The sequence below is a fragment of the Ciconia boyciana genome, chromosome 2 (genome assembly GCF_034638445.1).
Source record: "Ciconia boyciana chromosome 2, ASM3463844v1, whole genome shotgun sequence".
In the NCBI taxonomy this organism is placed as follows: Eukaryota; Metazoa; Chordata; class Aves; order Ciconiiformes; family Ciconiidae; genus Ciconia; species Ciconia boyciana.
Genome location: NC_132935.1, coordinates 29119394 through 29407751, shown reverse-complemented (window position 1 = coordinate 29407751; position 288358 = coordinate 29119394). Strand labels below are relative to the sequence as shown.

The 288358-nt window shown below is 36.9% G+C and overlaps 1 protein-coding gene across 2 annotated transcripts; it reads right to left on the bottom strand.

Moving 5' to 3' along the window:
- Positions 1-58875: 58875 nt before the first annotated feature.
- Positions 58876-253717, bottom strand: MMP16 (matrix metallopeptidase 16). Of its 2 annotated transcripts, XM_072852252.1 has the most exons (11): positions 253293-253717; positions 252426-252618; positions 162560-162708; positions 154586-154708; positions 142666-142970; positions 121057-121218; positions 117908-118125; positions 90027-90165; positions 79437-79587; positions 74788-74903; positions 58876-70309 (listed from the first exon to the last, which is right to left on the bottom strand). In XM_072852252.1, exons 2-11 carry the CDS (start codon positions 252555-252557, stop codon positions 69975-69977), a joined length of 1830 nt encoding a protein of 609 aa, XP_072708353.1. In that variant the 5' UTR covers positions 252558-252618; positions 253293-253717; the 3' UTR covers positions 58876-69974. The 2 variants fall into 2 exon arrangements, with proteins under 2 accessions (XP_072708353.1, XP_072708352.1); XM_072852251.1 differs by lacking the exon at positions 253293-253717 and having other exon boundaries at positions 252426-252841.
- Between the last annotated feature and the right edge of the window lie 34641 nt (positions 253718-288358).

Genomic DNA, 288358 nt, shown 5'->3' with positions numbered 1-288358 from the left:
TGTCCTGTGAGAAATTAAGAGAGATGTGACGCAGAGCTTGGAGTCATGCCATTGAAAACTTGATAGCATTTGAGAGAGTTCAGTTACAGGACATAAGAAGATAGAGTCCATCTCAAGCAGAAAGATCAGGAATTAATTTACAGGAGCAAAGATGTGGTGCATTCCTAGGTGAGACGCATTGACATTTTACTTAAGATTTGAAAAGGTCATAAATAACCCATGCGTTCAAGTGAAAAAACTTAAAAATAAACAAAAGAGCTACATATCTCTGAAATTAAACTACTTCATTTCAATTCATAAGAGCTTATTTGGAAATGAGGTCTGAACTGTCTATGAGCTTGTGAATTCAGCGATGGGTGAAACTTGGAAACAGATCTTTGTAGTGTTATTGACCAAACACTTAGGGACGTGTTCTGGTATATGTATAACATAAATGACAGATTGGAGATCTAAACATGGCATATAAAATATTCCTAGACACTTTTACTAGTTTCTGAAACCACTCTAGTCACTACAAGTAAAACTAAATTAAATAATATGAAACTACAGTGTAATAGTAGTATCTTTCTTTGCAGTTGCAGTAATAACAGTGGCAATCATACTCTTAGGACGTGATGGTCCAAACAGTGCTGGAAAACTTCTGTGCATAGTGGTATGTAGTGTATATCTTTTGAACACAGTACATATGTGCAGTTAAGGAAAAGCACATAGCTATAGAGTAAAGACAATAAAGCATATTAGGGGAGAAAATATAATTCTGTTGATGATAAAAGCTCATAACTAGCCACAGATGGTAAGATGTTAACAATAATGAAGAAAAAGCATGAATGTTCAAGAAATGTTAATGTTATGTAATTAGGAAGAAGCAGAATGGTATATACGTATCAGATGAGGACAATGAAATGCTTTTTCAGGCCCTTACTAGCCCCAGAGAATAGTAAAAATCTTTTATTATAGATATACATATTTAACTTGATTGTCTGAATAACATGAACAAAAAAGTCCTGGAAGAGCTGGCTGAATCTGGCCTCCTGATGCTTTGAATTTTCACAAACCAGGGGATACCAAGGGAATTTACAAAACTAGAAGAACTTGTGATGTGCCAGTAATATAAAGGGCAGAGAAGGCGACTGTGGCAGCTATAGTCCAGTTGGATTATCAGTATAAACATTGGCGGGGAGGAGCAAAATTGATATAACAGAGAAGTGATTTAATTAGGCATCAAAAATATCATAAGTTCTAACCAGCTGGTTTAGGAAAAAGAGAACTTGTCAAAAAAAAAAAGCTGTTTTCATTCTTTTCTGAGAATGCTTGTTTGATTCCTAAACATAATTGTCTAGATATAATACAGCTGAATTTTTTATGGGCCTTTGATTTACTGTTGTTTCTCTTTCTGTAAAGTACAAGATAAGTAGATGGAGGACTATCTTTAGTCCTCAGTTTTCAGTAGAAAGTTATTGAATAATGAGATTCTGAGTGAACTCTCAAAAATTCTTCAGGCCTTGATACTTGGCCCAGCCTTATTTAATGTTCCTCATATAAGTCAGAAGTATATCTGCTTCAAGATAGTACAGCATATACATCTATGGATAAAAGGTAATATTATGGTCACACGTGGCAAAATCCATGATCAGCCCCTGCTGGAGAATGTACCCAACATGCAGAGAAAATTGAGAAAGAATAAGTTATTCTTGGTTGATCCATACTGTGGAATACATATTGTAGTTCAGAAATTTTTTATATGCTGTTACATGTTGTTGGTAAGTACATTCTGGAATCAGGACTTAAGAACTTTTTCTCAAGCCACGTGGCAAATCTGTAGAAAAACTTTTGAAATTTTCTAAAAATTTCTTTTTCTTCTTTTTAAAAAACATTTATTTTTAAATTTTAACAAGGGAATTAAAATCGCAAGAATCCTTTCCCCTAACACTTTTGATATATTGTTAATTTAGCTTGTTTAATCTTCTCTTAATTTTTAGAAGGCTCTGCAAGCTGCTGTATATGTATTTATTCAACATCTGTTTCCAACTAGTATAGTAGACTAAATATAAAATTACAATGCCAGCATTTTATTTGTTTTTTATTCTAGAAGGGTGGCTATTTTGTAACCACACTATTGCTCCTTCCTACTGTCTCACTAATATCAAAAGAGTCCCTCTCACTCTCTCCTTTTCCTTCTCAGTCGTCTTACCCTCAATCTGCATTCCCCTAGCCTCAGTTCCATCTGAGTGATGCACATCTTTTCCTTGTGCAACATCTGTCCACCGTCTGACCTGCCTGGATCAATTCACCTCAGTAACTCACCAAAACCCAAAACAAAACCAAATACGTTTCTGACAAATGAGTCAAATGATTTGGCTCATTATGCAGCCAGACGAAGACCAGAGCAAGAACATGTAACCAAAGTCACAAAAGAGAGAGCAAGAATGGCAGCAGAGGGAGTAGGATTTCCCACCTTGGCAACAATGAGCCATTAGGTCAGTTCATCCATAGCATCTGATTGCACCATTAGGAAATGTACCCATTTGCTGTTCTCTGAATCTTCTTCTAAGCCAACCTCCATCAACTTTTTATTTTCTTTTGCTTTCATTTTTCCCATTTATTCATCTACTGAAAGTAGAATGTGTTTGCAAGGGTGCACTGTCAGATAAACAAAAGAGAAGGTAAAGAAGTCCAAGCCCACTGGTAAGACTAGGGCTTTAAATTATCAGGCCAAGGTTTTCAAAAGTGACTAGCTGGTTACACATGCATTTTTCCTTGGAACCTAATATCACACTTTTTCTAGTATCATAAGGTATAGAGCAACCAAACTTTCAAAATTGTTAATCTGTTCATGTTTCCCCCAAAACGTCTCCAGCCTCCTAGCCACTTTTGAAAATCTCAGCCATGATGCACTCCACTAAATAGACATTTGATGCCAGTTTCTATGTACAAGTTTATTCATTGTCTTCAGCCTCTTCTAGAAAGACTGCCTGCGGGAAAATACACAACTGAGTCTGTATGACTATTCACGAACACTCATTGCCTTTAAGATAGATTCACATGCTCCAGAGTTTGCCCCTGTTTTAGAAATAGCACTTAGATATTAAAAGAATAGCTTAAACATATGAATAACTTTCCATGTACTATTTTTCCATGGATGTAACAGTTGTGGAAGCTACAGAATTTTATGTTATTGTGTACTGTGATACATTATACTAAATAAAAAGACTAATATTCCAACATTACTTGAAGAAAGATTTTTTTTTGCAATTAGGAGGTCTTTAAAAGATGATCACTGAAAATTAAAATTCTGTTTTGACTTTCATCCTGGGTCATCTCTAGGAATGGATTTTAAAAGAATGTCTAAAATGAAAATGTCATCACTGAGCTTCTTTTCACTCTATCTGAATTCTGATGAAGAGATTGCTACATGCTGAGATATGAATTGCATTTTGTACCTTTGAAAAGTTTTACAACATAAGAAGAGATAAATGAGTAATCCGCACTCTAATAGTGATCAACTCTACTTGCTTCAAACAAGCATTTAGGTTCACATAATTGACATTTAGTCTACGCTAAATTAATTTACTGGGAATGGGAATTTTCCGAAATCTTACTGATTGCAAGCTGGCCAAGGACTTGAAACCTAAACAAAAACATTCCATTGAATGGAATGTTATTGTTTTGTATAGGAAAGACTTGAGAAATAAGTGTATAACTTTACAGCTCTGAAGGTTAAATAATTTTATCTGATAGCAAACATAGGAGATTCCAACATTATCTTCCTCATTTGACATCTCTCATAAGAAATTAAATTTTTGATAGGGTAGAAAAGGACTCGTGAAGTGACATGAGAAGTATCTAGGTGCACCTATGTGCTGGTTTTGGCTGGGATATAGTTAATTTTCTTTACAGTAGCTAGTATGGGGCTATGTTTTGGATTTGTGCTGAAAACAGTGTTGATAATACAGAGATGTTTTAGTTGTTGCTAAGTAGTGCTTATACTAAATCAAGGACTTTTAAGCTTCCCATGCTCTGCCAGGTGCACAAGAAGTTGGGGGGGGGACACAGCTGGGACAGCTGACCCCAACTGACCAAAGGGCTATTCCAGACCATATGACATCATGCTCAGCATATAAAGCTGGGGGAAGAAGAAGGAAAGGGGGGACATTCGGAGTGATGGTATTTGTCTTCCCAAGTAACCGTTACATGTGATGGAGCCCTGCTTTCCTGGAGATGGCTGAACACCTGCCTGCCCATGGGAAGTAGTGAATGAATTCCTTGCTTTGCTTTGCTTGTGTGTGTGGCTTTTGCTTTACCTATGAAACTGTCTTTATCTCAACCCATGAGTTTTCTCACTTTTACTCTTCCGATTCTTTCTCTCACAGCGAGCGGCTGTGTGGTGCTTAGTTGCTGGCTGGGGTTAAACCACAACAACCTACCACTAGTAGTTAGAATAATATACAACCTTATGTCATTTAAGGCAGTCTTAACCATGTGACCACAGCTTTCAATTTTTGCAAGGAACTGTTTTCTCTCTGTAATATCCTTTAGATGTGTTTTGTTTCTACATTGTAAGATTATTCTTAGACCTAGAGAGACAATATACTGTTTTCTTCTCTTTTCAATTATTTAGGATTCATCATAAAATGAATTACATTTTAGGAGTGAAATTAGGGCAATAGGAGTTTGGACAAGGTTCTTGTTATGACATATAAATATGGGATAAAAAGCTGGGATCATGTAACCCAGAATTTACAAGCAAAAGACAGCAGATAAACAAATACAAGCAAGGGAGAACCCAGAGAAAAAAATCTCATCAACAAGTTTCCTAACATTGTCCCCAAGGCCAGAATTATTTGTGTTCCACTCTAATAAACTGAAAACTTAACCAATGTGCTAATGTGACAGAAGGCGTGCTTGTATTATCTGCCTGCAAGTGAAGGAGTTTGCAAGCACAGAAGAGATTTGTAGCATGGGATTTCTGTAAGACATGTTCCACATTGCAAGAGTAGGAAAGAGAAAAAATGATCTTGAGGGTGAGCCAGCACTATATGAATGTGTATCTTGCACTTTATCATGCCAGCTATTAAAATAAAAAATGATAATAAAAGTTAATTTTAGGAATATTTGTCAGTTATAAATTTCATCATTCATTAATATTAATTTTTATTACACAAACATATCAGAATCTCTGACACAGATTAGGTCTCCACTGTGTATTCACTGTGAGATACAATCTCAGACCCACAGAATTTTTTCTCTAAAAACACACAGGGTAGAGAATGAAACAGAGGTAATTTGGCTTGCCTGCAAGTAAGTCAGCAACAGAGAAGTGGGCAGGACTGGTATTTAAGATGATATCCAGTGAAATATGATGCTTATTGTGCTCTTTTCAAAGTGCAACCCTTCTTTAATCCCCATTCTGTTTCTGTTCTTTATCGACTGAGGTTCTCTCAGGTGGCGACTATTTCTTTCATGGGGGTAGAGCATGATAATGTGCCAGTCCAGTTTTGTGGCTCTGCTATACATGGTTGTCATGAGTAGCTATCAGGATTGATTATGTGCTAAATATAAATAATTGACTCTTGCACAGGACATGGTCATTCTTATTTGTGGAATAGTGTTGGGCAATGATGCAAACATCAATGTGTGAGAAAGGAAATGGCAATCATTGACAAGGAGAGGAACAAACCTCTTTCAAGGATGCCATATCAATGGTCTTCAGTCCAATTCAGGAAACAGAAGTCATTCTTTTCCACGTTTTTGTCAAAATGCATTCTGAGCTGAGAAAGTCAAAACTAACAAAATCTTCCAATGTCTTTTAAAATATTTGTAGCCCCAGTGCTGAGTCAGCCCTGTCTTAAGCAGCACCATCTGTTAGGTATTGACTGGAATCATTTCTTCCAGACCTGCTGACTCTGCATGAGATGAGTGGTCCAGCAACTGCCAGAGAGTTAGTTAGAAGTTTCAGTTTCATAAAACCTATGCATTCATTTGAAGGCTCTTCTCCTCAATCTCAACCTGTGTAGCCTGGAGGCAGAGTCTTTATCATTTAAATTTGATTTATACTAGCACCCACAAGCCTGACCGGAGATCTAGGGCTTGTTAAGTACTATATGTTTGGCTTTTTCTCATACACAATAACCAAGAGACAAAAGCAAGCCTCAGCTTAACTGGGTTAATACCTCAAAATAACTGTGGATCGGTACAGAAATTATTTTTATATATACTAAAAAAAAAAAAAAAAGGCTCACCTGATTAAAAGCTCTGTTGTTCAAGCATTTTTGTATAGAATAGAATAAATTACTGCAGACATTTAAAGGGATTAAAGCTCCCTATGCAGGAGCATGGAGTGTGCAGTGCTGACTGTCAGTGTAGTAAGTTTTATGTGAGTGAAAGCACTGCTATGTACTGGAACAGCACAAGGAACATCAGACTACAGTAAAAAGCTCTGACCATTTATTCCCTAGCACTCAGGTCACAAGCTGTGATTTGGAAAGATTTTTTTTAATTAACTGTTTCTTTAACAAAGAGAATACAGAGCAGAATATTATTTCAAGACATACTTTTGAAAATAATGCAGAGACCCGGGCGTACAAGATATGTGCTGTATACTCAATCTAGCTATGCAGTGGACAAGTACATCTTTCTAAGAGACAGTCTGTACAGTGTAAAACAGGTTTAGCCTTTAAATGTGGGGTAATCCCCTCTGCATACCAGAAACCATTCCTGAGTCAAGAAAGAACGAGCATGTGGGACTTGACCAGTTAAAACTAGAAATCTTATCGACTTTTGGTAGAACTTTTTTACTTCTTTAATTGCGGAAGTTTGAAAATAAAAGTGGGTTGAAACCTTCAAATTCCACACACTTATATTACACAAACTCCAAAGTTCTAAAGCCTAAAATACTTTGGACTTGGTTTTGTTTTCTCTTCTTACATTGATACACATTGCAAGAAAATTCAGTGAAGGCCATTACTTCATTCTGATGTTAACGGTCCGTCTGGCTTTGTGTTTCTGCTCTCTCAGCATATTTAACTAATATTTAAGCCTAATATACTTTTGTATTCATGGAACATGATTATGATATTCCACAGCAATATCACAATACATTGATATATAGTGTTATGGGACACTTAAATTATTTCATTAAGTCACTTTGGACAACTTTTTTTCCCTTATAAATCATCCAAGAACCTCTCTTAAAAAGCAAGCTGTCTAAACAAAAGTTTCTAGGGGACCACTAAATAAATATATTTTTCTTTAAGAAAAGTAGCTTAGAACATAGAAAAAAATGTTGAAGGAAAAAGCCATCATTCATGTTGTTTAAAACAGAATTGTTTAGTTGGAAGATTCTTCGTCTGCACTATGTTATAGTGCAGTCCGAAAATGGCTAAGATTTAGTGTTTAAAAATATAATTAGCAACTTTAAAGATATAGTTGTTCTCCTGTCTGATACCTCAAAGGGTCTAGATAATAGTAACACTTGTTTTAGATTTTTTCTATAATCTAAGTACTGTTACTGATGCACTCTCCAGTTTATGTGGCTGGAAGAGCTTTTGCTCAGTATGATAGCTAGTATGCTTTTGAAGCTGCTCAAAGTTTTCTTTTTTTTTTAATTCCTTTTTTCCCCTCTTCTTACAAAGCTTGGAGGATATCCAGACAAAATGAATTGGACAATTCTTTGTATCCAGTTCCCATGGCAGCTATTCTCCAAAAGATCTGTTGTTCCAAAGCCTCTAACTCTGCTGTAGACTAATATAAATTATGTCAATTCTTCAGTATACTCTATGTTTGGAAGTAAATGAAGGGACACCTTATTGCTATCCAACGTAGCTCTGATTTCCAAGTAATTCATTTAAGATGGGAGTGGTTTTTCATATACTGACCCCTGTATCTTATAATATTATATATCTTATAAGCAACTTTAATATTTCAGTTCACTTAATATAGAGCCTCCATGAGAACGAAGAAGTGTCAGGAACTTTGAAATATTGAGGCTACAACCATTTATGCCTGAGAATCACCAGAAAATAATTTTTAACAGTGAAGCAGGCCTGAAACATTTGACCATTCATAAATAAGTTACAAATCCTGTTGGACTGGCATTTTCTCCAGATAAGGTAAAAAAAAAAAAAAAAAGAGGCTTAAATCTGGAATTAGTCTGAACTATGATTAAAAGGTACCCTTTAAATTCTTTTTTTATTTTCCCTCAGAAAAGTACATAGTGCATGCTCCCACATGGACCAAACAGATAAATAAGTTTTCAAAGAAGGAACCACAAGCAACAGTCTCTGAAAGGACTGCACAGTGAATTATGTGACAGGATTTACTTTGGTTAATTTGTTGATGTTTTCATTTTTTTTCCTATTGGCTATATCTCCTGTGGTTTCTAGTTCCTCTGTTTCTCAGACCTGGTGTGTAATCATTTGCCAGCTACACAGACTATTATTCAAATGTATGACTAGTTCAAGATAAATAGTACAATTAAGATGCTCACATTGGAAATCTTTGTTGGAAAATTACTTGACACTGGAGGTGTATCTTGCTGCAAAAGGAATAAAGATGTTTGTTAAGTGATCAGAATGCCTATTGTTCTAAAAGTGTCAAAATGTCAGATACAGTAAAATCTTCTTTAAAAGAGCTCAGTCTTAAAGGACATCGATTTAAAAACTTTATTCTTCCCAGCACTTCAGAGAATAAAGGTTTAATGCTTTTTTTTCTCTTTGATAGATTTTCTGTTCATGGAGTTTCTATTTCTGTGCAAAATTTTCCGATGCAGCATTTTGAGCATTGTGGGAAATTTACTGGAGCAAACAGAACTATTGGGTTATGCAGATTGCTCTAATGAATGGTTAGGTTTCTAAATGTTATGTAAATTGTAACTTGTGAACCTAAATCCTGCTGTAGGTATGGCCTCAGTATCACATAATATATTTGTGGTACAGCAGAGCTGAAATCAGATCTTGCAAACTGCACACTATAATCCTTAGACTATCTTATCTCCTCTTGAGAAACTTTGTTCTGACGGCATCAGTGGCAATCACTGGCTACTGTATGAGGAGAGATCTCAAAAGAGTTCTGGCTATATTCTGGGTTTAGTCTCTCATCTGCAAAACAACAATGGAAAATGCTTATAAAACATTTGAACCAGGTTTCTAGACAGCTGGTGGAGAGAGAGAGAAAACACATTCAAAAGTGAAAAATTTATGTAAAAACTAGAAAACACTGGGAAGCTTAAAGGAAAAATAATCCTACCTTTGCATAAAAGGATGGAAAGAGATGATGTAGTCAAATAGGAGCCTGCATTCCAGTTATGTAAAATTACAAAAGACTGGTCACTCCTGGATCTTATGAACCACATGGTTTTAACTGCTTTTCCTTTGTAGATTAAAACCAACAATCCTGCCCCTTGTTCAATGTCTCTCCTCAGGTTTTTTTTAATAACATATAGTGCTCTTTTAAAATTTTTTTTTCCTTTTTTAATTTGACTTGTTTGGAGAAATTGTAATTTTGACAATGAGACAAGAATGGGAAAAAAGAATGTCGGAACTTTAGAGTATGGTGGAAGATGCTATGCATGAGCCTCTCTCAGCTTTTCATGAACAAAGCCAAGGGTATGAAGTGGTTTGTGGACTCCTTGACTGAAGTGAATATCATCATTACTAATAAACACAAAAGTCAATGGTTCTCATTCTCCAAGTGATTACTGCACAGTAAAATACCATAAATGTGATACACTGGGAGCAGCAGAAGCAACCAAGCTCAGTGTCCTACTGATTTATATATTGTGTGACCTCCTGGGTCAGATTCTCTCTATGAAATGTAAGGGTTTCACACTATAACCTTTCCTTAATACAGTTCATCTGTTTTATCCAAGAATCTGGTTTTATGATTCATAGAAACAAGGTCCTCAATTCTTCTATTTAATATGATTACGATTGGACAGAGGCTCTAAAAGCTAATAAGGGAGTTCATGCTTATACACACATGTACACAGAGGTTTATTAAATAAGTCTCATTTCCTTAGGAAATGAAGTTACAGATGAATTCTTTACAATTTTTTTGTGCTAGAAATTGAAGAATGCCTTAAATTAAAAAAAAAAAAAATCCCTCAAAAATCTTCCTGTTATCCCCATTTTCTTCATAAATTAATAACAGGACTATTTTAATGGAACTTTACCAAACTTTGTCTTAAACATTATCCTTTTAGAACCTGTTAAAGAGGAGATTGAACCTGGACTTCTGGCTAAATTACAGCAGTAGGGGAAGGAATTTTAGACTTCAATCCCAGGTCCAACTTTTCACACAAATTACATCAGAAGTAGCTCTGCATTTTTACTTGTAGAACGGGTCTTCCTTCAATAAGGACAAGTAAGGAGGCTGAAATCCAGCTTGTAAATACATTTCTGAATTTTGTTTCAGAAGAGGAGGAAAATACTTTCCTCTTTCAGGTGGTAGATGTAATGCTTGTCCTTGTTAGATAATCAAAACCAATACATGTGCATGAGGGTTGCTGTTAAATCATAATTGTTAAACATAAAAATCTAATCTCACATAAAAACCTGTAATTCCAGCAAGCATTTTAAATTGTCATGGGTGGAGAATGTCAGAAAAGAATATGGTTTGGAGAAGACTGGAGTGCAACTGATATTAAGTAGAAATCTTGAACAAAAAATGCAGGTTTTGGGGTGCATTGTGATTGACTCACATTCATCAATATTGAAAGGTGAGGCTGACAAGAAAAGAATATATAGCAGAAAAAGAAGTTTTTCAGTTCTTAGAGGTAATAGAACAGGAAATTGTTCATTTGTAAGAGAAAAACTAAATATGAGGCAAATACTGTGTAGAATTTCCATGGGTAGTTGCAGATCTCCAATTATGCCTCCTAAGAAACAGCAGCAAATCAGTTATACAGCTTGGTGTTCACACTTTTAGAGCTGTGGGTGATTATTCATTTCTGTCCTGAAATCATGCTATTACAAAATTTCATGTATTGCTGTTATTTTTGCTCAGCACAGTAGGATCTCTCCAGCTTAATTCATTAATCAATAACATTGATCATGCACAGAGGGTCTAACAAAAATCCTCTGCACCATTGTTTGCCAGTAGCAGTGAGTCCAGTCTTGCAGAACACTTTGAGAAAACATTTTTATCTGCAGAAGAATTTTGCACACTGATCTTTTTGAGCAGCAGTCAGTCCAGTGAGAAGGAACAAGACCAGAGTAGGAACTAGACCAGGACAGGTCACCCATGTGAAATGGAGCTGTATACCACTGAGGAAATCACCTCCTCTTAACCTCTTTTTCTTTTCCCCAGTTTGTCTGCCTTCCTTCCTTTTGATGTAACTTCTTTAGGGAACACTGGCCCTTTTGTTACAGTTCTTGAGTATCAACTGTGATCCTACTTTCAGTGATGGTTCTGGATGTTGGTGTTAAAGAAAGAATGAAGGCGCTACAGAAGTGCAAAGTATATTATACGCATTTAGTTTAAAAGTATTAATACAAATGGAGCTTTCTCAGAGTCCAACCAATTTCCCAAACAGTTGGAATCAGTTTAATTCAAATGAAAGTCTTACCTCACTCTTGGATCTCTTTCTGTCTCTTTCTGTATATTTCTACTACATTTTTGTGGAGAGAAATACCTCAATTTTCAAATTAAGCATGCTGTATTATAGTGACTTGAAGGTGGCCTAATTTTTTCTCATTTCAAATATTCTATTATTAATGAGAAATCCAGCCTAATTATATTTCCGTATGCTTTAAAATTAAAAATGACAGACCTCTGCAGAACATGGAGATATTTTCCAGGTCAGATATTAACACTAGCATGCACATTGTTTATTTTTTCTGGCAACTGGCCTTTTCTTTTTAAACTGCAAAGTGATGTTAATTTAATAACAGAGGATAAGGTTCAATGCTGCAAAAACCTTCCTGTCCCATCAGGGCTTATACACATTTGTGAACCTGCTCATTCCTCTATCTTAAAACCCAGAAATCCCTTTGGTTACAAAAGGAAATAATTTCTGGATCCTCTGATAGTGGAACATAGGGATTAACCTCTTGCATCATTTATATTTGAAAGTGTTATAATTGGCATTCAGCAAAATCTGAGTTTAGAGTGCTTTTTTTCTGTAGGGTGACCTATAACAAGTTTGTGAATTTCCAACCTTTTTTTTAAAAAAAAATGTAAACCGAAAATGAAAATATTATTTATTTCTAATTTTCTACTACTTTCTTAGATTATTAATGCAGATGTCCATGTCTTACTTTCTAGAATAAGAAAATTTGAAAAGCAGTAAACAACTTTACATCTAAACTAATTTGAAGAGCAGTAAACAAGTCAAACCTTCAACCCAAACTTAATTAATTTAATTCATTAGGACTATTTAAAATGCTTTACTTTCCTGGTGAATACTTTTTAACATTTTGTTAATTCAAATGCTCCAGAAGAGTTTCAGTGAAAAAGTACCTTTGTTTCAGATCTCACTCCTTCCTCTAGTGAAGTACAAAGAAAATACTTTTATCACATACTATGTCTTTCAGTAGAATGAGATAAAAACAGATGTGATATTTCTAATGCTAACTTTTAAAATTGCTCATCTGAAAATACTTCCACTTTACCAATCACCTCAGTATAAGAAAGAAAGTAAAAAAAAAAAGCTATCAGGCACATTCCCAAATACTGTGGCAATCACTTCCAAAACATTTAGAGCTTTCTTTTCAATCAGAAACACAAAAATACCAATCTGCATCACCCAGGAAAATGCTTACTGTACTGTTACTTCCCTCTAGCTCAGACATCTTAAGCTGCATGTTCTGATTCATGAATATGATGATTTGAGCGATGTTTGCTATTAAAGGACTTTGCTGTCAACACCATTCTTCCAAAGAAGTGAATCATATTAATTGCTGGCATACGGCACTGGAAAAATGATCAGAAACAAAGATTTCTAAACTATTTTGCTAACAATATAGTCAACTAAATGTTTTCCAATTCTTCCTACATTATCATGACACTTTGCATATTTCTCCGTGATGCAGACTCCATTCACCCAGCTCCTAAACTTAATATTATTTTTCAGTTGGGAAGTGTTCTCACTTCAAAATTCAGATGAAATAAAACATTATTATGTTTGGGGTTTTTTTAACCTAAGAAGGTTTACGGTCCTGGTAGTTGATATAACAGCTGGGCAGTTTTTCTCCAAACCTTGCCTCTTACATCTAGCACGGTTCAGTTGTCATAGAATCTTCTGATTTGGAGACAAAGATTAGTCAAAGCATTTCCAAAGTAATATCAAACCAGGAAATCTGAATCCTCTATCAACTGAACCAATGAAATAATTCCTCCTGGAATCTTGCTGGTATTCAGTGTATCATAGCTTTGACCAGCTTGAGGTGCATCTGCTTTTTCAATATGCAATATAACCTCATTATTACAATGTTTGGGGCTGCAGACATTCTCCCTGGAGTCACGGGCACCTCAGAGAGCTGAAAGCAAATTTTAAATAATAAGAGAGTAAATCAACAGTTATTGTGCCAAAAGCGTGTGTGGTAGGTAATATTCTATTTTGTACTTATTTAGTGCACAGTTTTTTATCCTACTTATGTTCTATTGAGTCATATAATCTTTAAAATTTCTTCTAACACAAGGTAGAAGTGAAGTAATATAATTTTTAAATATTAAACTTTCAGCTTCCTTAAGTTTGGATATTTTTTAAGAAAAAGGAAGTAAGGTATCATCAAAAATTCTAAGATTCTTTTATTTCTCCAGTATTTCTGGAAGCAACAATATACAGCTTCACTAAATAATCCATTATTTTTAAATTATATGATACAGTGTGCTGGTTTTGGCTGGGATAGAGTTAATTTTCTTCATAGTAGCTAGTATGGGGCTATGTTTTGGATTTGTGCTGAAAACAGTGTTCATAGTACAGGGATGTTTTAGTTACTGCTGAGCAGTGCTTACACAGAGTCAAGGCCTTTTCTGCTTCTCACATCACCCCACCAGCAAGTGGGCTGGGGGTGCACAAGAAGTTGGGAGGGGACACAGCTGGGACAGCTGACCCCAACTGACCAAAGGGATATTACATACCGTATGACATCATGCTCAGCATATAAAGCTGGGGAAGAAGAAGGAAGGGGAGATGTTCAGAGTGATGTCATTTGTCTTCCCAAGTAACCATTATGCATGATGGAGCCCTGCTTTCCTGGAGATTGCTGAACACCTGTCTGCCGATGGGAAGTAGTGAATGAATTCCTTGTTTTGCTTTGCTTGCGTGCACGGCTTTTGCTTTACCTGTTAAACCATCTTTATCTCAACCCACGAGTTTTCTCACTTTTACTCTTCTGATTCTCTCCCCCACCACAGCGGGGGGGAGTGAGCGAGCAGCTGTGTGGTGCTTAGTTGCCAGCCGGGGTTAAACCACAACACACAGTCAAAAAATTTATCTGCATTTATTTAGAGTTCTTCAGCAGGAAGACTGTTTGAAATGTTTTATACATTCAGATCAACCATATCAAGAATTACGTGTTCACTGAAAAGAAATATGAGCTAAATTTGCAAATTATTAACAACCTGGGATGGATTTGTTTGGTTTCTATCCCAAGTATTTTCCTTATGTGATTTAAGGAAGTTAAATATATTGTTTACATATGTAGCATCTCACATAGAAATAACCAGATGCTAAGCCCTTTCATGTTCTTTCAAAACATATTATATACACTTTCTATGTACTTTGTGATTGGAATCTCAAAGCCATTTAAAGAAAGCAACTGATCCTGGTAGCCTCCCTGCCAGCTTGGTAAACATTATCCACATTTAATAGCTGGAACAACTGTAGTCACAGTATCATAAAATGCTCACAACCCAGAAAACTTAAGTCCATTTCAGAACCCGCTGTAAGAATCATGTGAAAGATTTTGTATTTCAGTATGGATTCAAAAGTGAATTCAGATAACCAAAATGTTTGTAACCCTTTAAAGAAAGTTTGGGAAATTGATTTCTAGTTTTGAAACTGGGGAAAGTGATATTCAGAGGTTAGAATATATATAGTGTGCATGGAGTTTTTGGTTTAATTTGAATTCTGGACAAAACCTGACTCATGGGATATAAATGCTATATGAAGAATGGATTTCATATTTTCTTGAAAATTAACCTCTTTCCTCAAGTCTGAACAGCCCTGATGCTACCCCTCTCCCCCACTGGACCCCTCTCCACAGTATTTTCCTCACATTTTGCCTTTATGAGAACTAAGAAAAAGATTTAAAAATAAGTACAATCAGTTCTCCACTTCTCTTGTAGTTATTACTTGTTCCCTGGAATATAAGAATTCATCGACAAAAGCATTTTGAAAGTAGACTTTTTTATATTAAATACAAAGTCAAATTACAAACCATATCTAAGAAAGGATAGTTAGAGCTTTATAATGACACTAAAACACCTTTTACATGTCTGAGAGGTAAGACTGGAAAGCTACAGAAAGCTTTCAGTGGGAAAGCTACAGTGGGAGTGATAAGTGTAAAATAATGTGGGAAAGCCTTTTGTATGAAGTGCAACAGAAGATAGAGACAATTGTGAGAAATGGATTGGGTACCTTTTCTCTGCTCTGGAGGTACGATTGACAGTGATGCTGTGATTACTGTAAGAGCACAGGGCTGTACTCGTCAGCTCACCGCTGAGGGCTCAGTCAGCTGAGTCAAACAACATGTCCTCAAAGATCTGTGTTTCCAGAAGATCTTGTCTTGAAAGACAAAACTTTTTCCTTTGCACTTCTTTGTGCACGCAAGCCTTGGGTTTCTACCTATGAGGTCAGTAAAATGGACACCAAGCTGTAGTCTGGATTACTTTGACTCACCAAATGTATGGAGATATTTAGTGGAAAACATGACAGGAAGATCTCCATACCAAAGCGTTCAGCTGCTTGTTCAAGTAAAACCTGTCCATCCATGCCTTTAAACATAATTTTCCTAAGAGACTTCTCATTTCAGTTTTCTAGGAAAACGGTATAGATTCACAGAGTAGTAAAGGTTAACCCACAGAGAAGTTATATCAACGCAGAAATTACAGGATACACTGTCTTTTGCGAACAGATTTCTGTATCTAAATCTTTAGTTCTAAATCTTAGGCAAACATTTAACAAGTCAGAACACCAGCTATTTTATAAATGGCTTCTGTTTATGCACATTTCTGTTATTTTAGTGGAAAGGTTTATATCTGGCATAATGTAATCACTTCCAATTTATACAGAAGCTCCTAACATTTAAATCTTCCCCTTAGCAAGGCAACTCTACTATGGTACCTTATGTCTGGTTTTAAAAGTTCTTGTTTCTAAGCCTTTTCTAGTTCTGTCTCCTGTTGGGCTTTAAGCTGCTCAGGGAAATGTTTAGGGTTTTCTTGACTGTATACTTGAATTTCCAGGAATTACCTGATAACCATTACACAATAAATGATCATAACGCTGAATGGTCATCTAGGAACGGAAAGAAAAGTAAGATGAATATTACATTTGGAAAAAACAAGAGATCAAGTGGAAGGTCCAGAAAGCCTCAGTAGCATCATTCAAAATCCCATGTATGATCTAAATATCAGTTCAAATCCGAAGCCTAATGCTGAGTATGCTCTAGCCACATCTGAGCAAATTCAAGCCATGTTGATTGTATGACTTATGTCATGATCTCCAGTGGAGCTGGGAAAATTAAAATACCCCTGGCAGAAGGAAGTGCCTTTCTACCAGGAAATAAGTACTGTTTAAGGGAATTTACCCTTCAGGGCAGGAAGTATCTTAGAGGACAGGTGGACTTTATGTGCCCTGGAGTTAAGCCAGTTAACCACACAAGAAGCAACACAGATCAGTCAATTTAACATGCCCACATCTGTGTTCAGAGCAGTTTGAAGCATTTTAAGCATATCACAAGCCTGCTTGTGCAGTAAAAGGGATATAACAGTGCTGGCCTCAGGTAGGTCAACTGCTTTAGGCTGTGGCAAAGAGGAGGATGTGTTTCACTGGGGGGACTGACACCATGGCGTAGTCTCTATAACACACTGCTGCGTTTGAGCCTGCATGTGGCTCGATTCTCCTTCAATTCGGATACTTCCACATTGAATTCAGGATATTTTTGACAAACACAATCAGTGCCATGGTATTCTGAAATGCAAACCAAAGGAGCCAGAATTTTATCTGTTGTTTCAGCTACTGTGAGTCATTGATTTTAGGCAGTAATTCTAAAAAAATCAACTTATTATCCGGATTCGTATACATTACAGAAACAGTGGACAAAATTGTAATTCAGTCATCAATATGAACAATAGAAGTACCCATAGGTAAATGTTGAAATGCTGTTGTAACTCTTAGAAAAACCAGTGTAGCAAACTATTTACCTGCTCTTTTACCAATAACTGTGCAGAGCAAGAGGCAACCATATATGGACCAGAGTATCTACCTGATGGCAACATGAGTATATAGATGTAGCAAAAGGAAATTTACCCTGCAGAATCTGTATGAGAATAAGCAAAATAAAGAGAGAATGTAGCATGGCTTTTCAGTCATGATCTGAGTTTGCCTTGTGGGCAGTTAGGAAATATTGCATAACTGTTATTATTACAGTTGTTATGCTTTTAAACTCAGCAAATCTTCAACAGAAGTTAGCAGGGGCAATTCACATTCGTTATGCCCTACTAGCCAGCTTTCAGCATAGGAGCCACTTAAATTTTCTGATGTACTGCGATTCTAATAGCTCTTTATTTTATGATATAACTATTGTTCACCTGCAAAAGCCTTTAAATCAATTGGTTTTAATTTAATATACCCCTCCATATTTTCCTAAAATAAAAGCCAGTGCGAATTCTCTTTTGATATGTAGCATTTCAATGGGGCTTGCGGAAGAAGTTACAGTCATCTTGCTGGTGAACACAGACACTGAGAGTAAGATTTCTGTCAGTAGTTCAAAACTAGCCAGCTGGACAGTCTGGGTTGTCAGTGGATACTTCCCTCTCCAGAAGTGATAGACTTGCCAAGGTATAGGTGAGTGTCTAGTGGTGGCTTTTTCAGCACTGTTCCCTTTTCAGAGTAAAGGAAGAATTATTTAGGGGTACTCTTCTGTACTGGAAAAGAAAAAAAGTCCCCAGGTTTACAAATCAGGCTGCCCTAGATGTATTTGGAGGAAGATCTCCCCGCTCTGGTGGAGGGTGGTAGACAGAGCAACAGATGGCACGGGAAGCGGCTGGATGGCTGCACAGATGCTGGCAGTGGGTGTCTAAAGAGGCTCTCTGTAGAGGTTCAGGGGGAGCAGAGCGGGGAGCAGGGGTAGGCTGTGCTGACCACTGGACTGCAAGGCACAGGGAAAGGGAAGGAAGGAGATGCTGTCCTTAGCCACTTGCTGGAGCCTCACTGCACAGCCGACGTTGTGTTTACACAAAGCTCAGTCCCTGGAAATGAGAAACTGCTGTAAACAGAAATGTGCCCCAAAGCCAAGGAGCACCTGGGGACTTTCGTTCTCAGCGTTACAAGAGCTTCACTTCATTCACTGCCACTATGAGAGGGTCCTCTTGTATTCCAAAAAATGGAATCAGAACAAATCTGGACTGTCGTTCCTTGAAACGCTGTTTCTCTGGGTGTTACTTTTGGGAAGGGCTAGAAAAATACTTCAGCATCCACTGTAGGTGTTGGCTGTGTCAACAGGGTCAGTAGCAAAATATTTATTCTTCCTCTATGGGCCTTCAAACACAGTTTCTAAACTCTTTCAATTGGTTTCTGTTTATTTCCAACTTTGCTATAGGTTTGAGACTTAATTGAGCATAGAAAAAACAGCAGATAGAGAAACCTACATGTTCTCTTTCAAAAGCTCCTGTTAAGTAACACACACAGCTCTCTTGGTAGAGTCTTAAATCTAGATCTGAGCTAATCTCAAAATCTTATATTCCAAGAAATAATATATTTTTTTATCTGCATATCGTTCTTATGCAATATTGTTCCTATTCTTATTAGAAAAATGAGAGGCAGCAATCAGGGCACCTGCCAGAAGAAAAAATACAAGCTGCAGCTTTCTTCAGCAGTATTTTCACTTAGCACATATAAAAATCTCTTAGTTGAAATAAAATGTTCCTCATGAATTTGATAACTTCTGAATATAGAGTCATGTTCTGTTATTATAGCAAGCTCTGCTAATTTTCATACAGATTTTTTTTCTTCAAACTCCTGGAAATGATGAAGTAGTTACTGGTAGTTTAAATGGATTTTCCAACATTGTTTAATTTGAAATTTTATGGTATTTTTACACAACTCTGCCCATAGCCAGTATTAAGTAGCAATTTTCCATCTGGCTAGGGTGACATGTCATCCAGATGGTACTGGTGTTTACTCTAAGGCTCTCTAAACATCTGTCTTGCAGAGAAATTAAAGTATTCTTTCCGCTCTGAACAGAAATTACTTCAGAATTTTCTGTACTATAAAACATTATTTTCAGATTAGCAGCAGGCAAGCCATCCATTACTTCTTTAGGAGAGGTTATGACATAGATCTTGTGGGACAATAAAGCCTAATTGTAAGGATAAAAAGCTTAAACTTTAAGCCTGTCTGTGTTGGATTGGTCTGCAAAGAGATAACGTGCATGAAAAGTCTTGTTTTAGATAATGTGTTTGTTCCTGTGTCATTCCTATTAACCCACAGGCAAATATCTAATTGTCCAATGGTTCATTTTTGGTTCTGATCTTCTGGGACACCCGAGGCATTGTGCCGTGGAGGTAAGCGGTGCCTGCAGCAGTGGGCGGTGGGGGCTACTGCCCCTCTTTGCACAGTGAGTCCACTGTGCAGTGTTGGCTTTGCGTCTGTCTCGACAGTGCTCCAGACTTGACCTCTCTTCCGCAGCTGATGGCTCCCGACCAGCACAGGGGCTGGAAGAGAGGTTTGTTGGCTGCACTGGAAGTCAAGTTTCATCGTGGCGATGAGCCAGCATGGAGTCCAGATGGAGCTGGCTTCAACAGGAGAATCTGTGATAAGCACAAGCTTAGTTTTATGTGAATCAGAACAAGCAGAAGATGGTGTTCAAAAAAGCTTACATGTCATTATATGTAAGTGTATGAGAAGGAGAGAAAACAAAGTTCAGTCTCATTGTGGGAAGGGCTGAGGTGCTGCAAATAAAAACATAATTTTCACATCTAAAATACTTTGCCATGAAAACCTATGACAACACAAAACTGGATCTCCATTTGCTGTAGTTTGCTACTCACTTGTGGAGCTCATTAGTGTGGATAATGAGCATGTTCATTGTCTAATGCTGTCTGTATCCTGTTAGTTGGATGGTTAGTTTTACCTTTTGTATAGGAGTGTTACAGGATTCTTGACAGTTACAAACGGACTGATCTCAACACACTGAAAACCAGACCATATTTCTGAAATAATGCTCTTGTTATGCCCATCAGATCAGAAACAGAGGTATGTTTCAGAGAAATTACCAGTGAAACTACTAAATTCAGCAGGCTTGAATAGGGATCTGGGCTTCCAGTGCTAGCTCAGTTACTCCCATGCTGCATGATCCTGGTGCAAGGTATTTCCTCCTCCTCCTCATTCCCACTGCGAGCTCTTTAAGCACTGTCTCCTACTGGGCGTTCGTGTGGTAGCTAACATAACAGAGCCCAGTAGGCACAACTGCAACACAATTAATAAATAATAATACATCTAGTCCCACTCTGCCATTACAGGATTGTTTGCTAAGCAGCATTTTCTAGTGTTAGTGTCATTCCCTTAATCATTATTTAGCCAAGCTATGTGTACATAAATCTTCTATTCTTCTCTAATAAATCAGTCTCTCTAGCCCCTTCATCCTTTTTATTGCATTTCTCTGAAGGAAGATGTTAGAGAAGTAAAGTAGCCCTACATTTTCCACAATTCTTATCAGCAGTAGAAGTTTTATGTTATTCATAACCAATATATATAATACCCATTTCTCAAAAATAAGCTAAACTGATCAAATGGGGTTTGCTTTGCGCATTTCTAACTGTGCCTCAGTTTTCATTATACCTCCCACTTACACATTGTTACCACTTTTCAAGAGCTGGAATAAAAGTTTCCAGTCTTAGCCAAGTTTTTCAGGTGACTCCTGGCCCTCCACTGGTGTGCAAACTTCAGCCAGCACTACCTTTGGATGCACTGACCCTTGAGTGAATAGTTTACAGATTTGCGTGCCTGAATATGCAAACAGATTGAGAGAAATAAGCTTTGTATGAACCCCATGTTCATATAAACACATGGGGGATGGTTGTCAACTTTTAGGCCATGTAGAAAGGACTGTACATGAAACTACATAAAACACCGTGAGTTTGAATTAGCAAGAGGTAGACCTTGCTTGTTAAAAACATATGCATTCTATCTTTTCTCTTAAGGAAGAACTGGAGAATGCTAGACACAATTTTATACACTATTTTAGAAGATAAACTGGATACATTTGGGACTTGACATGTGCCAAGGTCATTCATCTCACACAGTACTCATCCTGCATCCTTAATAGTATAAACTTGATAGTGATCCAAACTTTGAAAGGTAATGCTGGTAAAGAGGTGAACTGCAAAAGCTTGCACAGCAACCAAAGCTGTGTCAACATATCCTCAATCATACATATCTTTTTGCATAGAATTTGCCATATCACTGCTAGTCTCTTGGGATTCAAGGCTAATAAATATAATACAGCTCACTGGTACTTGAGAATTTTTCAGTAAATTGTTTATTTTGCAGTGGCAACAGTTGCACTGCTTTAGCTACAGGAAAATTTTGGAGTATGCATTGATGTCCTTACACTGGAAGTTAGTTCCCCACATGAGTAAATCCACTGGAACTGGTGTTCCTATCTGAGTTAATGCCTGCTGATGGAAAACTCTGTAAACAGTCTGTGAAGAATAAAATAAATTATTTTCAAGTTAACTATTGGAAAGAGGAAAAAAGAGATGATTTTGTTGTGGAAAAGATCATACTAAAGCTGTCAAGGGAGCAAGCACACTGGTATTGCATAATGTATAGCAAGCATAGGCAGAGATATCTAGATCACTGAGCAGCACATAACAGATAAAATTACTGCAAACAGTTGGTATTAAGTGTTAATTGCCTGAGCCTCTCTGAGACCATAGGAGTACACTCTGCTGCATGACCCAGTTCTTACGTAAAGTAATTGAAGACAAGTTTAGGCCAAACTCTTTGACATATATACCACAGATCTTGAGGAATTTTATCTTAGTATTTAAGCTTTCTGGTTGGATTTTATCATTGTTGTAGATCAAGCTTTAAAGCATGGATGCAGTCCTCAAGGGGTTGATTTTTATAAAAGTAGAATAATATTTTGAAATACAAAATAATATTTTGTTCTGGGTCTGGGCAGTTTGGCTTAAACCCATCTCCAGTATTGATAATATTCCTGCATATTTTAATTCTATGAATTTCATAGACCAGCCACCTAAACATGTCCTTATCTCTGTATGTTTGAGACATCCCTTTGATTTCAGTGTGATGTCTCATGCATGTAAGTGCTCTGCAGGATCAGAGCCAAAGGATTTTGTATTTTGCAGGACATAGCCCTTATAAAATAGAGATAGTGTGTATTATAAAGTAGGTAGCTGGCTTTCAGATGCAGACATAATGCCCTCTCCATGAGCCTGTAAATATAAAAGAGGAAACTATAATTTTGCAAAAATAATCAGTAAGTCAAAATGTAATTATAATAATTTTTTATGATTTCCTTGAACACAGAAACCATGTCTCCACACAATATGAATTACTGAGCTCTTACAGAAAATTATTGTAAAAGACTCTGAGACAAGAATCAATAGATGAACTCTTCTATAGAAGACAAACATGCAGAAATAGCACCTTACAAATGGGCTACAGAACTGAAGTGTCAGGTATAATTTTCCTTATGTAATAACTAAGTAGGATCATCATGAAGTATTAATGTATTAGTCAATAAAATAAGTCTAGATAAGGTCAAACATCATGGGTGTTATCTCTTCAGCTAAAACTGCTGTTACAACATGAGTTTATGAACAGCATGGAACATCCTGCATTTTAGCAGAGAAAAGACTTTGGCAAGTAGCAGGCTGTTTGAAGATAATAGTAAAATAAAGCAAAATAGTAAGCAGGACCTAACTCTGAAAGATGTGGTCATAGGGCTGCATCTGGAACTAGAGCCTCTTCCTGGGGCAGATTCTCCCATTCTGCTACTTTTGCACAAGTTAAATGTTGCAAAGAGACTGGAAACAATTTACCCCTTGGCAGCTTAGGATCCTCCATCCTTTATGGGCTCCTTAGTAGGTGATTATACTACTTTCCTGAGGCCATGACTTAGCAATGGTTATACAAAGAGGAGAACCTGGCTAGGTCACGTTGGCTAGCATCAGCAACTAAATTGCCTTGCTGTGTTGTTATTTCTCATGTTCGTCCAGCAAGTCACGTCATGTCCACTAGTTTCTCACCCTTCTTTTGGTTAGCCTAACCTTAGGCCAGGGCCTAACCTTAACACAATTTACAATGCTCTTAAGTGTAATGTGAGTGCAAATGAAAGCACAACACTACTTGCAACTCTCTTGCAGTCAGTTGCAAATACTACAGATGCCAGTGCAAAAAGTTAGACTTCTTATGAAATGCATAATATTGATTAAATTGTCTGCAAAAACTGATAGATACTAGTGCTCAAAGAATACATTTACTTTTACATCAACAGCAATTTTTTCTAATATTGAAGGGGTTCAGACTTTTATCAATTAGGACATTTTTAAGGAAAAAGAGAAGTCATATAAGGACCAGAAACAGGCAATGAATAATGAGAGTTACTGATTCAAAATGTTATACATTATTTTTCTGCTTATTGACATACCTTAACGAAACTAGAATATGCCAAAAGACTTCCACTGATTTCTCATTCTTATATCAATTTAAACATATTAGGATTTTGATGAAATTTAATCAGTCAGCAAGCCACTGAAAGGTAATTTTCAGGACAAGGTTATTTGCAACTGTACATTCAAAGTTATACAAAATATTATCTACCAATCATTCAAGGGGATTCACCTTAGAAAATCCATATATTTATTTGAAGCTTCATTGACTTCAAGAATAGGCTTGATACAGGCTTGATCTTGCAAGGAGCAACATTGGGATCCACCCAGGCACAGCAGTCTGTGAATACAGAATTCACTGAACTTCCTAAGAAAGTGGAGGTAAGATTGTCTGTCCTTTCTATTTATATACCATCTACTAGATTTCAAAGTTAGCAGTGCTGTAGTATAAAGAAACATCATTATCAGCTGCAGTGTCCTGGCAACCCTGAATATAACAACTTAGTCATTTTAACTGGCTGTTAGAAAAAAACAGTTTTGTAGCATGGCAAACTTCCTGAAACTAGTTCATTAATATTGTTCCTTTATAAGATGTAATTTTGTAATGGGCTGCAGTCTGAAGACATAAAAGTAAGGTTTCAGTTTTTAATCTATATGACCTAATTAGTCAGGAAGTTTACACTAAGCTCATCAGCTGGAAGGCCTCATCGCCTATTTCAGAACAATGAATCAGCCTTGATTGCATTGTGTTTGCTAAATATTTCATTAATGCTGAGTTGAGAACATTTGTGTTCAGCAGAAATCAGGACCTAAATTCTTGTCTTCTACATGAGATGAGCAAATGAAGAAGAATAGCTAACCTAAGCAATCAGGATTATTATTGTACTTAATGATCTCCTTTGGACAAGAGAGAAAGATCAGCCTGACTCTTTCACAAGGATGGATCAACCTCCTTCAGTACCACTGGTAACAAAACCTCTCTGACATCTCTGCAGATCCTGATGAGAATAGATGTAACCATGTTTGAATGGCTGAACAATTTTCTCCTGTGTCATTCTATGTATCCTAATGGGCAATTATTTTTTCCTTAATACTCAGTTCTATTCTATCATCTCTTCAGTATGCACACGTGACTTCTAATAGAGTGAGCAAAGCTTTTCCTAAAATAAAGAAATTTCTTACTATAATTTGAGACTCCCTCCTCAAGACTACAAGTTTTTTACTAGTAGCAACTGATGTGCTAAAAAAATAATTTAATTCTAGTCTAACCCAACCCTGCAGAACTTAAAACACCAGCAGAAACACACAGGTTTCACCTTTCATAGTTAATTAGATATTGCCAGACAAGACTTTTGGGCACTGAAGGTTCATCAGCTGTTTAACTGTTAGTATAGTTTTTAAATTTCTAGTATGGTCCTTAGCATGCATTTGGCCTGAGCCAAAACACTCTCCCAAACAATACTTAGATTTGAATCATGGATTTTCATAATCAGAATCCATTCCTCATAGGTAATTTCATGCATCCTGTTTTGAATGGTAAGAGAGTTTAATGTTATGTAATAATAAACTATGCACTGTGTGCTGCCAGTTGGCTTTAGTGCCAGAGATCAGTCACAAACCTTTTACTAATCTTGTTCCACACAGAGATCCCATTTGATTGTCTAGAACTACTTGCCCTCTCCCTCTACTCCTATGACTTTTTTTCCCCAAATTTGTTTCAATAAATCTGTTCTTATGTGCATCATTAAGACACTTTAGTAATTCCAAGGAAGTCTTCTTAGAATGAAAAAGAAAGGTCACAGAAAAAATAAGTCCATCAAGTGATATTAAACAAGAAGATATGACCTTGGCTCAAGAATTCCCTGTGCTGCTGATTTCTAAGGGTTTGGAGGATTTACCGAAGAAATATTGTTGTACCATTACCTTCTTGTACTTTTTCTGAGTCATGTGCAATGGCTAGGGGGACTGCTCTGTACCCGTACAGCTGTTCTTTTGTTCTTATAAGAACAACCAGTAAAATACCCGTGGGAGACATATTATTGTACTTTTTCATAGCGTGACCTAGGAATTTTTATTACATGCTGGCATCATGAAGGATAGTAAAGTTTGTAGTCTAGTGTATGAAAATCCATCTTGCTGATTAGCATGATTATTGTGTTTTTTTTCCTGCAGTGTCATTAATGAAAGAGGAACGCAGGAAATGTTCATATCCTGTTGTACAATAGACTAATTTGGAAAATCTGTTAAGAAGGAGGTACTGTAATATAAGATCTCACTCCAAAATATGATGAGATTAAATATTGATGTTTTCCTTGTCACAACAGGTTTTTAGAGAACACCAAAAGATCACACGCACATTTAAAAAATAGTCATACACTGCCCAATTTTTAAAATGTAATAAAAATTACAACAAAATATATTTTCCTAGTGTCTACAATTTGCTAGAGAAAATATTAACAGGCAAAGTAGCAAAACCACATCTATTCCAGATTGTGTGGCTGTGAACTAGTGCCTAACAGCTTATAAGAACAGTATTGGAAAAGTATGTAGGATTGATCTTGTTCTTACTGAGATCTGTGGGATGTTGTATCTGACATTTATTGTAACAGAACTAAAATTTTACTCCTGGTTTAAAAAAAATCCTCTTTTTTTTTTTTTTTGGTATTAGACCAGCTATTAAATTCCAGATATTATACCTATGTCAGTGATTAAAATCAAGAAAATGCTTTTTCATAACTTCAAATCACAGTCTTCACTGTTTAGTTTTTCCATTATAACTGTTTCCAAGCCATTCATTGTTACATAGTAATTTTATGTTTTAAACTGCAAGTTTAACTGAAATAATTTAGCTTTTCAAAATAATCTGAATATACTTTAAATTTTATTTTTAATACTTTCTAATCAACCTGTACTCATACTAGCAGATGTACTCTTGAAGTAGCATTTTTTTCACTGGTCCAGTGAGCTTCACTTGCCTTTTATTTTCTATTTTATTTTTTTCTTCATTTGCCTTTTATTTTACAGGAACACAGTGTCAGTCAGAATATACTTTTCAGAAAGAAATAAATGTTAATCTTCTACATGCTACGTAAAACGCTACACTCTCTCTTTGATCTATGACAGTTTGGACGTTGTCCTATAAATATAGAAGGTATTTCTCACATCATGCTGAATTGTGTATAGAGTTGAAAATTACTTTTTAATCTAAACAAAGCAAATTGTGCACGCCTGACTTTAAATTTTAATTGACAGTGATTTTGTTCATTAACTGTAATTTTGGCTACTGTCCATACAGACAATATATGTCAGACTTCATTTGGAAGATAATGTGTATACTGAGACTTTGCAGACTTTTTTTGAAATGTTAATATCATTCTCATTAAGGTTTTTCACATTTCTGTCTAGACTGTTTAAAAACAAACTTTCTTAGCATATAGCTGGGACACATAAATGTTTATACAAATAAATTTCCCTATTATCATAGATCAGTTCGAACACTGATAAAGAACTACATATATCTCTGAGCTAGCTAAGTTTGTGGCATTTTTCTGACTTACCAAAGTTTCATTACAAAATATATACCATTCTTTCCATAGTAGGTGAATTCTTCTTCACCATAAATCACAGGAAGCTAGAGCAGAGTCACGAATTACTAACAAGAAAGGCTAATTCCTGTTAGGAATCTAACCATTTGTAGAGACTGAATGTTGTCAATATTTAGCTCCAACCTGGGTTTAGCAAGAAGCTTCTCCCATTTTACTGACTAGTTTGCCTTTCTTATGTCAGATCCCTCACTTTTTGCTGTGGACACATATTTCAATTAATGAGAGAGTTTTCCCAGGAAATGGAGCCCACTGAATTAGCATTTCCCATCTTATAGAGCAATTTCTGTGTTCTACTGTCTTTCTCTGGTCTGCTGGTAGTACTGAAGCATACTTCCAGAAGAGAAAATATCTGTTTGAGCAAAGAACTGTAGATTGACCTTAGCTCAGAGATGTATATTACTGCCATATATTTTCATCCTGTTAAGGGTACCCCAGAGCAGTGGTCTCCAAATTGGGATGCCTGCCTCCCAGGGGCTGCACGATCCATTTGGGTTTGGGAAGAAAATGTTATTTGTCTCATTAATAAATAAAATAAAAAATTAAAAAGAGTGTTTATTTCATCTTTATCTCATCCTTTTTAATTTCTAAGGGTTTTGTATATTTTATAACGTGCATAATATAATACTTCGGTAGTAAATGTATATAATTTATAAATAAATAAATATAAATATATTGGGAGTGTGTGCTCAAAAATTTTTTACTGATAGGGGTGTACAATCAAAAATGTTTGGAGACCACTGCCCTAGAGGGCTCCTGTGTAATTACAGAACTGCACAAAATCTACAAGCCAGGCAAACAGCAAGCTCTAGCTTCCTCTATAGGTCTCTGTACTCCAACAACAACAGTAACTGGAATGGGCTGCTGACACCCCTCTCTGGCTTATCCTACCACCTTCTTAAGGGGTTTGTCCCCGAGGCCTCCAAATATATACAATACTGAAGTTTTCAGCATCTTGCTCTTGGATGTATAACAGAAGTTTTGTCATTGCTCATCTAGTCTTACGGATGCTCTGTAGCAGGTCTTCTGTGTTTCACCACCTTACTTTTTTTTTCTCCTTCCTTTCCACCTTGCTTTTCATGACTGTTTCTGTACCCACTCAGCTATTTTATTCTCTTTACCTTCCTCTTGTCCTGTGCTTCTCCCTATCTCTTTCTTTTTCATATCTTCTCACTTCCACACACTTATTCTATGTGACTGCTTCACCACAGAGCAACTTTAAGTTCATGCCAATTAAGTAATTATAAACTGCTCCCAAAGACAGGTACAAGTGTAAACAAGAAAGGGAGAAAATAGCAAATTCAACTTTCCTATTATTGTAACTCTCATGCTCTCTTGTTTGCAATCACTTACCTTGTCAGATCTAAGTTTAGACTATAAACTCTTCAAGGCAGAAACCATTTTTCACTTTCCTAGAAACTGTTATGCCATCCTATTGCACTATATAAATATTGGTGCACATTTTTAAACACAATTAATCATTTTGTATGCCACAATGTTCATCTGTCCAGCTAAAGAGTGCTTAGAGGGTTATGAATTTTATATGGCAGGTACTATGCACTTCCTAAAATGGTGTTTCTTTAGAATGCCATATATTGGGTAACTGAGGTAATTAATCATGCTAGAAAATTTGAGCTAATAGCAACATCAATCTTATGCATTTTGCACATGGAAATCTCACTGGCATCACTGCCAGGAAGACTGGAGGAGAAAAGCAGCAGGAAAGGAATAGCTCTCTGTTAGGACCTGCCCAATCCAACAGCCTGATAGAGGTGCAGTGGCTGCAGCTCTGCCCAGCTCATTACTCCATCCAGTAACGAGGCTGAGAATGTAGTACCAACAGGTACACAGAAAAACACACATATACAATATGCATATTCACATGGCCAGTCACGCCAACCAGCACAAGCAGAAAACACAGCACTCAGGCAAACACAGGCAGCATCAGTGGCCTCCTCCAGTTCCCCTCTCCAGTCCATCAGGATAAAAGCCTCTTAGTGGAAATATGCACATACGTACGATGTGGATCCCTCCAGTAACTGCACTGGAACTGACCCCTGGATCCCATTCTCTCCAGTTGTTAGCAGCTGGACATAGGAACCACAAGGCCTGCAGCCGCGCTCAGCTGCTGGTAGACCTACACACACACACACTGTGGATGTACCCAGTAACTGATCTTAGACACTCAGCCCATCCAGTAACTTGCCTTGAGATCCTCTCATGTCCTGTTGCCTCATGCACTGACACACATGTGTGCAAATGGGTCCCTTGGTGGAACCCTAGACCCCATGGTCAGCCCAGTAACTGGCTTGGTCCTCCTAGTCCCTCTAGTAACCAACTGGAAGACTTGTTGCTTTCTCCAGTGTCCAGCCTCCAGTTCTGGACATTTTAATAGGTGTTTCCCAGGCTACTAACCCTGCTTATCGACTAGTTCGGCTTGATATTCATGAATAATCACACACTGACATATGTGTCCACACACTATGCACACACTCCAGTCTCCCTGAACAGGAACATATGAGTCACTAGGAGGAACAAACACAAGTCAGAAAAATGTCTGCAAGAGTGTCAGATGCTGGTTTCACCCAGATTAAGAGGATCCCAGTATATTTACTTGCAACTGCTTAGAACAACCAGAGTGGAAGACAAAGGACAGTGACTAAATTCTCATTACTCACACAGATGTGAAAGATTGGAAAGACTGTCAGCTCCTAGAGGACAAAAAGGCTATCCAAAACCAGCATAAGACAATGCCAGGAGACACGAGGAGGACAGGGCCCTTCGCCTTCTGTGTCATCTCAAGGAATCCTGCTCAGACCACCTGAATACAAATGCCTTGGATGCTAGATGGAATACTTGGACACATAGATTTTAGTGGGTTTGAGTGTGTGGGCAAGACTGTGTGAGTGTGAATGAATGAAATAGGTTTTGTTTTAAAATTAAATCACCTTTTCCTGTAATGCCTCAGGCTGAGCTTTGCTACATTTCTGTTGCTACAGCATTGCAACATTATTTCCTACAGGCTGGTTGAGATGTCATCTTGCTTAGCATATTGGCTGCTGTGAATCCCCATTACTAGGTACACTAGAAACTATCTCAAGAACTTAAATGCTTAGCTTCAATTAATGAATTTCATTAGGTGCTTGACATGTAAATGTTTTGTGTGGTTACATGTCATGCTGTCACACCTAAATCTGCTTGTGGATCTGGCTGTGTTTCAGTCACAACTCATTCATTGGGAAAGATCTGTTCCAGAAACCTTGCCTGATGTTCAAAATAGAATTTGTTGGCACATTTAGTAGGCAGTCATCACTACTGTATTTGACTGCTAAAGGGCTCACAGACCTCCTAAATAATCTCACAACAAATTCTAAATTTACACAGTAATACTTATACAAGCTTTGAAAATTCCCCACCCAGTTGCTGTCTTTTTCTATATTCACAAAAGTTGTGTTATTTCCATTGTACTATTAAATGATAAATAAAAAAGCACAGATTCTCACAGTCTTAGAAAAGCTGAATTACTATCAAATAAAGAGGAGTTTGATCTGAGGAAGAACATCAGGATTTAGTCAAGTGGTTGAAGCTGAATTTAATGACATACAATTACTGAGCAGCCAGAGTGTGTAGGTGAAGTGACACTCTGAGGGGGGGGAAGGTTTGAGTATGTGTACGTATTGCTATTTGTAACCACCCTTCATACACCAAGTGGTACATTCTTCTTGCCCAACAAAAAACATTCTCTCCACTACAAATAAGTGCAATTTTCCTTTTCTCATTTATTTTGATATGTGGGGTTGGCGTATAATGTACAGCTGTAATAACAACAGCTAAAAACATTGTAAGGAACTAGGCAAGAAGTGCAGTATACAGGTGACTGCTAAACTTACAGCGATGAAGGACTGAAAGGGCCCAAGGGCCGTATCTCCTTTAGTACCAGACACATATTGAGACATGAATGGCAGAGCATGTTAAAGGTAGGAATTTAAATACACAAAATGCCTTTCAATGCAATATAAAAGTTTATATTTCCTTCTCCCTTTCCTGTAGGAATGTTTTCCTCATCATTAGAGTAATACTGTATCTCTTGGACCCCCTCACTGGCTCCACACATGACTTTCTACTGAATAGCATACTTTCTGCAGAGAAGATGTAAAGTGTGTGTGAAGGTCTAGCAATTAGGGCACTCTTCTTGGAAGTGAAAAGCCTGGGTTAGACATAGCCATGCTAATAAAAGCTCAAGCGTTAGGTCAGCTACTTCCACATCCACTGCCCTAACACTAGGAAAGATAGATACTCAAGTCTGGGGAAGGTGAGAGAGAATTACACCTCTTTTTTTTGTTTGTTTCCACATTTCCTACTGCATATATTTGTCATCTCCCTGCTCAACATGCTTGGTGCTGCAAATCCCACCCTGTACAGTGTATACAGCTATGAAAGTGCAATTTCCTCTGATCTTTTCCAAAACAAGCTCGCCTCTCCCTCCTTCTGATAAATGCTCAATACCTCAGTCTCCACTTTCAAGAACACAACTTCTTATGGAAGAAATAGGCAATTCATTCTTACCTGCACATTTTCACAACTACAGACCCTGTAGCAGAACCAGTTCATTCTATACATGCAGACTTAGTTTTTCAGCAGTCAGAAAGATTATGTTTTTTCCATGTTTATATTTTAAAAGACTTGAAGAAATGTTTGTGCATGCTTGCTACCTTTAAGCCAAAGCCAAACAATATCCATATTTCCAACTATGAGTCACAGCAGGTCTCTTCAGTTTCAGGTTAATTGATTTTATTATACATTTTATTTCCCCTGTAAAAGGAAGCTCAGAGTTCTTCTCAGTATATACTAATAATCAGAATATATATACTCCTTCTTTTACAATATGACTTGTCAAGTTCTCACTCCACTCAAATCAATGACAAAAGACTACTGAGATTAAGTCCAGAATTTAATCCACAGTTGCATAAAATAAAGCCTGCAGTTCCAGAAGAGGAACAACCCCTTTTAGCAACAAACATGGTTAAAGTACTGTAATTTATTTGTGAGACAGAATTAAAGACATTTTTGCCATGTGGAGGGAACATTCTGTTACCATGGGTTTGTTTTGAAAATTCAAAAGGTGGCATCCTGGATGCGTAAGCAGAACAAGATTTGTTTTTCAGACACAATGGCCTTACTTGAGCATTTGACAAAGCCAAATGTAACAAGATGCTCTATTCACTGCTTAAATATATTGGTAGGTAGGTTTGTGTACCAAAATTGGGACTAATCCAGGTTGTTTTCTTTTTCAAAGTCCTAATTTTCTCATCACAAAACTGCTGGAGGAGGGATGTGGTCATTTTCTGTTTAGAATCTTTTTCTCTGACTCTCTCCTTAATTACAGATCTCTTTTCCAAATTTTACCAGCTGCTGCTCTAACAGAAGATAAACAAACCAACTTGAAAAGATGTTCAGGAAGACAGAATCAGAAAATATTCATGGGATCTGGAAAAAAGAATATCTTCCTGTTAGGAAATAGTGAGACTGTGTTTTAGAAAAAGGTTAGGGTAGATTGATTTTTCTTATGTATCAGAGCTCTCCTACAACTGTTACAATAAAATCAGTAAGTGTACAAAGGATAACCAGATGAAGTCCTGGGCTGAAATTGAATAAAATAACAGTGACAGATTCATATACAGAAAGTGATGATCCAAACCTAGTAAGTCAGCAAGCAAGTGTAATTTAAAGCTGAAAAGTGAAAGGACTAGTATCAAGTACTCAGTATAGGGTAAGCAAACTGCTGCATGCAGAGCTCCCAGTCTTCTTACACCTGAAGCCTCACCTTGTGCGAGAGTGGAACACATCCTCAGTTTCTGTTCTCCATCTTGTCTCAGATGGATGCTTTTACTTCAAGTCCCCAGGTGCAGTACAATATACCACCACAGGTGGTACTGATTTTCATATTATTATTCTCTGTTTTCCTGTGTTAGAGAAGAGGTTTGATGCAGGATACAGGATGGACTGAAAAGGAATAAAAAGACCAAATCTGGCTGGGAAAATGTTGATCATGTTAAATGGGAATTATCATTGTTATTTATTTATAGTTGGAGCAGCCTCAACTTATTTTTTTCTGTCCATAGGTACACTCTCAGGATAACAGATGAAACTCAAGCTAAGTGGAATAATTTGCTGCAGATACTTTCTCAAGAATTTGCTATATTTTTTCTGACCATGCGTGACTTCACATTTCAGCCAGTGTTCAGATAATTGAATATCTGTGACAAATGTATTTAATAAAAAATCAGTATTTTTTTTTAACCCAATAATTATTTGTAGCTTCCCCCCCTGCCATTTGGTCAGATCCACTGTGTTACAGAGTGCTTTTGGAGAGCTTGTGCTGTAGCTTCAATATACACAAGTGAAATGAGATTCTTGTTCCCTGTGAAGTCGATGGAGATACCTTGGATCTACTCTCTGATCTTATTGGTTTTATTTTGCAAGGGAAAGCTATTCTGGCTCACTTTTTTTAAAACACTAGGAACTGAAACATTCCCAGAAAAAAATGACTATACTGAGGATCCATAAGTAAAGCACACTAGGCTAATCCAGTGCTCTGAAACATGTCTTCTGATCTTTTAGGGCATAACTATCTTTATTTTTTGTCTACTTTTCATACTAGATCCCAAGTGTTAGTCTTGCAGGTCACTATATCTTTAGGTAAAAGACGGGTAAGTTGGCAAAATGTGCCATATGACTATGGGAGCTGACACAGGACTAAAGATTAGAACTGAGGTCTCACTACTGGGAAAGGGCTTTTCTTACCTGGCCACCAGAAAGGCTTTGCTTGAATAATTAGTAATCTGGGAAAGCAACTAGAGGGCTACCGAAATAAAGGTGGGGGGAAAAGGCTGTGAAGAGTCTAGATGTAAGAGAAAGATTTAAACAAAGCTGTTGTAATTCAAAGGAGATTACTGTAAGAAGAAAGTTGCCTGAGGAAGAGAGTGTAAGAAATGCTAACCTATGACTGGTCTCATCCTTGAACATCCTATGCTTCAATATTCTTTTAACTTTTGTTTTTAATTGTTTTCTTGCTTCTCTGGAACACATCCCATTTACCAATTTTTTTTTTTAATAAAAAGCATGCACCAGAGCTGGGCACACATCCCATCTCAGCAGCAGCAGCCATACTCATTGGTAGTGGCATCAGATGCTTCCTACTACTACTCAGTGTTCAGCTGTTCATGTAATCACTGTAAACCAGAGTGTTACTCTGGAAGCCCACATTCAGCTGACTCTCCACCATGATCTCTCTCAGACTCATTTTTTCCTGGGTTTAATATTGGAAGCCCAGCCTACATTTTTCGCTCCCAGATGTATTACTGTACATTTAGTGAGACAGAAACATATGGATTGTGCCCAATTTACAAGATGATTCTGCTTTCTACATTAGTGACCTGTCTTCTTCATTATATTTACCACTCCCTCAATCTTTGTCAACAACAAATTTTATCACTAATGATTTTATGTCTTCCATGTCACTGGCAAACTTTAAATACTGTACAACTGAGAATAGATCCCCATGGGGATCAGAAGAGTAGATGGTTGTCCATTCAGAATGACATTCTGAGACATGGAGTTTTAAATCAATTTTACATATGCCATGTTGTTTTTGTATCATTCTGGTTTCTGATTTAAAATCCAGTTAAGTCAAAGTGCAAGACCGGAGCTTTCACCTTTATCAATAAAATCTGTGATTTTTTTTTCTTTCATCATATTAATTTGATAAAATCTTTACTCTTAAGCAACAGGTGATGTTATTATTTAAATGACCCTCCTTTAATAGCAGTGCCTTAATGACTAACGGTTGCTACTACATAATGAGAACCTGATTAACTGGGAGCTAAGCACCAGTCATTAAGGCTGCCTTATATCTCAGTCAAATCACAAGGAACTAGCTTCTCACAAGGGCTTAAACATTTAGATGCTACCTCAGATGCTTGCATTTAAAATATAAAGTCCCATAATGCACTTTATGTGCTGACAGCTAACTCTGGAGGGACCTAAATTCTTTAGATGTCTGAGCTTTACCAGTAAAGATATCCCGGGTACTGAACATGTACTGTTGACCCCATGCAAAGCCACCAATGCATAACAGAAGTGAATTATGCTTTGTATATGTCAGGAATATTCACAAAGTATATGCTTCCATGTTTAGCTCATCTCTCATGCTTGCTTTAGTAGCATTTCCAGAACTTGGTTAATGGTTCTGACCTTCCATATAGGCAGGTGTCTCTTTACCCAACAGCCTGATCCTTAGAGCAACAAGACCCGTTTATCCGCTTAAATTTAAGAGGGAGTCCAAAACTCCCCTTCACAGCCCTTGTTCTATTCAGGTTGCACAATCACAAATAAAGCCTTACATTTGCCCCTTAGCTAGATTCAAGGCTCCAGGAGATTTCTCTGACCACATGGGTCCCAGAGGCTGAGACCTCTTTTGCAGGTAGATGCTTGTGTGCCTGCTTTCCACAAAGAGTGTCGGGACCTCTTTCCTGAAATACTTGTAATAGTGGTCATCTTGGACCTTCATTTCTGTTTCTTTTCTCTCATGTCTTCTAAGCAGACACCTGCCACTGTGTTGAATGTATGGACATGCTTCACTCAATCAGTAATTAGATGTTCTACTTTTCATTTTCTTAGCTATAAAGGTAGAATAGAGGTGTGCAAGAATTTAGAAAAAGAGTCCTGTTTAAATGAAAAAGAAAACACAGATTATTCTCTCCCACCTGCAAAATTCTGTTTAGAACAAAGATGCTGACACAGTCTCAGCACTGGAGCGTCCCTCACTGTAACACACTCAGGCAGCTTTGGTGTGTGCAAGTATGCCACATCTTTTTTTAATAGGAGACTAAATGACTTACAAATGAGGCTACTTAGGCAAGGCAAGTATAAATAACTTCCTCGACAATCTATAACACTACAAAGCCCTATACTTTACTTTAGACTTTTAGATTACTTTGCTGTAGAAATAGATGCCAGCTTTCTACCCAGAGTTATGAACTGGTAAAGGTACTTTTTCTTTTTTCATAAGATGGGAAATATATATATTTATATGATTATTGCCCAGATGTTTGAATTTATTTGACATTTCATGGCCTTGGCCTTGTCATGATTTTCCTTTCTTTCTGGATCTGTCCCTCCCTGTTTAGCTGCCAGAGGAATACAGCTGACATCTAAGAAGTTTCCTTGATGTATCATAAACGTTCTGATTTGGCACTTGCTGTTTCACTTGATGGGATCAATCTACCCTTTCCACATGCACAGTGTAACACTTCTCTCAATTAGCCCCTATCCACTGGAAGTTTAACTGTGCTAGCTACAAGGCAGTGCTTGCTGATGGCTTCTCTTGGGTAATACACAGCTGCAGTACATTTGAAATGCTTTCTTTTACGTCTGTCTTTCTGATCACTGAATTACTTTTTCTAATTTAAAAATAAAACTGTCGTTACAAGGAACAGAAAGTGGTGCATCCTGTCTCTCTTTGGCGTTCTGATTCTTTTGTTTGAAACAGACCTTGGCTCCTATTCTCAGAATAGTTTGAAAGACAAGGTCATATAATATGACTTTCTCATTTAAACGACATGAGGCAGTAATTCTTCAATTCAGACTATCCCATAGTGCTCTGCTCTTATTACATTACAGAGATTAAGACTGCACCTTAAAAAAAAAAAGAAAGAATCAAGCCAAAAGAACATTTTATATACATTAACTTCCTGGGGAAAAAAAGTCATTTAAAGTTGATTCTAAGCACCTTCCCTTTTTCAGTCCTTTACGGTACACTACAGAATGTTCAACAAATTTATTTGCTTGTCATGAATGGCCAGCAGTTCCTCTAGTCTTAAGAGGAGTAATCATTGACAATCGAACACTCAATCACTCACATGCCCCAGGCAATATACACAACACATAAACAAGATAGATGAAAACTTTTTTGTTTAATCTTAAATTCAACATTAGAATTTTTTTTTTCAGAAATTGTTCCCTCCTCTCCCCAAAATATCTATTTTCTAAAGTAATACATAAACCTGGATATATAATAACATGTGATAATAAACATTATCTTTCTCAGCATTGGAAAAAGGGAAAAATTTAGGTTATTTTCAAGTCCAAATCACTCTATAATTTGCTTAAGAACTTCAAGTACAATACAGATTCAATACACATATCTTCCCTTTTCTTTCTATTTAGCAAAATGGAATATGGGGACAATATCATGTTAACTCACATTAATATCCATCTAGATTAAGTAGGTCAGGAACGCTCTGTAGAGGATCAGGCTTCCTGTAAGGTCAATGGAAAGACATAGGAACATCCATTCCAACACAAAATAAGCACCTAAAATAAACAGCATTCTTCTTTGCTATAGGAAGTCTGTCCATATAGGGGACACCTTTATCTCCCTTCTGGATATGTCTATGTCAAAACAGTAACTCTGGAAAGAATCTAGATAGCTACTTTAAACTTGACACGCAAAATACATTAAATGAATCCAGCTCCAAGGATAATCCAAGTGATAATGCAAATGAACAAATATAAAATTTGTTGCCAATCACTTCAATAAAAATAAGTCCTAAAACATAAGTATCACCAACTAAGTTAAAGATTCACAATGGAAAGGTCCAACTTTTTTTGGTTTTGCTTTGCCTCCTCTTAGCACTACAAACATCACGTCTAGTTCCAGTCAGAAGCTCTATAAATAGTTCCTAAGCCCATGGAAGAGTCTGAAGCTCTAGATTATAGGATGCAGGAACCCTTTACTTCTCCCTGTCTAGTCATTTGATAGGTACACTCTAATATCACTTGCTAAAGCAGGCTCTGCAGACAAGGCAAGACTTAATTGACAGAAACATTATTATGGGCTGATTAAGGATTTATAATTAGCAGCTGGGTGGAGCTTTAAAATACTTTTCTGGTATCTAAATGTGGGACCTAATGAGGTGGAAGGATTCACCCAATCCGAGGCACCTAACTTGGAAAGATATTCCTAGATCCCTTTACAGTCTGGGAGAGAGAGGCTCTTCTAGAGGGGGATTCAGCTCCTCTGATTGAATCCTCTGGGGATGGTCTCGCTCTACCTATATTGGCTTGGGATTTTACAGTTAGCTGCCCATTAACAGGAGAGAGGGTGGGAGGAATTCAGGCTCTAATATGGATATCAGGCTTTCAGTCCTTTGAACATTTTCCCTTTCATGTGCTATCCCTTGTTTGTTTGCTTGGTTTTGTGCATTTAATATGTTCTTTCTTTTGTACACGTTAGTGGACAGATGTGTAGCCATTAAATAAAGCATCTGTTATGTGGCTTCCATTATCTGAATGATAACTGGTTTAAAGGAAAGGCTGAGAGAATTGGGGTTGTTCAGCCTGGAGGAGAGACGGCTCCAGGGAGACCTTATTGCAGCCTTTCAGTACTTGAAGGGGGCTTATAAGAAAGATGGGAACAAACTTTTTAGCAGGGCCTGTTGTGATAGCACAAGGCGTAATGGTTTTAAACTAAAAGAGGGTAGATTTAGACTAGATATAAGGAAGATTTTTTTTACAATGAGGGTGGTGAAACATTGGAACTGGTTGCCCAGAGAGGTGATAGATGCCCCATCCCTGGGAACATTCAAGGAGAGGTTGGAGGGGGGTCTGAGCAACCTGATCTAGTTGAAGATGTCCTTGATTATTGCAGGGGGTTTGGACTAGATGACCTTTAAAGGTCCCTTCCAACCCAAACTATTCTATGACTCTATGATTCTATGATAGATGTCAACCAAAATATTCTTCTCAGTACTGCCTGGTTATTGCTTGTTCCCTTTCCCCCTAGGGGTAGTGTCTTCTGCAAGGTGTCATTATCCCTAGCTGTCCTCCAAACCTCACACTCTTCAATTATAAGAATTCTTCAATTTTTTATGTATAATGTAATTTATGAATTTGCTTAGTGTGAATACTCAGCATATTGGTCAAAGAATCAATTGGACCCTCAGTACTTGCAGAGTATTTAAATATAATTTCTATTTCCCTCTAATTTAGGTCTTTACACTGTCACCTGTCAATTAACTATGTATGATAATGTACTCATTCTTACAGGAGCTTCTACCATATGTTCAAACACTGCTAAAAGTTAACTTTAAAAAAGTAGGAGTTTTGAAGTGACTGAATTTTCATAAATACAAAATAAACAGGAACTGAAGAGTTATCCCAGGTGAATTGCCTATAATTCTGGTAAATCAGCCTTTTTGTGTTGTGTAGGAGTCTGGTAATGCTCACCACAGTGATTCACCTCCCTTTATTATATACTCTGGTTTGCCTGGCTTTCTCCAGTGAGAAGAAAGCAAACACCACTGACGTATATTACATATCCACTCCTTCCAGAATCAGAGGAGCTTTAGTTTTAACAGACAGCTAAGAACCCATTAAAATGAGTTGTCCTGTTCTTCTCAGACTCAAAGCAAATTGACATGGCTGTTGGATTTCCTGAAGTTTGTTTAACAAACAAACCAAAGAAAAAGTTAATCTACAGGAAGACGACAGCAAGCAGTTTAAAGCGGATGGCAGATGTTCTTAGACCCCCATCATAGCAAGATTTCATTTGAGCTAAGAGAAGAAAAATAACTTTAAATGAGGTGCTGCTATGACAGTTTTATATTTAAGTAAAAATAGAACATGAAGCTTGGAGTTATATTCTAGTTCTACACTTTTCAAAATAAAGTGGGTTTGCACAACATGAATGGAAGTTTGATAAAGGGCTGTTTATTATAGGGCTTACCTAATTTGGGGTCTAGTTTAGCCACTTGCTAAAACAGATCAGCATGGTGAAGGCAGATGAAGAGGATGGCATTTAGATTACATTTGTTAGAATGGCAAAGCAATGTCTACCATTACCAACAGCTACGTAGGGTGAATTTTTCACCTGGTATTATGAGGTGAAGTTATTTAAGCAACCAAGAACTGTTCCAATAACTTGTAGTAATCTATTGTGTTGGATTATGTAAAATGACCATGTCGTGGTTTAGACCCAGCCAGCAACTAAGCACCACCCAGCCGCTCGCTCACTCCCCCCTGGTGGGATGGGGGAGAGAATCGGAAGAGCAAAAGTAAGAAAACTCGAGGGCTGAGATAAAAACAGTTTAATAGGGAAAGCAAAAGCCGTGCACGCAAGCAAAGCAAAGCAAGGAATTCATTCACTACTTCCCATGGGCAGGCAGGTGTTCAGCCATTTCCAGGAAAGCAGGGCTCCATCACGCGTAGTGGTTACTTGGGAAGACAAACGCCATCACTCCAAATGTCCCCCCTTCCTTCTTCTTCCCCAGCTTTATATACTGAGCATGATGTCATATGGTATGGAATAGCCCTTTGGTCAGTTTGGATCAACTGTCCTGGCTGTGTCCCCTCCCAGCTTCTTCTGCACCTGGCAGAGCACGGGAAGCTGAAAAGTCCTTGACTAGTGCAGCAACAACTAAAACATCTCTGTATTATCAACACTGTTTTCAGCACAAATCCAAAACATAGCCCCACACCAGTCACTATAAAGAAAATTAACTCTATCTCAGCTGAAACCAGGACAGACCATAATAAAGTTGTTTACTTAAACCAGAGATGTATATAATAAACTCAAATTTCTACCAGCTATTCTTGTGTTGCCATCTCTCTTTTCAAGGAGCCTTTGTTCCTTCCGCAGAACAAGTTTAAAAATTAAAATGCAGTTACTAGGAGAGACAAAAAAATAGGATATTAAAGATGATGCATGAGTTATCTTAGATCAATGTAAATTGCTAATAACTCTCTGTCCCCCAGACCTCAGACCCTATTATGTCAGGGCACAATACTAATTGCTAGCATTCATACCAATTGGACTTCTTTATACAATTAAGGAAAATAGAGCCTGTTCAGACTTAACCTCAGATGCACTGTCAACACCTTAAGTATTTTTACTTAACTGTTGTACATGTGTGAAGAAAACTCCATAGCTTTAGAGTTCCCGTATATCCTGAAACTCACTTTCATTGGCATTTATCATTGCATTTGAAGTGAAACAATAGTCACTGACAGGCTTTTACAGACATATTTAGTTCATGAGTAGAGGCCACTTAAAAGAAGTGGAAGACTGGTTTTCATTGAGCGACTTCTCAGTTGGCAGTATCTGAAGTATCATCTTTTTAGGAAACAAAACCTTCACTGAATTTTTTTCTTCACTGGAAGTAGAGTTCAGCAGTTGTATGACTGTTTTTCTAAACTGAAAATGTCAGCAACCTAGCTGTAGCATTTTTCATGCCTATTTATTCAATTAAATCTTCCAGCATTGAGCTTACATAGCAGGAAAAAGATTTTATATTGCTATGACTGATTATTTTAAAAGAATGTATACCTTCTCAGAAGTGAAAGAACTGAGACTGTAGAAACCCTGCATTAAAAAAAACAAGCTAGGGCATATGATCCTAAGAGCTTTATTGTAATATCTCCCCAAACCGGTTGCAGGGTGTCTACATCTGCCTGAAACACCTCAAGTTATTTTAACAGATTCAGAATTGCACAAATCTATCTGCAGGATTATAATAAAGTCATACATCCTTGAGCTAAAGTGTCCCTCTAGAAATGGGGAATCCAGAGGATGGGAAAAGGAGTCCAAAGTAGGCACAAAGATGTGTGAAAATTTCAATTTCCAGCCATTTAGACTGGGACTTTAGACTGGGAATTGGACTCCACATTCCACCTCACGGAATCTTTTCTGTATAGGGTTGCCTTAAAATGAGAAATTACATAAAAATGTCATTTTAATGCTTTTAACTTTACTTCTGTCATGGAAGCTTTGGTTTATAAATTAGGATCTGAAATACAGACTGAGAAATATCCCTTTTTTATGACAAAATAATGCTTTTCAGAGCAAGAACAGTAGTACATTCACATGCACAAGTGACATCTCACATAATGATCCGCAACCTGAAAAAAATTGCAAATAAAAACTATGTTTACTGATAATGGTTTCGTTAGGATCTCTATCCTGCTGCCAACAGGCACAGGAAAAAGTTCTTTGGCTACATGTGTTGGCTACTCCTAGTGTTGATGGAAGAACTGAAACGTCTTTCAATAGCATCCAAGTGAAAGGAGATCTTTGTTCTGTGTTCTAGTGGAATTGAAAACATACATTTTGAAACTCAAAGGTGTACGCTCTAGGAAGACTTAGAAGATGTTTGTTAACTGAGGAGGCTCCAATAGGGGTAGTTAGACTAAATGTGTCACTGTTAAATTTATGATGACTTCCAGAGGCCCAGACACTTTTAGGTTCCAAGAAATCTCAAAGTAATGCAGAATATGAAGGAAAATTATTTTTGCATGTACTTCACAAAAGCAGATTCATTGACTGCATAATTTTGCTTGAATAAAATGTTTAAATTTGTTTAACTTCGCTTACTAGGAACACAAAATATTTCCATGGTATAGCTTGCAAGAGATCAGAAAAAAATGTATATATGGGAAGTATCCAGTTATTCTATGAGGCCCCAGGTATACCTATTGCTTGCATATTATTATTCTAAATATCAATATAAATAAGATATTTCTCCTAACTTTCTTTCTTCTTTTATGTTTCATTTAAAAAATCCTAATGGTGCCAGTGATTGAGAAAAAAAGTGGGTTCAAATTTTGTTTCATACCAGTTGCAAGATATTTCAGCTCTTGCAGTGCTCACAGGGGTGCTCACCTTGCCAAAATGTCAGGTGACAAGACAGGAACATGGGTGTAACAGTGTGTGTGAATGGGAGTCCCAAAACTACCTGAGAGATCATTTCATCCCGGTCTGAACATAGTAGCAAGGATGGTAACATACAGCCAGGTTAAACAGTAACCAGGGAATTGTCAGGGACTTTTGAAGCACACGAAGAGTCAGCTCAAAAAGAAGTATAAGAAGTATGAAAATTTTAATGGTGAGAAGAGAGACTTTGGAGAGGAAATATCAGCATCAACGCTGGCATGACCCTGCCAGACATAAGCCTGTGGCACTGGGGGCTCTGCATGGACCTGGCAGCATGGCCACCCCCATGGGCACCCCCAGCAGCGAAAAAAAGTTCAACATTTTGAAAACTGGAGTCCATGGCTACCTTAACCTTGTCTGTCTCTCACAGATAGCCACGTCCTGTAGCTCTTCATAGTTTTCACTCTCAGGTTTAGGCAGGCCATCCTGTACAGATAACAAGATTGAATTTTCTACATCGATCCTTCCAGCCATAGTAATAATCGATGAAATATATGAAAAAGAGTATGAAAAGTATATGAAGGCAGCTGTCCACTCTGCCTCTAGTTAACAATTTATTTGTTCGTCTAACATAGTATGTAGCACACCCCTGAGATGCAGATGAGAGAAAAGTTGACAAATGGAAGAGTCCTTCTGCTGATAATTGTTTTCTACTTTGCATATGTCCCAAGCCAGAGAACTTGCTAAGCTATATGATGCTGTCTTTTACTGATGTTCACAATATATTTAGCTATTTAAAGTTAGTAGTTTGTAGATATAATGAGGAAAAAAGAAAACATTCTGAAAGAATTAGAGTTGCTAACATAATTAAATTGAAGAAAAAATATGATAATAACTTTTGCTTGGTACACAATAATCTCAGAAGATATATTTGCCTTATCTCAATTTTATGAATCATTATTTTAATTCATAAAAAATGTTCTGCTAAAAGTTTCTAGGTGACTGTGAGATGATCATTGCTTTCAGTATGTCACACATCATGGCTTTTTATTGTTGATCCGTCCCTTTCTACTTCAGGCAAGTGGACTCAAACTCAGGAGCCCATCTCCCTCTAGGAAAGTATTTAAACATACACAGACATGTAAGCTTAATTTCCTTGCTGAATAAGATTTCATCCTGTTGCTTAAATGCCTCACACAGTTGGGGCTATAAGGGCTCACTATAAGTGTACATGTTTGAAACGTATCTCTCTTCATAAGTACATGTGAACAGTTCTAATTACCCATTGAAAATCTGCACGTTGAACCATACCCTTCTTCCAGTTAGATATTTTAACTGATTCAGACATTTACAACATTTAGACATAATCAGTGTTCCTGGAACCTTTGCTGGAATCATTACAGGGACTTTGGTTCACCAACAAAGCTTTGAAATACAGGAATAAGTTTTGCAAAGATAGTTGTTGCTACAATTTCTTTGCTAAGTTCTCATGAAGATGTGTATACTTAGGAAATAGTCTCTAATAAAACTGAACAATCAAATAAAATATATGTGCCGTGCATGGATGTAGTTCAATATGTGGAAGTAAAGATGTGTAGTTTGTGAAGATATCTTGTTAGTGGGTACTCAACCCAAAAGACTAGGAAAAGAGACAGGAGAAGTAATAAATGAAACACCCAGATGCACATACCCTAACGACCCATAGATAACAGAGACAATATCAAAGACCAGAGCTCTCAGGTGCCTGACTGAGACAGGCCATGGACTGAACCACTCAAAGCCCTGAGGAGATTCATCCAGATGTTTTGTAACTGATAAGAAGGGGGAAACAAGATTATCCTGGGTCTCATGATAAAGAGGAAACTTATTATGGGATATTTGAAAGGGCTTGTGAGATAGTAAAGTTTATTATGGGACATTTAGGAGAAGGGCCAAAGAAAGTAGTGTGTAAATAAGTTGTTGGTCTGGCACACTTGACTGGCTCAGTCCTGCACATGATCATCACAGTCTGTTGAGTCTTCTTATTAAACCCTTCTTCTAAATGTTTTCCCACGTGAGTGTGCTCTGTGTGTGTGTGCATGTGCGTGTGAGACCTACTAGTGATCATGAAGATGGACTAGCTGGCAAGTAGGAAGAGTGGTCTAAGTGGCTGCTATGGAAGATAGAGACTGTGGATCAAAGGGGGTTATATGAGGGGGGTCTGGCAGCTGGAGAGACTGGGGCCTGGGGCCAGCTACTGGATAGGCTGAGGGTCTAAGGCCAGCTCCTGGAGGGATCCATTTACATGTGCATGATGATAGCAAATTGCAAACTGAACTAGCCAGCGACTCACACCATAGGTCTGGGAGCCAGTTACTGGAGAGGCCATAGGTCTGGGCCTGGATACTGGGGAGACTGGGGTCAGCTACTGGAAGGATCCTAGGACAGGGCCAGCCACCAGAAAGTCCCATTTGTGAGTGCAAGAGTGTGGGGTCTGTCAGTAAGCCTTGAAACTGATTAGCTCGAAGGTGAGAACAGGATCAGACCGTTGGTATGATTCACGTCTGTGAGAGCGCTGTTTGTGGGCACATGGTGCCTGTAAGGGCAGTGCTCTCCTGTCTGTGTTACTTTGCTGTTGATTGGTTGTTTGTGCATGTATGTAAGTGTGTGTGTGTGTATGTGTATGTGTATCGGGGGTAGCTGCTTGGCCTCACTAGGGCCCAAACCTGGGCTGGTTCTTGGGGACTGGGCCAGGAGGACTCCCCTGAGTCTTTGGCTCTGGTGGGCTGAGAACGATAATTCCCTTGGGTCCTGAAGTTCACTGGATTTGGCATCCCTTTAGCTCATAGTCCTAGGGGACCCTTCCGAATCACACCTTGCACACAGAGAGAGGGAGCTGCAGGCACCAGGATCATAAGCAGCCTTACCCTGACTCTTCCTTCCAGGAGGCCCATCCCCACCAGAGCCCCCACATGCCTCCAGAAACCTAAATCCAAACACAAAACTTGTATGGAGAATACCAAAAGCAATCAATATGACACAGAAAGAGAGAAGATAGCCACCAGAATACAGAATCAGGGTGCCAATGTCCCATTTTGTACAATAATGGAAAGTTAATTAGGTGAAAACTCTCCCAAAGGAGCCATATCACGTGCTATGGAGTAGACCCCCAAAAAGCTATTGGTTCCTGTGAATTTGATCTGGAAGCAGACATAATTCTTCCTTGACCTCCAACTTGACAGCTGGTTGGATCTGGGACACATTAAACAGACACCCAACAGACTCATTGATGCTACTAGAAGTACAAATGCATTTTTTTCCCATGTCCTGTACCTAGCACGGCCATGCTCTGAATCTCTTAAAGAAGGTATAATGCAGTTCTGATGCACAATTGTCCAAGTACAAGGGGGAAAAAATCTTTCTTGTCCACAAGAGTGCCCAGAGGAAAATCTAAAGCATGGAATCAATTTAGTACTGTACAAATACAGCGGAATATGTTTCCTGTTACGTATCAAAAATTCATGGCCAAGTGTTATTGATAAAGAACCTATTTCTTTTATCTTCCCAGGGTACCGAAAGGGGAAGAAATGGTGATGGAAGGGAAATAATATTAGTGCTATTTCTTTTGTCAGCTACGTTTTCTCATCCTGTTTTGATTTTTATTTTATTGTTGTTCTATTTTTTATCTATGTAAGTAATATGTTGGCTGCTGACAAAATCGCTTTTCCTTGGCCTCATTCAGAACACTGGCAAATATAAGAAACATCAGAACAAACTCTTCAGTTTTCACTGAAGGGAAGACTTTCAATTTCTTTGACAAAGTTAATTCTGTTAGGATTAAAAATGTAATTCACATCCCAGATCCATCTTGACATTTCCTTGCCCATTTGTTTATGAAAAATTGTGAAAGAACTGAACACCTGTTAACTATGGAGGCAACTACTGCAGAAACCCCAGTGCAAAATTATGAGGCAAAATTTGCCTGTGTTATCTTGCTTGCTCCCAAAGGCCAGCAAGATACTATATGCCGGTCATAGCTTAACTCCATTATTAAATCCATTAAGGGTTATTAAATCCATTAAAAGCAAGGGAATCTTGCTTTTAAACTTACATATAAAGTGATGATCTCTGAGGAAGCCATCTGAGAAAGTCATCCTTAATCAGCCACTTTCTATGTCATGTATCTTGAATTATTTTCTTACACCTTAGGGCAAAATCTTTCCTTCTCTTTAGAAACTATGATAAATCACTCATTCATTGCAGGTACATAGGTTTTACTTAACCTTCCTGTTTGCATATATATATATATACACACACACACCCACCGAACTTTTTACAGAGTAGCTGATAGGCTGAGCACATAGAATTATACTGATTAACTTACTGTGTTAGGGAGGCAAAAGATATGTAAACTATTCCAAAGATTAATATTTGCAACTGATAATTGCCTCAGTCTTTAATAGTAAGACCAATTGGTCTCGGGGCACCCAGCCCCCTGAGCTGGAAGACAGGGACAGGGAGCAGAATAAAGCCCCCATAATCCAAGGGGAAATGGTTAGCAACCTGCTACACCACTTAGACATACACAAGGTCAGGATGCGATGCACCCAAGGGTACTGAGGGAGCTGGCGGAAGTGCTCACCAAGCCACTTTCCATCATTTACCAGCAGTCCTGGCTAACTGGGGAGGTCCCAGTTGACTGGAGGTTAGTGAAAGTGACGCCCGTCTACAAGAAGGGCCAGAAGGAGGACCCGGGGAACTACAGGCCTGTCAGCCTGACCTTGGTGCCAGGGGAGGTTATGGAGCAGATCATCTTGAGTGCCATCACATGGCACGTACAGGACAACCAGGGGATCAGGCCCAGTCAGCATGGGTTTATGAGAGGCAAGTCCTGCTTGACTAACCTGATCTCCTTCTATGACAAGGTGACCCACTCAGTGGATGAGGGAAAGGCTGTGGATGTTGTCTACCTGGACTTTAGTAAAGCCTTTGGCATCATTTCCCACAGCATTCTCCTGGAGAAACTGGCTGTTCATGTCTTGGACGGGCATACTTTTCGCTGGGTAAAAACTGGCTGGAGGGCCGAGCCCAAAGAGTGGTGGTGAATGGAGTTAAATCCGATTGGCGGCTGGTCACAAGTGGTGTTCCCCAGGGCTCAGTATTGGGGCTGGTTTTGTTTAATATCTTTATCAATGATCTGGACAAGGGGATTGAGTGCACCCTCAGTAAGTTTGCAGGTGACACCAAGTTGGGCGGGAGTGCTGATCTGCTTGAAGGTAGGAAGGGTCTACAGAGGGACCTGGACAGGCTGGATCAATGGGCCAAGGCCAATTGTATGAGATTAGGCAAGGCTAAGTGTCGGGTCCTGCACTTGGGCCACAACAACCCCATGCAATGCTACAGGCTTGGGGAAAAGTGGCTGGAAAGCTGCCTGGCAGAAAAGGACCTGGGGGTGGTGGTTGACAGCCAGCTGAATATGAGCCGGCAGTGTGCCCAGGTGGCCAAGAAGGCCAATAGCATCCTGGCTTGTATCAGAAATTGTGTGGCCAGCAGGAGCAGGGAAGTGATCGTGCCCTGTACTCGGCACTGGTGAGGCTGCACCTCGAATACTGTGTTCAGTGTTGGGCCCCTCACTACAAGAGAGACATTGAGGTGCTGGAGCGTGTCCAGAGAAGGGCAACAAAGCTGGTGAAGGGTCTAGAGCACAAGTCTTATGAGGAGCGTCTGAGGGAACTGGGGTTGTTTAGCCTGGAGAAAAGGAGGCTGAGGGGAGACCTTATCGCTCTCTACAACTGCCTGAAAGGAGGTTGTAGAGAGGTGGGGGTCAGTCTCTTCTCCCAAGTAACAAGTTGTGACAGGTATGCTCCCCGCCCCCCACCCCCCCCGCTCTGATAAAGATCTGCTGTGTCCCCAGGCACGCGCACACACACCGTGGCAGGGGGAGCAGGAAAGGCGGGACCCCTTAGTCACCAGATGGGGTCCACAACCAGTGAGGCGCCTTGGCTCGGAGGATCTTCTAGATCATGACCATTTATGACCACAGCTCAGATCCAACCCAGGGTATAAATGGGGTGCTGCCAGAGACCCCCTTTGAACGTGGTCTTCTCAGAGCAGGGGGCCTGTGTTCAGGACCTCTCCCTTCAGGTTGGGACGCCACCTGAGGAAACTTCCTCAGATTGAGTGCCCTCACCTCCTGTGGTGAGTGATTTCTTCTGGATACATACCCTTGAGTCAGCTCTCACCCCCACCCCCCAGGTGAGCGATTATATCTTCTGGGTACCCATAGGAGAGAGAGTTTCCCCCTTTGTGAATGTGTGTGCGGACGTTGGATCATCATTCTTGTGTGTATTACCGTGTAGTAACACTACCCCAACTGACACCTCAAACCTGCTATGTGTTAAATGTTATCGGAGTATTGATTGACTTTGGTTTACCTGTGTTTCTCATTGGTTTCTGTTGTGTGGTTTTGGCTGTTTTGTGAAATAAAGTTGTTTGAGTTTGTCCCTCATTTGAGTTAGTTTCGGTGTACCTCTGTGACACAAGTGATAGGATGAGAGGAAACAGCCTTCAAATTGTGCTGGGGAGGTTTAGATTGGATATTATGAAAAATTTATTCACCAAAAGTGTTGTCAAGCATTGGAACAAGCTGCCCAGGGAAGTGGTTGAGTCACCACCTCTGGAGGTATTTAAAAGATGTGTAGATGTGGCACTTAGGGACGTGGTTTAGTGGTGGACTTGGCAGTGTTAGGTTAACGGTTGGTCTTAAAGGTCTTTTCCAACCTAAATAATTCTATGATACTATGATTCTATATTTAGGTTTTAATATAGAAGTACTCAGCTGGTCTTAGTGTGCCAAGTCAGTTTTTTCATGAGTCACACTGAGTACCAACACACAGAAGGCATATTCAATAGAAATCTTGATGATGTAAAGATGTGTACTGGGGACACTGTCATAATATGATACACGGGAATCCTTGTCTCAGATTAGGCCTTCATCTGTGTAAAGATTCAATTACTAATGGTGAGCATGACTGTTATGATAGCTCTTAAAGACATATTTTCAGGATCATTATCCCAAAACTCATCATCTCCCAAGTGGTTGATTATCATTGTGTCTGGTTTCAGCGAAGAGGCAGAAAAGAATTACATGCACTTATCCCATTTAAATATTGATATTAAGTATATCTACTAATGTATGGGTTAATATGAAATACAGGGTTCAGTAAGTGAAGATCCTTCACATTTACATTTGAAGCCTCAGTCACCCAAAGCAGTGGGAAGCTTGGTAGTTTACTCCTCACTGAGTCAAGTCAATTATAACACATGCTGCTTGTTTAGCAACTCAATATATAAACACATAAATGACAGTATGGGATCTAGTATAGCATCCTGAGCCACTTCCCCAGAGACACTACTTTAAATTTGCATTATTCTTATTCTTTTCCACAGTCCTGCATGTCACTGTGTCAGGTCCTTCCAGAGGACTCCCTGTGCCCATGGTGGTGGTTTGTACTGAGTAGCTCTAAAGAGATTTTGCTTCTTTGCATTTGTCAATTCACTTTTTGAGTATATGTCAACTTTTAGTGTCTATGATAATTTGTAACAAGCAGATGAGCATCTTACCTGTGGGTTGTGTAAAGTATCTACTTTGGCTAGCTTTAAGCCTGCCACATGTTAGTTCTGCTTCATTGACTTACAGGATAAGACAGTGAAAAATAACTTCCTATACATTGATTCATATAACTCAGGTTTTTAGACTGTTTTTGTGTTTCTTTTTTGAAGAGTCCTCCTATATGTAGTCATTTTTTATAAAAACTTTGATAATTTTGCTCATCCTTGTAGCCTTTATCCAAACACGGCTACATTATGCAATATTATTACTTTGCTGCTATACGAATTTTGATGTGCAAGTGGAGAAAAGGAGGAAGAACTTCAAATAGAATTCAAGATGCAGGTAGGTAATGGATTTATACAGCAGCATAATGATTTCTTTATTATTACTATTTTGTTTTGTTCTTTATTCCATTCCTAACAACTTCTAACATCTCATTTGCTTTTCTCCACTGCTACTGTGTATTGAACTGACTTTCATAGATTTCTCTGTCATATTCCTAAGAGCATTTCTCAAACATTAATACTTGGCTCAGAAAACATCATTATATATACGAATTTTATTTTTTTCATATGTGCTTCACTTGTACATAATTTCATTTATATGCCATTTCATTTCCAGGTCCTTTAGTATCGTGCAGCTTTTCTTTTTTACGATTATTAACACTCATTCCTTGTCTTTATTACTGTTAATATCATCAGCAAACTTTGTCATATAACTCTTTCCAGATCATTTATGAATATAGTGAATAACAGCCTCTGGCAGAGACTCCTATGAGTTTTATTTATGATGTCTCTCTATTGTGGAAACTAGGTAATAATGCTTTCTTTTGTTTCCCGTACTTTAATAACTTGCTCATCCATCTGAGGGCCTTACGTCCTTTGCTATCACAGCTAAATTTCTTTAAGAGTGTTTGGAGAAGGATCTTGCTAAATGCCTTTTGGAAATCCAGAAAAGTATATCAACTTGATTAGCATTATTTACATGTTTCAAGGATTCTAATAGATGTTTCTGTTACTAAAGTAATTCTGATTTCACTCTCTTATATCAGATTTATCCATATGTCTACAAGTCCCTCTCCTAAGGTCAGTTTGCTCACTAGAGATGATAGTTTACTTGGCTGCAGTTTTTCAGATTTTGCACAAAGCTCTCTAAAAAATCACTGCCACTTTAACCACCTTCCAGTCATGAGGCAGTTTTAGGAAGACATGATACAGCACAATTCATCAATCAGTTATTTCTTTTTTCAGTTCCTTCAGAACACTTAAGTTAATTCCAAAAGAAATGTGATACTCATCATCCTATCAACTATTCTTTAACATCTTATACTGACATTTAATCTCGAGATGATGCTGTGACAATCACATCCAGGAAGATAATTCTACCTCTCCATGTTCTTCCATTCCTAACACAGATACAGAATTTTGCATCTCCACAAAAGTTTGTGCCAGGAAAACAGTGCCAGCTATACCATCAAATAAAGTAAAAAAACCTTAAAGAATGATTGGGGGGGTTCACCTTGGTTAGCAACCAGACACCCACACAGCTGCTCACTCACTTCCCCTTCTCAACAGGACCAGGGCAGGAAACAGGAAGGAAAACCTTGCGGGCTGATATAAAGACAGGGAGATCAATTACCAATCACCGTCATGGGCCAAACAGACTAAGGTTGTGGGAAATTAATTTATTATTGCCAAGTAAAATAGGTTTGGATAGTGAGAAACAAAGACATATTAAAACATCACCTTCCCCTCACCCCTCCCTTTTTCCCAGGCTCAATTTCACTCTTTCATTCCTGACTCTTCTACATCTTTCCTCCCCAGCTGGTGGAGGGGGGGGTTTTGGAGACTGGGAGTTTTGGTCAGTCGGTAACAGTTTCTCTGCAGCTCCTTACTCCTCACACTTTTCCCCTGCTCCAGTGTTGGGCCTCTCCACAGGCTGCAGTCCTTCAGGATGAACCTCCTCCAGCATAGGGTCCTCCATGGGCTGCAGTGTGTGCATCTGCTCCACCGCGGTCTCTTCCACAGACTGCAGTGGAATCTCTGCTCCAGTGCCTGGAGCACCTCCTCCCCTTCCTCTTTCACTGACCCTGGTGCTCACAGGGATGTTTCTCACTTTTTTCCCTCACTCCTCACTGCTTGTGCAGTGTTTTCACCCTTTCTTAAATATATTTTCCCAGAGGCACCACCCACTTGGTTGACAGGCTCAGCTGTGTCCTGCAACAGGACCATTGGAGCCGGCTGGGGCCAGCTGGAACCGGATGAGTCCAGCATGGAGCAGCCCCGACCTCTCCTCGCAGAGGCCACCCTGCAGCCCCCACTGCCAACACACTGACAGCAGATGCAATGACTAAATCCCTGTAAGCCACCAAGAGGCCCCTGGGAAGAAGACCAGCCAACTTGTTCTACACAGAAGGAACTTGCTGTGACAAATGCAACCTTAGAGCGTGAAGAAACACAAAATCCTCACAGAATTTACCAGTTACCCAGTTTAAGACATCCACTACAAAGAGTCTTTGCTTGCATATCTAAGCTAGTGCCTAAATTCCTTCTGCATTGACTGAAGAGGCAGTTTAGATTCAGATTCACAACAGTTGCCATAATATTTCCTAAATGAATGCTGAGGAAAAAACAATACTGAGAAATACTAAGGAAAGAGAGTATTTATATAATTCTTCTCTCTCTGGGTTAAGTACATGAATGACAAAAGCTCTCTGGAGATTAAATATCTAATTTTTTCCTTTTTAGACACAGAGGAAAGAAGACTGAGCTGATGAAAGCCATCTAATTCCTAAGAAGAGCCAGATCCCCTTGAGCTCAGGGGCCTTTGGAGTCCAGAAGTCTCCATACCCCAGGGGTGATGCTTGAATAAGTCACCCATCTCTAAACATGCAATTTACCCAATTCATCAATTGATGATGACCCAGAGCTCCAGATGTGCCTAGCTCTTCCCCTGGCTGGTGGCTAAGACTAGAGGCAGAGTTGCACTGTCTTCCTCCTTCACTGCTTCTTAACAGTAACCTTAAGTGTCATCTTGCTCAACAGGTTTACTATTATGAATCATATTTTTGGTGCTCAGGGTATGGAGAGCTTAGACACACAATTCTGTATTGGCAATTCTATTTGTTTCAATACAGAATACTACAACAGCTAGGCAATGGTGATTATGTGATTCACCAAGGGTCAAAACAGTAATCTGACTGTTCTGGGAAGTTGAATCTTATTCCTTAGTTAGGCTAGTGTTGCCATCACCTAGGTATCTTTCTCACTCCAGCCACAAGACTACAAAAGTAGCTGCAAAACCACTTTATGGTCTTTGCAGATGGAAAGAATCAGCCTTAGAGGAACTCCTGAGGTTGCTGGGCTGCAAACTGGGACTAACTGCTGTAATAATCCATGTCAAGTGTATGAAGGGAGAGACATGTGCGAATAAGATTACCAATGCTAAAATAATTACTTTTATGTATAAAGAAGAAAGCTCTGCATCAACCATACAGCTTCTGAGATAAACAGGCATGTATGATTGTGCCAGTGTGATTTGGAGAGAGGTGGGAGAGGTGAAGAAAGAGTTTTTGTTCCTCGAGGAACTGTTCCTGCAGCCCACCATCAACAGAGGCATACATACTGCATAACGCCGTGTAGCCTGACCCATCAAAGGAATAATTTAATCTTCAGAACTTTCAATTTCTTGTCTCTCTGAACCACTTAAGTTCAATTCTTTTAATTAACATTTAAATGAGATTACAATTCCCTGTTTGCATTTTCAAAGGTCATTAGGACTTTATGGCATTAAGCAATGTCCCTTTCATATCAAAGGATTTGAGAAATCTTCTCACATCCAGGCATTTTATGCTTTCCCAGTACTGTTGATCTGGATTTATTTTGCTGCTTCCTCTTTAACTACTGATTGTACCTGGACTTAATAAGTAACACATCTAGAAAGATGTGCATGGCCTAGATTTCCCCACAAGTTAGGTAAATAGAAACTCCACTGTCAAAATTAATTTCCATATTGTATAAAGCAAAGCTCAGAACTACTCTTTCTAAACACTCTGGTCTTTACTGCTTTTCTCATTTCTCACAGAATATTTATCTTTCCCCCATTTCCATCTTTTTATTATATTAGTAATATTCTCTGTGTCCTCATTGGTCTGTTCGCTTATCCTCTGAGAGATCTGAGTATACACAGTACAGTAACATTTCTCAGCAAGATATAAGCTTGTGCTATATGGTATAAGCCAGCATGTAAGCAAAGCGCTGTACAAATAGCCGTGCATGCAAAAGCTGTAGGTAGCATTCAGCATTACAGTCGGAGGGCATTCACCACTACTGCTCTTGCAAGGCCTTTTTTTGCTCTCACCTATGTCTTGTCCTGCTAACTGATATCCATATGGGATAGCTCAATGAATGTGTCTTCACTATGGTGTTTGTAATGTGCAAAGGCTCTGCTTCACACATGAATTTCAACAGTGAATCAGTGGAAGCACCTTCCTTACAGATGATAAGAACGACTTAACTATACCTGAATTTTAGTTGACTCAGAAGAAATCAGGAAGTGGTACACCTGGAAACAGTGTATCTCTGCCTGACACTTGTAAATGAGAGACTCTGGTTTGCTTGTTTACTGGGCAGTGTCCAGTGGTAATACACAACTGTATAACAGTTAGGTGTGCAAGCACATGTCAGATATTTAAACACAGAGAAGCACATGTTGAGATTCCTTTAATTTTCCCTTTTTTTCTCTTTGTACTGTGATTCCTGACAGTCCTGAGATACTTCATTTCTTTTAATTGTGTGAAATCTCTGAGTGTTGCTGTTCCCAGCATCTTTTGCTATTCTCTGCATCTTTGTTCTCCCGGCTGAGGGGTGAAAGGAATACAATTCAGTTAACTTACATTTCTCATCAAGAGAAAGAGTCTTACATTAACTCCCAAATTTAGCTGTCTGTTCAATGAAGAGAGGAACCAACTTCTGAAGGCCACCAGATAGGGTACAAATCTATTATCGTCAGGTAGAGCCCTAACGTGGTTACTTTAGGCATGGGTTAGGAACTACAAGTTGGCAATTATGCCCTACTCTAGACTTTTAAGGGGCATTTAAGTTCCTATATCCCAAACTGGTTTTCTGATAGGCTAGACTGACCTTCGAGAAGGTCTAACTTTTCTTTACCTCTGAGTTTGTTATAGTTCTGAGTCTAAACAGTGCCAGAGTGATTCCTGGAATAACTGTCTCCCAAAAGAAAACACAGGTTTTATCTCTAAAAGACCTAGCTAGTGCACCCCCAAAGAAAATCTGCGATGCATACACAGTGTGGGCTGCCAGAGAAACAGGACCTGGAAGAGATTTGTGAACGAAGTTATTTGACACTGTGACAGTATTCAGACACTCCATATCTTCCTTGTAAAACTAATCCTTCACAAATAATAGAGTATGTCCTTACAAAAGAACAACAGGAATAGAAAAATCCTTCAGGATCTTTTCAACCTGAATCTATTGCTTTAATCAGTGTATGAGCAAAGACATGCAGTGGGAAGCTGGCCAGTGTGACAGAGTAACAATTTCCTGGTGTAGAAACAAAGGGAGTGCAGCCACTCTTGTCATTTGTCATGGTGAGAATGTTTGGCAGATGATGAAAATCAAAGCAAAAATTATCTATGAACCACAACACAAAAGCACTGCACAATGAATCTGTTATCTAGCAATTAGACAGCGAGCAAGCAAGTCATGGATAACAAGGATGCCTACATGTCACTTCAGGGGAACCTTTTAAATAGAAGAATCCTAGAAAGGTGAAGAAAGATAATCAATAGGGTGATTAATGACAGTAATTTCACACAAACATTAGGGAAATTAAGCATGCTCTTTAGGAGTTGTTTCTTGCAGTGACTTGTGAAGGGATGAATGAGTTGCAAACCAAACTTCACATTAATATATTGAACAGTGTGGTAGCAACGATACTTATTTCAGCTTGGAAACTTTCCAGAAATTAAATACTAATATAAAAACATCTTTGAAAAATATTGGGTTTTCAAATGCTTTTTTGTTGTTTTTTTCTTGGATGCTGATTTACTTTTACAGCTTACCCACTCTGGCTCTCCTGAATTATAACTTGAATATTTCAGACTAAGAAAAAAATTAATGGGGAAAAGAGGCACTTAAGTGAAAATGCCTATATGTTGCATTTAATGTGACAAACACTGAAGTAAGAGAATACGTTTTTGTTAAGTCTTGGAAAAGCTCTTTTGCATTCTGAATGTTTGTGCAGAGGATATGATACACCTTCTTTTGGGTTGAAAGTGACTCAGATGAACATTGGTTAGGCATTGATCAGGGTCTAGCTTTCTGTACTAGCAAAGCACAGTTCAAATGTGCACCTAAACTTTGCATATCTTATAGCAAAAGTCTCTTTACCAATACAGACTCATTTTCACAACCAGCAGCAGTGCATTGCCAATATACTTGGAGAAAAGACAGTTTGACTCATGTGTAGGCTTTAGGACTGAATAATGTTCATTAAAGTGCAAACCTCACAATTCATAGTAAGCACCCAGACTTTTCTCAGTTGGCTCAGTAGGTGATCTATAAAATACTTGTTTCTTTTATCCTTAGCTTCGAGTGGAAAATGAGAGTGTTCCGTGCCATTATATGCTGTGTAGAACTGAGGAAAGTAATATATAATATAAGTCTTAATTCCAGTGACAACTATTGATGTCCAAATGTTAAATTGATTTTGTTCACTGTTTGCAATAATTTAATTAGCATGAAAGTGGTTGGCAGGCCGTGATTAAGAATATTTGTTATTCATAAAGAGTTTTGTCTAATTGGTTAACCTAGTCCTGATTGTGTTTCTTAATTGGAAAGGGTTTTGGAGGAGAATAATTCCTGGAAAGTAAATCTTTAATTTGGACCCAAACATTAAAACAAAGATTTAAATATCTGCCACATAATTATGTGAAAATAGTTCTGAAAAAGATCAAGTTATGGCACCAAATTTCTCATGTTAACTGTGATTGCTAGATGTTTACTACTAAGTTTTCGGCCTGTAGCAGCATCTTCACCTATAAAGTAAATGGTATTAAGAAGACATGGATCAACCTGGAAGCTGTTTTAATTCATATCTTTCAGAAACAACACACTTCCATGAACTTAAGATGCTAAGATATTTAAGACACTCCCCAAACCCTTCCAGTCACAACTGGTGTTTTTCTTGTCAGTCACCTGCAGACAAGGCCCAAGCCAGGGGCCTTTTCCTCTCTTGTGTGTGAGAAGTGCAGTCAGTGACTTCTGTAGCATCTCATTTATTCAGTTCTCTTCCTTTCTTCCTTTACTCAGCTAAAAAATGGAATTTCCTTTTTTCCTTTAAGCTTGAATCAGCTTACAAGCACTGCCTTCTTTCTTGCTAGGACTCTGAAACAATGATATCTTTCAGTTTGTCTCCAAATAGATTGGGCTTGTTCCTTGTTTCCTACACTCACATATATGTATAGGTGTACGAAACCTTTAATCCTTTATAGCCTAAGAAGAATTACACGTTTGTTGACATGGGAGGAACATAGATCTTTGAAAAGTTGAGCTGGATGTCCACAGTTTTACAAAACTCTCCTTTGCGTCTTAGGCCTGCGGTCTTCTATTGTGATTTGATTTCAAGAGAACTATGTATTTTGGGGGTTTTATTCTTCAGCTATTTTCTAATCTGAATCATTAGACTCACCTTTTCTTTACACTATACTTTTCATGGGTTTTCTTACACAGAAGAAAGGAGGAAATTCAGCCACCTGTTCATCATTTTTGTAGTGGCTGTGACAGCAATCTCTAATGAGTGACCCTTCAGACATTAAAGTAGGTCCACTGTCATACACTCCATTTCTTTTCTATTAAATTAGTTTTTCCTACTCTATTTTGATTGGGAAAAGTAACTAAAGTTTATTTCTCCCTGGTCATACCCAGATATATCCATAATATCCTTATACATTGTCATTATGTGTTAGGCATTCCTCTTCTGAGGCTAAAGTTGGCTGTAATGTTATACAGTATCTAAAGAGCAGCAGCTATAAATCTTACAGTAATATATACCAATTAAACCACAATGCCTTTATGAAACTTTTTTTCTGTTCTCTTATTTATTGACAGATTTTTTTTAATTACAACACAATGAAACAATGGTAAGTACATAAGATGCAATAGTATAAAAAGCCATTTTAACCCTTCCCTTGGTTAAGACACTTACAGCAGACAAGAACTGCCCCACCCCAATTCCCCCCTTCTCAAATGAAAACAAAAAATAAATATAAATTAATAAATATAAAACAAATCACTGCACAGCCCTTAACTCTTTGATTGCCATGGCAAGAACCATAATGATGATTCTAGCATGTGACTTTCTGTGGTTAAAGGTTGCCGCAGCAGTCAAAGGGTTATAGCATTGTAAACATAAGTATTTTGTTGAAAATGTTCAGTCATGTTAATGGTCTACAGCAATGAGATTACTATCATGACCCCTTGACCTTTAATGACACAACATTATAAGGAGTTAAAGAGATAATAGCTTGGTGAGCTGTTACATAGATTAATTAACCCATTTTTTTTAACAATGCACTATGAAGTCTTGATTTACTAATAAAAGACAACTTGTGTATAATAAAACACTGTTCAATGCATTGATCAATAAAATCAATGAAAAAATCAGTCTAAGCACCACAAAATTTTGCCTGATTATATCTGACAGTCATAATACACTTTAGCACCATTTAGTCAGCCTTGCATTTGCACACAAACAAGCTTTGTGTTTGTCAGTAGAAGCTACCTGAAGGAATAACATATGTCAGTTATAAAAAGGTTACTGTATAGAATGCTGTGTGAACCAATAAAATAAAGTAAAATAAAATAAAATAAAATAACAATAATAAAATGAAATTTAGTTGCAGAAAGCAAATAAATGTTCCAGTTGTTTTGTTACTAACACACATCCTAATGAGCCAAACATGGGCATGAAATGAATATGGGGCTATGCAGAGAAAAGAATAAAAATGAAAAATTTACGTCACACAGAGAAATCATCACATCCATATTCTGATTTATTTGTCAGGCTTTGTAAATTAAATGAACAATTGTTGGGTGGTTCAAGAAGTAGAGCTTGAAAAGAGTTAATGTTTAACAATGTGTGAGTTTTATTGTCATGTTATGCATAAAACCACTTTCAGAGATATCCTAACAACTGCACCAAAATCCTTATCTCTGCATGAAAGGTTGATTTCATCTTTCTCAGAGGTGGAGGATGAGCAAGCAAATCACAGTGTGGGAAGAGTCACAATTGTAGTAGCTTCTAGCTAACATATTGGAACTAGAACAATTTCTGCTGGAATTACAGGGAGTTACAGGAAGGAAGGAATGGCAACAAGATGGAAAATGGAACCAGCTGCTAAAATAACACCCAACAAGCAGAACTAAGGAAGAAATCAGGTTCTGGTAGATACAAGAGTACAGCACTTAGAGAGAAAGCAAGGTGCATGTTATTCAGAAAGTAAGAGAAACAAGAATGTGTATGAAGCATGGAAACAATGTACCCTTCTTTTACATATCCATATCAAACTCTGATTGACTACACACTGACAAAACCAGCTGTACATGCTTTAACTACTAACAATACTGACCACAGGACTGGCAAGGAGCAGACATCACCTCCCTCAAACAGCTTCTGATCATATAGGAACACTTATCACATACAATAAACCTACAGAAGTCAAACACCTGCATCTTTCTCTGCAAGCTGTGACTGAACCGTGCAATGAATCCGATTCCCAGACTACAGTAACAGATGTCAGAGAGAGCTCTTTATAAATATGTTATTTATGATGCCTAAAAATTAGGATTAATCAGAAAACAATGCATAATAGCAAAGCATTCTGCCATGCAACAGTGCTAGCATATTATGCTACAGCAGTAATGTAATGGTAGTTGATGTATGTGTATGAACTGACTTGTGGTAGAGGAAGGAGTCCAGCCATATAATTATTGTCTGAATATCCATGACACAGATTATAGGCATCAGAATACAAAGGAGAAAGAGGAAACGTTAAAGATGAGAACTGGAACCACTGGAAATAATACAAACATTTTTGAAATGCAGCTTTCTAGACTGCTCACCTCTCACAGATGGCATAAGCCATGCATGCAAATGGTATGCAACGGCTGGCATCAACAATGATAGGTCTCTGCTGTTACACCAGTGTACACGTGACCAGGCAAGTAGCCACAAGATCCATGTAAGGAGTCCATCATGGTCAGTGCTGGCTGTACCATGTCATTTTCAAAAAAGGCTTAAAGGATGGTAGTGTCAATGGATGGCAGAGACTTCAATAATCTGAAGTGAGTAACTTGGAGCTTAGTGTTGGGGGACTGGACAATGAACAAGATTTAGTGAAAGATATACATCAAGTTCCCCAAATGTTCACCGGAGTTTTTGAGAAGTTTTTGAATTCTTCCTCTTCACTGTAGACACAAAAAGCTACATTTCCTAGTGACAGACTGTAAAATGTTGTGTGTCATTAAATGAGACGGACAAAAAATTGTATTTTCTTCTTTTCTCTGTATAGTGAACAGATAATTTCTCACTTGTCTACCAAGAGCATATAATATTAAATATTGCCTTAATTAATCAGGAAACAGGTCAGGGCACAGTGAAAAAGGGGAATGGATGGGAATCAACAGTTTGATCATATTTATCAATTTACCTAAAGAAATAGCAATAGATGATTCATCCAAATGTCATAAATGTATTTCTATTATATCAAACACTTCAAGACTGAAATATCACGGAGATAAAGATACATGGCTGTAATATAGACTAATAGAGGTAAAGGCTTCTTTGTCCTTCAGTATTTCATTCAGTGAAGTTCTTCAAATTATACATAACTTTTTGGATCTAATTTCTGAAAACAAATGTAAGAACATTTAATTGTGACAAGTTTTCGCACATAGATTCAGACTGATGTTAGTTTGACTAAATCTCGAAAGATTTTTGATTGCAGCAGATAAATAATGTGTTCTTTCTGTATATTTGTAGGCAGGTTTAGAGTAACTATACTGAGGAACCTTTTGACTGACTGCTCTCTGGTGGGTTATGACACCAAATATAGAATTCAGTGGACTTTCTACAGCTTAACAGGTATCCTTGTTGCTGGACACCAGTAATACTTTCAAAACTATCACCAACTTCCTGATAATATATCTTCTCTTTTATTGTTGATTATGTAGCAGTTACATGCAATTTTAGTGGTGTCAGTGGTCCTTGGCTCCTTCCCTTTCTGACAAACTGGTTTTGTACTTGCAATTATAAACCAAAATGTTCTCATCCCTTTTCTTATATTCTTCTGGAAATGAAAAATGGAAATGTGCTTATGCTGCTTTTTCTGTGTCTGTCTGCAGTCTTTGACCAAAAGACCTAGCTGGCTTTCCTATGGATCCTAGAAGTTGTGGAAAGTAAGTTCATGACTAATTTAACTTTCCTCTGAGAAATATTTCAGTAGGGTGTTCCTTTAAATCTGTATTTCTCATCACTGTGATCCAAGGACTACCACCTTCAAAGGAATGCATATTGATAGCAGATGATGACCTGTGTATCTTGGATGACAAGAAGGGAGTATCATAATATGTGATCCATCCTATAAAATGGTTTTCAACCAGACACAGTAAGACAGTACTGTGCATGAATTGACAAGAGAAGTCTGCATGGTTTTGGAAACACAGTCAAGATGGATGTTAGGCATATACTTAGTTGACAATGTTTTACTAAATGCATTATATAGAGTAAGAACTGGGAATAGATTATTTGCATTACAAATTTCCTTCAATTCTGTATTCCTATTCAAGATCAAATTTTCTTGGGTATAACAATCTCAGGTGTTTCTGTGAGCTGTATGAGTATTGACAATGGCTATCCTGAAAGATTCTCCTAATAGTTTTCATCTACCTCGTGATGCATGGACAGAGTTCATGGCACTTTATCATATGAAGTAAAACACAACCATGTAAATACAAGCCGCAGCTATGCCTTGCAGGTATGAATTGTGGTTGTCATGATCATTTACAACAGCGCTGTACGTTGCAGATGATATCTTCTGAATACATACCATCACATGTACAATTTCCTAACTTACAAGACTCTACTTATATCCAAGCAGACAAACCACTTGGAGCTGACTTCAGCATGGTGCTCCTGTAAGATATGGAGATGATCAGTATGTGAACACTGACAATTTTGTGGCAATAGCCAAGCATAGCATACACAGTATGTGTATCTCTGTTTAGATTCGTTGTATGCCTAAATATGGGGCTATGCATTTCAACTGGAATATATCAGTTGTACAATAGCACTTTTTGAGCTATATATAATATCATGTAATTGTGAACACTGACAAAGAGTATTATAAACCATCATTTTACATTATGGAAAAACCTACTTTCTTTTCTTTGAGCTTGTAAAATGATAGTAAGGGAACCAAAATTTGTTCAACCCTTAAAAATGAGTTAGCACTGATTACCTGCTGACCCTAGGCACTCTCAGCTTCCACAAGGTGGATGATTTTATGTACAGCCATGTAAGTTATGAATATGTGTGTAGGCTGGGTGTTAAACTATGCCAACACATCAGGGTGGAAATATGGATTAGAAACATTGTTTTCTGACTTAACACACTACACTTTGCAAGTGATGAACCCATCTGGGCATGCACTGATTGGCAGAGTTACACTGTTCTGTTGCTGGTGGGTAAGTAATATAATACTTCACTAAAAACTCTTCAAACTCCCATGTCATATTGTTAAGGGCTAACCAGGTACTTTAGGAAGGTATTTTATCCCTGCCTTCTGTTGTTAATCCCACTTCCCAGAAAGCCAGTTCCCAGAATGATGGATGGGCAAATGGATGATCCAGGACACATGCATGGCACAGAATGAAAGTGATTATTCCACATGTTAGTGCCAGATGGCAAGATGGAGAGAATGCTCAGTATATATTTTACCGCAGCAACAACATAAAAAATGGGCATGAAAGACTATGAATTAAGATATGCCGATAGCTAGCCAAGGAGATTAAGGTTATAGTTATAAAAAGGATGTGATGCAATTTCATAGAGTCGAAATTACTATTAACTAAACAGAAAACTTTGGTTTATGTGGTGGTTACTATAATTACCATCTGTGGACAATGTCATTCTATAGAAGCAGAAGAAACTAAGCTGTGTGACTGAAAAGCTTCGTGCCATCATAAATGGCTGGCATGTGTAATGATTATTGTTTATGTAGTTTTACTGTGACAGCAAGTAGCACTATGCTGCATGCACATCCAAGTGTAGAAAATTGTCTTTAGCATGCTAGTTTACATCAGCATTTCTTCATTTATGTCTTCTCTGCCACTAAAATTTATTTCATCTGTACTGTGGGCAGACTAGAGCAGTACTTAAGGCTATCTCCACAGGGCAAACATACTTTATGTACACCTCTCACAGAATGTCACATCTCAAAGACATAATGGACAGCTGCAATTCCAAATGTTAACAAACTGTCTATAATTTGTAGCTGATATGCTAAAGCTTATGTGTACTGGGAAACAAGATCTGTTTATGATGCATGTGTTTAATGCTGTCTATGTGCTTTTTTGAAATACATTTTGATTTTAGGAACAGATGCTTGCTGTGGTCACATACTGATGATCCTTCAAAATATGATCTCCTGTTTATTACTGGGCTTTGCTAGTTACATACATACATCAAATAATGCCACATCATACAGAATCTATGCTGCCTAACATTAGAGGCGACCTTAGATCAAGCATCAAATAGAGCCAGACTACAAGTGATGGTATGCTCCTGATGCTTACCAGACATTTTTAGCATCGATGGCAGTGATGACAATGTCTTTCTCTATCACCCTCTGACATCTCAAATGGCAAGTCACAAGAATGAGTTAGACAGATTTGACTCACACATTACATTTTTTCATGAGACCAGTAGCAGACAATTCATTGATTTACATGCATAAATCAGAGATTAATTTTATGAGTATATGGTTCATTTACACCTGATTTTGTAACTGACATATGTTTAAATGGTCTTATCTTATGTGAACCGCCCTGTTCATCTGCAGTCTGTGTACCATGAGCTAAGGAATTACACCTAACGTTACAGTGCTGGTGTATCAGTCACAGCTATACCATTGTATTCAATAACAGGTTATCTGTTCCTCAGCTCCTACACAATATTATTTGATTTACAGCATAGCTGAACACCTAAGTGGCCAGTGACATTTGTTCCCTCCACCGATAATAATGATTTTCCTTATGGCTCATAGGGTTGCAGTCATTTATTTATGCTTCTGGAAATAGAGCTGTCCAAAGACAGGCTTGACGACAACAAAAGGTGACAGGGAGCTACTGTTCTGTAATGGCTGCTTCACATCTTCTACTGCCATGGTGCACGGCTTCCTCCATCTCTGCAATTGGTGATAAAACTTAGGCCACGTTGTGAGAAGATATGGAAGCCAGGACAGAGCAAGCTTCTGCAGTCATATCCTTGCTCCTCAGCCCAGTCATCTTGTGCTATCTCCAATTTAGGCTGCTAATGGTGTGGTAGCTTGCATTTCTACTTTCTTAAAAATGCAGTGCCTGGAACACTCACTGTTCAGTTTGCTACGTGTCTTTTTTAAAGTTTGCCCTAGTGATGGTTCAAATGCAAAAAACTAGAATAGGAATGTAATGTTTCCATTGCTTATAGGCAGACCTACTTTCTATTCTACGCACTTTTTTCTAACCAACAAGCTAGAATTTGATTCTATATAATTTGGTACCAAAAGCTACATTTAACTGACATTAATATTGTGAAGTAAGTCCCCCAAAAAAGTTGAAAATTCAAAAATTAAGCCTTACACTCTGTTCTTAACCCACAGTGCTAATGGCACAGGAGTCTCAACCAAACAACTGGGGAGGTGAAGTACACTTCTAAGAAAAAGTGTAAGTCTGCCCCTTACATTCAAATCTATTAGCTTCTGTTATTTTCATTCACAAAATTAGCCTTAAAAAATCTTTTTCTTTAATTATCCCCTCCCTTTGACCCACTTTGAAAGAAGAAAAAGAACAAAAGTTCATAGGAAGATATAAAATATGTATTACATTTATTCAGGAGACTTGAAAGGGCTCCTTTGGAGCCATTTGAGTCTCTCCATCCCAGCCTATCCAGTAAATATACAGTTACATAGTTTTTTAAATGTATTTTTTGATAAAAATTAATTTGTGTCTACAGTCAATAACCTTTTCATAGGTTTATACATTAAAAGGCCAGAGGAAACACTGCCATCATCTACTCTGGCCTCCTGCACCATACAGACCATAGTACTCTGAAGATACACGACCCTGTAGAGTCAGCTTGATAGACTGTAACCAATTAACACAATGCATATTCAGTTTTGTATTGTTCCACAGTACAGATCATGACAATAGCAATATGGAAATGTTTATTAAAATCTTTATGAAAAAAGTTACGGCACATGAGCAGGAACCCAGATTGCAGAACTGAAAATATTTTCAATTTGTTTTTTCTTAATTCTCATAATTATAGGCCCTGGTAGAAAAACAACTGTTCAAAAAATAACATTGTCTTAGAACTTTTACTCATTTGAGTTCAAAACTAGATCAGGCAACATCACTAATTTACTCTGAACTTCTATAATTTGAAACTACCCAGTATGTATTTGGGAATTACAGTGGCACAATTGCTCCTACATCTTTTACTTAAAGCAAAACTTTATGACTGTGTTATAACCTACTGAAAATAGGAGTATGTAATAGAAATGCTGACACAATCTTGCTCTGCATGACATAAACATGCCAATATAATATTATATTTTCTCCCTCTCTCTGTATATAATATATATGCACTTTTAAGTAAAAGAAAATAGATTAAACAATCAACTTATCATGTATTCATGTATCTATGATGTACCATATACCAAACACTAGACTTATCACACTTACCTTCCTGCATAATTAAAGTTAAATTCTCCAAATACAAACATTTTTGTTACCTTATCAAAGAACAACAGTCAACATGCTCAGCACTTCATTACTGTCAGGGAAACAGTTGCACAAAAAGTTAAAGCTGCCATGAAACATATTTCAAAATTGAAGAGAAATTTTCAAGTGAATAAAAAAACAGATGAGATGCTGTTCTGACTTAAAGCTATTATAAAATAAGTTCTCTTATTGTAGAGGAAAACCAAATGCAGAATAAGTAGTACTGTTAGTATTTTCCACCAACTATCCAAGGGACAAAATTGGAGCAGCAACATGAATCATTTTGTTCTGTCTGTAGCAGAACATAAGTTATAGTAGTTTGTTGACAATAAAAATCTCTCCATGGTTTAAAATATGCATGTATGTGTATGTGTGTGTTTGTGTGCATTTATAAGTATACAAACACACACACATTTTAATATATATAACAAACAGGCATAGAATTCTGAATTCACCAAATGAGCTGATGTGCAGTAAATATCCTATGTTACTTAACTGTCAATTAATCTATATTGTCAGCAACAACTGAAATGGATTTACTAAATAATGCTATGGGCTGATACTGGTGCACTTCTAACCTACAGTATGCAGTACCTCTACAAAACATCTCCAAAAAACCATCTGCATTGCATATTTGTTGTAAAACTATATCTTTTTCTAATCTTCATTTTTTTTAGCCGTACATATGTATATCTGTTTATGCTCTAAGAAATAAGTTTGCAATGCCTTATAGCATGCCACATATGTTCATAAAATAAGTCCTCAAATCAATATAAAATCATGTAATTGAACAAAAAGGCATACTATTTTTCATGCTATGCTCAATATAAATATAAATTCAAGGCAGTCAAGCTATCCATTACCAAAATAATAATAACCATAATATATATGTATATATACCTACACTCTCTAAAAAGTGATCCAGTTATGTGGAATAAGAAACCAGTAAGAAATTGGCTGAATGTAGTATAAAAGTCTCATTTTATGTAAAAGCCAATACTGGCCATTTCAAGTATTTTAATACTTTCCTATAACCTTTTCATTAGTAACTAACTATTTGTAGAAATGATAATTTTATACTGAAAATTGTATCCAAGTTAAATAAAAATTAATTTCTACTGTAGTTCATTTTTAGAGTGTGCATGTATACATAGCAAAATACCCTTCTACAGATCTATCATAAATATTTTAGTTTATGTCAGTTCTTTTCTATGAAAACACTTCAACATTTTTTTCTTGAATTTTGGATAATGTATATCAGGCCTTTTAAGAAATAAAACTCATCTTAGTTCATTCACAATACCAGATTCCCTTCAGTTTGTGCCAGTTTGCAAGTTAAAGGTCAAAGATCAAAGACATAGGACAGTACACTTTAAGGAAATTCAGACAGTGAAGCTGTTCACAGAAGACAATGTTTAACTTGGTAATGACAGTCAACAGGTCAATAATCAAGTTCAAGGCAAGCTGTTCATTGTTGCAAAAGCTACTCCCCTCAAATCCTGGTTTTCATAAAAAACCAGGTGTCTGACTTTTGGGGTGCATCATTCTGACCATCTTTAATAAGTTCACAGCCCAGTGACTGTAAAGCCTATCACTGCAAGAAGCAGCTCCTAAAATCAATAAAGAGGTCTGTCAGTTGCTGACTTTTCTCTAGGAAAAAAATATTGATACAAACCTGCTCTGCAGGTCACATGAAAATGACAATACTGCTGTTAGCACAAATTACACAGAATGACAAAATGCTTTGGTGGTCCCTTGGCTCTGTCAGTGATACCATGTTTGGCTGAAGGCCAGAAATTTGACTAACCCTTTGAGAACTATGGTGAACATGCAAAGGGGTAACACACCAGAGGATACTCATGCAATATCAGAGTCATTGTTTTAGCTTTCCTTTGAAACTGTAACTCTACCTCTGCTGAGGCAAATTGAATTATCATGCAACATAGTTTAAAAGATAAATTCAAGATGCTTAAGATAAAAGGCTAAGCTATAAAACTGTCACCAGTTCAGAAAAATTCTTGGTAAGTGGTAGAAGTTATTAAAATAGGTTTGGTTTCTTTAACCAGAAAGTAGCTGGTAAATATATTTTGTTTTCTGTTTATGTTACAAATGCTTTTCTATCAATAATGCAAATAATTAAAAACACTCACTTGCAGTCACAGGAAATCTGTTTTGAAAAACTGATTTTCTTTTAAAACCTGTATTACCCAAACACAGTCCTATAATTTAATGACAACCGAGATTAACATCCACCAGACTCTGAAAACGGATGCAATAGTTCTCAAAGGGTTACACCACCAATGTAATACCAGCGTCAAGTTTCTCTATAGCATGACTGTTGCTTTAGTTCATTGAAATCCACTTCAGAGACACACTGCTTTTTACCACGCTTTGGAATGAGTGCTCCTGACAGACCTTTGAAAGGCCTGGGGCAGTTGGCTTGGTACAGCTTGGGAAAGATTATGCAGGAAAACCAACCAAAAATCAAACCAATAAAAAGGTTCTGCTTGAATATAGCAATGAATATAAATGAGTTTAAAACATTGAGGACGTAGCCCAGAGCAGCTGTAAAAAACACAAAATGAATGTATTATTAAGGCTGTTACTATATTGCAGATATTTTGGCCCCTTGTTTGTTGGAAAATGGCTGTCCGAACAGTCTGAAGTCCTGCGTGTCATCCGAGTCTCCCACCTGACAAAACTGAAGTAGGAGTATAGGACTTTATCCGTAGCAGACAGAAAGCAATCCTCTTTGGAGACAAAGCTGTTTTGGGTCTTCTCACTTTCCTGAAAGTTCCGTTGTGGGTTGTTGTGTTTTTTTAAAAAAATTTACTTTCAGCAAAAAATTTTTCAAAGGGGGACAGGCCTTAAGAGAAAAATGTAGAAACATTGGAGATATTTTTTCCTCTTCGTTAGTTAATCCTGGTAGTTTATATGGTATTGAGCGTGCAGAGGAAAGGCCTAGAATTTAATGACAAAGAAAGACAAAGGACTGAAGAAACAGCAGATACTGTGTATCATGGAAGCTTCCCAGCTGAGCGAATCGCCACTCATGCGCAGGACAGGCAACCCCCTGGGTTTTAAAGATCAGCTTTGTTTCAGACTGACAGATGCCCGCTCCTAGCTAGGAAACTGCATAACAGCTCTTGTGTTGAATCTCAAGTTACCACAAACTCCTGGGAGGGAAAGAAAAAAACCAAAACCCTACATCACACCCACTCTTGCATAGAGCGTTTGCAGTACAGTATGTGGCGGGGTGTTCCTTTCCTTTTGAACTGGAACACAGTGTAAACCAAGACAAGGAGGCACAAGGCCAGGATGCAGGGAATGACAATGGCTATGGCTTTCACAGTGCTGGCTGTGTTGTCCAGTTTGATGACAATGTCAACGTCATCTTGAGGGCTGTGTCGGTCTTTTTCTCGATCTGTTGGTCCATCACAACCCATAAAATCCTTGAGGATGGATCTGGGATAACCAGGTTCCACCCTGAGCATCTGGTTATTGAATTTCCAGTACTCTTTTCCTTTGTAGAAATATGTGAAGCCTGAGGAAGAAAATTGCAATTATTCACGGTCATATTGGATCAAATCATGTCATCAACACACCATGACTGGAACTACTGGTATCAAATTATTTTGTAATTAAAAAAATTAAAAGGTGTAAGGAATAGACTTCAGTTGTAGGTTTTTCAAATCTTCTTTACAAATTTCATTTCTTTACTCTCTCTAGAAAATCTAATATCAAGGGGGGGCGTTAATTCAATAAACTGGGAATATGATCTTTGACAGACCAGGGTCCAGCTGATTTGTTCATTCCCTGAAAACCCAACCGGAGTTGGAATCCTCAGGGCCAGGACTTTAAAGTACCACAACCTCTTCAAGATGGGAAGTCTACTGAAACAAATTGCAATGCTATGCTAGCCAGAAATGAGAACTGACCCTCTTTAATGTCACATGGCCTACTGCTGTACTTCAGAAAAAGGAAACTGGATGAAATAAAAATAGCTTTGCCAAGAGAAAACAGGTGTAACCAGATCTAAGTTTTCTGCAAAGAGCTGGTATTTGATTATTCAGGCACAATCCAATGTTACTACTAAACATGCCTAAATGGGAAAAAAAAAAAATGACTCCTTGCCAAAAATCTACATTACTTTATTATCTCAGCCGAAAAATGGCATTGATCTGGCAAGAAACAAACCTTCAGGATGGGTGAACTTCCTCCTACTATTTATGAACTGAATGCAAACAGCTGGATTTTTCCTTATCTTCACTTTATAGACCTCAGCTTATTTCCTGCAGTACTAAGGCCACTAAGAATACTAAGACAGATTGGGCACTATTTGTCATTTTAACAATGCTTCCTGAAAAGATCAGTAACTGGCTATCTGGAGATAATATTAGTAATCACCTATTCAAACAGCAGTTAGTTTCTTTCAATTCTAAGAAAAAAAATACTTGATAGTATATTTTGCAGCTCAAACTGTAAACAAATCTTCATCATCTACTGCCACTTTTCAGAATATTTAGAATATTTGAACACTCTTCTACATTAGTTATTTATGTAATTTTAATGGCCTTCCTAGCTACTGAAAAAGTACTATTTTCCTTCCTTAATCCCTTGCAGCTTTATTATCTGAGAATGTGTTAGTGTATCTATAGAAAGATATAATATTGGTTAAAAAGTAAAAAGAAATGCACTGAGCTATATCAAAACAGTAGTTAGGAGGCTTGTTCACAAGATGCCTTCTATTCTGATTGGAACAAAACAAAAGAGGACTGTAATTCTTTAAATAAAATGAAGTTTTAAAATATTAGCATATATAAAGTTCATTAAAGCAATCTGTAGTTTAAACCAAAAAAATTATCAAATTCAAAATTTCAGTATTTTGAGCCACAGGTTACCCTATCTTTGCATTTCATATAACAATGTGTATGTAAGAAAATACTGTACATACTGGCCCTGGATAAATATTTCAAGTGTGGAAATTTGATATATTATGTCTATCAATATTCTAATACATATATAGAGACCATATACAGATATGACATCTTTAAATCTATATTCTTACATATATACAGAACACATACATGTATACACCAGGGGTACATATAAGTCAGAATACTGACATTACTTAGCATTAATTGTTATTATACATTGAAATACCAAATTAAAACTGTTAATATCAAAGCAGCAAAGGAATCACCAGCCCCTATAGATCCAGTAAAAATTCTTCAATCAGGGCATATTTTCCATTGGAAAACTCTGAAGGTAGTTTAAACTTTTCTGTCATTTTGCTGAGGCGGGAACCAGGATAACAGTCAGTAACAGCTGAAGGATGGAAGTTACCAGCAGAGAAAGGTAGTTCTAAGAGACAATAGTTTTACTGCTTCTCATGGCAGAACAAGTGCTTCTCATGGCAGAACACAACTGTTGAAAGTTATTATTTCATCTAATCTGCTTGACTTGTTGAGCCTGCTTTGGGAGATGGTCATTACAATTTTCTAGGTGCTAGTCACTGAGAGTAATGAGCGCAATGCCTGACCCAAACAATGTGGAAGGGCTTAGCAGTCACTAATGTGTCAAATAGAAACTCAAATTAGGAGTAAGCACAAGGCAAAAAATGCTCAATGGGCTAATAGACTACCTTTTCTCTTTCTTCTCTCTAAAAATTGCCCCACCATCCACTTTAGCAGAATTTCTTGTTGGGAGGTAAGACGCTCTGAAGGTAGAAAGAAAAGATTTCTCCAATCTGGAGAACTTTGTGTGATCTCAGATTCCATGAGAACAGAAAGGAAATTTCCTCTTCACCTCTTCCTAAGAGTTTCTACCACAGTGTTAGAAACCAAATCACAATATGGGAAGTAGCAGGGAGAGTTTCAGAGATGTTACCTGTACCTTACCAAGCTTCTAGGACACTTGAGTCAGGATGCTGACTACAGTAGGAAATTGTTTTTTTTAATCTTTCCCAAGCCTCTTAGTACAAGATTACCCATAATTTTTTGTGGACAGTGAAGGAAACCTCTTTATGATCAGACTTACTGCAAGTGTTCATTTGCATGGTTTACACAACAGAAAGACAAGGAAGAGAAAGAAGTATTCTTTAAAACAAAATGGATTAACTGGAAGACATGCTTTCAGATGTTCCCATACAAAGCTATATAGTAAAACTTCCTTGTCAACTCTGTTTCTACTGAAAGAAAGGAAAACAGTTTCAGGCAAAATGTAATCAACTTCTTTCCAACTAAGCTGTGGTAATTCTTATTTGCATCTGCTTTTGTTTCTTTCTCTCCTCATACAACAGTGGAGTTGTGAACTGTTTCTTAAGATGTCTATTTTCTTTATTTCAGGGAAGATGTCTTAGTGGTCTTCTTGGGAACTTTATGGTGTCATTTTCAGTCCCTCTTTCTGCCTGGGGCCCTTTTAGGCTTTCTGAGAAGCCCAAGAACACCCTCTTTCCCTTCTCCTCCTCCACAATGTCATGTCATGTTTTACCACCCTCCTCATTCAAAGAGTCAGACAGACTATCAAAGCCACTGGGGCAAAAAAGAGAAGTGGCTTTGATGTAACCAAGAGTCTTTCCTGCCTTAGGAATGAGTGCTCTGCCTCTCCAGTATTTTCAAACCCACTGGTCTGAGTGTTACAGCAAGATAATTTTCATAGGTAATGAGAGACACATGTACCTGAGCTCAGTACAGAAAACATTATGTGGAATACAATCAAGGTAAGAAAAAAATCCAAACCCATACATACATGCATACATACATGTATATGTTAAATTCCTTTTGGATGTAAATCTTTAAAAATGTGCTTGAAAAGTAATGAAGGGAAGAAAGCAGAGGTTATATCCATTATGTTTGTTTGTGCATACATAATGTTTGTGCCCATTTCCACATATATGTGTATTTACAGTTAGTTATTGAGTGGGATTTATGCAGAATATCATATTGACTGACCTACTTTCCAGTTAAAAACAGAACAAAACAAATAAAAACAACATTAAAAAATCCAGTCTAGCCAAAAGGCCAGAATCCAGAGAGGGTTTCTGCTTCTGGATAAAACAGAGACAAAAGCAAGGAAGCAATTAAACATATTTCTGAAAAAAACCCCAAACATTTCCATGGTAAATTACTTAATCAAATTACTGAAATGGTTTATAAACGGAAAGAAATCTTTTTATCTGCTTATTAAAAGGAAATTAAAATAATATGGCAATATATACATGTGCTGTCTGAAGCAAACAGAATAAACTCAGAATCTACTAATAAATAAATCATAAATGCCATACAACAATTCTCCAACAATGATAAGTGATGACAAATGCATATTTTTATCCCCATCAAAGGGATCTAAACTCTGTGCAACTGAGGGCTCTGTTGGCAGCCTGCCAGCAGCCCCTGGGTAGCACTGAATTCTCATAAGATGGAGGAGATTTTGGCTGCTCTTATACAGTTGGAGGTGTGGCCAGCTGAGATTCTAGGTTCCTGTATGTGATGATGCATCTTGATACGTAATAGCACTTCATACTAACATCCCTGTGATCTGCATTTCTGCATCATGGGCTTGTGACATCTTTGATTTACACAGATTCGTACAGATATTTCTGCTTAGATAAAGATTTTGCTTCCCTTTTCTAGTCATTCAGAATGAAAATAATACCTTCTAAGCTGTTTAAACAGCCAACACCTTCACAATTCAAATAGAGATATATTGTGTTTAGGAAGCTTGTTTTAAGAGGTACTATAATTCAGTAGAGAACAAAAATAATTAAGTAAATTAAGACACAAGAAGAAAAAGAATGGAAACTAAGGTTTATGATACTAAATTTGAAAGATTTTTCTCCATTGTGTTAAATGGTACATGCAAACAAACAGCTACTTTCAGCAAGTGCTATAGCAGGAAATATTCTGTTCATACATCGAAAATTCCTCTGCTACTTAACCTGAATAGTCAATCACCCCTCTACTACTCTATCTTACATAAAGGTTGTTAGTAAATCATTAAAACAGGAATGTGTCTGCATACCATTTTCTTTGTGGACAAAGGCTCCCTGAGGAGATTCTGGGATACCTTTCCAAATTGTGATTGGTTTGGGATAACCAGGGTCCATGGATCTCATTTCTTCACTGTACCTCCAGTACCTGAAATTATTTTTAAAGGAAAAAAAAAAAAAAAGAAAAAAAAAAAAGAAAAAATCATTTATAAGATACCAGATGAGTACTACATATTTTTTTCCTTCTAACATTTACTACATTAATTAGTCACAAATGGGAATATTTGACTTCTTTTCTTGGAACATACTACCAGATTACAAAGAAATCTATTTGCTGACTGGACAACTGTTTCATGTAAGCAGAAAGAAGATAAAAGATTTTTGCACTTTGACAACTAAATCAGTATGCATCTCATAATCGTAGCAATTCTGATGCTTAGGACTTCTTCACAGTGACACAGAGAGATGCAACATATGCAAAAGAGATACATTAATGCTTTAGATAACATTTTAATCATGAAAATGACAGTAGATTCAGATTAAAATACTCCCAGCAATCTTAATTTAACTCCTTATATGTGTGCATTACAGGAGCTTTTCATTTCATTATCATTAAATAGATACAGTGTAATACAAAATTCAACCTGCTTTTGTGCCTTTCTGCCAGCTATTTAAAAAGCTTCAGCATGCAAATTCTAGGCAACCTGAACATGTAAGAAGTATTTAGATTTTATTTACACTTACAGATAATGTTGGTAATTTCTTTGTCCTTATGCAGCTGGCTAAATGGCTATGCATATCTTATAAAAAGCTGGTTCTAAGAATTAACATATTGTATCTCTAGTATCTCTGTGTATCCTGATATAATATTTGGGTGGGTCATTTCATATTTTGACTGGCTCCACTAATTTAGAGCATACCAATTTAGAGCACATTTTTCGTGGAGAATTTTTTTATTCAAAACCAGTTTTATTCATGTGAAAAATTACATAAAAAGGCAGCCACTCGCCATTTCAGGACATCAAGAGCCTGAGAATATGTCACTTTCATTGATAATCTGGTCACTGCTAAAAACTTGACCCTTTTTCTAATTTGAATTCATTTGACTTCAGCTTTTAGAAATCCTTGTTATGATTGTTCCTGATATATTAAAGAGTCCTTAAGTGGATGATATTTTGTCCCTGCAAAGGTACTTAGACAGTCTACTCAATTCATGTCTTAATCTTTTTTAAAAACAAAATGGTCTAAACTCCTCTGTATTTCTTCCTGTGCAGCATTTCTCTGGCTTTAAACTTTCAATAAAATTAAAAGGTGGCAGGTTTCAAGTGGGTTAAGAGTTGTCAAGTTACATTAAAAACCATTTGTATTTATTTTTTCTTTCTTATGCATAAATTATTTTTATAGCCTGATTTCTTAATCTAGTCGCATATGCATCAGTAACCAGCCAACAAAGCAATGCTCTTTATTTTGAAATGTAATATCTTTCAGAGTTTATATGGAGAAAGAAACAACATGTAGTAAACAAAGCTCTGACATCAATACTATCGCAACCAGTTCTTGCTTATCTTTTGACTTTGCGTTTCTTCATCCTTAGTTTGCATTTTCTCTTTTCACATTTGCCTGTTCTTTCTTTCTCTGTTTATTCTCACTCTTTGCTGACTCTAATATTCTATTTTCTATTCTCCATTTTTATCTGCGTTTCTTCTTTATCAACTATCTTACCTTTTCCTCTGTCCCTCTTTCCCATAACCCTATTTCCTTCCTGCATACTTCCACTCATTTTCCCTTTTTCTCTTCCAACCTTTTCACCTTTTTGAGCTCCTTCTTTTACTAACCTCTGCAGTTTTTCATTAGGCTGCATGGAAATAGATGGAAATAGACCGTCTTATAGGACTTTCAAAAATTTACATTGTCATTAAAAACAAGTCTATGAGGACATAACCAGTGCACACTCAAAAGTCCCAAAACTGTTGTTTTTTCAGCACTGATGAGAAATCCTATGAGGGAAGGACTGATCATGATACTATCTCAGCAATCTGTGCTGGAATAATGATCATGTCTACAGGGTAAGGAAAAGCCTAGTCCTGGTTCTCCTTGGCATGCCAAATGTTCACAAGCAGACTCCCCAGTGATGATTTGAGTGATCTGAGTTCTACAAACTATATAAATTGTGTTACTCTATCTCAAAGACTGATAAAGTAACAGAGGGAAAATAAATGAAAGTGCACTTTGTGGCTTTAGAAGAAGGAAATTTGGAAAATATTTGCTAAAACATGTTCTTTCTTGTGTCTAATCCTTTTTACTTAATGATATTCTGAATTATTGGATGACTAAGCTTTATAAAGAAAAAAATATTCATTTAAACTCTAAAGTCTAAAAACCAGTCACACCAGACAGAGGCATAAACAAGACCATGTGTCAAGAAGTGCAGCAAACCTGTTATCATCTTGTCCTACACTACACAATTCCAGTAGGAGAGGAATGAGAAAGGGAAAAATGTTTTCTGTAGTCATCTTTTGTCCCTTCTAGCTTTCATACAATTATTTGGAAGAATTATCTTTAGTGTTTAAATGGATCATTAAATATTAATAATAATGATCCATGCATGAGCTGTTTCAGACATATGAGTATTACAATACCATTTACTATTTGGTATTTTAAATCTTCTTACTGGTTTGGGGTTTTTTTGGTTGGTTTGTTGTTTTTTTTTTTTCATTTTATAGCCAATATTTGATGCTTTGTATTGCTCTAACTTTTTTATGTATACCACTGTTCTGTGACATTTAACTCTGTCTAGATTCTGCCCTGGAGCTCCTTAACTACAGATTACTGTCAAAACAAAATAAGTATACAGGTCCTTGAGTTACATAAGGAGGAACATACTTTGTTATTTTGACACTGGCATAACTTTTTGGTTCCCTTTCATGCCTACCTCCTGCCACCGAGAAGCTACATTTATGTTATACCTTCTTCAGGAAAAGATCCACCCCTATAGTAGACTTATACGTACTACTAAAACCAACAGGAGAATTCAACTCTAAATTTACATTAAGATAAAGTTGTGATATAAACAATACACATTGAGAAGCTTAGTGGTGTATGGGTTTATTCCCACTGGTGGTCAATATCCTGTAATAGCTCAATTATCTCTGCAAGCCTCATGTTGTTCGATCTTCTTCTAACATACTGTATTCCATTTATATCCTGCTGAGTTTCATTGTGCTTGTTAGCTCTAAGTAGCAACTTCTCCATCAACAGATGTTTTCTCTGATAGTTCTTTTTGTCTTCTGTCATTACCACTAGTGTTTTAGGAGTCTTGACTACAAGTAACTGCCTGTGCATGGAAATATAAAAGGACACTTCTGAATAAAGCCTAAAGGAAGTACAGGTCACATAAGATTCCTACTGTACATACTTTCCCAGGAGTGTGCAGGTGGAAAATTATTACCTCAAAATGAACTTACATTTTTTTAAAAATGTACTTAACCATGGGAAGCAAGTTATTTAGGTGGCTTTCTTGTTCACTGTGGAAATTGATTGCTTGAAATGATACCTAGTTTTCAAACACCACAAAAATTTTACTTAGTTATCTACTTTCCTCATCATAAGTGTTGGAGAATTTTTTTGTTTAAAAAAGCTTTAACAATAAAATTGGTTGTGGCAATCTGTAGTGCAATATTACAGTACTGCTAAAAAATGATCAACTGTAGTGTGCTAAACATATTCTATCATGTGCATTAAATTAATTTCTTAAGTGATCCATGAATATTATTAGTGTCTCAGAATCTTAAGTACTGCACAGTAACAAAAGCAGTCATCATATTTCTAATAATACTAATACAAACATTGCAATTATTAATAAAGAATAATTTGTCTCCGAGCACTCAGAATTTACACAGTGATACATCAATCAACAAACATGGTAACATCCTGAAAACCTGTAAAATCCATCATTCAGATAACTTGCAGGGTTTCAAAAATTAATGAGTTCTCTTGGCATTTCTATAAAGCAGACAAATATTCTTTCCCTTATTTTTACAGACAGAGAAATGAAGACACAGAGACACTGACTAGTGCAAGTCTCTTTGGGGACTGGAAAATAACTCAGATTTTACAATTTTTTTCTGTTCTTTATTAATCATAAAAATAAGTGTGCCTTCTGAAGGGAACTGTAAGATTTATTTAAAAATAATTCCTAGGGAACTGCTCAAACTGTTCTCTAGCTTCCTGATTTAGCTGTCGTTTCCTTTTCTTACCTAATTTTTAAATAGTAGAAAAGAAGTCATTTTCACTGACCATAAAAAGCTTTGGATCATGCCTTGCCTGTTTATCTGCTAGGGTTTAGAAATGTGGATAAAAAGGAGCAGGTAAGAGTGTACATAACGATCACTTTGAATATTTAAGTTTAAATTTGCCACAACCGTGACTTGCCTGTTGATTTCTAAAACATAACTTTTCCACTGGATATATATATACTTATTTCAGTATATTCACACAAATATAATTTAGGTTATAAGAAATGTGAAAACAGTATAGCCCCCTATGCAGGAGTGGTTAATTTCATCAACAGAAAATTAACTGTTTAAGTGGCTTGACTTCTTCTTTTGAGAAATAGAGGAAAAGATTAACATTCTTAGCTGATATCCACCAAATTGCTTCCTTGAAGAATTCCTATACCAACCTATCTCCTTTGAAGAAGTATGTTTTCCCAACATCTTCCCACCAAATTGCTGAATCAATGCCGTGGGAAGGAATTCCGCTTCCAAGTGTTATCAAATCATGAGGATAACCTGGCTGGAGAGTAGTGTCCTTGAAAACCCAGAACTTGTTACCTGTACAAAAGCATATATATACACATACATATATGTATGTTAGTCTTCAGTACTCTCAGTATTAATATTAATACACTCCTAAGAAATAAGAAAGACTCCCAAAGGGCTATAGTGGTTCAGCCAAACACAATGAAATGAAAAATGTTCTATCACTGCAGATAATGCAAAATTAAATATGCCTTACAGATACCTTGCATTTATAAAGCACCTTTCATTCATTAAACCCACAAAATATTTTGATACCAAGTATATAGGAATCAAACCCAGAATGAAAATGAAGTCATCTCAAGAGGCTCTGTGGTTGATAATGTAATACATTTACAGCAATACTACACAACAGATTTACGTTTCATGAGGAAAGAATAGTGAATTTTAAGACAAAACGAGGTAAGAAAACATATAAATAAATAAAAAATAGAAATTCCTATCCTCATAGAGACCATATGCTTTTATTACTCTGCACTCCTCCTTGAGAAGTTAAATTACTTATGAAGGGTGTACAAATTATTTATGAAATGACCATAGAATTTATTTTTTTTTAATCATATTTTCTTTAGTGTGGTCTAAAGACAGCAAACTGAGGTTCTGAAGTCCCACAGGTGAAACCCTTGTGTTTCTGAAATTAATGGGGGGTTGCCTTTAGTACCAGTGGCAGAAAGATTTAACCTTTCGTTGTGGGTGACAAACCATTCAAAACCACCCAATTGACTTATTACATGCTGATAATACAAGGTAGTTGTACAACTCTAGCTGGTGTTAGCACAGTGTCCACAAACCATCAGGTTACCCAAACTGTCTTAAATACGAATAATAGCATAGTGCATCCTGGACAGCAATGCTTAGTGGTTGAACCCCTACTGTTGCAGTTACTAGCTAAATATATTGTCTACATAGGGGTATGCATGTCTACAGAAGCAGCAGTTGCACCAGTGTTTTGTAGCATAGCCCCCCTGTACCTGTTTTTGGAGAGGATGCTTACTGTGCTCTTTCTTGTAACTGGATAGCTTGCCTCATATATTGGGTTTGTATGGCCAGGTTTTGGTAGCAGGGGGACTACAGGGGTGGCTTCTGTGAGAACCTGCTAGAAGCTTCCCCTATGACTGATAGAGCCAATGCCAGTTGGCTCCAAGGTGGACCCACTGCTGCCCAAGGCTGAGCCCATCAGCAGCGGTGGTAGCACCTCTGTGATAACATATTTAAGAAGGGGGGGAAAAAAACCCTAGGCAATTGCAGACAGAGAGAGGGAGGAGCGAGACCATGCGAGAGCAACAACTCTGCAGACACCAAGGTCAGTGAAGAAGGAGAGGGACGAGGTGCTCCAGGCACTGGACCAGAGATTCCCCTGCAGCCCATGGTGAAGGTCGTGGTGAAGACCATGTTGAGGCAGGCTGTCCCCTGCAGCCCGTGGAGGTTAATGGTGGAGCAGATATCCACCTGCAGCCCGTGGAGGACCCCATGCCAGAGCAGGTGGATGTGTCCCAAAGGGGGCTGTGACCTCATGGGAAGCCCATGCTGGAGCAGGCTTCTGGCAGGACTTGTGACCCTGTGTGGGACCCATGCTGAGGCAGTCTCTTCCTGAAGGACTGCACCCCATGGAAGGGACCCACGCTGGAGCAGTTCATGAAGAACTGCAGCCTGTGGGAAGGACTCACATTGGAGGACTTCGTGGAGGACTGTCTGCCGTGGGAGGGACCCACACTGGAGCATGGGAAGAGTGTGAGGAGTCCTCCGCCTGCGGAGGAAGGAGCAGCAGAGACAACGTGTGATGAACTGACCGCAACCCCCATTCCCCATCCCCTGCACCACTAAGAGGGAGGAGACAGAGAAAATCAGGAGTAAAGTTGAGCCCAGGAAAAAGGGAGGGGTGGGGGAAAGGTGTTTTTAACATTTAGTTTTATTTCTCATTATCCTACTCTGATTTGATTGGTAATAAATTAAACTAATTTCCCTGAGTTGAGTCTGTTTTGCCCGTTACGGTAATTGCTGAGTGATCTCTCCCTGTCCTTATCTCGACCCACAAGCCTTTCATTATATTTTCTCTCCCCTGTCCAGTTGAGGAGGGTGGGGTGATGGAGCAGCTTTAGTGGGCACCTGGCATCCAGTCAGGGTCAACCCACCACACCTCACCAGCCCACAATTCGTTTCACAGCTTCAGTTTGCTCTAGCTTCCTAGCCAAGTTCTTCTTCCTCACTGAACACTTCCACGATTATCTCACCTGGTTCATCATCTGGTATTAAACCTTTAGTCTATGTCCTGGTTTCGGCTGGGATAGAGTTGATTTCCTTCCTAGTGGCTGGTGTAGTACTGTGTTTTGGGTTTTAGTATGAGAATAATATTGACAGCATGCTGATGTTTTGGCTGTTGCTGAGCGGTGTTTACACTGGTCAAGGATTTTTTTCAGCTCCCCGTGGTCTGCCGGGTGCCCAAGAAGCTGGGAGGGGACACAGCCAGGATAGTTGATCCAAACTGACCAAAGGGCTATTCCAGACCATATGGCGTCATGCTCAGTATATAAAGCTGGGGAAGAAGAAGGAAGGGGGGGACATTCGGAGTGATGGCGTTTGTCTTCCCAAGCAACCATTACGCGTGAGGGAGCCCTGCTTTCCTGGAGGTTGCTGAACACCTGCCTGCCCATGGGAAGTAGTGAATGAATTCCTTGCTTCGCTTTGCTCGCGCGCGCGGCTTTTGCTTTCCCTATTAAACTGTCCTTATCTCAACCCACAAGTGTTCTCACTTTTACTCTTCCGATTCTCTTCCCCATCCCACCACGAGGGTGGGGGCGGGGAGTGAGTGAGCGGCTGCGTCGTGCTTAGTTGCCGTCTGGGGCTAAACCACGACAGTCTAACACTTTCCCCAATAATTGTGTTGTCCTCCAGACTCTTTACTAGGGTCTTCTCAACATACTGTGCCTCCTGTCCTATTCTTGCAACTATCTTTCCTTTTTACATTTTTGCTTTCTTCTAATTCTTCAAAATACACTTCTCACCTGTGTCTTTTCAGTAGAGACTTCTCTTTCAAACACAGACAGCTTTGGCTGAAAAAAGAGAATAAAGATCCTCATATGCCCCCTAGAAATAGGGAAAAGGGAGCATAATTTGCATTTTAGTACTTATCTGAAGAGCTTGCTTTGAGGCCTGTCTTCTCTTTGCATTTTTTCATGTAGGCCGTAGGGACACTCTTTCTGAGCTAGAGTATAGGCTCCATTGTGTAGGAACCATGTGTTTATTTTCTCTTCAAAGCACTACCTTCATCTGTGTTTCCAAAAAGCATTGCTATTTTTAGTAATAATAACACGGAAGGAGAAGATACTCTTTGACATCATGTAGACCCTTCTGAGTTACATCACAGAAAGATCTAGAGAAGATCCATGAACACATATATTGGATTGGCTTACTGGATACTTCACTTCAGTCTATCCATTGTCATTTATGATGAGGATATTGAAAATATAAGGAGAAAAGTTTGAAAACTTTCGCTCAAACACATTTGGAAAGAGATCATAAGAGGTAAAATCATGGCTGTTTATATTAGCCATTGTACTTACCTGTAAGACTAGGCAGGCTGTTACACAGACTTAGGAGGTTAAGGCACTGTGCTGTATAAATATATTATAAGGAAATGTAACATTACCCCAAAGATCTGGGATCAGGCATATGCCAGAATCACCAAGATGGAAAATCCAGAGAGCTGTTTTTCAGTTGGTTTTATATTTTAGCTATCCCTCAGTAGTATTAAATGTTTGTTTAAAGGGAGGGGTTTTTTAAAATGCCTGTTTGTATTACAGTGATTTAAAGCATGTTTTCATTTTATCACAGTTTTAATTAGGAAAGGGGATATAGTTTCAGTCCCTCCCATGCTGGGTTTCCAGAGTAAATTTTTTATCAGTTTCTTTACAGCTGCTTGTCACCCACTTCCAAGCATAGACACTACAGTTTGCCAGTTGAAGGAAGAAAGGGTTCAAAGAATGACTATGTACAGAGCCATTTGAAATACTGAAAATAAAAGAGACACAGATCTATGAAGAACAGTCATGGAAATCTGAGGTCTGTGTTGACCTGGGATTAAGGTCTGTTCTAACCTGACATTTACCTTTACTGAGATTCCTTACAAAATTAACTTATAGAATTTGGTCGTGACAGGGGTGAGCATCTTCAGTGATTCTCTGTCCTTTCTCCCATGTGGTTTATCCTTTTGCCAATTCATATGACTGGATACCAAAGGCTTCAGGTGGTAATGGCAGTTTCAAATGCAACGATAAGAGAAGTCATTCGTTTTGGACCTTACTAGTTGGTACTTATGGTGTGAACAACAGATGGCATCCAGCAAACGATACTGAGCCAGCTCATTTCTGTTTCAGAAGATCATTCAAAATGACAGCTGTTGCACAGCATTGAGAGGCATATGCTGTGATGTATGTAATGCCATTACCTTTCTCTGTCCCTCACAAGGAATAAAAGTAACTGCAAGTGTTAGGAATAGATCATTATCAGCCATACCCAATGAGCCAAATTTAGCTATTAACAAGATCAGGTCATACCAAAATAAACAAGGGTTGAGCCCACACCATTATAAGTGACAGCACCACTGAGCCAGATATTTGTTGCATATTCAGATATACTGAAGTAGAAGAAAAGTGTAAATGTGGGAACAAAAGACTTAAGAAACTAAATTCTTCTCAAATTTCTTACTGAGAAGCAAATTCTTTCTGGGTAAATAGAGAAAAGGTAAATTTAACTGTATTTTATGAAGACAGTAGGGCATTGAGAGCTCTAACATATGTGGGCAAGACTTCTATTGATTCTAACTAGAGGGAAATCTATTTAACATTTGCTTTGGAAGACATATTTAGTCTGCTACAACTGTGTTGATTGTTAATGGGAAGGACTGGTATATAGGAAATCCAAATGTTCCATCTGGCTGACAGTTTTCACTTAAGGTTTTTTTGTTTGTTTGTTTCAGGGGTTTTTAGGTAGTTTGTTGTTCATTTTGTTGTTTTGGAGTTTTTTTCTGTCTAGCTTCTGTCCCTCAGCTGGAGGAAAGTAGGTGGCTGTTGGTCAGAGGATTTCCAAAAAGTCAGAAAAAATGAGAAGCTTTCAAACTCTCCAAATATTAGGAGAAGTTAAAGCTGAAAATCAGTGCAAAAGATGCCTGACTGTGATGAGAATTAGTTCCCTTTATTTCTAACTTATATTTATGTATCTTAAAATGTATTAAAAATGAATGCTGAAGTCAGTATGCCTTCCTTTAGCTCATATTCCACTTCCACTAGTAAATAGTCAATACACTTAATTAATTGTGATTATAATGGAAATAAAGAATATATGACAAAACTAGAGTAATTATAGTTTGATCCTTCTTGTAGATAACTAATGCTTGTTCAGAGTCCTAACCTATGCCCTTGGCAGAAATCACCACTGTATTTATTTTACAAAGTTGTTTTTTAAGGTCTGGTTGGTGGGTTTGTTATTCTCACAGAGAATAAAGCACCACATGTTTCATGAAGTCTGGCCAACCTTCAGAATGTTTCATCTCTGCTTTTATTCCCTAATGTAAGATCTAATATAATAACAAGCAGAATGGTAAGGTCACAAGCTGAGAATGAAGCAAGTAATAAAAAAGCCAAAATGTCTTACTTTTTGCAATAATGCTTTGTTAAATATCATCACTGTAGGGAAACAATTGAGAAGGATGAACTGTGACTGCAATTATTTGAAGTCTCTCAACATCTATCTTTGACATTCTAAAAATATTACTAGAAATAAAGGTTATCTATATTGCTATGCTTCACTTAAAATATTGAATATTTAACTCAGATATTCTTCAGACTATTTAACTACCTACTGACTACTGCAAACAATTATACAGTTTTTAGCAACTGTAGTTCTTCCTTTGTAGAATCAGAATGGTGAATAGTTGTGCTCCTGGGTTGTCAGCAACCAAGTTTTTTGTTCATGTTATATGCAATCATGATATGTGTGTAGTGCAAGACCTGTATGGGATATAGTATATAATCACTGTAAGTGTTACAGTGATGAGACAAATTCTCAAAATTTTTAGGAATTAGACTCAATTGAAACCAGTTAAAATTTTAATATCTAATTCTGAAGGTTTTTTTTCTCCAGCCACCCTTGCTCTTAATTTTGGTCTTTCAAGCCAGGATCAAGTGTCTTCTTACTAGTATCCCCAAATTACTATTCATGCTTCCTTTTTCCTCATTCACTATTTCCCACATTAAGTTTCTGTCATTTCTCTGCTCCAAGATCTGACACTATAGTAAATCTATTTTTCAAAATAAAACTGTCAAGCTGTGGTATAAGTGCAGTTTAAAGTTATGATGGTGGCACTGGTAGTATGAGTTTTACAGCAGCCTTTCTATTCCTACATTTGGTTTTCCATAACATTCAATAGCACAGATGGCTTGACAGTTTCATTTTTAGCACCATATAAATTCCCACAGGTACACGGAATAAATTTTACTATTCACATTTCCTCATTAAAATAAAAAAGAAAAAAGTATCATTCTGGTGCCATCTTATTATCATTCAGCATGGACACCAGCAGTGAATAATAACAAGAATGTAAACATCTGCTTTTTATAAGCAGCCATCCACCAGATTGCTATGTACTTTATGAGCATTACGAGGCACAAGGAGGCAGGCCAAGTATCTTAAGCCACCTGAAATGAGCAAGCATCATTTTGCACTACAAGCACACTACTGAATTTTTACAATTGTTTTCTCTTGTGTAAATAAATATTACTGTGAAAAAAAAAAAGGAAATAAAAGTTAAAATGGTAAAATTAAAAAAAAAAGAAATTTCAAAACCAAAGAAGACACTTGATCCAATAGTCTTGAACTTGATTCAGCTTGATTTTCTATAGACATCTAACACATTACGCATAATCTCACAGTCTCCTCAAGTATTCTCAGGAGAGCAATGTCAAATAGGTATAAATATACTGATAGATTTTATTAGCACAAGTTAACTACATTTCTCATAGCAAAAACATAAGCTATAAAGACATTTCAAAGGTTCATAAATAAATGTTCCATCCTGAGCTGCCATCTTATATCATTTGCATATGGCTCATATTTTACAACACAGCTCCCATTTAAAAAAAATTTTAGTTTTTAAATACTTTTATGCCTTTACTAATCTCTATTTCTACTACTAGAATAAGTAGTAGAAGTCTGTAAAGAAGTCTGTAAAGTCTGTAAAGAAGTCTACTAATATCATTAATTCAACTGTATACACAAAGGGTATCTATGCTAATAGATATCTAATGCTAATAAAATAAAATAATAAATATCTAAACCAGTTTAATAATTTAAATCAACTGTTTCAAATTTGATGTTTACCATCCTGAAAGACAAGGGTTGAAACAAATCAAATAGAGCATAGATTATTGAAAATAAATGAGATCTGAGGATTTCTAAAGAGAAACAAAATGTTTCAATCCAGGATGGTTCACAAGGTCTATCCTGAGTGTATCTTAAAAATGTCACTGGCCTAACAGAATATTGTTTATCCTGAACTTATGACAGTGTAGGCACGTAAGGAGAAGCAAGGTGGCAATTACTCACTAGCAATCACAGATGAGTAAATTGGCTTACTCTTTTCTTCACCTTCCTCAGAGAGTAGAGATATTGCTCCACAAGTATGAAAGCAGGAGTAAAAAAACAGTCAGTCACAGAAGGCCTTGTTTCACACTAGTAAAAAAGCCTACAAAGTGAGTGAAAGAGAGCAATGGAGATTGAAGGTATGCCTGGAACCTTCCTTTGCGCATCTGCAGAAGAAGCAGTGGCTGTTCTGAAGGGAGGATATTTACGCACTGACCTGTTTCTCCAGCACACACCAGAGATTCAAGACTCTGTCTTACAGGACATTGGATGTTACTGACACCTTGAGAAGAAGTTTTGGAGACTTTATTTAAAAATCTGCAAGTAAATGCTGTCTTCATTCAAACACCACACTTTTCTGCTGTGAAGAACTGACCAGTCTTAAAATGAAGTGATCTGGAAAATGTTTTCTGAGAGGAGCGCATAGTGACATTATTCCAGTCCAAGCTCTGTGATGGCACTCACTCCATCTTTTCTATTTTTTCTCTGAATAACGGACATAAATGTTGGCTTACATACGTGCTTTGTGAACACATCTGTATGCCAGACTTGAGATTTAAAGCTCCTTCTAGGACTTACTTACTGGTAAAATACTACCTGGATAGCATGTTCTACTTGCTCATCGTCTTAGCAACAATCAACTTGTCTATTTCTAGCACCTTTGGGAGGAATGCATACACTCTTTTCCCAGGAAGAAATTTTGTGAGGGAATGGAAGAAATGAGACAATGATTGTTACCTACAGTCTATTTACATAGACTTCTGCAATCATGTTCCACAAGGTATGATGTTCCATCTCCAGCTGAGATCCTTGATTGACAGGAATTTTCAAGAACACACATACAAAAGACTCAGCTGAACCTATTGATTCTGTGGCAGTGGAAAAACATGAATTACACTGATAGAAAAACACCATCAGGTAGATATTGGAAATCATGAAGAGGAAGTGGCAGAGAAGCAAAAATTCAGAAAAATTGCACAAGGAAATACAAGGACTTTTGACCTTGGCAAACAAAGGGACAATACAAATGTCACTGGAAAAATAATGGAAGGAAATCTGAAAAGAAAGCAGGTGGAAAAATACCTGCAACAGAAAATCCAAGTATCATATGATATCAGCTAGAAAACACAAAACTAGCTGGTCTGAAAGCAGAAAGCATAAGCTGGGGATGAGGAGGAAGGAAAAGAAAACAATATTCTGACTTCTAAGAGCACAATCCTGCTGCTTCTGCTTGCTTTAATTAATCCTGATTATTTAATTTCCCAAGTAGAAAATAGATAAGTTCCTCTCCTCCTTCTGTTTTTTGTTATCTATAACCTACAGAGTACTGAATCAACCCATTCCTCTAAGAACTAATAGGAGTCAGTCAGCATTGAGTGAAGAGTTAAATAATGATAAAAGATATTTTGAGGTCACCGGGAAGGAAAAGAAAGCAGGTATAAGACTAAGCTTGATCATTTCTGTCTGAAGCTCACGTAATGGATCCCAGCATTATCAAGGTAGAGGTCTGGAATGCACAGGGTAGTTCTTTTGCTCTATGTAGCAGTAATGAGCAAAGGAATATCTACAGAATAATGTTTGTATCCTCCCATGTCCCATGGACCCAAAAATCAAGCAGAGGGATGGAGATCTGGAGGTACCTTGATCATGTTTCCCAATCTTATCAACTTCCCAGAGTTTATGACATGAAGTTTATTTTATGGCAACAGAAGTAAAAGCATATGCTATATTGAAGTCATGTAAATAGAAAAAGTACTAGATGGAATGTAATTTTCCTTATGATTGACACAAAAAAATACAATTTCCCTATTAGTAAAACATGAACTTTATCTTAATTGTACTGTTTTGCAGTGTTTCTGCATGTTATTAAACATTTTCTATTGAGCATTCCCAAAATGATAATGTTTCCATAGTGAATGAAATATTATTTCTATCTCCCTGTTAATGATTCCACTTGTAAAAATGAATTTATTTTTGATATAACAACTTAAAGTAAATTTTTTCTACTTTTTTGTAGTGAGTTAACAAGTGAATCACTCACAACACTAAATAGCTGAATAATTTTTCACTTATCTATTCAGTTTCTTTTCTTCTCCCAAATTATTATCTTATAAAATGTACTTTACATGGTTTTCACTCTTTTGTTGCTAAATGGGTATTTATTTAACATATAGCATAATTTTCTCATTAAATCTAAATTAGATGCATGTTCAAGAACTTTAATTTTGCTGATGCCTGGAGTGAAACTTTGAAAAGAATGATTAGCAACAATTCAATCCATACAACATATTTTCTGGAGTTTATGCTTCTTTAAAAATACTAAATACACATCCATGAAAAAGATATTTATTTTTCCTACCTGAAACTCCTAACATCACAGTTCTCAGATGAAATAAGTACAGTGCAGTACAGTGACATTTATGTAGCACAGATGCCATTTAAATATATGCAGATTCCATTTATAAAAAGGAAGAAGAGCAAAGAGAACTACAAAAAAAATGAAACTGTGTTCATTCTTGCTTCCTAATCCACATTTTTCAAACAGGATTTCATAGTAGATCACTGCATTGCTATGTCTCTTATTTATACTTCCAGTTTTTTACTGAATATGTAAGAGTAAATGATCTGATAGTCTGAAGGGTAATCGTAAATTAAAGCTGTAGTTGCCAAAATGAGAAAACATAACTCATATACTCTTCATTTAGCTAACAATTTGCAACATGATTTACAAATCATTAGTAAAAATAAGCAAGATATATTCCAAGAAATCATCAGAGCCAAAAGTATTGCACAAAATCTTACTTTTCTTCTTTTCTTACCTTTAAAGAAGACAAAATTCCCCTCACTGTTTTCATAAACTGCATCAATGCTGGGAGGCAGTCCTCTCCAGAAGTAGGTAATCTGCATGGGGTATCCATCCATCACCCTGTTGTTTCTGACTCGCCAAAACCACTGATCCTGGAAACCAAACATACATCTCTTACTATGTTTTGAGGCATTTATATGTGTTCAGTTGCTGTCTTGAAAATACTGAACAGCCTATCCTAGCATTTTTAGAGCATGACCTTTTTCTGTTTGCATAACCATATTTGTGTTTGCATTCGTGTCACATCCACATATTACAAATGTGTCAGAACTAGTTGTTCCCTGAGGTGGGAATAAGCTACCCATGTGAACTGTGTGTTTGGTGCAGATAGTCTTCGGCAGAACATACAGCATGCTGTATGAGATGATGTAACTTTCTTAACATCATTCCTATAAGGGGCCCAACTTAAAATTTGTGGACTGACTACAAGTGCTTTTAGACTGAACAGTATGCATATGTGTAAGCCTAATATAATGGAACTACAGATAGGCTTTGAAGATCAACTAATTCTGCAAGCCATTTTTTTGCAGTGGCTGCTAACAGTGAAAGGCTGATAGATATAGCTGTAACATTACTACATCAGTCTGATAAGAACTACTACCGATGACAACTTTACTGTAGTGAAGATTTGCAGTCTTTCCGTGTGATATTAAATAGAACGGTTAATATTACAGCCACTTAAAAGTGCTAAATCCAGTGTCCTGGTAAATCTCTCTTAGCTTGTTGCCATTTAAAATGGCTTCTCCCTGTGGGATATGCTATTGCTTTAAGTGAGAGTCATATGGAAGTTGCATTGTTGAGGAATGAGGAATGTTCAAGTTGAGAAATGAGTATGTGACACATTAGGTGGGTGTTGATGAGGATGTCGTTGTATCTCTTTAGCTCATATAACACCACCACTTCCAGTTCATCCAATATTTAGAGATGAAGGATGGGGTAAGCAAGTATGTAACTTTTTACACGGTTTTACACATTTTTACAGTATTAATATTATATAAAACAAAACCCCTTAAATGATAAAGAAAGTGCCATTCTGTCAGGTATCTGTCCCAGTTTTACAGGGCAGTTCAACCTTCTTTCTGTATAGGTCAACTTGCCAAGCAAAAGAGATCTGTGCTCTTATGGGAACTCGCACAGCTTAGAGAGAAGATTAATACTTTGCAGGAGCAGTACTTATGAGGAACTGTATTCATCATCTTTCCAAACCTGAGATCACAGCTCTCTTTAATTGTTTATCCTTCCAATGACTCAACAATTTATAAATCTCCACAAAAAAGTATTACCCATAAAAATACAAAACAGCTCAATATATATACAAAAATACATCTTAATCTTGTGCATAAATGAGTCTAAAATTGAAAGAGTTGTTTTGAGTTCAAGATTTCTGAGAACTTTAGTGTTAAAAAAAGTTCAGATAGCTTATGCAACCTGAAAAATATTATATTGAAAAGTTGCAATTGTCTGGAAATAATACTAATAAAATCCCTCACATTTTTTCATGTTATTGTAAGGTGTACTATAACATTTAAGGAAGGTCAGCAAAGCAATTTTTTAGGATTAATTGACTAAATTCCAGTAAGACAACTGGCAAAAGTGGGGGAATACAACTTAGAGATACAAGTATTTAGGAAGGCCTAACTGAAGCATGTGTTCTGAATGTTGGAACAGATAATGTCAATCTCTGTTATTTTCTTTACAGCATGTAGATAAGATGAGAGGGCTTTGAAAAATTAAAATTAGGGGGAATATCGTTAGACATTTGGAAGTACTTTTTCACTGAAACAGTAATAAATGCTTGAAACTGATTTTCAGGTCAGATTTTTTAGGCATCATCAATCTAGGAATGACTTAAGGAGGAATGATGTAATGATAAGTCTCAATAGGCCAAACAGTTCTTTATCCTCCCCAAATTTCTATAAAACCCTCAAAAGCCAGGCTGTATCTCAGAGATCAGTTATTAAAGTATTAAAAAAGGACAAACAAGTAGCAAGCTGCGGTGATTTAAAACTGCAGTCTTTGTGATATCTGTTACTATCTTCAGTACAATGGAATATTCCAGTCTTGTCTTTCTTCACTCCAAGATAGAGATAACCCTTTTTATTTGTCTGAATTTGGTTGCAAAAGCGCGTCTTAGAAAACAATGTTTATTTGCAGGAAGGAACATACCAAGCTCTCATAAAATGTCCACCAACTCAGAAGGACATTGGTCAAGTTGTGGGTATAAAATAAGCAAGATATTTAAAGCTGAACAAAGGCTGACTACTTAGCTGAATACAAAAGGACATAAGTACACACATAATTACTTAATTGAACAAAGGTCGTAAATGAAATGTTCAGGCTTTTGGAAGTTTCCCAATACAACACGCATACTCCAGCAAGTCTAGACATCGGTGCTATAGACAAAATTTATAACACTCCAGGTTTTCTAGTGAATCTCAACTTTCAGCTAGTACACCAAAGCAGATCTTGCAAATCACATTAATGTGTTACAAGAGAAGGATTTCTGTAGTTCTAATGACAGGAATAATCTTCTTTTGATCAGACTTAAAATACATTGTTAAATATTCAATCAATTCCATTGACTGTTTTTGTTAAAACAAAACAAAACAAAGCAAAAAACTCCCAAACTTTAAATAGTCATGGCTATATTCAATAGTTCACAGACTTCCAAGTGTTAAGATGGATGTGGCCAGAGTAGCAAGCAGTCATTTTAGTTTGGGCAGTACTGCACTGCTGATTGGCTAATACTATCCCATCATGGTGATTTCTGCTATAGTATCAAAGTGTCAGTGGAATGACCTCAGTAAAGAGACTAAGTGTGCATTCTTGAAAGAAACTGACTTTGTAACAAACACAGATTTCACAGTGCAACAAAACCTGTAAAATCAACAAGTCAACAAAGATACTTTTCTTGAGAATGAGTTATGTTTCAGCCTTAGTGATTTGTGGAATATATTTCCATTAACTCATTTTGATAAGACTAATAAAATTATATTGGTATTGAGTTGTAGGTCAAATAGTGTATTTAATATTTAATATTAGTGATTTGCAGCACAATAGTGAGACTATTCTTATTCATTTTTTGCTCAAATTCCTTAGCAAACCAATAATTTGGCCTGCTATACCACAATTAAAATCTTCACAATAATACAGTTATGGCAGAGCTGGAATGTTTGATTCATGCAGCATAGCCCCAGGAATTTGTTTTTAAATACATATATATATATATATGTATTTAATACATATAAATACATATAAATACATATATATATATATAATGTGGCAATGTCAATACTATGTATCCCTAAGCTTTCAACAAGAAATAATTCAAGGTAACTTATAAGAAATTCAGCAGGGTGTTACTGTGTATACATATCCATCCTGGGCTGGCACAGGCCTTTTCACCTGAGACTGATTATAGAAGATCCCCACCCTATTCTATAGCCATTTTAGAGATACTTCCAATAGAAATGGTATCTGAAATGGTACCTAAAATGGTATCATAAATCTTCAAGATACTTTCTTTTTTTAATACGTACCTTGTTACTTCCCAAATTCTACAAAGAAATTAGACTACTACTTCTGTACTAATACTACTAGATTAGTGTTCAGTGAGTTACATAAGTAGGATTGATTTGACCAGATTTATATGTCTACAATGTAAAAATTTGTTTAGAAATGAATCACTGAACCTGGCACAATAAAGGTCCTTCATAGAAACATTCTAAGGTAATCTTCACTTTGTTGTTTACTTCTCTGTGCTGATTATAAAGGGAATCTAGAAACCTGGCTCCTGTTTAGATGTCTGCAAAGTACAAAGTGGGCATCTAAATGCAAGTGAGATAAATCCCATCCATTCTCTACTTTTTGCATCCTGGATTCAACCCATCATAATGCAAAGAACATAAAATCATGAGGATGACCACACAGGGCCAGATCAGAGTTCATCTAGGCCTGTATCCTATCTCCAGTGGAGTAACTAGCAAATTAACAGATAAGACTTCAGCCCTGAAGTGGTCAGGCGGTTGAACTAGATGACCATTGTAGGTCACTTCCAACTGCGCTATTCTTCTCTCTTCTCTTCTCTTCTCTTCTCTTCTCTTCTCTTCTCTTCTCTTCTCTTCTCTTCTCTTCTCTTCTCTTCTCTTCTCTTCTCTTCTCTCTCTCTCTCTCTCTCTCTCTTTCTCTCTCTCCTCTCCTCTCCTCTCCTCTCCTCTCCTCTCCTCTCCTCTCCTCTCCTCTCCTCTCCTCTCCTCTCCTCTCCTCTCCTCTCCTCTCCTCTTCTCTTCTCTTCTCTTCTCTTCTCTTCTCTTCTCTTCTCTTCTCTTCCCTTCCCTTCCCTTCCCTTCCCTTCCCTTCCCTTCCCTTCCCTTCCCTTCTATATTCTATTCTATTCTGTTCTATTCTATTCTATGACAATAAAAACAAAGGGAACATGCAATGACACCTCTCTGATACACTCTCCCAGTCACCCATCACTTATGGTTCAGGGACCTCCCGAACAAAAGGCGATAATTTTGTGATTAATAGCATTTGATGAACTTTTACTCCATTAGACTCCTTCCTAAACACATTCACACTTAGAGCATCCACAGCTGTCTGCAGAAATGTCTATGACAATTTAACAACCCACAGTGTGAAAAGCCATAAGCAGTCAGCAACAGTCACAGCTGCTCACTGGTGTTCAGCCTTCATTCATTTTATTTCTTTTTCTTTATCACCAAGAATAGTAGCACTTTGACTGCAAGATCTAATCCAAGATCTTTGTCACTTCATATTAAAACCACCTTGTAGACTAAATCCTTCTGCCCATTTTCAGGAAACCTTTCTATACTGTAACACATCTGGCCAATATTAAGGATAAAGAATCTGTGGCTTGAAATAAGATCTTCCTGTGCCATTGCCTTTAGTGTCTAAATATTCCATTCTGAAGCATAACTGTGAACATAACATACCATGCTCTCTCTTCTGCTGACGGAATCCCATAGATTCCTTATTTTCCTGCTCTATTTTCAGATTTAAATGCAATTGCAATAATCATGAACAATGGGGTATTGCTCATCAGTAAGGACCCTACAGGTTTCCACAGAACTAAAATTTTGGAAATGTGTAATTTACCATTTTTATGGTCTTATTTAAAGAGACAGAAGCAGGCACATGATTTGCCAATAGATGTATTTTTAGAGATAGCCAGGCCAACAAGAATCAGCAAATATCTGGAAATGTCTGAGAGCAGAACTGGAAGTTTGGATCATTTATAAGATTGGGCAAGACAGGTGTTGGCAGAGGTTGATAGAATAATTTGTTTATGTAAATTTAATTTTCCTGGCTGACTTTACTATGAACATACTGGACTCAATGGTTTTAGACTGCCAGAGTTCAAACTCTGGAACTCAAGTTAAGAAACTCTAGCATGTGGCTGCAAAGCATGCCAAGGATCTTTCTGAGGTATCAGATTGGATAGGCTCTGCTTATAGAAAGAATGGATCATTTCAGCACATATAACTAAATGTACTTAATTTATCTTAAACAAAGTTATATTTACCAGCAATTTTATCATCTGCATTTTGATAAACAGGTACAATTACTGAAAATGTGCTTTCAACACAGTTCAGCTATTCTTAAAATTCAAAAGAGGCATAGTCCAAGAGAAGTGTATTTACTCTAAGAAAGCTCTTTCACACTTGAAGTAAATAACTTGAAACAGTTTGCCTGACAAAACACATCTCAGTGTATTTGGTTATACTGAATAACACAATTTTGTTTCTTTTGAGAAATACTGTGTATTGAAAAACTGTTTGTCTTTCCCACTATATTGGTTAAATATACTTTTAATTATTTTATTTCCCCAAAACACATTCACTCCTGCAGACAGATTGAACACGTGATCTGTCACATGCACTCCAATTCCAAGCCTGACAAACACATACCTTGAATGTGTAGCTTTTAGTGCCTTTCCTTGATGGCTAGCAAATGCCTTTTTGTAAGCATCTGTAGTTACCCAATAGCTCCCAACAGATTACTCCTGTGCAGCTGAAATCTTGCATAATAATTGATCATTAAATATTATGACTATAGACATACTAAGTAAATTAAACTTGGATAATTATTCCCAGTTCAAAAAGCAGAACAGAAACAACCCCCCCCCCAAAAAAAATCAAAATTTAATTGAAAAGTGAGCAATATATCTAAGAATCAGAAAACAGGCATTGAGTAAGGAGAGATTGTAAGTTGTTTCAGAAATACTATTATGGATAAAGAGTAATAGTAGGATGAAGAAGCAGGAACAGTCACTCAAATTGAGTGTTATGAAATGTGTTTTATTTAGAAGATGGGATATTTCTGAGAAAAAAAGACAATAAAGCTTTCTAGAGAAAACAAACTGAACGGAGGTTATACATAAATCATTCTGGACTATCAGTAAATGCTCAGGTTTTTTTCCTGTGTATATATAACCCAGTGTTTAGATGAAGGGACTAAAATATAGTACATTGTGTATGATCATAGCAAATACCTTCCTCATAAAAGCATTTCTTTATTAACAGCTTGGAGAATCTTGAATGGAAGAGTGCATTAGAGTAAAAAATTATGGTTTATAATGCATAATTTTCCTACTTTATTGTTAGATACAGTCTCCTCTTAACCTTACAATAAACTGATTTTAGCATTTTAGTGAAGATTGTGTTAAATTGTTCTTCATGTTTGATTCTATGAACTCTTTTAACAGTTTCTGAACCAAAAAGTTTGTAACTTTCCTTTTCTTTATTTCTGTATGATGCTGGTAAGCATTGCTGCCATCTCATTTTTTTTTTCAAATGAACATTTAAATCAGTATTCCTATGAATAATTAATTTCAGTTTCAGTATTTATTCTCACCTTAAACATCTTTCATGTTCCTTAAGGGACACAAGTGATGGGTAAGAGCATTAAAAACAATCTCCAGATATTTCAGTTCATCCATAATACACAAACTAGTGGAGTTTTTAGTGCAAAATTAATGGAGATTTCTTCTCTCAGCACCTCATTTTTGCCTGCGTCTCTGGACCAACAACCATTGCCAACAATAAAACACTAAATTGTTACAAAATCTCTAGAGCTCTGTGCTTTATTTTATGCCTAATGAAATCTATCTGCAGTTCTGTTATGACATGCGACACTCTGACTCAGAGGTCCAAATGATACCCACTAAAACCAGAAAAACTGCCCAATGCGATAGACATTCTAAAAAACCTACAAAGAGCTAGAAATAAGAAAAAAATTGAAACCTTTTGAGTAGTAACTTTTGTAACTACTTGGAGATGAAGATTAAGCTGACTTTAGCAGAAATTAGGTTTTGTGCTAGTTTTACAAGGAATCTGAAAACTCACTGTAGGTACACAAGGCAGGAGAAGATTTAAGGCAGACAGTGGGACAGGTGAAAAACAAGGACATATCACAACTGTAAATTACAATATTTTGACTATGATTATAAAAATGTGTGTGAAACCCCCAGTGATTTGTGAAATACCCTCGCATTGTACAGCAAATATCTCTGTGTGAATTTCTCTCAGTCAATACTAAGACTCTGACTTAATGATAAGGTACGTGTATAGTGCTGTTAAGGGTATTCCACCACTTAAAGATGGCATGAGATGCAAAAATGAAAAATTTAATATCTACAGCTGCTAGAGCAAGAAGTTTTCCTATGGCTAGATTCCACAGGATCACTGCTTGGCCTATTTAATTAAAAAAAAAAAGGACAAATAAACATCATACTTCTGCCCTAAATCAGTGTTAATCAAATGCTGAATTCCAGTTAATACTGTAGCTTAATATTATTGACAAAACACATCAAGCTTTCATGTTGGGTCATGTCTTCTCCCCTAAGCTACTTCTGACCATGTGCAAAAGCAAGCCTTTGTTGATGGAAGATTAAACATACTCAGCAGCTATGCAAAGCAGGAGCAGCAGACTGAAATATTCAGACAAATGAATATCTGTCTAATATTCTCCCATCTGACTATTACAAAAAGAAGCCAGTGGTAAATAATATACTAAGCTGTTTAGTAACTTTAAATTGTTCTCTTACAGAGTAAGAAGAGTTCCAGTTATGTACAGAGAAACTTACCAGAGGACAGAACCTGCGGAGACTATATTTCAAGACTGTGATCCAGGAGAGAATGAAGTTCCCCTACTACACAACTTTACGGGATTATTAAGAAACTTCCTGAATTTGGGAAATGCAAGGTATATTTATTGTATCTAAGTCAAAATAAATCAAGAATATCCTTTTAAAAATCTTGATCTTATCTCAAAAGGCACTTTTCCACATCCACTTCATCAGTTCATGTGAATTTCACCAGTGAATCTCAGTGATGGTAATAATGGGCCTGCAGCATGTGGGATTAAAGGCTTTGTTAGTACTCATTTGGGGAATTCCACTATTTCTTTAATAACATCCATTTTCAACATTCCGAATTTGGAATTTATAGCATTTAACTCAAAGGAAATCACTGCACAGAATAGGAAAAAAAGGATAAAATTCTTTTGAGTAACTTTCTGTGAAATAATTTTAATGGAGCAGAAAAACGAAGTTACAGTCCAGAGGAATTAAATGTAGAAAAAATATTAGCACAATTCAGCTATGAGAATGATTGCTGAAATTATTTGTCTTTTCTGTTTTGCGTTTTTTTTCAATTTGGAGTTTGCAAGGAAACCTATAGATTAGCCTTACTTCAGTTCCTACTTGATTCCAGAGCAGAAAACAATTGGATCTAGTCAGACTGGCATCAGACATCAAATGGCTGCTACCAATCTAGCTCATTTTAAGAAACAATTAACTAAATGCTATTCTATACACACAGAGAATAGTTTAGCTCAGCTTATTATTAATCTGATTCACATTAAGAACAAACAAAGCTCCTTTAAAACTAAAAAGGACTGTTGTCTGTTCATTGACAGATGAATGTATAATGCATTGAAGATGACTTATTTGAACTTCTAGAATCAATTCATCTTCGCTAATGTGTTTGAGAAAACAGCATCGTTGTAAGAGGGTAAACATGTGATCTGAGAACCACTGTGAGAAGTCAGAGCATTTAACACCACTCAGGAAAACCTCAGCACCTCCTATGTTGAGATCCTGAACCTCCTGATCATCTCCTCACTGGAGATGAGACCAACTCTCTGGATTCAAAACAAAGGGAAGCAAAAACATCACCAAATGCTATTGCTAGTTCTGTTGCTTCCTTACATTCCCAAACAAGGAATATACTTCCTTGATGCAATTTATTAACCATTGTTAATTACCATTTATTACTGGCATCTAATCAGACACTGAAGCACTCCTCCAGACCAATTAAAGCCATTGTTTGTTATGATCTTATCCTTTTTCTTAACAATATATTAATGCTAACAAACACCATGAGCAAAAGAACTAACCTCTGTGACTCAGGGTAGGAGCAAGTAAAAAACTGGTAAACTTACCCATTTGTTTTTTATGGGAAGTAGTACACTGAGCCCACTTTGAAGTGTCTGTCTTCAGCTAAGCCACTGACATGAAAAGTTCACTGGTGTAAATACATTTTCAAGCAGAAAAATTATCTAGTGATTTTATGTAGGAAATCTTTGCTAAGGAGTAGCATATATTTTTTTCTATTATCTCTTCTTATCTGTTTTTCTATGTAACTGACAAAGTAATGTACTTTCAAGTAATTTATTCAAGGTAAAAAATGGCTCCGTTTATATTAAAATCTACCTTTTTTGGCTTCATATTCTGAGTCCTAACTATTGACCTGAATAGCCTCTTTTGCTCCTTTGAGATATGTGCAAAACTTTTTCATTGCTCATGCTGAAATCAATAGCTATGCTTTTAAAAAAAGCTACAGTAATCCAGAAATTAGGCTTCAAAGATTAGGGAAAATATGAAAAATAACATTTCTTTTTCCAAAGGAGTCAAAGGGCTATGGCACTCTGTATACACTCTGACTCTCTTCACAAGAGAAACCTCTTTTTCCCCCTCATTTATAAACTGCTGTATAGATCTCCTTCATGGATACTATATACAAGAAAATAGTAATGTGCACTCTTACTCATCTGAAGTCTGATTCTCGTTTATGCACCACCAGGAAGACAGGATGTAACAAGAGGAACTATATGACTGAAGCTGGAGCAAAAATACCTCTTTTACGTTCAACATCAAATTCTAAAGTATGGTCAATTAGCCAAAACATTGGTAATCCCTCTGAAACCTCTCCTGACTTTCTGTAGTAATTTCAATAAAGTATGACCAGCTGCATCCCAGTTTTCCCACTTCTAGAGCTGCACAGCAGTAGATCCAAGATACACAGTTTCTCCTCCTTTATTTTGTCTTCGAATGTCTTCTTTTCTCTATAAGCTTCCTTCTTCTACTCTTTCTCTAATGCATAATTTGGCCATTTGTACTGGGTGTTGGTGTCCAGGTGTTGGCAGGGGAGGGCTACAGGGGCAGCCTCTGTGAGGGGAGGCCCCGTGCCAGACACAATCAGATCCAGCTGTTCCAGCTGGTTCCAATGGGCCCACCTCAGGACAAGCTGAGCCCCTCAGCCAAGCTGCTGCTGCCTCTGTGGTAACATATTTAAGAAAGGGCAAAAGCATTGCTTCCCACTCAGTGTTTTTTTATACTCAAAGCACTTTTATGTTCAGTAGCAGATCTGAGGACTTTCTGATTTTATTTCCAATACACAGAGTAATATTGAATGCCTGACAAAAAGCTATACAAGCATTCTGCAGTTCTTCAACAAGCTTTGAAAAAAACCCACTCATATTTATACTAGATTCTCCAAATCACTTTCGTGCTATATTTTTCTCATTTGAAAGACAACATTCATTGTTCAACTGTTTCAAAGAGGTGTTATTTTGTCTAAAATCGTCAACATAAAAGGAATAGAAAACTATTAATATTTTTAGAATATAACTCTGAAGTTTATTTTGGGTATGGTATGTTGAAATTTTGCTAAATATATTGCATATTACAAGGCAACTACGAAAAAAAGTGCACAATACTGTGAACTTATATTACCTCTTCCTAAACAAAATACAACAAAATATTCAGCCAAGTACCTCATGCAGTTTGGTCATTTGCTGTGCAGAAATGGTTTTGTACATCTATTTGGTTGACTATTATTATATCCAAATAGTCTGTGGGCTTCCTTGAATATTGAATATATAAGACTTACACACACACACAAAGAAAAAAGAAAAACAGCTCTTAAAAATAGATCTTGGCATCTTTAAAAATGCCTAAAGATGACTTTTTTTTTTTTTTTTTTTTTTTTTTAAGGAAGCAGGCTTAGTATAATTCAGAGAGAACTGCCGGAGAAATGACCTGTTCGAATGTAGTGAACATAGCCTACTTGCAGAGGCATCCACAACCATGGCTATAGTTCTCTTTTGGAAGACATGTCTTGATGTAAATCCTGGCCCTTTCCTGTCTCTGCTCAGCTGAGTCCAGTGACTAACTGCACTAACTAACTAACTTTCATCTGAACTGCAAAGGGCATATGATTGCTGTTGCCCTTCCCAGTGCAGATGAAAAGAGTTTTTAAAAAAGTATCTTCTCTACATTTCAAACTAACAAATTTAAATTACTGCATATGAACAAATTCATTCTAAAATAAACATCTCTTAAAATTGCTATTAGTATTTGGTGTTCTATGGAAGTAATTAAGAACACTTTGATGTACATTTGGTTAATATTTAATTTTGAAATATTGTATCTTCATTTTATTACAGCTCTGTTCTTATTAGGAAATGATTGTTTCATTATAGCCTTTATTTTAGTTCTTTCAGTTTTATTCAAATATGTATTTTATAATTTCTTCATTATCAAATTGTATGTGAGCTTCTTATAAAATTTTTGATGCATATCCATCTGTCCTCTCTATTTTTCCTGTGTAGACAGTAGCAATGGCATTTATCCATTTCTTTTCTTTGTATACATTAACCTTTCAAAACTACTCTGAAGCAATCAAAACCTTTAAGTATCTATAGAATACTTTCAGTTCAAGGAAAAACTGTTATGCAGAATACTTTTAAAATGTGCTATGGGATCTTTGATTACCACCAGCAGCTGGGTGACACTAGATCTTATATCATACATAAAACTCAGCAATCTTAGAGATCCCTAACAACACCATGGGTTGATCTGGGTCTTATGTGGAAGATTACCATGTCCTATATCACTATCATATACTTCCAAGAGCACTTGGCTTTTCCTGGAAAATCTTCCACATCAGAACTTGTCCAGTGTATCTATTCATATTACAAGTCTGACAGCTACAGACCTTGCACTATGGTGCAGCTGGAGATCACATTGCACAATGCTATTGCTTTTCTGCTGTGTCCCACAACATATTAATGGTAACAACTCAGATATGAGAGTCATGTCATCAATGCTTTATCTTTGCCAACTGATAATTCAATTAAAAAAAAAAAAAGAAAAAATAACTATCTCCCTTTGGGTGGGTTTCTGTATTCCTAACTGAATTCAGCATTTCAATTCATTCTGATTTTGTCCAAATAACTAAAATGACTGAGACTCTATAAAATGTTCCCATTGCCACATGATGATGATCCAATATGAGGAAACAAACAGACAGCCATAAAAGAGGCACAATAAAGACCTCTAAAGACATGAAATCTAGGCTTAGAGCCAAAATCTCTGGAATGCTCACATTCCCTCTGATGCTCTGTAGGTAACAGCACATGCACATGAAGTACTGCACAAAACCCTTCATCCACAGGATTAACATTAGGCCTTTACAGAGCAGTTGGCTGTTTATTTCCCCAGTAGTGATTGCACTTTGAGCCTACAAAACCATCTGTAAATTTTCTTGAACCCAGTTCTGTTGCCTGTACTCATAGGGAGTTCACATAAAAGTCAACGAGTTCCATGAGTTCGGGGAGCAATGGTGCGTTCTGCAGCATGGAAAGATAAGAAAAATGGGCATTTTTTTGAATAAAAAAAATACTAATTTTCTTGATTAAAACTGAAAAACTTTCCGCTGGCATTGAGAAAAAAGTGTTCTGTTGAGGTATATATGTTACATTTAAACTGCAAACATTCTAACAATGGTGACTTAAACGGAAAAAGTATGACGTTTTCATTAATACACACGTCTGTCTATGTAATATAATTCAAACAAGGGATTCCTGATAGATCCATCTTTGAAACCAGGCAGGTATGTAGTAGGGGCTAAACAATGAAAAGGGGTGAAAAGGTTTAATAAGTAGTTGCATAAGAATATGAGGTGAAGATGTCTGCTTTGCAGTAGCTATCCTTGTCTCTTTACAAATAATAGTGCAAAACTGAGTTGGAATGAAGATTGACTTTCTGAGAGGCCTGCATTTATACAGCCTGTGTCAACACATGATCATGGTTCTTGGAAATATCACAGGATATATAATTAATATAATGTTCAAACGAGTTAAATCTCCTTTTCCATTTACCGACACCTACTTCTTGGTACTTGTCTTACACTAACACATTCCCCTCCTGATGCGTTCAGTGGGAAACTAAGTAACCAATACTTTTCTATAAGAGTTTGTTAGCTTAAATCTGACAAACATGTGAGCCTCTATTCTATTTGAAAGCTCAGTAATACTAATTTTACAACTCCATTCCTCAAGTCATCACTGATATTATACGTCATACTCTCCACTTTTCTTCCACCCTTTTACAGTCTCTTACTGTTTCATTAAAATAAAGAATATCAAGAACCTTGAATTACCTTTTTCTCTTTAATAAAATTGTCAAGAGGATTTGAAAACATGTGCAATTCCCTAGACATAGACAGGATATCAGCATAAAAGTATTTTCAGGTTTCTTCTCCCAGCTGCACAGTATTCCCTAGGATTATGCTATATTGCCTTACCAACAGTAGCACAGACCTTAGAATAGAAATCTCCTTCCTGGAGAAGACCAAGTGTACCACCTAGGATCCTACAGAAAAATTAAGGATTTTTTTTCCACAGATGTTTGTAATTTATTTTTGCTATCTATCTTGGGCCATTGGAAGAGAATAAGGAATATTTGGTTTTGTGTGACTACTTTTTTTGTGTAACTTCCCCCCCCCCGCCCTGAACTATATTCTATCTATTTCTCATCACTCTGAAATTGTTGACTCCACATTTGTAAGGAATAAACATACAAATATGTGAAAATGGTCCAGGACAGACTTATCTTTGTCCAAACAAAACAGACCAACCATTCTAATGAAATCAGAATAACTGTGTTTTCTCTACTTGTCTGCCCTTATGTCTTTATCACTTGTAGTATGATGTTTCACCATCTGCCTGAGGGGTGAGCAGACTATTTTAACAACTACTACAAATACATCTGAGTCATCAGGCTCTCTGTAATGACTCGGGCACTCCCTGAAAATCAAAAAGGCCAGAGGGGAGCAAACTCAACTCCCTTTCTTTATTTTTACCCGCAAAACATAGGGAGTAAATCGGCATGGAATGGAGGCTATGGGCCTAGTTAACCAAAAGTTACTGACAATCCAAGAGAAGGTATAACCTGCTTCATCAAAATTTCTAGATGCAGGCAGGGAAAACACTGAAAAACATTTAACTGAAGTTAAATGGAGAAATTATGATTAAGCCAATGCCATAAATACTTGTTTCTAGTTTCTTTAACCCCGCTAGACACCACTGGCAAACCAAGAAGACTGGAAAACTCTAAATAGAACACAGAAGGATTCACTCAGTAAAAAATTATGTTCACTGACATGAATAAGCCTGTGGCTTGTGAACTATAGCATGTCTAGGAGATAATTTAGCATAAATTCCAGCTACAGGAAGCTTCTAAGTCTCTTTTCACTGTGGAAATAAAATATGAGTCATTATCATTCACTCTTGTTGGCCAAAAGCTTGTGAAGACGAGAGAGTAACAAATTATATCCACCAAGATTAGCCAAAAACAACTATCAAAAACCTATTATTGATATTGTAGGAACACAGAAATTAGTACTCCAAATATTTTTCCTAGATGTAATACAGTTTTCATTTCCTTTAAGCCATGATCTTTTTACTCTAGAATGAATTGTGATATATTTATGTTAATATTTATTTGACATCACTATATCACCTGTCTTTTCATATTTCTGTTGTACCCATAAATTCTTACACATCTGTGTTTCTCTCCATATGCATATGTATGTCCTGGCCCATGGCAGGGGGTTTGGACTAAATGATCTTTGAAGGTCTTTTCCACTCCAAACCATTCTATGATCCTACGATTCTATGATTCTATGACTAATAATAGGAAAGCATTCACAAGAAAGTAAAAAATATTTAAAGAATAAATGAAAATTGGACAAAATGTTCCTAATAGAACAGTAACGCTACAAGTTGTAAAGAAAGATAGATGTCAGTGAGTGAGGACGTAGCATGAGCTGATGGAAACCACAATGTAATGTGTCATACACATATACACCAGTACAACGCATGAAAACAACTGTTGTTGGTAACTTTCACACTGACATTTGTTACCTCTCTGAAGACCTAAAATAATCATGTCCCTCTCTTGAAGCTTCATAATTACTGAAGCCAAATTTCATGGTTTTGCAATACAGATGCAATTCAATGTGATCCTAATGCATACAGATGCAGTATGTGCTCATCCTACCACTTACCCTGTCTCCCTGCCTTCCCCACACTGCACATTGCATGGATTCTCTGAGGAGATCAAAAGAAGGTGCAGTGCCCTGATGGGTCATGTCAGAACCACAGGTGGGAGCAAGAAACAGTGACTAATTTAAGTATTTCCTCCTGATTGCAGTAGTTTAGGACAGTCCATGCATAAACAAGAGACTGAAGCTGCTCTAACTAGGCTGGGGTTCTCAAGAGCACATCCCACTCCTTTTACACGCTCTGTGTAGGGAAAATGGAAGAGGACCTACTCTAGTCATTTCAGGCCCATACCACTTTTGTCCACATATGCATACCTATAATGAGTAGATATGAAAAGATGTATATCAATCTTCAAAACTGCATGGGTTGATATACCTAAAGGTAAGATTTCTGAGATCACAAATTAGAAAACATGTAGTTATTCAGGTCAGAGCTGTGGTTTCTTTGCAAAAGGAACCAGACACTCATAAACAATGTAAGAATGCATTTAATTTTATACATGCCAACCTTTCTAAATGCAAATAAGCATATATTTCTGTTAAGCTTCCTTTTTTATCCTGTATTATCCTCAGTGGCAATGGAAGTCAACTAATGCAATACTCTGAAGGCCAAAATGTCCCAATCTTTTGCCCCAAAATCTAGTTATTGTAATTGTGCAATTGAGGAGACAAGTATTCTGAGACAGATTGAAATTAATGAACTAGCTAACTAAACACTTAGGTAATGGTCTAACAAGAGGCTGTAAATCATCAAATGGCTTAAAAAAGTCTGCGCAAGTCACTTGTAAAGAGCAAGATGTGCAGACCAGGGCATAACCAAATTCAGATTTTAAAAATATACAACATAAATTGAATATATGTGGCTGATAATTCAATCTTTCCTGTTGTTTAGGGTGTGAATTAAGAAATAATCTCTGATAAATTGATAACATATGAAAATAGGGGAAGACATGACATAAGAAACTCTACAAGTGAATGTATGGGGGTTAGTTTGGATTCAAGCTGCTGCAAGCTAAGATGCTAATATATGCTGTTTGCAGTTTAATGCTTGTGATCTATGAAATTGTGCTGACAACAAAAATTAAAAGATCTGGGTACAAAATCTAGCTTTGAGTAGCATGGGGCAAGGCTAAGGAAATATTTTCCCCCATGGAAGTGGCAGGATTAGAAAAAGACTCTAGAAGTTCCCACTGTAATCAGTGGGTGAACAGCAATATTCTTGGAGTGATTCAGCTTTGAGGCTGACAGCATTGACCAAAGAGAAAAATAGGCCTTTAAGAGTGGCATATCCAGCAAAGAGCAGCCAACGGTGACATCTGTCATGACAATGCAAATATGAAAATGGTAGATATTCAATTGTCTTCGCTCACTGTCTGTCACTCAGATACAGGGATTAGATCATGAAGAAAGTGAAGGAATTTCTAACAGTGAATATGCAATATTGTAAATTACATCTGAATACAGATAAACTGGGAATGTACAATTTGAAGCAGTAAACGACTGTGGATGTTATAAAGGGCTGGCCAGGCATCACTCCAAAACATCAGCAAAAGGTCCATCGTGATAAGATTGAGGAGAAATGCTGGTGAACGGTTAGGTAGAATGGGAAAGGGATGAACTCCGTCATTATCAAGTATAACCTTTGACCTAATACAGTTTATTCTCTTCAGTGAAGATACTCCCACTGGACAGATATGTCAAATCATTAATTAAAATGATTTTTGTTTCATTTTGATTTATAGACTGGATAAGTAGTATAATCAAACTTGATTTTGTATAGGAAAACAGTTTTTTATTTCATGTGCTTGGCATTACAAGCTAATCTGCTGGGTTTTGTGTTATTTTACCTAATATGTATTACTCAAAATGGATAGTCTCCCTGTCATGTCAAAGGTACTTAATTCCAAGGCAAATCTTGAATCTGTTAAAGTAAATGGAATTTTTTCCTATTACTTTCAACTGGGCCAAGTTTTCACTCAGTAGGCAAGGAAGGCAACACTTAAAAAAATATTCAAGCTATAGCTTATAAAAAAGAAAATATAGGATTTAAATAAATATCTATTATAACTTTTTGATATTTTTCAATAGATTTTCAATAGTGTGAATTGTTTCACTGATTTGTTGAAAACATGGATGTTGTTCTAAGTTATTTAAGACCTCAACTGTTTAGTAGTGCCGTGTTTTGCATAGGAAACGACTAATTCAGAGGAACAAATGAGATGTGTTTCTTTTCATTTAAATGCCTGCTCAACTTCTGTATTGTGGACCCTCAATCCCTTGAAAGAGAAAAAAAAAAGAAACAAAGAAATTAAAAATACACAAATGCTTCTGGAATATAAAGTTTTAGCTGTAAATCAAGATTAAGCAAATATTTCCAAGACTGATCAATACCACTGCTTGAAAAAGCTTACATTACAAGCCATTCCAATTGTTTCCCAAAATGTTTACCTAAATTAGTTGAAAGGCCACAATTTTGTACAACAGGAAATTTTAATTAAGCCTTGTGCTTGAAGTGTTTCTGCAATTACTCCCTTTGGTTCCATTAGGATGTAGCCCCAATTAAAATGTATTGTTAATATTACAAGATAACACTTGCTGGTGATACAAAATTGAAGATATGCCTCCATGTAATTTTAGATTATTCCTTGCTGTGAGTTTTTGCAATTATTTTTTGTCAATAATGCTTTTTACTATTCTCTTGACAATGAAATATTTTTAATCAGTTCACTCAAGCACTGAGTCTCTGAAAACAGGCAAGTTCTACAAAATTAAATACCTTTTGTACCATAGTATTCAGTTAAAGCTTTTTGTTAGTCATTTTTGTTGTAGTAAAATAACAAGTGAAAAATTAATAGGGTCACAGGATTCTCTGACTGTAGCAAGCAAATACAGTAACTTTGAGGGAAAAAAAATTCAGGATTTGATCTTTCAACTTTAATTCACATCCTTAGTCCTTAGTCAAGTGATTATGCTCACTGAGGGCTTATGTGCATATATTTTCCCCATTGAGATTCTCTGTCTAGGCCTGAGATATTCACAATAAGTAAATCTGCCAGATCAAAGTCTTTCACGTGCATTTGTTTATCTGTATTTTTAATGTCATTCACTTATTTAATAGTGCTATGCAGAACTATAATTGTTCTATATTTCTTGCATTTGATTGTAAAACTTGTTCTGATTGAAAGCACGATTAAGTTAATGGTCAACTAGGTTTCAGGACAACCTCTTGACATATGGGGAGAAAAAAGGAACGGTTATATTCAATGACTAAGAAAAATAGCAATTCTAAATACACAAGTAATGTCATCTAAGCGTGCTATCATTTGTTGGAGGATCCTGTGGATTATTTTTTGGGGATCAAGAAAAAGTCATAATTCTATTTTATATTCAGTATTGTTACAAGTACTTTCCTAAGAATATATAAAAATTTGACCCCTCTATCCTTTTGCATAAAGAGAGTAACAGAAATCTTCAGATTCCACCAATTCCACTCTATTAAAAAAAAAAACAAACCAACAAAATCTGTTCTATGAAATTACTAATTCTTGGAATTTTGGCCTATGATTTACAAATACTTAGTCTCACATTTTTGAGTATTTATTAGATTAAAACTAAATCAGAAACAAGAATTTGTTAGGATTCATGTTTAACTGCCCAAACCTTTACGAACATTGTCCCAAATCCTACCACCACGCCTGTATGTAGATTCACACAAGTACTTGAGTATTCCTGTTAAACTCAGTCTGTCCACCCAATTGTGAAAACTCTTGAATGAAGTACCTCTTTTTAATCTGTGAGGACTCTCTGGGGTAGGGAGGGCACCTTGTGGGTATTAACAGCTCATCATGAGATGGTGAGAGTCTCACAGAGACAGGACCAGCTTAGTCTTTGAATAAAGTGTTTTAGCCCAGAGCCTGACCCTAGAAAGGAGGGTGATTTCCCCTAAAAGCTGAGAAGGAGACAGCAGAGGATCTTTCTCGCACAGCTGGAAGGGGTGGACATTCCCTCCCCTGCAGCCCCCTTGTTAGTGCTTTGTGAGCAGCAGCCACACACCCCAGTCTCCTCTGCCTGGTCCTTTCTTCTGAGCTGAATACAAAGTCACAAAACAGAATGGCTGAGGTTGGAAAGGACCTCTGAAGGTTTCGGGGAAGTATGAAGAAATACTCGATCCCTCCTTTGGAGGAAAGTGGGGAAAACAAGTAACAGAAACATTTTGGGAGGCTATGCCTTTTCAGTGCTCATATTTCAATTGCTACACAAAATCACAGAAGGGTTGAGGTTGGAAGGCACCTCTGGAGATCCAACCCCCTCCTTTGCTCAAAGCAGAGTCAGCTACAGCCAATTAATCAGGTCTATGTCCAGTCAGCTTTTGAGTATCTCCAAAGATAGAGACTCCACAACCTCTCTAGACAACCTGTTCCAGTGTTTAATCCGTGAGGGTTTACAATGAAAAAGTTTTTTCTTATGTTTAAATTGAATTTAAACAAGACGTTCTGCCTTGTTTTTCTCTCAGGGAAAATAAAATTCAGAAGGATATTAGTCTGTAAGATCGAGGTGATGTCCTGGCACAGCTGTTAAATCTACCTCCTCTCACTGGACTGTATTGCAATGTACATCATCCAAACTTGCAGTATGGAGGTAGTCAAGCAACAGGTACCATTACATCATGCAAAAAATGGCATGAGGATAAATAATATGTGTTTTGCATGTGAGGGTTTATTTGGGTCAAGATGGTGTGAGCAATTACATGTTAGCAAGATGGTAACTCCACTTGCATTGGATGAAATGCTTATGTGGTACACTCTTGAGGGGTCCACAGTCAAAGACACCAGTGTCTAAGGGATAGCTGCCCTTCAGAAAAACCTAAACCACATGTATAGTGGAATTGTTTGGCCTTAGAGGACTGACTGTATCTAATTAAAAGCAAAGCACATATGATGGACATGAGAGGAGCTCAGTACCATCTGCTCTGCTACTGATCAAATCCTTTTACACCACATTGTTTGCCAATGAAAACATAGCCTTTTAGAAAAAAATAATCCTCTTTCTTCTGAAAAATCTAAAGGCCTGCTGAAGATACTGAGTCACGCATCCTGCTAAGGTTATACTTTTTAATGGGCTAGTACCTAAATAATAGGAATTTTATTAGCCAGATAGTACAGAGTGTTAATCAGTTCAAGTTGTTTACAAATTTCAATAACAGGTATATCCATTATACTGATGCTCTTGTAAACAAAGCCCTAATAATATAGTTATGATTTTTTTAGAACTTTCTATACATAATATTTGTATGTGTACAAATATACCTGTAGGTTAGTAGGTGCTAGATAATAAGTATAGCTATGACTGGGTTGCCATCTTTCGAATGGACATAAAACTATGTAATAAAATCCAAGACAATTTTTTAAAAGGTGAGAGGGTAGAAGGATTTTTAACTAACTGAACTACTCTGGTACAATTATTACCCAGGTGATTACATTCTCGTCTAAATTCCTCTGCAGCTGGATGGAATATACTACCTACTTCCCATACAGTGACGAACAGACTATGCTTCCCATTTTAAACCTGTGAAATGTGTTAGCTAAAACCCTTCCCTAGCTTAGAAGCACACTGAAAGGTTTAGATAACATTTGGAAAATATTTTTACATCTGTCAGTGAAAGTATCCATTTATTAAAAATATACAACTATGATTTTTTCGTATTGCAGCATATCCCTGCTTTTCTCCTTCTTGACATCCTACAATTTGTTTTTGTCCCACAAAACATCCATCCTGTACATTTCCAATAGGCTTGGTCTACTGTGGTACACTGAAGTCTCCACTGAGTTTTTGCTGCTTTTCTCCTTCCTTTTCAACATAGAACCTGAATTACCTGAATTAAAGCAGCCCTCCTCCCTGATAAGTTAAAAAATGGCAAATTCCACCAGATTGTTCTTCCTAACATAACGATATAAAAAGTAGAGGGAAAGGAGTCTGCTCTCTGCAGACTTAGTTACTTCTGATCTCCTGTTCCCAGTCTTTTACAGCTGAGAAGTTAAGTGGTTTTCCCTCTCAAATCCCAGTGTCTACTTCCACAGCATCCTCTGCTGAACTTTCCCAGGCTGCAACTGACAGCCCAGACATCCACACCATCACATGACAAAAAACAGCTACAGAAACAGACCAGGAGAGCTTTGGAAAAAAGCCTGCTTTCAAATACGGTGAAGTCTCATACTGTAGCTGTTTCTTTGTCTCTACTTTTTATTATTAGTATTTTCCCTCTGTCTCACAGATTTTTTATTAGACCTACCAGTTATGATTAAACAGCCAATGCTAAAATGCTTTAAAAATTCCTCACGTGTTTACCACATATCAAGAAGGAGGGCTTCTTTTCCTTTTGTGTTTAACATCATACGCTGTATAAATACACAATTCTGAAAGGGATATTAAATGGCATCTATAAAGTTATGTATGAAACCAACTGCAGTCTAAACTAGTGCCAAGGGGTAATGACAGCCTAATTGGCTTGGCTTGTTTGGCACATCATAAATGTTTTTACAATGGTTCTTAGCAGATGAAGAGTCAGAAAACAAATTTCTGCAAGTTGTGGAGAAATTACTATAAAATAATAAAACACAGCCTGTTAAGGCTTTCCTAAAATTGGTTCCATATTCTACCATCTGTAATGATAACATTTCAGAAGACGTTTATCTGAGCTGTAAATGCTATTTGTCTATGGACAAGCTTCTTTCTCTTATACTTACATTACATTTCAACAAACACCCTAGTATACGACAGTGGTTAAAAATGCTGTTCTTCAAGGAGTGAGTTAACTTTTCCAACAGGAATACTAAAATCATTATAGATTATATAGGATTGTCGTGGTTTAGCCCCAGCTGGGAACTAAGCACCACGCAGCCGCTCGCTCGCTCCCCCCCGGTGGGATGGGGGAGAGAATCGGAAGAGCAAAAGTAAGAAAACTCATGGGTTGAGATAAGAACAGTTTAATAATTGGAACATAATAATAATAATAATAATAATAATAATAATAATAATAAATAATGAATTAGAATGAGAAGGAAAACAATGAGAGAGAGAGAGAGAGAGGAACAAAACCCAAGGGAGGGAAAAAAGAAAAAAAAAAAATTATACAACCGCTCACCACCCGCCGACCGACGCCCAGCCAGTCCCCGAGCTGCGATCGCTACCCCCCGGCCAACTCCCCCAGTTTATATACTGGGCATGACATCATATGGTATGGAATAGCCCTTTGGTCAGTTTGGATCAACTGTCCTGGCTGTGTCCTGCCCTCCCATTTCTTGGGCACCTGGCAGAGCATGGGGAGCTGAAGGGAAAAAAAAAAAGTCCTTGACCAATGTAAATACCGCTTAGCGACAGCCAAAATATCAGCGTGTTATCAATATTATTCTCATACTAAAATCCAAAGCACAGCACTATACCAGCTACTAGGAAGAAAATTAACTCTATCCCAGCTGAAACCAGGACAAGGATCTATTCATCTGTTTCTTAAGCATTTAGCATTAAACGAAGAAAGGACCAGTACAACCTCTGTGAGATGTTCTGTGAAGCAAAAACCTGTGTCACATAAACAAAGAGCTGTGACCTGCCCCTCTAACTTGCTGATTATGCAGGACAAGTTCCACACATTTAGTGCTTACTTTTCTAGATGTAACCTGTTCAAAAAACTAAAGATTTTGTTAAAATCTGTGAAACTGAAAAGGACATAAAGAAAAAGGATATTAACAGCAGTAACACAGACTGTTGAAGCAGAGCTAGAGGTAATTTTGTTGCCAAGGAACAATCAGCATGTAGAGTCAAACACAAGCTATACACGCCTCAAAAATAACAGAATAAGCAACCAGTATTACTTGATCTGCATCCTTTGAGAGGTAATACATCCTGTGCAACCATTGGCTCCCTTGAACATTTTTTATAACTGTGTAAAAGATTCAGAAGGTGTTAACATAAGTACCTTTATTGATAGGACATCCTAGATCATCTTCAGAACTGTTTTGCTACAGAGGACTGGAAAAGCAGTGTGAATTGCACAGAACACAGAAGTGGAAATATATGCTGTAAACTTCTTCACTAATGGATCTTTTCTGGTGACCTTAGTCAATGGGGTTCCTTTTCATGATGCAGTAGCCCTGGAGGTACTCTCAGGAGACTTTAAGAAGACAGTATTGCCGGATACCACATATTGCTATATACAATGGGTGAGAGGTTTGCCATTCAAGGCAGACAGTGTCATACCACTCTGCACAACTTTCCCAGAAAGGGAAGACCAATTTGTTTTTCTCCATTTTCAGCCATTTGCTGTGTCCCAGGGGAGTTCTAACTAAACAGAGGGAGAAAATAGCTGGAGAAAAGATTGGAAATGAGAGTGACAGCTAAATACTAATTGCATTCAGGATAAATACAGAAGATAAATGGAATCTCAAGACAAAAACTTGGCACTTAGAAATTTTGGCATAGAAATTATTCTCTCCTGATGGTTGCTTATACCAGTTCAAGCATGTATTAAATAATAGCAGTAATTTAAAAACTCCATTCAATTAAGAAAAACTTCATACACTTTAAAATATCAGTTGATGACAACTGAAACCAATAGTTACAATACATTAATTTTAACTAATATTTTTATTCTATAGCATACTGCATCCCCAAGCCTTACAGCTAGCAGGGGGATTTTAAGGGCATCTAATTTAAAGAATTCAGGAAGAAGTCCTTTTGGGACAATACATTTATATGTCAGTAATCCATGTATATTTGACGAAAATGAATTTTGTTTTCCTTAAAATCCAACCATTTCTACCAAAACAATTGATCTGCAAAATTCTAATTATATTTGGTGGTCTTTGGAGAATCTTTAACAAGTTGATTGCTTTACTTTTGTGTTTACTGTTCATGTTAGATCAAGAACAGTTCCTCTTTATTTCATTTCTATAACCCTACAATTTTTACCAAGTGTTGCGAGGATTGTTACTTTGTCAAAGTGATGGCAAAAGAATAAAAAGGGATGGATAAGTGTAAATTCTATTTTCCCTTTAAGTTTACTGTTATTCAGTTTTACTCTGGATATATCAATTCAAGAATGCCAGATAGTCCTTAAAACCACAGACAAAGCTCATCAATTTGACTGAACATAGAAATTGTTTCTAATATTCTGATACTCTTAAGTATACCTAATAGCTCAACAGCCAAGAGAAAACAGTCTTCCTGAAATCAATATTGTTTGTCATCTACTATGAAAATCCAGTCTGTCTCAAACTGTTATCTTTTGTGCTTCACTTTTATGTTTAAATTAGAATTTAATTATTCAAAAGAGCTCACATTCTTCAACTCTGTGGCTAAGTTCCCAAGCAATTTCAGGGATTATTTAAACAAATTGAGCTCCTGAGCTTGAGACTTGCCCATGAGATAGAAAAGTGGCTATTTTCAATTTGAAATTGGTACATGGCATACATGCCATTCAGCAGGCAGTAAAATCTGCCACTACACAATCATTACAGACCTGTGGATAAAGACAAAGAAAGAAAAGGATGTAATTTGATTCGCCTCCAACTTTATTAATTTAACTCATCTGGGAACTATCCAGCAGTAATTCTTCCAATGAAGGTCATAATTCTTCTTTAATTGTTTCCACCTGGTACAGTATGGCCATCAATCCCCTCTTCTTCTCTACCTCTCTTGGGCTTTCAGCCCATCACTCATGCCTTCCCAGTCTATCCTTCTACTAGCATTAAGGGGCAAGGGCAAAGAGGTTTGGTTTTTTTGTTGTGTCAGACCACAGAACATCCAGCTTTGCTTCCTCCATTGCTGGATGCTTTCCCTGTATTCAGTCCCTATTCCTGTTTATACCTTCTGAGAATTAATTCTTGCCCTGCTCCTGCTACAGTCTGACATGCTGAGCTTTTCCTTATAACCTGCCCCCCCTGAGATTCTACAAAGTAAGTTGAAAATTACTAACTACCCCTGATTTTTCTAATTCCTTCTCCCTTTTCCTGCTCCTTTCATACTCCTCCCCATACAATAAAAACCACACCCCTCAAAAAAAAACTCAAACAGGTAATGAAACTCCTTTAGCAGACAAAAATCTTAATTAGCAAATTAATGTACAAACCAGAAAGTTAAGGCCTACTAACTCAAGCATTCAAAGACACTCAGACTACAAAGTCAAGATTTGTATACTTAAGTAAACTCCATTGCTTAGCATGCTAACCCAAGTCATGCCTTGCCATGCTCCCAGGTACCCTGAGGAGAAAAGGGGAACTGTAGGACCCTTAAAGAAATTAATCTGAACAAAGGTCATCTCTTTCTTCCCTTCCCAACACGTTGCTTTTATGATTACAGCAACTTCATTTTGGAGAGTCAGACTCTAAACATGAAATCTGTAAACACTCTGTTACTGGTCATTTTTCTCTGACAACGTTTTACCATGTTTCCTCATTAGGGTGTGGATCATAAATGGAATTTTAACTTTGTAACATAAACACAATTTGCACACTAGTAAGCAGACAAACTGTGTAGTAAATATGTAGTGTTAAGGCAGTAGGCAGTAAACATTTTTTGATAAAACTTAATTTGTATTTTCAGTCAAAATAGGTAAGAGTGATTAGTAATGGTGTTGAATCTATTTATCCAGGAACACAGACTTGGCTAGACAGGAAATTTTGTATTAGTGGGATAGCATTTCACTATTTATCGATTTATGTCTAAAATAAATGAGAATATGTTCTATTGCTCTTGAGGTGGATGACATGAGATTGAAGTAAGTATTTTAATATCCTGTTTAATGTCAAGTTAGAAAATTATATTCTTCCTTAACCTTTGAGTTTTAGTCATAAAAAGACTGATGGTTCAGGACCTCCCAGAGTTTGAAGACAGACCATCTATTTAAATGGAAAGGGCTGACAGCCCCAGGGCTGGCAAAATCCTTAGCTGTTTATGGAAAAAATATTTCCTGCCCATTGGGTGGTGAAGGTAGCTCAGTAATTTTGAATGAATTCATGTAAAGCTATTTGTACATATTTTTTCAGGTATGCTAAAGAAAGTGAAAACCTGGGTAGCATTGCTAATAAGATTTATCTGGAGTGATAGATTACATAAAAAGAAAACATATAAGGGAGAAATGGGTCCTATCAGAAAGGACAACAAAAGCCATTGAACTGGGAGCTTCATGTTTTGGGACAACTTCATTGCACTTCCCTTGTACTTACACTATTGCTGAAGGGAAAAGTGTTATCTATTCATGAGAAAGGCCCTTCTTCTCTACGTATAATGTTGAAGTTAAAAAGAATCATATCATATATTTACAAAACAAAGAACCCACACTTCCTATTACTTAAGCAAATTTGACACACCAGTAGTTCACAATAATAGATTATCCTGTTGCTTGTTTCTGGAACATTAGCACAGCACTACCTGTCAGCAAATTGGTTTAAGATTTAAGAGGCTGAATAATAATGATTCTGCAATTATTCTTCAACATTCAATGCCTTCTGGAAACCATACTACAGATCATCCTCCTAAGATAGCTATGATGTCCATGATACTTAGCGAAGTCCTTCTATCAAAAGATTGCCTTTCAGTTCAGTTTGTTTATTTTGATTTGTTGTATATACCACATTTTCAGCTCAGAGCAAGAAGATTAATAGAAATAAACAATGACACATTTGCAATAAGATTTTTTTGTGGCAAGGACCTTTACTTATATATTGTGGTTTCAATGTGACCACAACACAATGACAAAATTCCTTTGCAAATGACAGATCTAATTGTAAAGTTAAAATTATAGCTAAATGGAAAAAAAAAGCATTGAAAACACAATATCTACTGTATGTCTGGATGTGGCTGTATTCCCAACAAAATCATTCCCATTATTCATGAATTGATTTACACTTTTTATCTCTGAATAACATGCAGCATTTATTTACCCTTACATTTTGAGGCATTACAGTTTCTGCTGACATGGGTATTTTCCCAAAATAGAACATTACAGCAGTTCTCTGCTAGATGTTTAAGCCATGTGTATGTTTATTTTTTAATTTCTTTCTTGAACTTTCTAACTGTGAGCAGGCTGGGAAAGTGGAGTCATGATGAATGAGAGTTTGCTTTAAAAAGAAAAAAATGGAGAAATGCAGACATTTGATGTAACATTGAAAAAGTCACAGCCTCCTACCTTGAAAACAAACATTTCCCGGCGAAGAATAGCCAGAGTGTTGAAGTTCCCATCACAGATGTTAGGCTTGGCTCCAGGATAGGAAGGTTTGTCACCAGTGGGTGGCCGAGGAGGTTTAGGTTGCCTGTCATTCTTCCGCGGGTCTGCTGGAGGAATTGAACGATGTGGGGGCACTGTTGGCAGAGGTCTTGTTGGTGGTGGGATCCTGTCAGGTGGACCTTTAAAAATATAGCAGCAGGATGTAATTTACATGCCCACCAATAGCACTCAAAGAAGAAATACACAATAAAAATCTGCTGTAAGCAATGCAAATCCTACAGTGGAAGGGGAATGGAAAAAGTGACCTAACATACCTTTCCCATGTTGTTAAAGGGTATAATGAATGACTACCATAAAACCAAGGCATGAATGAAGAAAATAATTACTTTTCACTATCCAGAATCTTCCTTCCTTATTGGAACAAAGTTCCAATAAAACCTGCAAACGGTGCATTGTCCACCATCATTTCAGACAAGAAGTAATACACATACTTTACCAACTGAGTAAGAACTGTTAAAACAGAATCATTGTCTATTGTACAAAATAAAGGAAAACAAAAAAACTGTTCCTAATGAGATCATCAGCAGTCAATGGATTTTCAACCCATATTTTTAACTTCCACTCATCAATTCACATATGCATATATATAGCATACCTGATATTTCCTACTGACTCAATTTGTAGGCCAAGTAATGTCATGTGCATTAGCAACAGGACATTCCCAGCTTTCCCCAATGCCCCTTGGTATGTACAGGAGCTCTTGAAACTGGACTTCAAATCCTAGGCATCCTTATAAGCAAAAGCCATAATTCACATGTTTTCTTCAATATTCTGAAATCAATTACTTCTTATTTTAATTTTTATTTTCCAGTGAGTCTTACAAAGCTAGATACCTGGTAATTAAATGAATTGTTCTGAGGATAAATGGATTAAAAAGAATTGAAGTGAAAAATTAAAACTCTGTAATGTGGTTTTAAAACATTTTTCTTCTTTCAAATACATGTTCTGTCATAATATACTGAGTTTTATGACAGGTGAAATAACTATCCCACTCATAATTTCTCTACCTGAAAGTCAACAGACATCCTAGACAGATGCTGTTCATAACCCTAATGGCATACTGAATGACTTGCAATGGGTGTACTGAAAATGCCTTTCCCTTTCTACACATATTACTACATTTACTTATATTTTCCATGTACAAAAAGATAAGACGTTTCAGATGGATCAGTAAGATTTCTGGAAACAAGATGAACACTTTAATTTCGCTCTTTCTGTTTAGGCCTCTCTCCAAATAATTTAAATACATAATCAATTTTGACTTTAAAAAATAAATATCATTTGCATGACCAGCTTCAGAAAGAACTGTTCAATATTAAGACAACTCTAAAACTGCATAAATGGCATTTGAATTTCTGATATTTTTTAAAAAACTGTATACTTTTTAAAGAACAAGATGAACTATGTAAGGAAATATTAAACTCATCAAATGGTTGTCAGTTTAATGGTATACAGTTTAATAAGGAATTTATTTCATTCACAATTTTAAGGCTTGTGACATTTATAATTTACAGTTAATAATGGTGTTTCAAGGAATACTGCAGACCAAAGTAATTATTTTAATAGGTGTGACATTTTTATTGAGGCATATGATTCCAGATCATCTCTTGATTTTAAAGGGAGCAAAGGAATCAGTTTGCAGTAGCTCATGTTGGAAAGTTTTCAACCCCAAACCAAAGTTTTCATATGCCATTTGGTGGTGATGTCAGATATTACTTCCCAGGGGTAACACATTTCTCCTAATGTATAGCCCACAGCTGTTAGAGCTTAGCAGTTAGTTTTCAGCAAAGTATTCTTGTCTAGCCCTTAAGTCTAGACTACCAACTTATGAGGTCATGAGAAACAACCTTCTTTCCAGCTAATCACAGAAGAAAAAAAACCAACCAAACAAAACTTGATCAGCCAATAATTTTGAAATTGCTATTTATGCTTTATGAAAATATATATCATTGCTTGTTAATATAAAACACCATGGAGGCTGCAGAGTTCTAGTTAGCAGTACAGTAATTCTACACGATCATAGTTGTCCTTTCTAGTAGTAAAGATAAACAAGTAGTGGCCCTGATAATATTCAGTATAAGCCTGACAATCCTTTAAACTGAAAATAGTTGTGAGTACAAAATTTAATCCAATACAGAAGTAATTGGAGAATATTAAGCAAGGCAATTCCAGATGATATGTACTGGATACATAGCATTAACATACAGATATCACAGATTTTCCACTGTAGGAGAGAAAAATAAATTATATTTTTAAAGAAAAAAACAGACTGTTTAACAGATACCAACAGAATCAAAGTCTTTAAAACCAAGAACAAAACCATGTCTTTGGAAATGTAAGGAACAGTAATAGGGGAGTTAGTGTTACATTCAACCCATAATCAGAATAATCTTATTGTTTTGGCTTTTTTTTTTTTTAATTTTCAATTACCTTGCCTTGTCAAATTTAATTCCACACATACAGAATTTATTTACATGACATGTGTCTTTTATATCAGGCCACAAAAAAACCAAACAAACATATTTTAAAGAAGCAGGCCTTTTTCCCCCTAGGTGGCTCAAAATCCTGGGCTGGTAATAACAATCTTTTGAGATCAGTTTGCTATATTTATCACAAGAAAGTGTTTTTCTGGGACCATAAATTTTGTACACCCAAGGAACTGTTTATTATTATAACTGATAAACTGAGAAGCAATCAATTCATCCAGTTACATGAGCTTGGACTATTGTGGAAATAAGCTCGTTATGGTTAAAGGCATTTCTTAATGTTTTCATAGTTTGGGATCCTTTCACAGATATTTTCTTTATGGCTTTTTAAAACATTTAAGATTACTATTCCAGCTGAGTGAAAATTTGAATGTAAGTTGTGAACAGTGACAAACAAAGTAAAGGAGCTTCATCAAAATCTTTCACCTACTCACAAGAAGGTCTCTGGCATAACAACTGGTAGAGTACACTAACAAACTCTTTTGGAGAGGTGATATGGACAGGAGGACCTCAAATGTATTCTAAAGCAAAAAACGTATGTTGCTTAATTAGAGTATGACATACCGTATATCTTCTGGATGCCCTGTAAATCATCATTAGGTAGTTTGAAGTTGTCAGTTTCCATATACTGGTAAAATGGAGCCATGATTGCAGTGGGATCATTAGAGTGCTCCAAGCCCAGAGCATGTCCCAGTTCATGCACTGCAACTAGAAACAGATCATTTCCTATGAAGAGAAGAAAGGGAAAAAAGATCTTTGAAACCATAAGCATTGTAACAGAAATAACACAAGTGGAGGACTCTGCACTCGAAAGACATTTTCACTAAACTTGAATTTTACAAGGTAATGCTTAATAATTAATCATAAGGATAATGTGATAGCAAAGGCAGATTTTCCTTTTTTTAAACAAGAAAACCATTATTGTTACATCAAATATATGATACTCTTACAGACACCATAAGCGTAATCTTTTTTAATTGAGGCACATGGTTAGTGTAGGGTTCAAGTGTCGTACCTCATGTCTAGGCTTGTGTGCAATTTCTGACTTGAAGTTGATGTTGCAGTGAACCTGACTAAAAATACTTGCATCAAGACACAGCTCCAAAAGGAAAACATCCTTGCTGTGTGTGGTAAACTTTACAAACTGAGGACTACCTATTTAGGACAAACCCCACGGGGATCTTAGTCATCCAAGCACTTGTAATCAGACCCCTGCTGATTATTTGTACATGTTGTCCATTTCTCATTCACCATAACTGAAATCTTAATGAGGAAAATATGGGTATTGTGCTACCTTTCTCAAAATAGGATGCCTTTATTTATTCCATTGTGTAATTCCCTTATAAGTGTAGTTGCTTAATAAAATATTAGAACTTTTTTATTTTTGTAGGTCTAAAAAATAAAATAACACACTCATGTTATAGCCTAATTTAAATTTTTTGTTATTCCCCTTTAAAAGTCATCTTTTCATTATTTATTACAGGGTATTAGGCACAACTAGAAGTTTTGGCAGTAGAATTATGGCACTCTGTGAAGCAAACACAAATCAAAGCCAATGGGATTATTTCTATAAAAATTCCAGAGCTGGACCTCTGTGGTATTAATTTTGTCTATTTTTACTCATCTAAGACTTAGTTCAGTATCTTTCTATGAGTCTTTTGTACAGATTCTGTTACAGAGACTATATGACAGTCAACCTGTTATACAATGAGACTTTGGAAAAATGTTTTACATCAGCAGAAAGATTCCGGTAACTTGGAGAGGGTCACATCCAGGGTATTGCTCATTTTCACCACCTAGGGATGGGAATAATCATCCTCCAGAAGTGTGTTCCTGTCCCACTGACAAAAGAAGTATTCTAGATCAGAAGTTTATGCTGAACATCCAACTTTTAGATGGCTGGACTCAAGTGAAAAAGGTGCCAGCTACAGTAGGTAGTTTCTTGTTAAAAGAGTAGTATAAATAACAAAAGGCCTATACTGTGGCCTAATAGACAGTTGTATATTGGAACAAAAAGATGCTCAACATTAACTCTTATCCTATATTCTGTAAACTGTTTGGGGGTAGACAGTTATTTTCCACTACTGGCACTTGATCTGGAATTCTAAGTACTGTTATAATATTAATACTAATAATATAAAAAAGTTTAATTTAGCAAAAAAATGTACATATATATATAGTTACAGAACTTTGAGAACATAGTTGACAGCATTTCAATTTTTCATGTATTTGGTCTTGTTGACACAAAGAAATAAACTTTCTCCCCAGTATATATGAAGGGGGAAACACTTGGCAGTACATGTCTTCATGATGTATGGATCCATGATGATGTTTGTAAAATAAATGTTTGATTGAAAGCATGGAAACAGTCACAACTGTGTTTAGTTGAAAGTCTTTTCATGTCTTTCTGATTCTTAATCTGGATATAGGAAAACTAAATGCTCTTGCTCTTTTATTCAGTATAACTGTGCAGAAAAATTATGTCTTTCAAAAATTAATATGACACAATGTGCTTTCAGAAATGAGAAGAGATCCTATCATTTATAATTATGTGGTTTCCAGATTAAATATTTTCATGACAATATTTTTTCTTGGATGCAGTTCTTTTTACAGTAAAGCAGATTCTCAATGTGCTGTTGTAATAGGTTTGATAAGCTTGACTGTCCTGGTGACGAATGCTTTTGATACTGAATCTGCCCTTCTATATGCAGTTAAGCTGATCTTGACATTATCTCATATGAATAATCCACAGCTTCTGTAGCTAACCTCAGCATTGGAAGTGATGCACAGGACAAACTCTGTAAAGGTTTTCATTCTGCACACATAATGGAATAATTAATATCATTTTTAAAAATGATAGGCTTAAGATGGAAAGACATGAAGGAAGAAGATGTTACTGCACTATAACTATTGTACTGTGACATGTCTGACATTATTTTTCAATTCTTTTCTGCATTTTATGAAAGTTAGAGTTCTAATCCAAGTTTATTAGAATGAAATATTTCTTTGTCTGGCATTAACTCATATATTTAAGATGCAACTTTCTTTTGCTTTTCAGACATTGCGAAAGGCAAAATTGGCTCCTAGACCTGTGCTTCCTACATCATAATTAAGAATATTAACCAGCCTAGGTCCTATATTAATAATTGTACTAATAAGTTGGCCACAGTATTTATTGAACTATTTTCAAATAGCTTTAAATTAATAATATTTGATTCTACTACTATTATTAGGCTGGTCAGTGTCAGTAGACCAAAGACTGTTTTATATGTGGTATTCAACCTCTACTGTTTGAGGTAAGAGGTCTGGGAAGTGAACATGTTATAATTTCTAAAATTTCAAGAAACCACAGTTAATAAACAGTCTTGGAATAGTCTACTGCTTCTCTCTATTTGTGCCATTTATGCAATGGATGAAGAATCAATACATCCTTTGGTTATCAGTCCTCATTGAGTCCCCATAAAGATCTCCAGGAATTTCCATATTTTGTTCCATGTTGACCTTGAAGGGGTGTGAATTACATAGTAATGGGGAAATAAATAAAACACATTGTCATCTACCGGCATATCTTCCTTCTGGGATCACAGATAATGAGCATATGGTAGAGCACTTCCAAAGTAGTACTTCTAAATGACAGTGGGACTATGTCAGAGAACAGATATTATGTAGGGGGTGGCTGTTTCTTAGTATGTCTTTCTCCCTTTGTCTTTTGGATAAGGGTGATTATGTAAAAAAAAAAAAAAAAAGGATATTCAGCATCTGACTGCCCCTCTGGACTTAGTCAAAGCCTAAGTCCAAAAGGGAAAAAGGCAAAAAGACTATGAAAAGTAATTTCCACCTCCTGCAATGCAACTTGTAGCCATCAGGGGAGCTATTAAATGTGGTAAAGACAGAGCAGCCCTTGGAGCAAATGGATAAGGGGGGGAAGGGAGAAGGTCACAGGAAAGAGCTGGGTGAATAATATTCTTGCCTAGGGTGACAGTGATTTAACAGGGAACATATTTTCTACTTATAGTCAAATAGCCCCATTATTCATAACAATTTCCATCAAGAGTCATGATTGTCTCCAGGGCATCCTGAATTTAAACTGACCCAAATAACTTAGTGCAGTTGAAACTGATGTTTAAACAAGTTCAAGATGTGTTGTCTGAGACCAACGCAGGTAGGACTTACTGCTGTCTTAGTTTCCATCCTTTTCCTTTGCATATAATTAGATTTCTCCAATTAGGCAACAGTTACTCAGTCTCTCTTTGCTTTTGGGAGCAGACTTGCCTTGAGCATCTCAATGTTACTGTAACTAGCTACTGAGAGTGCAGAAGGATAACCCTGAGTGCTCACTCTTTCTCTCCAGGCTGCACAGAAGCGTACTTTGTGACTGCAAGGTTGATAGTAGGCCAACTTCAGTTCCTTGGCCAGTGGTCAGAGTAAGATGGAATGTAAAGGCAAGTGAACATTCACACCAGCTCAGGCTAACTTTGTTATCATACTGACATTGGATATAATTTTTTAAACATTTTCAGTCCCTACCGTTGAAGGAGAGAGTCCCAAATGATTCTATATTTCAGTGTATATTACCCAAGTAGAAACATGTATTTCAGTCTACTTGGCAAAATGAGGCACCACTGCAAAACTTTAACAAGTCATGAGTAACAGAGTTAAACTATGTATTACTATGAGGAATCTTAAACTAAAAGCTGCCGCTGCAGGATATACGACAGTGAATATTCGTTGTGATAGTCTCAGTTACATCTTGTTATATTTATCTATAGAGTACTAGGGAAATATTGGAAAATATATTTCACAAGTCCAAAACTTGTGTATCTCTGTTCTTGTGTTCCCCATTAGCATGAAGATTTGGAATAGAATGGATATAAGCTCAAAAAGATTGTGATTGTTTTTCTTATTTTATCTCAATTTTGATTTCACAAGGAAAAAAAAAGATACTGTGTGTAAAGAACTAAGACAAAATGATTATTTTTATACTGACACTTTTCTCTGAGGCTATAACCTATTTTAGGCACTAAATCTGCCTGACTTTACAATCACTGCCCAAACTCCAGAATATAAATATGTATTAATATATCAAATATTCAACAGCCAGCACTGCAGATCATGGTGTATGGGGAAGCCTTTCCCTGTAGCTAATATATACAGTATTTTTCATGTCTACAGATAAACAAAGCTAATATGTTTGTCCACAGCAAGCTATTAAGAAACCCTAGTTCTGAAGATATTCATTCCTGTTTTAAATGGTATGTGAGCTCAATTTATAAAAGCAATACCCTAATGGCTTAGCAAGCCTTTGATTCATCACTTGGCCATCTTTTTAATGCAGCACTAAATGACACCTCAGGGCATGTCACTTGGTTCTTCTCCTTGGCACGTGACGTTAACTGCTATAACGCATTGTGAGCTCAAGAGTTGTCCATCGTTCAAATGCCATGTGACCTCAATTTTGAAGACTTTCCCACCCAGAGAAAAACAAAAAATCAAGAAACTGAATTTCAAATGACAAACAAACTGGAAAACTACAAAAATGTTTTATAGATGGACATACACTGTTTCTTCCAAAGATTATTCTACTTCATTTCTCATGTGATGCAGATAGATAGATAATTTCAGATTAAATCCATATGAATCTGAAATGTAAATCTGTACAACAAAGACTTCTATTACAGCCCTATTATCAAGAAGACAGTACCACAAAGTCAAGCTTACAGTTCATCGGAAAATATTACACACACGCTACCCACGAACTTGTGTCCAATGTATTTAGAATTTGCATTTTCATTATTCTGTTCATTTGTACCATTGACTTGTCAAACCAATGCTGCTAATCCCAACCAGCTGAAGTGCTGCAAACTTTAGAGTAAGATTCTTACACTACATAGCATACAGAAAGAAAAAAAAAGAAAAAAAGAAAAGAAAAGTTTTATGTTTTATATCTTTGCTATTATTATTCTTTCCAGGCAGGACAGAATTTTGAACATGGTGTTTCAGCAGTCACTAATAAAAGGAGATTCTTTCTCTCTCTGACCTTATCACAATACAGCGGAATTGAGCATATACATTATGTATGCACTTACATAAGCGCCATATATGCCTATATATGCTATACAGAAAGTATACATGGACCTAAATATAAATCATAGGCATACTCTTACCCAAATAAAGGTGCCACATTTTCCAGTCTAAGAAGTCATATACAGTTGCTTGACATTATCTCAAACTTCTACCATTGGCACTGAAATTTGGCAGCTTGGTGGTTATTTTGCAAAGAAAGTTTTGCTAAAAGATGGAGCTTAGATGTGCAGTACCTTTGAAAAATTAAAAGCAAAACTACATTTTTTATGGTTTTAAATAAAAATGTATCTTATATAGTATACCTACTTTCTGTATGAACTTAGTGTATCTATTTTGTACACACTGTATTTTAAACAATAATTTTTCTATAACATAGCTATACATTTAGACTTTTTTCCATTGTGACAAAAGAGAATGACATAAAAATATGTTTCTTTCACTCTGTTATTACATATACTACCATATACACTAAAATCTTTGCAAGTTGACTTACTGATATGTATATATTTGCAGACAGAAGGGGAGGTACAGACAGTTTGTTATATACAAAGTATGTACTAATATACTCTGTGTATAATTTAGTATACCTACATCCACATGTGTATCTATTTGAAAAACGATTCTATTTAAAGAAAATCAACAGATTAGTGTGAAATTTAAACTTGCTTGCTTGAAATTTGACAAGGGGATATTCCTATAGGGCAAGACTATCTTCAGGTGACTCAGTGATTGCTGATGAGGTATGATAAGGACATGTGTGTTTAGAGGTGTGTATGTCCTTCCTGGCAGTATTCTACTGTTTCTGCATATTGTGGGCATAATTTAGAAGAAGTCAGGAGCCTGATAAATAGCATATCTGGAAGGAGCCCACGTTCTTTTATAATAAGATCAGCCTGTACTTTAGAAGGTAAGGACATGCAAAAGGTAGGAATTTCTGCCCTACTACTTAGATTTATTACCAAGTACATTCTACAACTCTCTAGTAAATTGCTTGAAATGGGTGGAATTAATTACTTAATGTATTCTTAATTTTCCTTCTAAAAAAGCATGGATGTAAGGATATTTCCACTATTTCTCATAGTTTCAATCACTAGTACTGAAAAATTTTGTAAACTATTCTGACTAGTGAATCAATATCAACTTCTCCAAAGAGTGAGAAGTGAAGCAGCTGGAGATGATCATAGGGGAGGTAAAGAAGACACAAGAGCTCGCTGCTTCCTGAAAAGGTATAAATATGATCGCATGTGTTCCTTCTGCAAATATAATGCTTATGGCTTCATTTCATGCCTTGAGGAAACCCTGCTGTGACAGAGAACCTAACAAACTAAGAAAAACTACAATTATGCTGAATGTCTAGCTCCTGGGATTAACTTTTTCATCGCTCAGGTCCACTACTGAATTTGTATACTATTCTCAAATGGCATTTTCATTCTATTAGTAATTAAGTCATATCAATTAACAGGCTGAAAAGTTTTATTTTGGGTGTTTTCATGGTCATCTTTAGATAATAACTATTTTAAACAAATTATATTAAAATTATAATGGAATTTTGCATTTTGCTAGAAAAGATCTTCGTAAATTAATTTGCCTCAGCAGGCTCACACCCGTAAAATCGTTTGAAAATACAATGGTCATTCTCATAACATTACAAATGACCAGGTTGCTAAATAACATTTATGCTATTTTTCCAGTAGTCTCAATGCAATTACAAATGCTGCAAATACTATAGTAGCCTTATCTATTTATCTTCTTTCCTATCTTCTCTTTGTTTCTGTTTTCAGCTGTTACTGTGGGAACAATAAGCTGGAGAAGTATTTAAAACTCCTTTCTGAAGGCTGTGAGAGTGAACACGTTGGGATTGAAGATTTGGATATGTGCATGAAAAGAGCATATATGACACAATTCTCAGCTATCCTCCATGCTCCTGTCCCTGAGGATCATTCATGTGAAAGGAATGGACATCTTTCTACCACTCCTAAGTGCCAGTCTGGGTGAGAGTAAATGTAAAAGGACCTTAATTGTTCATGAGTCCATATTAAAATCAAATCCTTGCCTTTGACAAAAACAAATGTAGGTTTTGTCTTTAAGCTACTCAGCTAAAATGCTGGCTTGTTAACACTGTAGCTGCTTTTGTTTTGAAGGGATGATTTTTTTTTTTCTTCATTTCCCCTAATGTCCTGTGTGTCCTACTATAAAGAAATATGTCTAATTACTAGGAGGAAGGTCAAAGTCACACTGCCAATATTCATAATAGATGTAACTTGCCATGGGGCAGAAATCTGAAAGGGTCCTACAGATCACTGAAATCCCCACAACAGAATGTACAGAGCATTTAATTTATGCGTAAATCTTGTGTTGGCTCCCTGCAGAGATAAATTTTTACCCTGTGTCAGTTAAACTACTGAGAGTAATTATGTTATCCTCTAACTTAACTCACATTAAAGCCATCAAAACCAGATCATGATTCTTACCCTATCATTGTATCTACTTAACATGTACATATGACCTTAAGATTTTTTAAAAGAGAAAGTAATATAGTGTTGTATATACCTTTGGGAATTTTATATGAACCGTTCTTTCTTCACTGTTATTTTGCTTGTTTAATTCCTATTAAGAAAAAAATGTCAAGATAGCATTTTCTATGTTTTTTTTCCTTGGACTAGTAATAAAAGAAGAAGTGGGAGTTTTGAATCCTAAGTGACAAAGTGATTAGGAGAAGGAAAAAAATCATTACAGGTTCTCTGATCTGAAAAGCAGATACGTTTTCTAAGAAGTCTGCAGACTTCAAAGGGAGACCTGATCCAAGTGTGTACCATATTCTAAATTGAGACAACTTCAAACTGGGGATCATATATATGGAGAAAATGTCAGAAAGACAAATCTGCTACTTTGGTTTTACTTTGTTAAAATTTACTCATATTAAATGCTCTGATCTATTGGATAATCTGCTACTATTAGTGGTTTTATCCATATCGCTGTTTGTTTCACTCTAGTTAGAGGAACCATTGTAAGCCTCTCTAGCACTCAGAGAATACTGCCAGTTTGGCACTAGTGACTCTTGGCACTTGTCGGCATGGAGATGCTTCAGCACCCGCTGTGGAGGGGCAGCCTCCAGGATGAAAGATTGCAGAGGGCAGGGCAAAGGGTGCTGGAGAGGCCAAGATGGTTAGGCAGCCAAGTCATCCTCCTGGGCCTCCCGGCAGAGGAAAGCTGATGCAAGAGGATGCTTAGACAGGAAGATGGAGGCAGGAGTTAGCTGCCGCTGCCAAAGTGCAGGGAGAGCTTGGAGGTGGGAATGTCAGCCAGGACAGAGGCCAATCCTGGCACACTTTCTCTTCTGTGAGTTAGGAGTTCAACAGGACCCCAGCATGGGGGGACAGCGGCTGGCACAGGCAGGGAGGAGGGACGATGCCAGAGGTCCCATGTCTAATGGCTCTCAGACAAGAGCTTCCCGCTGCAAAGCAGGGAGCTGAGTGCAGAGTTGCTGGGCACGCTGCTCTGCCATATCCACACTCAGGCAGGTCCGGGACCATTATCTCTGCACCTCTGCCAGCCACCATGGCCAGCCCTGCCAGTAACACAAGTAATCATTAAAAACACAAACCAGCTAAGGACTGACTGTTGGTATATATTGTAGTTGCTAAGTCTTCCTGAAACTCAGGCCCTAATATTTTTACTGCTTCTGCTAGCGCTGCTAGCTGGAGTACAGCTAGCAACATTAATGCTATGTCACTACCATATCTTCAGTTTCCTGAATACTCAGTGATAATCCCATTTCCTCATATTTACATAGTATCAGTTCCTAAACTGCATCATAAGAAAGGAGCTATGTATGATTTTTAGAAAAGGGAAACTAAAAGTATGTTTACACATTACCATATTACCAACTATGCATTCAAAATTTAAGTGGTGCAATCCATTTGTGAATTACCATATTTAGACCAATAGGAGAGTGTTTGTCCTGCCATACCGAGAAGAACATGGGATAGCCTACACCAGTAATTACCTCTCCTGAGTGTAATACTGAACTGTTCCCAAAACAGACATGTCTGCTGCTGAGACAAATTTCTTTGGACCCCAGTTGGTGCTGTTATTTGGAAGTACTTATCACTTCAGTTCTCCTCTAATCTGAAATTGCACATGATTCAATATAACTGGTAGAAGTCATCTAGCTACAGAAAACTGTAACACAAATGTCTATACCTGAACTTTTCACAGCCAGTTATGAGAAACAGGTATTTCAGGACATGATTCATCTAGTTTATTTTAGACACCTACTTCAGGATGTGACAAATCTTACCGAGGAAGGCAATATATCTCTCCTCTAACTCTAAAGGGACTCTATGAGATTAACTCAGATATAAACATCAACATATGGTCAGATTAATTCCACCTCCTCAAGTCTTCTGGCTTCTGACTTAGGTCTTTTCATTTAAGTCAGTGGCAAAATATTAATTATAAAAGCACAGTATATGGACTTAAGTGATATATGTACAAAACCAGGAAGCATTCATCATTGACTTGAACTAGAGACTTAAACCTGTCCACTACAACAAAACATTTTGCACAAAACAATATTGTTCTTTTAATTTAGCTGGTTCTTTTTGATTTTTCTGTTTTCATCTTTTCTCCCAACATGATGTTTTAGCTGTAGATGTTTCCAGGTATTGGTGTTAGCTGCTCAGCACTTTTTGAAACCCAAGCCACTTAGGAAGGAGTCTAAATATAGATTAAAAACATTTTGGCCTCAAGAACATATGGTTTGAGCATTTTGAAGTGAAGAATTGTCAGGGTAAAGCACAAATTATTCTCTAGGCTTGAGAACACAGATATTGTAGAAAATCTTTCATTAGTTAGTCATAGACTATTCTTAAATAGTCATATATAGTATTACCTTATATTTTAGGGTTATCCTACATTCTTCTACTTTTGCAACAACAATCCATTAAATTTCTGCCTAATAGATAAATAAATATGCAATTACTGTAAAAATTATTGTCTCATTCTCTCAGAAAACCATGACAACATCCATAGTAATTGGCAAGATGATTTTTCAAATTCTGTTTTCCCCTGAAAAGGCAGGGGAAAGGAGAGGGCCGTGCAGTAATAAAATTCTATAGAACATCTTTGGGAAAAGTCAGAGTTCCTAAAGCTGCTGTCTTGGGGATAAATTCTCCATGAAGTGGTCCTAGCAGCAGCGACTTGAAGATCTCTGGATCACATGAGAGTTGGAATGCTAAGTCTGGTGCCTGCTTTAAATGACAGAAATGCCACTTTCAGTTTAAAGGGACAATTTGAGGATCACAGATAGTTTCTCTTTCCTAAATTATTTTTATTAGCAGATCAGACTGAAAAGAAAAAAGAATTAATTTCAAGCCACTAATTCACTAGCTGATTTTTTAGTTGTGAACTGATTTCAACTTATTTGCAATAATAAAGGTGATTTTCTCTTTTTTTTAACTCAACATGTTTGAGAGTATAGCTTTTCACAAGCTCTCTATAGCAAGTAATCTTTCAACAACCTGAAATTCAGTCTCTGATGTGAAGTCTCATAGGTCATAAGATAGTTTCTTTATTATTAGCATTAGTTTTATTAGTACTATTTTTATATCATACATTTTAAAGAAATATTGCCTTTTTGTAGGCTGATGGAGAACACTTATAAAAAGATGCATGGGGATAAGAAAAAAAAGCACTGGAATATGTTAAATTCTTTCCTTTTTTCCCCCCTTCTCTATAACTTTCTGTCAAGTACAAGAATTATATGAAGCTCTCTCAGATTCAGGACTCAAAATCTGTTAAGCTTCTTTATAAGAGGAAGAAAGGTTAAGGTAGGAGCTAGATTTATTTATTTGTTGTGTGTGAGGTGTTACTTTTTTTTTTCCTTGTCATTTTCACACAGTAACCATGTGTGAGGGGTTGTGGGGTCATAAAAATAATCACGAAGAGGCTGGCCCACATTTTATGTATGCACTCATTCAAAATACATCTGTTTGGCCAAATAAAAAAAACCTTCCCAATGCTCTTTTCTAGCATACTGCAGGGAAAAAAAAAGAAAAAACAACAACAACAAACAAAAAAACCCACAAAACCCCCAACATTGTTAGTTTCAACTTATTAATCAGTACTCTTAATATACTAATACGAGTGTCTGATCAAATGAATCCAGTTTGGGAAGATAAACTTATCTTCATTGTTGTATAAACAGTTGTTTGAGACACAGACATCTTTGGAAAAAAAAAAAAATGGCAGTTTTTTTTCTGTGAATGTAGGTGCAATGGTTGCCAAAATTGTCTGCAAGGATCCATTCTGCCTTTCAGCTAGATATTTCCTTGGCAGTAAAGCTGGTGTAACAATGTGAACTTTCCTCATTTATTCCCATGCAAAGTCAGCCAGCTTCATTTTAACACTTTTCATTAGCAGTTTAGGATAGGCTGGCTGATCGCAAACTGAGGCAGATGGCAAATGCAAGCAGTTTGTTGTACTGGCCCCGTTATGTGGGAAATAACCTTCAGTTGCAGTTTGAATGGATAACTGAGTTTGCAACTTCCCTAACTAATCCACATAGGCTTGCAATGACCCATGTGTACCTACACCATGATGGAAGCAACATGCAGTTTAGTGGCTCAGGTTACACTGCCTTTTTTGGTTTACAGCCTGCATCATGACCATCTCTGTTTGGCAATTAACTCACAGTGTAAATATCACCTTCTTCTGTAGACACAAAAAGCACAACATAAGATGTGCATAACAGTTCTATAGTTTTAATGAAGAATATCACAAAGTCCGTCTTCTTGACATATTCCTCAGTCTCTCTTTCAGTTTGCATAATAGTACACTTGGCAATTTTAGGCCAAGAAGGAAGCTGAGAGCATGATATTGCACACTGATAGGCGCTGGGATGTATTAAAAGCAGCCAGCTAAACACACATCTAGAACATGGGGCTGGATTCATCCACAAGACTGCTTTCACCAACTGCCAGTGTTTAACAGATTTCCCTTTCAACAACATGTAAATGAAGTGCTTTTCTCAAAGCCGAAAGGGTGCTCCATGAAAGCAAAAAAACTCCCCCAAAACAATAAAAATCAGGTCATTACCTTGCCAACAGTTAATATTTTCCATCATATGGCTTCCAGGCAGTAAATGGGGTCTAGCAGGCAGATCCTCTTCTATCTGTATAGCCCTATGTCTAATGACTGAGTCCTCACAAGCCAGCCAGGGCCATTTATGGTTTATTTTTTAATCATTTTCCATCTTTTCGATAAAAGGGATCTTTCTATTCTCAAGTGCAGCTTTGCATCCTGTGATAATACTTTCAAGGACACATTTTATGCAGCAGACACTGAATGTTTCAGAGTTACCATTTTATGTAAGATCTTGGGGTGAATGGATATGCAACAGGTGGGCATATGCACACCAAGCAAGTATAATCCATGGAAGGTCTGGGAAGTTTGAGGACAGATTGCCCTGTTAAATTCTATCAGCACAACATGCACTTACTGATGGTTTGCTTTTTAAATGCTGGAAACCTTGAGGTTTAGCAATAGAAAGTATTACCTGTGTTAGTTGACTCCTGAATTAAACTGGATTTCAGGGGGAATGGTGAAATGAAGAGAATCAATTGTTACTCCATTTGTCTGCAACTTGCAAAGTTCTTTTAAATATTATACCGGCATCTTCCTCATTGTGCAATGTTATAAATATAATAGTTGGGTTTTGCCACTTTTTATAATATTGCTAATTCTCTTATTTTGCACACAAATAGATTCAGTTTAAAATAGAAGTTGTGCTTCCTTAACCTTACAACTACATATAAATAAAGCTGTAACTCAACAGGCTAGGTGTCTTTATCCTGGAAACAAGATATGACAAGGGTCCATAAAATTATGAATGGCATAGATAAAATGATTAGGAAATTACTTCCTCACAATTTGAGCAGCAGTCTACCTAAAGTGAATTTATCAATGGCAAGTTCAAAATTCAGAAGGAGGTAGTTTTTCACATCTGCTTAAATTATAGAACACATTGCCACAGGATGTTGTGGATACCAAATGCTTACATGAGTTCAAAAAGAGATTACACCAATTCATGAAAGGAAATCCCTCAAAGGCTATTAAACACAAAAATATGGCCTGTGGCTCAGAAATTCAATGAGCCACAGATTGCTGGAAGCTAAGAGGGAATATGCTGGGGTTTTGTTGCCATATGTTTGCCCTGCTCTTATTCTCTTCCCTAGGTATCTCTTAATAGGCATAACTGGAGATAGGATATTTTAGGAACCTTTGATCTGAACCCATATTGGCAATTCTGTGGTTAAAAGTATATATACAAGTATGATACAATACAAATTCAAAGAAGATATTAATCTTTTACATATTTATCCTAGTACAGAACTGGAAAACAAATATGTGAGAACTGCAAGGTCACACTGCTTGGTTACAGATCAGATTTGATATTGATAAGAGCATATTAAAAATATAGGTAATCAATTAAGTAAGAACACTATGCTTTATGAAATTAAAGTCATGGTAATATTGTAATACAGAGCTTCCTTTAATCTGAAATGCTCAGTTTTATACCTAACCACAGCATATGACATGACCACTGTTTGAGACACAGAGCTCCCTTAGGAGACTTAGTTTTCACAACTCCACTGGTTCATAATTCCAGCAGCATATATCTCCTGCACTGTGTCAACGACACTGGCAGCCAAAAGAAATTTACTACAAGTTGATCTATGCAGTTCAGAGATCAGGATTTTCATAAATTTTTCTTTGCTGCCAACACAGTGCCCACAGCAGAATCTATGCACTAACTAGAGTCCAAGTATATTACACCAGATACTGTGTTTGCATCAGGTCCAACAAGCTTTTACTTGGCAATCTACAAACAGCATGGTACAAAGTGACAGGTTTGGGTTTTTTTCTTTTTATTGCCTGCAAAACTTGAACAATTTTTTGAATGCTGAAGAGTTAACAAAAAAAATTACTGAATTCTTGAAGTTTTGGGTTTGTTTTCCCAAAAATACAGCTTCATGTATATACAAGTTACAAATATTCCATATGAATGTAAGCACTCTGCGGTAATATTCTCCTTAGATTTTAATGTAACTGTACACTAAAAACATCTATTACTTCTGTAGTGGAGTTTCACTTGCTATTATTTATTGTACATACTTTGATAGAAGAACTGGTTTCTGCAGAATTACAGTATGGTACAGTAGGTGCCTTGGTAAATTTGCTACAGAGGTAAAAAAATAATGCATTTTACTTTGATTCCTATTTCTCTTGCAGATGTGAATACAAAGATAAGAGTATCAAACTACCATTACTGATCTACTGTGTTTATCTAAAGAGAACTTAAACTTAGTTTTTGCCAAATATTTTCTGTCACTGGAAGACACAGTTCTATAGTCAGATTTTAGCCAGTAATTGGTACATTAAGCATCATGTCTAATGTGCTTGAAATCTAAGCTCCCAAGAAATCCTTGTTTTCCCCAAGAGTTACTTCTAAATCTTGCTCTGTTTTAAAAACCTGCACTTGTGTAAGTAGGTCAATCTTAAATTAATCTAGTTAAAAGTAGTGCATTCTCCATTCAAACTGGTTTAACACTACCTTAAATAGGCTTAGATGTATTCAGTAATTTCCCAGAAAAAATAACTGCTTTAAAAAAGGTTTAAACTAACTTACGTGCATGTAGCCAGACAAATGTGAAAACAATTTTGATAAACCAATGTAATTTTTGAAATAGAGGCAAGAGTTTACACCTTAAGTTGGAGATGTTTACCTTGTGACAGATAACAAAAATATTTTCATACACTCTCAGGTGACGAAAGGAAATATATAAATTAAGAAGCCATAAAATATATGATGATATGTATTAGTAACGGATTTTGCTATTAGAATATAGTGTATATATCTTCATCCATGATGGCCCCTTCTCTGAATGCCTTCCTTTCTGTTCTTGCTGCCATAATTTTTAGGATTCCATCTGAGAGCTTTCCTATATTTAACAGTAATTATCTTTATAATAAATCATGCAATAAATCCAGGGAAAAGAGATTGGTGGAAAATAAGTAAGGCAATAGTGAGGAAGAAGAACAGATACATCTCAGTCATTATTCCCAACTGATAGGAATAGCCTGTGTTCCATTCAACATGTAGGTAGCAGTGACTATTAACTGCAAAATTCATTACAGTCCTTTCTTTCTTTCCCTGCCACTATCTGCCAAAATGAAACTTCTGACCATAATCACTAGTTAAGGAACCTGGCTTTGATGGGTTAGCATTGCCAGGGAATATCAGAATGTTACACAAACTTGATCCATGAAATGGCCCTTGGAGTTTGCTAACAGCAGGTTTGCCAACAGAACTGGTCAAGATACACAGATTTCTAAAGATGAGACAGCTTCCTCTGAAGACACTGTTCAGAAGACTGTTTTCATCTGTCCATCTCTTGGGTCTTACTTCAGAAATGGTGAAAGGTCTGAGATTCATTTAGCTTTTGAAACTGTCCACTTTTCACTTACTGAGAAAATTACGAACTAAACTGAGAATAGTTCTTGTCCTCTCCAAAAACTAAGCCAAACAAACAAAAAACCAAACAAACAAATAACACTTCCCCTCCAAAATATGGCAGCTAATGATCCTATAATAAGGCACATATATCTATTTCACCACTTCAGAAGCAGCCCCCACTGTGTAGACTGCATTTAGCAGGTCTTAGATCAAATGTTGCCTCCTCTCTTTCTCAAAGTTCTGTTATGGGATCATAGACAACCTTCAGTCAGAAGAGTGAGGCAATGAAAAAAAATCTAGTGAGTACTGTATATAATATATGTTTTGACTTCTTTCTGATTTGCATTTTCTGAAGTACACAGAGGAAAACTGGCCTACTGAAATTTTTTATGGTTTATTACCATGTGTATTAACAAGGCAGAGTTGCAAGGTAAGTCCTATTCCTAATTGTGTCATTGTAGAAATACACCTTCCTTTTTTTCCAGTTGCAAACATCTATGCTCAGCAGACATTATTAACAGCTTTCAAAAGACTGTTGCTCAAAGTTAGAACAAATTATGGAGAATATAAGTAGAAACAAATAATTGCCAGTCTTATGATAGGGAAAGTATCTTATCTATAAGACCTTGTGAATGTGTGTGGCCCATCTTTCTTCCAGAAATCTAGCACGCTACTTCTTTTACTAGAATCTGACACTTCAACCTGTAATTATATTGCAGTGCATCAAAAAAATTCAGTGCTGCAGATTTAATAATGGACAGATGAAGATAATATGTAGGAAAGCCTTGTTAAGGCTAATAAGAATACCACTTTCAGTTTTGGTACAGGAAGACAGGGCATAGGATAGGATTTTTCTGCAAACTGCTAGAAAATTTACTACAGAGACAGTGCCCTCCGCTCCCTGGCAGTGACTTTAAATTTCATCACCGTGATTTGAAATATTGCAATTTAAAAAAATACTTTAAAAAAGAGTTTTGTTGAGGATTTTGACAATACAATATCTCCAAAATATTGCCTCTCTTAGCAAGAAGTCATTGTCCTTTTCTGGATTTAGATACATTATTCATTGTCCATAAATTTTTCATTCAAAAAATGAGGTGATATATATCACTTAAACGTATTGGAGTCACGGGAACAATGAAATCTCTCCATAGCCCCAAGACTGGTATATTAAGATATCTTCCTTTTCCTTTTTTTCCTCCACTTCTTTTTCTTTCCAGCACTTAAGTTCAGAAGAAAATAAGGATTTAAAGTTTTTCTTAGTAAGTGCTGATTTTTCAGCTAGCTACTTATGGAACTTGATTTTCATCTCCTGTTTTTTCTTTTTTTACATCTTTAAGTGTACATATTGTGAAATGTTTTCCTGTGATATTCCTATCCTTTCTGATTTGCTATTCCTGAACAGTGTTTCACTTTCAATGTTTGTTTCCTCCATCCTCTTCTTCTACCATAGTTGCCAAGTGTTACCAGAAATGAGACTGCCTAGGAGCACAAGGCACTTCATAAGATGCATGAAGAAACCATCCTGTCCCAAATAATTTACAAACCTAAGGCTCTCATCTCACACTGAAGCCTGGATAGGCAGACCATAAAGGAAATGGGGTCTACTATATGTGAAAAGGCCTGCTCCCACAGAACAACTTGAAAAGTAGATGTCCTAAAAGAACAAGTGGAACATGAAAGCTGACTAGAAGAAGGCTACAGCCCAATGCATACAAACACTTGTCCAAAGTATTGGAAGACTACTGTTTCCCTACCTTGCAAAAAAATCCAAACACCTTTTATCCTCCAGTATATCACAGAATCACAGAATCACAGAATCGTATAGGTTGGAAAAGACCTTTAAGATCATCAAGTCCAACTGTAAACCTAACACTACCAAGACCACCACTATACCAAGACCACCACTATATCCCTCCTTCCGTAGCAAAAGAAATTCTGTCCTTGTTTCTATTGTTCCCCTGTGATGTCAAGTTTCTTGTCCTTCTTTCTGTCTAATACTTCTGGCATCACCTGCAGCACTATGGAAGGGAATTCGGAGAAAAGACCTCTACAGCTCAGCTGGAGCTACAGTACCAGCTGTATTCGGCTTACAGGGTATTATGAAAGCAAAGAAAAATGCATCATTTTAGAGATCCTGCAAGTGTTAAATTGTGTGACAGGAAGTTTTTCCTGAGCGACAGGCCCATTAGTCTTCACTCCTACAAGAGCCTTATTCATTCTTCAGAATGAGGGAGGAGTCAAAGCACAGATCTCTTCCCCAGAAAATGATTGATAAGATAGGTCTGTGATCCACAAAAACATACCACTGAAATGAGAACAAAGGAAAACAGCACTGCACTGTGGAGATTATTTATTTCTATTGGAACTGTCCTTTCAGTCTAGGACATTATTAAAACCAAGCAAAACACAAGAAAATCAAGCAAACATGATAAGGGGGGGGAAAAAAAAACCAACCAAAAACCAAAACCAAACCAAAAGCTAAAATATGAAGACACTGCAATTAACTAGTCAGGATAAATTACTTTAGAAATTAACTATACTCAGAATACCGAATTTGTATATGATTCCTTATTTGTAATGAAAAATATTGTAAAAAGGACAACAGTTTATGAAAGCATTTCAAGAAGTTGCCTGTCTTTTCTGAGGTAGACAGTATGCAAATTGTTTTCATTAGAAGAACAGTACAAGGTGGAGAATGAGGCTAGTACTTTTCAAGAGGATCTTATATTTGCATTTTTGCTGCTAAATAACCAAGTTGGTCTGTGTTTTCAAATCACTCTGGAATAATAGAATAGGAATCAGAGAAAATCAGCCCTTTGGGGCAAGAGTTAATTTAAAAACAAAAACAAAACCAAAAACAAAATAAAAATAAAAATAAAAATAAAATAAATAACAATAATAATTAAAAAAAATTACCAAATCTCTTTCCCCTTCTATTGGATTTCTCATAACACTACATGAAGATGACTATTGGACTATTGGAGCAATGAACCTTAAAAAAAATGACACTCACCTGGGAAAAATGACTCATAGCTAAGATCATAAATATATTTTTCAACCTTCCGCTTTTCAGTGCTCTGAGACTGAGCTGAAGATGATAGAGAGCCTAAAAGAGCTGTAAGTCTTTTCTTCCTGTCAATCCCAAATGGCACGCTTCTTTTTCCACCCAGAAATTTTTTCCAGTCACAAAAAAAAAAAATCTGGACGTTCCTTCAGGATTCCTAGACATAAGCTAATGGAGCAAGATCACAATCAGCAGAACTTGGCCTACCTGATAACTGGAAGTCACAAATCAGGCATATAGGCACTCTGCACATACAGATCAACTGCACATACATTGCTGTTTCTAGAGTTACAATTACATAAGGCTTTTCTCAGGACAACAGCTATGACCTTAGATCCATGGTTCATACCATCTCAACAATGAACCTAGGAGTTGCCAAAATTCTTCAGAAAATTTGCTTTGGTAAGATATTATTTATTTTAATTGTCACGTATTTTGCACAAATTTTCCAGTCATAAAATATAATGGGTTTTCTACCTTGACTATTCCATCCTAATAGGAATATGTCTCCCTCAAAAAAGTATATATAAGCACACCAAAGTACATAAGTTATTAAATTTGCAGAATAAATTTCCAGTGATACCTAGAAATCTTCATGATATAGACAGCAAAACTTTTTTACAATAAAAGTTCAATGTCCTAATATACATAAAAGCATATTTTAGTGATAGTATCTTTTTACTTTCACTTGATTTTTTTTTCCTTCAAAATATCATAAAATTCATTAATACAATAAATAGTTTTTGAAAACTTCTCTACAAAACTCAATGACAACAAGGCATATAAAGACATGGGTGCCCTTTTGCACTCTGAAAATTATTTAAGTTAAAGGAGAAGGAGATAGCCATAAGTTTGCACACTTTCATACAGACTAAAAGTATCCATATGTGGAACTGCTCCAAAAGAGTTATTACATTTTAAATTGACACCTTGACTTCAATGTACTCATGCCTGTAGATTTTCCTGAGTTCTTGAAGTAATAGCTCCAAAACCACAGAACATTATGTGCACTGTTGATCTCCCACTGAGGCCCATGAAAACACCTTCAGAATGCTGTGACTGACTATGTACCTGAGCTGCACAAACAGAAGATTCCAACTGTTGTTTCTTTGAGCTAAACTTGTGAAGAGGGCAAATGCAAACAGTGTAATACCACAGATTTTGCTCCACTAAGAATCTAGGGCTTAGATCCACAAGAAATAAGCTTCTTGAACCCGTTCTGCTACTAAGGGGCTTTCACATTGCAGTACACTGCTCTTGCTTCACTGACCCTGGCACAGCAGAAGTATTGCACCACTAGAACAGTCACAATAACATATTTATACTCCTGAAATATTAACTTAATGCTTTGTTGAAAACTCCAGGCTACAAATACTGCTACATAAAAAGCTCTGAATTTTGCTTGGAAGATCTCAGGTGAGAAAGAGAAAGGAAAGGAATTTGATAAAGCCTCTCATTGTTCACAAATTCAGTGTAACATTGAAATACAACAGTTCTGCACTTCTTGTCATCTTTATCATCTTTTCTATGCCAGAAACATCCTCTTTGTGTATCCTCTTTTGTGCATCATTGTTTGCTGAAGACACTCTCTCAAACTCTGTGTAACTGGCTTAGAGAGATCTACTAGGACAACTGAGCCTGCTTGGAACCAAAACCTGTCAAAGCATCAAAGCATCAAACACAGAATAGGTCTACACAAAACCTCTTCTTTGATACTGTTCTGCAGAGATGCAAAGGCTAGCTTTAAATTGGGTTTCCTAGATAATGGTAGCGATTTAGTCACATAAACTTGGAGCTCGGCAAGGGCCAGATTATAGTCTGTGAAGAGCAATTTTAAAGAGCGTCTTTAATCTTGATTTGGTAAATTTTAGGTACGTCAACTGCACTATGCAGTCACTTATTTGACTACGGGGAATGTCCAACTTAAGTAAATTGGAATTATTGTTGGAATTAACAATTCCAAAAGATGTTCAAAAGTTATTGGGAAACACTAACTTTCTTCTTGGAATGGCATCTTTAAGAGTTGACTTCAAATGCTGCCACTGCATCACCATAAAGAAAAACTGGAGAAGACTAGATTTTATGTACATTGGTATTCACTGTATTGGTGGGTAGTTTCAGTTGTTCTTAACCTCTCTTATATCATTGCTAAAGAGCATTCCACATTTTCCCTAAACCTAAATAAGATCTATATGGCAAACAATTTCAAAATGAAAGTAGTTTATGTAAACACCCAACAGTACAATGTTTGAATGAACACAAAGGTTCCTAACAAGAATTCAATGTTTTTCAAGAGAAACACGTTTTCATACTGTAACTTGCATTTTGACAGAAACTTTTCTGCCTCAGATTCTAATAGACCAATCAACTGAAGATATTTCTAAAGTAATGTGAACTTAGGAAAGAAAACTATATGACTTTAGAGACACACTATGGAAATAGTTCTGTTAGCTGAAAATTCATGCCATTTATTTATTTTGTTTAAACCAAAATCTTCTCTTACCATCGTGATTGGGATTTCCCAAAGTCCATGGCTCATCTGAGTCAAAATGAGTGTCTCCCCCAATTCCTGGCCCAGGGAAATATGCATGAGCCAAAAATCCTCCCTCCCCATCAAAGGGAGAACTGTCTCCATGAAAACCTGATGCAAAAATGATTGTAATATCCACATCCCTCTTGCCATTTTCTAATTCAATATAAGGAACTTCTTCAAATGTTAGAGGAGTTACATTCTGCCACACATCGAAGGCACGGCGAATGGCTTTACGAGTTTCAGCATCACCTACTTTTGGAGTGACGTTCTTTATGCTGAAAGAAACAGAGAAACATGAAATAGATTAAATTTGACAGAGTGGTAAGTGACAATGCTTACATCCATTTTCCCCTAATTATTAAAAGCACTGTGCTTTTAACAAAATGTGCTAGTCTGGCATTATAACCTTTAAGAGGAGTATTTTTAAACAAGCTGGTGCAAAATTATTGTGTCAATCTGTGTAGCCCTTTATGCTAGAACTTATTATATGTTAGCTAGGTTACTCTCAGCAATACAAAAATCTTATTTTTAGAAGATTAAAAATATTTTAAAATGAAAAATTCTTAACAGTGGGATAACCAGATTAATCAACCACTGACTGTTTACCTCCTGGACCACAATTAGAATCTGTCACAGCTAAAGAATGGCATGTCATTTCTGATCAAAAGAAAAATGTTTCCAGTTAAATGAAATTTTAACTTCTTATTGAGTTCATTAACAATAGCAGAGCTCCATACTGTGACCACCAACCAGTATTCACAAAGCTTTAAAAACAGTTCTTGTTGCATTTGTAACTGGATAGATAATTCCTTATCAGAAACAAAGCCTTTGTATTTCAGTACAGGCTAAGATGTCCTTTTATGATCTGATTACTTCTATAAATCTTGCATAAAACTGTAGAATTCATCGTAGAAGTAATTTTATAGAATACAATTATGTGCTAATTCAGAAATATGTATTTAAACAGAAATGTTTGTCTCCACTACTTCAAATGACACACATAAGAGAAAGGCAAAAAAACATCAGAATTACAGTTGAGTTCAGAGTCACAGTCACTAGTAAATTATAGTGGAATCATCTTCAAAAAAAGCCTTCTTTATTTATTTTTGTTATTGAATTAAAGAAAAGAATGGCAATAATCAATTTCAGACCTATCCAGTTTCCTCCATCAATTTCAGACCTATCCAATTTCCTCCATCATTTTTACTGGATTCATATGGCCAGCAAAAACACTGTTAGGTTTATGTCTGTTCTGAAACTGCTGCAATCAGATACTGTTTGTTCATTTGACATGTGCTTGACTGAATGTCCAGCACGAATTTCAGAAATTACATAGTTCTAGAGTATATGTAAGATTTATGTAAGTTTACACAGTATGGTGTGTTAATGGCAAACAAAAATATTTTCATTAATAAACCTGAAATGATTGATTTGTTTTGTGCATTAAATGCGCTTGATTATATAGTATTGTAAGTTTATATAAATGGAAATAAATCCTTCAAATCTAATTTTATAGATTTGTCTTCACATATATAATATTTTGTTCATAGTTTCATGTAGAAAACATAGTTACCTATTTTGACTTCCACTCAAAAATATTCTTGTATTGAGTCCAATAATACTAGTCTAACCAAAGCATTATTTCTTTTTAGCTAGTATGTATGTTCCAAAGAGATATCAAGACAGATTAGAAGATAGTATGCCGTAGAGAATCCACTGCTTCCCTTGATCTTTTGTTCCAAGCATGATTTAACCAGTCATTACATACTTCTGCCAATTCTCTTATTTGTCTGGATTGTAACATTTGTTCTTGTTCTACCTTTCTCTTTCACATACATGAGCTTTAAGAACATTTCCCCCCCCTAAAAAAACACATTTAAAGGACATTTCTGCACTGAGAATTCATTACCTTTTTCTTGTCTCTTTGAAATTAAAAGTTTGAACTCTTTAAATCTCCTGTTATAAGACATTTTCTCCAGTCTGTTAAATATTTTCTGTGATTTTTATTGAACTCACTCCAATTTTGCAATGTTTTTTTAAAACAGACTCTGTAAGAACTACAAAGTACTGCTGTACTGATCTTGCTGTCAGAGAGAAAAAGTCCTCTGATCTGTAGGTATAGCTTTACCTTATATGTTGTAAATGTCATGTGATTCAAATTGCTTTGTGTGATGCCATTTCTTCATAGTTATTTACTCATAATTACTTTTATGATGAGTGTTGTGTTGATTTTCAGGTGATTAAAAAAATATTGGATGCACTGGACCAACTCTCAGTCCCTCCAGAACCACCCTCTGAAAGCTCCCTCCTTTGTGAATTACTGTTTCGAGATGTTTTAGTTAACGAGTTCATAAACTACTCATCCTGTGCCCTTTGAGAATGTACAGTATTTTACAACCAGAGTGTCATGTGGCACTAAATGAAAACACCTCACAAAGGTACACTTACACTGCCACTACCAAAAACTTGACAAGTTAACCTGTTGCTATGCTAATATCACTTACAAAGCTGATGAATTTTCTCTTAGTCAGTCCCGCAGCGTGCTCCCTAAAGCATGTAAATTGTATGAAGTGCAGCTCATCGAAGGATTAGAGCCTCTGTTATTTGCTACTTATAATTAATACAGCAAATGAATCAATAGGCTTTCATAGCAAATAGAATATGTCTAGCAAAACTGATATTTTGATGTAGCAAAAGTTCATCTGAAAGATACAGTTTATTTTTTTTTATTGCTTTGTATTTAGGAATCTTAGTAATGGTTCAAAGTCACACTTTGGGGTTATGTAAACAGCAAAAGGATGGTCTTATGTTGTTATATGTGATATGAGGAAATGGATAAAAAGAAATTGGAATTTTGTATTGGTGGTAAATTGATTAATTACTTGGTCTAAAAGGATTTTACTTACGTTTTAAACCTTATCACTTTACATTTTCTTGCTTTTGCAGTGCACAGAATTAAGTTCTAGTCATTGATCACAAATGAAAATTTGAGCCTTTGTGCTAGTTTCACACACATTAACTAGGGGTGATTACCTATGATGGGAGACCTTTTCCACGGGATTCAGCTATTGAATTACTTTTGAAATAGCATCCTACATTTCAAGATTCATTGTCAAGAAGAAATATTTTTCAAAGCATACATTCTCTATTAAAGCAAGACAGATTTCTGGCTTCCAAAACAACCTTCTGGAGAGGGTGAGATTATACTGAAAAATGTAGCTTCTAAAAGAAATTAAATAAACCAGTAGTTATTCCAATATAAGAGTATTTCCAGAAAATGATTGTCCATTTTAATGTGTTTAACACAAGCCATGTTCCATCCTAAAAGGGTAAATTCCAATACCATGTGTAACGCGAATGTTGAAGTTGTCTAGCCGGTAACTTTGCTTAGAATAATTCACCAATGTAGACATATGAAATCCAAGTTATTTTACGTTTCTTTCATGGTGTTGATCATATGCCCTCCAAAGGGAAAGCACAGTAAGATCAGTCCATACAGACAATGTATCAACTACCAGAGATTCTAGGACTCATCTCTTAAAAGTCTTCAGTTTAGACATACCACTGCAATAGCAAATAAAGTCTTATATGAACCCTACTCCTATTACATTTGCCTCTACATCTTAAAGCCAGCAGTCACCTAAAATAGTGGTAACTGTCACTGGTAACAAAAAAAGAGGAACTGGGTATCTTACACTCAACATGTCCAGATAAAGGAGCTCAAATAAAAATAAGTGGAGGACATGCCAACTCAGAACCACTCCCTATTGCAAAGAGGCAGCATAGCAAGACAAAGGCCATCACAATAAGAAAACAATATTTCCTAAGTATGACTTTTCTAACCTCCAAGTCTAGTGATCATTTCACAGAAAAGATGTTCAACAGAGAGAGAGATCCAATGCTGACCTTGACCAGATCAGCAGTGCAACCTTATAAAGACGCTGAAGAACATACTCACAATTCCTTCCAAAGGGAAAGTATTTTAGTAAGCAAAAGATGATCTATAAGATGAAACATTTACTTCTAAGTCATTTTTTACAACCTAGTAAACTGAGTGATGCTTTGTATAAATTTTGAAAGCTGTTATTCTTAGAGGACAACAAGCATGTATCAATAGAATACAGTATTTTGTGATTATTATTGCTGGGTTTTGCAAACACGGTTTTCAACCTGATAGTTGCTTTAGGCATTATAGCTCTTAAAACCATGTCTTGCACAAGAAGAATAAGATTTCACCAGTGATATGCACTTTTCACACTGATTTACTATTTCTACAGATGCCTGAAGAGTCCTGTTTTGGAGACTGTTATTCTGAAATCGAGTCCTATTAATTTTAGAAAAGCTTTGGGTTTTCCTTCCCCTCCCCCCACTTCCCCAAAATATCCTCAAAAAAAATTATCCATATTTCAGTGACACATTTTTGGCTGCAACAGCTTCAGGAGCCTTGCAAGGCTGTCAGGATATACCTCACTTGGCTGTGTAAAATCAGTCATCTGAAATTTAAATACAGTACACGAAGTAGGACATATTTGCCATTAAATTTCACTATTTCCTTTTTTTCTTCCTGAGCTGTCATTAGAACAGCTCATTATATTTTTCACGTAGGTTGCTACAACTCTGTATATAAAATCAACCCTTCTAACCCAAGCTAGACCCAAGAGGCAGTTCAGCAAAGGCTAGACCAAGCTCAAAATGCATAAAGCTTATTATTACTGCTTACCTTAGCAGTAATGGCCTCCACAAGAGTTGCAATAACTCAGTGACAGACTTCTTCATGGCCTGTAGACTTTGATACTTCTATTCTCCACTGCATATAATAAATACTGTTTTTAAATTGGTTCTGTGCTCATTTGTGCATTTAATCCAGAGTACAAGGTTAACAATATCTTACTACCCTGTTGTGCTGATTAGACTGGATACTAATGAGTGCTTTTAGAGTTATTAGGTAATTATAATGATGCAAGATGATATTTTAATTTTTTAGAACATAAATATATCAATTAAATATAAATGGGGAAAATATTTTTACAATGCCATTTCTCTCAAACATTCCAAGATTTTCTTGGAGCAAAGTCACAAATTGGAAATGCCATTCTAAAGAGAGAAAGGACACGGAAGATAAAAGAGCAGGAAATTCAACTGAGTAGGTAAAAAGATAGTGTCAGTAATCTGTTTGAAGTAAACCAATTATAGATCTGTATTTGATATGAAACAGTTAAGATAAAATGAATTGAAACATAGCTTAAATTTCAATAACTTGTTGAAACTACCTTCTTAATGCCATTGCTGTAAATCAAGCCTAAACTGAACCAAAGCTTTTTTTTTTTTTAATCTCACTGTTACTTTTATTGAAATTAATAGATTACTTCTGGTCAAAGGTATATTTCATTTTGCACCATCATTTCTCTAGAGATACTTTCTATCAAGTTGCTTCATTAGTCTCTCACTGATGTGGGTTTTCTTAGCTTCAACTTCTTCCCAGTCTCACTTTGCTAACTCCTTGTAGCTATAACCTAAGGATGTTTCTAATGTAAAATGTGATCTTGGCTCATATAGCTCCTGCTCCAGCTGATTAAACCCAAGTCTGAACTATTGCTTTTGATTTTCTTGTTCTGTGACCACATTAAAAGTCAACCTACTGCTGCCATGTTGGAAAAAATTTATCATTCTCTTGCCTCTTCAGTTTAATGGATAATATTCTCCCCGTAATTCATTAAAAGGAGATGAAAAGTGACAAAGATGAGATTTCCAAGATACAAAACCAAGACTAGCAAAATACTTGACAGATAAATGCTTTTAGAGGAAAGATGTTCTAAGTAAACCTATGTCATAATTTACTACTAATTAATTTAAAATTAATAAAATGCAACATAAACATATTTAATTATTTCAGGGTTGCTGAAGTAGGTAAGTATTAAAGAAATGAGAACTGATATTCTACAATATTCAAGTTTTATGTGAAAAAAACTGACACTAAAAATACATACAGTGAAGAACTTTTTTTTTGTTAATTACACTGTGGAAAAGCATAACTAATTGGCTTCATTGATTTTTATGTAGGAATCCTCTCTCACAATTACAGTTATCTAGACTTTTTTCATTGCATAAATTTTAGAATCACCACAGTGTAATTTAATCTCCTTTTATTTGGTATATTTGACATGTCCTCCCCTCTTCCATTCAGAGGTTAGAAATGCTAAGGTATATAACACTGCTAACATAGTTCTTTAAGAAAAGGGCAAGCATTACCTTTATTAAGTTGAACTTTGGGAAAGCACCAAGCTTTAATAGAGGGATAAATATGCTTCAATCAACACTCAGAAACTGAAGTATTCCATTTTATTCATTTTCCTAAACATTGTGTATGGCACTAGCAGATATGAGGTAGATAGATACTGGAAACTTTCCTGTTTATCATCAGGTTGACTAGAATTGCATTTTTTATGATATTTCTGATTGAAAGCTGGTAGAAGATGCAGTTATAATGACAAAAGAATGTTGACTAGAGCCTTAATTAGCATCTAATTCTGCATCCATGCTTACTACAAAAACCTAATGCTTAGTGTCAGGAATCATAGCATCCCTGTCCCATTAGTCCTTAAGGGTTGAAGCCCTCTGGTAGTCTAACAGTTTATGAGAACTTTATTGTAGAAAACAAGTAGTCTCTCTAGTACAAATTACTATTTTTCTAGATTTGCAGCTGTAAATCATCAGAGTTCCAGCAAAAAATGTAAGTAGGAATGCTAAGAACTCATGGGTGGGTCATTTTGAAAACATCTCATTCCAGAGAACCCTGAAAACTTCTTCACCATGCCACTCAGAATGCTTTCCACATCTGGAAGTATCACTTCTCAATATAAATCTGCATGCAATTTCTATACTACTATGTGTAATACAGAGGAGCTAAGAACTTCAGAATTTGTTACTGGCTTAAAATGGTAGGGTAGGATTCTAGAGCATATAGTTAGGTATTTCCATTGCCTTAAGGTCTTGTAGGCCTCATATGTACGTAGGGGAAAAAATATATCAAAGTGCAGCCTAATCCTGTAAATTCTTCTAGCATGTTTCAAAATATATTAGTCAGGTACAACTGAATTAAAGCACAGAATATTGCTAGCATATTGAAGAAAAGTTTTCAGACATTTCAGTTATTCACAAATTAGTTAAAGTTAGGATGTTCTCGGCATCTCTGGAAAAAACAGATAATCATTATTTCCCCTAATTTCCATTTTTCATTTTTAATGGAAAGACAATATGCTAATGTTTTGATGCTGAAATAGTATAGCCATATATTTCAAAAATACTGCAGTGTGAACGTCATCACAATGCAAAGCTTGTGTTATCATTTCAACATGGACACAGAGCTGACCTTTTTTCATTCATGAGCAAACTGAAATCAAGGAAATTCAGCATATACTGACTTTGTGACAAGTATGATTAATAAGGTCTGCTATTCCTTGATTTACAAAATATTTGCTGAATATCCCTCTGTAGTAGTACATTCAAAATATTATTTTATTAAAAAATCTTGTTGCTACTTTGAATCAACTGTATTTTCTATGTTTTTTCTTAATTCAGTATTTTCTTACTTTTCAGTGTGGCTTTTAAACGTCCAAGAAAAAGTCCCTTACCATATTCCACACAATATGGATCATAGAAATAACATAGACTATTGTTAACAAGCCAGATAGGACTTTTTGTTGCATACTGAAGCTCCCAGCTAACATTAATTAATTTAACTGGACAGCATAAAGTTAGACAAGTCCAAATCTTTTATCTTCTGTTGGTTTTTGGAGAGCTGAAATCCATGATGTATCCAACTTTAGAAAGGAAAAAGACATTAATCTAGGGCTTGACGCAATGTCCACTGAAGTCAAGAAAAAGACTAAACTAATTATACTTGGTTTGGGATGAAGCCATTGACCATCTACAGTTAAGTTTCCTCCACCAATTAAATTATTACATATTGCTGAAAAATCAAATTGTCTTTTTTTTTACTTCCTCAAGACAGCAAAATGAAGCAGAATAGCTTTAAAATTATGATTTTATTTTATTTTAAATTGTTATGAATTCTAAGTAATGGTTGTAATTCAAGGCAAAGCTTGGCTTTTTAGAAAGCATTCTCCAATTTTATATGCAAAAGTGTTCTGTAGACTGAATCATCTGAGCAAGTGACCAATGACTGACTGCTGGAGTTAAAATTATGAACAGTATGCCCAAAATTCTGATGAGGAGGACTTTATATTCAATAATTCTTTGTCTAAAAAGGACATATAAACATTTATGTTCTAATTTACAAAGCTGATTGCTTTATTGATTCACATTGTTGCTCCTTCTTTAATGTACTGGATGATTAACTTCCCTAGCAAAAGAGAAGGTGACTGTTTTTTGAAAGACTCCTAAGTGTCTTTGTAAACAATGCCGTAAAAAAAACTTTTAAAAATAATTTTAAAAATCCCTGAATAGGTTTCATAGATTTCTTCTCTGACTCTATATAATATTCAGAGATTGTTGTGTAACCTGATACGGTCTAAAACACTAAGGAAGAATCAAGGCTGTATCATTAAGATCTTTGTACTTTGTTCTATAATGGGGCTATAATTTTCATATACTCTAGATGTTCTCCTTCACTCCTATACTCTTCCAGCTAGTAAAAAGGTTCAAATAATCACTTTCTGTTTCTCTCTTTGTAAAAGTCATGTTAGTATATAACATAAGTACTAATAATATTTACAAGGTATACCAGCATGAACTATACCAGGCAGAAAAGATACAGTGAGCAATATTGCTGTGTAAATTCATTAGAAAGAGAAAATCTAAAACGAACACACTATTCACCAGGTCAAATAAGGGGAAAGCTGCATTCCCTGATGGAGAGAAAGTATAATTAATGCAGCACAATGCCCATTCCATGTTGATGTTCCCAATACCGGAAATCTGCATTTTGATACTGTCTGCACACACATTGTTTTCTAAGAGTAATTATCATCTAATTCCAAAATGTAATATGTGGCCAAAAAGGACAAAATTAATATAAATTATAATAGTAAGTCACTTCTTTGAAGCTCCATCTTGAAATTTTGGGGAACTGTTTCAGCTTGAAAAATTACAAATTGAAAATATGGAAACGTAGAAAAAGTATTATAAGTCTCATGTGTATCTGTTTTGATCCTCTTACCCATGATTACAAGGACAATCTAAGAGGAAATATATTCTGAACAACATTAATTAATTTAAATTTAACAGGTGCCAGGAGCAATTCTTGGGGAAAAAATAAGTGACAGACAGAAAATGCTAGAGTAAAAATATAAGTAGACACAGTTTAAAATGCATTTATATGTGATCTTAATTCTATATTTCCATTAATAATGTCTTGATGTTTTGCCTGAAGTGATAATTATATCATTTAAATAGAGCATCTGAGGATATACTATAAGACCAAGTAGCCAGACAGATAGTAAGTGGTAAATGTAGCTTTTGGTCTCTTTCAAAGGGGTCCCCTCAGCACTGGAATTGCAGCTGTTTGGCAGTGATGCATGCAAAGAAGAACTCCACATCTGCGGATTTCATGGAGTCCAACAAGAGTTTATACATTTACAGTATTATATTAAATATTTTCTTGAAATAAGCAACAAATAAGCAAATTTTAAAAGCTTGCCTTACTGTACTCCAATCAAAAAAAATCACCAAATATTTTAGGAAAACCCATTAACTGCTGTAAGGGTCCATGTTCTGCTCACCTGTTGGTCTCTTTTTAACATAATGGGTATGTCCACAAAATACCTTTTTTTGCTATTATCCTTCGTGTTCAGAAAAGCTGGTGAGTGCAGTCCTATGATAAGATAACTGTGATGGATGGCATCTTTTTTATTGTTTATTCTGTGTTTCTGCTGGGGGAGGGTTGCTTGGTTTTGGGGGTGTTTTTTGTGGGGTTTGGGTTTTGGTTTTGGTTTCCAGAAAAGTGGAAGAGGTAGCAGACACCGAAATGAGGGAGAAATTGCTCTTTGTTTGGAGGAATTACTAAGCTTGCTTAGCAGGCACACTTCAGACTACAAGGTTTGACTGGCCAGGAAGACACAGAATGCAGCTGGAAACCTGCGGGTTATAAAGAGGCTGAGAAGTGGCACTGAGAAAAATGGAGCAGACAAGTGATGCTAGAGATATGATCAAAAGTTTAGGGAACAAAACAACTTAAAATGTCATTCAGTTAACTGGTATTAAGCCTGTAAGCAGGGAATTGTTGGAAAGAACAAAGCAGGTGAGAAGCATGTAAATGATTTTATTTCTTTTTTTGTTGTCCTTATTTGCTTTGGGTTACTTTTTAATTCAGAAAGATTAATATTGTATTTTTTATTCTAATCAAATTTGGGTTTTCTACTTTAAATGTCGTTTGGTCTGTAAAATTCACTACAAAAATATTATAGGCTTATTCACTTCAAAGCTCTGGTTGACTGGAGGTCTTGTCAAAGTGAGAGAGTGAACATTTTACAAGAGGGAAGGCAGGAGGTAAAGAATTGCTATAAATTCTTCAAAGTGAGAAAGATTACTAGATAGTTGCCAGATTAATACGGGGCACCCTCGTTTGTTATTATGATTAATGCCTTGGGTGACAGTACAGAAGATGTACAAGTAGTAGGATTTAGACTGTTGTAAAAAATCCTGTAATGAAAGAGAGAATCAGACTCTGTACAAATCAGAGTGATAGAAAAACACACATGTAGGTGACCGTGCATGTGTTGTCATATGTGTGCACTCATACTACATTTCGATTTTAAAATGCAGATAAATTTAAAGTGCTGTAGGTGGGCATTCTTATTCTAACCAACTACGCATTATATTTACATTAACAATATAGGACTCCAGCCAATGCAACATACTAATCTCAAGGCAGTCAGTTCTCTATTGCTTGAAGTTATATCAGTGTCTAATGTCTTACAATAGAATTCTTCAATTCAGACATAAGCCATAGTATTGACACTGACTTACTAATAAAATTATCTCTTTGCTGTGGTATGAAGAATAGTCTATATGACCATTAGAGCTTATGAACTTAAAATTTAATACTTATATGGGTTCGTGAATAATGGCACCAGTTAATTAATTTGAAAACTATTTTATCCCCCAGAACTTACCCTTGTTAGATATTACAGGAATCCCAATGAGGCTGTGTAAATTTTCAAACAGGCTGTATTGGAATCCTTGGTTTGCTGACAAATTATGGATTTTATATTATATGCTTGACACTTTCTTTGGTTGACAGAGCTCTAGCAAGTACACAGTTTGCATCTAAGTTTCCCTGCAAAGATCAGTTTTGACAGTAGGCAACATACTGTGAAAACTACATGCCAGACTCAAGGGTTATACAGATGTACACCCCTGCACGTACCCCTATGCCCATTGTCATGTAGGCAGGAAATTGTTGGGTCAGTGACTCACCAAATTATAATCAAATTCATTTGTACTTAGAACAGACCTGTAGGCACCCACATTTTGCAGAGACTGACTCCTTTCAATAATGTATTTTACATACTTAAATTAGAGATCTGAGTTTCATTACAGCACTCCTAGTTTCAGAGCAATTCTCCCTGAGAACTTGCCAAGAGGGTTGAAAGGTAAGGTTAAGGACTTATTGGGTGTTAAATTGATGCTGAAAGCTTCAGAGAATTTACCAGTTACTAAATGCATGCAATTTTAATCCAAGAAAACAATCTGATTCTTGTGTAGCACATACACACTTATCCAAGAGGTATCCAAATCAGCATTTTTATATTACATATTAATAGTAAACTTCCCAAAATATTGAAAAATATTTCAGAAATTTCTATTTACTTTAAATTAAAAGTCAGCACTACTAATGACATTTCTATATCTGTATGAATATCTTTGGTACCTGTAAGTGATATGTTTGTGTTGCCATTTCTGTCCTGTTAACGCATAGCGTTTCCGACGAATGTTAAACTTGGAGCTACCTCTTGTTTGGTCAGGCACACCACATCGAGGCTTCTTCATCCAGCTGCGAGAAACAGCACACATAGTTAAAGCAACATGAAAGAAAAAGCATAACTACTACACCCAACTAATTAAAACATCATACTTTTTTGAAGTTACTGTATTATCAATCATGTGTCTTCATGCAACAATGACTAACAAAAGGAACAGTTATCTTGTTACCAGATATATAGTTTGTGGAACTTCATTGCATGCTATGACATTGAGAAACCAATTTCTTTGCTGTTATTTTTCCTAGTTTTCTTTTGCTACAACCTCTGAACACAGAATTCACAACTGGACAAGTCTTTCACAGTCAATAATTCATTCTGATTCATTCAAGGTAATTATGATCTGTATTACTAGCTTGCTTGCTGCAGGTGAAGTTAAAGTATATACACAAATATTTAGTCAAATCACTAGTTCCTAAATTATTTTTTGTATTCTGTGATCCTTCTCTTTTGTCTCATTGTCATGATATTTAAACAAGTCTCGAGTTCTTTTAATCAAAGAGGCCAGTCAACTGCCAGAATTTTTTAATTCAAGATACTGAAAATGCTAACTTTATGATACTATTAAGTTCTTCTATCTTACTTTCTCTCCACACAATAAAGAGTACCTCATTGCAACTGTAAGTTCCTGGTGGAGATATTTAACTCAAGAATTCTGCTTAAGTATATTTAATGCTCTGCACAAAATCAAGCTGAAAAGGTCTAAATCACAAACAACAAAAATGACCATTGCAGCAGCACCAGGCTTTCCACAGAAGTGCTTGATTTTTACAGTGGCCTTCAATATTTCTGTGTTTTCCAATATTTCAAAAACTTCAAATTTTTCAGCATTCCAAATATGTCAAAATTAGCATGATACCTAATTCAAAAGCATGAGTTCAACAGAAGTATGATTGAACTGTTTCTCACTTGTATGGTAAGGGGTTATTTAGTTTGAGTAAAAGTGAACAAAACTCAGCTGAAGTTATTCTTTTATATGAGCTGAATAGCTGCAGAACAATTTACCATCAGGAAGATAGTAAGATTAAAGACATTCAATGCATAAGTAAAAGACAAAGCTCCTCTGTTGCTTTTCCAGTTCATTTGACTTTATTTCTACTGTGCCAAATAATTACTGATGTAAAAGCTATAGTTTTCCAATGGTATTTACCACAAGAGTAGTCATACCCTATATTCAGGCTTGCATGAATGAATTTCTGACCATTAAACTGGCATTTAAGCATCGTTTCATAAATAAATATACACACAACAGCTGTATATAAGTATGGCATATATATATGGCATATGGATGACAGAAAAATCATTTGAAATGTCATCTCAGAATGTAGACTCCTTTTAAAACACGCTCAGGTAACAAAAACTCAAAAAGCAACCATCCAACCATCTTTCATCTTTCCAGTAGATATTCTTAGTTCAATATACACAAAATGAAGAAAACCATCTTGTTTTGTCCAAAAGAATACATGGAATATTTGCAGTACAAAGGACTAGTGTGTGTGTGTGTGTGAATAAAAAACTACAGAATCTAATGAAATAATTGATGTTTCAGTTCTGTACTCAAGGAATGAGATGTGCATTGTAAGTTTTACACCTACTAATACAAGACAAACCATACTACATACTGAATGAATTTTTAAAGATGGGTTAATCCAGTCAAAATCAGCCACACTCATTTTCATAAATCCATGTCAAGAGGTTTAAAAGTACAGCCAGACTTATAACACTTCATATATGCTGTAGCTATGGATCTATAGCAAACCATTTTTTAAATGCTTAAGCAGGAGTTAAGCTCACCAGCCTGTGCAAAAATACAAAATTTTAGTGATAGTACCAAGATGGCCCTGTACCCCAATTCCACTGATAAAGACTATATAAAGCCTGCAAAAACTTTGATGTATGACATATCAATCAAGTAGTACAAGTGGGGAAGCCAAAACTTATGAATTTGACTGCCTGAACTGAAGACACTGAGTTCATGGATACCTGTTTCAAATAAGAAACACAGAATCATTTGCTCTAATTTCTGGTCAGAATAATTACAAAGTATGCGTGGCATAAGACAGTTGACTGTTATTTTTATTTGCAAGGAAGACAATCTTCTTTCCCTAGTGTCTGCAAAGACAATACTGCAAAATCTATAAAACTTTACCCCACCAGTATTTGCTGAAACACCTTGCAACTTTAATTCAGATTCCTCTGTTTTTTTAAAAGAAATGTAAATTCAACAAAGTAGACGTTAGTGATTTTTGGGATGAAATATTATTGAAAAGTTTAATTTGCTCTAATAATAAAAGAAAATGAAGGAAAGAAGCAGATCTTTGTTACAGACCAAAGGGCAGTTCTATTCTTCTTAGTAAAATATTATATTTACACTTCAGCAAATGAAATTAAAATTAGCTCAGACCTCAGAAAACTTTTAGACATGTTGTCAGTAATACTATTTCGCAGTGCATGTTAGATCAGCACGCACTTATCATGCATTTTAATGACAGGGTATATTTAATTTATGCTGTTGAAACTGCACACACGCATTGCAGAAAAAGACATATATGTAACAAAAGATCAGTGTTCTCACCTTAAGGTGATATCACTACATCAAAAGAAAGAAGCAAGGAATAAAGCAAAAACAAATAACTTATATTTTGTTAGAAACACTGTACAAAAATGTCAGGGTCTTGTATAAAATACATAATATATCACTTATAGTTGTATTGTTTCAAGGGCAATGACTTTAAATCAATTGAACTAGGCCTCCTCCCAAAAAAAAAAAGTTTAAATTATTTAGCTTAACTGATGGAGACCTATTTTAATAACAGGGTTTGATCACTGGCAAGCCAGGGGCAGATAAGTGTAAATATTGCAAGTTGTGAATTTAAAAATTAATCTTCAAAGCTCTTATTGAAATAATCTCTCAAGTTATGTCAAAGGTTCAATACTCTTACAGAAAATAATGTTAACATAAAAAGTTTTACACTTAAGATTTAATAAAAAAAGTAGGTAACGTGAACTCAAAATTCATCATTGTATTATCTTATGAGAACTACTGACAATCCATTTTTAGCAAAACAAAACATAGCCCAAAATAACATGTTAAGAAATTCAAGCAGTCACTATTTGTTCTTGCATTGATTTTGAAGTGGTATGTACCTATCAGGAACATTATGCTTGTATCTTTATTGGTTTGGGTGGGCAGAGGATGTTCCACGTTATCATGCTGTCTGGCCCACTAATGTTCTTACTGTTCTTACATGAGGACTAGGACTGTGGTTCACACACAATATAAATCCCAATGTAAATAAAATGGAAGCCTTTGCCCAAGTGGTTCACTAGCTTTCAGGAAATAAATCTTCATGTAAAATCTAAGGAAAGATGCAATTTGCAGCTGAAGAGTTGGACTATCACCAAATCTATCACCTAGATCTTAGCTGAGCTAAGTTTAGCAGTCAGAATTTTAAACAAATTATTACATGGTTAGTATTGGAGTTCAGTATTTTCTAGCACAGAAATAAGGAAAAATGTTAACAACTACTGGCACATAAATTTTCCTTTTTTTTTTTTAATATGTTAATTATTTTTTTTTTAACAGTAACTGTTCTCATACTGACTGCGAGAAAGACTTCTGTCAGTAGTAATCATTAATGCTCGTGACATGTGGGGATACTTAGTGTGTAATATGCTCTTCCATCTGGGGGGGGATTGACAAATAAAACATTCATTTCTATTTTCTTCCAAATATAGCTGCTTTTAACATAGTATGATCAAGATCTTCCATGTTCTTGATTGCTTGTTGGAGTTTAATTATTTTTTTGAAATAATTGTTTTTCATTTTAAAAAGGTACATACTGGTAATGACTTTGCCTCTCTTTCATCTGTTTGTTTCTGAACTTGTAGAAATCTTTTATGCAGGCCCTCAGAATTAATATTTTATCAGTACTCAATAAAGAGGCTTAATTGTGACTAATGTAGTCTATCTGTAGACTATGTCACATCAAATTCTTCTCTTAGCTCCATTAGTTTGAATCTTGAGGAGCTATACATGTCAAGAGAATTAAAATAGTTTAGACTCACAGAAAATCTTAAAAGATTAAAATAAAAATATGCAGCAAAACTGTAAACTTCAAGTAGAGAGAGAGCTGAAATTTAACTTCTCATAACTCAAGCCAGTTGCCTAACCATATTTTGTTCTTTGGGGGTTAAGAGGAAGAATCTCTTTCTGTCTCCTCACTTTCTTAAGCCTTCAGGAAAAAGTTTTGGTCTAACATGGAATCAAAACATTTAAAAACCCTACCTTTGGTTAACCACCCCACCTTGTTTATCCCTAATCAACACTGCTGCTTAGGCTGTATAATGTTTCTGGTGGTGGTGGGCTTGGGGTTTTTTTGGCAGAGTTACAGCAAAAAAGGAAAATAAAAGGGAGAGCCCAACTTGACTTAGTGCAACTTGACTTAGCTGCTGGAAAAACTATAGACATTTATTTAAGAAAACTACTGAATGGTACCCTTAAACTTCTTGTGAGGAGTGATAGATATGTTTTCTAAACATCTTTACTCTTCCCTACTGTACTCCGCTATTACAGGACTTTACTGACACTCCTCTAAGTAATAGGAAGCAGTCAGAGCGCGATGTAAGATACTGTATTTTAATCCTGTTACTGACAATGATTTGACTGTATAGCTTTTGTACAAAAACATCTACTAATAAAATAGACCACTGAGTTGACTTCAACAGCTCAAAATTTACCATTCACTCTTACCCTGTGACTGATAATTAATATTAAACAGCAGAGATCACACATAAATATGGTTACATCTTAATTATTAACCTTGAAGTAAACTTGGTTAGAAGCTCAACTGAGCAGTAAAATAAGCACATTTGCCATTTATTTATAAAGGATTACACTAAAATAAAATTAATGCTTTGTTACTATTGCATAGATTTAGTCAGCATCCTATACACAACCATTCTATCCGTATACCAAGAAGTTTGTAATGTACCGCTTTAAATTGCAAAACATGTTCTGGAAATAAACATGTATAGCAGTTTTAAGAAAAGACAATGACTAGTCTTTTTCTACTTAGTATGTTTGGTTTAGGGACGTGAAAGACCAGGATGCCAACAGTGGGTCCATTTTCAGAAGTCTTCTTTTTAATGAATCATTGATTGTGTTTGGTCATATATATATGAATCACAGAAAATACTGTGGCACCCCATGCAAATGTCAGACAGTATTTTCATTGGGTTTGCCATTGTAATGATATTTGTATTCAGAATGTCCCTCATATTTTTACGCCATTATAATGATGTCTCTTTCTACCACTCACTCTTCCTTGTCCCCAGCAATAAGCATGCATCATGCTTTTCAAGCCACTTGGGAAACAAATTAAAAAATGTAGCAAAAACAACTGAAGGGTGAGTAGTAGGGGGAAGATGAACACTGTTCATATTTATGCATACTAAAATACTCATTGAGGATTATCTTTTTTTCAGAGCAACAAAATCCTCCCAGGAGACTTTTGATGATGATGCTGCAGGACATTATTTCTCTGTTAATATCCCCAAAGTTGGTTCCTATCAAGTTACTACTGTAACTTCTTTTAATTGTTTGTACTTCTGAAGACGAAGAGGCACATCGTAATCTCTTCTCAAGACATGCTAGAGAAGCAGGTAAATCTGCTCACAAGATGAGAACATATTGTTTTTATGAGGTTCCTGCTGTACTCTTTATTTTGTAATCCCAGCATTGTATGTGATTATAACATATTAATCACAGAGAAACAAATGGTAAACTGTCACATATTTCTGGCCAAAAGAGAATATATATGCTTTCTGTGTAGATGAAAGGGAAAATTATTTCAAACGTTTACAAAATACTGCCATAAATGAACACCTGAAAAAAAAAAGTTGTCCTTTGTTATATAGTCATATCTCCTAAGAATATTCAGCAGTCTTAATTGATGGTAAGTTGAGGCCGCAGTTTAATAGTTTAATGAGTTCAGATTTTTTCTCAACACCAATGTAAATGTGACAAGTCTTTAAAAATCAGTTCTGTTCCCAACTTGACTCAAGTTAATGAAACTCCAAATGTGTAAGTAAATGCAGAATTCATCCAGCATGAGTTATATGTACCTAAGAATTGCCATGCTTTAATATATCTTTCTGTGTAGAAGAAAATCATGCATCAAAAAGTTTAGAAGACTCAATAACCACCAGACTGTAAAATTAATGTTTTGGACTGCTGCATAGATGGATTCCTTTGTCTCTTAGGTAGCAGAAGAAGTGAAGACAACCTTGCTGACATGCTGGCCAACAAGCCCAATTTAGCAAACCTAAACCACTTCCCTTTGCAATTAAAGTTTTGGGTTGGTTTTTTCCAACTCTCTAGCTGATACTCTAAACTAAGAGACGGCATCCACTTTTCCTTAGGTTACCACTTCCTATCTTCTCTGTACTGCTAACTGTGAACAGATTATTTTCTCTTTAGTGAAATATATTGCCTCTTACAAAGCTGCCACTAATGTGTCTTTAACAGGCTACTAGTGACTGGTATAGCAGCACTCTCCCCTCAAGCATCGATCACTGAAGATGTATAAAGAGCCTAGTCTCTCCACCCTGCAGACTGAATCATAAACATACTTTTGAGCATGGCTTTCACAAGGCACTCACTGCTATTGCACTGCATGTTCTAAGGTCCTTTAAATTCCTAAACTGAGGGATGTGTGATCAACTCACTTCCCCTTAGGGAAACCCTAAAATCTGCCTTGCTTTATTGCTTTTCAATGCAATAATGCATGTGCCAGTGGAATAAAATGATTTTTCCAATCCTGCCAGCATTTTGGGTAGTCTCTTCCCTAAACTCTAAATGATACAAAAATCATTCATGTCAGCTACTTTACCAAAAAAGAATAACAAAAGATGACACATTGGGTTCGGGCTGGTAAATTGGAAAGGAAGGAGGATTTTTTTTTTTCCCCTAAAAAGCATTTTAGAGAAGTAGCAGAAACATAATTCAATAAAGTAAATGTTGAATATGTAGTGACAGTACTATTTTGTTATTGTTTGCTTTTCAAGCAAAGTAACGTTTTCTAAAATCACGAGATAATCTTTATTGCATTTTAACTGGAATGAGTCCAACAAGCACTTCAAATCTTAATCCTAGATACATTCTCTTAATTGTGCACTAATACTCTTCTTTTTTTTTTTTTTTTTGCATTTTCCTGACACATTTTTAAAATTTGGCATAGCATAGAGTTGTTTGGAAGTGTCTTTTAATAGCTGTGTTTCACAAAGTTTCTCTGTGTTCAGTCTGTCAGTAAAATCAGACACTGCCAGCCTTACACAACTTCAGAATTGCAAAGGGCATGCAAAACTAATCCAATTGTACTGCATGTTAAAATGACCATACCTGGTCTTTTGTTACTGGAAACCATTAAATGAATGGGCCAGTGGAGTGTGCTAAATTTTTTTTCAATGAGGATAAGGAAATTTACACCTAAAGATTTTCCAGTAAGAAAAGACTCTTTCCACTGTGAAACATTTATTGAATTCTTGCCAATTTTGAATAGGTTTCTCCACTTCCACATTGATAACCTTTTGGCCCTTTCTTTAGTTAACCCTGAAACATTTTCTTTACACATGCCCAAAGGCAGACAGCAGTTAGGCAGGTGACTACCTGCTACCATGAACTACAGAAGATAAAAAAAAAAAAGGGGCAAGAAGAGAGAGAAACATTTTAACTCCCCATCTGAAGCTGCAACACTATTTGGATGTCCTGGTCATCCTGCTTCATGTGTTATAAAGTTTTCCCCATTCTATTTTACCCTGCTTGAAACAGAAAAGTCAAGAGCAGTTCAGTACCGGTTACTTACTCAATTGTGTTCCTGTCCACTTTTCCTGTCATATTAATGCCATAGAACTGCTGCATGGCAGCTATAGCTGATTGCATGGTTTCTGCAGAGCGCAACACCGACATTCGGGGGTCAGTTGGTGGAAGGTAGCCATACTTTTGTAACCATACCTGCAATGACAAGTGCAGTGGCTATTAAGTAGAAATTAGAGGTAAATAAAATGCTCCCTAGTAGTTAGTTTTGTACCATATATAATGAAGCTTCTAATTCACCAAGCATAAATACTGTTAGTTTGGGTTGAGGGTTTTTTTTTTTTTTTCAGAGAAGAAATTCTTTGGGGCTTTTATTTCATCTCCTTTATTAAAGATTCTGCTGTTTTAAGACTTACAGTGTTTTCTACCCAGGAGCTAGCTCTCTTTATTATCTGAAACTTCCTGCTTCAATTATTTATTTAATGTATTTATTTATTTGAAGTTACAACTTAAGCACCTAACCCTGGCTCTAGGCACTTCAAGAAATTTTTAAAGCAGACAAAATATAAAATCTACAATATATGCTACATATAATTGACTGTCCACAGGGTACATAATAATATTCACCAACTACAATAATAAATACAATAGGTCTCACACAGTTACACTATATTGTTATTGTCTCTCAAAGAATGTGAAAGAGAGGGTGGGGAGACATTCAGCTTTCTGAGAAGAATATCAAAATCACATACTTATAGGCAAAGCAGGTGGCCAGGGGATAGTGAAGTAGCACAGTCTGTCCCCACTTACAGGAAACTCCTTGATAAGAGGATCTTTCTTTTTAAATCAAGATGGATTTAATGCCAACTGTTTATGCTCTTAATCGTGGAGAAGTGAGAGGGAGAAGGCATGGTCCAAATAACTGAAAGCTTTATGATTAAAGCCAGTATCTTAAGAATACCTGGAAAAACCCTCTGAAACATGCTGTCCTCTTGAGGTAATGTTTCATAAACAAGTAACTGTGGTTATCTTAATGTTTCTAAGCATTCTCAAAATCTAGCCTATACAAAGCACAGTGTAAGACTTTGAGGCAATGAGAGCACTGGTACATCTTTAAAAATGTCTTAGCTTCTCATCTAAGGACTGGAACTACTCACTAGAATGAAAGGTACATATATTGCCAATCTACAAGACACAGTTAAATTGTATTGCTGCAGCTTCACTCTCCCCAGTAACAAAGTACTTGTGACCTCATAAATCTGATCTTCTGTTCTTTAAAAAAAATGAATGAATAGATAAACAAATAAAAAAATTGGTTCAGCCACCTCTTTGAAACGTATCACATCCCAGTTCATGGATTCTGAATCATTACATTAATGAATGCCATCCACCCACTTTCCCCTCATAGTGTGTTGTGGGCTCTGTCTGCCTCATACAGCACTTCTGGGGTTCTTATCTGTTTATACACACTGTTGATACACAGCCTGACACCAAACTGTGTAGTCTGCAATTTTCGGCCTTAAGTTTAGCTTGCAGAGTCCACCCAATTCAGTTCTGTAGCAGGTTAACCACGTTGGTGGTGCACTCCTCTTTTACGGATCCAGTGAAGAACCTCAAGATGGATGAACTCATTGCTATGATTCACTTTACTAACACTGAACATGTATTACAGGTGAACATTGGCTCAGTGCAAATAAAAGATCAAACTGGCACAAAAGATAAGGGAAATCTTCAGGTTATAAGTTCAGATATTTCTAATTTAAAGAGGTTTACCTTCCCATAGTGCAGTTCAGACACAATCCCAACAATGTTTGTGAGCTCCATACAACAAAGAGACACAGTACAGACAGGATTAAGACCCAGCCTAACCACTTTCACCTTCACACTATCCCTATATACAGAAGCCATTCAGAATAAGAACAAAATTTTGTTTAACAGATAGGAAGATGCTCTTATTTCCAGTATAAATGAATTGCTACAATCAGTACCTACATCCAACTTTACCTACTCCTGACTTCTTGCATTTTTCAGCTTCAAGGGTGAACTTGTGAACACTAAGTTTGTGTTAGATTTCGTCATCACACAAATAGTTTAGCTTATGTGTCTCTTTGCACAGGAAGTCTGTTTTTCCTTCCGTTATTGGAAGATCGCTCTGAAAGGCCAGCTAGAGCTGGAAGGTTGGCAAGAGCAATGCAATATGTGGAAACAAGACCATGGAAGTAAGAAATGTTTGACACAGAGTGGGTTGATTTCAATGTACTGTGTAGAGTCCCTTTGAATTAATATTTACAATGAGTATATTTAAGAATGGGGTTATTTTGACATTCATCTTCTCAAGCCAGTGATATTAAAACAAATGATCAGTCAGGAAAGAAAAATAATTATGAGCAGCATGTTACTGTTGTCTAAAGTGATGCCACCTTCTTGCCACCTTCTCAGCATGAATTTGGTATGCAGGCACAGAGCAGGGCTTTTCATGAAGCTCTCTCTCAGGTGCTAAGGGTACTCAAAATTGCTTGGTAGGCTTGTGAGGCTACCTATCACCACTTGAAACCATCCTCACTGTGGTATAACTGAAGGAGACAGAGGTATGGCGTTACAAGTAACCAAATTTACCAGGAGCTAAACCTTCAGATATCTGAATTAGAAAAGCTATAAAGGGAGAGACAGAAAAAATAGCTTGGGGAGTATAGCTCATGGGAGAAGTGGAGTAGAGAGGACAAACTGGAATCTAGCAGAGTGTCACTGCAGACACAGAAAAGGAAAAGAGAGGTGGCTCAGAAACAGCAGGAGAGGACAGTGTAGCCTTTCCCATCCTAAACCCACTTAAATACAAGTTAAATAGGATGCCTGGTAGTCACTGAATAAAGGAAGTAGACCATCTGGGTCTTCCCTCAGCCTTCAAAATAGCAACTAGAAGGCACAGCCAACATACTGGAAAATCAGACAACACTCTGAAAGCAAGTTTCTTTTTTTGAAAATTCAGAAAATTTGACCTCCAAGACTAATAACCGGTGAATGCTTGAGAGCTAGTGGCATTTGGTAGCACTAAATGCTACTAGTGATCTGTCCTTGTGAGAAAGGATCATGAAACAAGAAAAGAGAAAACAAATCTGGTTCCTGTTGCATTCCTCAGATTCCTCCTTTTTCTATTAACAAATTTTGAAGCACCTTGGCTCAGTCTGCCAGAAACCTGAAATATGCCTCTCAGATTCTATTGTGCATAGTCCAAATGCTGGGAACTATGGAGGAGAAGCTTAACTTTAAAATTAACTCCAAAATATATAGGTGGGTAAAACAACAAAAAGGAAAAGAAACAGAATGAGGCAGACACAGCAAGAGAACAAAGGAAAACAATTTTCTCACAGCCTTGTATTTTTGAGGCAAGCTATTAAAGAAATTATGACCACAAGAATTTCCCCCTCCCCTTCTACTGAAATTAGACGTCTCTCTGCCTTAATGCACTTAAGCAATGACAATGCAGTGTTGGCGAGCCATCTATCATCCTGAGGAACTCATGTGTCACAAGGCAATAGTGAAGTAGACCCATCTAACATGCAATGTCTGGGGTGGCAACAGGGACCTTTTGCACAGACTCCAGAATCAGTGATATGTCCCATTCCTTTATGCAGTTTAGGAAGATAAAATACTGCTACTTTAAGTGAAGTTTTTGGGCACGACTTTCTTGTCCTACAGCAAAATGAAAGCCATGGCAACCTCTCATGGTAACCACAGGAAAACACATCTGGAAGACAACGGGTTCCACCACTTCCCTCTCTATTACAGTCCTTTACTATCCTACTGCTGCAAAGTTTGCCTTGGAGTTGAATCTCCGTTACTATAATTTAAGCCTGTAACTTCTCATTTTACCTGCTATGGGTGAGGGGAATCGATTATTCCTTTCCCCTCTGCAGCAGCCTTTTATGTATTTGAACTCTCTTATATGAGTCACTCTTTCTAGTCTTTTTTAAGTAAACCAAAGAAACCTCTTTTGTTTAATCTTACTTCATTGTCCATATTAACCTCTGGGAAACTGGAAGCTAAAATCCATCTTTACTAAGCATCTGCTTGCACTAGATTTGTATGTTAGTTCCCATTGTTAGCCTATTAAGAAACACTGGAGTTTAGCTGAAGTGTTAGGAGTAACTCAGAAAAACATGAACACTCAAACACTTCATTTTGGAAAAAAAAAACCCACATAAATAACATTAGCCTAAAAATATTTTTTCTCACTAACTGAACTTCAAGGCTTATGTCCCATCTATCTGTACATTTTAGAATTATAAAACCATGCTTTACACACACTTTTTCCACCAGAAAAATTCCTTCACCATAATTCCATCTTCTCTTTTCATAATTGTAAGGAAAAATAAACAAAATCCATTGGTGATGAAAGCTGTAGAGATGCTAGGAGTTTGTTGGGGACCTGCCATTTCTGCAGGAGTCCATGGAACCTGTAAGTGCTCAGCACACAAGCTGTATCACCTTCCAGACTTTGGATGTCATTGACCAGGTGCCTAAGGTTTGGGGGGTTTTCTGCCATGATGAAAAGATCTTTTCATTTTAGTTTGTAACTGCTACTAATGCTATGCTATACAGATCATCTGGCTATGGAACAGAGAGCACTTTGTCACATGGCTGTGTTTGTCTCCTCTAAAGGATAAAGCATGAGCTAACTTAAAGTGTATCAAATACACCAATGGACTTCAATCACTCAGATCTTTGCTAGTTTGGGAAAAAAGAGTGCTCTTAAAAACAGTATGTTGACACCAAACTGTTACTAAGAACAAACAAAACCCATATATCATCATTAAAGATTAAGCAAGACTATTATGAAGATAATCAGAGTTTCAGAGAGCTTACTGATTTCTAAGATAGAAGAGAACTTATCAACAAATTATTAATGTTCCTGACTGACAGTACATAGTATAAGCTACAGTACAATTATGTTCTATGAAACTGAAAGCTTAGTAAATCAAACAATCTAATAAAGCACAGATCAAAACAATTTCATAAACACCTTCAGTAGTGCAGCTGCATATCATTATTATTCATGTATTCCTGTTCCTATTTTAGATTTTATCATGCAAACAAAACTCCTATCTGTACTGCGTAAAACTGTAAGATTTCATAATTTCAAAATATTTTGACTTTTGTTTTTTAACACATTTCCACCAAAGACACCCTAAGTGAAATGATTTAAAATGTCTGAGTAATTCAGGAGATTTATATTTTCAAAAAGCATACATTTAAGAATCTAACACTGATCACCACAGGATTTAGCAGTTCAAGTGCTGATGTCATTTTGAAAAGAGATTGAAGGTTTTTACTATGGTATGGATAAATCAGCTGACTCCGGAATTAGGATCCATATGACCAGACCATTTCTCCATTTCAGCCAATTAAGCATGGCTAATGGTGTGTTTCAATAACAGACCTAACTATTGCAGCTAATACTGACTTTTCAGTGACAACTTGATAGCCAGATAGACAGAGATAGACAGAAGTGTTTATACAGAGCATTATAGGGAATCTTCTGCTGTTTTTCCTACCTCATATCTCTAATGCCAACAGTTCCTCATTGGTGATGTTTTCTCTTTTTAACAGAAGACACTGATGTGAATTTACTGAATGGGTATATTGTGTATGGTATCTATCTAGTGAGAAAAATACTTCCAAAAAAAGCATGTAACAATAACATATAGTCCAGGAGTCTAACCTAGTCTATCAGAAATGTCTACAGAAAGAGAATAAGAATTATGATAGACAACATAATAGCTTAATGGTTATGATTGGTTTGCTACCTATGGTTGTAATTTGAGATAACTAATCCTTAACAGCTAAAAAAGAGCCTACATGTTCAGAATACATTAGTCTGGAATGGCTTGAAGCTCACAAACAAACCCACTTCTTGGAAATTGTATAGCAGGGTGGAAAAGATCTTAAATAGAAGGAATAATCTTCAGAGCGAGAAACTACCTTGTTTGTCATTATGAACATGCCAAAAAGAAAAAGTCAAAATACCAACTTGCAAAATTTAGTTCTCTAATGACCCCAGCTGGCAACTAAGCACCACACAGCCACTCGCTCACTCCCCCTGCGGTGGGATGGGGGAGAGAATCGGAAGAGTAAAAGTGAGAAAACTCGTGGGTTGAGATAAGAACAGTTTAATAATTGAAATAAAATAAAATACAATAAAATAAAATATAATAATAATAATAATAATAATAATAGACTATACAAAGCAAGTGATGCAAAATGCAATTGCTCACCACCCCCCAGCTGATGCCCAGCCAGTCCCCAAGCAGCAGCCCCCCAGCCAGCTTTCCCCTAGTTTCTATACTGAGCATGACATCATATGGTATGGAATAGCCCTTTGGCCAGTTTGGGTCATCTGTCCTGGCTGTGTCCCCTCCCAGCTTCTTGTGCATCTCCAGCCTTCTCAGTTGATAGAGCATGAGAAGCTGAAAAGTCCTTGATTTAGTGTAAGCACTACTTAGCAACAACTAAAACATCAGTGTGTTATCAACATTATTCTCATACTAAATCCAAAACACAGCACTATACCAGCTCCTAGAGAGAAAATTAACTCTCCTAGCTGAAATCAAGACAGTGACCAACTTCTTTTCTTGTGAACTGCTGTGACAATCCCCCAAAAAACAATTTAGATGTGGTAGTGGCATAGTCTTAGACACATTAATGACAGTAATCTTTATTGTGGATTACATAATTTGTAACAAGGACTTAGTTCTGAAAAGTCTGTGGGATGTCTAGGTTGCAGACTGCACTATAGTAACTACTTAGATGCAGTACTAGAAGTAGCAGAGTTGAGCTTACAGTGGGCCAAAGAAGATGATAAATTAGGCCTCATTGAGTTCAGTGTTGCTGCAGCTAGCTAGTTCAAAATTAGTTGAGGCATCATACCACTGTTCTGGTATGTATATGCTTATTAGGTTTTTTGCGTTCTGGCTACAAAATGGATGTGAAACTGAACATTCATATTATATAAACTTCAGATAGTACAAAACCAGATTTACCAACACATGATCTTGTATGTCTCTTCCTACATGAAGTCACGAGAGAGGGAACAGAGTCTGAGATGAGATAAGTTTAAAAGGGAGCTCCTGTTCCCAGTTGAGAGGTAACTCCATTGCAAGAATCAAGACTGGAGCCCAAGGCCAGAAGCTCTGCCTGGTTAGTGACGAACCAAACTCAGAGTCCAAGGAGTGACAAAAGTAAAAAAGTAAAATATATTCAAAACTGTTTGCTGATTTCCTCTCATTTATAATTCCAGTTTAGTTTAAATATTCTAAATCCTTTGCTTTACTGCCACACTTGTGCATGGAAAAAACAATATAGCTTGAGAGCAGCAGGAGTGGAAGGTGTAAAAGGGCAGCTGGGAACACCAGGACAGAGCCATTTGCAGATCCCAGGCAGGTGGGGACCTACCAGTAAGTGGCAAATGGGGAATCTGCATGTAACACTGTGCTTGAGAGACTCTGAAATACACTGGGAACAGGGATCAGATAGATACTACCCAGCTCCAAAGGCAGGAGTTACATTGTTCATTCACTACTTCTACTGAGCGTCTGTACTGAGAGTGGGTTAGTGTTATAACAACTATGACACAAATCTTTGCCCTGGAAAAAAACTCTTTGTACATTGATCATTCCCTGTAACAGTATGCACATTTATAACTGCCTGTAGAATATGGACCTTATTCGTTAGTTGCTCAGGGAAATTTTCTCCAGTCACTAATAGAAGTCTCTGGAGAAGTCTGGCATGGACCCAGACCAGTGGAAATACTTCCACAAATAAAACTAACAGTTCTAGTAGATGTAAACACTCAGTCATAAAGTGCATGTTAGGGGATACTGTCCTTACATCTTACTAGAGTTTCCATAGCTTCTAGGAAAATATGAAGTGCTCTGCAGGGATAAGGATGCTGTGTTGAATAATCTGGCTGGATAAGTCATGACTGCTTCAGAAAAAAAAAAAAAGAAACTTCTAGGGCCATGAAGATGATTAAGGGATTGCAGCATTTCTCCTACGAGGAAAGACTGAGAGAGCTGGGACCGTTCAGCCTAGAGAAGAGAAGGCTCAGGGGGGATCTTATCTATATGTACAAATATCTGAAGGGAGGGACTAGAGAAGATGGAGCCAGGCTCTTTTGAGCAGTGCCAAGTGACAGGACCAGAGGCAATGGGCACAAACGGAAGCACAGGAGGTCCTCTCCCAGCATAAGGAAACACTTTTTCACTGTGAGGGTGGTCAAACACTGGCAAAGGTTGCCCAGAGACGTAGTTGAGTCTCCATTCTTGGAGATATTCAAAAGCCATCTGGACATGGTCCTGGGCAGCCTGCTCTAAGTGACCCTGCTTGAGCAAGGGGTTGGACCAGATGACCTCCAAAGGTCCCTTCCAACCTCAACCATTCTGTGTGATTCTGTGATTCTAGACTGAAGGTCCCAAAACTGTAATATCCTGAAGACTTGTAGAATCCTGCTCATACTGGTTCAAACCATGGAAAAGTCCCTGAGGGACTAGAAATCCAGGTAAAAGTCACTACTGATATTTTATAGTTTTTTCCCCCAAGGTCTGTTGTAATAATTACTCTAAAATTACTCCAGACTAATTCTCATATGGTCAAGCAAAACAATAGATTCTTTTACGGTGTACACTACTCTCAAACTGAAGTGAATGTATATTTTAGCTTGCACAGAGAAAGATGCATAGGTGCATACAGGAATATGTCCTGAGGCTGGCTGATTTAAATTAGCAATTCAGATGACTTCATTGCAAAACTTTGGTTTGAAACAGAAGACTGCTAACTTCGGCTAAGCAGGTACTCCTTGCAAATTGTGTTTATAGTGACTGATTTTCTTAGTCTCCTCTTGGAGAAAGGGAGACTTCATTTGGTATTATAACTCACATACTTGTACCCAGTGTCATTCCAAGATCTCCAAGACAGGAAGAACAGTAGTCGTCTAGGAGGGAAAATATGCCTACATACTTATATTCCTAAACAGCCAGCATGTTTCATAGACCCTCTTATCTTTGACCTATAAGGCATTGACACCTCTCTTAACATGAGGACAAAAAAAGGACTGGAAGAGACAGAGGAAATATGAACATGGGAACAACACTAATTATTAGTATTTATGTAGTAGAAGTCAGATAGTTTGCTATAAGAAGCAACAGAGTCCCACTGTGCTACACTGAACAAACTAAGAATGAGAGTCAATTCCTTCATCAGAAATAGACACTATCTAGTTCAATGTGAATGAAGAAACAGTTTATAGGAAGGAGAGACTGAAAACCCCTATGTACAAGGGGGGGTGAGCAATTTAATCTTTTAAACAAGATAAAATAGAAAATAAAAAAGAGTAATTCTTAGTAGTCATCCACAGTCAATGAAAAAAATTGAGGAGACAGTCTTGGAGATAACAACCTATCTGGCAGAGTGTTGCAAGATTAGTGAAAAAAGTCCTCATGTTCAAAGATGAAAATAAGTCCCAGAAAGTTAATTCTCCACAGAGGTCTCTTTCTACAATCCTATTCAATAACACATTTTGTTTATGAATCTCAAACTAAGGAAGAACTTGGGTGCAATTTTGCAACTTTTTTCTTGATAGCTAAGCAGTCTGGCTTCTCGTATACATTTTGCAAGAATTGTGGTCTACTTCTTTGACAACCATCATATTGTGGAGTATGGAGATTGCCCACAAGATTCCATACCTCCAGTCCCTATAAGACTCATTTTATTTGTTGAACTTTTTACTTTTTTTGCCTCTTTCTCTCCCTCTTTGTGTAACTTCTGAGAGGTTACTCACATGTTCCTACATGGAATATCCTTGATCTTTTCTGGGTTTAGATTTTTCTCCTTCTTTTACTGTTTTCTATGGCTTGTTATACGTAACTGTGGACTTCATTCAGATGCTTGGATCCCAGAAGCACCACTGGCCAGATCAAGGTGATTGGCATATATCAAAAACAATTATGAGGCTGGAGTCAGAACAATCCTGGTTGAGCCACAGGCCCATTAGCTGTTCCTGGGAAAATCAGCTGGCTTTCATGCTAGCCAAAATAAGAATGAGTGATGCTTCCAAACTTTCTTCAGCACAGCATTGCAAGAATCCAGACAGGGCTTGGAACATATGAAACACTATATAAATGCAACTGTCGTTTGGTGACGTATCAAGGAAGGCAAGGATTCAAAGTGACTCTTTCATCACACTCCAGAAGATTACCCCATCTTGTCATTGCATTGGTATTAACATCTTTGATCCCTATAGCTTTGCAGTACCTCACCTGCAAGCTGACTATTTTGGTCTAATCCATGTATATATTGCTGGCATTATTTTGATTGTGCTTACCATCACAGTATTTTAGTGCAGAGTTTTTTCTTCTATTTCCCTATTTCTAAAAGCAAGCAGGAACTGAACACCAACCAGGGAAACAGAATTTGCTGCTTAGATCCTACAGCTTAGCACTAGCTTGGACTTTTTTTTCTTCTGTTTTAGATTCCACAAGAAAAAGGCCTGTCTCCCCTCACACACATAAGTTAAACAACCAAAGCAATGCATTTCATCATTAATTCATGAGGACTGCCTCACTACTTCCATCACCTTCCTACAAGCAGCAAAGTCTCAAAGTGGTTAGCACTAGCTGGAAATGGCCACAGATGTTTTTAGGCTCTGAGAATATCATTGTAGTCAATCATGTACTTCAAAAGAGAGGCATTCATATCAGTAAAATTTAACAGTAATATAGGATTTTTCCTCATAGACTGTAAAATCATTAGCAGCAGCAGCTACATCAGGCAAATAGAAACTGTATACCACTATAAGACTAATGTAAAAAATCTTGGTTATTTGGTATGTCTTCTATGGCACAATTATAAATTACATGATGTCATTCAAAAAAAAAAAAAAAAGATACCAACAGTGTATTAACCAAAAATACATTAATCAGCATTGCCCTTTTTTATATGTCCCAACAGGTTGTTTCAAATTATCCTAATAAAAGTACTAAAACTTTGTTCTAAGATGTTTACATAGGAAATAATACATAAATACATAATGTACCAACAGATGGTGTTGTGCTACTTTAAAAAGGCTTGTGAGAAGGTAGTCCATTGTAATAAAATCAAAAGGTCAAGCTACAAAGTTCCTTTGGGGAAATGATTACTGAAACCATATCTGACACTTGGTATATGAATCCACTAGATAAAATAACTTTACTGTTATAGTTTATGCAGTTTTAGGTTTACATCAGTGAAGTAGATGAACTGCAAGTTAAATGTCTGTAGGAAATGTGACTTGGCCAAACTTTTTTTTTCTCTGTATCACTTATATTTAATTTTCTTCATTGTAATAGTTTTTTTCTCATTTTATAGACATAAGAAACATATTTTGAATCATAAACACATCCATTAAATATCTATGCAAATATTTCCTTTATAGATATCAATATCATTAATATGCTTATATTATTGATTAAACTAAAATTGCATTAAAGCAAAAGAATAGAAATGTAACAATGCATTGCATATCTTTTGTGGATTATACTTCATAGGTTTTTTTACTGCACCTTTACAGATAAGATTGCATGTAAATTCATACTGTACTGCACATAAGCAGTGTTTGAATGTCTGTGTCTGTAAAAAAACAATTGGCTATGCTAAAGTCAACAGCAAAGTTGCCTTCAGTGGAGACGGAAGGTATTTAACTGAATCAGATAGTTCCTTTATTTTGTTGAATGTTATTTTTTTTCTTTCTATGCTTTTTCAGCAAATAATGATGTTACTATTATTTGCAATATAAGCTTTTATGGCACAGTATGTTTGTTTGCCATGATCAAAAGAGTTTTTAAATATAAATTGATACTAAACCCACTTTTAAATTGAAAATGTCTTTTTTTCTGTCTTCTGCTTTTCAAAGTCAGATATAGAAGATGTAAAATCTAAGATGACACGCTTCCTTGCTGGATATCATTCCATATTTTAGCAATCCTTCTTTTTTACACTCGAGTTGGTATAAGATTTGTGATATTTTCAGTACTATAATAGCTCTTTGAAAAATCTGATTCATGTTTTCCTGCAGAAATCTGTAGATAGAAGATGAACATGGATTTTATAAGTATTATTTAAAATCTACAGATAGTATCAGTTTGTCACTTCCCAGGGAGAGACAGGAAGAGAATGCAATGAACATAAAAGGTAATTCTGTGGTTTCCCAAATTATTTCGTTTGGTCCATATGGCAGAATGAAAACAACAACAACAAGTAAATACTACAACACAACATCATTTGAAAGAAAAACCTTGTAACTTCTGCAAGGAGGCCAGGGAGCTAATAGAGAAGAAAGGAAGTAAAATCCCTATGATTTCTTTGGAGCAATGTATCCAGTTCGGAGGAAGAAGGGCAACATTTTCATTCAGTCACTCTTTTCCTGTTTGCAATGAAGACAATCTATTCAGCTACATAGTAACTCTGTGTGATCAGAATCTGTAACGATGAAAAGGAAAAGGCAGTACAGAAACCAGCTCGTCCTCTGTCCCATCCTCTTTTAGTTTCTGACTTATTCTCCAGTTTTGAAAATCATGGTCCAGTAGAGGAGTTTCCATGGGATATTGATCTGTAATTAATGTTTGCCACTTTAATTTCCAACCCTTCTTCAGAAAATGCCTGTGGGAGATGACTCTGCCACAGGGAGGGCAGGGATCAATCAGAATCTAGCACTTCCATTTTTACATGCTTGCTTCTAATGATTCTCTCTGATAATTTATGCAAATTAAACCTGTTATCTTTTCCTCTTGTACATGTGGTTCAAATGGAGCGAGGCAGTGCCCTACAACTGAAGAGATAACAACAATACTGGCTAAATATTTTTACCTTTTTTTTCAATCATCTTCAACAGTGATCACATTCCTTTCATAAATTCTGTTTTAGCATGGATCACAATAGGTGAATACAGTAGTTTTTCTTATAGAGTTCAAACCTTAAGTAGCAAGAAAAGGTGAATTTAGTATGGGTAAGACCCTGTCCTTGCTTCAAATCACCATGGAATCCATCACAATTGACTCCTGCCATAGATGTTAAGGGGAAGGCAAAAGATGGAAAGTGTAGAGAAAGCTATCTCGCTTGCTATAATAAAGACATATCAATTCTGAAGTAAAACAATCCCTTTCCTTGAAACTATCTATGTGTAGATTAGTGGCAGAGTATGATCAACTCAGGCTAGCTGTATCAGCCTCCTACTTTCATAAAGATAAAAAAGTCCTCATACTTCATTTGATAAGTAAGTCTATTTTGCTTGCAGTACACTAACTCACCAGCTGTTTGTAATCCTGCAAGTAGCAGAAAGACTGCATGTATTTCAGTACATCTGCAACTCTCCTTTTTATGTCATCTTCTAAACTCTATTTTTGTTAAAGGGCAGGATTACAAAAATAGAAGGGGGGAAGGGGAAGTGGTGGATTGATGCAAGTGAGGGATGAGACAAGGTGATTCCTGCAGGCAGAAAGGGACATACAGTAATTGCTTCAAAGCAAACCACGGGATTATCTTTTATTAGCTCCCCTATGGGTTATGGTCATGTATATTGCAATTTTAAAATGTAATTGAACAATTTTAGCTTTGCTTAATTAGGACTTGATGCTGTGAATTCCTGAGTACTCTCAATAGCCACAGGTTCAGATGGATGCTTAGAGCACTCACTACCTGGCAGAACTCAGTCAAGTGCCTCTATCAACCAACTGCAAAATTAGGAACTGTCTATACTTTTATATATATTAAAACAATAAGTTGCTAAAAGAAAATAATCTCCTTACACTCATCGCTGGTAGCATTTATAAAGCTCAGACATTGCAGAGGCTTTTTTGTATAAATACATTGTTTTTCTAGCTCAAACATGCAGATAGAATCAAAATAGCAGAAAAGGCCAGGGAAAATTATATGTGCATGCTTTTCTGTTTTTTTTTCTTCCAAGAGACATGGTCTTCCATGCAATTAAGAAGGATAATATGCAAAACAAGTAACCTAGTGCATTTTAGAAATTACATTTGCAATTAATAAACATAATAGGTCCTGTATTCTCATAGCAATGTCATTAGTATGCTAATCCTGTGAACCTAATGTTTAAGTATCCCAAGCAGCACTTTATTTGTTATTTGTTTGTTTTCAGTTTAACATAAGTTTTTTAGACTTGGTCTACCATAAACTAGAGGCAAAATTACAGCTCCAGATTAAGGTACCTCAGAGCTGCAACTAAGGAACCAACACCCAAAAACCCTTCAGCCTGTGACCCACGTATAATGAACAAAAAAATACAGATTATGATTGACATGGCATAAACTGGTTAGGATACATTGTTCTAGTCCATCCTACCCCAAAACAGAACAGACACACAAAACATTTCCAACTGAGATCTTCCAGTAGGTGGTGGCCATCATGGAAGTAGTACTCTCATTTTGCTGTATTGTTTTTTCTGTGTGACAGCTAAACTAGAGCTTATTTTAGACACTTGGCAATGTTTTTTTACTTCCTACAGGTAAGAGCTAACAGTATGCTTTTGCATTGTTTGAGGATGATATCTGAATGATAAATATCTGCACTATAAATTTCATTTTTATCAAGCATCATCTCCTTACTCACCTTAAAATTGTCCAATTGACCTTCATCATATCTATTTTAAGGTTCAATTTTTTTAATACATGCTTACCACATACTTTTTTCTGTAAGCAATTTTTCACAAAAAGTAATCTTTCTTCTTTTTCCCAATCTAAGGAATATTCAGTCTGAGAAAAGTGATAAAGTTACCCATCCTTTTTTAATAATGAGAATTTCTTGTTACTAAAAAGTAGAAATTCCTAGTGTTACCTTTTAATTTTGGAATGCTGTATGAGATCAGCTTTTAAAGTAATAATAGCTTTCTGACTCAACAATCTAATGGGTTATTTTTAAAAGAATTTTAAATATAGCATTAGGACTAAGTCTTTTTGAGTTTAATAGTGGATCTAATAATGCAGCCATTATCTGAAGAGAAACTGGTGCAAAGGTGACTTCCTAAATCTACAGAAGAGTATTTGAAGTGCTCATGCTGCTCTTTGATGATCTTATAAGGAGGAGCAGGGATATGAAAAACACTTTAAAGAGACGTTCCTAGAGAGTGAAAGCTGTGAGGAATCATATTGCTGAGAAAGCTACCTGTAGCAAACACAGGGATGTAAATGGAGGCCCAAAGAGTGGCAGCAACCTTTCTTTTCTTTCTCTTCATAGCAGAAAGTCTGAAGAAGCAGTGATGGAGACCAAGTTTGCAACTTGATGCAAACTTGAAGAAAGTTCTTCTATGTTACAACCATTGAAGGACAGAGCTTCAAAGTTACCAAGGACCTAATAGTCAGAAGTAGATCTGAAGACCCTAAGACATTACCTTAACAGAAACTATAACCCACTTTCCATCAGTTGTTAAGGTACCTATAGTCATTGAAGCATCTCATGTGTCTTTTCCATGAAGTTCAGGATTATAACTCTTAGGAACCTAAAGTTGCCAGGTGGAAAACTGAAGTTTTCTCCTCATTCAGTTTTACGGATAAAAAGTGAGATAAATTCACATAGCCTTACTGCCAAAAAGTGAGGTATGCCTAACGAAATAAGAATCTTTAAACAGTGGCATTTTTAGATTAATCAAATTTAATCCACCTGTAGTTCCCCTTCCCTTCCTTTCCTCCTTTCTAGAGCAGAAATGCAGATGATCTGAAAGCAAAGTAAAGCTGAAGGATCTGGCAACGTCAAAAGCTCTTAACTGATTGTATGTACTCATGCCAGGATCGTTATCCCTATCACATAAACTGATAATCACGATAAGTGATTGGAAACTAAGTATGGGACTAAACATGGGAAATTCCACAATGGATTGTCTCAATGGTGCTTCATCTCCTGCCTTAGTAAAAACTTCCTATTGGACAATAATGGAATAATTTGGCTATTGGGGTAAATTCATTTTCACCCCACCAGTTAAAGGTTGTTTTTTTTTAAAAAACAATTTTCATTTCAAAGTTTATTGTCCACTTCAACTGATCCGCATTAATTTTTGAAAAGATAAATAAGAGAACTCAGTTTAGCTTTTCTTATTCCTAAGGCCAATTCTATTTGGTCTCCTCAAATTAAGCAGACACTTACAGAAAGGCATTCCCTTATTCAAATTTCTCCTACCCTTTTCTAGAATTCTGTCTTTTCTTGATGAATCACTTCCTGAGATGAAGTTGTCAGAATCTAACAAACACTGTGTGAGAAAATAGTAACAGATTAGCTTAATGATATTAAAATATTTCAGAATTTTTAGAATTGTTTTTAAATGTCCTGGCATTTTCCTTTTGTAGCACACTGAACAGCTGTTTTTGCTGAGCTGTTCAAAACATTGCCCAAGTCTCTTCCCTTAGTGACTACAATTAATTTAGAAATCTGCAACGTGTGTGAGAAATTCAAATTATCCCCTCTAGTATGCATTACCTTATCAGCACTGAATTTCACCTGCCACCCTCAATAAATTGACAAACATTCACTCCAATCCACACATTCTGCGAACTGTGCTATAGCACTCAGCAAATAACCTCTCTCTCTCTAAAATAAATTCAAAATCTCATCATAAACTCACTTCTCAACAAAACCTGTGGGAAAAAGTCTTGCAAGGGTAAGTAGCTAACAGAATAAGTTTCAAAGTTTTAAGAAATATTCTTTTCACTGGCAAGTTGAAAATCAGGATGGATTGTCTTTTCCCATAATGGATGTGCTTTATTTCAAAGCAGAATTAGTTCAGGGAAGTCCTATGACCTTTACTATGAAAGCAGGATGATCAACAGTCTTCTATGAGAACAGGTCTCACATTATTTTCCTCCTAGAGTTAACAATCTTCTTAGACATAATAATTCTTCATGAAGAAGAAGATGTGATGGGATACTTGTACAATCACTATGGCAGTAGCTATGAGACTTGCATTTTTGCATATCATGATTTAGAAATCGTTAGTCTTTCTTTTGTGCCTGTTCACTTTATCTCAGCCCCACAAAACACATGTGGTTGTGACAGCAAAGACGTAATGCTTACTGTAAGCGAAAGCTGTATATTTAAGCGATATGCATCATAAGCGTTTGGGAGGTCTGGCAGCTGATGCCTCCAGGGAACAGTGCAGAAGCCTTAATGAAAAAAAGCAGCAAGGACTGACAAATAACAGGACATAGGTCTGCAGAGGGACTAATATAGACCAGCCTGGGGTTGGAAGGAACTGGAAAAGATTCATGTGGTTTTAGTGAGCACGGAACTGCTTTGTAGGAAAAAGAACCTGAGAGAAATCGATCAAAAGTCTGCTACTGAGGTCTGGGATGATGTATTGGCTCAATGGCTGTTTATATAAATGGCTTCATTTGTACACATAAGGTCTAGACAGGTGGAAAACACATCTACAATCCTGCAAACTTAACCAAAGCCAGTTTTCTGTTATATGACTAAAAAAATTTAAAATCTGCTTGCAGGCTCAGAACAAGCTATTTATTTTGTTTATTTCTGTAGGGCACATAGGGTAGCTGACATACCAAGTTCTGTACATGTCACTTTTCATAATGGAACACTTGAACTAAATCTTATAAAATCCTTACAACTAATTAGTGTGAGAAGAATATATAGAAAGTCTCTGTCCCCAATCTTGTGAAGGTTTTGCAACATTTCAGATAGTGCCAAGTAGTGCACAATTCAGCATTATAATAGAAATGCTTGGCAAGACTTCTTTTTTCTTCTCCTGACACTAATTTTTATGTTCTCTTTTCCTTCTTAGCTTTAAAATATGGAAAACTTGTAACACCAGGAAAGTATCTGAATTCTCTTGGAAACGCTGTTTCGATTGTGATATCATGTATTGAAAATTCTGCTTAAAACTCAAGTGCCTCCCCATGTAGTATGGATCTGGTACCCTCAGGCACTATTCTGCCATTCTGAAAGGCTTCTAGAGTAGCTGCTCTTTTCTAGAAAGGCACAGAATCTAATTTTGAAACACTCAGACTTAAAATCTAATTTCCACATACGACCAGAAAAGTTTTATTACTGAGAGGTTAATTCAGTACAGCATGGACATGTACACATAAAAATCTACCATAGAGTTTACTTTACCTTAAAAAATTAGTTTCTCTGAATATCTCACAATTTTAAAGGATTTCTTCTTATAGCAGATCAGACAGGGAAATAATGGTAATCTCCTTTCATAGATGAGGAACTGAAGCAGAGCTAAGCTAAAGAACTGTCCCATTAAGCCTCTGACAGGAGCTTGAGAGGAGAGGAGGAAACACTCTTGGACACAAACTGTGCTTCCTCCTGATTCATCAGAACAAACTCTTATGCTGATACTTTGAAGTTCCTAAAGTTGATGGAACTGGTTTCACCTTGATCTTTGACCAAAAGTTTTGTAAACACATAAAAATACCCACTAAGGAAGGTTTCAGGACAATTTAAGTCTTGCAAAAGAGGAACCACATGAATGAAAGCACATATACTATTATCATGTGTTTCCATATTCAGATATTAGAGCCAACTTGATAAGGTGTATTTAACTGTTAGCTAATTCATAATTTGTCTTCTCTTTAAATATATACTTTTTAAAATAAAAACCCCATACTTTTTTAAATACTAGAGCTTTAAAAATCTGTGCCTGTGACTCTTGTATTACTCATTAGCTTTACAGATGTGTCCCCACATTATACTTTGGATCATATATTAATTTCTTAAAATAACTGCAAGTTTCTCATACTCCTAAGCAAATAAATATATTTCTATTGTATTAGTATTACAAAATATATAGTACCAATTAGCATGCTGTGGGTTATTTCTCTGAATAATTAAAACCAATGGAAATAAATATATAGGTATATATATAAAAATAAATCAATTAAAATATGCATATGAAAATGCTTTACTATTTGTTCATCTTTTAACTCATAAAATTCAATTACTTCAATTCTCTCCCACTAAAATTCTGCTCTCACCTATGAAACACCAGATAAGATCTTTGGAAGTTATTTTTAAAGAGCATCCAAATAGACCTGTTCTAAAAAATGGATCTTTCCCTACTTTAGTGTTATAGATATAGGAATTTGAGTTATTTTTCCACCATTTTTGCATACATTCATTGAAAAAAAAGCCCATCAAAAATTTATGCTAGGGTATACAGAAATTTCCTTCCAAAACTTCAATTTATCCAGAATTTCACTGTATTTAATAAATATCATTAAATATTTTCCAATTTCAGTGAATTTACAGAAATGTGAACAACAGTTTCATGGAATATTTTCCATTTTTTCTTCTATCAGATATTTTTATGGTTGAAAAGCTGTTATTTGAAACTTATGTATCTCAGGGTTCCTTTAAACCACTTATTGTACAATACCTGATTCCCTGACTGATCTTAGTGCAGTACCTATAGTGCAACTGTTTTATTTTTGGAGACAAACACATTTTCCTTGGATAGCATAAGCATTATCCCAGATTCCTTAGGTTGCTTTGAATTCAGATTTTTGCTATTCAGAAAGATCTTTAGATCACACAGGTATGCATGATTTTTTTTTCACAGAAAGAGCAATAAGCAGTCTTTGGTCCCATTCTCATTTCCTATTCTAACCACTGGAATACAAATCCACACTGTTACTTGTGCTTTTCTCTGTGGAGGTACTCTAGGTACTCTACTTCAGGTAGCATTCCTCCTACACAGTACTATTTCTTCAGAGGGCAGAGAGCTTCAAACTTGCCTCTAGTCTAACAGACTGTCGTAAGGGACTGTGACAGAGAAGAGCCAAGAATATGAGGAAATGCTTTATTTAAATGACCATAACAGAAAATTTGATGACTCCTTAGCACCAGCTATCTGGCAGTACTTTTCAAAGACCATGGTGAACCAGCTACTCAAAGAGCTTATTTAGCTTGACAAAACCTGAAGAGAGTAGATGTCACAAACAAACTTATCTTTTCTGTATTTCTGAGTGCAAGCTGAAGGTATTGTACAACCCGTGCTGATAAATACCTTGTTCTCCCTTCCCTGTAAAAAGAATGCAGATTTGGGACATGATTTTTTAAATTCTCTTCCCAGTCTGAGCCCTGCTAACACTCAATTTTGTCACATTACATCTTCTTGTTTTCCTGGGTCTGACTTTTTCATACGCGATTGCACATGACAGCATATGCTACAGTGAATGTCAATATGAACTGCTTAAAGAGCATAGACTCAAAAAAATTAGGAAAAAGAACATGACAATGAAAACAAGATAGGGTCCCATATAGAGCAGACGACCAAGGGAGGCATTCACCCTTGTAATCCAAACCAGCAAATCTTTTAACTGTCTTCTGTGCCCTTGTATGTAAAATTTTGAATATATCTAGGTTTTTGCAAGGCTCACAGATGTCACAAATAGAAGAATAACGTGGATAATTACAAGGAATCCTCAGAAGTCCTCAAGTGGTAGCTTACGCTGTTTAAGTCCAGAGCAACATCTCAGAGGTAGACTGAGAAATCTAATAGTGGACTTGAACACACATGCAGTGTCTGTTGCAAGCAAGAAATTATAATCTGGAAATGCTTCTGTTACAATCAAAAGCCTGGAAAATTAAATCAAGGCCTCTTCAGGAAGATAGCTCAGTAGGTCAGGTGGAACCGTACACAGGCTATATATTGTGAGTATTTCTTCATTATATATTTCTAACCAGCCGGGATGATTATATAATGAAGGGCTTTTTTCCAAAAAATCCCATATTTTCATACTGTATCGTATTCATTACTACTCTGAAGAATTATAAAATATATATAAAAATATAAAATGCATATCTTCACAGATAGTTGCACATGACTGAACTTTACAGTGATTGTAAATATGAACAGTTTAAAAAAAATCTCAAATTAGGAACAAAAACAAGGAATGAAAATAATACAAGAGCCCATATACATAAATAGTACAATACACCTAAGGTATAAAAAATATAGTGAGCTATTAAAACCACATCTAGTTTCTCTTTTTTATGTTAATAAAGCAACAAAACCAAAAAGCATGGATTTTTCCAACTGGAATTGCAGATGGACTCTACATGTACTAGTTTGATTAAACTAAAATACCTTACATGCATTCACTGTGTTTGCAGCCAGATAGAAATGAGTTATGAATGTCACAGTGTGTTTATGTTTTACTTCCATTACTGTTACATTAACTGTCTCATAGTTTCAAAATACCTTAACGATTATCACTTGACTCTGCTTACTATATCCTTCACAGGTACTTTTCCCTCTGTTCTATTGTTTAAAATGCCTTTCATTTGATAAAACATACAGTTTACTCTGGCATTAAGTTTTATTATGGTATATACTTGGTAGTTTTTTACCACATAAAAAATCGACACAAATTGGCAGCTAGGCAGAAGCTTTAAATTTAGGCAGGGAGTCTCCACAAGCATAGTTCTTACCAGGCATTTTTCATGTCCTGTTATCAGTGAGAAGGCCCATAGATCCATATGACACCTTAAATACTATCATTTTGCTGTAACTGATCCCAGTAACAATGGTTTAGCTTTCATTTCAATATCTTCCATCTTTACAACAAATTCTGTACATACTTTGAAAAAGAAGTATGTGTTTCACCGTACTTTAATGTATCACAGTAATGCTTTTAATGTTGCTTGTTGATAACTGTGCTTCAATTAATAAAATGAACTTCAAACACATTGGTTTTCACAAAGTCTGAAGGTTATGTTGTTTTTTCAACACTCGGTTGTGGAATCATGGAATTAAACCCAGATGCAGATGTCCTCACCTGTGTGTTACAAATTCATGCAGATTTGCACATGAGGAAAGGCTTGGCTTAAAGCACATGAAAGTCAGAAGTTTATTATCTAAATGGGATATTATTAAAATTGGGATTAAATTGGCCTCACGAGATGTTTACTCTTGTGAAATGCTTAAGAGAAGCAGCAAGTTAGACTTGGTGTCAACTGCTTACTGTCATTTTGATTAAGAATTAATAAATCCTACTTTTTTTGACATTTTCAGAATTCAGAAGACATTTCTCATTTCACCTGATATTGTTGGCAAAAATTTTATCAACTTTCTGATACGTAATAGTATGATAGATGATTTTGAGAGTTACATTTACAGATAGTGCCCAAATAATGCTCAAGTTTTTTATCAGCCTATATTTTACTGACCCAAAATTCAAACACAATCATCTCAGTGACAAGGGATCTGACAAAGAACCTCTAAGCAATGCCATCTGTGATGAGAATCCAACATGTTTAGCTGTAGAAAGGTCAATGCAGAAGGACAACCTTGCTTGCCGCATCCATCACAATGGAATTCAGCAGCTTGGATGAAGAAAATGCTCTCCTTTAGTCTGATCAATCACACAATATCAGGGCAATGTCTCAAAATACTATGAACAAGTACTAACATGTTTGCAAATATCGATTTTTTTGATGCTCTCACCTTCAAATCTGCATAATATTCCAGTTTGGGAGACTACTTCAAACCGTTCAACATCACAGAAAGAATGAATTAGAAAAGTTGTCAGAAAAAATACTTCAGGAAATAGTGTTCTCTTTAAAACACAGCTTTTATAATGCCTCAAAGTACTTGTAAAAAATGCCTGTTTTTAATTGAAAAATAGGTATAAGTTTAAATTCTAGTTAACCAGTTACAATATTGTTCAGTTCAACAATCTCCAGGCCATGAAACTATTTTAATTGTTTCATTCCTTCATGAGTTACTCGATCCTGTCTATGCAGACAATGCCCTTCATCAACTTTTCAGTGCTTCTGGTCTGCAGGAACAATTTGACCTTCTGTATGCCTCTTCAAAATGTGACAGCAAGGTAGAATTACTTACCTTGTGCTTTGCTCAAAGTTCAACTTTTTCCATGGACATATCAGAAAAATAGCTACAGTAATCAGGCAACATTTGAGTATTGAAGGAAGCTTGGTGCTACTTTTTGGTGATGCCAACTTTGTAGCTACATAGGTAACTATGAAAAATGCAAGTAGAAACAGTACATGGAAGTATGTATGGATGCAATGAACCCTGTTCAGAATTAAGGCAAATAATGTAGAAAAAACAGTAGGAGTAACACTACAGAAAGCTACAGAGTGATAGTCTGGGGCGTGCTGCCATTGAAATCAGTATCAAGCACTGCTTGATCTCTATGGTACAATGCTCCATGGTACACTAGCTCTAATTGATCAGTCAGAAGTCTACAAAAGACTATAAATGTGGCCCCAACTCTTTGGTTACTTTCCACTGTTGAGATAATATACAATAATAATTTACATATGATGATAATTATTTCTTTGACGGGATGGAACACTCAAGTAGCATTTAATTCAAGAATGTATTTATTTCTTTAAATAGTTCATGGTATCTTTTTACTACCAACACAACTTACCATAAACAGGTTGTATCTTCCAGAAGTACTACTGGCTCTAATTCTTTCATCCATGTATAGTTGTTTCTCCTTTTCATTTCATTAGGATTAAAAGAACAATTCAGTAATAGTCACATTTAGCACTCTGACTACATAGTCCCCTGGAACTATCTAGTGTAGCAGCCTACAGGTAGAAGCACAAGCATAAAATGAAACTGGAGTGTGAAGAGGATGCTCAGACCTATGATAGTCATTGCCATTAAAAATACATCTGCAGTGGTTAGGTGAGCCAAATATAATGAGAATGATTTAAAGGTTATCACGTCTCTTAGCTGCTGTAGTGCCACCTAATGTGCATAATCAGCAAAAGTCACCTCAAATTCCACTATTTGTTTTAATTTCAATTTAAAGTATGCTTCAAAATGAGTGCTCTGAACAAAATGTGGAGTCTGATGTGGACACAATGTGCACAGTGTGATGCCAGTCTTTGTGCATGTTGGTTTAGTATCTCCTAAGTCCCAGTGGAATGGTAGAGAGAAGGGAATCACCTAAGGCTGACCTCAGGTTAAACCGTGTGGTTTACTTCATCAGTTGTGCCATAGGCTTCTTTAACCAAAACCAAGCATGTGAAAGCAAGGCAACTATTGGTAAAACACATGGAAATGCCTCATAGCTCTCTGGTTAGCCCCCCTTGGTTGTGACATTTTCTAACATGTCATTTTTTCCACAGGGGTTCCCCTGTATAATGAGCAGCCACTCCTGCAGAGTCAGTGTTGAGCCACACGCACACTTAGGAAGTCTCTTGTCCCACCACTTCCATATGGCGATGGTGGTAGCTGGCACATCTCTGTGCCAAACTCTGCACAGGTGCAGGAGGAGGCTTTTACTGGCCACCCAACAGCTGTCATTCATCTCCTCTGTGAATAAAGGAGCAAGATGTAGTATTATTGTTTTACTACTATTATTTTGCATGCTGCTTTGAAATAGATGGTGTATGAATTGTGAAAAAAGGTATGCCACGTTTGGTAATCCTTGTTTTGGACTAGAACAACAGGTAGCAAACTGTTCTGCTGTATCCAAGATCAGTTCAGACTTGATGGCAGCCCATTGCTGGAAGTGGTGAAGCTCCATACTAATTATGAAGAAGTTCAGCTACGTCATTTGCATTACAGTGCTGCCCCGCCCATCTATTGTGCAATGATAATCACTGCAAATGGTGCACGCTCCTATTCCAGCTCAGTGCTTTCCAGTCAGGATGAACAGTGACTCTCACACATTTTTAGAGCGTGAAATGTATTCATCCTTCCAATCCTGACAGCTCGCACCAAGCTCTCCCCAGCCCCAGCTAAAACACATATATCAATCAGGCAGGAAAGCCAGGCAAGAGAAAGCAAAGCCACTGCTGCCCTAAAAGTCCTTTGGGAACACAGGCAACCCATGCAAGTCAAAGCACACCACTTAGAGTCTTCACCTGTGCTCAGAGACTGGTTTTATGAGAAACCAACCTAGCCTGAAGTAATGTTTGCACCATCCACCACTTAAGATGTGCCAAGCACCACTTGGCCACAGCTGTGACTCTAAATCGAAATATCTCTTATTTGAAAAAAACTAAATACATCTTTCACTTACAAAAGATAAGAGCTTCCAGATGGTAGAACTGTCAAGGCAGATCAGTTTCTGATCCAGTTCCAGCTACCTTGACAGTATCATCTTTAGTACAGATGCTGACAAAAAAAGTCCAGAAACACAACAGGAGAGATGAGATTTGAATTTCAATTGTAAGGTTCTCTCTCTTTTAACCTTGTGATAAAAGTCACTTTAAAATAACGTAACATTCTGCTATTGCTTTTGAAACATAATATGCAGCTATATGTTGTAGATACAATTAAAAAGCCCACCTCTGAAACAGCACAGTGACACCAGACTAGTATTTTACCATACAGCCCAGCCAATACGTACTTCAGTATTGTTTCAAGCAAAAGCAAAGCAGAACTGATACAGCTGAAGTGTCTAGGAAAACTGACAACTGTAAGATATGAGAATATGTAAATCAGAGAAACTGCACATCCCACAGAAGGAAATATTGCTTGTGCAGGAATATTACAAAAAAAGCCGAGTTAACCTCAGTTAAGAATGACATGCAATTCTAACCAATTAGAATGATATCTAATTTCGTAACAAATTTGACTCGAAGTTTCCTCTGTTGTTTCATACAGGTTACACTGTTACTTCATCCTTTCAAGAATATTTCTCAGAATATTTGATCACCTGACATTCATAGTTCACCCAGCTACTGCCATACAAGCTCACAGATCTCTGGGATAAACTGGCCTGTGGCAGGTGACTTCCATGGTCAAAACATAACGTACGAAAGATTTAAGCAAAGGGAGCCATCACACCTCACGTGGGAGATAGATTGTTAATTCCCAGAACCCTCTGCTGTACATCATGAAATGCTGGATGTCTGGGAAAACTTTAAACATGGGTTCACAGGAAGGAAAGGAGAAAGAGAGAGAGAAATGGGATATGAATATGACGGAAGACACAAAAGACAAGAATAGTAAAACTGTATGTATTTAAATTTATATAAGGTCTTCATAAACAAAGATATTTCTAAGCCAAAAATTTAAGTCTGCTTTAAATAGGTTCTAATATATGCCTATAAGAAACATTTTGCAGTATAACTATGATGTATGCAAACTATTTTGACGCTCATTTCCTCGTCTACACTGTGCAGGACACATAAGCCATATATGGTTAAAGGTGCTTACTGCCAGTTGACTTTTTATAAATTACTCGTATTTGTAAATAATTTCCAAATCATTTTCTCAAACATTTTTCTCCATTTGAGGGGGGAAAAAAACCCAAACTCCCAAACAAAACCAAAACCCTTAAGGTTTTTTTTGGACACAAAGAAAAGAAACCATCATAATTTCAGAAAACACAAGCAGCTGGTAGACTGGCATCTGGAGGCTGATGACAGCTCTGTGGAGTTTACAGAACATATATGCACATGAATGTTTCCACTCTAAGAACAAATAGAAAACTGAGCTACCTATTGCTTATCCTAAAGCAGCATGAAAGTCAGAACTATACTTTATAGTCAGATCTGTCTCAGACCAGAAAAGGACACCTGTGCTACTGTTGCTGGTTACCATGTAAACTGGTACATTTACCCAAACATGTCCAAAGATCATCCACAGCACATCACAACCTCAAGTCCCCACCACCTTCCAATCGTATAACAGGCTTTAGACTTCCACTATGAAAGACCAAGAGCCTCACAAATGATAACGCTGCAGTATAACATCTTTTTTCAGGAGCCTTATGACGACTTATTTGGAAACATAGGGTTTGCATCTTGCAGAACAGAAACACTGCTGTCAAGGGGAAAACTTGAGGGTATATTGTGATGAGAGTTTCTTCTACTTGGTTTCTCACACCTGCACCTGGTGGTACCATTTATAGCTGTTTGTCATCATAAGCATAGTGACCTAAAATGAAAATAGGAACCATTACAGAATGACATGTGTAAGCTTTCTCAAACAAAAACATGCAGGCAGCCATCAGCAGAACTAAATTCATATGATCAACCTGAAGTATGCTCTAAAGCAGCTGTGTGGTGATTATACTATAAAGGGAGAAACTGCAGCTGGAAAAATCTTCAACAACTTCATATCTTTGCCCTTTGATTATAAAGAAGTAGGAGTATAGAGAGAGTTGATATCAACTGCACCTCGCTTCACCACAGCTTCTTTGTGAATTAAATAAATTGCAATACATTTTGAGTTTAGAAGAATCAGACATTCCTTCATGAAACAGCTATTTAAACAGTCTTCCTTCTTAAAAAGCACATATTTTATATTCTTTTATGTGATTGTATAGTTTGCTTCCATTTATTTGCCCACTTGTCTCTGAAAACCTGATTGATACTCTTCCTAAGGCTTTCCCTGCTGTCATCCACCTGCCTTCTCTGCCTCCTTAGACTTACATTCAAAGCTCTGCCTCTGCCTTGTTCGACATTTTGCACATTGGATTATTCCTCCTTACATCCCATTTGACCTCTCTACAAACTCCACGAAAATTTTACCTTTCTTCTCTTTCACTACCTACCTTGGGATTTCAAAGCATGAAGTTTGAGTGCAATACTCGCCAACTCACTTCACTCAGGCTTTACCCCAGCCTCCTTCCCTGCCTTTTTCATGCCAACAGTTTCCATAGCAGATTATAGCCTTTCTGGCAATGGCCCACATGAGTGTACACAGTGCATTACAGGAGATGCTGAGTTCGTTCTGCCCATCCTATGATCTAGCCAAGATGTACCTGCTTTACACAGAGCTAAGCCTGAATTAAAAAAAGCCCTCCTGAGATATAAAATACATCAGATCAAACTCAGCATTATGTCAGTATAGGCACAGATCTTTTAGACTCAGCTCAACTCACATTGCACTTTCTCAGAGCCCACGAGAGACCTATAGAATATCTTGGAGACATTTCCTCATTCTTCTAATTCTTCCTCCTCTCACAAACTCCACATGCATTCATACAAATGAGTGCAAACCATTCCTGGGTGAAGGAAAAAAGGCAAGCCCATACTCCAGAGTACTCCTTCTTGTTTACCCTTGCTATTTCCTCTGTCGTTTTGTTTTTTGGGTTTAAAAAAAAAAAAAATCCCCTTCCCACAAAACTTCTGCTGAAGGTGCAAAAACTCCTGAGCCAGCTCTGCTTAGGACCATGTGGCTATAGAGGATCACTAGCCCAGGCTGTTCCTCACTCAGGTACAGTCACCCTGCTTCTGATGCTGCCTCTTTTTTGGGGATTCCTATTTCCACGCCTTGAATATATTTCCTATCATGTCATGGATTACTGTGTCCAATCCTGGACTCCTCAGTACAAAAGAGGCATAGACACATGGGAACAAGTCCAATGAAGGGCCATGAAGATGATTAAGGGACTGGAGCACGTAACATATGAGAAGAGGCTGAGAGAGCTGGAACTGTGTAGCCTGGAGAAAAGAAGGTTTGAGGAGGATCTCATCAATGTGTATAAATAACTGATGAGCAGGAGTAAGAAGAGGAAAGCAGACTCAGTGGTTCTCAGGGACAGGACAAGGGGCAATGGGTACAAATTGACATAAATTGACATAAAGGAAATTCCCTTTATACAGGAGAAAAATCTTCTCCCTGTGAGGGTGGTCAAGCCCTGGAACAGATTGCCCAGAGAGTTCTTGGAGCCTCCATCCTTGGAGACATGAAAAAATCCAGCTGGACATGGCCCTGGGCAACCTGCTTTAGCTGATCCTTCTTTGAGCAAGGGGGTTGGACTAGATAATCTCCAAAGATGCCTTCCAGCCTTCAACCATTCTGTGATATCTATCAACTTTGTGCCTTTGATCCATTTTCTTGCTTTTGACACTGTTCACAACTGCCTCTTCTTTCTCCTTTCCCCATTCCTGGCACTTTGTGTCTCTCTTTCTTGGAAGGCTCATTAACGACACCCAACTGCAGAGTCAGCTCAAATCAGAAAGCAGCACAACCATCTCCACATGGCTTTTGGACTTCTGAGTGATGCCACACGCAAGAAAGCCAGAGCAGAGTTAATTGTGCTGACTGAACCCACAGCATGATCTACATACAGAGCAGATAATTGATAACTGAAAATTGATTTCACTTCTGTTCTTTTAATTCCTGCTCACCCTTGTCACCTTTGTCTAAAATGTCATTTTGGTTTTTTGGACCAGGTAAGAAGTCTAGCTCTGACTAAACCCAAACTACTTCTATGACTCTCTTTTATTTATTATAATAGGCACAATCTGGCCTTTAACCAGAAATATCAAAGTAAAGAAGGCCTTAAAATCCTGTGATTTTAAGGGAAGACTTACAAAATTTTAATTTCATCATTTTTTCAGTTACTTTACTCATTGTAAAATCAGCATATCCAGAATACAGGCTCCCTCTCCCCCCATCCCCACAGACCTTGGGTAAACAGCAGACCTGATCATCCTCTCATTAACCCTGATGGCTTTGGTGGAATTATTCCTTGCTTATGCAGGTGCAATGGAGGGAAGAAGCTTGTTTTCCATGTTGCAAGACTTACATCAAAGTACTGGAGAAAGAATCACCAAGCTTTCTACTGCTCTTTTTTTAATATTGCATTTAATTACTGTTATAATAATGGTCCATAATAAGCTTCAAACATGGTTATATATTAACTGTATTTTTTTTTTTTGCCACACATGCAAGCTGACATAAAGGAAAAACTTCAAAGAGCCCTGTTTGCCCAATTGAGATGGGCTAGATTCAATTAAAGATAAGAAAAAGGCGAAGTAGTAAATTATTTAATCAACTGTATGTCTGCTTTACTAGAGGTTGCAATATAATAAAGCTTTCTCTAATAAGATTTTACTTTATCACAAATCCAAACAAATAAATTGAAACATCATCCTGTTTCATGAAAAAATATAAACTACCAATGCTATAAAAAAATATTTTTTCTGCATTCTGTTATATAAGCTGGTACTGCCAAAAGTTACGCAGTGCTTAAAATATGTAATTACACTGAATAACAGGGACAAAGCCCTGAGGAGTTTTAAAGTCACAGATAAAAGGCAACACAGTAGATGCAGCTCTGTAGCAGGGAGATTGGCATTAGCGCTGCTTGACTTTTACTACTAGAAGTAGACTGATAAGTCAGCACTAGCTATCATAGATGCAGACACAGGTCAAATTGATTGAAGAGCTATCTGGAATAGAAAAGAGGGAGGGCCTGCGGGATAAAGTGCTCCTATTTTAGCACAGTGCTTGCAGGGCCTATGAATGCCGTGACAGTGACCTTCCACACTTCCCCACCAACAGAAATATTTCAGTGATAGTTATGTTAGGACAGGGAAGCAAGCTCACATGGCTTTTCCGCTAGACAGTACTTCTGGTGTTCCTCTCCTAGAAGCCACTTTCCTAGGGTTTTCTGCCCATGCTCTTTTAAGAAAAAGAAAGGAAATGAAGGCAGAATCATTTATTCTTGCTGAGGACTGAAGAAGGGTAAATACTAGATTGTCACTTCCCATGTAAAAGGAGAAAATCTGCAAACAAGACCCATGAAAACACATATAAAGCTAAGAAAGCATCTGTGCAGGTTTTGCTATAAAGTAAAAGAAGTATAAGATCAATTTGGAAATTCCCACCATTTATCTACTGGACATCAGCCATGTAAAAAAAAAAAAAAAAAGGTTGAAATATCTGATCTCAAAGAGCAGCGAAATGCAAAATTAATCAATGAAGATAAATGAATAATGAAAACTATATTTGTCATTCATTGGACCAGAAACAAAAACATTGCAATGGATGAAGAAATATGGTTGCTATTGTTGTTTAAATGGATAGAAGTTTTGCATGAGGTTGCTTTCATTATTCACAAAACAGCAAATACTTAAATGCTTTCAAAGAACTTTATAGCTTTACTAAACTTCCATTGAAAAACAACATGACATGGTGGTCTACTATTTATTTTTCAGAATAAATAAACTGTTACAACCAAAGTATAATGTATTAAAGGGAAAATGTTATTGTTTTGCCAGAAATAATTTAAAAAAACCAACAAACCCAAACCAAACAACTCTTTTACATAATCACTTGAACTGTGAAAAACAGAAGAATGCTGCTTAAAACCCAGAATATCCATAAATATCACCCATCAGTTGTGCAGGAGCAAAATAAACAAAAGGTTACATTACTGCTGCTCCTGAAGCAATGTCTTTCCCTACTCCAGCCAAGGATCTTTTTTTTTTCCCCTTTACTGAAGCAACAAAGATGGGGATATCTATGGAAATCAATTTCATCATTAATGGAAATAAAACCCGTCCATCTATGCTTTCATATAAATCTCTCAGCTTTTAAATGAAAGGAGAAAATATTTTTGAAAATAAACCCTCCCTATTACGAAATGAGGCCCCGATTTCGTACTGAATCACACAGTTTGAAACAATCTGCTTATGGTTCTCTTGCTTACACAGGCACAAATCAGGAATAACTCTATCAAAGCTTATATAATTACTCTGGTACAAAAGTCATGCAAGCAAATGGAATACCCAGCACAATTTGTTCTAAGATAGTGGTGAAATACCTGTTAGCCTGTCTGAACTACATCCTCCATGAGGCACTGCAGTCTCACCTAAATTAAACCAATGTGATAAAGGAGATCTAATCTAGTAAGGGAGATAGAAAACAAATGTCAAAATACTGGAATTCCCTACAGGACAAAATTTGTGATTCAAGCTAACTCTAATGTGATGTGTTCAGATATGGTGGCTGCCATTTCCATCAAACAGCTCCAAAATAAACAAGATCGAAGCCTGCAGAGGTGATATTCTCAGTCCACAGCACAAAGACTGCTGTGCTCCAGATGCACATCTGGAGCATCCACAAGACAGAAAAGTGTTCATGCAAAACTGTAGAGAGAGTATCTGTGGAGTAATAAATAGCAGCAGTCTGGCAAGTGACTCACCCTGAGATGATTCAGAAGTTCTGTTCCCTGCCTCTGTATGTGTAAACCTATTTGGAATAACTGATTAATGAGGAAGGCATCATATTTGAGGTAACCTGTCCAGTTCCCCAAATACAAAGATCAAATGAAAAAGCCACATTAAACTAAATAAAAGTTTAAAAAGAATAGAGATGAGGGCAAAATCAGAATTTTGACTTAACATTTTGCAAAGAATCATAAAAAAAGAAGTCTGGCTGAGTGTACAGGAGTAATGAAGTCAGTTGCCTATCCCAAAAGCAGAGTTAAGTGCATCTAGACTATTCAGGACAGACTTTTTTTTTAAAAATCCCCAGTGAAAGAGAATCCATGCTGTTTCCTCTTAGTCAGGATTCCTGCATTTCATTCACAAAGGTGAAGGTTTTACCCAATACCACATCTAAAGCACTAGGCTTTCATTAGTTGGTTACTTCTGTTTTGTTTTTTTGTTTTTTTGTTTTAAACTAAGCTAATTATTACCTGTTTATCCACATGGATGTCTTGACTATAACAGTCTTTTACATGCTGAAAGTCTGTTATCATGAGTTCCACCATTTAGAGGAAATCAATTATATATGTCTTTTCTGCTCAAAAGGGAATTTTCCATACCTCTTGTAATTTTGCTGCTTAAATTATTAAGTTACATACACTGCATATGGCGTTCTGGTTAATACAACCAGAATAACATCTGATGTTTATTTTTCAAAAACATCATTTTTTTAGCTGACAAAGTTCGTGGTCCACTATGGCATTCAGATACTGTTCTTCAGAATAAATACCTAGTTCTTTAATCTCATTTTGTATTTGTGCATTTCACTCTTCCCCCTAAGCATTTTATACTTATTTATTACTGAATATCAGCACAGTTATACAAAAAATCTCACATTTTCCAATACAATGATCTTTCTTTCCTATTGTTCAAAATGCTTCCAAAGTCTCATATTTCATCCATAAATTATATGAAGCATATTCATTAGTCTGTTACCAAGTCATTTATGAAAATGTTGAACAAAACCAGGCCCAGCACTGTCCACCCTCCTTGGCAGTCAGACATTGATAACTCAGCTTTAAGTGTAATTTCCAACTAGTTATTTCCAACCTTGTCTTAATTTCATCTAGATCATATTTTCCTAATTTATTTACGGACTCCTTTACGGGACAGTGTCAGAAACCTTGCCTGAAGTCAAAATTAATCCTATCTGTTGCCATATCTGATTAACCCAGAAATCCTATCAAAGAAAGTAATTAGAGTATGTTGATGTGATTGTTTTTGACAAAACCATACTAGCTGTTTTTATTACTTTATTATCTTCTCTATACCTACACATTGAATGCCTAATAATTTGTTCCAGTAACTTTCCAGTTGTTGAAATTACACTGATTCATCTATAATTCCACAATAGTCTATTTTTCCTTTTTTAAAGTTAGGTACTATGTTTGCTAATGGTTCATGGATTGAGCTGGCTAGGTTTTCTAGGTACTTAAGGGCAAATTTAATTGGATCCTGTCAACATGAATACATCATGTTACATTAATATTCTTTAAATTGTTCCTTCCCAATTCTGTTTGTACCTATTTGGTAATGTTGTTTTGTTAAATACATGCCTACAGAACAGAAGGGGATTTTTTTTCTCTGTTTCTTGCTAGTCTTTCTTGCTAAGCAATGGACCAGCACTATCCTTTATCATTCTAACTTATCATTCTAACACCTTCAGAACTTTTTCCTCAAAGCTTTCATGTGTCTTATTTGTGTAGCCTGATGTATCCATATTTCTGAGTATAATTCCTGTCTTTCCTCCCCATTGTGATAGTTTGTGACTCTGCTTTTAACGTATTCTCTTTCAGTAACTGCTAGCTCTCGTTCACTCATTTATCCATTAGATTATCTTTCCAGGAGACCATTTCTACTAGGTTCCCAAGTTCGCTAAAGTATGCTTTTTTGAAGTCAGTTCTTCATGTTCTGCTACTATGGTTGCTTCTTCCTAAACCCACAAACGTTGCCATTTTACTGTCACTTTCACCCAAATTGGCTTCCAAGTGCAGATTCTCATCCAGTTTTAAAAATCTCTTAGTCATAGCCAAATCTAAGAAATGCTACTTGTAATAACTTTCCTTATCTTTTAAAATAAAGTTGTTCATATGTCAGACCTTCTTTATCCTTATGAACTATTTTTGGAATTGAGTAATTGATGCTCTCCAATTCAACCACACCAAATCCTTCAGGTATTTCTAGTAACTCTCTTCTTCTGACCAGGCTGCCTACAATAGATTCCAAGAACGACAACGTCCCTTTTCTTTTCCCTTCATAAATTTATCCAGGCTGGTGAAGGTGTGCCTTCAAGAAGTCTACTTCTTACTTTCTTGCTTGAACATCAGAGAGCTATAAATACATTTTTCAGATTAAGTGTGACTACCAGTTTTCCTTGGCTTGTCTTTTCTAAACAAATCATACCCTTCTAACTCAATAGTCCAGCTTTGCTTTACTTCATGGCATCTCTGTCACCCATACCAAGTAATAGTTCTAGATGTGTGTTCAACTTCAAGATCTTCCAGTTTATCCTCCAGGCATTTCTGTAGAGAACTCTCAATGTTTGGAAGTTTTAGCCTTCTGCTCTTTCCTACTGTCCTTCTATTTTCAGATTTCTCCCTCAGTTTTCAGATCTGTGAATACTTCAGCCTATCAGCGATACCTTTACTCACAAACAGGTTCTTGTCATTAACGCATTTCAAACTTAATTTAAAAGGGCTGGGACACCTCCTCTATGAAGAAATGCTGAGAGAGTTGGGGTTGTTCAGCCTGGAGAAGGCTCTGCGGAGACTTTATTGCAGCCTTTCAATACTTAAAGGGGGCATACAGGAAAGAGGGGGAGAGACTTTTTACCAAGGCCTGTAATGACAGGACAAGGAGCAACAGTTTTACACTGGAAGAGGGTAGATTTAGATTGGACATAAGGAAGAAATTTTTTACAATGAGGGTGGTGAGACACTGGAACAGGTTGTCCAGAGTAGTTGTGGATGCCCCATCACTGGAAGTGTTCAAGGTCAGGTTGGATGGGGCTTTGAGCAACCTGATCTAGAGAAAGATGGCCCTGCCTACAGCAGGTTGGACTAGATGATCTTTAAAAGATCCCTTCCAACCCAAACCATTCTATGATTCTATGAAATCTGACCCCCCTCTCCCTGTGGCTAAGCAAGCTGACAATGAAGTGTATTCCCTTCCTAAAATTAATCAAAAGAATTTTATTAATTGTGTGCCTATATATATACATGTATGTTAATAGAAGTTAAATTTTAAAAAAGGGAAAACAGAGGTGCTTACAAAATTTATAAACACCACAATAAATGTTATTAACCAAATTAATCAATATTAATACTTAAAACAACACAAAAACCATTCTGTTACAGACAACTTTTTTAGGATTTGAACATTTTTGTTATTGCTTTAGGCAGAAGTAATGCAATCCTAAGTGCCTTTATGCTTTCTTAAGTACTAGGTATGACATGAACACCTGTCAGTCATGTCCCTGCATCTCATTGTGACTGGAATTTTCACTAAATTATCTTAAGAGCTGTGAGGAAGTTCTAAATTACAAAGATTATAATGAAAAAAGTGTGACTTTACTAAAATAACTTAATTAGTTTACACTAAAATAAGCACTGAAAGTATGTATTCAGAACACTGGACAATACCTGGTGCAACTAGCTGCCGTTATGTTCAGTGAAGTCACTGCATGGAGATAATTGTTCAAAAAGGCTATATCTGCAATGGAAAGTTCCAGCATTGACATTACAATGTTCAGCTACAGTTTTGCTGTAACCTGCATAGCATCTTCATTATGCCACATAATTTATGGGATCATAGGTCTTTTTTTTTATATTAGCAGACTAGTGAAGGAAGATTACTTCCTTAGTGAGGAGGCTTTGGAGAGAACAAGGATGCATACATAAATTCATCTGTCCTCATAGTAAGAAATATCCAAAGGGCCACTTTAGCAGTGACTCCTACTATCACAAGCTTGTCTTTGAAAGGAGATGAGCATTTTGCAGCATATACTTCACACCTCTTTTTCAAGATAAATATATCTATTCAAAAACTGAACCTGTAAAAAATTTCTGTATAAAAAATGCAATAATCATATCTGTAATTTTATAAGCATATATAGTGACAAAAACATACATCCACACATGCAAATATTTCAAGTGATATATACTGGGAAATAAAGACATAATTTCTATTTTTGAAATGGATATAACAAAACTTATAAAGTCTCTACAAATTTTGCATTATATATGTATTAGAAAAATGCAATAAAAATTTAAAAGGATCCATTTAAATTCTAAAACCATTGCTCATATAAAGCTGATTTATTATCTCAGATTAATACTAACTTAAAGACTGGGCATCTGAGTCAGAAATGTAGCACTCCATTGTCTAAAAATCAAATTAAATGAAAAATGAATTCCAATAAATAGTAAATTCCAATAAGACAGAATATTTTCATAATATTTTCCTCATATTTCACATTACTGCAATACAAACTGAAATACTGACTCTGTAACTAGTACAGTGACATTATTTGATTTTTATTTATTGTTTAATTTACATTTAATTAAGCTATTGTTGCATTCACATGAGATTTTGTCAGTATGTAATTGTTTTATACACAATTCTGATAAGTTAAAACTTTTCCAGCCTTCTATAGTATAGCTTAATATTTAAGAGAGGGTTTCTTTTACACTGTTACTAGCAAATGCTTGGCAATTTAACAATCTCTCTACAGTATAAACATTTATGAAAATGTCAATCTTTGTGGCTTCCATGTGTTTAAAAATATTTAAAATTTCCCCAGAGGGTGGTAAGCTCAGTTCCTTGTCCTGTTCTTGATACAGTAATAGGCTGTTATTATTGAAAGTTCTCCCAGGGTTTTCTGTTTCTTTTAGCTGGACCTAAATATGGTGAGAAGGCGGCTTTCTCTAATGCCTTTTTAAAGGCTCCTCTAAAATGACCTTATCTCCAGCTCATTTGAATTTATTCTTGCATTCTCTTCAACAAGATGTAGGAGATGGCTTCTGTGGTCTTTAAGGTTATGCAAACCTAATCATTAAAACCACTGTAGATGTAAAGTCTTTCCCACCACAAGATAGCTAGCATTATTAAAAAAAACTATCAGAGATAGTAAAAATGCATTTAATGTATTCCATGATTTCCAAAGGTGCTTTAATCTGGTTCTGTTTCAGAGATTGTGTAAACTGTCTTCCTCATGCTGTGCTGAATAGACTGTAATGGAGAAATACTTTTTTTTCATAGTTTAGCTCATTTCAATAATTTAATGATGAATTAGATAGTGGCAATTTATAATGAGTAGTGTGTTCTGGTGTGGAGAATAAACAGAAATTAAAGAAGAGGAAGAGAAGCTGCAAAGATCTAAACAGTGACAGATAACATCTCTTCACTAGAAGACAACTTAAATAAGCTATAGCACAATAACCTTTGGAATTGGACAAACAGGCTTGGTAAAGCCAAAAGGTCAAATGCAAACTTCATAACTCTCTAAAAGTAAGGAGAACATTAAAATCAACAAAAGACCCACTAGCTTCAACAAGATCCAGATTTCCTCAGGACATTGTAACACCATCAGTGATGTGTTACATCATCAAAGCTGAAATAAAATTGTAGTGGTGAAAATAATGAAAAGAAGTTTTGAAAAGGGTAATGTAGTCTATGAAAAAGTGACAGGAAAAGTATGTGTGATATAAGTTTCAAGGGAAATTCAGGAATTCAAGAATTTCAAGATGAAAAAAAAAAAGAGGGGTCAGATGTTAGGTTGAATCCATCTTAGACTTTGTTACAAAGAAATTTATTCATCCTTGATGTTAAAATAATAAGTTAGTTCTGATCTGTATCTGCAGTAGCTTACACTGCCTGAGCCAACAAAGTAAGATGTTTTACAGTTTCCACTAGAAAGGAACAAAGCTTTTTCTCTTATTAGCAGAAAATGTTATAGAAATTCAATAACATGTTCCTAAAGTTCACCCTACAAATTGAAGAAAATCTTGTTCACAGAATTACACTAAGATGCTAAAGAAACTTGAAAAGAGACCATTAAAACAATGGTTGAATCTGTTCCAGTTTATATGAACCCTGTCAAAAACTGTAAGAGACATTTTAGCTGAGGAACAGGCCTGTGAGACAGAAAATCACTGAATCAAAAAGAGGTCAACAGGCTAGAGAGAGCTGAAAAGGAATTCTTACTGTGATGAGTTGTAGGCACTCAGACAAGTTATATTCTTTAAAATTTAATCATCTAATTTACTGGAATCAGATCCTTGCTACCAGGTTCTCCATACAATAATAGATTTATCAGTAAACTAAATGTCATTGTGCTATGCATAAATTTTTACTAAAATCACATACTCTGCTATCCAGCAGTGGCTTCCAAGAATCACCGCTACAATAACAGGCAAAAGGTTTGAACTGTACTGAGAACTTCTGACTAAGGCAGAATTCTGAAAATTCCACTGAAATTTAGAGTCCTATAAAATGAGGCAGAATTAATTATCCATTACAGAAATTTAAGAAAAAGGATTGTTTTGCAAATGAATACGGATCGTGTCACAATTCTTTTAACTAGAGTAGGGGATCCAAACTTTCTCGACCAATCACTCTCAACAATATCTTTCATTACTTACACACATGCTTTTATTACTTAAAGATTTTAAGTAAAAAAAAAAAAAAAAATCTGCCTTTCAACATTATAATAATGTCCTGAACTCTTTTGGAGTCAGTTCCAGGATAACTGCAAGAATCTGTACACTGTAGAATGCAAAGTGCACAGGAAGGAAAGCACATAATGTTCCTAGCAACCTGTAATTTATTCCCTGAAATGTTTTTTTGTACTAGGAGACTTGATGTTCATACAGGAAGTAGGTGATCACAAATTCTGAAAGACTTCTTCCCCACTAGGTCCTTTCTGAAAAGTGCAGTTGAAATTGGACATGTTAAATTTTATTTTATCATGTACTAACATGACAAAACAAAAGCAAGGTCATATTTAACACATCATGGGATTAACTAAAGATTAGATTTCCATGTTTTATTAATAGTTACATGTGTTTAAATTTTTATCTCATTAAGTTAAGAATCTGCAATAGTTCACAGGATGAAAACCCAAGAGATTTACATGCATATAGTAGGTGCATGGTAGAAGTTGGCTCACTGAACTTTATTCTTATTTCCTTGGATTGACTGGCTTGAGGCATGAGTTTCATGAAGGAGACATATGCGGCTACCAATCCCAGCTTTCAGTTATTTCTTTTCTTCTCCTAGAATCCTTAAGCTTTGTATTTGTTTCATTCTCAGACTAATTTACACCTTTCTATTTCTGACAAGGCAAAGATGTTATATATAGTAATTCTAAATAGTTTTTCTCATACTGTCAAATAAATGAGCAGAAAGGTGCCTTCAGACCATTAAGGAGAAAACATCTGCCCCTACTCTAGAATTCACCACATTTCAACAGAAAATGTTACAGAAGAATGAAGAGGTATTTTTTTTAATTTTTTTTATCCCCTGCTTTATTTGGTTTTGGAAAAGTTAGCCTAAAATAAGAAGTAATTATGTGTAAGGCTAAACACTAAACCTTTGATGCAAATAAACAGGAGTCATCATCAAGCAATATATCAATATCTCCAGCAAATATCTAGAAGTTAGTTATACTAATTTCACACACTAATGGCTTTGGACTGCACCTAAAAGAGCCTACAGCCATTTTATGAAAGAAAAAAAAGGGTGAATTTGAACAACAACGTACATCTCCTGTATAGCTCTTGCTACTGTGAAGTTATATTTAAACTTTTACTGAGTAAGTTAGCTAGTGACACATTTCTGCCTTAGTTGTAGAGCCAGTTGTACAAATCTTTATTTGTCCTGGTTTTAGATCAAAGAGATGAGCTCCGGGTCAGCTGAAGAGACAATCAATTCTCATTCCCTGAATGGAAAACGCCCATCGTGGACTCCTCCAACAAAGCCAGTTTAATTATAAATCCAGCCACAACTTATCAGAACCATGTTAAAAAATACATATATCTAGATCCTAACCTATATACTCACCTCAAAACTGACTTTTTTTGCTGACATATTAAGATATCAGCTTGTTTCATTTGTTGTTACAACTGTGCTAATTCACTTTCAGACTGCAAAATATGCTATCATCCAAATCCTGCTACTCCGCAGCGGTTCCATGCTACTTTCATTGAAGTTAAAGGCCACTTTGCCTTTGACTTCAAGACTGCTGTGATATTGTAGCCTTTTAAAGCATACTGTACCCTTCCAATCTACTTTTCACTCACAATGTACAGACCTGATAGCCGTCTTCTTTTTATCTGTGGTGAATTCTACACGGTGCAACTAGTTAATTATGAATAAATGTGAGATTCTGTTCTGGGTATGCAAGTCATTAAACAAACACTAAATTCGCCCTATTTTTTTATAGCCAGGGTACAAACAAGGCCACTTCAGTGTTTACTTGACTGCTATGATAATTGCCAGGCCAGTTCTCAGACTTCCAGGTCATTGCTAGCTCCCTCTGGGTCACTTCCACAGCAATTCAGAGGCCACATAGGGAGACTTGACCAATGGACCAACAGAAGTGAATGAAGGGCAGTTGCTCATGCAAATGTTCATACACCTCTGCCTCCGGACATCTGATGAAATATAATCTTACGATTCTTCTGGAACTGCTGAATTGGGAATTCTGATTTCCTGTTCAACCTGTAGATGTCCAGAGTGCTCTTATGAGTGAGGATGATTTCAAAATCATTATATGATACAGGGTTTTCAGTCCCCTTCAGTCTATTTTTTTAAAGACTGAGACCTGAGAATCTACCATAAACCCATAATTTTTTATTTAATAGTCTAAGATAAATAACACTCTTTCTAGACAGCTGTAAATTCTGTAAACTATGTGTACATTCATAATTTTGCAATCAGTATTCTGAAAAGCTTAAAGTTAATTATTACAATGGACTCATAAGTGATAGCATAACAGATGTCTCCAACTGCTTTATAATGAAAAAAACCCAGAAATTGTATTTACAATCATTTTACATATGCAGGATGTCTTTAATTTTTCAATGATAGATTAGGGGCAAAGTCAAGTAAAGAATCCAGATCTTCTGACTCCAGTACTCTGCTGTGCCTATTTGGCATTAAATTTCCTCTCTTTCCTTCAAAAAAATTAGTGAAATACAGTGCCTACCTAACTAACTGTATTAAAAGTGTAACTTAAGCTTGAGAATGTTTTATCTTTTTAATTGAAAAAATATGCTAGCAAGTATCTGTTTTGCAGCTCTCATGAATTAAGTCTACTACAGCGCCATCATGTTTTGAATTCTGACTCTGTTTAATTACAATTGTGGGTAAATCTCCTTTGCCTGCGGTTAGCGTAAAACATTGATACGTATGACCTACAAAAATTCAGTCTTAAAATAAACCTAATAAAATCTATTCTCACCTTATCTGAAAGTACTCCAGTATACTCTGCTCATTACCCTAAGTACTTGCAAGATTAGAAATTGTCATTTCCTGTTATGGAAGAAAAAATAACTTACCCATATTAACCTGCACAACATTGATCTGTGCTTAGGAGATTGAGTTAGGAATAACGTTAGTTTCCAAATACAGTGTTAAAAGCAGTTGCATGTACACTGCAGGCCCACAATTCCCACACTAATTTGTATTTCTACAATCACAGTTTCTTAGTGTTAACACTGTTTTTTCTCCTCTTTTGTAGTGCAGAACACCTACATTAAAAGTGAGAATTGATTTATTAGCACTCTTTTTAAGTAGATCTAATGCACAAAGATGCATCTGGAGCATCTCTCTCTACTCCTGTGAAAGAGCAAAGTAACTCTGCAGCCTATTCATCTTTTTCCAAGCTTAAACAAACTCATTTGCATGAGGAGTGATGTTAGAGATACTGCTCTCATCTGGGACTGAGGCTACACCCAAGAAACAGCTACTGAATACAGACAACATCTTTTCTCCAAAGGAGACAGACCGTTCCAATTTGCTTCAAATATTACTGATGCATGGCAGAATGAGAAGCACTAGTTCACTCATGTAGCACAAACAGTTTTCTTACACATAACTGCGTAGGAACACTTGACAGTAGTAGGCATCTAATTGCAGGCACTGAAAAAGGATCTTCTTATGTGACAGGGGAAAGGTAAAAGTAGGGCACAAAAAGAAATGAGAAAATGACATGCTGGCTGAAGTCCACACCCATGTTTCTCCCATTAGTACAATGTTTCTATTACAGATTTTACTATTACAAATCAGTGAAGGACATAATTCCACCAGAGACAAAACATGACAAACATTTTTTTTTCTCATATGCTTGTTCTGAGAGGTCTAAACTTCACTTCCAAACTCTACTTGACTCATACTTAATTGAACCATGTTATATGCAAACTATATGCAAAATATTGCTGCAGTAGCCAGCACTACATATTCTGCTAAGAAGAAACAGATCCTTTCATCCATGCATCTGGTTTTCCATTGTGAAAATTCTAAATTCTTCTTTAATCTCTACTCAGGCATTAAAGAAATGTGACAATCTATTGCCGCATAATGCATCCCTAAAAATAATATCAGTACCCAAATACTATTAATTTTTCTTTTTTAAGTGCAGTCAAAAAGTTTAGATTTCCTGTGAATTCAATGGACTGGCTAAATACTATCTAATGTATTATCTCTTTCACTTTATATTTAGAACCACTTCTCTCAATCTGTTATCTTCTGTTTCCTCAGCTATGCAAACAGTAAAATGAAAAGCCTATAATCTGTTCCCTCTTTAACTTACTGAAAATCCACAATATAGTTTTTCTCTTCCAGTGTTTATCCAATAAGCACACATCTTAAATGGGTTCATTCTTGACAAAAATGTCAAAACGAAGCCCTGTATCACAGCTTGGTTCAGCTCTGCTGTTCTTAGTGAAAATTAATCTGTTGTGATAGAATTATATACCTTACTTGCTATAAAGCTCCCTCTGTTTAAGCAGTGGGTGATAACCATGGTTAGTGTGACTCTCTCAAGTGCAAATTCTAATCTGACACTATTCCAGGTGAGCAGGATCCTCAGATTCAGCTGCCTCAACTCTGTAACTAGCCCTTCAAGCCTTTTAAGTGACACAGTTAATTGAATAAATTTTCCTAGACAACACATGGCTATAACAGAGATGCCGGCTTATAATTACTTTCTTAAAGGAGAACAAGGAGAACAAAGGAGAATTTCTAAAAGACACAGAAGTGCTGTTCTCCTGAAAAAGAAAATAAGCAAAAAATAATAATTAAAAAAAGGGAGGGGGAATTAAGTTCCTCACGAAAACAACCTCCTGAATGTGATTTTACTTCTCAAACTTCTAATGAACGTTATGCTCATCCAGAAGATACGTTCATTCTCCCCCTTCATATTCCATTTCTGGGCAAAAATAACTGCCTTTGTCTATAGAGCATTCTCCTTTTAAATCTTTCCTACTTCTGCTGTTTCAGTGGAAGTTCTCTTTGCTCTAATGCTCCTGTCATTTGCTACTGGATTTCTGGCCAGAGAGCTGTTCAGAGTAAATGGCCCTGCCTAGAGAACATCCACACTGTTCCCAAAGGGAATCAATGCCAATAGCACTGCTTTTTCTCTCTCACATCTTCCCACACTGGGCAATAGTTTTCTTGTAGAAAAATTAACTCTTATAGCCTTAGCAACAGTCATATTCAAAATAAGACTGAAACGCATTTTGACAGCCACGCAAACACACACAGAAAAAACCCATCCAAAATACCAAGGACTTCAAACCCTGGTGAATCCTTAGCTCTCATCTGGGCATAGTATGTAGCAGAACAAAATATGCTTGAATCAGTGACTGCAAGTCAAGTTTAAAGGGTGATTCAACTCCAGAGAGTGTTCCTGTGAAAACAGCACCTCATAGCTCAATGTTTACTGTTTTTCAATGGCTTTTGTCAGTTTACAAGTAACAAGATTATAAAGAAGCTCCCCACACCCTTTCTGGCTCTCAGCATGAGATCCAGAAAGCTGGTTTCTGTCTCATATTCTCCCCAGTAATCTTGATCCAACCTGTACATAGCAAATGGGCAGCTATGGCAAGGCTCACTTCTCTGTACTACTGCCTTCATCAATAAATGTGGACATTAATAATTACCTTTATAAAAATGATTGTTTACTTGATAATATTTATAAATCCTATATACGAATTAAAATATATCTGGAATCTAACCCAAATTCTCCAAATTCTGGGCAGAATGCAAACTCCAGGTGCACAACTTGTTTGAAAAAAATGTCTTTACACACTTTTTGAAGGTTAGCAACAGCAGACAGACTGCACAAGCAGTTGTGCTCCAAGGCTGCCGCAGGAGGTAACTGGGAGTATCTGAGAATGCTCTTCTCTTTAATCACTGTGAAGAAATAAGTTCTGGAAAGACTGGCCATTTTCAATTCCTAGAAACTCACTGTGGATAAAGGGTAGTTGTTTTTCAGTTGAGGACGATATAGCTCGAGCAACATTAAAAAGCAGATGCATATTTCTGCACATAAAATTCAATAACAATTTGTCACCTGCTCTTGCTACAGATAGAGCATCATCAGTAAGGGATGAGATCACATCGCCGATGACCAGTAGTAGAGCATCCAGAATAGTGCTACCAGGATGGATGCTGACACACTCTGCAAGAGGCTGGCAGACGGGAGACAGGCACAAAGCATGGAGAGGCAGTACAGTCAAACGGCTGCATCACACTTAGAATGTGTGCCCCAGCTAAAGAGGAAGGCTACAACCACCTTCACCTGCTGGGTAAATCCAGGCTATATGAGGGTATAAATGATTCCACCCCAATTGCTTTCTTTAATGTCTGCTTGTATTAGTGGTTTAATTATTTTTCCATATTTTAAAAAACTATACAAGTACAATAGAAAACCTTACCTCTTCAAAATAAATCAATGTCTCATTTGAAATATTTTAAGAGTAAAGTATCTGTGTTGACAAAGAATTTAGTTTTGGCAGCTAATCATTCTGACTGCACAAAAAGAACCTCTACCTTTTGTAGTATTTCAGGTTGTCAGAAGTTAAATTCTTGATTACCTAATCAAACACCTGCATTTTGCAGCACTTGGCTGTGTAATTAAAGGTGCAGCACTGAGCCGTAGTGTCCAAGGTCAACAACTAAAAAATCAATCACTTAAGTAATAAGCCCTGGCTGACTTTCCTAAAACCATTCTTCAGCTGCAAAGTGTTTTTAAACAGATCAAGAAGATGGCTAGGTTATGAAATAGTTGTATTTATCATTGTCAGACCTTTTCAGAAGTTTTAATTAGAATATACGCTTCAGACACCACAGCATAGTATGCCTATTAAGAGTCATATAGGTATAATCAGGAATGGTGCTCAATTATAAGCATGCTATAAAATGATTTTGCCTTGGTATTCCTCCCAAACTAAACACTTACTCTACACCTTCATACTCTAAATATTATCTTCGTTAACTGTATCTTAATAATGCCCAGCATTGTGTACTGTAGATATAGTTTATCATAGAATCATAGAATTGTTTAGGCTGGAAAAGACCTTTAAAATTACCAAGTCCACCCATTAACCTTGCACTGCCAATTCCATCACTAAACCATCTCCCTAAGTGCCACATCTACACGACTTTTAAATACCTCCTGGGATGATGACTCCACCACTTCCCTGGGCAGCCTGTTCCAATGTTTGACAACCCTTTCCGTGAAGAAATTTTTCCTAATATCCCATCTAAACCTCCCCTGGTGCAATTTGAGGCCATTTCCTCTCGTCCTATCGCTTGTTACTTGGGAGAAGAGACTGACCCCCACCTCACTACAACCTCCTTTCAGGTAGCTGTAGAGAGTGAGAAGGTCTCCCCTCAGCCTCCTTTTCTCCAGCCCAAACAATCCCAGTTCCCTCAGCTGCTCCTCATAAGTTTTGTTCTCCAGACCCTTCATCAGCTTCATTGCCTTCTTTGGACACACTCCAGCACCTCAATGTCTCTCTTGTAGTGAGGGGCCCAAAACTGAACACAGCATTCAAGGTGCGGCCCACCAGTGCTGAGTACAGGGGGACGATCACTTCCCTAGTCCTGCTGGCCACGCTATTTCTGATACAAGCCAGGATGCTATTGGTCTTCTTGGCCACCTGGGCACACTGCTGGCTCATATTCAGCCGGCTGTCAACCAACATCCCCAGGTCCTTTCCTGCCAGGCAACCTTCCAGCCACTTTTCCCCAAGCCTGTAGCGTTGCCTGGGGTTGTTGTGACCCAAGTGCAGGACCCAGCACTTAGCCTTGTTGAACCTCATATAATTGGCCTTGGACCATTGATCCAGCCTGTCCAGATCCCTCTGTAGAGCCTTCCTAGCCTCAAGCAGATCAACATTCCTGCCTGACTTGGTGTCATCTGCAAACTTGCTGAGGGTGCACTCGATCCCCTTGTCCAGATCATTGGTAAAGATATTAAACAGGACTGGCCCCAACACAGAGCCCTGGGGGACACCACTTGTGACCGGCTGCCAACTGGATTTAACTCCATTCACTACCACTCTTTGGGGCCGGCCATCCAGCCAGTTTTTGACTGAGCGAAGAGTACACCTGTCCAAGCCATGAGCAGCCAGTTTCTCCAGGAGAATGCTGTGGGAAATGGTGCCAAAGGCTTTACTGAAGTCCAGGTAGACAACATCCACAGCCTTTCCCTCATCCACTGAGTGGGTCACCTTGTCGTAGAAGGAGATCAGGTTAGTCAAGCAGGACCTGTCTTTAATAAACCCATGCTGACTGGGTCTGATCCCCTGGTTGTCCTGTACGTGCTGCGTGATGGCACTCGAGATGATCTGCTCCATAACCTTCCCCGGCACTGAGGACAGGCTGACAGGCCTGTAGTTCCCTGGATCCTCCTTCCGGCCCTTCTTGTAGATGGGTGTCACATTTGCTAACCTCCAGTCAACTGGGACCTCCCCAGTTAGCCAGGACTGCTGGTAAATGATGGAAAGTGGCTTGGTGAGCACTTCCACCAGCTCCCTCAGTACCCTTGGGTGGATCCCATCAGGCCCCATAGACTTGTGTGTTTAAGTGGTGTAGCAGGTTGCTAACCATTTCCCCTTGGATTATGAGGGCTTCATTCTGCTCCCCTTCCCTGTCTTCCAGCTCAGGGGGCTGGGTACCTGGAGAACAACTGGTCTATCATGTTTCATTAGACTGTAATTCCACCAGATATTTAAATACTAAGAATGTAATTGATGTTATCTAAGTCAATGAGTCTATTTAAAAGGCATAAAGCTGATTATTTCTTGTGGAAATTTTGAAGGTTAGTACCAGTACCTAGACTGCAGAAACAGTTGTACTCCAAGGCTGGTGCAGGTCACTGGGAAGATTTAAGATTTGGTTGTGGAAGGACCTTGTGGTATCTAGGGGGAGGAAAGCGGTTTCACAACTGTATCTCACAGAGGGGTGGATATAACTACTCTTTCTTAAGCAAGGCTCCAGTCCCATTCATGTAGTGGACATTTTACCTGAGTAACTGATCTAGAATGAAGCATTTGGTCCAAACTGCCTTTCTGAGTTTTGCAATTCAGCACAATACAGAAAAGGAACCCAAAAGTTCCCTGAATGTCTGCTTACCCCCTTTCTCCATTCAAATATCCAATATGATATCAGAGGAGTTAAACATGTCTCATTTTAACTGTTTAAAAACAGAGAATCCTATCAACCATGTGCACTGATTATAGAATTATTGAAAATGTAAATAACTTCCCTTTTTCTTAACTCTCAAGCACTCAGGTACATAAAAAGTTGGAAGGAGCAGCCATATATTGTGGTTCAGTGTAAAAATGTTCACAATATTTTTACAAGACCTTGCCACAAAGGAATAATTAAACTCATTTATGTTTTCAGAGCATTCTGTGACCTTTTAATTAATTTCAGTCACTTTTAAGGAACTTAAAATTCTCTTCCAGATTCCAGTGTTCCAGGAAGCAAACACTTCTGTCCTTTTTATTCCATTTCTAAAAGGTTCTCTTTTTATTTGCCTATCTAAAATGTTAAAAATGATAGAGCATAATAAAAGCAAGAATGACTGAAAAGCGGTTTCAATGCTTCACGAAGTGCAGAGTGGAAAGCAAATGGTAGAAAGAAGGAAAGAAGAGTGGATAAAGTGTTCCAAACAGGGAGAAGTTAATTCTTTGTAGTACACGTGAATCTGTTCTGCAGTTACAGTTGCTCTGAAGAGGAAAAAAATCATATTTCTTTCTTAAGGGTTAAGAAGAAATCTTATCTATTTAGCATAAATACCAGCCCCTCCAAGAGAAAAAAAAAATATATCTTTCCAATACAGTGGCTATCTCACATGCTATCATATGCATAGCTTACATAGCTTACATATGCATAATATCTTTAAAGGGAAATCCACTGTCTCTGCACTCTCCTCCCACTAAAGCTTTCTGATGGAACTCTGTGGATGTTTCTGTAAAAAACGTGTCACATGTTTTGTAAAGTATCTTTATACCAACTGCAAAACTAAAGGATTAAGCTTAAGAAAGAATCACAACTTGTGATTATGTGAACTAACTCCCTGTCACATCAACATTTGATTATCATTCTGTAGAGGCCATATATATCTGCCTATAGATCTGTTTAATGAATCCTATACAAAAAATACAAAGCCCTTTTATTTCACATTAATGGGGAGAAGGTGGTATTTGCGTTAAACCAAAGGCTAAGAACAGTCTTTATTTCTCATATAGCAGCATGTATGTCAACTATGTTGCAAGTGATATTTACCCTCCTGACTTTGCAAATCATATCAGATCTGAAGGCACTGTATCACTCTTCTAATCTGCAGCTTTTCTTTTACAGTCTCATTCCTCTTCTGCAAATGGTGTTTCAAACAACAACTCATATTATAGTTAAACTTCTCAGAAAATTATACCTATTATATTAGCGCGATTCTAGTATCTGGGCACACATCATACAGAGCCCTTTCAAAGACTAGACTAGAGGTCATTCAGACCAAACCCATTACCCATCAAAAATGGCTTGCTTCCCTTTATTGTCTAATTTCAGTCAAGTGCTGGTTCTTAACCATGCAAATTATTCTCATTTACATGCTTACGTAAAGTTATAGCTGTTCATTGTTATATAAACTGGGCATTTCAATGTTTAAAGTGTATAAACCATATTCGTTTCGAACTCCACATTCTCAGAAACCTATACACTAAGAAATCGAGGAAAGAATTCCAAATATCAGCAAAGAATTTGAGGGAAAAAAATATTTTCTCTTTAGTAGCACTTTTCTATTCTTTTTAGGTAAGAAAATGATCAATACATGGTCGTATTTTCCAGTGCACTGCTTGCAACAACCCGTTAGAAACTATAACATACAGCCAAAGAATATAGAGATACACTTTCACACACTTACACAGATTTATATTTCCACCATTTGGAAAATATTGATTTTTCTTTTTGTGTCCTGAAGAGAAGTGAAATTTGCATGTCTGCATTTGTTTAACAAGAGCAACTTCAACTCGCACGGTGTCTTGACATTCCCATATATCTTTGTCTGTGTACTACCATCATTTGACTGACACTTGCATAGCTCTAGGATTAGTGATTGCTTTTTAACTGTATCAGCATAACAAGGGACGAACCAAAAATAACTTCTGTGTACTCCACAGAAATGGTGATTTTTAAAATCTTTACATCATAATACAATAAAAGAAGAGTAACCCAGCCTAGATAAGGGGGATCTGAAGACTATAACCCAGCAGAAGACAACACTCAACAACTGAGCCTGATTTGATGTCTGACATTTACTATTACATAATAAATACATCATGCCAGACTAATAACTGCAATGCAAGTAGTCTGATCACATTACCTTTAAGGACCTGAATAAAAAGCTGGGGTTTGTTTCATGTACTCGTAATGTACTACCAAACACTGCTCTGCTCATGCCCTGAAGAGTCTGATTTCTAGTAAGACAGAGAGGAAAAAACATAAATAATAACTAGTCAATAAAAATTATTTATGACTCAAAGAAAAAATTAACCAGACAAATAATACTGTATCCATAATATGTTGTAATTGGATGATACGTGGAGCCAATTACAAGTTTCCCTACAAATACATAGTTCTTGGCACTTGCAGATATAGATCTTCAAAGGCATTTGGAAAAGGAAGACTGAATGACCTTGAGGACAGTCCCTGAGTTCTGCTATTATTGCACTAACTGATAAAAAAATGTGTCTTTACAGAGGTGTTATTTCCCAACAAAAATTCTTGTGTGCATGCCCCTGTATGGAAATATTTATTTTTTAAAAAGACTTTGGCTAAAGAGCCTAGCATATTAAAAACTGTAATAAAATATTCCATGTAATTTATTTGTTTCAGTGGAAAACTGGAGCTGGTCCAGGGCATTTCACTTTGTAGCAGGGAAGCAGTTAGTCGCATTTATGGAACTGCAGTCCATCTTTGAATTACATGTATTTGACTCAGCAGTCACTTACAGATAGAAAAGTATAGTTTTTCAAATAGTAAATCTTAGAGTAATAGCTTTAGCTAGCTGGTACTGTGGGATTAAACTTCTTCAGTAGCTCATCAGACACAGTTTAGCCCAGTCAAGTTAAATTAAGGTCAGAGGTTCAGGTACAGCTGCCTTTAGCTGATGAGTTCTGGGATAAGCAGTGCAGGTTGTCTGTTGCTGTAATAGGCCAAGAAAAGGTGCAGAACAGCATGTTTCTCTTCAGTTTATATGGGTGAGCTTAACACAATGGCTTTCTCTCCATCCCTTCCCCATAAACTAATCTCTTAGCAGAAGTTTGCCTATTCTAAATTTTTAAGCATATATCAGTATTCTAATTTATTATTGAAATAGATTTTGCCAGACCTACCTGTGGAGGGCTTACTTTTCTTAACCATTTCTCTGCTATGCTTTGATATCTGCTTCACCTGCTGTGCCTGCAGTCAAGCAGGGCATGTTCTGCAGATGCTTCATCCCATATTCTCATTTGAGATGTTACCAAAACTTCACCAGCTGGGACATGCTTTTGCAAATGGAGAACAAAATAAGGTAGCTAGTGGGACAGTGTCCAGGGAGGAACAGAGACAATGAGAAATGGGAATACAATGGAAATAATAATAAATATTGAGAGGTAAAATTGAGGAAGGAAAGGGAAAGAGAAGGCAGAAGGTTTGGGGACACAGGACAGTTATGAAAGCATTCTGGGAGTAGAATTTTTGGTAAAGTTCTGTGGAAAAGGTAGTAACATAAACAGATAATGGTAGAAAGTGGAGAACAGAAAAAGGGAAGAAGGAAAAGAAAAAAAACAGGAAGCCATAGTGAGCTTTTTTAATATTTCAGAACACGTTCACCTTAGTCAGTAATTTCTAGGTATAACAGTAAAAAAATAGCTATGCCTATTAAAAAAAAATAAAGGTTTTTTAAATCTCTGGATGAGAAAGCAAAATCACCTTTTCTTTGAACTTTTAACTCTGCCTTCACCTCCTTACAGGAAAGTACGTTAGTTGACTTCAATTGATGCAGTCTGTTTCACGAAAGGAAGGTAGGGCCATGGAGATTCTCCCCCCAGAATATCTTCTCTTCTTAGATGCAAAAATTTGCTCCATTCATAAGAAATACCATCCAAGACACTTCTCAAAACTCATCAGCCACATAGAACTATGTGCTACTAACTGGAAATTCAAACAACAGATAAAACCAAAACTAGTCCATGAAAACTGTAATGGAATTTGAGAATTGCTTGCAACACTTTTTTCCTTCTTTGAAATTTCAGCATGTTTCTATTGAAAACAATAAAATCAAGCAAAACATCAAAAACTCATTTATAATGGCATGTTTCATTAGGTAGACATTTATTCTCTTTTCAACCATAGCCATGGGAAGCAGATATTAAGTTATTTAACACTGTGTAAAGTATTAGAACCCGACAACTGAATAGCAGACAACTCCTTGCAATATCTTCCTGGTAAGGTACTCAAGCTGGTAAAAAAAAAAAAAAAAGAAAAGAAAAGGCAAATATAGCAAACCCAAGAATACAGCAAAGCAGCCTATTTTTGGCTCCCTACTTATAAAAAAACTGACTAGTAATCATATTCTGAACAATCTAAAATAAACATGGATAGATAATTCTGGAAGACTCAAACAGTCAGAGAAGTGCTATCCAACAGGATTAAATAAAATTCTGCAGCTGCAGTCACTTATATTGAGCTAGTACAAGCATTTCAAGATACAGACATAGAAAAGAAATGTGCAATAACACTTTGAACATAAAAGCTCAATACACAAACAGAGTGTGGAATGAAAACATACCATTTGTAAAAAGACAATGCTATTTTCTCCTAATAGGATTCATACACATTTTAAATTTCAGTGGACATAGAAGAAAAGAAAAATAACTGAACATCTTAGTGAGAGAGCTTACCAAAATCAACACTCAATCCAGCCATTCAGAAGATAAATTTTAAATAAATGATTACTCAGGTTTTATAAATCAGCATTTACATTCACTTACAGAAAAATGCAAAATATAGTGGGCATCAGCATCAACCAAGAGTTTAGCTTACCACAGGCCATATGGGAGGATGTCCCCATAGACTGTGTATCTTGTACTAGCACAGCATCTGCAGTACATAGCAACACTTTATTTGATGTAATAATGCCTTCTGCTGTTAGCCTTTCTAAGTTATAAAACAAATGATTAAGTGATTTCACCATAAGCAGCCTCATGGAACACTGACAAGGTGGGGTGAATATAGGGATCTATAATTCTACACGCCAGGCACCTTGTATGTCAATATGTTAAGAGTTCCAGCCTAAGTTTATCCTTTTTTTAGAAAATTATATTGTTTTTAAAAAAACCCTAAAAATGTTAACTTGCAAATTGAGTGGAGGCTCCTGGAGCTCTTTGGCTCCTTACACTGCTTATGCCGGTGTATCAATACATTCAATGAAAATATAATAAAATCAATGTAAACCTCAGTTATCAGCAAATGGTTATCATGCTTTGAAATTATTCTGTTATCTAGAATGCAGTAATGTAACCAGCACCATCCATAACACCCAGGCTATAAATTCAGAATGTGTTCACAGCCATGCATCTTCAACAAGTATTAAGAGAGCACAGACAGACTTTAACAACCTATGCTATGAGGTTTGTTCACAGCAGTGCACCTCCAACAAATACTCAGAGAGCACAAATGGACTTTAGCAACCTGTGCTATGAGCTGCAGTCTTTAGAGCAGAGGACCTTTCAGTGGGATAGGTGCTCCCTGTAGGCACCATCCCTCATTGCATCATTGGAATAGCTGCTGATACACACTGGAAGGAAAGGTGGAAAAACATCGAGAGAAAGATGCTTTCCAACAAAGTCTCTGTCTCAATTATGCACCATAGAAGGATGGCATCATTAAAATTTATTGCAGTAAACCAAATACCAGCATTCCTTTTTCCATAGATGTTTTGCCATCAAATATGGTCTTTATTATTCTCTACTATTAGAATACATATCTAAATACAGAAAGAAAGAGAAAAGATGAATGCCATAAAATTAAGGAAGAATGACATGCTTTTATCTCTTTAACCTCCCTCAGAAAAGGGAGAAGGAAACTACCTATCACCAGTCTGGATTTACCCAAAGGAACAGAGACACAAAAAATAAACTCATCCACTATTTAATGGGAGTCTTCATCACACAAGAAAATAAGTGGAGAAAGAAAACATACTCATGAAATGTTTCTGCTGTAGCAAGTTAGCATTTTCCAACACACGCTCTTCCCTAAAAAAATTTCTATTTAGCTTTTACCTTGTCCTGTCCTATGCTAAAAGCACTGAGCAGGAAATGCTCTCACTGAAGTCATAAACCCAACAATATAATAAAAATGTCTTCAGAGTGCTCTGTCTTCTAAGAGCTTTCTTATACTGTCTGCATCTAAAATGATAGTTCTACTGACAGCTACTGACAGAGCTAGCCCAAGACAGGACCACATTAGAGATTAGTTTTAGAGATTTCTGTAGTGATGTCATGTTCTCACACAACAGGAATTAATCAATGACATTAGTCTCTTGTTTTATTACAATCTCAATTTTAGTACGCTATGTCTGCTTTTAACATTCTTCACTGATGTGTGAAGACCACTTGACCAAGCTGTGTTCCATCAAATACTTGAAAGAAAATTATTTTTCAGAATTATAAGAGATGGATTATCCAGAAAACCAGAAAGTAAAATTTCATACTGCTTTTCCTTAAATATTTTTATCCTTAAAGGCCTTGACTCTCTAACCATATCTCTTAACACATAAAATGCATCTCCAGGTACAGTAATCTAATCCTGTTTAAGCAGGGGAAATTCTTTCAGAGTTTTCTCAACATCTGTAAAATGTGTGTCATCTTTTGGCCTCAGATAAAGATAGCCTTAGAACATACTATATTTTTTCAACCCCAGGATTGTCTTTGATTAACGTTCTGTAAATCAGAATTATTTTCTCTGTAATAAATATCTACCTAACAGGCTATTTCTTATTGTTTGTTGTAGAGCAAAACCAGCACAACTGCACTGGTTATAAAAGACATCCTCTAATTTTATACAGTTGAGTTTGCTCAAACCTGCCTATTAAATTTCACTGCTGAGGAGATTACAGAGTTTAAGGATTCCTCGTTTGTGAAGCTCCAATAACCTCAACTGGGTTATAGGTCCTGAGCATTCTGCACAAAAATGATATAATCTCCAAACAATTGTAGGTAAGTGGTCAGTCCTCAGCAGGGCTTTTGAAGAATGCTCTTTCGATTCAAGTGCTAACATTCCACCTGAATTTCCATTCAAATACTAGAAAGCTTTTTGGATATTTTCTTAAAAGGGATTACATAGAAGGAAGATGTTTTCATGTTTGAAAGCACTGTACGTTACATACGTACTGCAGATTGTCTAATATCACTAAAACTTGGTGGGTCAGTAGTTACTTCCTACTTGAAAACTGCCACTCATGTCCCAATCCTCTTCATGCAGTACAGTCATCCCATAACTCATCATCAGTAATGAAAAAGTAACATGTCTTCCTTCAGCAGAAAAACTGTTAACTCAGTTGATATCTAAAGGGATCAAATAAAATCTTTTAGTAGTATGTCTTAGTTTAATTTTCTAACAAGCCATGCCAAATGAAACACACCCAGGCAACAAATGTGATTATCGTGAAATAGGAGGGCCGCTCTTTTCCCATTCCAGCCACTGATATAGATCTCATCCTCATTTTCAGTGTGAACATAGGTCTTTATGCTTTTTGATCTAAACTCAGAAGTAATTACATTAAGAGAAGTCAATTTCCGACTCTTAATTTTTGGCATTGCCTTTGATTTTGAACAGAATTCTCTAGGTCTTTTTTCCTACTTGGAATTTCTTGATAAACCCTACTCCCTATAATTCCTAATTCCATGCATTACTGATTCCTTCCAGTTTTAGTCTCCAAGGAGGATAAAAAGATTCAGAGATGGGGGCTGAGAGGCTGAATACTAAGCTTTGCAGAGATGTATGAATCTTTTTACCATTAACACTGTCACTGTTGTATGTGAATGAGATCACGCAGTAAGAACCAACAACACTGGTCTCTAGCTGGAGGTAGAAGAGAAACTCTTGGCTAAAGAGTAGGAAGAACAGATAAAGAAAGAAAGAATAACAAAGGTGGAGAAGAAAGAACTGAGCCAACCTGTGCCAGAAGAAATTAATTATTCAGATTTTTCCAACAACCATGGATGGATAATCAAGCTTCTACTAATCTTTCCTGATAGGTGGCATTTGTTTGCAAGGTCCAGTGAAGGAAGAGACAGTCAGGAGTCTTTTCTCCTATGTAAACTGGTAGCCCAAGGAGAGGTGAATTTTACAGGTTCTGGGCAAGAAGTTTGTATCAAGGTAATTCATGATGATCCCGGGAGATATGTTTCTCCTCACAAGTACTCATTTAGAACAGCTGTGTTCAAACCTCCCTGACTTGGGGGGGATTTTCTATGCACAGAGACAGGCATTGACTACACAACCTCCAAATAACTCTCCATGATAATTCAAGACTAAAAGAAAATGAGACACAGCAACATGACAGAATCAGTGGAAGAGTTGCCATGCTTGCTTTGATACTGTTGGAGGCTGGAATTAACCAATCCATTCTATTTCACTCAGTAATAATCAAGGGCCCAGCTGTCCTGCTATGAAATGATGGGGAGCTACAGCGTAATGGAAACAGGCAAGCGTGTCAGCAGAAAGCAGGGAGACACATTAATATAGGAAATGGTTTTAATGAAAATAGACCCCTACTCTGCTGCTTGTATTTTTACCTGGTCACCTGAATTTCCATGCAGACTGGCTCTGAGCTGTAATGGGCTTGTTCTGCATAGGCTGTAAGCTGAATTTCAAGGTATGTCAACACGATATAATGCTGCATGTGGAGTTGCACAAGCTAGCTCAAATACTAGAGGCAGTATAGTTGCATTATAGAAGTGTTCTGCCACAGCTGATTAGACTAACCACTGCATCATGTTGTGGGAACATACCCTAGGAGAGTTCCTGAGATCTGACACTGGATTTCTCTTAGATTTTAATTTCCAACGTGGTGTATCTTTTGTTGAACCTAGACTGCTTCATGCCCTTTGAAACACTTTGGATGCTGGGCTTTCCCATCTGAACTGACTCAGAACCACCAGACCAATCCATTCATTTGGTGGAGCCCTGGCTACTATCACAGCCTCTTGGTTTCTTACTGGCCAAGTTTCAGGCTATTTTGTGAAGCCCTTTTCATAGTGATCAGCAAACACGATTGTCAGCTTCTGTTCCAGGCAGATGCCCAAATCACAACATGCTCCAATAGTGAACCCTGAATGATGTGGAACTTTTGGATCTGTCTCAATCTTAAAAAAACCTTGTCTTTGTAACACAAGCTTATTTCACTTGCAGTGATTTCCCACATCTTCGTACTCTATGTTTTACCAAGAAATCTCTTCACTGTTTGAAATCCCCAGCAGTCCAATAGTTTTATAAACAGTTATAGAAGAAGAGTACTTGCTTTTCCTGAACTAGAACAGCCAGTTGTTACTCATATCCTTCACCTGGAGGCTTCCTCTACATCCTGCTCCAAATATTTCACCTTCAAAAGCTATGCTTTCACACTTTGATTTAAAAGTGGCACTCTGGTACTCTGAAGAGCACTTTACATTGCAGGGTGGATTAATTTAGCAGTTCATATTGCACTAATGTCTACCCTGACATTAGGAACTTCTTTGGTAAGTTCTCAGTAGATCTGAAAACAGATGTGAGTCTTAAGTCTACTGAATTATGGAAAGAGATAAGCCTCTCTTAGCATGCATACTTTCCTCCTGTACATTCAATTTTTATTCTTCATCTAGATACTGTCCTAAAATACCAAATGTCTGGTTAGGGCATCAGCATTATCATGTTTATGCCCATGCCTGCTAACTTCATAATCAATCATAACAATTCAGTTTTTTTTTCTGACTGCTTAGCTAACTGCCCCTCAAGATTCCTGAACCATAAAATCTATTGCAGGGATACACAATCTCTCTTGAATAGAAATGATGAAAAATAAGATGAAAATGTTCTAGAATGTAATCACAATGACAAGGTTGTGTAATTATTTCTGTCAGTAATATCTGGACTTCTCCTATCATGACATACCACCTTCTTAAGTCAATGGTATGCTTACGTACTGTTCTTAGACTGTAAGGACTGCCATGTATGTTCAAATTTAAAGCATTTTGGCATGCAAGCAGCCTAAAACTAGAGAAATTACAAGAGCTGTCAATGCCTGAGAAGGAAAAATCACATTGCATTAACTATTGTAAGCCTGCCTTTCTCACTTAACCTGTGCAGTGTCTGTGCAATATTAGTTTGGCAAAATTACTGAGCAAAACAAGAAGAGGCTCCTGCAAAACTTTCCATATCCTAAAAGGAATGGAAAACTATCCATTTCCATATAACCTTAGTTATTTCAGAGGAAATGCTGATCTCACTGACTTAGTGTCTGCTTTTTAAATAATTCTCTTCTTTTTGGATTTAGTTTCTGACTGACAGCCTTCAGTTTATCACAGACTGCTTGCCAGACACTTCTTCAAAGATTTCAGTATGCATAAGGGTATATTAGCAGGATAACAAACAGACCTGGGAAGCCTGTGTCGATCAAGTTATGCTGAAACTTCTACACCTCTCTTCGTTTTTATGTTCTCTTCACTTTTCCATACACAGCCACCATCTTCTCCAATAACGCCGAGTCGATGCCCAGTATGGTGCTCTGCCAAAGCTTTTTCACACACAGCCTTTCAGTTTCTGAGCAGCTTTGCACTGTCTTTGCTTCAGACAGATAGCAATGTTTATCCATTGCATGTAACCATCAGAAATGAAAAACAGATATTAAACTTACTATTTCCTTACTTTGAAGTATGAACATGAACAGTAATTTTAATGAATGAATGTTCAGCTTCAAACTACCATACAGCTGCTGAGGTAATAATTATTTTCAAAAATCAGAGAAACAATGCATATACAAATATTTCCAGAAATTGAAAAATGTTAGATAGCAATAAAGCAGCAAGTAGCTTGCAACTTCAGCACGCAGATTTACATTGCTGTTAAATCTTTTTCGGTAGTATCAAATAGGGCCATGATTCAAAGGTTTTAAGCACATGCTGTACTTACTTATTTCTATGGGAACTGAAAGTTTGCTTTCCTTTGGAGTTGCACACCAAGCAAGCCTTACAAAATCCATATAACCTATTTCAGAAGGAAGAGTGCTCATTTCTGAAACAGTAACTTATCACATCACACCAGAAGTGCTTTCATATGTGCAAACTACACACCTCACCAGCTAAACTCCTCAGTGAGTTAAAGGAAAAGAAATAACTTGCAGCATTTTCTTGGACACTAAATAGCCTGTCCCCAGTGGGATGAATGACTCTGGATTCATAAGACTGACCCTGAAAACTATCATCCTTGTACACAATCACCACCCCCGTGAGCTGTATGCGCACACACATGCACAACCACAGACAAACCAGCAAAATCAAGAACACACCAATGACTGAATGACATGTTCTCAGGTACCACGATCATTACCCTTAAGAATCTCTCTTCTGAGAAAAAAAGTAATTGTTCATCATATTAATAGAAGTTATACGACACTCCCATTTTGCATTATTCAGATAAATACTTCTGCCTGAGTGTGCTTTGAAGGAACATTTAGAAGTGACCTCCCCCAATTAAATGCCTTTCCCTCTTCCTTGAAATGCAGTAGGATCATTTTCAGATGAAATCACAAAACTGTCTGCATGTGCAAGGGAATGAAAACAATTTTAAAAGCATGCACAGGCAGAAATAGAAAAATAAATTACTTCACACACAGGCCTGAGTATTTTTCTGAAATTATCTGGTGCACATTCTTCATTGCAATTGCCAGTTTGTGCGTATACACCTAATGCTATTCTACACACAGGTTATAGCATAATACAAATTTTGGGTTTTGGGTTCTTTTAGCGCAGTAATTATATCCATACAACTGCAGCTTCTGATTTAGATATGCCTATACCTTCTCTACATTTGATTCTTCACACTGTTACATCTTTTTAACTTCCTGTTTCCACATCTAGAAATAGATAAACCAGTATAGAGCACCTTTACGCTCATGTCAATTCTACCAAGCCGTGCTGGAGTAGAGTTTGCTTCTTTACCTGTCTCATTTACTGCTAAGAAATAAATTTGTAAAGTGAACAAGCTGTGATGGGCAGTTCTTGATGGCAGTTATGAACACTTGTTGGGATGGAATCTGTTGAAGAGGGGATATTGCTCCTTCCTTGGGGAAGACACTGACCCTCCTCAAAGAGAAAAAGGTCAATCAAAAGGAACCTGCATGGCAGTACGGAGCTGGGAGCCTGCAACTATTTGAAAAGGTGAAGAAACAATTGCAAGGAGCAGGTAACCAGGCCTCAGAGCTGATGGGGTCTCTTTTTTTCCCCCTGTGGGCCCCACAGGATGGCGCTGAGTCAGGAGTTCAGTGGGTTTTCTGGAAGAAAGGATCAACTCCTGGAAGGCATTTGTTTATAAATCCTTCTTATTTCTGTTGCCTTTCCTAAATTCTTTGAATTTTCTTAGGAAGTTAACTAATCTAGTTTTATGCTAATAAAACCTAAAGGTAATTTACTTATTTACTTGTTTATTTAAAAGACTTTTGGTTTTCTTTGAAGAGTTCCTTGTAAGGGAAAAGTCTACACACATCTGCCTCACAGCTGTGGCTGACTTGGGGTCCCATGACACTAAAAAGTAAGTTCTCAAATCAGGAAAGCTTCAGATGTTTCTGGCAAAAGCAAACAAACAAAACCACCACCAAGAAAAACAATCAATAACAGAATCCAGCTGTACTTAGTATGTTGGTCTTGCAACTTCATGGATTTGGCAATCAATTCAAGAATTCAGCCCCCCTAACTTTTACCTCTGACTGCTGCCAGACAATCACCTACCAGAAGGAATAAGAAGTGCCTCATGATTAACAAAGTCAGATTAAACCCAGCTATTTGAAACAAGGAAAGCCAAAATCACAGCACCAGTCACCTCTCTGCAGCCCCATTAGTCTCCACACTATCAATGTGGTCTCAAATTGTGACATTCCTGTATAGTACTCCTCAATTATTTTTTATTCTTACTATTCCTTAACTTATATCAATCTTTTATAAATGTATTTTTGAAGCGTATGCTTTTCAAGTCAGCCTGAAGTTGTTCCTTTCTAATCATAACAACAGCACACTGAATGATGTAGACTAATTTCAAGGTAATGTTCATGCCTATTGTAATGCTAAAAGTATACCCACACCAGCAGAAATTTCTGGAGCAACACAAAGAAGAAGGTGGGCAGCTGCAGAGGGCCAGGGCATGAGGGGAACTGTCCAGCAGTGCAGGCAATGTGCTAAGTTTTGCTTCCCTTCTTACAATTTGTTTTGTAGCTGTGCCAATCACCAAACCCATGCCAGGCAATGTCTTTTGCCCTGAGAGCTCATCCCCCTCTGCAGTCTCTACAGAAGCTTAGATGTGTCATGAGAATCATCCCATGTTTCTTTTTCTCAGTTTTATTCATGCAAATGTTCAACTTAATCTGATGGAAAATACCAGAAAAGGATTAAGGTAATCACTTGCTAAAGGAGATTCAGTCCACTGCATTAACAAACAAGAGTTAAAGTGACATTTTTTGAGTAATAATTTACAATAGAAACTTCTCCTTCCATACCCCAACTGTGCCGCCTTTTTGAAAGGGAGGCCTAACTAATATGAAATGTATTTCTTAAATAATGTTGGGTTTAATTGCATAAAGTAAAGAAAGTGCATTTCACACTCTTAAATTATGGATTACAGTCTTCTACTTCAGCAGAGCTATGAGATCATACAGTGCATTAAATGTTAATTATGATATTTTCTTTCAGTTCCTCCTTAAATTTAGGGACATGGGAATGAATTCTGCAGAACAACTTGGGGCAAAACTCTCTTCCCTTTTATCTAGGGTGTAAATGACAGGTGTAGTAGCGGTGCACTTGAACAGCATTTTTCTCTGAGTAAAAACTGTATACAATTGAAACTGACTTACCAAAAAAGTTATCTGTTTCAGAAAACATGTCAGGAAAAAATCTGAAATAATACACTAACCTGGATAACAGGCTTTTAACTATTTTTTTGAAATTTGCTTGCCATTATTATTCAAAAAAGAAATTTTTTTTTTTCAAGAAGCACAAAATGTATTTCCTATGGCATAGGGAAAGTCATGTTATCTTAAAGGAACTCTTCATTAAACACAACTGCAAACTGAAGATGTGCAAACCTCATGTTTCTTTAAAATACCATTCATTGCTCCAGACACTTATATTATAAGTAACAAAAGAAAACATAAGAAAAAACATGGTGAACATTGCAATTTAATACCACATTATACAGCTAGACCATTGACAAATCAGTTTTAACTAATGGTATGATAAATTTTTAAGCCTTCTGATTAGAAGTTCTACACCCGACTTCTAAACATAGCTGAGCCATTCAGCAATAAACTCAGCGCAGTGAGGGAATTATTTTGACCATGACTTTCAAGTGTTTAAAAAAGCAGCAAAGATATGAAGACAGAAATCCTTTCTTCGCTAGGTTCAGTGGCAAATCGAACTATTTCAACAGGGTAAAATGGCACATGGAGATGCTATTAAAATAGTCAGTTTTGCTAAAAGTAATGCTGAAACATCACAGCCAAAACCACACACTACATTGCTGGTAGAATTTATTTTTACATGTCCACCAGGTAACACCAAGTTATTTTGAAAGCCAGAGCTGGAAAAATCAGGACATATCTCATAAATCACTGTAACTATTAATTAGTGATCAAAGCTCGTGAAGGGTCCTGAACCACTTTAGGCCATGGCACTAGCAAGACAGCCATCACCTTGGATAATTAATGCAAATGACTAGAACGGATAAATTGATACTATAAAAACATCTAAAAATATGCATATTGGAAAATAAAATACATTACTTACGTGCTATTACTTTAAAAGCAAAAAGAATCCATTCCTATCTTTTAGTACCTTCTTTGGAACTACAAATTCACTAACTAATGTTAATGAGACCAGTCTAATGAGATCTGATAATTAATTTTATCTGCACTGTTGCAATGGTATTTCAAGGAATTTAATACACAGACAATTGTTTTCAGTGGATTCTACAAAGATGCTTTAAATTTTGAAGTCATGGTTTTTGTAACATTGTAAAGGCGAAGCTAAGTATAAGCTTACATCTTTGATTGTTTGGAAGTAAATATAATCCATGGAATAACAATACCCAGATGTTCCACCTGTCAAAATAATATAATCTAAAAGAAAAGAGTACGTAAACTCCAGGTTTCAGCTATAAGTTACCACCTAATAGCCTTATGTAGAGCACCACTCCCAGATTCAGAATCGGTTCCCCCAAGAATAACAAATATTCCTATAAATGAAGAAAAATAAACCTGATAAACTAAGCATTAATGAAAAAAGAGAACAGTACTTGTTGACTATTCACAGAAAATGTGGACTTTAGAATTTCCTATAGTCAGAAATCTGTGTTTCCTTTCTGTTGAAGCCATCAATGCTTCTTCATTGTAGTGTTCTATTACTGTGGTATGTTTGCCTGATCAAAAATGACTTTTTTTTTTTTTTTTATCATTAGCTGTCTGCCTTTAAATTATACTGTATATATTTACAGTGACTTTGTAAGGTCTTCAAATTCTTCTGTTCTCTAGATTATAACTGAGCTCTGTATTTACTAATTCATCTTTATTTGTAGCTGGCAGATGCAAAGATGTGAGCTACACTCAGGAGACTTTGACATGTGACTTCTTGCAAGGTAGAGAAGTTACAATTTTCCCTTTAGCAAACTGTTCCATGTTTTATTTTCAAGAAATGTGAGTCCCAAGGCAAAATGAGATTATTAGACTGACTTACTCTCTTTCAAAATAAGGATTTAATGACTAACATGCAGCTTTTTACTTCTAATAATGTCAGCTAGCAAAGGCTTTGGTTTAGCTAATGTTACTTCTGGTTAAAACAAAGGCAGAGTGCAACGGGACAGAGTAATCTCAGACACTTCATTCTGAGTCCTGCCTTGGACTTATAAGCTGACAGAGCTGTGAAGAGGATCCTTCTGGTTGAGGCTGAAGCTGCAAAGACGAAGGGAGTGAAGGTTAGGCACACCACTGCTTTGCGAGCCACTGATGATGACATGTAGCACTGGTAATGTTTCACCAGCTTAGTTCAAGACTCACATGGACTAATTATACAGTATGCCAAGTGGGGAACGTTCCTTCTGCAGGTTCAGATTTCATGCAGAAGGTCAATGCCATGTTGCCATGTCAAAACTGAAAGGAGGTGAGTCAAGCAACAAAATATACCTGAACTTCAACCCCCTGGCACAGACATGGTCCCCACTGAATCCGTCAAATGGCTCATTTGTAATCCTTACTTAGTGCTGTTGTACAAAGAGGAGTCATAAGATGAGTTATTGTACAGCTCAAAAATACCCCAAAATACACCACAGCCAGGAAAAAAACTATTGGAAACTTTTCACTTTTTCGACATGAACAGTGATTTGGTCAGTGGTAGTATGAAATAATCTTCTCCCCTTAGAAAGAAAATTATGCGTTCTTCTGAAATAGAGGGCTTTTGAGTCTTATACGTGCATGTAATGGTACTCTGCCCTGAATTACATGCACATAAATAATTCTTTATAGACTGAACTTTTAAAAAGGAGGCTCACTGGTAAAATTTGTCTCCAAAGTCTGAGGTGCCAAACCAAACAGTGTACGCTTGATACATTACCTCTTCCCCCAGTATTCCAAATTTTCTTCATACTTGCAGTAGATAATAGTGTTAGAAATAACAATAACTTCTGTCTGTTCTACTTAAATTCCCTACCTGTAAGTATGCCTCAAAACCCAAAACTGCATATATGTATTTTGGATTGGATATGCGTAATCCAAGCACAATAACAGTGCAGAAACAAAATAAAGGTCCATTAACTTTGTCAGAAACAATTGACAACTACGAAATGCTCTTTAACAAACTGATATGATCATCTAAATACACAGAAACACATACCAATTCGGGTCATAGTTATTTCTGGGCTTAACGTGGTGTATGATATTGTCAAACTCTTGTCGTAATTTCTCTCTAGGAAAGTATATTGTTAAAAACAGAAGAACAAAATTGTTTGAACATGAATAAAAGGTCACCAAAGGAAAAAAGACTATCAACTGACAGAATTATTATTCTGTTCTTTTCTGTTCATAACCATTGACAAAATGCAGGTATCCAACATGGACAGTGATTAATCGCAGAGCCTTAAGAAAAGCAAGAGCAAACTGATCCTTCTGCTAGCTGGTGAGAACCCTCAAGCACATCAGTATAAGCCGACTGACGTCACCTCACTGCTCTCCTCAGTTACTCACTAGGAGCCTGTTGCTGTATTTTTTTTCTTCAGCAGAGCTAAATAATTCATCAGGGCCTGAGGTTTTATGAGCAGGCCAGACTGCAGGCATCAGGCCAAGACCAAGGTCGCCATGGAGACCTGCATGCAGCTTCATCCCCGCTCCCTCCCTTGCCGAGAGAGCCTGTGAAAAACGGCATCAGCTGAGCAGCCCTGCTCATTTCAGCAGTGAACAATAGGTATAATAAAAACAAAAAAGAAGCAGCAAAATAAGGATACAAAAGCATCTGCTGTAACTGCATTGAAAGACTGAAATGACAAATGACTCATTAAGCAGTTCCTATTTGCACTGATACAACTATTACTTTACATGAGAGAAGTACTAACCCCCCGTTATTAGGAAGAGCTATTGCTGCCCTTCAAACAGATTATCCTATACATTGCAGGTGGCAAATTATTAAAGACACACGCTCTTTAAAACTCATTTTTGTTACTAAAATACAGTTGTAGGGGTAAAATGAAATACTAAAATACAGTTGTAGGGGTAAAATGAAATACTAACACAGAAACAAGATTTATTGCTTATATTGCCTTTACCCTCTTATATCATATATAGTTGCTGTAGAATACTGATGTTCAGAGTTCTCTCACTATTCTTTAAAAAGACAGGCATATTTATTACCTAAACCAAAAAAATACTAGTCAGAAATGCAAAAAATTACATCAAAGAGGAAAAATGCATTTGAATTGTGTTTATTGAACTGTTGTTTTATTTCTCAATTAATGTTTTTCATTAACATGAAAACAGCATTTTTGTACACTTTACCAATGAAAAAATGAAAATTTATTCTGAATTATTTATAGTAGAACAGCTTAACTTTCTAACCTGCATTCTCTCCTTTTTTTCCTGCTATGTATTGCTGTTCTTTGACTATCTTGCTCTCCAGGCACCTGTTATTAAACATCACCATATTTTATTACCCAAAACCACCTGTAAAGAGAGGGCCTGGTCATGTTTTTGTTACATATATAAAGTACAAACCTTAAAACAAACTACATTCTGCAACTTCCTAGAATTAAGTTCTTGATTTTTTTCTCACTTCTAAGCCTGTTTATTGCAGAAACCGTATAAAACCACTCCCTCTAGCACATTCCTACATTCTGAAGCTTACGTGTTTATTGCAAAAAGTGATTCTGTGGAATGCTGACATCACACTAATACAACATAGTACTATATATATAACCTTTGCAAGCCACAGTATGCTCTCTGTAGGTGATAATGGGAAAATTTACAGTATGAGACCACAAGCGCATAAGTCAGAGGACCACATGACTTCTGTGTGGTAACCCTGAAACCAGAAAAGAAGCATCTCTGACTGCTTGCCCTGGAAGGTCCTATAGAGCCTCCCCTTGCCTCCAGTACACACTCCTGTTAGGGCTGCAGAACCCTGAATCTAGTATGGACCAACCCCTTTAAGTTTTTTCTCTATGATTGCCAATCACCCTCTGCTAAGGCTCAATGCTCTCTAGCAATATTCTTGTCTATCACTTCTCCTTCCAGATTTTTGGTTTACTAAAAACTGTAGTTAAAGTATAGCAGGGCTGAATGGACATAATAGACCTCTTCTTCTGATTTCTGATACTCCCACAGAGATTCTCCATGTTCAAATAGAATTTCATAAAACAGAAGCCTCACAACATTTTGCAGCAGTGTCCCCACTGGCAATTGCATGTATGTAAGCCATACAGAACTTGAGATCAAATTCTCCCGAGATAAAGCTGATAGATAGGAACTGGAGATCCATGCATTTCTTGAAAAAATCTGAGGAGATGAAAGTCAGGCAACCCCTGATCTCAGAACCACCAGGCCTAATTTAAATCCCAGTCCACCCACCAAAACCCATGATATTGATGTATTTCTTTTGTCTTTGCTGTATAATTATGAAGGAGGTAAAAGAGTCAAAAAACATATCTTTTTAGGTTTTAGAGATGATTTTTTTTTTCCCAGAAAAATATTTTGGCATGAAATGATCCAGAAATCCAGGTACTAACATGTGACTGACTCTACCATCACATATTTTCTGGACAGAAGGCATATGGGACATCTTTTCACTATTTCATCACACAGAGAACAAAAGTTCCTTTGTCTAGAAAGAGATTACTAAACCACCAAAAAAATCTCTGCTGATGCTCTGAAGCACTCTAGACAGAAAATTAGAACAAGTAGAGTCCCTGCGCTCAATTATGAAGTGGTAAAAAAACGAAGGTTAAAGCCTTGCAGCTCAGGTAGGGATAGCATGATATGTTGCTTGAGACCCAAACTCCACTACAGGAAGCAGGCAGACCTCTGGGTGGAATTTTCATTCTTGATGATCTAACTGCAGCCTTCTAAGCCAGCTGGCCATTACATTTATTTTCCATTGGATTTGACAGGTCTGGTCTGCCTCCAAGGCTGCACACAGAACAGCCTGAGTATCATGGATCTGAAGACCTCATTACGAATGTGTAAAAAATCCAGATACAGTAACACAAACACCAGCAAGTGTTGGACAGCTGAGGAAATGTGCTGAATGATTCTGATGCCCATGCTGATTTTATATGGACTAGAAGAGAGTTACTTCCAATTCAGCCTTCCTGTAATGCCAGAGCCAGGCCTTTTATCCTCTCCTGAACATACATAGCTTGGGAAAAGTTGCTATTCAACTGCCTTAAATTGATCTATTGTTTCATGAATATTGCACTTACACTCCTGTAAATCCTTGCAGCTATTGATGTTAATAAATCTCTTTGATTTTTACAAACAGTTGCTTGTAAAAAGAAAAAAAAGAAAAAAACTATCACTTAATTTGCTTTATTTCTAAAATGTGCAAAGAAAAGGCATAAATGAGATCTTGTTGATGCATTTTTCCTTTAGAACACAGCATAAGTGGACATGGGGAAAAGTATAAAAAGAACAATTACCATGAAAACGTGCTAGAAACATTGTTACAGGTGGATTCAGTGGCTGCTGAGGGTATACGTTGTAGAAATAGAGGAAATAAAGAAAAATCACATTTTCTGATATACAGTTTCTTCTTTTGTTATCATGATCATATGGGAGATAGAGGATATCAGAAATGGGTTCTTTTGGACTTGGTTTTCAGGTACTGGCCTGCTTTTTCAATCTTCTATGTACAGGAGTCCTACAGTGGACATAAATGTAATTTACAGAACTTTGGAACCTTTTAACACAGAGGAAGGTAGGGAAATAGTTTTTCACATGAGTTGCATTAAATTTCATGTTGTCCCAAAGCAATTTCCTCTTTCTTCTGTATGCTCTTAGGGGGAGGGAAAAATGGGATAGAATGTACAAGCCCTTGCCCTCTGCCACAGGAAGCCACACCTTTAAACAGAGGGAGGCCATTTTCTCTTTTCTTTACGGTTGCTTGGGTCTCTTTCCATCTCCTTTAGCATCCCTTATGCACTCTGCTGTTAGTTATTCAATCCACATTTATTCTTATCCTATGTAACCCTTGCAGAGAGTGTGTCTTACGTGCTGGTGTACAAAGGATTTTTAAGCTCATTATTAGGAGAATGTGTGACATAGTGGTCTGACACCATTTTTCCAAAGACATTAATCATGATGTCTGATTCTGGTTCTTGCAGTGATGTTTGGGCAGATTAACTGACATCGGTTTCCTCATCTGTACTTGTATGACAGGCTAACAAAAGCATCCTAGAAAAATCCTGTTTGACAAAGTAAGAATGCATACTTTTGTCAAAGGTCTGCTGAAGTTTCACAAGGCTAGAATGGTACAAACATACCAGTATCAACAAGCATGAATTATTGTGGCTCGCCTTTAATCACACAGATCAAATTATCAAACTTCCCACTTACACCTGAACTGGTATATAGGAGGAAGCCTTCTGGAGCAAGAACTTTTGGATCCATACCATGATGCTTTAATGACTTTACCACCAAACCACGGATAACTCCAATGGCATGTGACAGATCCATAGGAATCACCAGGGATGGTGGGCTTTTATTGAACGGGATGTTTAAACAAAGCCTGAGCATGTCTAGAACATGAAAGCGGTACAGACTGGAGACTCAAAAAGAATGATAGGACTGTGGAAGAGTGATTGAAAAGTCTGTCTGGAGTCATGACTAATATTTCCCAGCATATATATGCACAGTTTCAATAAATGTCCTATAAAGTGTTACAGAAAGTGCAGAGATAATGTTTTTACACAGCATTATTATCGTTGTGAGAATTTATTTGCCGATGTTTGTCAAGAATTTTGAACAATGGCACATTTATATGCAGTAATAATAAAATACAGTCATATTTAGCTGCTAGGCAACTACGAAAGAATGTAAGGCTCTTCCTCCAGACTACCATCACAACTTCACTTCATCTTGACACCCCGTATTTCTTCCTGTGCACTTGGGAATCATGGACACCTATGTTTTGGTTCCACTGTTTTAATTGCTGTACTGGTTTTGGCTGGGATAGTGTTAATTTTCTGCATAGTAGCTTGTATCATGCTATGTTTTGAATTTGTGATGAAAACAGTGTTGATTAACATAGGGAAGTTCCAGTGAATGCTGAGCAGTGCTTACAGAGCATCAAGGTCTTTTCTGCTTTTCACACTGCCCTGCCAGCAAGCAGGCTGGTGCACAAAAAGTTGAGAAGGGACACAGCTGGGACAGCTGACCCCAACTGACCAAAGGGATATTCCATACCATATGTGATCATGCTCAGCAATAAAAGCTGAGGGAAGAAGGAGAAGGGGTGACATTCGGAGTGACAGCGTTTGTCTTCCCAAGTCACTGTTAGGCATGATGGAGCCCTGCTTTCCTGGAGATGGCTGAACACCTGCCTGCCAATGGGAAGCAGTGAATGAATTCCTTGTTTTGATTTGCTTGCGTGCATGACTTTTGCTTTACCTATCAAACTGTCTTTATCTCAACCCATTACTTTTCTCACTTTTAGCCTTCCAATTCTCTCCCCCATCCCACTGGGGGGAAAGTGAGCCAGCAACTGTGTGGGGCTCAGCTGCCTACTCAGGTTAAGCCATGACAATTACATAACAAAATGCTAGGCTGACTAGCAAGATGAAATATAATAAATGGACTTCTCAGTAAGGGACCTCCCCTAGGTCTCTAACCAAAAGGAGTAAAGTGATGTAGGTCTGCAACTACTCATACGCATATTAATTTTCTGTCTTTGGATATGGAGATTTTTGGGTCAGGTGTAGCACTGTATGACTTCTATTGGGAGCCCAATCAAGTATCTTTACCTAGCAAGCAGAGCAGGTAGAATCAATGGCAGTTTCAGGTTATCTGTGTTTCACTCTGTACTGTAGGACAGATACGCCTTGAATATCACAAACAGTATCACAGATCTATATATGACTATAGTGACATATGAGCATCTCATATATTTTAAAAGAAACACTTCACTTGGTCCTTGGCGAAATAAAGGAGGAGTAACACTGCTAATGCCAATGGAGTGGCAGTGGTGCAATATATCTCACGCTCTCCTCCTCCATATGGAAGGGAAGTGCAAATAATTTGTCCCAGGATGTAGTTCAAGCAAAGAGGCTAGGTCAAAGTAGCAGCATTTACACCTTGTTCTGCTGGTGATCATGAAGACTAATTTTGAGATAAAATATTTTCAACTTGATGCAGAAATTATGTCCTCATTTTACATCATGATGAAACATAAAAAAATATTTCTAGTGATCTGGTATATATCTACCTGGTACAGACAGGTAAGTTAAACATATTGATAATCATCTGCCACTTTTTTCTGTAAGTGGCTTAAACTGAGGTGCTACCTGTCAGACACTTTATTCAAAGGATCTCCAGCTAAGTCTCCCTCAGTTCAAATATCTGCATCGCCTCATTTGGTATTTTGTTGTATTTTAAAATTTTCTAAATAAAATAAAAGAAATAAGTCTTAATGACTCAAAGCTACTTTGCGAAGCACACAATAAACATTTCTGGAAAATTATCAGCCACATTATCATCCTGCAAGCCCCTGAATTAGTTATCCCATAGTCTACAGTGTTCAACCAACAGCACTGATGTTAGCAAGAGCTAATCCCGTGAGTGAAGAGTACAGAGCAAAAGCAACATGAAACATTCTAGCTGGTGACAGGGGATTCCACGGCTTCAGACATAGTCCCCTCACACTTGAACTGAAAGCTTTGTAAGAGAAGTGTTCCAGGTGAAACCACAGCCACACACAAGTCAGAGTAAAACACCCATTAATTTCAGTCAAGACACATATTTCACTGTAGGAATTTCATTGTTGCTAGTCTTGCTGTATTTTCAATATCCTTTCTTCTACTTAGAATAAAGAAGTGAAGTTAAAAAGGGGAGAGGAAGCACCATATGTTATATGTTAATAACTACACTTACATAAAGAACAAGGAAGGATCTAAAGAATTGCAATCCAATAACTCTGACTTCACTTTTAGGACAGAAATTGGAAATGCTTGCTATGGCTTCATTTACAAACCTTTAAAACTGTATGCTGCATAGACCAGCCAGAGTAACTCAAACTCATAAAAAAACTACACATGGCAAATTTACTGTATGTATTGCTGATATGACAGAAGATAAATGTGACACAATGAACATTTTATTTATCTCAATTTCAAATCAGTTAATGCTGCATCACACAGCAGTTTCACCTACAAGGTCAGACATTAGAAAAGTTGCTCATAAAGATTAAGAACTGGTTTACAAAATGAGAATGGAGGGTGTCAGATCAAGAGAAAGCATTTGACTTGCGTAGGAGTAATAAGCACAATAGGTATCAATAGCTTGATTTTTACACAGTTTATATTGAAGACAGTATTTCACAGGGAATCAGAGGAAGATAATAATATCAATGGCAAAAAGCCACTCTGGGCTTTCTCCTTTTCAAGACACTGAATGGTCTAGCTTCCCTAAACACAGTTCTCAATAGCATGCTTTCCCAGATCAAGGCTAAAGTCCTCTGCTAGGTACCAGGCTGAGCTTTATAAAGAGAAATGCAAAGGAAAAAAGCAGAGGAAGGCTCATTTTTCCCCATCTAAGTACTACTCTGAATGTGGTCTTAAAGGCTAATAATGCTAGATCATTGCTACTACAGGAGTTCAGAGGGCTGCTAGTACATAACACAAGTTGATCATCCCAGCTCAGTTCCCAAAAATACAGTTCAAATCAATTCTCAGTGGCATTCTTCCTTGACAGTCCCAGAAAGTACCAAACAGTGAAGGCGCCTTGGAAAGCTCTCTTGACTTACCTCACCTTCAGCACAGGAGACTCCAAGCACTGGTTGCTTCTTTTGCCTGAATCATATCCCAGATAAACACCAGCATACAACTGTCCACATCCTACAAAGGGGCCTCTCATTTTCTCACCAAAGAGGACAGGTTTTCCAGCAAAATTCCATCCACTGTGAGATTTTACTCAGAGATACAGACCTGACTGTGAGGCAACACCATAACATTTGCACCATCCACAATCTGCAACCTTAATGGAAGTTTGTAATGCAGAATTGCAAACGTATAAACTTCAGGAAAGCATTTCACAAGAGCCAACTGTGTAGGTCATGATCAGAGGTAACAATTAAAGTTTCTGCTTCAGCTGACTTTATTCTCTCACCTGGAGACTTGGGTGCTGCTTTTTCCAGCTCAGGTTTGATCAACTTTGGTACAGCGTTGGGTAGCTTGCCCTGCCACTAACCATTCTAGAGACAGTGACAAAAAAAAGCATGTCTGTCTCCTCAATAGTCAGTCAATGTAAGTAAGTCAAACTTACAACCAAGAAAAACACGATCATAAGAAAGCAGAGATCCAAAAGAAATACAATGCAGGGCAGACAAACAAAGTGTTGACTCTCAATCTAATGTATGCAACAAATGGCAATAAAATTATTTCAGGCTTTTGAAGACATATCTTCTAGATCATACATAAAACCTGACTGATCCCTGGCCCAATACACCCTACTGCAGACTGATACTAAATAAAGCCCTGATCTTCAAGTCTTTAAACTTGGTTAAATACTCCTTCTACCATAGAAGTGTCTGTGGCTAACCTTTGTGTGTGGTGCCTGGATGATGCAAGTCCAAAGAAAATATTGATATGCAAAAACAAAGAAACAACAAAACAATCAGTTTTCCAACACAGTGTCTGTCATCAAAAATTTTTGAGAGAAACTGCAACAAATTGTAACAAGGACATAAATGTTCTGGACCTTTCCCCTTCACATCTCACCTGAACAGAGTGAATCACCAAGAGGGACAAATCAGGATCAGTTCATTTAAGAATATTCACAAAAAGACTGCTCATGTCTACATTACATGTGCCTGAGACCATTCTCCAGCATGAAAAAATTACTGGCACAACAGCTCACCTCCATACTATTAAACACACAGAGTGCCTGAATTCAAAGCCTTCAGGAGGTTGTCCCTGGTCAGTAAGAGTGCTAGCTGGTCCATACTGAAACCATGCCTGAAACAATTTAACTGCAAAGACAGATTAGTTCAGTGCCTGAAGACTTCCCTGGCATTGCTTAGCTTACCAATATAGACAGTTATTCTGATACTGAATTTTATACTTTTTGAAACATGTTGTGTTATCTTGAAACTTAACTCCTGCAAGTTAACTTGTCATTAGCTTGGTATCTTGCATCAAGCAAATCAACAGGTGAAAGAGACAGAAGTTCCACATGATATGAAAGTTTATCCAAACCTTTTCAGTTTACCATCTGTGCTGGAAATTTCTCAACATAATTAAAGATACTGAAGACTTATACCAGTTTCAGTTAAGTCTGTAATGCAGCAATTTAAACTGTATTGCCACTTTTACATAGAGCTCTCCAGAAAACCTGCAAAAACAGTTTTATTATTTTAATATATTATACATAAACACAGTCAGATCTCTTTCAAAAATCTTCCAATACTGTGTTCATTCAGCATAAACCCATGTGGCGTAACTTCAAACTCACAGTGAACTCAAGGGATACCTTCTTGTACAGACTCTGCTTCATCTTATATAAGACAAGGGGTTTACGGTCATCTGGGACTGTATTGCAAATGCTTTTTTGTCTCCAACATTAATGTGATTAGGGCTTTATATCCAGGCTGGACACAATGAGTTAAATTCATTCCACTATCTTTAGAGAGACCCTTTGTGGGACTATACCTCAAAAGCTGACTCTAACCCTATTAATACAAGCAAAGAGCAATGCCTGAAGGGATTACCTCCTCTGTTCTTTCAAAACCAAGCCACACCATCCACTGCATTTACCTGACATATAACTGTGTTTCTGTTTAGCTCTTACTTTGAAATTCATGACGCTGTCTCCTTTCTACCCAAGCAATGTTTTCTAAATCATAGGAAAGAAATATGGTGGCTGATTTAAAATACTCCCCATAATAGACATATATGGTTAAAATAATGAACTCCCTATTTGCATTCTTGAACAAGCAGAATCCCTATCGCCAGGTCTTCCAAAGGCCATCCCTGATTTTCAACTCCTGACTCGTGCATGAAGTGAATCACTACAGGAATTCTGAAGTTTAAATTTATATTATTAGGCAGTCAACTGTCTATCGTGTCGTGTCGTGTCTTCCCCTTTCCAATCAATATCCATTGAATATGTATCAATCTGGCATTTTTCTCATGAAAATATTATCTAAGCAGTCAGCTACTAAGCAGTCCTGTCTTCTTAAATTTCATGTATCTCAATCAAAGTAAAAAAATAAAACAACAAAATAAAAGAATATAAAAAGAAAGAGGAAACGTATCTGATTACATAGGAGGAGGGAAGATTTATATTATCTAAATACGAATCTAAAAATTAATTTGTATTATTTAAATACTATTATCTAAATTAACCTCCTTAGTTCACAAATTATTGCTAGTTTATGACTAAAAGTACATGTCACTACTGATATTGGTATTTTAGTATACTGCTTTTGGAGGTCTAATCTTGAACCTCTAGGACACTGGTCCTACCTCACTACAACTCTATTTGTCTCTCACAGATGCTACAAAATACCAAGTTAAGAGTACAAAATCACAAACTTAGTTTAAAAGCAGTAAAATCTGTGCATTTCTTCTCCTATTAGAGAAATCGCAGTACCTGTAAAAATAAAGCTAAATTTCTGGAGAACTTTCTAGCTAAGTCGTAGAATCAAACTTAGGCTTCTCCCATGGTCAAGCACAAGGCCAGCCAGTTAGCCGCTGTCAAACAGTTTAATGGTGTTATGCAAATTGTATAATGTTAGTAGTCATCATATAGTGAAAAACAGTGTTTGTCAGCAGTTAGAAGTACCTTGACCTTTTGAAGTGGCAAGTTTTAACAGCAGCAAAAATAGCAGCAAATACAATTTAGAAGACAATAAAAACTTAAAAAAGGTATGAAGTGAGCACTGTGGCTAGTGCTAGATAGGTTTCATCTTAAATATTTGGTATGTTTCCTGAAGACTCAGATTACTGGATATAATGAAAATATTCAGTTTCTTCTTTAACTGTGAATTTCTCATCCTTGTTTCAGGGGGAAAAAAAAAAAAGAAGATGTGCACTCAAAAGCTCAAAAAGCGGAAGACAACAAAAAATATTCCAAAAGCCTTTTTATGATTTTCAAACCAGTCTGGTTGATTCCACAGGCCTCGTTCACTATTGACAGCATTGAATTAAATGTTATTGGAAAAAGAGATTTTCACACATGGTGTCTGAATAGTGTAAGTGACAAAAAGCAATGAAGCAGAGAAGTCAATTGATGCAATGTAGTCCACATTTTTGGTCTAATGCAATAGCTATAGAGTTCTTAAGGTAGACAGACTAATGCAGAAGAATAAACATTACAGTCAATGGCTGTCAGTAGAGCCATCAGCCTCACTGAATGAGGAAAATTACTGTTAGATTGAGGGTGTAGGACAAGGAAGGAATCCAGTCCGTTACTGCTGGCGAGAGGAGTTATACTATGTAAGTCCTTTCATTAAATAGTTAGATCCCATCTCAAAACAAGTTAATTTTTTCTCCCCTATACCACCCTCCTACTATTCTTCCGGGAAAGTGGTTCAAGAATACCACTCCTCTAGTGATTTTAAACTTTCTTCTAACTACAAGATTCAGTTTACACATAGATAGTTTATCTCCACTTCTTTTTGTACCAACTTTATCCTTTATGTACAAGTTAAGGCTACGGATTTCCACACCAATATTTACCTTAGGTATTTAATATATATATACTCTTAATTTACTCAGTAAAAATGTTTGGCAATTCAGTGCTTTTCAAACAGCTTGGAGTAAAATCTTGGATCCAATGAAATTAGTGGCACAATCTGACCAATTCCATGAAGTTAGAATCCCATCAAAGTTTTCCAGTCCAGACCACTAGACACAGATATCTTATTAGGATAATAGGTAAATAAGTAAACATATAACAGTTATATAAAAGAAAATAGATCAAATATGGGTGGATTCACTTCTTCTTCCTGTCTCTAAACAGTTTCTTCTTATCACTGAAACATGGGTAGTGTATGAGCTCTAAAAAAAGAAACCATGGAACAAAAGCGTATTTATACTCTCTATATAAATCTGAAGGCTGTTGAATTCTTTCAACAACTCTGTGAATTCTTTGTTCCAAAGGAAAAAACCCCTTATTTTCTTATTAGACACTTTACCAAACACCGTTAAATAATTTTCAACTATACAGGTAGCTATTTTATTTCTAAAAACAAGTTAACACCTACAAAGCCCTTGCATTGTAGGACATTTAAAGTTAAAAGTCCCACTCTGTCCTTTTCTAGCTATCATGCTAAAGCTAATGGGCATGCTGAATTTCTCCATTGTACTAGAGGTGGAACATGAGAAAAGCTATAGTTGCTTTAGGCTCTCCTGTCCTTAGTCACTCATAACTTTTACAAACCATCACAGAATGTATTGTTCTAACATTTTTAAAGCTTAGTTTCACCTTAGGAATCATTTCCTCTGCTGCTGAAAATGTAGAGAAGGAAGGGAATATTCATAAAGACATTAAAAAAAAACTTTTAATGAAACGGAATCTTTATCTTGAGCAAAGCTAAAGAAAGAATGAGTTTCTACAGAATCCAAATCTTTTGGTCCAAATTAAATTGACATCATCTCCTTAGAAAGATCTTGCATGTAGAGAAAAATTCTCTAATATCTCAGTGGAAAAGGCATTTAAGCAATTAATCTATGAAGAACAATGACTCTATCTTTATCTGACTGCTGGGACAAAACGTGAATTCTCTCGGCAGCCAGGAAAAATGATGGGATTATTCACAAAGGAACTAAAATACTGTTTTTTCTCTAAATGAGCCTGTCAGTGCAAAACAATAGAGTAGAGCTAAATATTACAAAGGAAGCTCTTCTGGAATAAAAGATTGCAGATATATTACTCTTCCTTCCCAAATGCAGACCTAAAAATCAACAGCAGATCTAGTGTCTATAATTACATGATGGCAAAAAACTCATTCAAATAGTACATCAGGTAGCATACTCAGGTATTTCAAATTTTGAACTTATAAATAAGTAAATAAGCAAACATATAAACATGAGCTGGCCAATAACACTCTTATTCTGACTCAGTTAATTTCACAGTTTGAAGACCTAAAGCAAGTAGTGTAAACAAGTAAGTCAAATTAGATACCTGCCTATGATGAGATCTAAATTCTGGTATTAACACAGAAATGTAAATTTCTGTTGAATTAATCCACATTTTCCTTTACATAACAAAAGTACTTGAAAACATAGCTAATTATTCTTGAGGGCCTAGGGCTCTTACCCAAAGAAATTATTAAAATGTCATTTTCATTTTTATCTTCTTGGGGATTGTCTATCAGACAATAGACATTTAGTGAGCTTATTCTTCTAAAATGTATTTTCTAATTACTTACTTTCAAAAAAATGCTTAACATTCTGTTCTCTCTCCTCAAGGGCAACAAATAGCTGTTTAGAGCTATGTTTATGTTTAGGAAGGAAAGACAGCCTTTAAAATCATTTACAGTAAGGCATCAAACAACAGTCAGAAGCACTAAGTTTATAAAACATGCCAGAAGTATTCTCTGTAAGTTAGGTAATATGTTTTACACAGATTTAAACAAGCCCAGGCCTGGTCTCATTAAGGGTGAAGGCAAAACTGCCTTGTTGCCAATGGAGAAATGTTGTGTTATTTATATCCCTAACTAAACATTTAAAATACATGAGATCTAAAGATGTAAGAAAGTGTTAGCCTCTTGCGCCAAGGGATAAATGTATTCAATACTGTGCAGGGCACCAGAGTGACAGGATAAAAATTGTACTACCATAAAAATGGAGCTCTGCTCTTGGTTTTGTCAGAAGTACAGGTGTCTGGTGTGATCTGAAATGATCTACATTACCCAGGGGATGGCAGATATATCATCGGACCTTTAGGAGCCCCATGCTTTTCTGGAACAGTATCTAGAGGCTAATCAAGATAGACCACAGGGCCTAAACAGCACCAGGTACTTAGACAAGTGTAATGAATCCCACCATTGCAGAGGGAAGGGATTCAACCCCAAATTACGACATCTGAATGCCAGTGTCTGCTTGGGGGGGAGCCCGACAGGTATAGGTATCTTGACACCCTCCACCATCACTTAAAATTGGGAACAGGATTCAGTTACTTAAACAGAAGTGTCTAGTGTCATCTGAGATGACTTAGGACACAGCCTGGCTTTCTGTTGCTAGCCTAAAAAGATGAAGCTTCGTAGGTCCTGTGTTATTTCTGCCAGCCTTGTGCACATCTCGGCCAAGGGCACCTTAAATGCTGGATGCCTACACATAAGTAACTGGATCACACTACAAGTGATTCAGTTACTGAATCCAGTTACCAAGAGTAGAGTCCAGAAAAAAGATTCAAGTCACTCTGATACAGACATTAACTGGTTGGTCAGCTGAATTAGTCTCTCTCCTTCATTGACTTCAGGGAGCAGACTGTTATTAATATATAGGAAACTTGTACAGCATATTTGAACACCTAAATTTAAGTACTGTTCTCTCAAACTGAATCCCTTTCCCAATCTAACCCTGTAGCTTGTACACTTGCTGGAAAATATACCTCGTGCAAATCATCCTCCACAAACCTCATCATCAGGATGTTTATCAGCAAACAAACTCAACCTTCCCACATAAAATATCTTGAGATCCTTGTTTTGCAAGTGTTACATAATTTTCAAAGCATGATAGCTCATAAGTGCCAGTGTCATGAACATCTTTAAGTCCATGTTTGTGACCACACTAATGATGTAATGTGTGAAATTCCAAAATAAGATTTTTTAACAGAGCATAATATCTAGATGTCCATAACACTCCTACTAATATCCTATTTTATTCACTAGGTAGTAATACTTAAATACAACAAGGCACAGTGCTTCGAGAAAATCATCATAAACTAGTCAAACTCTCCTGAGACAGTGTTAGCAATCCATACACATCTACATATCTTGTAAAATCAGGCAGTGTTAGTCCATTTCAACTGCACTAAGTATTTCAAATGGAGTGAAAATTTAAATCAATCCTTCATTTCTCTCTGCCCCTCCTGTATTTTTCATTCTGTAAAGTCAAAGAAATACACCAAATTACCAATCAGTGCATGCCATCTATGCTATCATCTTGGATTACAGAACAGACATCACTTTCTACCAGAAATTGCCTAACCTGAGCCAACTTCAAACTGTTGCCAGAAGCCAAAGGAAAAGTCTATTGAAAAGAATTCTTCCACTGTAGTTTTCCCTACTGTACTTTTACCAGCTTTTTTTCAGTTCCAATTTTGGAAGTCCCACCACTGTGGATTTTAAAACTTGACTTGACTAAACTCCAGCAAATATACAATAGTTAGCAGTCCTGCACTGGCAGAGAAATAGGCTCTTGATAAGTCTTCCCCATCTCTAATATCTCTGATTCTATGGTTCAATAATGACTGATGATTTTCCTTGGCTGCAGGCAATGGTCTGTAGGAAGACAAGCTGAGGAGAAAGAAAAGAAAAAAAGAAGAAAAAAGAAAACGATGAAAACAAGAGATAAGAAAGAAAGAAGCAAGGAAAACAAAAGTAACGAGGAAAGTGGAAGGAAGGAAGGAAGGAAGGAGGGAAGGAAGGAGGGAAGGAAGGAGGGAAGGAAGGAGGGAAGGAAGGAGGGAAGGAAGGAGGGAAGGAAGGAAGGAGGGAAGGAAGGAAGGAGGGAAGGAAGGAGGGAAGGAAGGAAGGAGGGAAGGAAGGAGGGAAGGAAGGAAAGAAGGAAGGAAAGAAGGAAGGAAGGAAGGAAGGAAGGTCGGTCATAAGGCGAACTCAAGGTACAGGAACCCTGAAGAACAAGATTCAGTTTCCACTTCTATCATACTTAACATGTTAGCATACCAAATCTCTTATTTCCCCTGTGCCTCATCCTCCCACCATTAAGTTTTTAACAGCCAGGGGTATGTGAGCAGCATGTCTGCCTATTAGTGGTGTCTAATAAAAAACATTAATACCTGGAGCAGTGAAAGGCCAATCTTTTATTGTATTTCATAAAAATCCACAATTATTCAAACAAAAAAGGAGAAACTTAGGTACTGTGATGACAAGGCAACATGAATGTTTGTGGAACAATTTACTTATTTAATAGTACATTCATTCAAAAATAGAACAGTTTTTAATTTTGCATTGTGCAACATTTACAATCTGATCCAAAATCCATTTTATTTGTTAAGATTTTTACATTTATTTAAATGCATTTTGAAGCAAACTATTTGGTTTTGTATTTAGGTAATAAAAATTAACTTATTCCAACTTTCATTCTGAAAGAGAATGTGCTACTCTGTATCTTCACTCATCTAATGACATCCTTCATGTAATCCTACTGACAATGTTCTCTACCAAGTTTTGGTATTTACATTTAAAAAACAAAACAAAACAAAACAACCCACCAGGGTTTTAAGTGTTATAGACATGCTTTTCACCTTTTCTGCTCTGGTACTTGTCTCCTGAACATATTCACTACTTGAATTATTACACAGATGACCAATTTGAAATGCTGAATTTGTATTTTATGATATCCCTCTACTACTTTTTATGAAAAAAAGTGAAACTGTCCCAAGATAAATGAATGATGAAGATATATTCCTGGCTCTTTTACATCACTTCTCTTCTATTGTTCTTAACAAGTATTGGACAAGGCAGCAAATACTCTTCAATTAGTCCAATTCACATTTGTGGAAGCTAGGTTACAAAGATGGATAAGCTATGTGATCGATATGAAGACTCATGATGGAACTGGACACACAACCCAGATCTCCAGCCCCCCAGCACAATGCCTCAGTCACTTATTCACATCGCCTCCTTTTTCCTACATATTTAATAATACGTGCCACAGAGAAGAGATAACAAAGACCTTTCCAAAGCTGACATGTACAAGTAATGAAGGACAGAAGTATCAGAATCCAGCACTTCATAATCAATAAGGAAAATCGAAAAATGGAACACAGTCCTGGGTTGTTGGGGGTTTTTTTATTTAAATACATAGAAGTAATGAGAGAAAAAAAAAACAACCTTACTTGCCAAGACCAAAATCATGCTGTACAGTTAGCAATATAATACTATTACTTCTAGCAATAATAATAGATTTTATTATGTGGAAGACAGATCATTTATTTTACTTGCAATTAAATCCATTATTACTATTCTGTACAGCATGTAAACCACAACATGTAGACAAACACAATCTGTCAATTTCAAGTGGGTCAAAGCCATTTCCTAGAAGAGCATCACACGACCAACGTCTGAGGTAAGAAAGAAAAATATGACAGGATCATCACCTTCAGATCTGGATGCAGTACAAAAGGAAGCTATTTCCTCTTTGGTACACTTTATAAATATCCACTGATACATTTAAAGGAAGTATGTTCCTTCCCATTGAAAGGGATGTTTGTTTTTCTGTTTTGCTATCTACATTTTAAAGAAATCGATAATTTTCCATCTGCCTTTCAGCTTGTAATTTTCTGAAAAGGTGTCTCCCCCTCACCAACCTGTATTTCACACTTGTAAGTGGAGATGTGATTACATGTCAGCAAAAATGAACAGGGCCAATGAAATAAAACAACTGTTTCTCTACAAGATCATGAGGAAAAAAATATTAAAGACCACATTTTCTGATGTTAGCATTTCTTTTCAAATTATCTATACATCTCTGAAACCAGTTCAATTGTTTCGTAAAAGGTAAAAATGCATAACAGCATCCCCATGTATTACAGACATGTCATGTGAGTGGCAAAAGCTGATGAAAATTGATATAGATTTGTCTTACAGCAGTTGCTTTTCCCCCCATAACCGTGGCCTGGTATGAAGAGTACTGGTGAGCTAACAAAATCAGAAGCTCAAAGCGGAGGGCATCAGTCCTAGAGGGACATTCTTTCCCCGAGCTCTGAGCCATCTGATATAGAGACAAAGCCACTGCTACCAAGAGGTAGCAGCAGAGAGACAAATCTACCTCCACCCTGGCCCTACAGTGACAGATGTTCTTTTAAGATGCAGCCATAAGGAATTTGTTCCATTATTCCTCCCAATGTACAGAGACATCTTCTACAAACACTCCATAGCACAAACATCCCATTCCACACTGCTGTTCCACACAAGGGTCAATCATGATATGGTCCATGAAGAATTAATACAAAAGGCAAAATATTTCTCATCCACAGCCACAAAACAATTGTCAAATAATATGCTTTATGAATATTTTCTCATAGTGTAATAAAAACTGCTATTGTTCTACAGAGAAAAAGCATCAAGTGACTTTAATGTTCTACAGAGCTATTGTGGCTCATTGCTTCAGCTGCACATCCCCTGTCGCAGCAGTTTTAATCCCAGAATTGTAAACCTCTTTCCCAATATTGGGTTCAAGTCTCAGCACTTGAGACTGGATTGCCTAATGCTAAGCACTAAAATCAACAGGGGATAACTTTCCTCATACTCTGAAGCCTTGACATTGAAATTAACAGAAGACAAAAACACCTGAGCAAGCCCCTAAGTCAATTATGTGCTGTAATACCTCAAAAGCTATGCTAGGAACATTATGATCACAGGTGAAGTGCAGATAACTCCTCAGCTGGTATAAACCAGCTGTTAATAAGTAGAGAAACACTGTACCAACAGTTTCAGTTAATAAGTAAAACTACGGAAATATTTTTTTTCTATTTCTGTAATTTATGTCAATTTTAATTTATCACAGAAATAAGTTGTTACCACTTAATTGCTCTTACTGTACAGCAAAGATGCTTATAATGAATGATGATAAGCAGGAACATGAATGAACAGTTGCCAGGCAACCAATAAATAAAGGTTCCAAATAGCATGACCCCTCTTTAAAGGATAAAGCTCCAATCGTAATTATTTTTCAAATCCATTTCAGTGCCAACTAAAATCATGTTTGCAGCACTAATCCTGGTCTTCCTCATACAAAATGAAACCAAATCTGTCATTTGACATATCACAGATAACAAATTAAACAGACTCAACCTGCTCCTTCAGATTATGGTCAATAGTGTAGTTTCAGGATAGCGAACAGGTTAGATAATAAACTGAAATCCAAACCAGAGAGGTGAGAAGAATTAAGCAATTTAAATGGGTTAATTTAAAAAAAAAACCACAACAAACAACAACCCACACCGTACATTGTTACTTTAAGGATCTTCAAAAAGCATCAACAAAGTCCTCCATTGTTTAACTCCACAAAGTGATCATTCAGTAAAGTAGAAGGATGAGACAGACTTTAAAATACTGAAAACAGATGCAGTTTGAAATGTTTTAAAATCTATATAATACCACATTCTATCTTTATAAACTCTTACAACTCAGTCCTGCTGAGTGCATAAGCAGAGCTGAGGTGCCTAGAGCAAGCACTGACCTTTTAAATGGATTCAAATAAAACTGACAAAGAGCAGCATAAATCTTAAACCAGTTAAAGAACACAGTATATCCACTCTGAAGAAACAATGAATGCTTATGCAGGAGTTTTACATTATGCCTTCTGAATAACAGAATGGGCAAGAGCTTGGGCTTGTTCAAGTGGTTTTGGTGGGCTAATAAATTATGTATTTATTTTAGTAAGATCTCATGTCAGAGAATATTAGGAATACATGTTTTGGTAGGTTTATGTTGCACTGCATAAGGTGATTACATAAATCTCTTTTACTTAACCATTTTATTTCTTTCCTTTAGTAGAATTGAGGACCACTAATAGCTGTGATGCTTAAACACTAAACAGTCAAAAAATTGCAATAGGAAAACAACATGAACTACAATTATAAACAAATCCATCTTGCATCAAAGGTCTAACATACTATGTCAGTTGTGAACTGGGACCATCTTTTCAATCGGTCTTTGAAAAAAATACGGCAACAGAATCCATAAATGTCCCTGCAACATTAGTAACACAAAATAGTCTCGTACTTCACAATGGAAAATTTATCTACTGCAATTTTTGTAAACAGGAATTATTGTTTAAATTACAGCAGAAAATGCACTCTGGCAGCTAGTAGTCTCCACATGTATTTCTTCATATCAGATGAGAGCCAGCTCATTATATAGTAGGTATTTGCCTTCTATGACAGAAAAGTGCTCTGTTGCCTGTCGGACACATAACTTTCCAATTATTTTCCTTATCTAGATATATCTGCTCATCAAAAGCCTTTACAGGAGGTTTTCTATGTATCTGTATTTCCTCAATAATCAAATAGGAAATACACACCACATTATATCTATATTTTTATTGACTATTATTTCACCCAGTAACCACCTCTACCACCTGATTCAATAACTCCTCTCCATCCTTCTAATAATTTCAGTTTGAATTTCTTGTTCTAACAAAAATCCAGTTCATTTAGTTGATACCTGATGCAAGAGTGAGATTCAGAATTTAAATAACTGAGAATCATGCACACTGACTGCAACTAAAAACAATGCAGAAGACCCTGTAAAGTCTTTTTAGGACACCTGGCACTATTTATACCAAAACCACCTTAATTGCTTCTCCATAGTTTTGAGCTTGCATTTTAACAAATTATAAAGATATTGTGTTGTGCTTGCAAACCTGACAACCAAGCCCACTAATTGAAAAGCGTGTAAAGGTGATATTGGAGGATTTTTTCCCCTCCCAAACATTTATTAATTTTCAATGACCAACTGAAGAATTAAACTGGTCAGTTTTTACGCTTAAAAGACGCAAAGTCTATGGAAGAAAAGGTCATGCATAACCATTCAGCAGAAGCTGGAGGCTAACTGTAAAGTTTATTAACAATGAAAACAATGGGGTTCTCAGCCGCTTATTACCATGGAGGAAACTGATGGTAATTTTCTGAAGTTTGGATTCCACTGTATTTTGTTCCACAATATGCAATTTAACTGTCCCACCTCTGAAAACAGGAGGATAGAAAAGACTGTATTGTTTTAAAGAGCTGCTCACACTAAAATAAGAATCATTTTAAGATCTCCCCTAGGGATTCAAGTCTATATATTTAGCATTAGAAGAAGGAAAATAGAGCGTAACTGCCAGCTTGAGGAGAGACATGATGAAGCATGCTTTGTCTCTAGTGTTTCCCACATCACAAATACAGTCAATGAAACTAGGTGCGATTCTAAAAACGTTTCTTTGCTCAACAGGCTTTACGCAGATACCCAGCTGAGTAAGAGTAGGAAGTATTAGGATCTGGAGATTAATCTTATTCCAGATTCATGCTGACCCTGTCTTCTGAACAAGGTATTCTTGTTTCAATAACCATTTTGTTAAGGGAAAAATGGTGACATTGTTTTTAGATTTTTTTAATATTGAATATTTAATAGCAAATTAAATATACACATACTTATTATTTAAATATATAAATAAACTAAGGGATAACATTAGAAGATAAACTCACAGGATAATACCAGCTCAAACAGTACAATACTATTGGTTTTAGGAAAACATATTAAAAGAATATATATAGTCTATATGGATGATACTTGTGAAAGACCACCTACAGACACTCCCAATAACATGCAAAGGAGTTATCTTTGAGCAACACAAGATACTGTTACTGGGGGGGGGGGGGGGGAGTTGGTTGCTCCATCATTTTTTAGTAACAAATTATCTTGTGTCTGCTTGTTTCAATTTTACATTTAAAATGTTCTTTTAATAACTATTATTCCATTCACTATCTCACTGATGGACATTTTCCTTTGCTAGTGTACAGAAATAGCTGAAAATAGTAGAAAAACTCTACATTGATGGTATATTCTTCCGTTAGTGCACTTACTCATTGATGTTATAGTTTTGGACCAAGAGTTCAACACTGAGAAGAAGGAGATAACAGTATAGTCTTTACAGACTATGTCAGAAACATATGTCAGAAACAATGTCTCACAAAAATGCCACTGGTAATCAGTGAACTTTGGAAATTAATGCTAAAATCTTCCTGTACATAAGAGTATGTGAATCTTAAACTTCATCATTACTTAAACTATCAGTTTACAATCATCTCTCATGCGGCTTTACCACAAAGCTTTCGCTGATTCAGAGTGCAAGTGTGCCCCTCCAGAGTCCCGTACTCCATGATCTGAATTCTACCCAGCTATGTCTATTACATGAAATACGACATACATGAATACATTTCAGGACTGACAACTCAGCTATCATCGGAAGCTTGAGGATTTCATCCATGTAGATATTTGTTCAAAAGACATTTTACAGCAGAACAACAAAATTATAAAGAAGAATGGTAATGTTCATACAAACTTGTAAACTTCAGCTTTGTGTTTTTCTTTTAAAAGATAACATTTTTATTCAATATCTTTGAGCTACAGTAATATCTCCTAAGAATTGCCCTGGCTCACAGCCTAACAAACCTGCATTGAAGCAAACAAACAAAAAAATAAAACACTGCTATACAGATTTTGCTTATTAATCAGGAATGTGGATTAAAGGAGACAGAATAACAAGAGAAAATAAATGATCTCCTCATTTTATAATGTTCAACAGGTATTATCTGTACTTTATTTGGAGACGAGAAAGAATGAAAAAAAAATTCTGCTTTCCAACCATCCTAAACATCTGTTCAGCGACTCTGAACATTTAGTTCATTCAACTAAATGTACACCACTTCTTTCCTGAACCCTACTTTGCATATTTATTCTTATTGTAATAAGAAACATTTGTCATATTTTTACAATTTACTATCCAGTACAACTGTTTTATGCACTTGTTCTGACACGGATTGTACAGCACAATACATACAGGCTGTTGCCAAGTCCTTTGCCTCAAATTTCCCATGCTTTTAGCCTTTGCTGTTCCCAACAAAAAGAAAGTTGAATTTTCAGTGCTACCCAAACAATGTGAATGTGGCAATGGCTGTTTTGGGGTAAATCTCAGGTCCATTTAGCCCAGGACCATGTCACTGACAGCGGTCAAAGGCAGTGGCCTAGGGAAAAGTCCCGTAGTAGGACAACTCTCGAATACTAGAGTAATTCCCTGGAACACTCTTCTGGCTCCCAGCAATCCGTGGCTCAAGGACTTAAATATAAAAAGAGACTGGGAGCGCTGGCATATGACAACACACTTTGTTTCAGAAGGGCTGGGAGGAAGAACAGGAGATGGCATATTTCAAAAGGGAGAAATATGTGCCCTCATCACACACACACGCTACTTCATTTCACCCAACAGTGATTCTTGCTCCCGATATTGCCTTTGCCCTCAAAATGTGCTGTTTTCCATGTGGAAGAGGTGGCAAAAATGAAAGTGTTTCCCTTCTTTCCTCATAAAACCTCCTTCTGACTGGAGTTGGCCTCCTGTTCATATTCCACTTGACTAAACCAATCTTTTTCTCCTCCCACACTAGCTCCATCTGCCGCCCGTCTCTCCAGCAGAGCCAGATGCCAGCAAAGCAGACTACTGTGGGAGGAGAAAGTTCTGTTGCTGGAATTTCTTCCCCATACCCTGCAGGGGGCCAGCCTGTGAAGCCTGGAGAGGAGACAGAGAGCAACTTCCTCTCTTCCACGCTGCCTTCCCCTGCTCATCAGTAAAGAAGGCAGCTGAGGACATGAGCAAAAGAAGGATAACTTCCATGTGCGCTCTGAAATTTGCGACTTTAATATTTATATAGCAAAAGTATTGCAATTGTACTCCAGACTCGAGCATGGTACACACCGCATAAACACATAAGAAGACATGAGTCCTGCCCCAAAGAGCTTACAATCAAACAGAAGCAGAGATGCACATTTGTGATAAGGAACGAACAAGAGTGACTAGCGTGTAGATTACAGAGAAAAAAAGACTAGGATTTATAATCAGGAGAGATCTTAATGATGGAGTAAAAAGACAATCCTTTCTGGAGAGACACAACTCAGAGAGAGAAGCTATAGATGTGTGTTGTTAAGCTGAGCGGAGGATTGCATGTGGCAAGGGAAACTGCCAGTAGAGAGGGAAAGACTAGAATGAAAGCAGACATGGGGAAAGAAAAAGTGACTTTTTAATATGTTTGAGGCAATCTTGCATGAGGCAGAGGCAGAAGAAGTACAGGTAAGAACTTCAGACGAAAAGGGAGCCAGTCTAGGGACGGCGGAGCAACTGCGGCAGCAGTCTTGCCAGGGATGGTAGCAAGAATGAGTGTCACTGAGTGAGAACAAGAGCTCATATAAAACAAGCAAGTGTGCATATGTGCGAGACAGAGGAAAAGACACAGACTTCATTTCTTTGAGAGAAAGAATTGTGGGAACATAGGAGATGAAAGAGACCAGAAAAAAGAATGAGTGAGGGTGGTGTATGGTTGCAGCAGAAAGTTTGGAGTGGGCAGGACAGAAGAAAGTGAAGAAACACAGGGATCTAACAGAAAACCAGAATTATGTATTAGAATTTGAACAAGCACATATAAATTAAAGAGACACACAACAAGAAAGACGAAGAAGTTGAATAGACAGGGAAAGGAAGAGGGAAATACATCACATTGAAACAGATTACAAAAAAGGGCTCACAGCAGAACGAATGGAGTGACAGGAGAGGGAAAAAGGAGGAAAGAATATATGCAAAGATGATAAAGTCGGTAAAGGAACATTAATTAATAAAAAGCACTATGCAAAAATCCCAAATGGGAAAACTGGGAGTGTATAGAAAAGTGACTGGAAATGGATGCCCACTGAATTCTCACTGTCACTTAAACTCTTAGGGTTTGCCCCATCTAGGTATCCCCACATTTTAATCTTCTTCTTCACTTGGAAAAATTCTGTTTCCTGGTCCTTCACACCCTCTAACTTTTGTGCTGTAGTTGCATCTTTATGCCGTTTGTTTCACTATTTCTAGCGGCAACTCTTTTTGTTACGTTTAAATGGGAAAAATATCTTATTTTGTCAAATACTCTACCACAAAGAAACGTGCCAAAATCTCAAGTTTCCTTCCTCCTGTCCCCATAACGCTCTTTCATTCATTCTTCTTTCAAAAAAAAAAAAAAAAAAGCTGGGGAAACTCAGCAATACGGCGGTATCTAAAGTCCAAGATATCCACAGAGCCTTCCCTGAGCTGCGTGTACACACTACGCCCCAGGCTTCCTCCGTGCCCGGGCTGAGGGTTTCCCGTCTTCCGTGGGCGAGGGCAGCGGGGAGGCACGGGCTGCGCTCCAGCGCTCAGCATCGCGCTTTGTGCTGCCGCGGATAACGGGATCTCCGGCTGAAACGCATCCATCAGGCGGGGGAACTCAGGGAGGGGAGCTAGCTACCGGCTGCTGGAAAGAAAGCCGACACAGGCGTATGCCCTGGCTGCTGGAAGACATGGCTGGCTATTTGATTTTATTTTATTTAGGGAATACAAAAAAAGGGAAGGAGGGAAAGGCAGAGGGGGAAGCACACACGCTCGCACACGCATACGGCTGATCTTACCTCCACATTGAAATACTGCTCCGCTTTGCACACTGTAGCACATAAAATCCAAAGGAAGGTTTGCAAGAAAAACACCCTGGACTGAGACACGAAATCCAACCGGCTTCCAGTGCTGAATGCGAGTACGATCATAGTGAACTGTGCTTCAGTGGATGGAAGATCTCTCTCTTTCTCTCTCTTTCTCTCTCTTTGCCTTAAACAAATACACAAACAAACCAACCACCCCCCCGTGTCGGTGAAGAGCCCGTAGCGCAGGTTCACCCACAGCAGGGGAGGAGGAGGAGCAGACACTTCACAGCACAGGCAGCGGCGGCGGCGGCAGCGGCGGCAGGGTCAGCTCTCGCTCATCCTCACCACCAGTCCCGTAAGGAGGGAATGTGGCGTCCGAGTGCAGCCGCAGCTCCTGCACGACTCCTCTCTGCCCGGCAGCAGCAACCGCCTCCCCGTGTCCTCCTCCTCCTCCTCCTCCTCCTCTTCTCCTCTCCTCCCCTGCCTCCTCCCCCTCCGCCTCCGCCTCCTCCCGGGGAAGGCCGGCTCGGCTCGGCTCGGCTCGGCTCGGCTCGGCTCGGCTCGGCTCGGCTCGGCTCGGCTCGGCTCGGCTCGGCTCGGCTCGGCTCGGCTCGGCTCGGCTCGGCTCGGCGCCTCGCCCCCCGAGCTCCCCTCCACTCCAGAATGTTCAGCCGAAATCTACATAGCCCCGCCCCGTAGGCGTCTTAAAGGCGACGGGGCCAGCGGGGGGCCCTGCCGCACCGCCGCCGTACGGTCGCGCTCGCCAGGCAGCCAGCCCGGTGCCGCCGAGAGCGGCAGTCGGAGGGCGGTCGGCCGGCCGCTCGGAGGAGGGCTCGGCCCTTCCTCACACGCACGTACCGAAGCAGCCGCACAAGTGCCAAGTCCGCCGGGAGAACGGGCCTCTCCTCTTCACGGAGAAGAGCCCGGCGCGACGTGAACGCCCTGAGTCTTTCCCCGCTCCCGCGGGGCGCGAATGCGGTCGGGGCAGTGCGTGTGCCCGGGGGTTACCGCAGGCACGCACCGCCCGGGCCGGGCTTCCCTGCCCGCCTTGCGCGCCGGGGAGGGGGGCGCAAGCCCGGCGGGGTGGGGGCGTGCACGCCGCTCCCGTGAAGCGGCCGTGAAACGGCTGCCCAGCGCCGTCTGCGGCGGCGGCCGCCGTGCCCGGCGGGGCGGGTCGGCGCCCGGCGGGGCGGGTGTCCCTCAGCCTCGGCGTCCCCCTGCCGCCACCGCGGGGCCGGGGACGCGCAGCTCGTCCCAGCCCCGCTGCGGTCCGGTTCAGCGGAGCTAACCCAACCGCCTGGCCGTGCTGCCGGGAAAGCTCTCTTGGCAGCACCGAGACGGACCGTGGCGAGGGAGGAGCGTGTAGTGTAAGCGGCAAATTAAAGTGTTTGGACAGTGACTAAGGCGGAGAGATGGAGTTGCCCGAAATGCCGCCCTTGACGGGGAAGCATCATCGCATAGTCATTAGGCTGTCCCGGAGCGATTTGTTCTTTCCGCGGCTCGAAGAAAATCCGAAGTCACTGCTGACAAAGTTCACAGAAAGTGAGATCACGATAGTGTCGTTAACAGTGATATAAACGAGCCGGACAAAATCTGGGTATTGGGTTGATTCAAAATCTATTTTAATGCGTCCAAATATATGGTCATATATTTAAGGGAAAAGAATGTGTGAAATACCTATAGCCTAGACAAACTTTATGCTGGATATCGTGATGTTCAAAATGCCTTGTGATTATGTCAGGTAAACTACTCTTGCAGTGATTTTATAGTTAATGGGACATTTTATGCAGCCCTTTGATATGTTAACAGGGTTATCCAGTCAAAGGAAGGTAGAATGATCCACAACATTAGTGAGACAAGCCAGTGCAATAATGCATCTGGGGAAAAAAAAGCAAGCTTGCTGAAAAAAAGAAGCAATTTAAAAATTCCAAGATTTGAAAATGTATCTTGTTTTTACTTGCTTGGTTATCCAAAAAGATGCAAAGATACTTGATCATGAACCAGAACAGCCTAGAAGTGAAAGATATACCTAACAGATGAAATCTCCTTACTTAGATAGTTGAGGTCGATGGCCAGAATTAAAACACGTGCAGATTAGATGTATAAAATTTTGACAACACCTAGTAGCAGGATGTAGGAATGTGGTAGGTTCTCCATCATTTGATATCTTAAGAGTAAGACATTTATCTCTGAAGAAGTCTGCCTAACCAAAAATGACAGTATTTAAGCAGAATTCCTTATGTGATATACTTTTTTCACATTAACTGCTTGATCTTAAAGGCATTTTCTGTTCTTCAGATTGTTAGTGAAGTGAATGATGAAATCATGAAATATAGAGCTGGCAGCAGGCTAGAAGGACCTGTTGGCACTTTGGTGGCCAGTATCGGAAGTCAAAATGATCTTAACAAATTAAAGAAACGTCTTGGAACCATCAGGAAGAAACTTAATACTGACAAATGCAAATTATATTTGGGAAGAAAAAAAACCAAAAAGTAAAATCAAAAGGATACTGTTAAAACAGCAGCACTTCAGAAAAGAATCTGGGGGCTGTAATGGACTATAAAGTAAATATGAGTCAGCAGCATGCTACCATTAAAGAAAAAGACAAGACAGCCTCATTGCGGAGTGTATTAATAGGTACGCAGTACATCTGACAGGACAAATTATTTTTCTGCTAGGGATTGATGAAGTCAACTGTGTTTGGTCTCAAACTAAGGACAGTCCAGAAGAAAATAACAAAATATTAAAACATTTAGAAAGTTAGATGTATGTGTAAAAGTTGAAAGAACACTATTTATTTAGTCTGAGAAGACTGAGGGTAAATGGTCTCTTTATATGGAAAGCGTTGCTGTGAAAAGGACAGAGATATTTCATTCTTTCTGGGTTTGGGATGGAGGAAAAAATGAATCAACTAATTTGTTCGGAAAGTTCAGATTCAATGTTAGACAAAACTTTCTAAAATATGATTGTAGTAGCATTTGGAACAAGATACCTAGTGGGAATGTGGAATCTCTTCCATACAGAGGTTCAATAGGCAAGAATATTATACCTATCCTCTCTCCATTCCTAGAGCAGTGGGTTGTATTATGAGATCTAGTAAACTTTTTTGCTTCTAGTATAGCAGTCATTTCTTTCCTTTTATTAGTCTATTAATTAATCACTGTAACTGGTGTAAAAGAAACACTAACTCACTACCTTTTTACTGTCCCTTTTGGTTTTCCTCTTCGCCTAAGGGACCTCCTCCTTGTTTGCACTCTCAGCGAGCACTAGCTCTATTTTTGCTGGTGTATTTTGTAGAGTCTGCCATTAGTGTAATACCTAGAAATGGAAATGGAAATAGGTATGTTCCTGTAACTGGAATTTCATTCATCTGCGCTGTCAGGACTGTTGTGGCTGTTTATTGTGAAAAGCACAGGGCCATGAATACAGCTACCTCCTTCCTTTACACTGTATCCATTAGAAGAAGAAAGAAGAGAAGCAATGGTATGAATAGAATGGTGGAGAACAAAAGCACCTGAGTATTTGTAAGTGTGTTTGTGAAAGAGAAAGGGAGACCGCACAGGTAAAGAAACGGATTGGTAAGGAAAGAGAGTAGCAATGTGTGAATATGAGTGCCAAGGGAAGAAACAAGGCATATGAAGGACAGAGAAGATCTTCGAAGTGAAAAATATAATTCAGGAATGCTTGTGTGAGGGAAGAAATGCCAGCAATGATGGGAAAGAGCTTTGAATATTTATGAATAAGCTGTGGGCAGGAACATACAGGAGTAGGGTCAGAGCCTCATGGCACATGTAAGAAGGTAAAGAGAAATAGAAAAGAATTTCAAACTCCATACATAGGGCTGTTTGTAGATATGTGTGTATGGGATTATGAGAGAGATTAAAGAAAAGACAGAAAAAAGTGGTGAAAGGATATGTAAACAAGTAAAGAAGGAAGGAAGCAACAAAATGCATTTGGAAAGAAATGGGAGCTGTTTGTTGAAGTACTGGAATGATTCAAGTTGTATACTTCATAAATGTCTTGCAGATTTTTATTTTTATCAAATACCAATATGATTTTTCTGTTCTTGCCTATGGCAGTTACCAGCAGTAATTAATAAGCAGTGAGCAGGTTTGTAGGGAAGCAAAATTGGAAAACTGAGATTTCCATTTAGTTCTAAAACTTTTAGCCTTTTAGACAGACCTTTAGAAGAGGTCTGTCTCCTGTGCTCCCAACCAACCCATTTTACCAGCTGAGTTTCTTAGACTCTGTAGAATATATCCTTTATGGATGACTATAGTCACAGGTTTACAATGGATAATTACTAGAAGCAGACATAGACATTGTTAGACATTCCCATGTCCAGCTTTGAACATAGGGCAAAAATCTTCACTTTACTGTATATCAATTCTGAATAGAAATTTGTATGTTAACTAAAAAAATCAAAATATTACACGTTGTCCTTTCTGCATTTTGTGTTGCTTAGCTGCTGATGGTACCAGCTGGAACTTTTAAAGAGAAGAGAGCTTCACTACAAGATATAATAAGCTACAAAGATTGAGGGTAGATTACACATATCTCACACATCTGTATTTATCTCACACTGCTATATTTAGTTCTGCTTTGGAAAAGATGTTCTAAACACCTGGCCTTTTACTCATAGAATGAGACTTGCATAGATGTGTCCATATGAATTCTGTTTAACTGTTTGAAAGGCAACAAACCAGTTTAACAGTGTAGGAGGGAATATTGCGTTGAATATGTATTCCTGCCAGGATCACACTCATATTGCCTGTGTTCAGGTATCTAGGGTTCTTCATTTACACAAGGTTCACTGTAGGCATAAGGCTATCTGGTCGGGAAGTAGAACTGACTTATACTGCCAGTGCACTTTACTGTGTTGTCTTACAGCTCCACCAATGGATTTATAAAGAACCTAAGTAAAAACAAATATAAATGTCAGTGTAAAACCTCACACGTAATTGTTGTAGGATTACATGGAAAATTTCTAAAGTCATAAAAGTTAGTAATATTTCAGAATACTTTGGTTCATGTTTGGTTGCAATTTTTCACAGAGCCAGTGAAATGAGAGAGGAAGAAAGTCTGAAAGTGTAAAAATTTTTTAAAAATATGAAGATATAAATTGAATTTCTAATTCATAGAGTCATAATATCATATAATAATTTAGGTTCAATGAGACCTCTGTAAGTCCTCAGGTCCAACTGTCTGCACAAAGCAGAGGCAACTCAGGTTATGTTACTCTGGTGCTTGTTCAGGGAATTACGAATCAAGTTAATCTAATTCAATCTAACCAATCATTTCCTAGTCTGAAATATGATTTCTCTGTCTCAGGGAGCTATTTTGAGGGTAAAATATCTTCTGTGAGGCATTTGTCAGGCCTTCAGTTATTTTAGTCTTTGTGGTGACAATGCCCATTTCAGCAAGTAGAGCAGGTATCCCTAATCTCTTGAAGGCAGGAGAAGTAGCCAAGAGAAATAGGTATAGAGAATGTAATTCTGTAGCTGAAGACTGACAGAAAAATGTTTTAAAGAGAAAGAAGATACAGTGTGAAAGAGAAACAGCTCCTGGAAGAAAAACATCAAGAAGTACATAATAATAATAATAAAAAAATCTCTTTTTTGATAATAACAGTTTCACAAGAACATTTCTAGGAACATGAGTTAATATTGGGTTAATGAAGAATAGATCCAAAAAATGCACTGAAGCAGCCAAGTCCTTACTTCTTTACTCTGTGTAACTGTTTACATCAAAATTTATTTTCTCTACTTTATGACAATTTTCATGCTGCTGTTTTATCTCCCACTCCTGATGCATTCTCTCCGTGCTTTCTGATTTTTGGCTCAATCTGCAGAGCAAGAAAGGCCCATTCGAGCATCAAGTCCATCAGCAATTTCCCAACATATATATCTCAAACTAAAGGGTTCTTTACAGCCAAAGGCTTACGAGTGATCCAGCTGTCCTTTGAACTGTGCTGGTGATTATTCACTGAGTTTACAGTAGTGTCAGAATGGCAGTCTGGCGATTGTTGTAAGACCTTAACAGTTTGTGTTGAATATTATCTCCTTCATTTTCACAAGGTGCCCTGTGTATAAGATTGATATTATTAACAGCAAAGAGGAGAACACAATACACGAAACAGAAATAAATAATGCAGAGCAGTGACAGGTGAGTTGGACAGATTTGAGGAGGAAGGCACCAGTTGTTCTGAGAGAATGCTCCGGCATAGCTGAATGGCTTGAAAAGTAACAAAGCCCTCTTAGAAATATTGAAGGGTTTGGGCAAGGAAGAAACAAACAGGTGTCTGTCATAAATACTATGTTTCAAAAGTGTGCAAAGGTCTAGTTACTAGGTGGCTTCTGTAACATAAACAGAAAGGCCTCCATAATTCTGTATCAAGTTGGATCTTAAATGGAAGGTAATTATCCCCGGTTCTGTGTTGCTCTAACCTGGCTGGAAATTCAACATCAACATGGTTAAAATAGACGTTTTTAAAATTACTCTATTAATTGACCTCCTCAAATTAACTATCATTTATTTTATGGTCCACAGGATAACCTGTGTCATTTTATTGTCCACAGGAATTAATTTTATATTGTCTATTTTCAGGTTTCAACACACTGTTTAAGTACACTTTTTTCCATGTTTACAGCACAAATGAATTTTGGAAGTGTTACGTGGGGAAAGATGAGTCTTGGCAATTGGAGTCTGGGAGAAACAGTGTTGCATTGGCACTTGAAGAGTAAACCTAAGATTGTGGAATTTCATAGATGGATTGGATGCATCTGGCAAAATGAATGTTATCATCTAAATATCATTGGTGAGTTTCAGAGTTAATTACCAGTGTCATTAATGAAATCACTGCATCTCTTAGAGCTATTGTTCTGCAGACTCAAGAAAAAAATATTATACTTGGTATATACATTCAAGGATATCTTTATCATCACAGCATAATTTCTTTACTTATTTGCTTTTGCATAAATTAAAGTTTAGGTTCTAAAAAGCTGTTCTGCTGCTTTGGTAGCTGAAGAGCTGGAGTTACTCCCCTCAGAAGCATCAGACGCATAGGACTGCTTAAGATCATTTTAGTTTATACCATTTATATATGCGATTTTGGATCAAGAAGAGCTGTTTAGAAAAGAAAACTGCACACTGCTTGTAAAGAGAGCAGTGTTAACAATGGAAAATGTGTTTTAAAAGGGCACACTTGAAAATGTATCTGAAGAGGCCAGCCTGCAAGAAACAGGAGAGTTCACTCAAGGTTAAGCTTATGTATTACTCCATTCTGCAATACAGATACACTTGCAGTGACAGATACCTATCCTATAGAAACAGGTATTCAAATTCACACACAGAGGATTCAGTTTCTCTGCGTCTGTACTCCTCCAACTACAACTTGTTTGTTTTCCTGTTTTATTGGCAACCTCTACTTCCATGTTAGAGTTATCTTAGCATCCTTTTGCTATAATTGGTTAATATTTTGTCATTTGGTAAATAGTGGTCAGGTCAAAGAGGTCTATAAAATAATGCACATTCTCATGAGACTAATATTAAGGTTCCATTTGCAATTTCAACTTTTTAACTTGAATGCTGATGTCTAATAAGCAACATTTAACAATTTTAGAAATGCAGCTTTTCAAGTGCAGGAATATTGAACTGTGGGTGTGTTTTTATAAACCCACTTATCCCAAAGTGAAAAAAGTTGGGAAGGTGAAGGGAAGGAAAGACTCAGAAAATGAATTCTTCAGAATAGTAGGGCAGACATGTTTACCAGGCCTACACTATCTGAAAATCCATTGTACACTTACAGGATCTAGTTGCACCATATAGATGATTTTACCTATCTTTGGGGAATATAAGTTTGGACCTAACTCAGTTTTCCTCTACCCAAGCTCCTCTAACTAAACAATGTTAAGTTCCCTTGTTTTTAATACAGTTTACTTCTCAATTAGAGCAATGTGAAGGCACTCTTCTTACTCTTACTGGGGGAGGGGGGGTTAATTTATATTTGTTCTGGAAGGAGAGAATAGGGAATGATTTTAAAGTAATTAAGCTTAAACTGAATTTTACTTTGTTAACTTTTTTCATCAGTCAAATTTCATGGCCATCCTGGCTGTTCTTTGCTCTTTCAGTGGTAGTCATGACCAGCAATTTAAAAAAATTTGCATAAAATATGTGAAAAAGGGTGAAGATGCTGGTGTAGATGTGATTGTTGGGAAGAGGAGGAAATGTCTTAGGATCTGATGGTCTGCCACAATATTACTGTAGCATTTCTGGAGAGGAGAACCTCATATAAAGAAGTACACTTCAAACCTATCTGTATATATGATTGTACTGTAGGTGTGTGTAGAGCTACCAAAATAGGTTTACATTTATCGTATTTCTAGTGCTAGTGCACACAGGTAAAGGAAAAAGATGGGAAGATAAAGTGGTGAGACACAACCGAAGGTTATTAGCCTTGAAAAGTCTGTCTGTACGTGGCTACTGGTAACAGTGACATTGGCAAGACAGTGAGATAAACAGTCCAGTTTTATATCTGTATTCTGGGAGGAACACATAGAAAGTAGTTAGATTATGGTGTGGACTTTTATAAAGTCTTACTGATTCAGTGTGATGTGACCTGTATAACACAGGCACAGAAAAGTTACACAAAAACTACTGAAGATTTTTGCAGCACACCTCCCCGCCAATTCTACTCTGTACAGTGTGTGAGCACAAACACAGTCCTGGTCCTTGTAATGTTTTGTGTTATCTTTCTTCAAGAAAGCTACTTTTAATATATTTTTAATGTATATATTTTTTAATCTTCCTTACTCTAAGACATACAGGTTTTTATATCTTTTCTTTGTCTTTCTTCTGGGATTTTTCTGGTCTTCTCCATTTTATTTTCTTCTAACTTCTGTATTGCCAGACACTTCATAAAAGCACAAGAACTGGCTATACAGTATTTCCATATCATTAAGGGGGCTCCCAGTAGAGATCCTAAGCATATGTTCTCACTTATGCATAACTGAAGAAGAGGCAGAATTATGCTTAGGCCTTTAGCTTGAGAGAGGCTTCCAAATAGTTCTCATACTTTCAGGTTGAGATTTCAAGGCAACCTAACAGATTTGAGCACCTAGTTCTCATTAATTGTTATGGGAACTGGACAAATCTATCCCACAGGCATATTTGAAAACACTAGGCTTACACTTCATCCATTTCATTGTCCTATGGTGGAAAGGATGAAAAAAATGAAAAAAAGTGAAAAAAAGGAGAATTAGAAAGAAAGTTGCTAATAGAGATAATTATTTTTAAAAGTGCATTTACTGCTGTTTATTTAGTTGTTTAGTCATCACCTGAGATTTACACAGCATTTACATTAATTGATTGACATTGCAGTTGTCCAACTTATTAACTGCTCTGAAAGCCTTTCTTACTGTTCATATTATTCAGTAGTATTACCATTGTAACTGTGTCCAGTCATTCATAATGAAAAATCACCTTCTTCATATAATGAGTGGGCTTTATGAGGTGAGGGACCTTTAGTAGACTTTCAAACCTTCAGCTCTCACTGACCCAAAGGCAGATGAAAACATTTGTACCTTTTAGAAAGTTTCTCACACTTTGTTAGAACATTCCCACGTTTGTTAGGATTAGTAAAATTTCTGGAGGACAGAGGATGACAACAGCATCATTAGAAATATGTGGGTTTTTTCATTGTAACACACATACTAATGTTGCTATTCTGTGAAAGTGTGTATATGTGTGCATGCATACACGCACGTGTGTGTGAGAGAGAGGGAGGGAGAGCACACAAGGCAGAGTTCCAGATTATCTTAATAAAGAGAATATAATGTCTAGTTTTTCATTACAACTATCCAGAAAGCTGCCAGAAAGTAGAGTGAGAGATGGAGTTCTGAGACAAAGGCTTCTTGCTCTTCCCAAGCCCATACAGGTACTTATCTTCAAATACATGATGTTCAGCCATGTTTAGTATTGAACAAAATGAATGTGAAACATATGTATGATATGCTTATGAGAACATACACATACATATGGACTAACAGCAATAACAGAAATTAGATCAAGTAAAAGAAATTTTCTCATTAATTATTTGAGCAAGTTCCATTTTACCAGCTCTAATTTTTCAGTCTGGAACATCAAATCTGTAAATTTACCATTTTTTATTAACCAGATAAGTGAGCTTGTCTATTCTTTAATTATCATTACAACTTTGAGACTGGAGTTCATAAAAGAATTTAGTTGGAAATTTATTTATTTTTATGCCGTTTTCACTTCATTTTTTACTTAAGTGATGTTAAGATATGTATAGATATAGTGTTTAAGTGTCTAACTCTAAGCTTTGTAGTTTTTTTTCTTCCTTAGACAATGTAGTTCTGAGCAAAAGTTATCATAGGAACATTCAAAAACTAAAATTTAAGGGTTAAAAATCTAAATATACACAGAGAGAAAATTTATATTCGAACCATGTAAGTGATCAATAGTCAAAAGAAAATAGCTAATTTTACATTTAAATGAGGAATTCAAATACATCTGTAAGTATATGATCATACAGAAAATATTCAGGGACAATAAATAATAATCAGATGACTTATGAAGCTATGCAGGCTGATACAAAACTTGGAAATTTCCAGTAAGTGCTCTGCAAATAACCTGTGAATTAAAAATAATTTGCTTAAAAATTCATCTCTAAAAAATTGTAAAGCAGATAGATGCATTTCCAGCATTCACGTGAGGATTCAGGTCAATATGCTGTGGACTGATACTTTCATTGTTTTCAGTGGGATGGACTTTTACTACCAAAGGACCTGTCTCAGGAAATCTATATTTGGCCTAAATAATTTCCTGTAGCACAGTACAACCAAATACTTTGCTAACGTGTAAGAGAACAGATTAATGTATATGTGACAAGAGAAGAACTAATAACTTTGAAAACTAAATATTGTTTAATTTTTATAATATGAATTTCAGGTAAATGCAAAGTCTATGGAACTTAGGTCTTCAGTCTAACAAGATTACTTCAGTATTCAAAAGTGGTTCTGGTATGTATTAAGGGTGCTTTTTCATTATGGCATTTTACAAATAGTTCATAAAGTTTAAGCCTTTTTCCTAATCATGCTGTACAGTTCCTTGGATTCTTATTAACTTTTTCCCTTTTAAATCATAACAATATAGGTAACATGGTTTGCCAACACATACCACATATTTTTAACTTTTTTCTTTAAAGCAGTATCACCAGATACATACTTTTCCAACCCTCAGGAATTTCAGGTTACTTGACAGTACTTCACACAATGATATTTGGCGTCATGGTATTGAACTGGCACCTGGGAATCTCCATTTTCCTACCTTCCCATAGGATCAAAACAGTTCAAATTTTGCATTTTCAAGATTTGATGGTTCAGGTCCCAAATTTATGTAACTGTTTGCTCTGTATGTTTTAGCTGAATGCTCTGCTCCCCACCAAAGCACTTTGTTGCCATGACAAAAAATATTTCCATCTTACTTGGTACATCCACCAATCAGTTTAGTATATTTTTTTCATGGAGGGCAGCAGGGATTTAAGTCTGAAAATGTGAGACAATGCATGACTAGGTGATGAAAAAGTTCCTTTCTTAACGTACATCTTTTAGAAATCCAGCTCCTTAACAGTTTACTATCATGTTAATTTTACACAGTGTAGATGAAATTACCAGAAGAGGTTGAAAAAATATTGTCAAAATTCAGTTTTCAATAGTTTTGTGTCAAACTGGAAAGGTGGTGCATTTCTGTCCCAGTTGACCCATTCGGGGAAACAACTTCTCTGAAGGTCTGTTCCATATTTTCATTAATGATTTAAACAATGAAATGAAGGGCATAGCTATGCAATTTGCAAATGGCACAATATTTGTGGTGTTTGCAAGTATTGTGGAGATCAGTGTATGTATGTCAGAGAAAAGGTCCCAAATCTGATTAAATTTAATGATGACAAATACAAGTGCCATGCTTGGGAAAGGGTGCCCATATTATATGGGCAAATACAAAATGAGGAAGAGTAATGCAAGAAAGACTACAGAAAAATATAGATGTGCCATAATCTGAATTAAGGTTTATAAGATGTTGCCAAAAAAGGTGAATGTCATTCTGGGAATGGTTCATGGAAAATTAACAACTCTGAGTGATAATTTTTCTTCCTTCCTTGGTCTTGGTAAGGTTTCAGCGAGAAGTTTAGGTCTGAGCACCATTCTTTAAGAGAAAACAAACAGAAAGGAGCAACAAAGTGATCAGAGATTAAAAGCGTATGAGAAAAGGTTTTGTTTTGGAGTGGAAATTGGATTTGTGTAGCCTAGAAAGGAAGACAGTACAGAGGACATGGTAATGATATCTCTGAAACTGTGCAGGTATCATGAAAAGCATATATTTATCCCCCATCACTGTGGGATAAATTTGACTTAATTTAAAACCAAGACATTTAGTTTAGACATTTTTTTTTCCTTGCTATGGTAACATGAAAACATTGGAAGAGGCTACTGAGGAAGGCCATGAAAGTTTTAAAAATGTTTCAAGTTAGCCCTGCCTCAAAGCAGAGCAGATTGACTAAATGATCGACCCATCGAATTATCTTTTTAATGAATTATAGGTAGACAATGCAATCAACATTGAAAAGATAGCAAATTTATATTTGATCTGGATTTAAGTATGCATAGAACTATTTATTTTCCATAGAAAGAATTTTTTACTTGTTCCACTCCTTGAAAATGAATATAGGACAGAGAAATATTTGCATTTCTCCAGTTCATACATTAAATTTATTTGTTAAAGATAAGTTTCTCCATTGTTCTTGTTTTATTTTTTTGTCAGGAAAGATCCTCACATGATGGGAAGTTTTGTGGGCTTTTGTGGAACACATTAGTGTGCTGACTAACGGGACTACTCTTTGAAACACTAGTATTCTCTCCCTTTATTTTTGCTGAGAGATGATATATTTTTCCTTAGCTTTTGGAACTAAAAGCTTTTCATTTAATGATTAAAAATGTACTTGCTTGGAATGGTATGACCTTGCCATTCTGAGAACATGATGACAATAATATGATTGTGATGTAATTACATCATGTACAGCTTTGGGAAGTGATCTTATTTTCAGAAACCCATAGCTCCTCATAATAGTTACCAGTATGGTCTCTAAATTTGCCTTTACAGATGCGAAAAGGGTAGTTTGTCTGGACCCTATGCAGATGCCAATAATCAGACTGTAGCCATCTTTTAAGGCATCTTGTTGCCCTTCTCAAAATATGAACCTGAGGATCTTGAATTGTTAAAGATACTGACCACAACAGCTTATTTTCTAGATTGTTTTCTCTATATTGGTAGATAAATAAGTAGGTAAGATAAAGTTTTTCTGGTACATGAACATAGATAGCCTCTTCTAGCGTTTTGGGGGTTTTTTGGTTTTGTTTTGTTTTGTTTTTCCAAGAATAGATGTAACTTGCCATTTGGAGAGGGAAAAATGCAAGAACAGGATAACTTTTGAACCTTGGTCCACATTATTGAAGACCAACCTGTTATTAATGCAGCCATAAAGGGATCATTTCAAGATGAGCAGTGATACTGCTCACCATATCATTCTTTTGCTTGCTGTTTGCTGTAATAAGCTGTGTGTCTTGTTCAGCCTAAAGGTCTACAGCCAGGAAGACCACTGACTTGGTTTCAGTAATGAAGACAGGGAAGAAGAAACAGCACCTCTGAGCATGTAGTGCCTTATAAAAAACTCATGACTCATATGGCCAGAAATCTTTCACATGAGTAGAGTAATAGATGGTATGGCATAGAAGAGCAAAATATGACACCAGGACTGTTTAGAACAACATACAAAGTGAGGCATTGTTGTGCTTTAACTCCATCTGGCAACTAAGCACCACACAGTCGCTCACTCACTCGCCCCTGGTGGGGTGGGGGAGAGAATTGGAAAGGTAAAAGTGAGAAAACTTGTGGGTTGAGATAAAGACAGCTTAATAGGTAAAGCAAAAGCTGTGCATGGAAGCAAAGCAAACCAAGGAATTAATTAACTACTTCCCATCGGCAGGCAGGTATTCAGCCATGTCCAGGAAAGCAGGGCTCCATCATGCATGACAGTTACTTGGGAAGACAAACGCCATCACTCCTAGTGTCCCCTCCTTCCTTCTTCTTCCCCCAGCTTTATATGCTGAGCATGACATCATATGGTCTGGAATAGCCCTTTGGTCAGTTGGGGTCAGCTGTCCCAGCTGTGTCTCCTCCCGGCTTCTTGTGCACCCCCAGCCTACTCGCTGGTGGGGTGGAGTGAGAAGCAGAAAAGGCCTTGACTCTGTGTAAGCACTGCTCAGCAGTAACAAAAACATCCCTGCGTTATCAACAATGTTTTCTGCACAAATCCAAACCATAGCTCCATACTACCTACTATAAAGAAAATTAATTCTATCCCAGCCAAAACCAGCACAGGCACGCAAGGGCATGACCTTGTGTTGAGAACCTACTCTTTATGCAAGTAATTTTCATTAAGGTAATCTAGTGAATATAGGGAATGATTTCTGTAAATATTCATTTAATTTCTTTAATGAATTCACTTCAGCATTGTATTTCTTGGTTGTGTTTGTCTATAAATATTCTAGTGAACTAGAATTAGAGTGCAGGATTGTACTTATTTGGTTAGTTAGCTATTTTTAAGAAGTAGTTCATTCAAAGGAAATGCTGGAGAATGTTTAAGGAAGATGAGTCTTGTACCTGTAAACAAAACTAGTTATGGCAATTCCAGTACATTGCTATTGGAAACCTCATCAGCTGCAGGTAAATGGAAAACAAACAAAAAAAGTGTCCTAGGAACCAGATCTCCCCTTCTAAAGTATGTAAGGATACTAATGCCGTTCTTTAGTACCATTCTTTAGTTCCTCCTTTGAGCTATTTTCTGAAATTAAGTTGAAGCAGCTCCAGAGATTTTATTTCTGTGGCCCCCAGTCAAAGTCTTTTACTTACAATATCCTTGGAGGGAGAGGGAAGATAATATTTTTTTTTCCCATGTTTCTGTTCTCTTACCATATTCATTCATTTTACTCAAAGAATTTGCAATTGTTCCCACTTATACTGCTCCAAGTGGGGAACAACCCTCTGACAAGCACACGTGAAGGCAAAGAATCTTTGGGTCTCCTTTCCATTTACACAGTCTCCTCAGAAGTCCCATCCTAAAATCATGTATACCACTTCACCAAGTTGGTGAAAATTAATTTGCTCTGTGATTTTTACAACATAAAGATTAAAGAAATGAAACTAACTCTGGTCATCCTGCATCTCTCATATCTGGGCCACCAACAGTTAAGATGAAGATAAATGAACAATTAGTTCTTTAAAAATGCAGTCATTATACAAAATATTTTGTTTGTTTGTTTATTTTATTATTTTTCAGCTGTGTTGCCATCCTTTTTCACTGCTGCTTCCATATGGACTCCAATGAATTATATAATTAGTAGTGCACTAGACCAGTTTGAAACTTTGGCTTCCTCTACTTTCAGGTACTTCTGATAATTTTACTTTATATCTAATTGCATGTGGGAGTCCTGCATACTATAATGGAATGCTCCAGGAAGAGTTTTGCTAATAGGAGGTTGTAAATTTTAAAGTTTTTCCATCTATACAATGTCTGCATTGCTTTTCTGGAAGTAGGTCATGGGTAAAACTAAGTCTACCCTTCATGCTACTCCTCCTTTTCCTTGTAGAAGATATGATCAGTTACCTACAGAGCTCAAATTATCTATAAGATAGTAGAGAGAAGAGGAAGGAAAGCAAAAGAATAAAATGGGGAAAAAAATCATAAGACAGAGAAGCAGCAGAGAGGTAGAACATGAGTTTACAATTTCTGATACGTCCCTGAAGAGTATCAGCCTTCTCAGGCATCGCTGTCTTTCACCATTTCCTGTTAATGCCTCTGCCTGTTCCCCTGTTCTTTGAGAAACATTTTCACTTTTGTGGTGAATGGAAGAAGCAATCTCTTCCCTGTTCAGAGTGGTAGGTTGTGTTTGTGACATCCATCTGAAGGCCACTTTCATATTGCTCCATAATAAGGAAAGAGCAGAGCAGAAAAATAGAAAAACAACAGGAAAAGAGAAAATGAGTGATAAAAAAATGATGAGTCAAGCTGAATGGGGGAATATCCTTTTCAGATGTAGACAAAAGACTGTTTGTATGTAGTAACGATGAGATATCACTGCGTCTAAGAGAAAGCAGGAAAAATGATACCATCTGAGAACATCATGATTGGAACAATGGAATGAAGAAATAATGAAGTAATAGGATGAGATCAAGAAGTGGAACTATGAGGCTTTACTACTGCTTGACTGAATTGGGACAAAAGATCTTTAGTCTGGAAATTGCCAGGAATATGTTGAAACAGCAAGGAAAAAATTACTAGGAAAATGTTAAACAAAACCAAGATAAAAGAAAAGGTATCTTTGGATCCAGTCACCTCCCTGCCCTACTTAGAAATGAACTGTTGTTGCCCTCCAAGTCTGGTTTTCAGGTAGTGCAGAAAACAGTTTTTGACTTCTTATAAGAAAAATGGTGAAATCCTGGGTCCAATGAGATTCAAAGGGAGGTCTGTCATATAATTACAACCCACGGATATGAGTTCACCCAGTGTACTGCATATTTGCCTTTATACTTTGCTGTATTTCGAAGTTTATCTCCTGTGCCTTTTCTGTTAAGAGAAATTTCTTGGACAATTACTTGAGCAGTACGTATTTTTATTCTTCAAAGTATCCGTTATATACCAGCTATGGCCTTGAGTTAATAAGGATGTTTTAAGAGGCTGGGGAAAGAGCAAGATTGTAAGTATAAAAAGATGTAGGAAGGGTAACACCAGGCAGAGGAGCATGTTGCCTATGTATTAAACTACAAGAACACATACAGTTTAATGCAACACGGCAAACTTCATCTGCATTTTTGGGAAAGGAAAAGAAGGTAGGTCAGCTGATGAAAAAGGTATTTCTCTTTCAATTACACTAATACACCAACTATACAGAGGAACAAACAATGTTAATGTAGCCCACTGAGATCAAGCAAACTCTACATCGGCATTACTTGACATATCCAAATAAAAATGGCTTTGTTTCTCATGCTGGAAATAAGTTAAAATACATGAAGTACAAAAAAGTGGAATCTTACTATGAGATAGATGTACATATTTCTTCCTGCAGAATTTAAATAGCAGGTTAATTAATATAAAACCACAGAACTAATGGGAAGTGCCTACAATAAATTTTCAGTTAAAGGTGTCTATCTCAAGATCTCATAAAACTAGTCCTAAATTCTTATTCACAAATATTGCCATAAATTTGGATTCTGTTGATCTTATTCATAGAGTTAATCTTCTAATTTCATAGAATTTTATGAAATTCTTGACAAGGTAAGCACAATTCAAACTCAGTGAGAACGGCAAATTGATTCCTTAATATGAGGAATCTACCTGAGTGGCATTTTTTTATATAATGTAGTGCTGGGTCACAGTTAATTATGACCACCTAAATGCTTGCTTGCTTTCAATGGCTGCATATAGAGTGTTTTATAGTTGGTCTGACCCCAGGAATAGCACAGGGATGGAACTGTGTGCATGACTGACACACATCTCACCGCTCACCTTGCTCACTCTTAGAAGCCACATATATGATGCTTTATATCAGTACAGTGATACCTGTATTGTGGAGCCCTTGAACTGAACTACTTTGTATATGGCAAAGGCAAAGCACCCTCTTGCCAGATTCCATTTCATTGCTTTCTTCTCCGAGGATGTATAAAATATACAGTATCTGCCCACACTTTCACCATCGGGTCGATGTTGTGCACTTCCCCCACCCCCAGACGCTAACTCCCATGTAGGCACCAAGGAAGATTTGTATTTGCCTAATTTTAGATTTCAGCTGTGGAAGCCTCTTCTTTCACAGTCCTTTTGACTTTACTTGGGGATCCCAATGTATTTTCTGGCTAAAGCAACGGTTGCTGTGAGATTATAGTTGGCAAATTATGCAATCTGAAAACAAATTTTAAACTGTAGATACAACATAGCAGTTAAATGCCATCATTGTTAAAAATTGTTTAAAATCTCTGCAATGTGTTTATAAGTGAAAGGTGATTTTTATGAATGTATTAGGTGTATTTTATGAATGTATTTTATGAATGTATTTATGAATTAATTTATGAATTTATGAATGTATTTAGTGTATGATAGAAGCAGAATAATACCAGATTAGAAAATATTCAGAATAATGGAAGAAATATGTTGTAGAAAAAATTATCTCTAATTCTTTATGAGTGATGTGTAGGAGTTCTGTCTGCCCTTAAAACTTAGAAACATCAAACATGATTCTTAAAATTCAAGCAAATATAAATTTGGGCCTAATTTACTGTTACTGGATGTAAATTTGTTAGGGAAAAATTCTCATTTTATTCACATTTTTGCCAGGGAGCAGCAAGAGCCCAACTGGTCCACTGAAGAGGATGACCCAAGAACTGAGAGCAGGTATGCCACGGGCAGGGCAGTGCCCTCCCTGATGAAGGCACAGCCCTACTACATCAGGGCAGGGTGGTGAGAGGGATAGGGTCCATCAAGAGTCCCAGATAAGGTGAGATAAAGAGTCAAGTCCAGGGTGAGCCCAGGGATACCCTCGGGAATGATAGGAGACAGGACTGGAAACAAGGCTACTACAGCGTAGGTGCAAAGTCTATCCAGGAACCCCACAAACCAGGACAGCAGGAGACAGGTCGGGGCTCAGGGACACCTACAACATAACTCAGGGTGGGTCTGGCTGTCCAGGCATGAGCTTGAATGAAACTCCTGTGCCCTCAGGCAGAGCGGATAGGTGAAGGTCCAGGTGAGGCTGCTTAGGGTAGGTAAAGCCTATTAATGCACTCAGGGCCCTCACAGTGTAAATCCAAAGTAATCCCATTCACTTCAAAGCATAAGCAATGGAATTTGCAGTAATCAGTCTCTCTCAGTCAAGCTTTCAAGCTCACTATGTGCTAAGAAATGGTTTAGAAAAATAATTAATCATTTAATAAATATTTATGTTGCTCCTTATTGTGTGAAATAAGTCTTATTGATGGACTCTGAATATTAAAACAACACCCACTGGATGTTTAAAACAGATTAAATGACCAAATTATGTTAATGTTAGAATTGCTGCAACATGTAAATTTGTGATATTTGCGAAGCCATGTTTTACTCCTATTAATCCATATTTCATAAAAATTCAGACACATCTTATCCCAAAGAGACTTTCATTGATTCCTGTTCCCAATTAAAATATATAAAATATAATCCATTTTAGATATAAAGGCCACATTTACATGCATTTGAAGGGGTCTTACTCTGCAGGTTGATGCTCAGTTCAATTTACAATGGCCAGTGAGGTTCATTAAACAATGCCTTTAGAAGTCAATGAGTTAATTACTTACTCTGGTGGGTTCTTTTTAAAATCTATCTACATTTTACTCACCTTAACTATCTTGATTAGACCTGTAACTTCAACTCTAATCTTTATAATATAATTTGAAAACCTCTTCTATTCTGTGCATGCTACCCTCATAATTCTGTAACATACTTCCGACTTTCTTTTGTTGCCTTTCAGTGCTTACCCTTTACTTTTTATTTGATAGAACTTTATCCAAGCTTGCTCTCTGTCCCCAAGAGAAGCTATGCAAGTTTGACATGCTGACTAATTTCAGAAATTTAACCAAGCATTGAAGCTACAATAAAACATGAATAATGGCTGGAGTGATTGAGACTGATTAACACACATACTGCAGCACTGAAATGACAGTCACCCACTCAGTCTGTTTGTATGGTTTGGGCCTTAGGTGGTCATGCTATACTTGCTTGGTTGGTGCCACTGCTAGGTAGATTTTGAACCTTTGTTGCCACAGACTTTACTCATTGTTTAATGTAATACAAGAAGTTTCCTGTCTTCCAATATAATTCACATTTTATAATCCCCAACACATACCTTGCAAAGAGTAACTCATGGGATATTTTTCAATTAAGGATATTTTCTGTTTCAGACTCACTGTTCTATGTTACAGACCATAGGTTTTTCAAAATGTTTTCAGGATAATTTATACAATTGCAAATAAATAAGTCCACTAGAGGGCAATAACATTGCTAATCTAGCTGAAATAACAACATTCCAGTTGATTAAAATATTTACATGAATACAGAAAGGCACAGGAAATCATGTAAGTGACAGGGGATTTGTACTGACTCCAGACTGGGAACACTACTCGTCCTGCTTCTTCAGTTCTCCTATTCCAGGCATACAAACTAAGACCCAGGGTAGACATCTTCAGGTGCGCTGACCCTCTGTTCCATGAGGAGAAAAGGGAATGTCAAAAGGGCAATATTATAAGTAGAGGACTTCAGGAACCCTATTTTCCCAGTGTAATTTAACATGAGATGTAGCCCTTCAGGCTTTAGCCTGAACAGTAATCACATGTTCTACTACTTAAAATGTCCTTTACTTATATAAAGAAGTTGGGAAAGTAAAATAGTTGTCAAACCATCACCAGTTTCATCCTTATTATAGAAAATCCCTTCATGACCTGCAAAGTACCAACCAGAAAGACTTACCAGTGTCTTTAAAAAGCTATCTTTAGGAGTATATACCAACCCTTACAGTAGGGGAAGGAAAAAGTGAGTAAAGAATGGTAGAAGAGATAGAAGAGTAGTTAGTCACTTTCTAAAATGTTTTGACTGGAAGAAGTGGCAGAAAGAGTATTTCTGAAGGGCAGAGGCTGAGACCATATTACCCTATGTCCACTCATCTTCCCCACCTCATTCCTCAGAGCTTTGCATCTATAACGTATGTTTCACATCCAATGAAATGAGTAGTAATTTCTACAGTAAGTGAAAGCATCATTTTACAAATGAAATATATGAAACCTGTTTTGCTTTACCTTTCTGATGCAAACCTGGGTAATAAAGAAAGTATATGAAAATGATGAATACAGTGCAATTTCAGGTTTGTACTGGATAAATTATAATGAGGGATTCAGACATATTACAGGTATATTTGTAACAGTGTGCTCATTTGTCTTGCTAGATATGTCTAATGCAAAACTGTCCATATTGATATTACGAAAGTTTTGGTGGAATCACATACACACTTAAATCTGCAAAATACAATAAAACACATCGATCTCATCAGCAAACTATCTCATTTATATAATGAATTCATATATCAATTTTGTAAACAAGATAGGGTAAAAAGGTGGAAAAAAGGTCAGTAAATTAACTTTTGACTATGTGTAAATTAAGTGTAGAAATTAATTATTAGTGATGTGTGAATAATTTGAAATAAGTTTATTTATAGGGTCAATATATCTTCTTTTTTTTTTAGAATATTCATAAATATAGAATTTGAATACATTTAAAATAGAGTGTTGGAGCAATGTTAGGCTCCTATATTCTCATTCTGACTGTTGCTCAGCTGAACTCTGTGAAGGTGTGGTTCTGATAAAGCTCAGCATAACTGAGATTAAAACTGAGTGAAAAATAGGTATTCTTGGTTTCCAGTGAACTTTTATTGAGAGAATACATTTTTAACAAAGCAAGTACTGAATGAGTTAAGAAGGCCTAGAAACTGTATGACGCTAGCCTGTAGTCATTGGAGTGCAATGGCTAACAAAAGTTTTTAAACAGTCTATTGGTGTTCTTCACCTAGAGCTTTCTACTTTGCTGCTTATTACCACAAAACACGCTTCTGTGCTTCAGCATGTACATGTAGCATATGTCCCTCTATTTTCATGCCAAAAAATAATTATTTTCTTTAGGTTTTGTCACCATAAGTGATACATTACCTGGTCTCTTCACAACTAGGGAAGAGAAGCAGCAACTGAGGTCTTTGCAAACAATCCCAATGCACTCATCAAGAGTTAGTGAGCTCCAGAGAGCTTTTTTATTCCCTGCATGATTGTTGTCTGTTGTCTACAAAAAGTAAAACCTTAAAAAAGAAATCTTGAAAATAAATAATCTTTATGTCTTCATGAGTACTTTGAAGGCTCTCCAGACTCAGGAACTCTGACAACTCTGTTGTGGATTTAATTCCACTCAGACCCTTCCATAACAAAATATTGCTAGCCTGTTTGAAAAGAGTTGAACCATGTTTAACAGACAAAACCAGAACTAAATCTGGATAGTTTATACAGGTTATACATAATTTTGTTTAAGTGCTATTCTGTTTGGTATTATGACAAAATTATCCTCTCCCTAGTGTGCTTTTCTCCAAGGAAAAATAGCTATTACATGTGAATCCTGGGAACAGCAGCTGAGGAAAGTTGAAGAAACGTTACTCAGTAGTTGTGGTATTAGGCAGGTCTCTCAGAGGTCTAGGCCTTTCAGGAAGAGGAAATGTGTGTAGGAAATAAGTATGAAGAAAATAAGACAACGTTAACAAAAAGGCACATGTTAGAATATTATTCTGAAAAAATAGTAACATACAATTAATAGGAAACAACAAATTCAGCTAATCTATGTTCAGTTATAAAACTAAATTTTCAGATTTATTTGAACAATTAAAGTAGAAATAAAGGTCTCTAAATTTCATCCCAATATTAACAAAGTTTTAATGATATCTCTAGTTACTATACACACATACACTTATATGCAAGGTCTGAAATGGATTAAGGAAATAAAAAACAAACATATGAAATTATAGGCAAATCAGTTTAAATGGAAATAAGTTCCAGATGCCAAAGGAGATGCTGGTAAAATGCCTGGGATGTGACATCAAAGATGATGAGTAAATAGGGTTTAGTAGTAGCATTGAATTAATCCTGAAGATAAAGTAGCATTGATATGTGCTCCAGGAGGAATTCACACAGGAAACTGTAAACTAGAAGGTCGTAATGGTTACACTAGATGGATGGGGGAATATATTCTCCTTGAGCCTTCTCTCTGGCACAGCATAGGTGCCCCATCATGCCAGGGCTGCTGAATTCCTCATGCCTTGTGAAAGGTACCTGGAAGCAGGGGAAATGGAATATGAAACCGTCTTTTCCTTTTGCCTGGGTAAATGTTTAGATACGTCCATAACCTCTCTCTTTTTTCCCCAAATGTACAGTTTTGGGAATATAGTTTTCCCGAAATATACAGTCCTTGTCCTGCAAGATCATGATATCTGCATCAATTCTGATTTATCTTGATCTCCTCTAGGTAGTATGTATGCAAGAAAAAAAAACACATCTAAATATTAGAACTCGGGCTAGAAAGCCTAGAAGGTTTTTATTTCCAGGATGTCCAAGTGAAGTTTTCACAGAATTACAGAACCATATAGGTTGGAAAAGACCTTTAAGATCATCGAGTCCAACCGTAAACTTAACACTACCAAGACCACCACTACACCATGTCCCTAAGCACCTCATCCAAACGTCTTTTAAATACCTCCAGGGATGGCGACTCAACCACTTCCCTGGGCAGCCTGTTCCAATGCTTGATAACCCTTTCAGTGAAGTAAACTTGCAGGAAAGCCATCTGCTCTACCTAGTGCATTGAACATCATTGTCAGGGCCCCGAGGGCACCACCAGCCCCAACTCTCCCTGCCAAACCCCCTGAGACTCCCCCACCTTGCCCACGGACCAGGACCTCATGTCAGCCCCCAAGGGCTGTCAGCTCCCTGCCCCAGCAGCACTGCAGCAGGTCCAGTCTCCAGCTCCCCACAGCCCTGCCCTGCCATGGGGCCTGCCAAGTCGGGCCCACCTGCTGGCCCACACCCCGGCCTGTCCCTATCCCCACCCCCAGGGAGATGCCCAATGCCCCGGACTGTGTTACCCTCGGTTACCCTCACCAGACGTGAACCTGACCTGTCCATCTGTCTTGACGTCAGACCTACCTGATCAACATGACCTTGCCTGGTCATCCGAACTCTTGAGTGAACCTGTCTGCCATCTTCAGGCCTGCCCTGCCACCTTGCTGGGACGGTGGGACGGGCTCCTCTGCCCCCGGCCCCGAGGAGCAGCTGGTCCTTGCTGCTCCCTGGCAATTGGCTTCTGAGCAAGCTTTCAGTAGTAATGATTGTAAAGCATTAAGAAATAATACAGATTTGAATTTATAATCTTGAAATTATAAATTCCACATCCAACTACAAATATATGTTTTTCTCTTAAGCTGGCAGGTATGTGTTAAAACATTATGTCCAGTGCATTATGCTGTAGATTCAGGTACAACACAGTTAAAATAAACACTATACTTTATTACAGTCAAAGCTTTTTCTGTTATCGTGTCTTCACAAATTCAAAAATACCTTCGTTATAAGAATATTATTAAATGTTATGTGAAGTCTTATCTCCCAAGAACTACATGGTCCTGACAGTAAAACTACAAGTTCACTCCTAAAAATTTTTGGTAGAAAGGTGTCATACCACCAACAAAAGCCAATACTCACTCTTATGCAAGTATAAATCTCTTCTATGTATGCCTCAGTAATTGGGTGAAATTTCAATAAATTAATAGCCCCTATTCTTTGCATATGGAAACTTTTCAAATTAATCTTTCAACAACTTAGGACATATGCACTTTGCACCATGTTTTGAAAGGGACCTTAAGTATTCTAACCAAGATCAGAATCCAAGTAGCACAAATAATATATAATCTTAATAATTTTATGTTAGAAGATTGATTTATTTTTAGATTTCTACCAAATTTCCATTATAAATCCATTTTAAGTGGATTAGTGGGCTTTCTTTTTTGGAGTTACTAACACTTGGCAGGAGGTGGAGTAGAAAAAGGATAATCTCCACAGCTTTCTTCTTAGTCAATGAGAGAGGTTTCTCCTGAATGACAAGGACTTTAACTTAACATGCTGAACCACCCCTGGAGGAATCATTCTACACAGATTACACAAGAAGCCAAAGCATAGACATAATTATAAGTATAGATATAATAAGATATACTTAAATTGATTTTTTTTTCTGAAGATGAGTCCAAATTTGTAGGCTTTCTCTACCTAGTATATGATTTTCTGGAAGTCTGAAATTGTGTTATTATGATGCCAGAGGGGGTTAGATCATTAAATAACGTATTTCTAAAAAATCAGAACTAAAATCCAGTGAATCATAGACAGGATGGTAGTGATCCAGATTTGTGCTTAAATCACAATCTCTTGTCTGAAAAGTAATACATAAGTTTTCCCCAAGTAGCTAGCCTAGCCAGCAGAAATAACTTCTGGTGAAAAGGTACCAGGAAATATATTGATTTATAAGCTGAAGTATTTCCTTTAAGAATTTTTGGTTTTATTTCAGTGTCTTCATTTTCTCCATATGATTTACCAAGTAGTTTCTCTCAGCAAACTGAGGCAAGAAATGCCATGGGGATAGTTAGATAATTCTTCCTTAAGTATTAATCTTCAGAAAGCCATCTCTATGATGAGATGACTCAGAAAGACAAACAAATAAAGAAGATTATTTCAAGAATTCTCAGTGCCTGGTAGTTAATGCTGAAAAGTGTTGTGGTTTCTTGCTGCCATAATCATCAAAGGTTCCTTATGAATTTGCCATGACAAGCCTTTTGTGTCTAAGGCACAAGGTACCAGACAAATGAGAGAAGAAACAGAGTGAAATCCTTAACCCAGGGAGATATAGAGGAATGCAGCTCTCACATAGCACTGCTTTTACTTATGCAGCCCTCTAAAGCTTTGTAAAGTCAGTTATAAAGACAGACTAGATTCACCAGTGTGCCCTGCTCTGAAAATGTGCTATAACTATCAATGCAGCTTTACTGGGGTCTGAATTGTTTGGCATGGTAACAAATCTGATCTCAACGGTTAAAATATTTTTATTTTTTAAAGGTTGATATTTCACATCTTCATGTCATTAGAATTTATGAAAGGAATATATTCTCTGACAGCTTCTTCTGTCAGTTTTCTAGTATAAATTGGTAATTCTTAAAATGTAAGAAAATATATAGAAAAATCCTCTGCAAAGGTAAAAAGCAAAGTTTGCCAACAGCAAAATGCTGTTTACTCTTCATTTACCAACACACACTACCAACTCTACTTCTGTGTTAAAATATTTTTTTTGTCTCTGGATTATATATTACATATACAAATGTAGATACAGTGGTGACATTCAGTTGTTAACTGACAGACACCTACACACATATATAGTTTATCATTTCAGCAGTCTAATCAGAGATTGAGGCTGATCCATGGTGATTTAAATTAGATGATTTCTCTACAGTCTGTATCATGGAAGACTTTTTATAGTGTGCAACTTTATGGAGGGATAGAGGAACATGAAATATTTATGCTAAAGACAAAAACACACAAGACCACTTTTATCAGCTTAATAGCAAGATGTTTGAAGTCTGAAATAATTTTAGGTTCTCCTGCTTGCAAATGAGGCCCATTCCATAATTACATTCTTAGGTATATAATTCCTAAAACCTTATAAAGCAAACAGATGAGTAAAAGAATAAAAACAATCACTACTTTTCTTTCTTGATGTGCCTCTACTATTACTTCCTGAAGGAAAGGCACAAATGGTAGCTGTTTTTTATAAACTTAAAGTCTTTTTCAATCAGGTGTTGAATTATGCAATGAATATGCTTGGGCCATTACACAGAGAACTGCCTTGGGTCCACTATAAAATAACATTATTAGCCTAAACTGCTTGCAGAGAAATGTCAGAATGATACCCAAAATAATATTTCTGAGCAAGCTACTCTGAATTAAAGCCACTGGCTGTGTCCCTTTGGATGACAAGTGACTTTGGTGATTCTCCTTGAAAAGGATTTTGTGTGTTCATATTAAAAGAAATGCTCATTTCACTTTAAATACAGATTTATTTAAAAGGTGGAAAGTAGCTGTGTCACACTAGTGAAATGGAACTGATTTTAATATTTCTTTTATATTTTCACTAAGGTATACACATTATGAACAAAGTAACAGGTAAAGCAGCTTTGGGATTTGTTTTTCTCCCTTTTCTGTTCAGAGGACTAAGTTAAAATAAAAATAATAAGAAAAAATCCTCAGAGCAACAATATCTGACTTCATCTCTTAATAAGTCAAATGTTTCTCCACAGACTGAAACTTATCAGCTCAGATTAACAAATGGATGACAGTGAAGTCTAAAATGCTTTTGTATGTTATCCTGTATTGATGACTTTACTTCTCTTCTTGGCTTTCTTTTTCTATTCTTTTTTCAAAGGTTAAATTTAATAAAACCTGGTTTTATTCCCTGTCTTTCACATTCAAGGTACCCTGAATTGTTTTATAAGATAATGAGACACAAGCTGGTCTTTTCAATGGATGTGTAAGAAAGAGTAGAATGTCTCTGGTTAAAGGAGGGGGATGATCTACACATCCTCATTTGGGTGACATTTGTATTGACCTCATGTGGAACTTTCCTAAATAATAATTGTAGGCAGAGCTTTTGCAAGGAGAAGACAGCCTGAACAAGCAGCCCAAATGTTATCCATCCCAAGGGAAGGGATATAGCTGAAGTACCAGTGGAACTTCCCCTGCTCCAACCTCCCAGAGCAGCCTGTGCCGGCCTATCTTCTGAAGTACAAATTAAAGGGAAGAATGGGGAAAAAGCAGACAGAGCACCAGGACATATATCTTCTTCCTCCTCTCCAGTCACTTATTTGCCCCACACAACATCAAGGCAAATAAATATCCAGCTGGATGCAAAGTGATGTACTTTGATTCTGATTTTAGATATTAATGCCTACATCACAAGAGAACTAAATATTGGTTGGGAAAGAACCCCCTGATATTTTAAACTGTCACAGACTCGTATATACCAGTATCAGTGAATTGCTCTTGCCCATAGTTCCTGAAATTTCTGCTGAGTATTTTGGCTTACCAGCTACAAGAAGCCTTTAAAAAGTGCAATTTAACCTAATAACTTTGGGCAGTACCACCAAAACTTTCAAATGTAGTGGATGCATGACTCACATTCCCCATCCCAGCATCCTCTGTCCTAGGAGTGGTTTCTAAATTAGGCTTCTAAATTACTTTTTCAAAATAATCATGTTGTCATCCTTCCTGTTACTGCTGTGTCATGGCCATAAGATGTTACTCAACTTCTCTCTGCAAGCATCATTTAAATGAAAACACTTATCTCTGAGAAGTGATATTTAAAAGCACCTTAAATACAGTAAGAATTGGCAACAGCACACAAGCACACAGGAATAGAAGGTGAGTACCTGATTTTCTTACTGAAAGACAACTCTGCTGTCTGCATCATAATTAAGCATACTGATAACCATGTTAGTTTGCAACCAGAGTAGCATTAGACTTAGAAGAGTAGCAGTTATGGCAGGATGTATTTTGAAGGAAGAAAGCAAGACAGCAGCTCATTTACAGCTAGGATTCTTGCTGTACTTAATGTAAATAAATTAATAAAGAGTTTTCTTAATAAAAAATCAATTTATCTTTAGAAACCTGATGTGGTTTCATCTATGTACTGAGTTAATGTAACTAAAGTAACTAGTGTTACATTAGTCATAGTGGCAGGGAGTTGTCTTTTCAGATCCAGAGTTAAGAAGAGTATTTGATTAGTGCACAAAGAAGTACTTTGGAAGACAGCAAAGTGGTACCATGGAAGGAGTCAACTTCTAGCATATCCTGAATTTCCATAAGTTAAAATTTGTGTAGGCAATAGTTTAAAAGCAACATGCGAACCAGTACAGGAAAATGAAAAGGGAAGATAAAACTAAAGCAGTAAGAATAAAGCCTTTTTTTTTTTTTTTTTCATTTACTGCATTGTTCAGGGAAAAGGACAAAGCTGTTGGCAGGAATAATAGCAGAAGAGTAGAATATGTGATCACATTCAGAGTAAGACAGAGGAAAAATACTCTTTACTCAAAATCAAGATGCAATAGAGGTACTAGATACAAATTTGAGTGTTCTGCCATCTGCTTATGATTGAAAAAAGGTCACATATATAACATATAACAGAGTTTAAGAGAGTCTGTGCAATAATAGCTATAATCTAAGAAAAAAATATCTACAAATAGAGAGGAAATAGTCATCAGTAGAATAAGCTGAAGTGGAAATATATGCCTAGATGCACCTTGTGAGACAGAATTGTAGTAGAGAATAGAAAGCCTACAAAGACATATAATTACATCAAAAACTAGAACAGGATGAATCGTCCTTGCTAAATAACCTGAAGACTAGCACTATCCCAAACGACTTCAAATAGCATTGAAAAGAAATCAGTATCATTATGATCAACATGGGTATGCTGTCCAACTTCTCCAGAGAAATAATGCTCACTTTTTGTGATATAAAACTGAATTGTGTCATATTTAGCCATAGGAACCATTCAACCATTGACAATTTTTGCTATATATTTTGCTATATATATATATTGGCAGATACCACCAAATTTGAATGCCTATTAGCAGAATATCACCAGAAAACAGGGTGATACCCAATTGTATCAAATTTATTGCCAATACATTAATTTATTAGGTGGGAAAAAATGACATCAAAGAGTTAGAAATTCCTGTGCAGATACTAGGAATAGTAGACAGAATGTGGATAAATTGAATATTCAGTGAGATTAGTCCAATCTTGTTTCTTGACAGGTGATGGTCTCCAGCTTTGCCTTAAACCTTGAGAAAAGTAAAGGAATTCCAGAGTAATGAATGGGAAATTACTCCAGCAATTTATAGAGGTGGTTAATCATCTTAACTACCTTAGCTTCAGAATACCACGAACTTTTGAGAAGCTTTGTATATAATGATGTGATATGGAAATAGAGAGCAGGGGGCAGCATTTGAAGAAATAAATCAAATCATAAGAGGGTCACTAATCCTGGAGAACCTTACCTCTTCAGAAGCTAGAACAGCAATACACTATTTTTAAATGATGTTTCAGGCACCACTGATAGAAAGCAGCATCTACTAGTAAGTCTTTAGGAACTGTAAAAGGGGACATACTTAAAGACATGATTCTTAAAAGTGCTTTTTGTTGTGGATCACTTTCCAGAAGTAATTTTTAAGACAAATATAACATATTTAGTCACATTATTGGTTCCATAAAAAGTTGGTTTTATAAAAAGTTCCATAAAGAAGCTGCAATGAAGATAAAATGCAGTGAATGATATTAAATCTCTTCAGTTTGGAAGGCATAACATTGTATTTCTCAAAAATGGCTCTACTGTTGTATTTGGCATAGCTGGCAGGGTTTCAGTACAGGGGCAGTAGTTGTGACTGGTGTTGGAGGAGGCTATGAACTGCCATGAACTAGCTGGTCACAGGCAGTTCTGGCCAGCTCTGACACCAGTGTGAGTGCTTCATTGTGCACCAACACTACAGCCAGCCAGAGAAGCCCCAGTGCCATGGTTCTGCCATGTTTAAGAAAGAGCAGCAGCCACTATGGAGGGAACAAGATGAAGGAGATGTTGTTGGGAATATGGCTGAAGATGCACTCTTGGAAGGAGGTGCTCTGCAATGGGCAATGTACAGTCCTGAAGGACTGCAGCCCCTGGATAAGCCACACCAGGGCATGGACATCCCTGAGGCACTGTGGCCATGGGTGACCCTTGTTGGGGCACGGACACCCCCGCGGGACTGTTGGCAACTCAAAACAAGTAAGAAGCAAGAAGTAGCAGAAAGAAACCATTAGGAACCACCCCCCAACCTCTTGTACTGTCCATCGCATCAACAGAGGAATTGGAATGGACTGGGTATAACCCCACTGTCAAAATAAGGTGAGCCAACACTAGGAAGGTGTTTGACTGAACTTGAGCCTGGCAAAAGGGGAGGAAAGATGTTTCCTAAGTGTTTAATTGTTTATGCTTTTTTTTTTCTCAGTACCTGAATCAGTAATAAAAATTTTGTTTCTGTTGTCAATAAATTAAATTAAACTATCTTCTCCAAGTCAAGACTGTTTTGCCCACAACAGGCATTGGTTTCAGAATCTTGAATACAGAGAGATATCCAGCAATGGATATGAAAGAGATATGGAGACCCTGGAGAGAGTACAGAAAAGGACCTAAATTTATTGAGGGACTGGAGCATCTCTCACATGAGGGGAGCCTGAAAGTGATGAAACTGTTCAACCTGGAAAACAAAAGGCTCAGGGGGGATCTTATCAATGTGTACAAATATCTGAACAGAGGGAGTAAAGAAGACAGAGCCAGGCTCTTCTCAGTGGTGCCCAGTGACAGGAAAAGGGGCAATGAGCCCCAGCTGAAACACAGGAGGTTCTCTCTGAGCATAAGGAAACACTTCTTGACTGTGAGGGTGACTGAGCACTGGGCAATATTCTTTAATATCCTTGGAGATATTCAAAAGCCATCTGGACATGGTTCTGGGCAACTGACTGTAGATGACCCTGCTTGAGCAGAGGAGATTGGACCAGATGACCTCCAGAGGTCCCTGGCAACGTCAGCCTGTCTGTGATTCTATGAGATAGACCCAGCTGTTGTTCCCTTAGCAACTCAAGCAATTTGCCAAAAGCAATATCAAACTGACCAAGGGGACCACTGGGAAAATGCAAAAATTAATTGATTACCTGGAAAAACAAGGAGTTCTCTCAAAGACTCACTCACATTACAGCAGACTTGTTTGACATGTACAGAGCCTGCTGGAGAATGGTGGTTGGCAGTAGGTGTTAGTTTTGAATGAAATTACACCCCTATTATCTGCTGTGTTTTCAGGCATGTTGCACCTCTTGTACAAGCTAGAAGCCAAAGAATATGCCTTGTATGCTACAACTGATGTTGCAAATACTTTTTTTCAGTCCCTCTGGCTGCAGAAGCAAGACCTCAATTTGCCTTCACCTAGAATGGTGTACACCTGCAACCAGCTGACCCAGCGGTGCAAACACAGCCCTACCACCCACCTTGGCATCATCCACCAAACCTTAAATCAACATATTTCCACATAATTTTTCCACTACATTGGTGATGCATTAATTGGAAGAACAACTCCAGAAGTACTAAGTAAAGAATCTGGTAGGTTAACCTTGGACTGCAGTCAGATGCCCACCCAGCTGCTCACTCACTCCGCCTCCTCACCAGGGCAGGGGGAGAAAACAGATTGAAAAAGCCCATGGGTCAAGATGAAGGCAGGGGATCACTTACCAGTTACTGTCATGGGCAAAACACACTTGACTTGGAGATAATTAATTTAATTGATTGCCAGTTAAAATAGATATGGGTAGTGAGAAAGAAAGACAAAAGTTAAAACACCTATCCCTCATCCACCCCCATTTTCCCAGGCACAAATTAATTTCCCAGGCTCCTTCATTCCTGACTCCTCTACCTCTCCCCTACTCTTGAGTAGCACAGAGGGGATGGGGAATAGGGGACTATGGTCAGTTCATAACAGTTCTTCTCTGCTGCTCCTGCCTTCTCACACTTTCCCACTTCTCCAGAGTGGGTCCTCTCCATGGGGTGCAGTCCTTCAGTAAATATCCACCTGCTCCACTGTGGTCTCCTCCACAGGCTGCAGGGAAATCTCTGCTCCAGTGCCTGGAGCACCTCCTCCCCCTCCTTTTTTCTGTTCTTGGTGTTCACAGGATTGTTTCTTGCTCTTTATTTTTCCCTCCTCTTCAGCCAATGCGGTGGGTTTTGCCCTCTCTCAAATATATTTTCACAGAGGCACCACCAACACTCCTCAGCTGTGTCCTGCAGTGGGTCCATTGCAGACCCAGCTGGAAGCACCTGTGTCTAGCATGGGGCAGCCCCTGTTCTCTTCTCACAGATGCCACTACTGCAGCCCTCCCCCAACCTTGTCATGTACACCCAATAAAAGGTCAACAGGTAATCATTACTTTTTCAATGCCAGATTTGCCATTAAGTGTTCCAAATTGAAAGGGCCCACTCAAGAAATAAATTTTTAGACATATCATAGCTGAACAAATTGCTTAAGTAAGTGCCTTGGATGCCCATCTGCAATTAACAAGAATGCGTTCTTGATCATTAACAGATTTTGGTGTATGCATATCCCCAGTTACAGACAATTGACCAAACTTTTATATCAAGTGACCTCCAAGAAAGAGTCGTTTTGAGAGGGAAGAGAAACAGCAGCAAACTTTTGACCAGGTCAAGCAGGAGGCAATGACATTAGTACCAATCCAGAAAGAGAGTGATGTAAAAATTTTGTTATATACCAGCACAGGAAAGAACAGCAGTTTGTGGCAACAAGAGCAGGAGCTTATGGCAATGAGCCCCTCAAGAGATGAGAGGCAAGCTGTTGGGATTCTGGAGTCAGAGCTACAAAAGAGCCAAAAATAACTAAATTTCTGTGGAACAAGAGGTTCAAGCTGCAGATGAGGACATTCTGCATGACACTGAAGTGTTAGGTACAGATGGTTATACTCTAGACTACCTGTTCTGAATTTTTTATTCAAAGATTCAAAACCCACTGGTGGAAGAGCAACCAGTGCTACGTGGCAAAAATGTGTGCTGGCCTTTACCCAGTAGGCATGTACTAGTTCAAGCTCCCGACTGGGATTAGCTGAGTTTATTAGTCTGTAGCCAGTAAATCAATACTGTGAGGAAACCAAATTCCTCAGGCTGTTGAAGGCCCAGCATATGATGAATTAAGTGCTGAAAACAAATAATGGAGTTTGTTTACAGATGGATCTTGTAAAATTACAGCAGGGATCAGGAGGTGGTGAGCTGCTACTTGGAATCCCTCCACAGGAGAAGCTGCCACCTGCAAAGGGACTGGAGGCTCTAGTCAGTTTGCAGAAGTAATGGCCTTGAAAATAGCCTTGGAACATGTTCAGGAGCATCATATGTACATACAGACTCCTGGATGGTGGCTAATGCAGTGTAGAAATGTCTTGAAGACTGGAATCATGTTAACTGGCAGCAGTGAGCAGTTGAGCCTGGGGAGAGGGGAGGAAAGTGTTAGTGTTTAATAGTGTATGTTTTCCTTTTTTCTCAGTACCTGAATCAGTAATCAAAAGTTTGTGTTAATTACCAATAAAACTTAAGTAAAATTCCTCTAACTGAAAATATTTTGCCTCTGACAACTGTTGGCAAGGTGGCACAAACAAGAAGATTTCTAGAGGATAGCTCTGAAAAGCAAAATAGATTCCATCAGCTTGCTACCATACCCATACTTCATGAAAGTACTAAGAATGGTACTGAATGGATGGACAGATCTTAAGGAAAAAATATCCCCAGCTGCTGAGGGGACTGTGCAGGTAGGCCTTGCAGATTTAGGAGCAGACCTAAGAAAAATGTATGTTTCATTCTAGACATAAGTAGGCTAGTGTCTGGGTATGCAAGCTTATTTGGCATATGTTTGAACAGTGAGAAGAGTACAAACAATACAGAAGACATACAGCCTCACCAAATTCTCAACTAAACCTAGAAAACATCAGATCAGGATTTAGGAAATATATGGATGACAGAAGGTTAATTTCCAAATTTCTGAGAGAGACTCTATCTGGAGGGAAAAAAATGTGATGAGAGAACTAAAGATAAATTTTACAAGTTCTGACCTATCTGACATTGACTCAGGAAATGAGCAACACATTGCAGGAGAATTCAAGTGGTTCAGTGGCATCTGGGAATCTGAAAACATAATGGATAGCAGTAGGCATGCATAATCCCCTGGAAAGACATCCAAGAAACTGATGGCAAGGGCAAACAAACAGAAAAGAATCCTTACCTGCTAGTGGTGGATCCAGCAAAACATCTTTCCAGGTAACAAAGCAAAGTCTGATGAGCTAGAAAAAAATTTTTGTCCCCTGAAGCCATCTGGACCTCACTAGAGAAGTGACAGACCCTGTCAGTTAGGAGAATGCCAAGCGAAATGGACAGCCCTCTATAGCAAAGAAGTCAATGACCTGAGGTGAGGATGTACAGCTGAGCATGCTTGGGTCCTACCGTCAAATCACCACACAAACAATGGCAAAAGGCAATAGCCTGTGTTCCTGTGGAAAACAACGCACCTACGGTAAACACAGACTGAGAGAATGATGGAGAGAAAACCGTGGACAATTGTATAGAATTGGCAGACAAGACAGCATGTAAAGGACAGGAAGAACGTGACCTAGAGTGACCTAGAATTTGACATCCTATGAGAAATGAATTTGCATAATACATCTATGGCAAGGGTTACATGAGCTGACAAGTCCTCTTAGGCACCACAAATACTTCCAAAATCAGACTTTCGAAGACCAAAATATTTTTAGCATTTATGTTTGATAGGAATTCTGAAAAGATTTTTTCCCATTCTGGTTCAGAAATAATCATCAACCTTTATCCTGAAACAGAAAATCTGGATTTAGCCAACTGTACATCAAACCTGTTTCAAACTGATGGCAAGATCTTTCGTTTTTCCACTGCATCGTATCTATGACTTTTTTTTAATGTCTTAGCTATTATAATATATAGACTTTCTGAAAATAAACAAAATAAATAACTTAAATAATATCAGATTTTCCCAAATGTGAGTTGTTTAACAATACATTAATTTGGTGCAGATTCTTTAAGCAGTTAATGCGAACACAAAGGGATGAAAAACTATTTTATTAAATATAGCATAAATTACCATTACCACAATATCAAATTTTCCTCTGATTTGATTTTTAGGTGAGAAATGTTGCATTTATCCTATATAGTAAATTCTTAGGGAAATATATAGAATGTTCTTTAATATATTGATAGAACACTTTGTCCTAAATAGATTATATGTGTTGTGGATTCTAACTCTGATCTAGGTTAGCCATGTAAGTCACTTACAGAATTACATCAATGTGAAATTTTACAAAATTAGTCTTTGCGGTATCAGGAAAGAACTCACCAATTAACACTACTTAGAGATTTCAGTTTATACTTAATTTGTATGGGGAGAACTGAAAGCAGGTTCTTAAATTTATCTCTACCACATGAGCACCAACAGAAGAACTTCAGTGTTACAAATGGAAATTAGCACTGGCAGGTGAAAATTTAA

Coding starts and splice junctions, on each gene's coding strand:
- MMP16 (XM_072852252.1), bottom strand. CDS start 252,557: ATGATCGTACTCGCATTCAGCACTGGAAGCCGGTTGGATTTCGTGTCT. Junction 121,219..142,665: donor GGGAAATCCCAATCACGATG/GTAAGAGAAGAT, acceptor TTCTCTTCATAG/GAAATGATCTGTTTCTAGTT. Junction 79,588..90,026: donor GAATTTTGTCTTCTTTAAAG/GTAAGAAAAGAA, acceptor GCTTTTGTACAG/GTAACAAGTTCTGGGTTTTC.